The 288,209-nt window shown below is 38.9% G+C and overlaps 16 protein-coding genes and 1 long non-coding RNA gene across 38 annotated transcripts in view; 4 read left to right on the top strand and 13 right to left on the bottom strand.

Annotated features, from left to right (window-relative positions):
- Window positions 1–10,197, bottom strand: part of rab11fip1a (RAB11 family interacting protein 1 (class I) a) — an 11,782-nt gene extending 1,585 nt beyond the window's left edge. Inside the window, exons 1-6 of one of the 2 annotated variants that reach the window (XM_030143580.1) lie at window positions 9,484–10,197; window positions 4,980–5,416; window positions 4,001–4,491; window positions 3,417–3,958; window positions 815–2,473; window positions 372–477 (exon numbers count right to left, since the gene is read on the bottom strand). In XM_030143580.1, coding sequence (XP_029999440.1) covers window positions 372–477; window positions 815–2,473; window positions 3,417–3,958; window positions 4,001–4,491; window positions 4,980–5,416; window positions 9,484–9,833 — 3,585 coding nt within the window. In that variant the 5' untranslated portion in view covers window positions 9,834–10,197. Of the gene's footprint in view, window positions 1–371; window positions 478–814; window positions 2,474–3,416; window positions 4,492–4,979; window positions 5,417–9,483 lie in introns of both variants that reach the window. The other variant, XM_030143579.1, reaches the window with a different exon arrangement.
- Window positions 10,198–11,933: 1,736 nt separating this feature from the next.
- On the bottom strand, window positions 11,934–56,063 carry adgra2 (adhesion G protein-coupled receptor A2). Its single transcript, XM_030144030.1, has 19 exons — window positions 55,057–56,063; window positions 34,661–34,732; window positions 21,951–22,022; window positions 20,896–20,967; window positions 20,724–20,795; window positions 19,379–19,542; window positions 18,764–18,977; window positions 18,394–18,558; window positions 18,117–18,315; window positions 17,866–18,015; window positions 17,391–17,552; window positions 17,085–17,291; window positions 16,784–16,973; window positions 16,318–16,526; window positions 16,083–16,210; window positions 15,860–15,983; window positions 14,875–15,023; window positions 14,137–14,226; window positions 11,934–13,983 (listed from the first exon to the last, which is right to left on the bottom strand). The coding sequence occupies exons 1-19, from the start codon at window positions 55,359–55,361 to the stop codon at window positions 12,564–12,566; spliced, it is 4,164 nt and encodes a 1,387-aa protein (XP_029999890.1). The 5' UTR covers window positions 55,362–56,063; the 3' UTR covers window positions 11,934–12,563.
- A 6,535-nt stretch (window positions 56,064–62,598) lies between these two features.
- Window positions 62,599–98,766, bottom strand: pdlim2 (PDZ and LIM domain 2 (mystique)). 2 transcript variants are annotated; one of them, XM_030144193.1, is made up of 10 exons: window positions 98,434–98,766; window positions 90,491–90,618; window positions 88,069–88,220; window positions 85,323–85,392; window positions 84,082–84,233; window positions 83,124–83,187; window positions 70,101–70,219; window positions 66,133–66,278; window positions 65,378–65,489; window positions 62,599–63,815 (listed from the first exon to the last, which is right to left on the bottom strand). In XM_030144193.1, exons 2-10 carry the CDS (start codon window positions 90,581–90,583, stop codon window positions 63,623–63,625), a joined length of 1,101 nt encoding a protein of 366 aa, XP_030000053.1. In that variant the 5' UTR covers window positions 90,584–90,618; window positions 98,434–98,766; the 3' UTR covers window positions 62,599–63,622. The 2 variants fall into 2 exon arrangements, with proteins under 2 accessions (XP_030000053.1, XP_030000052.1); XM_030144192.1 differs by having other exon boundaries at window positions 66,133–66,281; window positions 98,434–98,765.
- A 1,017-nt stretch (window positions 98,767–99,783) lies between these two features.
- Window positions 99,784–123,559, bottom strand: sorbs3 (sorbin and SH3 domain containing 3). 9 transcript variants are annotated; one of them, XM_030143805.1, is made up of 21 exons: window positions 123,466–123,559; window positions 114,487–114,558; window positions 113,608–113,796; window positions 113,352–113,424; window positions 112,905–113,038; window positions 112,667–112,730; window positions 111,432–111,467; window positions 111,253–111,340; window positions 110,314–110,422; window positions 108,843–108,896; window positions 108,583–108,699; window positions 107,866–107,921; window positions 105,864–105,934; window positions 104,701–104,759; window positions 104,511–104,557; window positions 104,180–104,294; window positions 103,953–104,078; window positions 102,237–102,767; window positions 102,030–102,127; window positions 101,801–101,907; window positions 99,784–101,205 (listed from the first exon to the last, which is right to left on the bottom strand). In XM_030143805.1, exons 2-21 carry the CDS (start codon window positions 114,496–114,498, stop codon window positions 101,144–101,146), a joined length of 2,148 nt encoding a protein of 715 aa, XP_029999665.1. In that variant the 5' UTR covers window positions 114,499–114,558; window positions 123,466–123,559; the 3' UTR covers window positions 99,784–101,143. The 9 variants fall into 9 exon arrangements, with proteins under 9 accessions (XP_029999665.1, XP_029999663.1, XP_029999664.1 ...); XM_030143803.1 differs by having other exon boundaries at window positions 104,701–104,762; XM_030143804.1 differs by having other exon boundaries at window positions 105,864–105,937.
- Window positions 123,560–126,628: 3,069 nt separating this feature from the next.
- LOC115425927 (E3 ubiquitin-protein ligase NEURL3) lies at window positions 126,629–133,037 on the bottom strand. Of its 2 annotated transcripts, XM_030143811.1 has the most exons (5): window positions 132,882–133,037; window positions 131,216–131,722; window positions 130,905–131,054; window positions 130,725–130,785; window positions 126,629–126,944 (listed from the first exon to the last, which is right to left on the bottom strand). In XM_030143811.1, the coding sequence occupies exons 1-5, from the start codon at window positions 132,982–132,984 to the stop codon at window positions 126,845–126,847; spliced, it is 921 nt and encodes a 306-aa protein (XP_029999671.1). In that variant the 5' UTR covers window positions 132,985–133,037; the 3' UTR covers window positions 126,629–126,844. The 2 variants fall into 2 exon arrangements, with proteins under 2 accessions (XP_029999671.1, XP_029999670.1); XM_030143810.1 differs by lacking the exon at window positions 126,629–126,944 and having other exon boundaries at window positions 130,272–130,785.
- Window positions 133,038–135,790: 2,753 nt separating this feature from the next.
- nkx6.3 (NK6 homeobox 3) lies at window positions 135,791–138,084 on the top strand. The gene is made up of 3 exons (XM_030144019.1): window positions 135,791–136,593; window positions 137,162–137,331; window positions 137,505–138,084. The coding sequence occupies exons 1-3, from the start codon at window positions 136,179–136,181 to the stop codon at window positions 137,733–137,735; spliced, it is 816 nt and encodes a 271-aa protein (XP_029999879.1). The 5' UTR covers window positions 135,791–136,178; the 3' UTR covers window positions 137,736–138,084.
- Window positions 138,085–141,060: 2,976 nt separating this feature from the next.
- inpp5l (inositol polyphosphate-5-phosphatase L) lies at window positions 141,061–169,727 on the bottom strand. Of its 2 annotated transcripts, none has more exons than XM_030143104.1 (16): window positions 169,250–169,727; window positions 163,407–163,448; window positions 161,095–161,195; window positions 157,983–158,070; window positions 154,694–154,757; window positions 153,984–154,087; window positions 153,681–153,733; window positions 151,354–151,473; window positions 150,242–150,326; window positions 150,049–150,144; window positions 149,892–149,966; window positions 148,387–148,460; window positions 148,188–148,302; window positions 147,977–148,045; window positions 147,825–147,884; window positions 141,061–143,244 (listed from the first exon to the last, which is right to left on the bottom strand). In XM_030143104.1, the coding sequence occupies exons 1-15, from the start codon at window positions 169,307–169,309 to the stop codon at window positions 147,843–147,845; spliced, it is 1,188 nt and encodes a 395-aa protein (XP_029998964.1). In that variant the 5' UTR covers window positions 169,310–169,727; the 3' UTR covers window positions 141,061–143,244; window positions 147,825–147,842. The 2 variants fall into 2 exon arrangements, with proteins under 2 accessions (XP_029998964.1, XP_029998963.1); XM_030143103.1 differs by having other exon boundaries at window positions 141,061–143,256.
- LOC115425491 (uncharacterized) lies at window positions 145,437–145,840 on the top strand. The gene is made up of 2 exons (XR_003936244.1): window positions 145,437–145,697; window positions 145,767–145,840. It is a non-coding gene; the product is annotated as an uncharacterized LOC115425491 (long non-coding RNA).
- A 3,005-nt stretch (window positions 169,728–172,732) lies between the features above and the next one.
- gpat4 (glycerol-3-phosphate acyltransferase 4) lies at window positions 172,733–185,762 on the bottom strand. Its single transcript, XM_030142935.1, has 13 exons — window positions 185,628–185,762; window positions 184,270–184,915; window positions 181,944–182,013; window positions 181,550–181,850; window positions 179,486–179,560; window positions 179,288–179,377; window positions 177,253–177,346; window positions 176,993–177,108; window positions 176,806–176,861; window positions 176,638–176,723; window positions 176,395–176,523; window positions 175,343–175,422; window positions 172,733–174,479 (listed from the first exon to the last, which is right to left on the bottom strand). Exons 2-13 carry the CDS (start codon window positions 184,435–184,437, stop codon window positions 174,371–174,373), a joined length of 1,374 nt encoding a protein of 457 aa, XP_029998795.1. The 5' UTR covers window positions 184,438–184,915; window positions 185,628–185,762; the 3' UTR covers window positions 172,733–174,370.
- Window positions 185,763–188,551: 2,789 nt separating this feature from the next.
- On the bottom strand, window positions 188,552–192,864 carry polr3d (polymerase (RNA) III (DNA directed) polypeptide D). Its single transcript, XM_030143566.1, has 9 exons — window positions 192,739–192,864; window positions 191,679–191,841; window positions 191,503–191,546; window positions 191,238–191,392; window positions 190,992–191,116; window positions 190,712–190,862; window positions 189,163–189,407; window positions 188,929–189,081; window positions 188,552–188,778 (listed from the first exon to the last, which is right to left on the bottom strand). The coding sequence occupies exons 2-9, from the start codon at window positions 191,838–191,840 to the stop codon at window positions 188,662–188,664; spliced, it is 1,152 nt and encodes a 383-aa protein (XP_029999426.1). The 5' UTR covers window position 191,841; window positions 192,739–192,864; the 3' UTR covers window positions 188,552–188,661.
- Window positions 192,865–195,722: 2,858 nt separating this feature from the next.
- On the top strand, window positions 195,723–204,326 carry phyhip (phytanoyl-CoA 2-hydroxylase interacting protein). 2 transcript variants are annotated; one of them, XM_030143568.1, is made up of 6 exons: window positions 195,723–195,920; window positions 198,236–198,405; window positions 199,579–199,753; window positions 201,034–201,151; window positions 201,236–204,049; window positions 204,229–204,326. In XM_030143568.1, the coding sequence occupies exons 2-5, from the start codon at window positions 198,238–198,240 to the stop codon at window positions 201,780–201,782; spliced, it is 1,008 nt and encodes a 335-aa protein (XP_029999428.1). In that variant the 5' UTR covers window positions 195,723–195,920; window positions 198,236–198,237; the 3' UTR covers window positions 201,783–204,049; window positions 204,229–204,326. The 2 variants fall into 2 exon arrangements, with proteins under 2 accessions (XP_029999428.1, XP_029999427.1); XM_030143567.1 differs by having other exon boundaries at window positions 195,723–195,916.
- ppp1r3c2b (protein phosphatase 1 regulatory subunit 3C2, duplicate b) lies at window positions 202,968–205,209 on the bottom strand. 2 transcript variants are annotated; one of them, XM_030143570.1, is made up of 3 exons: window positions 204,425–205,209; window positions 204,249–204,323; window positions 202,968–203,839 (listed from the first exon to the last, which is right to left on the bottom strand). In XM_030143570.1, exons 2-3 carry the CDS (start codon window positions 204,275–204,277, stop codon window positions 202,999–203,001), a joined length of 870 nt encoding a protein of 289 aa, XP_029999430.1. In that variant the 5' UTR covers window positions 204,278–204,323; window positions 204,425–205,209; the 3' UTR covers window positions 202,968–202,998. The 2 variants fall into 2 exon arrangements, with proteins under 2 accessions (XP_029999430.1, XP_029999429.1); XM_030143569.1 differs by lacking the exon at window positions 204,425–205,209 and having other exon boundaries at window positions 204,249–204,364.
- Window positions 205,210–207,680: 2,471 nt separating this feature from the next.
- Window positions 207,681–213,263, bottom strand: gins4 (GINS complex subunit 4 (Sld5 homolog)). 2 transcript variants are annotated; one of them, XM_030142463.1, is made up of 9 exons: window positions 213,014–213,263; window positions 212,833–212,919; window positions 210,695–210,808; window positions 210,509–210,606; window positions 209,124–209,212; window positions 208,866–208,956; window positions 208,628–208,732; window positions 208,455–208,482; window positions 207,681–208,372 (listed from the first exon to the last, which is right to left on the bottom strand). In XM_030142463.1, exons 1-7 carry the CDS (start codon window positions 213,101–213,103, stop codon window positions 208,636–208,638), a joined length of 666 nt encoding a protein of 221 aa, XP_029998323.1. In that variant the 5' UTR covers window positions 213,104–213,263; the 3' UTR covers window positions 207,681–208,372; window positions 208,455–208,482; window positions 208,628–208,635. The 2 variants fall into 2 exon arrangements, with proteins under 2 accessions (XP_029998323.1, XP_029998322.1); XM_030142462.1 differs by lacking the exon at window positions 208,455–208,482.
- A 1,675-nt stretch (window positions 213,264–214,938) lies between these two features.
- Window positions 214,939–221,745, bottom strand: arid5a (AT-rich interactive domain 5A). 2 transcript variants are annotated; one of them, XM_030144621.1, is made up of 7 exons: window positions 221,606–221,745; window positions 220,359–220,429; window positions 217,974–218,142; window positions 217,824–217,876; window positions 217,250–217,347; window positions 217,003–217,162; window positions 214,939–216,211 (listed from the first exon to the last, which is right to left on the bottom strand). In XM_030144621.1, the coding sequence occupies exons 1-7, from the start codon at window positions 221,724–221,726 to the stop codon at window positions 214,955–214,957; spliced, it is 1,929 nt and encodes a 642-aa protein (XP_030000481.1). In that variant the 5' UTR covers window positions 221,727–221,745; the 3' UTR covers window positions 214,939–214,954. The 2 variants fall into 2 exon arrangements, with proteins under 2 accessions (XP_030000481.1, XP_030000480.1); XM_030144620.1 differs by having other exon boundaries at window positions 217,824–217,903.
- Window positions 221,746–224,874: 3,129 nt separating this feature from the next.
- dbnlb (drebrin-like b) lies at window positions 224,875–234,017 on the bottom strand. Of its 5 annotated transcripts, XM_030142624.1 has the most exons (15): window positions 233,849–234,016; window positions 231,738–231,793; window positions 231,395–231,507; window positions 231,219–231,293; window positions 230,766–230,915; window positions 230,483–230,560; window positions 229,906–230,057; window positions 229,762–229,816; window positions 229,471–229,542; window positions 228,434–228,557; window positions 228,105–228,221; window positions 227,707–227,781; window positions 227,322–227,380; window positions 227,153–227,237; window positions 224,875–226,266 (listed from the first exon to the last, which is right to left on the bottom strand). In XM_030142624.1, exons 1-15 carry the CDS (start codon window positions 233,929–233,931, stop codon window positions 226,130–226,132), a joined length of 1,431 nt encoding a protein of 476 aa, XP_029998484.1. In that variant the 5' UTR covers window positions 233,932–234,016; the 3' UTR covers window positions 224,875–226,129. The 5 variants fall into 5 exon arrangements, with proteins under 5 accessions (XP_029998484.1, XP_029998485.1, XP_029998488.1 ...); XM_030142625.1 differs by lacking the exon at window positions 229,471–229,542 and having other exon boundaries at window positions 233,849–234,017; XM_030142628.1 differs by lacking the exon at window positions 228,105–228,221 and having other exon boundaries at window positions 233,849–234,015.
- Window positions 234,018–234,831: 814 nt separating this feature from the next.
- Window positions 234,832–240,154, bottom strand: ube2d4 (ubiquitin conjugating enzyme E2 D4). The gene is made up of 7 exons (XM_030142630.1): window positions 239,865–240,154; window positions 238,649–238,712; window positions 238,473–238,504; window positions 238,295–238,372; window positions 238,101–238,206; window positions 237,715–237,808; window positions 234,832–237,576 (listed from the first exon to the last, which is right to left on the bottom strand). Exons 1-7 carry the CDS (start codon window positions 239,886–239,888, stop codon window positions 237,531–237,533), a joined length of 444 nt encoding a protein of 147 aa, XP_029998490.1. The 5' UTR covers window positions 239,889–240,154; the 3' UTR covers window positions 234,832–237,530.
- A 13,166-nt stretch (window positions 240,155–253,320) lies between these two features.
- Window positions 253,321–285,236, top strand: tcf7l1b (transcription factor 7 like 1b). 2 transcript variants are annotated; one of them, XM_030144341.1, is made up of 12 exons: window positions 253,321–254,228; window positions 254,352–254,424; window positions 254,544–254,671; window positions 272,295–272,378; window positions 279,433–279,568; window positions 280,526–280,628; window positions 281,148–281,231; window positions 282,951–283,094; window positions 283,223–283,385; window positions 283,481–283,588; window positions 283,692–283,743; window positions 284,319–285,236. In XM_030144341.1, the coding sequence occupies exons 1-12, from the start codon at window positions 254,043–254,045 to the stop codon at window positions 284,795–284,797; spliced, it is 1,740 nt and encodes a 579-aa protein (XP_030000201.1). In that variant the 5' UTR covers window positions 253,321–254,042; the 3' UTR covers window positions 284,798–285,236. The 2 variants fall into 2 exon arrangements, with proteins under 2 accessions (XP_030000201.1, XP_030000202.1); XM_030144342.1 differs by having other exon boundaries at window positions 253,322–254,228; window positions 283,226–283,385; window positions 284,319–285,235.
- Window positions 285,237–288,209: the final 2,973 nt, after the last annotated feature.

Raw genomic sequence — 288,209 nt, forward strand, 5'->3', positions numbered from 1 at the left:
TTGTGACTTTGGGAATTTTACTCAAACTTAATGTATTTCAATCCCATAATTATTGATGTAGTTGCTGTTATAATTTTCATACAGGCATTGACCAAAAAAGCAAAACCTGACAAAGACTGTCTGCTATTACTAATTATGATCACTGAAAGATGAAGTAAAGAAAGACTACCACAGAAGCACATTTACAATAACCCCAAAGTTAATTAATTAACCTGAATAACCACAAAGTAATTGTCTTTTTGAGATTTTTTCCTTGCCTTATATGTAATGTTTTATATGCTATCTTTTCCTGTGTGGGGAGTGGAAACCTAGAAGTGTAGCTTTTACATTAACAGCAGCTAATGGGGATCCAAATAAAGAATAAGGAATACCTTCATCTTCCCTGGTGTGTTGTCACGGACCTTTATCTCTTTCAGAGCAGGAACGATTATGGGATGCTGGCTTTCAATTGAGCTCATGGGCTTCACAGGATGAGGCCTGGAAAGAAATGGTTTATGTTATTGTAAAGCTTTTGAGTAGTTAACAAAGCTTAATGTTACTAACAAAAGCAATTATCAGAAGAAATCCATAATTAAAATTTGTGTTAGCAGGAAAGAAAGAACATTAAGGCTAATCTGGTACTTTAAGCCTTCAAAATCACTCTGTTATGAGCCAAATGCAATATCCACCATTAAACTCAAAATGAGGAAATTTCCCAGACTGATTTCAGAACAGCCACACCCAAGGGAAATCCCAACACCTCATTTGCTTGCCCACATGACAGCAGCATGAGTCGACAAATGCAAACGTTGTAAACAAGCCTGTTCAATCTCACCTGCGTGAGGTTAATGCTAGCCCACCGCTGTTGCTATTCTGAGCACTGACAGGCTGAACCTCAGCTCGCAAAAGATTCCTTCCCCCAGGAAAACCTCCTGCCTGAGATGCTGGTTCCTCCATTATTACCTGGAGGGGCTCTGAGGAGGTGAAAGAGGGGGACATGAAAGAAGACGAGGGTACAGTAAAAGGATCAGCTCCAAATGGATCCTCTCCTCCATAAAAACTGCTTTGTGGTTTCCTATCAGCTTCATGCTGAGCTGCCACAGACTTAATCTGTCCATCTCTTGCAGGCAGGCTTTGATTCTGTGTTTGGAAAGCAGGGCTGACTTGCTTCCAATCCTCATCTTTTTTCCGATAGTGACTGTCTTTGAATGAATCATTGCCATTTACAACCAAAAAGGGATCAGATTTTTCTGAACTAAAAATGTTATCAAGATCATCTGGGGTCATTCCCAGATCTTCAGGTTTCTGCTCCTTCTGTGTTCTGCCAGTAAAAAGGTTCTCTACATCCTGGTTTTGCTTTGGTTGAGTCCATGGGTCATTAGACAGAAGCTCAGTGCTGGGAAATGGATCAAACTCAGCAAAGCTGTCTGCTCCCTGTTTGTCCCTGTTCTTCACACTAGAACTAGTAAATGTGGGGATCTTATTCATGTTTCTCTCAGAAACAGCTGGAGTCACAGAAGAATCATTTTGCTGGACAGGCTCTTTACTATTAACCCTTTGTCTGGGTCTGGCAGTGGGTGCTTCTGTCTTGGTTTGTGTGTCTGTTTGGTCATCTGGTGGTGAAGTTTCCACATCCATTTGGTTTTTTGGTGTGAGAACTTGTACTGCTGCAGGTGATGGCCGCAACACTTTCCTTGTTCCATCCCTGGGTACTGCAGAGAAACCCTGTCCAGTCCTATCAGATCCCTGGACTGCAGGTGGATTAGGGCTCATGTGAGATGGAGGAGTAAGAGCAGTTTTCTGACTTTGTCTATGAGTGGCATCTGCTACTGATCTAAGGTTTGGAGAGGCCACTGGTTTTGGAGGAGCTGGAGCTGCTGCTTTCTTCGAGGTTACAAGTTTGGGCTCCTGAGGCGTTTGAGAATGTCGCATAGCAGAAGTCTCCTGGGGAAGTGAAGATGTAAGAGTAGGTTCTTCCTCCTCAGGGCCATCCACATTCATCTCTTTACCCAAATGTTGAGGTGGACTGTCCCTGTGTTTTTGATTGACCTCAGCTATTATATGGTCCCATCGTGTTTGTCCTTGTACTCCATGTCTCTTCTGTGGAAATAACGTTTCATAATCAGGAAGTGGTATAGAGATTTTTGATCCTTGCTGCAGTGCATCTGCCTCAACGTATGCCGGATTCTTGATCTCCCTTCCTCCACTCTGGACCCCATTAACAGGGTACGAAGGAGGCAAAGGGGCTCTCCTCTTCTTATCTGCCATGGTGGGTGAAGATCCCACAGATGGAGGATTCTCTGTGCTGCTGTGAAAAGAATCAGCGGGGCTTTGTCTTATGTTTTGTGGAGCCAGAGAAGAATGAAGACTGTGGAAATTTTCAGGGGACTCAGATGGGATACTTGACAGGGTAGATTCAGAGGCAGCTGGGGAAGGACACGGCTGACTGAGGGTTTGACTGTCAGTGGATTCAGACTCCAGAGTTTGAGACAATCTGCCAAGGAGTGAAAACAAAGGCCCGAAGGTCAGTGTGACCATCAAATCACCCAAATCCAACTTCCACCAGTGTACAGCCAGTCAAAAATTAAACACTTATCTTCAGGTCACACTACAACAGTTTTCCACTTTATGAGACAGTTTACTCTTTTCACGACATTTTAGAAAATGTTAAAACTTCAATCTTTTAAAATAGAACAAAAACAAACTAATTTCTTCCAAAAGTAGTGATCCAAAACAATCTTAACTTTGGCTTAGCTACATCTGAAGAACAAATACACACATACACTTAAATACATGACTATTATACTATCAATCTCACAATTACAAGCAAAATGTCTTGAGTATAAACCCCTTACCACCGTGATCCAAATAGTCCACAACTAAAAACAAAAATGAAGAGATTTTATAACAAAAACCAAGCACCTAACATGTCCGCACACAAAGTGGCCTTGTCACTCCTTATGATCTAAACTTCAGTCTACAACCAGCTCTACAAGATCATCCCAAACAAAAGACACGCCCAGATTCTCGTCAACATAAACGCAGAACTGGTCAGACTGGCCCATCAGCCACTGGAAGCCAGTCAAGGATTCAGTAATTCAAGACCGTCACAAGATGTACAGAAAACCAAGGAAGAAAGATACAGAATTCATTGTAGACGCACGCAGGGCAAGCAAAGACTGCTGAAAACAGGTACTTCTCAGTTCTAGACTTCCTACAAAAGAATCCCATTTAGAGTTTGTGAAATAAAACAAAATATCGCACATGTGCAGTAACTACTTATACTCTTTAATATGTGCCTAAAGGCTACCTAATAACAATGAAGAAAATACTCAACATAATTATTTTTGCTTTGCATTGAATGACGGTCCTGATTGACACTGCAAAGTTAACTTTTTGCTTATATTAAACACAGATGAATTAAGACAAAGGCCTACCTTGGTTTCACTGCAGACACTTTTGCAGTACGGTTGAGGAAGACCATGGCAGATGTAATCGGAGGGCGGCTGGGTTGTTGATGGTCAGCAGGGCTTTCATTACTGCGAGGTGGAGGGTCAGAACTGGGGGGACTGTCTTCAAATGGGTTGGTGGATTTTTGGGTAACTTTTGGATCAAGATCTGTTGGATGATGAGGGGCAGGTGTAGGCAGCTCTTCTTTCATTTGTGGCTGCACCTCGTCCTTTTTCTCATCCTTCTTTCTGATCATCCCAAACAGAGATGACAGCCGGTCACTCATGGAGGCTTCTTCCTGTCGTTTCTGCTCCTCAGCTTTCTGCACTTCCTCTTGTCTTCGCTCCTCTTCCAGTCTGTCCTCCTCGGCTGCCTCCAGAATCCTGCGTTCTTCCTCTTGCCTTTTCCTCTCCTCTTCCTCCTCCCTCTGCTTCTTCCTTCTTGCTTCATCCTCAAGGAAGCGTTTCCTCCTCTCCTGTTCCTCCCTGTACTTGCGTGCCTCTTCCTCTTGCAGTCTCTTGGCTTCTACCTTGCGTCTCTCCTCTTCCTCTTGCAGTCTTTTGGCCTCTGCCTTGTGTTTCTCCTCTTCCTCCTGGAGTCTCTTGGCCTCTGCCTTGCGTTTCTCCTCTTCCTCCTGCAGTCTCTTGGCCTCTGCCCGGCGTCTCCCCTCTTCCTCGAGCCTCTTGGCCTCTGCTATGCGCCTTTCTTCTGCCTGCCTTCTCTCCTCCTCCTCTTGATGGTGCTGTTGCTCCAGTGTGGCCCTGTCTGTAGACTCACGGATGAAGGCAGAAACAGGTACACTTTTGAAAGTGTCTACAGAGGCGTCAGAGGATTGTTTACGGACATCCTCCACAGAGCCCTGTCCTGAGCTGTTCAGGCTGAGTGTGGACCCACTCTTGGTCTCTGCTTCCTCTGTGTAGACGTGGCTGCCATTGATGCAAAGGTTATTCTGATCGCTGGCGCTTTGCTTGGAGCGACCCAGGAGGGAGAAAGGTCCCTGAGACACTTTGCTGTCAGAGCTCCCTGTTCGCTTGTGACCCAGGAATTTGAATTTCTTTTTAACTGTGGGAGGGGAAACGGAGAAGTATAACGTCATTGTTTACATGCAAAACACCATTACCTAACTTGCACAAAACAACAGAGGAAACGCAGACAGGCAGCCTCAACAGACTAATGCACTAAAGATAGACGCTGTAACAACAGTTTGGAGTGAGGTAAAGTACATAGCTGTTTAATTTTCTTTAACAAAGTAAAGAAAATCAGCAAATATTGACATTATGAGAAACTGTGTGACTGTTGAACTGAACATTTAAATGTCAAAGTAATAAATACATAGATATGAGTCACTGACCTATAATCACAGAGTAATAAACAAGGAAATCTAGAGCTGAAGACAAAAATGAACCTTAAAAAATCTAGGTGAATTCTCAGTTCAATTTTCTCTCAGAGTAATTCGCTTAAGTATTAGAAATAGCCTACTGTTAAAGCCAGGTCCTGTAAATACCAATAGTCCCTATCTGATTAAACAGGCTATTGCTGGAAAAACTTACCCTCCGGAGATTCTACATTGAGGCCAGATGAACGGCTGCCACTAAGAGATGAGTTCTTCTCAGGGAGCGTCCCCAGGGTAGACATGGACTGAGAGATGTTCCGCTGCAGGTTTGATTTGGGTGCAAAGAGGGTTTTGAGCTTGGATTTCTTTTTGTCTCCTGTAGACTGATTGAGCGAGACTGAATCAGCTTCTCCCTCACTATCAGTCAGGACCTGGCTGACAGAGGGAACGATAGCTGACGCTGAGTCGGAGAAGCCATCTTTTTTCTTCCCACGGACTTTGTCCTTCAGTTTAGAGATGCGGGACCGTGGTTTGTCTTGCATGGAAAGGTCAAACATGCTAGCTGACATGTTGTTTCTCATGAACTGGATGTTCAGCAACACCTCACCTCGGTCCTTGTCTTCCTTTCCAGTTTTGTCCACAAGCTTGAACCAACTGTAAATGACAGGAGGAATCAGTAAGATGTTCATGATGAAAGACCTGACATTGAAATAAACACTATGTGAAGCAAGTTTACTTGAACAGAAAAAGAGAAAAAATATTCCAGTAGCAAATTAAAGAATATCAAATTACTAAATTCATTATCAATCAAGTACTTTTTTCTATAGAAAATGTAATTATTATATCAAAAATAATGATCAAAAAACATATAAAACATTTAAGTAATTAGGCCTTGTAGTTTCTTAAATATAAGAATTTAGTAAGAAGACTCTTTAAAAAAAAGCATTTTACAATATTATTATATTATTTATGATTTAACAGTTAATTCATTAAAAGGTTTATAGTGAACTAAGTAATATATTTAGATAGTATTTTTCCTAATACACCTAAAATGTGCTTCCCAAAAATACAAAAATTAACACATTAAGACCAGAAGAATAAAAAAGAAAGAAAAAAAGCAGAATAAAAACATTGATCATAAATACAGGGGAACAAAACACAATTAAAAAATATTTTTCAATAAAATACAGAGCTCTCAATCTGCAAAAGTCTGAGTCAATATTAAAGTGATTTTCATGCTGTGTGTCTTAGTGTTCATATAGCTAACACAAGCATCAAACTATGTTATGGTTATGATTTATTTACAGTTCGTCTTACATAACTGTCAAACAGACATAACAACGTTGTTTCATTTGAGATGGGACGGTAACGTAATAACTGTGAGTCTGAAAACAAAACTCACAGATGCCTCCCTAGCAGACCTGAGTCCTAGAGGCCATGTCTGACTGCTCTGTACTTGCAGATATGAGCCTGATAGGTGTGAACAGTTTGTTCCAGTTCCTGTTGAGAGTACCATGCCAACCACAAATAAAGCATGACAATTACAGCTTTGTTTAGGCTCCTGCCTCATGTCCGCTCCGTTGTACAGGATCAGCACTTATTGTGTAAGGGGAAAGGTAGGAGCTTTCTGGAGAGCCCTCTCTAAAACCACATCAGAACAAGCAATTAAAGCCATTACATACTGACCATTTGAGCTGCTATAATTAAAGCCTTTCTATTAAGAGATGTTCTAATACAGCAGCAGAAGTGTCTATTATAGTTAGCATTTCCCCTTTTGATCCATTTTGTTCCACTGTGTAGCCCTCTTACTGTTTCATGAAAAGTACAGTCATTATTTGATCATTGTGCATCCATCATATTAAGCGTCTACCTAACCAAAGAAGAATGATCATATCTCTCGCTGACTGACGTTATCTGCAGCTCATTTAGTTTGCGCCTGAGGCATTTATTTTAGTGTCACGTTTGAGACATTTAGACAGCCTCTTCTGGGGATAACAGTCAGGAAACATGCATGGGAGTGAACCAAAATTCCTGAAAACCTTTCAAACATGTAGGGAGGCGCTGTGATGTAATGAAAGTTAAACTAAGCCTAAAACAAACATTCTTCATCTCCCACCCTGAGTGGAGCATGCCAAGGTAAACAAGTATACTAGAGCAGACAGATCTCACTGTGCTGCACTGTTCAAGAAACTACACCTTAGTTGATAATAAAGGAACAGTGCATTGTTATGGTTATTAGCAGGTTCAAGTTCATGTTCTGTATTGTTTGCAGAGAAAATTTGCGCCGTGCCCCTAATGAATGCTCTCACCAGTCCTGCTGGACAGGTTCACTTTGTTAACAACTGAAGCCACTTCTTTGGCATTGACTAATGATTAACATGAGGATGTGTTTATTGTGCGAGCTGACAACTGAATAGATTCAACAAACACTATGTCAAAGCAGTAAAATATTGACTTGCATCTCCAAAATGTTTAATAATAAGTGTTAAAGCCACTTAAGGGATATTTATTAAGTTGAAGTTTTGAATAAATTAAGTGTACAAAACATGTTAAGTTAATAGGCCTATGTTAAGAATAAATTTATTAATAGCGCCTCTGCTATTTTTTGTTTAAAAATGTATTAAATTCAGCAATTTTTCTGATTCAGTGACTGCCTATAAGTGAGTGAAGTTGATTCATTGCTATAATAGGACATAATCTTAAATTCTTAAAATATAATCAGACTACAGTAATTAGTTTATAAGGTGATTGCCACAAAGATATTCAAACTATCTTTATAACTGAATAATGAATTACAGTTTTCACTTTCCAAAATGCCCTCAGTGTTTGATCTCTGAATTTCTCCTGTCTGCAGAATAATCTTTAAGATGTCTGTTTTTAGCAATAAAAAAATAGCACTAACTTGATCATACTGTTATTTAGCAAAGACAATAACATTTTCTAAAATATTACACCTAATTCTAAGATATAAAGCATATCCTTTAAAGTTCAAATATTTAGGCTTATAATATCAGAAAATTGGTGACAGAAAATTATTCTGTATTGACCCAGAAAAAGAGGTGGCCCCTCAATAGTTTCAGATCATATTAAACACGTTTCACTCCATTGTTTCCAAGGCAGCGATAGAGCTCCTTTTCAACAGGAAAACAAAGTCCTGAATGTCACACTGCATAATGGAATGACTGGGAAGCAGGACAGTAATCCTACACCAGTCGCTTCGAAGCAAAATGAGTAACATCCAATACCTATCCTGCATTGGGCCCGAAGGGAGTAAGAAGTAGGCTAAGAAGTGCAGACATGGATGGGAAAGGTCAGGAAATGAACTTTGCTATGTGAGTGTAAAAGAATCTAAAAAGAAAACACAAGATAACATTTATGATATCAGCCCTATAACCAAGTGAATGAGGTCATACTTGCATCACTTTAAAGCTGCCCTTGAGTGAGTGACTACAGATAAGTCATACAGAACTCAGTTTCTAAATTAGAGGCCAAACTGAGAAAGGACAAGTCTATATTAAACCATCATTTATTTTTAAAAGCTTCTTATATAACAGGGTGTAAATTGTAAGACAATACCAATGCTTTATTTTGACGTTACACCCATGCAACGTCAGAACACGGTTGTTATACTGACTCATTTAACGTATCTAGGCGTGAGCAGACATATTTTAAGCTACTAAATAGCCCTGAGGAATGTGCAGAGGGAAAATGATTTCCAGCTACCCGTCATCACCACCAAGCTGCAGGTGTGACAGAGCTGGATTCACACCAACTCATGAAAACACAGAGTCAAGAGTTCAGTGTTTGTTCTAAGGAGAGATAGTAGATTGCAGAAAATGCTGAGATTAGAATAAACCAGGCCTGTTTTCCTCCATATCAAGTTTCTGTTCTACTGATAACTCAACCCACTGCTGTAAAGTCACTGCAGCACTTTGAAAGAAAGCCATATAAAGAAAACTATTCCACCATGAAAAGATGCAGCAACTACTGTCAATACTATCGCTCCTATTTATTTACTACAGCATACTCAGTTTAAAAAGTCAATTTTATTATGTAGGAGGGATCAAATTTATCATAGATATACTTAAGCTGCTCCATTCACAACCATAGGATAGTTACATATTTGGATACTGAATTTTGCTCTCGAGATAAATAAAGTTAAACTATAACTGTTGTATGGCAATGGCATCTTCATCACTAAAGCATAAAGTCCACTCAGTGGCCTTAGTATAGAGGAAGTGGACCGATACAGTGTTGGTATGCTGCAATATGTGCTTTAGAGGCTTTTTTTTTCTTTCATTCTTCGTGTTGTGATGCTGCAGTGTTACAAGAAAATAAATGCTTCTGAATGCCACCACTGTGTAAGGCTTATAACTCCCAATAAGCCATAAATCCAGCTTCAACACAGCAACAACAAATTCTTTAGTTCCTGTCTCAAAATTCTGGGTAGTTGTTAGTTCTTTTACCCCTCTATAAGAAAGTATGAGAACATCTTTGGGTTATAGACCGAACCATGTATTTGAGGACATCATCTTGAGATTTCAGATGCACTCATCAATACTTTTTTCCACTATTTCCTCACATTATAGACTATGCAACGAATCCACTGATGAAGAAAATAGTAAATGACAACATTAAGTGAAGATTTGGTAGGTTTGACACAAGCAGTGTAACAATATTGAATGAGATTAGATTCGGCCCACACAGCCTATGACACTTACTCTGTCTTTTTTCGAGACTTGTTGTCATTAACATCCACTAGATTTATCACAGCTTGTCCCAAGAACTTGTCGAGCCCCACTTGAGCTCGGTGCATTACTATGATGTACAGGGTGCAGCGTTCAGCGTTTCCTGGGTGGAAAAGCGGGAGGTCAAACGTCGCCTCTTCTTTCCAAACCGGATCGATACATTTCTCGGCCACAGACGTAGAAAACTTGTCTTTGGCCACCTGGATGATGGCATAGGCGTCGTTGGTGCCATTTTTGCCTTTGACGCGCAAGTTTCGAGCCTGGTGAACCGTTACCTGAACACTCGTTGGAAACCATTGCTGGCTTTGGTCAGCCAACGACATCGTCAAAGTCTGTTAAGGTTCAACAAAAGTTAATCCGAATCGTCTCCTGAAGTAGCTGGCTGTTAATTAACCTTTCCCCGGCTTGGTTGTTAACCTTCGGCGTCCTTTGGTGCTATAGGTTTAAGTTACCTAGCTTGACTTCAGTTCAGGAAGCTCAGGTTGATGTCGTAATACTTCTCCCTCCTCTTCCTAACCCTGCGTTTAAGCCCCTAATAACACTTGAGTTGTCTTAACACTTGTCTTAACTTAACGCCCACACAAGCTAACGCGGCGCAGTACAGACATCCCTGTGTAGTGTCTAATTCCCTCAGGAAGCTTTCATAAAAACAGCTTTGCCTCTGCTAAGTTACACAGTCCACTTCCCTGATGTTGAAAGTTTACACCCATACTCTACATTGTACCGTCTGATTGGATAGAATTTCTATCAGTCATAAATATCCGTCAGTGATTGGACGGGAAAGAAGGCGGGTGTTGAGACATCGCGGACCGTTAACCAGCTCTTGAGCTGATTGGGGATCAGTTTATCCCAAGACACGCCATAAACGAGACAGTAAATCAAAAGAGAAAACTGTTCTGAGTTTAAGGATGAATTTCATCTCCTAATGTATACGCGATATCCAGATTATCATAACAAAAGAAATAATGGGAAGAGCAATATATACAACATTTCTTATAAAATATTATCTGTAGAGTGTTCTCGGATAAATGGTGTTGTCCTTTTCTACTACTAGCCCTGTCAAATTATCACATTTGGTCTACATGTCACCAAGGAGCAAAATTTACTTTTAGATATTTATTTATTTTCTGGTATATAATGATGAAATGAGATTAACTTTACACATCCCCAAAGGGAAATTCAGATGTCATTTGGTGCCAAATAATAATAATAATAATAATAATAATAATAATAATAATAATAATAATAATAATAATAATAATATATGTATTCTAATGATATCTAAAACTATTAACTGTGAGACTATGTTTAGTTTTAATAAATAGTTGATTATGGACTGACCTGACAACCAAATGATTTCACATCACCACATTTGCATGGGTATTTATAAGTTTGCTATTTATATTAATATGCTTATTGAATGTCTCAGCAGATAAAGAAAGCTGGGACATATTGTTCATCTCATAGACATAATTAGACATTTGCATGATTGTAAAAGAGATTGTCATCTACTGCATTGTTCAGTAACTTACAACAGGTTATTTGGCATACATCTGGAAAAAAAAAAAAATTATAAGTGAAACAATATCTATAGTCTGTACATCATTATATTTCAGTTTGTTTTTTCCTCCCTTACACAGCTTGTCAAATTATTAACAGAAGTACTGATGTAGTACTGATGTAGAGGGAAAGTGAAGATTAGATCTGTGTATCTAAGCCATGAAAGAATGTGTGTTCAGATAACAGTACACTCACAGTACACCAGCTGTATGAAGGGCCTGTACATATTAAACATAAGGCAAACATTTCAACTTTCTGTTTACTAGTGTGTCGAGGATTTTAAGAGAATCTTAATGATTCACCTCATTGGAGACTATCTGTGAAAATGTCCAAGTTTTATTTCTTCTTGAGGGTAATTTCGTTGTGTTCTGAGCAAATGCTGTCTCTGTGCTCACCTTATGTAATAGTGCCATTGTTGTATGTAACATATACACAACAATACCTATTCAGAAGTAGCTGGCAATATTAAAATGCTCCAGCTCACAGTTCCTGTTAATATTAATGTAATTTCCTGAATTACAACTTCACTAAGTTTTTTTTTTTGTTGTTTATTCAAATAACATGTTTCAGCTAAAATGTGTCTCACAGTGAAAAGAGAAACATCACCAATACTACTTTTTCTGGCTATGTCTGGATTAGATAAATCATTCGCTGTAAAAGATGACACTTCCCTGATCTGCAAAATTTACTGTCAAAGAGTGACAAGTATCCAGGAGGGGGCAATCATTTTTGCATGTAATGTAGAACATGTCCTCTGTTGGAAGTGAAATTGATTTCAGGTATGGGGTCTGTATTCCTTCTGATTTTTATCAGAAATGAGGAGCTCTGATTAAATAATACATAAAATAACATTTTATCATATATTGAAAAGTCTGGCATAGCTTTTTTAATTCACCCAGAGATTCTGTACATCGACAAACATGCAGTCACTCTATGTGCATACATACAAACACACACAAACAAAATGCATGCACATATAGTACATACACTCAAACATACACTAAACATACAACTGCATACATGAGCACAACCAAACAATGACAGCAAACATAAGGGTGAAAGGTTGTCCACAGATTAAATGCATTTAGCTGGATTTTTGGAAATGGACTATTTTGCATTCCATTTCATGCTATAGTTGATATGCACTGAAAAATCACAAGTAAAACAATAAAGCTTCCATACAAAGTCCAAAATCAACATCATATGCCAATTTCAGCAATATCTTGCACATTTTTGTAAAATGAAGAAAATAAATGAGTATCTTTCTTTGTAAAATGACAATAAAAAAAAAAACCTGCCGTTTAATTGGAACCATTTCACAGCAAACTTTTACAATGCTACAAAGGCCAAAGTACCAGTTTATGGTCCTGGATGCCTTCATGATTTTCTATCTTAAATTATATAATTATTATAATCAAAAGACCATTTAAACATAACCCAATCTTTTAAAAGTCTGTTATGGTCATGCATAGAGGATCACAAGTGAGTATAGGTTACACTGTAGTTTCACTCTTCCACAAACCACTTTTCATTCCAGCAGAGCTGTGGGATTGGTCTGTGCCACTCATGTCCTGTTCCAGATCTAGCACAGAGTTTTTGAGTGTGCCGTTTGCAGCTGCAGCCCCTGGCACAGTGGTGGTGACACTGTTTAAAGGGTAAGAGCAGCGCTTATTGTCCCTCTCTGCAGCAGCTGCCAGTTTCAAATTGTCTCTGCTGGCGCATCGTCTCTGGGCATTGTGCATGTTTGCTCTGCTGGCCATAGAGGGAAGCAAGGGAAATGGTTTGCGGCTCCCGCTGCTGCCCCCATCACTTCCTTCTGAGGGACTAGTGGCCACTGATTCTCCAACCCGCTTCCCGTTAGTTAGCGGGCTAGCCTGGCTCTCGGAGAGACTGTGGTGGATGCTGCCATTTTCACTTGTGGCCTGTTTGTAAACTGCATGTGAAGAACTGAGGTGATCCAAACCTGTGGGCCCTAAAGCTCCGAGGCTGCCACCACCTCCAGCAGTCCTTAGTGCTTTGAGACGGTAGTGACCTCTGCCCTCACCACGGTGGTGATACTGGCTGTTCCCTTGTTTAGTTCTGCTACTAACCTTTCTTCTTTGGGGATGCACGGGAGCTGCAGAGTTAATGGGAGGCATGATATTGTTCGTGGGCTTGGTGATGTTGTCAGTACTGGTGCTGGTGTTGTTGCCTGCTGGACCACGTGCAGTGTTATTTGAATTGTCTTGTGCAACCTGCAACAGGTTGGTGAGCTTGCAGGGGCTGGGGGCCACACTGCTGATGCCACTTGGTGTGGATGATGACCTGGCTGATGAAGAGTTGTGGGAGTCACCAGGTGGATGGCAATTGATGAACAGCTGAGATCCCTGCTCAGAGGTCTGCACTCCACTCCCTGTTGTGCAGGTGTGTGTGTACGTAGAGATGGGATGTGGGCGCTGAGACCCTGGACAACATGCTTGCCATGAGGCCAACACATCCAAACGTCGAAAGCAGTGGTGCACCATCAGTAAAGCACCCAGAAGTGTGGCAGTTATCCCATAGAGACAGCTGAACAATAAGCTTGTGTGCCCTGTCAACCACACTGCCATTGCTCCGCAGCACCACAGCACCACAAACAGGAAGTGTGTGGCCACTAGCACCAAGAACTGTGTCTTCAGTGAGTACTGATCCTCTGGAACCACAACAGGGCTTATAGGGCCCACCACTGAGTCTGTGGAGAGGAGGCTGGTACTACCAGCTAGTGCAGGCTGGCTCTCAGTCACAGGAGAGGACAGGGTGGTTCCTGTGCATTCTTTGGCTACACGGTGCCTCAGGCGAAACACAGTGCACAGGAAATAGATCCAGGTCACAAACACGACTAGGCTAGCAGGGACAAAAAAAGCCCCCAGACTGGGGCGCCACACCAGCCAGCAGCTGCAAGAGGCAGAAAAGAAGTCAACAGGGTCAGTTCAAAACAAGGACATCTCTGTGTGTTCAACATATCTCACAGTATGTCACTTCAGCACCAAACAAACCAACACAAAGTCAAGGGCCACATGGTTCAAGGATAAAAAGAGAAGAACTCACTAAGGGCTGTTGTCTCCGTAGTTGTTGACATTGACAGCTGCAGTGATTCCACAAATGATAAGAGGAACTCCACCCGCTATCAAATAGAACCTTGAATAGAGGACCAAAAAAATATTAAATACAGGTTCTCAGCAGCAGTTTTTGTTTGTGCCCAAGGATACTGTATGACCTTTGGCTACTACTCTGTTTTTCAAGTGTGCTTGACAGTGATTTTCCTTTTTTTGTTTCTCTCTGGTAGTCTATGATCTGAACTGAGTGTTGTGACCCCTCACTTTCCTAGTGGGTGACTTATTGTACTTATTGATCTCATGTGGTCAACAGTAGCAATGTACAACTGCAACTCCAGGATCACAGGGGCAGGGGGAGGAGTAATAGAAATGGATATTTGGAATGACAGTGCACCCCTTGAATCACCCCTGGCCCAGATTTATGACAAGCCCTTCTGCTTCTGTTGTGTTGCTTTCATACATTCCTCCCTTCCCCCACTCTGAGTTCTAATATTCACTTTTTAAAGCTTTTTTTGTGTGATACTCTACTATGTCCCTCCAAGGTTTCCTTTAAAACAGAGACCTTGGTTGTTGAACATAATGGTGGTCTTTAATGGTGCTCAGCCTGGGTGGCCATGCACAAGAACTCCCATATCTGTTTTATACAAACCATACTGACAGCAAACAACAGTCTCATTGAACACAAAGTGGGCGAAGGTAAGTTGTGGCTTGCTCTGATATCAACACTGACCTGAGCATAGGTCGCTGAGTGGGTGGTGCAGGAGTCTCTCCATCTGGGTGCCGTGGCATTCTCCACACAGCCTCTTTGTAGATGACCCTGGCACTGACTCCAATCCACAGCAGGGTCGACAGCGAGGAGTAGTGCAGGGCAATGCCCACCTATCATACGACATAGTAAAATCAGATCAGTCACTTAATCCTATGCAGTTTAAAATATTACACAGACTCTATTATTCAGAGGAAAGTTCCTTTGCCTGGTTACTGATGCTTCACATGTTTGCAACAGATGGAAATCTATGAGCAGTAATTTAACACATTCTTTTGTTTCAGAAAGAAATTTTGCAGATAATGGAGGGTAATCTTTCATTGTTAATCAAAGGCTTTTGAGAAGTTTCCAAGACCTGATCCATTTACAGCTATCTTTGGAACAAGTACATCCTTATCCTTTACAAGTAAGAGCACAAAAATGTTTGTTTTGTCTCTGCTTGGAAATGTGGTTGAAAAAAGTTTAAGTGTGGAAGATGGGCTCTGGCACCTTGTATTATTTGTGGTTAGGTGATATAGTAAAAGCAACATCCCTGGAGAGAGCGAAGAACCCTGATATTTTGGGGGTAAGGACTAATGTGATGTCTCGAGTAAAGCACTTTACTCTAGCCTGTACATTCTTCTTTTCATATTTATTATAAACATATTGCCACCTTCCTAAAGAAATTGCTTAAGTTATTTTTGACAAAAAAGACTTTTTGCCTAAACCCCCAATTCTGAATTTCTGGTGTAGTATTTTTTTTTGTTTCCAGAAAAAATAAATAAATAAATAAAATAAAATAAAAAAGACTTGGGTAATTATTTTAGGAATGTCACAATATGGACCTCTCTATGTTTCTAAGAAACATTTTAAAGAGGACTGCAGCTTTTGTTTCCTGTTTCAAACAAACAAACAAACAAACAAAAAACATTCACATAATGCAAGGATGATGTGTAAAGTAAGGACTTACTGCTTGACAAACCACTGGGTAACTGGTTAAGCTGATGCCTCCTGCGTAGATGGCTGTTGTCATGGCAATGTGAAAGCAGGTATTCAGTAATGTATGCCAGCTCTTTCTTGATATGTGAATAGAACTGTTGGTGTACACAGGAAAGAAATGAAGAGGTGAGAAAATTTATAAATGCAGGATGAGGTCAGCTTATGCACACACACTGCACAAATTAGCAATATACCTGTGGTGTAATATGTGTGTGATGATAGTGGTGAAGAGACAAAGGAGAATCACTGCAGTACAGGCATAGACCACAGGGTGGAGCACCCTCACAGAGATGGATGTAGAGTTGGGAAAGTCAGGCACCTCCTGAGAAAATACATCAAATGAACTTTAAATAAAAGTCACACTGAATCACACAGAAATGGTTATTAAGGATAAATGAAACAGTAAAATAGAGAACTTGGCTGTTTTACCTGCAGCACAGCATAGTTGCTCAGTACAGAACAACGCATAGTGGAAGTGCTGCTGTCACTGTGGACAAGCTGGCAGCCCTCCTGGCTCCAGCCTCCTGGCTTTTCCTGACCCTTAAGACTCCACTGAGCGGCCACAGCATCAGTACCAGGGGACAAGTGACGAAGTGATACCCAGATGGCCTCGGAGTGGTTCCACATGTTGCAACCATCTGTCATACAAAGGAAGGAAGTTATAAATACAAAACTGTAAAGAAAATGTATCATGCATTTAATTAAAAACAGATAATAGAACATTTTGCACTGTTAGAAAGGCTCATAAAGCTTTCCTGTTTTGTTTTAATTCAATATTTATTGAAAGGATCCCTTATTTCCCAGTATTCTAGAAAAGAGTATACCTCTTACAAAAAAACATATACCAAGTGCAGCATTGTAACTAACCTCACCATATTTGTACTTTCTCTCTTACCTAGACCAACAAAGATGACTGGAGTGTTGACACTACGTCTGCGAGAATGTTCTCCAGCATTACTTGAATTCCCTGTTACAGGGAAAAAGCTGCCAGTTCTATAGGCTATGAACTGAAGCTTACAGTCTGTAGGAGCATCAGGAGGGAACAGAGTAGCAGGGAGTGTCACTGAGGCCAGAGCAACTGAATTCTGTGAAAAGAAAAAAAAAAAAAGCCATTATGAGTAAAATACTGAGTCGCTAATAGCAAACAAAGAATGTACTACTTATCAAAAAAAGGAGACGAAAGGAAAGACACTAACCTTTAGAAAAGGTGGAAAATAGTTTAGTGAGGTGTTATGGGCGCCAGTACTGCAGCGGAAGCGGAGCTGTTGTTCGTGGGTGGTATCTGCTACTTCCATTCCCAGGCTGCCTTTTAAAACCTCACGGCGCTGATATGCTGTACAGGTAAAGCCAGTGAAGTGGGCTGGTCGAATCATATGGGCTTCCATCACAATATTCCTAGATACCTTTGTATATCAAGAAATATGAATGGTTTAACGTCATTTAAAATTAATCTACCAACGCATTATAATGAGCTAAAGAAAAATGAAATTGATCATCTCTACCATAGAAAAATCTTGTGCATGGCTATGTAACTGAGGCCAGGCAAGAGTCTCCAAAGAGTAGACTATGGAGCTACAGGCTCTCTTCTCTCTCTGGGCGATAGCGAGGATCTGGTCGTCCACCTGCATCAGGTTACTGCCCATTTCTACTAACACCTCTGACAACTGACACAAAAAAAACACATGGAATTTACAGTGAGACAATGGTTATGGCATGCAGTCTGTACACACAGAAATAGGTGTCTCAGGGAATAGTTGGTTCAACATGTACCTCGAGGAAAATCATCAAAACATACAATGTACATTGACTTTGACTGTACAGGTCATGGAACTCAACTGGAGGGATAAACACTATTGCTCAAGTGATTGTCTTATGGATAGGAGCACTGGTAGACCATTCCAATCATTTTTTTTTCTTTAATTTGTCATTCTTCTGTAGCTATAGTATAAATAGGCAATTTTGAATAGAACCTCTTACCTCTCGAAGTTGTACAACATATTCCATGAACTTGTCCATCATTTGTGCCACATAAAGCACATCTACTGAGTCAGTGAAGCCTGCAGCCTCCAGAGTGTAGGTACGCACTTGATGTGCCACGGTGACAGCATTTGATGCATTGATTGGTCTCTGTAAACCAAAAACAAAATATGAACAAATGGAATATCATTGAACATAAAACATACTGAATATGCTGTTTACAGAGGATGAAACATGAGGATGGCACTGACCAATATGAAGGTATGCAGGACACGGGTAATGCCATTGGTGTAGTGACAGTTGGAGTAGTCTCCTTCCTGCCACTTTCCTGAACGGTCACAGTATCGAGAGGCTTTTTTCTGCTCCATGCCTCCCTCCACAGACAGGGAAGGGTAGCGCAGCTGCAGGCAGTACTGATGGGAGGTGATGCCTGCCAGGGTTCTTGGCCACCTGGGGATTAACATCAGGGACAGATGAGGACACTGTACCTTTAGGTATGTAATGAAAGTGAATGGAATCGTAACTAACCTGAACTCTCCCCGGTTGTTAACAACTTTGTCCTCTGGACAGAAGGAGGCACTGTTCTCCAGGACCACTATTTCAACAGTCCTAGATGTATTGCCCCGCCCGGTAGAAACCACACACTCCCACTCTCCGCTGGCTTCCACATGTACATTGAATAGAATGAGCTCACTGGATAAAGAGGATATAGAGAGGTCATTATTAAATTAATAATACAATATATACCCTCATTGTATATATGATGGAAAAAGTTAAAATTCTTCTTTACATGTATCAGTATCTTCTACATTTTCTATATGGTAAATATTTTTAAATATAGACAGCATCGTGGATGTAAACTGTAGCCAAAGGGAACAGTTAAGTTTTATTTCTGCACCTGGTGATGAAGGTGCAGTCGTGAACCACACTGCTCTCCAGCTGGACGCCCATCTCAGGGTCAGAGGTCACCAGCTGACCATTATGCCGCCAGTGCAAGGTGGTGATTTTGTCCACCAAAGCAGCAGTGCAGTGAAAGGGTAACCGATCACCTTTGAAGACCACCTGACGCTGGGACGGAAGCAGAGACAGGGTATGCAGCTCCAGAGGACCATCTGAGTAACATGGAGGGAAAGACACAGATGTGACTTTTACACATCAGTCTGAATTATTTGTGCTTCTCTCTCATTACTCAACCTCAGCTAAATGTTTCCACAGAAGCTATTATGAGTCTGCTGCTCTGGAGCAGATTGGATACAGACAGCAGCAATTCATAAATGCAACCCACAGGATTAGTTGTCAACATAGCCCACTGATAGTTTTAGAAATAGAAATATATCCCTGCTGAGCTGTGGGAATTTATTTCTTGCAACCCTTTTGGTCGACAAATCCTTAGAAAAATGGTGACAAGCTTCAGTTCTGTTAGGAGTGCACTGTCATTGTCATTCACAAGAGATCTTTTCTAAAACAAAGCGGTGAACCACCTCAGTCATGTCTCATGCTATCTGGCTCTTACCGCAGCTCAGCTGGCTTTCTCTTAGTCCTCGCAGGGGCTTTCCTCTCATGCTTCGGGGGTAAGCACAGAAGGTTTCATCCCCCAACCGAGCTGAACTGCTGCGAAAGAAGCCTGGGACCCAGCGTAGGCCACAGTCACATAACAGGTATTCTGAATTGAAGTTCCTGATGACAGATGAGATGGTTATTTGTCAGTGAAATGAACAGAAGATAGACACAGTGAATTTACCCTTTCAATGAAAATGTACTACTATTTTTCTGTGAGATTTTTCACTCTGAAATGATCAGTTGGTTGTTGATCATTTGGTCCTTTACTTAAGTAAAAGTACTAATACCACACTGTGAAAATACTTCACTGCTAGGTCTGTATAAAAATCTTTAATCAGGTAAAAGTATGAAGAGAACATTAACAATAAAGATTTAAAGTATGAAAGAGTGCAGTAAAATGGTGCCTGTCATTATTTATGATGCTGATACTAATATGATATGCTGCACAGTTGAGCTCATTTGGACAACTAAATATATATATATATATATATATATATACGGTTTCATAGTTTAATCTGCAGGAGTACATCTTAATCTATGAGAGCTTCATATCTTTGTGGTGTCACTGTGCTGTGATAGCCATATATCTCTGAAGAGCCAACTTTTTATGAACCCAGAAAAACACTTTCAGCTAATTCAAGATGATTTTTAGCTGTTTGTTTAGCTAAAGAAGGCTAGAAAGTTAAATAATTGTTTTAGCCTTTAAAAAAAACATGTCACAAACTTTCAAAATAAACACATTTGGAAATACATAGTTTTAACTGAACAGAACAACCATAATCTTGCATGTAACTAAAGCTATCAGACAAGTAGTGGAGAATTAAAAAAAAAAAAAAAAAATCTATCAATTGTTTATTATAGAGTTTTTATTGGGCTAAAGCTGGGACATTTTGTACTATCTCACGAGTAAATGTGTGCTGGTATGACAATAAAGTTCCTTGAATCTTTGAGTAAAAAGTACAATATTTGCCCCTGACACATAGAAGTAGAATAGTTAAAGTCTAGTAGAAAGTTAGAAAGGAAAGTATTTAAAATTTGAACCATAGTACACTACTTAGAAAAAAAAAAACATCATTCGTCCTATTCTCAAATATTATGATGAATAAATCAAAATAATGTATTTAAATTTTCTTTGTTTAAGTGTTTCTTGGATTAACTGCAGAATGCATTGGTTTGCAGAGTTGTCAAAATAAAGCCTAACATACAACAAAGCCTGACAGGAGTATTTATTATTTTCCTCGGATATGGAATGGTATTCTATGAAAGTGAACTTGTTAGAGTTCAGTCTATATACTCACACTAGCTTAAGGGATGGCAGCTCCTGAAATACTCCCGGATCCACTGTCGATATGATGTTGAAAGAGAGGTTCCTAGCAGTACGCAAATTAGATATGAATAAGTTCACTTGAGAGGTTTCTTGCAATGCACATATAACCATGTATTTACAGAATCAATTCATTCATCTCTTACAGTTTTGTGAGATTGGTCAAACCCTGGAACATGTCTGCAGCCAAGCAGCCAATGCGGTTATTAGATAGGTCACTAGAAGTGCGAGCAGACAAAGGAATGTGTTGGTTATTTTCAAGCCAAGTCACAGATCGTGTTATCTAGTCTCTTATGCCGTTCTTGTTGTTTTTAAGATATCAGAACAAAAATACCATAAACACAGCAGACATGTACAATTTTCCAGCACATTCTTGTTTAATAAAATAAATACTATCAGGGTTTGCTCTGCTTTTACAGTCCCCCATAGCCTGCTAGTTTCACCGCTAGAAAGTTTAGAACGTGCAACCATGTCCACTGTCCCTACCACTTTTCCTTATCTGGGGTCAATAGGAGGCCAGTTAAAGTTTATCACAAATGGGGTAAAAGCAGGGCCTCTGCTCTGCTGTCCACCTCTGAGTGTGATGTATAGCCACAGCCAGAGAGGGATCTGCTCTGTTGCACCTCTGACACTACCCAGCAGAGAACTGTCCAGAGCATGTGTTTATCTCCCCCTGTTTGTTTTGAGAAGCCCCAGACCTTGCAGGGAAAACACAAGTAGGGGGAGGAGGGAAGGGGAGTCACGCGGCGCAGCACAGACGACCAACTCTGACCACGCCGCAACCAGATCTCGGTGTCCAAACACACAATGAGTGAGCGCCGAGTGGCTGCAAACTGCCACCCTGTCACATCCAGTGACGTGTGAGGGCCCTTATGCGTGGCCCTGAGGTTTCCACGGTGGTGGAGCAGGGCACCAGAGATGACATCGCAGGCCCCCGTAAGGATCAGCAGAAACACTTAAAGGAGGAGGCCTTTATGGTCACACTCACACCAGGAGCTCAGTATAATACATGACATCTGCCATGAGCTGCCAAAACAGTATACACTAAAGATAGATGCTACAGGATATAACTGCTGGCTCCCACATCCATCTCATACTAAAAACAACTGATTGCAAAATTTCCATGTCTGTGTTTACGATTTCCCTTAATATGTTTGCTCTGAACTCTACAGTAATGGGAATTATCTTAATGTCTACTTACAGTTTCCGAAGCTCAGGCAGGCCTTGGAAAGCTCCGGGCATGATGGTGCTGATTAAGTTGTGCTTAAGATCCCTGCAGAGAGAGAAAATACTAGGTCAATGAGAAAATGCACGCAAGGGTGGTATGGTGGGGACACTGGGGAAAGAAGCATTCAGTTAGATCCTTTCCTTAGATAAAAAAAAATATTAATACCACACAGAATAATATTTCACAATGAGTAAAAGTTCTGCACATTACTTTAGTTAAAGTATGTGATACCATCAAAATGTAGTTAAAGTATGACAATTAAAAGTATTCACTGTGTAGTAAAATAGTTCTGTGTTTATTTCATATTTAATATTTTTGGATTAATTTTATACTATTTTAATGTACAAATTATGTTCCATTTTACCAAACTCACCAAGTTTGTGTTTTTTACTGTTTATTCTTTTATTTTTGTTTTATCTTTTACTCTATGTTGTAACTCAGTGGTTCCCAACCTTTTTTGCAACCCCAGACATTCAAAACAGAGACTTTTTTTTGTTTTTTCGCTAAAATTAATTTGTTGTTGATCATGTAATAGTTTGCTCTATTTTGTTGCAAATAAATGTTAATTTTAGATGACATTTAGGCTATATAATGTATATTATTCTGGACGGAGGCAGAAAAGCCAGGTGTAGATTACTGCACAAAGTGAGAATTTTATTTTCCTTGGTCAGGATATGTACAGTCGGTCCAGCTTGGATTTACAAGGCTGACAATTAATACTGAACAAACAATAACTCAAACTATGAATTATGAAAGAGCTGCAGCATCTTAAACCGACCACAATGAACATTTGAAAGATAAACAGTACCACAGTGCTTCAGTTTCAACTTCAGAGTTTTTCATGTCTTTTATGGATTGTGATTGTCTCTCTCAATTCACCATATATTATTTAGTAGTAAGTTTTTTTGTTTGTTTGTTTGTTTTTTTAGCGATTACTAGAAAATTCAGGCGAACCCATTTGAATTCCAGGTGACCCCAAGGTTGAAAAACACTGCTGTCATGTCTTTCGTACAGTCCTGTGATGAACATATGCAGTATTTAAGCATGCTCTATAAATAACCTTTACCCACTACCATTTTGTAGTATCACATCCTGTAGTAGTCCACATTTCATGAAATCAGAAAAAGCAGATGTGATTTCAGTTATGTGACGATACATTTTCATAAAATTCAAGCATTTTCAGAGAGTTTATTTAGCTTCTGAACAAATTTCCACAACCCATGAATGAACATTTAATCCTTCCTGAGCAAAATCAACACGTTTGGTGATATCTTTTTCAATGAACAGGAAATGGATGGAAAATGGAATCTGAAAAGTACCTAAAGCTGTCAGACGAGGGTAGGGCAATAAAATAATAAACTTGGATGAAATGGAAACACCTGAATAAAGTACATGTACCTCAATAAGTACAATGCTTGAGCATAAAGTTACATTCTACCAGTGGTGAACACATCTTAATACACATCTCTAATATGGCACCATATTAGTTAACTACTCTGAAAAGTATGGCAGTAAAAAACACTCTTTTGTTTCAGCCTGTGTTTATACTGATCTACTCAGTGAAATTACAATAAAGGTGATGTGAAATCTTGAGTCTTGAAGAGGAGTACTGAAAGGGGGAGGTGTACCCTAAACCTGCCTGCACCTCCAGGACACAGCAGGGTACTCTTTGCACACAGATATGAAATCTTATCCCATCGGCCACCTGGGTTTGAGGCTAATATGGTACAGATAGACCAAATAAAATAATGGTGGAAACCTATTAACTGCTCTAACTGCCTTTGAAGATCTATTTTCATACCCACTGACCTTTCCTCTACCTTCTTCTTCCTCTTAAGCGCACACTCCCATATGCTAAACTATTCAGCAAAATGCCCTTCTCCATTAGTTGACCTCTTTAAAATTAAATTCAAGAATGTTTTTATTGACCAGGAGGGAATACTAAGGTTAGAGTAGGTCAGGGGACAAATGGTTATCTGCAGGACCAGTCACAGAAGAGGATTTCCTTACAGGAGCACACAAACATCAACACCATGGTATCGCGGCTGCTTTTTTCTTCATTTCATTGCTTCCCTGGATGCCACTGTGGTAGAGTCAGACCTCATGGGACTTTTTGGTCTTTTTCTCTTCCACAGAAATGATCTGTCATTGGCGTTCTCGACTACACTGTCTCACACCGTATACGACCTCAGGCATCTCTTAACCATTGTCTTGTCCAGATTCCAAGAGATGAGCTATTTTGATCAAACTGAGGCAGGAAAAATGTTTTAGAAAATGGCTTCCAGTTCCACTTAGACTGTGCGGTGTGGAGTCAGGGATCAGGGATCTGCTGTTGGTCCAAGCTTTTGTGGCAATGGGTCGTGTCTGGATTATAGATTGGAGATGAGATAGTTTATAATGATGGAGGAAAAGTTACCTGGCTTTGGACCAAAAGACTGAGGTGTGTTGTGTTTGTCTCAGCCTTGGACAGCTCAGCTCAGCTCAGTTGTTTGAGTGTCAGTCAGAACACTTTACAACAACTACACAGCTTTTAAAAAGGTGAAGACATTACCACTTGTCTGTTTCTGACCAAATAGCTTACCAAAAAGTCTCCTAAAATGCTGTTTTGACTTTCATGATCAGAGTAAAAAGTCTGCGTGAGTGTTTGACAGAAGACAAGAGGACTTATGTGAGTGTGTGTGGCCTTGCTGGTCTGCCACAATGTATGTGGTAATCTCCCTGTTCTTATGTGTCCTGCTCTGAATGTACATGTGTTTCTGTGTGTCGGTAGCTGTATAGGTTTTGTTGACCAGGGCGGGGGGAGAACAATACTGCTGTTTCCAGTCTGGCTGTCCCGGGGCTCATTAGTGCTGCGATGAAAGGCGAGGCACTGCCCACTATTTCCTCCCTCTGATGACTGTTTCTCCCTCCCTGTCTGTCCTTGTCACATGCACACACACGCCTCCATGCACCCCATAATACTGAAATTGTGTACAATATTTGCGCTCCAACACGCATTGACAATAAAAATGTGAACTTAGTGGAGCCCTACAGAGTTGGAGAATGTATGCTGATTTTGCTGTGTTTTTCTTTTTGCCCAGAAGTGATATGGAACAGCTATTAGACACAGTAACCTTAACAATAATGTCACAGATTAACCCATAAAGACCCAAACAGCCACTCACGGCCAAAACCATTAACTGGTCTAAACTGTTTAATAACAATTGATCCACTAATTCTATTAATACATGTAAATAATTGTTGTCAAATGCAGGTTTTCATCTTTCATGGTCATCAGATATGACCCATTTGGATGTTCAGAGGCTCCGTAGTGATCGTGGAAACACCGTCATCTTCTACAATATTGATTCACCAGTAAAACCCATGGAGTTGGATCAGTGACAGTGGATGGAGACACTTGTTTTATGTTCTGTTATTGATATCTTTGCTGAAAAAGTCACTTTTTCCTCCTTTTTCTCTATTTTGATATGATAACATTTAATCTACTCTGAGTTTTCATGAATATCTGAATAAAACATAGGAAATTAAATACAGGAAAATACATGATTTACAGTGAAAAATGTAAAATACAGAGCATAATATTATAATAAATGGTGATGAATCACTTAAGAAAGATTAAATGGAGAAAAAAATATTTTTGGAACTGCCACAAAAGTAGCACTGGGTCTTTATGGGTTAATCACATGTCTTTTTATTCAAAGCTTGGGTACATATCAGTGGTCATTGTGTGGATATAATGAGTCTGACCCGTTTTTTACTTCAGCTATTTAAGTAGAAAGCAATAGGAAAATCTCACAACTTCAATCTCTAATTTTACTTTCTCGTTTATTGAGCATTTAGCTGAACAAAAGACTTACTGTAAAAACATTAGTCAAATTTTTGGCAGTTTACAGATAGTTATTCCATGTCATTTTCTTTGGAAAATACATGATTCTCTGTACAAATGAAAGACAGAATTTAGAGTTATGAGAATATTATATTAATGTTTTGTATTGAACATCATCATGCTTTTGCTGAAGTTTACAAGTCAGACAGAGATAATAACGATTGTGCTGACATGATGAGACAATGGAAGAGGATTAGGGTGGCTGGAAAAAAATAAATAAAAATTAAGGTCCAATATATATATTTTTTATTATTATTCTGAAAAAGAAGTCAGAATTCTGAGATTAAATTCTGACTTTTTTCTCAGAATAATAATAATAAAAAAAAATATACTGGACCTTAATTTTTTTTTTCTCCCAGTGGCCCTAATCTTCTAAAATTAAATTTCCTACAAATGTTATGATAAAAAGTTTTGAAAAAGTGCCTTTGTTCAAGCTACACAATGCAAAACATAAGTTGTAATCACACATGTAGCAGTACATGCAAGAATGATGTGTTCACATGCTGTACTTGTTAGTTTTCCTCTTCTTTTAGCAATAACTTATGTACAGTATGTTTGAAGGTAACTTAAACCATCCTCCACAGATGTAACCAAACAAAAACACTTAACTGTCACAGCTATGACACAAGCACTGAAAGTTACATGAGGTTTTGAAGCAAAAAGATTAGACTCCTTCTCTCCAGTGTGAAAAAACAGTACACCCCAAGTATCTGAATATCCTTCCCATTATGTCAGCCTCAGGTGGTAAGGTGCCATGTACGATTTGGCCGAGGAATATCAACAGCCCGTTACTTCTGATACAGTCTCTTATCACCAAGCTGGGGAATGTGGAGGTGCTCACCACAGTCAACAGGACTTGCAGCATTAGCCAGATGCTTCAACCTGCCGCAGTCCAAATGTCAGCTCTCACCACCTTAATCTGGGCTAAATCTCATCTTTGGCCACCTCGCCTCGCCTCACGCTCCACACTCATGTATTATAGACTTCACAAACTGCAGCTGATAGCAGGGCTCACTCTCAGGTGATGAGTTGTCTGTGCCCCCCAGAGCAGGCAGCACCCTCCCTGACAACAGCTTCACAGTTCAATGGCCTTGACACCGATGACAACAGCTGTCACCAGGAAAGAGGATAATATCAGAGACAAGAAGTACTTCAAAGGTTCACATTTGCTGAATATTAAATTGTCACTGTTAAAAGGGCTGTAAACTTGGAAGATGCACCTTCTGCATATGAGCTTGGAGATCTGCTTTGCAAAGTTCAATTTTCCGTAATAGTTCTTTATTATGACTTTGGAATTTGATGGTTGCCTGTCTGAGTTTTGCTTTGTAACCTTGGGAGTGCAGTGCTTTATCCCTTTCACCACATGTGGCCTGCGTGATTGGATTGTGACAGCTCAAGCTCAATCCCAGCGCAAAAGGGGCCATTGTCTGCTGCCGCTGGGCCTAACACCAGTGGCTGCTATTAGGAGTGTCTTTTTTTTCCCACAAACTCCTCCTTATCAATGGGGCTGGTCCTCTGCCATTCTGAAGAGTCATTTTTCTGTGCATATATGGGATGAGCACCTGGGCCCCATGCAGGCTGGAGAGGAGCGACGTGCTTGTAGGGCAGAGAGGGTAATAATGAAGACATGGTCTGTAAAGCGCTCCAGACATGGAGGAGTGCAGGAGAGCTCCTATTATCAGGCACACAGCGGCAGAGACTGGAGTGCTACACTGACATTGTTTAAGCCCGGGCCCTGGAGGGAGCTGGGAAAACGACTGAAGCCAGGGAATGGCCACTCATTATCACCAGACTGAAATCAGGAATTTCCTGTTCCTGGATTTTTTTAATGGAAAGACAATGTATTCAGGGAACAATTTTCTATACTGTAATCCAACAAATCTGCTAATCATGACCGATGTGAATGTGGCAGACACTAAATATACAGCATTTCTATGTATTGAAGGTGTTCTGGAAAAAGAAAAGGGATTAACTGGCACCTTGGTTACTGACAGAGGTCAGTGGAGACCATTTTTGTGCCGCGTGTCATTTCCTGTCTGGTTGGTGTCTAGCAGAGGCCCATGCTCGTTTATTTTTACAGTTTCCTTTTCTCCTTTTTTTACTAGCTAGCTTTCCCCTGTAGGGAGGGGCAGGTGGGTTTGGAGATTCAGCACTGAGCAAATCATCCCTGTGTATGGCCCCGCAGACCCCACCTCCCTACTCCTCAACACACTTGCTCACAATGGGGGCTCTGTAACACAGGCCCCAAACGTACTCCTGCCTTCCCCCCAAAACAGGAAACCAGGATCTGCCGAGCTCTTGTTTTTCTACTAATTTCCTGCTTTACTGCCCCTTCCCCAGATTATTTTCTTTATTTTTTTCTGGTTCCCGTCAGATTGGATATCTTATCAACCTTTTGTCCGTGTTCATCTCAATTGCTTTTTTAGAAGTAGCACAATGTGGCTATTAAATTAAAAGATAAAACATGAAAAAGTGTGAATAGCATATGGACAAATGCCTAAAATATTTCAGACTTGGAAAAGCACCACCTGCCATCAGTATAGTTCAACACAATGAGGCCTTCAGCTCTTTTCATTAATGGAAACATAAACTGCAGATTTAAATTGCACTGCTGTTAGTGGGATATGCAGAAATAGCAATACACACTTCTATTTGAAGTGTAAAATTTCTGAAGTTGATTATATGTTTCTATAGTCTGTTGCAAGAGGAGCTGGAGATTATTCTGCCAAGGAAAACTCTGGAACCACGAACTGTTATTGACTTCAGTTAGATCTGGCTTTGGAAAAGCATAGAGAGGGGGAGATGTCCGATTTTTTTGTTGGCCTGGTCTTTTCATGAGATCTTCCAACATGCACAGTATTCAGATATAATGAATCTCAGGCTCCATTGGTAATGGGATGTAGTGTCTCTATGTTAAACAATCATGAAATCCTTATTGAGTTTCCCCACTTGTATGACTTAATCATTTTATTGAAAATGATATTGCCATTGTATCCTTGCACCAGCTTTTCTATAGATACATTTAAGTTTTCATTGAACATTTTAACCAAAGATGGAGAGTAATGAAGAATAAATACTTTGTTGTTACCCTTAAGTGAGGTTTTCACAACTCTTTAACTTCTAAGTCTTTCATTTTCACCAGAAATCAATGAAAGGATGATGCACTGGAATGGTTCTATTCATTACATTCAGCGAATTGTTTTTTTTTTCACCTTTATTTAAAGTAAGAACAGTCTTCACAGTGTATTAATATGAAGAGAAGCTCAGTTAGTTTTGATAAGAAACATCTGGTACAAATGTCCAACACAGAGCTTCTTTTCCCTTTTATACTTCACGACTACATCTCATTCCTTCTTCTACCAGACTTAGTACTCCTACTTGAATAAAGAATGTCTGTACTTTTGCCACCTCTGGAGTTAACAGATATACTATTCAGTGAAAAAGGAGACTCATGTCAGTGAGTGAATTTTCAGCCAGTAGGTGGACTACAGCATGTAGAGAGTGGGAAGGGGGAGGAACAGTGAGCTGAGAGAGGGGAGATGCAAAAATAAAGCAGAAAAGGAACACAAACGGAAGTGGGGGGAAGTAAGTCCAGAGAAAGCTCAAGTTCCTCCGGAGGAAAATGCCATTGAAACCATATCAAGTTTGCAGAAAGAGTGTGCGAGAGAGTTGCTGGCGTATATAGCGTACAATTTGGTAATGGGCTTATGAGGGGGCTTGCTCGCTGTTTCAATAAACCCCCAGAGCCATGACTGAGCTAGGCTTGCAATACAAACACACCCCGTTCCTTCAGTTTATCTGAAAGACACATCTGGAGTCTATCAACTCCAGCAGCACCCCCCTTTCTGTTTCCACTCTCTAGCACGCTTAACCCCTTCCTCACCCACTCCACCCCTTAATGTCATGCTCTCTCATTAGGTGACCATTGCCTAACTGGGGGCTATTCAGCGGCGTGTGCAAGAAAGTATACGAACACAAATGTTCTTTTTTTTTTTTGCAAGAAGAAATTAGATCCCCATGTGTAACGTCTGCAGCTGGACTATGTTCTCTTTAGAGTAGTGGGCTGGTACAATTTGAACCTTGTCTTACCCAAACTGGTCTAGACAGAAGGGCTACTTGCCATGTCCGCATATTCTCTTCTGTTTTTACATATTACTGCGCTGCCCACCTCTGCTTTGTTTCCACTCATCAAGGTAATTCGCTTAGTCTCAGTGGAAATAATGTTAATCTCCCGCTAAGAAAAACAACCTCAGATTTATATAAGACAAACTGCAGGAGTGCACATTTGCTCTCTCTCCCTCCCACCCCTATTCCTCTCTCTTTCTCTCTCTCTCTCTCTCTCTCTCTCTCTCTCTCTCTCTCTCTCTCTCTCTCTCCAGCCACCATACCATCTTTAGCCATCTCGGCTCCACTACCCCTGTGTCAGATGGTAAAGTTGTTTAAGTTGGACAACTTCCTAACCCCAGCTGCTCAGAATGGCAGAGGCGATTTCAGGGTCGGTTTCAGAAAAGCTCAGGCAAAGACCAGGCGGCCTGACTCCACTTTAGCAAAATACAAATTATCAAGCCAAATATAAATAAAGCAGTTATCCAAAAGATACAACAACAGATAATGCAAGTATTTTCCTTGCATGCTTGCTTATTATCCTACCCTGAATTGAGAACTTCCCATTAAGCACAATTCACAGACTACTCTTTATTTCCTGACCTTGAGTGGAGCTGTTATAAATAAATATTCCTTGTGCATACTTTTCTACAGTGCAAGAAGTAAAAGCAATAAAGTATTTCCTTTTCCTTTCATGCCTGGTATGTTACTGTTCAGGTATTGGTGTGAACTTCCTTTCATTCATTCATTCTACAAGCAAAATTCATACCAACTATTTAAGTCCTGCTCTTGATTATAAATAAACATGGGACATTATGCAGGATATTTCTTGTGCATACCTTTTCTACAGTCCATCTTGTCAGGTAGATTCTTACAGTAGGGATAATTTTACCTCCTTTGTTGACAAAGTCTGTCATGCTGCCAACACCTTCACCCTGTAACGGGTCCTAACCACAAACCTCACTCCTGCCTTTTCAGACCTGTCCACAGCAGCGCCCTGCTGCTCCCTCATCCATCATCATCACTGCCCTCTGCTCTCCCTCTCTGCTCCCTCTTTCCCTGTAGGGTGAACAGACCTGGTAATGAGGGCCCCTTGTGCCCTGCCTGCCTGTCCTGTGTCCCATGGTGCAGTGGGGCCCAGTTGGACAAGAGCCAGACTGCTTCAGCCCTCTTTGCTCATTATTCTCATTACCTCGCCTCAAATCAGCGCAGGACAGGCTGCTGGGATCTGTCCGCAACTCATAAAGGTCCCGGCTCGTTAGTGGGTATGCCAGCGTCGGCTCCCATCAGAAAGGGTGTGCACAGAGGTGGAGGTACCTCAATAGGTAAGTGAAGAGTCACAAGTGTGCCTGAATGTAGCTTACAGTTTGCCAGGTATGATTCAGCTGGTGTTTCATCCCAAACACTGGAAAGAAGTTAACCATTCCAACATTCAAATGTAGCTGTTGGATGGCAGGCCTATTTAAAAGAGCTACAAAAACACAGTAGTCCAGTAAGAGGGCAAAACAAACAAGTCTAAATTGCTCCTCTGCACTTGGGTGGTTTGGCAGGTTATGAAGGCAATAGTGGCTTTGAGGAGGTTTGTCCCAATGAAAGGGCTAACTGTGTAGATTGCTGTACTGTCTGGCTCAGGCCTGGAGGAGGGTGGCCTGCCCTGGAGCTGTATTCTCCCACTAACAACAGCAGATTAGACTGCATTCAGCTCTGAATAGATGTCTGGTGTGAGCGTGTGGGTGTGATTGTGCATCTGCGAAGAGAGTTACCAGACACGTTTGAAATGACTGGACAGAAGAACCATACTAGGAAACACACTCAGAGTTACAGCACACACTTAACTCACAACAGAGATGGGCCGAGAGTGAGAGTGTGTGCAGCCAGTGAGCAGACTGTGTTTATCCTCATCACGAAGGGGAAGAGATGCAGTGTAATTCCCTGATGTGTGTTTACTCAGCCCTAGTGGGCTGGCCTTTGATTACAGTACTGACCACATAATATGAGTAACTGTTCACTACTGCTCCAAATGACAAGCACATGTAGACGCCATACTGGAAACAATGCGATGGCGGGCTGAGGACACACAACAAAACTGGAATCTGGAGTGGCATGTACATTTGAAAACAAATAGATATTAAGACTCACACCCAAAGCTTTACTGTAAACTCACTTCTGTACTCACCCCTTCAAACCTTTCCATCACTGTAACATTGAATTTCAATGTGGCATTTTTCACATCAGACAGCAATTTTCCCATGAGCTCAGATGTAATTATAAGTGGTGCAGGGCTCAATTAAAGGTTGAGGACGTCAGAGTGAGTGAGCAGACCTCCACCGCTGTGTGTCAGAAAGCCAGCAGAGGTTGAGGCAGAGGAGTGAAATGAGGCCTGCATGATTTACGTTATGTCCTCTCCTTACACCAGACGCCCACTTCTCCCTTAGTGGAGTATGTTACTTTGTTTGCCCTGTTTCTTCCCCAGTTATAAGCCTCTAGGAAAGCTTCATCTTCTTGCCCCCTGCTAGTTTTACCACTGCTCCAGGTACAAGGGCCTGTTAGTGGGTAAGCTCAGGTTACTGAAACCCCCCCACCCTGAAGCGCCACATGGATCCTTGTCTGCACATAGAAAAACAAGCTACATTGACTCATTTTACATCAAACACTTAAAGAGCTGCTGTGGTTGTACTATAGAGTAAACACTTTCTCCAAAGTATTACTGCTATTAGTCACAGTGTGTAGGTGCCCTGTCTTCCTGTCTACACTTTAATCAGTCTTTTTTGCACCAGGGTGCAATGCAGTTAAGATGATAGCTGAGAACTTGGCCTTCAATCTGTTCACCCATGGCGTTCACATGGCAGACTTAAAAACTGCAACCTCAGCAAATAAGCTTTTGTTCTCAACTGGCATGTCTGGTGTGAGCTCCAGTAGGTGAGTATTAACAAGCTAACAACTGCAGCAAATTACCTTTTTTTTTTTTCTTCCAACATTTTTGAGAAGCTTGTTATCTTCATGGGTGGCAGCTCAGAGTGGCATGTGGAACCAATATCCCTTCGGTGTACCCATCCCCACCCCCCTCCCCCAAAATAAGTATGTCTGCTCGTCTACCGTATGCAGACTTAAACTGCTGTGTGTGTTGTTTACTCCCAGGATGATATAAAGCCTTACTGAGATGCTCACACCTTTAACTGGGAAAAGCACTTACCGCACAACATAACATGTAATTATCACATCAGATCATTTGAGTATCTGTTTTTGGATTTCAGTTTAGTTATACTTAGGTTTACCAGTGCATGAATACATGACATGGACAAAAATACCAGGGTGCATCATGCTCGTAGGACTTCCCGTTCAGTATTGATTAAAATATAATTTTCATTTTTTAAATAATTTTCCAAATGAATGTCTGAACAATATTTCTTTTAAGTGTAAATGCTGATTTCTGTGTCTGAGTGAGAATTGAAGAACATGAAAGTTAAAATGATTATCAAAACACCACACATATTTTATAAATTTGGCTGTAGAATATCAAGAAAAATCAATAAAAACAAACTCTGAAGTATTTTGTAAGTGTAGACGACAATGTAGACAAAATTAATCCTAGAGATAGAATAAAAACATTTCTTGAAGTGATATTTATTGCAACATTATATTCCTTACATTATAATGTTCCTTGCTCCATCTCAGGCTCATGTTAAAAATAAAACAAATCAATTGACTGTGGTACAGTACCTTTGACTTTAACTTTAACTTTCAACTTTATTTATCCTTAGGAAAGGAAATTCGGTGTGCAGTAGGGATCATAAACACACAAGCACACACACAAAACCACATACACTTTGTCCATAGAGCCTATTTTTATTTATTTGCAGTCTAGTTTTATTTAGTAGCAGCTTTCTTTCATCTATTACGAGGGACTAGAAGTGTATATATGGCATCAAACATTTAACTATTGTATTAGAATTCCAAAATAGCTCAATTATTTTACAACAGAAAATGAAGCAGTTTTTACCTGCCATTCCACCTTTGTGTGATCTTCATTTTAGGATAATAAAACAACTTATTCTTGCTTTTAGTTGTCCATAACACAGATACTTATTAAGATTTATAAAGTAACATACTTTCATGATTACTGTGAAGTCAAATGTGGTCAAAAAGACCAGTGTAGCCTTGGGGCAATTTCCTTTTTTAGCCATGAATAAACATTTCCTGCTGTGGTTTTTCTTTTCCAGTATCAGCTAAAGAGCAATTCATTCGTATTTCCCCAGACACTACCTTGTCTATCAGTTGTATTTCACTTTTTTTTTAAAGAGAAACTGCTGCTACTAAGGGGAGCCAGACTGACTGAGAAGCACAGGCGAAGCTGCCAACACGGATCTCCTCCCAGACATCCCTCTTATCTTGTCCTGTGAAGTGGAGCTTACCTGATAATGAAGCACTGAAGTGTAATTATGTGACCTTTTCAACATTACTCTGTGATAGTAAGTCTGAGTGTATCATCCTCCCTATTGGAAAGATGCCCATTGGATAGAAGCATAAAAAGTGGATCAGATCCCTCAGATAGAACCTGTCTGTATTTCTCACTAAAGCCTTGAATCAAACCACAATAACACACCAACGTATTATATGAAGAATATCTAATATAAACAAACATTGATCATCTGTTAAAATGAAATGAATATAAAGGATGATGGGTAGTACTTACAGCTTCTCTAAAGTGTAAAGTCCATAGAAGGATCCATTCTTCAGAACTCGGATTTTGTTGTAGCTCAGGATCCTGTAAAGAGGTGAAAACACAAAGTTGAAGCACAATCCATATATGCTGTTAATGCTTTATTGGGCAAGTGGCTATTTTTGATCATTTCTGCACACATTCACAGTGAGGCATCAATCTCAGGTCAGATGTGGTCTACAGGGTCTGTAAGGTCCACCTCTGCATGAACAGTGAGTGTACCTGCTTTGTAAGGTACCATGAAGTAATGGTACTAATGTAAGGAATGATGTTCAAAGGGATAATGTGGATGTTAAAAGGTGTCTGGATCAGCACTTCTGTTGTTGAAATGTTGTAAAAGTGATGTTCTAATGTTCTAAAATACATGTTCCTTCCATGTTACATGTGCTTTCCTTGTATTTTTTATAATACTTCTTGTTTTTTTATTATTTGTTTATTACCCCACCCCTGAAGGGGAGGAAAGGGGTATTGTTTTTGGTGTGGTTTGTTTATTTCTTTGTTTGATTGTTAATACTCTAGCAGCAAAACTATTAGTTGAATTCATACCCAATTGAGTTTATAGATTGCCAGTGACCCAAAATAGATCTCATTACATTTTGGGAACAGTAGGTCGAGGTAAAACATTTTTTTATGAATTTTTAAAATCTTTTTTTTCTCCATTTACATATAATGGGCAAAATTTTAAATGTCTGTCACAGCAAAACTATTGGTTGAATTCATACCAAATTGGGTTTATAGATTGCCAGTGACCCAGAATAGATGTCATTACCTTTTGGGAAAAACAGGTCAAAGTTCAAATTTTTTATCACTTTTTTTTAAATCTTTTTTTTCTTCCCATTTACTTATAAGGGCACAAATATAGAGGCCATTGTTATGCTGACATCATCACACACATAGTCATGATGACATCAGCTGGATCCATGCCGAAATAAGCTACAATACGCGCAAGGGGCGGGGTTTGTTGTGCCTGGCACCACTTATTTATTTTATTTTTATTTTGTATTTTTGCCACATATGGGCAAGGAACCAAAAAGGATTACTTCATTTACCTTAATTTTCCACATGACAATATTAAATTGTAAAACATTTTATAAAAGTAATAAGGTCCTCCAATAACACTAAGGTTGAAATGTTGAATTTCAGAGTATTTTGATGAGTGCCCTATAAGGGGTTAAAAATGACTATCCTGGACATGGGTTTACTACAAAAAACAGGTTCAGGTCTGACTAAACACACCTCAGAGGGGGTCACATGAGGAAACTAAAAACCAAGCCAATGTCCTCTTATCAGATTTATCAGGTTAGCCTGGTCAGAGACATTAGTGTAAGATGTTTCCAATTAATGTTCAAGACTATACAGAACATCAAGATTAGGAGGGAAGCTGCAATTGGGATAATCATTTTGCATACATTTTTACATCAAAAGGATGTCTTTCCACATGAAACGCGAAGCGGCACACACTGACTATGTTAATGAGTTTTTTCCCTGCTGGCATTTGGCTTATAGGACTCTTATCAGACCAAAGGCCGGAGTATGAGGTTCAGATTGTTTTGTCTGACATGGGATTATGGGAAATAGCTATTTACAGTAATCTGTCTGCTCAAGGGGGTTTGTTATGTCATTACTATTTCTTATTAATTCACTGTCTTTTGTGCCGCCAGCAAAGTTATTACAGTTCTGAATTTCTGAAAAAAGGTGCTAAAAAAAGAATGAATAATATTGAACATGAGTTACAAATCATTTTTCCCATATTGTGCAAAATCACTAATAACAAAATGAAAACAAAGTCAATGGCTACTTGTAATTTGATTTTCTTAATTAGTCACTGTATTAACAAGTTAGATGTATTATTTTCAGTGTAGTTTCAGCTTTCTTCTTAGTTTCATTAAATATAAAAACCCTGCTGAGTACTCAGTGCTGATTTTCCACTGTCTTTATTTTCTACTGGAAATTAGTTGTATATGATCTATTTTTAGAAGACGACAGGAATGTTCACACCGCCATGTTTGGCCCCATGGAGACCAAGTCTTGGCCACGTCTGAACAATCCCTCCAGCAGGAGTTCAAGGTAGCACGGGGGCCCTGCGCTGGTGACAACCGCCGTCATTAACACACCCTTCAGTTTCACATCATCTTCACTCCTACCACATAGTGCTTAATGGGCTGTTGGCGACATTAAGTGTGTTCTTAATCGAGAGAGTGTGTGCGCCTTTAAAAGAGGGAGCTGACTGTGAACAGTCTGTGAGATTTACAGATTCAGCAGCAGCAGCAGTCGGCCCCCCTGTTTCCTGCCACATCAATAAAAACACTGCCTTCAGCTCTGTGCCTTCCAACTCAGTTAATGACCAGATTTAATCATCCAGCCTTGGTATACAGGGACACACTGGCCACTTCACTTCAGTAACTTTCCTGACAATCACAATGTCAGAGAAAAAAGGTTAAGTATCACGCGAACGGAAACCAAAATGGAAGTAAATATGCTCCAGTTATCTTGGACACCTCAGTTAGAATCTAATCTTCCAAAATTAAACACCAGATTTTTAAACAAAGCTGCAATCAGGAGGTGGGATCAGCTCCACCGATAATAAACACAGTCCTCAATGACTGTTTAGCAAAGCACTTAAAACTAAATCATCTTTATTTTCGGCTTCGCTGGGAGAATGTGTTGTACCAAAGGAAAAACTATCATAAAATCCACATTAAGCCTGGTACATTTCCAGAGAAGCCTTAGATATCGATGCCATCTCCAATCCAGTATTGCAAAATAAGATTTAAAAAAAAACATGTCATGTTCACAAATCCACACTGAAGTAGTAAAATAAATCACAGTTATTAAGTCAAGACGTTTTTAGAGAGAACGTTACATTTGAGCAGACTCAGACCGTTCTCTGGTGATGTAGCCTGGATTTGAACCTATGACTCCAGGACCTAAGGTCTCTTGCCTGACTTTGGGCACAGTATCTCTGCTATAACTGGATGCAGGCCTGAGATGAAAGCTCCAGAAGATCCGGAACTGCCTGAATAATTCAATACAGATAGGAGAGGAGAAAGTCACATCTGGCAAAGAAACAAGCCATTTAATTCAACACAGACAGTTTAGATACAGTTCCTTTTAGACTACATTTATTTTGCACACTTAATAAGTGACCTGTGTATGCATTTACTTTTGTCGCACTTGACTGCGGATATACAGTACGTCCACAGTAGTGATATCAATGCATTTTATGAGATCAAAGCATGTAATTACAGTATGATTTACAAAGGTCCTTCCTAAAACCTAAACAGTTGTATTTATTTGTCTGTTGTGACCATGTGCACTTAGAAGGAAAAAAATCACATGTGGCAATCGCTAAAACCGTCATTTGTCTCAAGTTAAGACATTTCAACACATAGTATTTCAATTAGCTCGCTACTCTGAACACCACGACTTGAAAGCTGACTTTTACAAATAAACAAAGACCACAAAATGAGCTAACTGAAACCCTCCCACAGACAACAAAAAGCAGATTTCCAGGAATGCAGGGGAGGTGCAGAGGCTGGACACTACTGTATAATCCACACAGCTTCATGTTTGACTGTAGTGAGGACATTGTTCTTTCATAAACAATACAGAAAGTACAACTCTGAGAAAGAGAGGGCTAGAACTCTGTAAACAGACAGAAATAGTTTGTGTTCCCATTAGGCTAAACAGGAAACCCAGCCAATTAGCTGTTTATTCAAAACCCGGTTTTGGGGGTCAGGGGTTGTGGAGAGAGCACTTCCTGGACAGCCATCAGACAGACGGAGCAGTGTCCGGAGGCAGGTGACAGCTGAGGAACTGGAACAGCACCGGCCCGCATCACTTCATCACTGGAGTATACAAAGGTTAACAGAGCTTTACAAGCACAGAAGATGAGTAGCTTCTTAATCATACAAATCCATGCTACTTGGAAACCTAACGTCTACTCAGTACAGAATGTCTACTGAGGCTTTGCACAAGTCACTTCTTTTACATAAGTGACGGATCAGATGGCAGATTGAGTTAATCTGCTTTCAAGAGCAATAAGCTGTATGGTACATGGCACGACTTTGTGTTAACTCAGTCCAGACTATGGATGGTATCTGAGAGCCGCATTTAGCATCTCTCATTCACTTAACCCTTTAAGACCACAAAGGCCTCTGAGAATCAGACTGGCTAATTGAATCCATGTCATCTATGTCAAAAAAACAAAAAAACAGGGCCACATGTCAGGCTCCAGGATCCCATTCAGCCATTTCATCTAATTCATTTACATGCAGATCAAAAAGCAGGGGGTCATATGAAAGAGGGCTGGGTCACACAGAAGCACAGACCCACACAGGACTGCTGCACATGTGGTATCATCGGGGTAAAATAGGGTCAGTAACGCTGCGTGATGAAAAGTATGAACAGATAATGCTGGGTGGTCACATGTTGTATGGGCATTGAGAATTTTCACAGAGAGTAAGTTAAGGACACCATATGGTTGACAGAGGGTTGAAACTGTTCTTTATAGTCACAGACATTTGTGAAATAGCAGAACATTTCACAAATCTTGTGTAAAATGTAGAGCAAGACAGTCAGCTATTGTATATTCATCATCTTACACAGGCATACTGGAAGTGTCACACATATTCGCAACTGAGTTTTCAGGTGCTATTTATTAATTGTCATATTTATATTGCAGTAGTTATACTCTTTTGACCAAGATCAATTAATAGAGCTTTAAATTGTACTACCAAGGTAAAGTGAAAGTGCATAATTTTCAAGCATGTATAATTTCATTTCATTTATTTATTTTTTTTCTTTTGTTTACTTATCAACCTTTTATGTACCATTACTGATATTTTGTTGGTTGATTTTTGTTTTGATTTCACTGTCTACATGTTTGAAATAAAGATTTCCATCAATCAATCAATCAATCAATCAATCAATCAATAATTGAGTTGTACTGTATATTGTTTTTCAGGAACATAAATCATTCTGTCATAAAACTGTGATTTTGATGTGTTGGAGTAACACTTACATAATAATTACATAAATTACAAAATTCATTCATTCATTCATTCATTCATTCATTCATTCATTATCTGAACCTGCTCTATCCTCGCTAGGGTCGCGGGGGTCGCTGGAGCCTATCCCAGCTACTTATGGGTGAAGGCGGGGCACACCCTGGACATGTCTCCAGTTCATCGCAGGGCTGACATATAGAGACAAACAATCACTCTCCCATTCACACCTATGGGCAATTTAGATTAACCGATAAATCTATGAGTACATGTCTTTGGATGGTGGGAGGAAGCCAGTGTACCCGGAGAGAACCCACACAGACACAGGGAGAACATGCAAACTCCACACAGAAAGGTCCCACCCCAAATTATCAGCAGTTACTGTTAAAAATACAATAATCCTTGAGGGTATTGCATCAAAATATATTTTCAGTAAAAGTTGTACAGCAGTGGTTCCCAACCTTTTTTGGCTTGTGACCCCATTTTAACATCACAAATTTCTGGCAACCCCAGACATTCAAAACAGAGAATTTTTTTTTGCTAAAATGAATTTGTTTTTGATCATGTAATAGTAATCTATGTAATTTGCTATACTACGTTGCAAATAAAAATTCATTTTAGATGACATTTAGGCAATATAATGTATATTATTACGGACAGAGGCAGAAAAGCCAGGTGCAGATTACTGCACAAAGTGAGGATTTTATTCTCCTTGGTCAGGATATGTACAGTTAGTCCAGCTTCTATTTACAAGGCTGACAATTAATACTGAACAAACAATAACTCAGACTATGAATTATGAAAGAGCTGCAGCATCTGAAACCGACCACAATGAACATTTGAAAGTCACATGATCGAGATATGTCCTCTCAGATTTTATATCCTGCATTCTATTTGAAGTTGATTTTTACTAGGAAAAGTGTGTGGTGTTTTAATTATAATGAAATACATACTAAATCTTTTTTTTTTTTTATCAATTACTAGAAATTGCAGGTGACCCCATTTGAATTCCAGGCAACCCCACATGGGGTTGCAACCTCAAGGTTGAAAAACACTGGTTTACAGTGTACTAAAGCCTTTCTACAGTGCGAGTTCGCAGTTTGTGATCTTATGTGTGATTCGTTTTGGTGTTTGTGTCTCTATACTAAAAACATCTCCCTTCAATTAAAGTTATTGAAGATCATTTAATAAAAACTTGACAGTAATTAGTGAGTACAGTTAAGAGTCTGGTATGAATTTGAGACTTTTTAGTTTTATTGCCCAGTAAAACATTTGCTGGAAAAGTAATCCAGAATCAGTCAAATGTAATAACTTAATATTAATTTGATGAATTAAAAAAGGTTAATTATTTATTATATTGTCATCAGTTGTATTTCAAGATTAACCTTTCCATTATGTTTAGAATGAGAGCACACACACACACACACAATAGTTGACTTCAGGTTATTGCACTGAGCTGTTTACTGACATAACTCATAAGTCTGTGTTATTTCAGTGACTCTTTGGTGCGACAGAGTGTGAAAAGTAACTACTGTACAAAGAGTCTCGTCCCTGCACTAGTAAACCACAGCAGCTCCTCCCTGCGTGATGCCACTCACTTTGTTGGTTTGCTCAATTTGCTTCCTAAACCCACAAAGCCTTTGAGGGCCACACAGGGGCATGACAGCATGTCGCAGATCGTATTTGCTCACTGATTTACTTCCGCTCTTCCCCTGACTGTTAACTGGAAGCCAGTCTCACTGAAGCACGTAGCTTTAGGCCTGCATGTGTGTGTGTGTACATGCTATATTTGTGTGTACCTGTGTGTTACTGTAACTGTCTGTCAGAAGCAGCATGCGTCCTACAGTTGTTTGTAGTTTTTTGGGTCACTGTCAACCAATCATTTCACTCAGGAATTATCTCTGTGGTGGAGTCTGAAGGCCTGCTGTGCGGTGTACAGCACCAACACAGGGAAGTAGCTAAACAGAGTCCTTTCAGCGGTCCAGATCACAACCTGGTGCAGAGGGACTGGGAGAGAAAACACATCCTTCTATCTCCTGTCCTAACCACAGTCAGAAACCCAAAGACAACAGGATGTACTGTTTGCTGTTGGTTTCCACAAAAGCATCGGTGTCAACATGTTTTCACCTCTCATCTCTGCTAAAAACACTTCTGACTTGTTTGCTGTTTTATATAAGTGGAAAACATACAGGAAATTCTCCATTCTGCTGTGACATTCTGTTCCAGGACATGAAAAAGACAAATTTGAGTGAAATGTGCTGATTCCAATTGGCCCCTGTTGCTCTCCAAATATTTAGGCATGCTGGATTGTGTCTTCACCACAGAAAGGGACCTCAGTGTAGCTTCAGGCATCAGGAGAAAACCACAAGCAGAAGAATGGATTTATATTTAATAACAATTCATCTGCAGGATATGTGGAATTCTCTCGTTACCTATGTATTACTCGTGTCAGGAGTGACTCTTTATATGTAACGCCGTTATGTAATTAAATAAAATACTGAACTTAGTGTAATCAGTTACAGCTAATGAGGAAAAATATGCAATACAGTATAGTTACTAATACCTAAAAATAAAAAAGTGAGTTGACCTTTAAACTTTTGTCACAAAGGCATATATAATACGCATATATTCAAATATATTCTTTCTGCACCATCGCCCATATTCATAAACATCAGTAATCAACTTCGTCCAGGTGTAATGATTACATATTGAGTTCCAGTTACACTTCATATATCAAGAATAAGTCACATTGTTACAATCATTTCATTAGAAGAGTGAAAAATATCTTATTTATTTTTATTCTAACTTTATGGTCAAATACTTCTATGTAAAAGAGTATTCATTCTGGTCCTTTGCATCTTTTCTTCACACAGGAATCCAATCTTTTGCATCTGTTTGATATTAACAGATTTCTAATGATGTGTTTCCTACTTGGAAATTGAGTATTATGTTGTTGGTGCAGGGATATTTGTTGCAGACTTTTGTTTATTTTTGTATAGTATTTAACTGTGTTCCATTTACTTTAACATGTAAGACTGTAATTAAACTGTTGTGATATCACTGTAACATGTGCATCACTTGCCCCCACTGACTCCATTTCAGATAAAATACATGTATTGTACATTATCCCTACTATAATAAACAAAAAATCCAAAAGAAAATACAATAAAAATCTTTTGGGACAATTTGTGTCGGTCAATCCAGCGTGACAAACTTCAGTCCTACAACAACAAACATGGAGCGCTCTCTTCAGTCATTTGGCAGTGTGCTACAGTCTTAAGCATTTTTTTCTGAATTAAATCAACACACTTCCTCTATGCATGCCTGGGTGTTTTAAGCTGACCATGCATCGGCAGGTGGCCACGCAGTTGGACAATGATGCCTTTCACTGATGGAAATTCAACAATTTTTCCTTCTGAAATCAGAAAAGTTGAAGTTGAATGGTAATGAGTGTTGAGTACCGTTGACAGGTTTACACTGCCTGGCTTAAATAAAAATCTTTAGTACTTTGTAGCTTTACTGCTTGAGCAAAAAAGATTATTTAGAAACTTAATGAAAAGTAATAAAACCACAAATTGCCACAATTATAATGGCTATTACATTTTCAATAGGGTAACTAGTGATAAGTAAAAGCAATTTCCTCTCTGCTGTAAATATATATATATATATAGTCTGTATAGATTTTGTTACCATTATTATTTTTTACTTTATATAGTTTTGGTTTTTAGCACTATCTTGTTTTTAGTATGATCTTTATGCATGTGCACTTGTTTTTCTTGCACTTTATTCTGTTGCCGCCTTGACTGTTGTGGGATCAATAAAGTCTAATTTAATCCAATCAAATCTAAAATGTCTATGTAATGTCTTTATTATAGCACTATATTTTCCTGCCTATCTGCAACATCACCATCATGTGGATCCCTAATGTGAACAGTGAGATGCTGTAGCATGAGTCCTGATTAGACTTCCGTATCTTCTCCAACACATGCACTGATGCAAGACCAACAGAGACAGAGAGGCGCAGGTTCAGAGTAATAAAGAGAGTCAAAACAACCCAAGCAGCCACTGTGTAAACATCATTTAACTTTGGATAGGTCTTTTAGCCTTGAGGACCACACGCGAGGTGAAAGACAAGAACCCTTGAAAGAGATTGGTAACGTGCCATAAATCCAGTACGAATTCTGAGAGCAATGGGAGCCAGATAATGAGAGTTTAAGAGAGTCTCAAAACGTCATTATTAAATTAAGCCTGGTTTAATTAGCATGCTGACTTGATAATGCACATGCTGGTCTGTATCACAGCAGTACTTAAGTTCATATAAATAAATAAAAAATATCAGCCTTAGGAGAATTTTCCTTGGAGGTAATTAAATTCTGCTGAAAGAAATACGATTATCCACTCTTCCACTATAACAGGAAAGCATTGTATGAGCCTTTTAATTTGTTTATGTTACAGCTGAGAACATTCTATACAAAACCCTCAAGGTTTTTTTATTGCATTTTCCCACTTTACTTTCCATTTAAGTAGCATTCACTTGCCCAGTGTTGCATTTCAAATATACTGGCAGTTCATGGCAGCAAACTAAGTGGACATGGCAACATTTCCCTTTATATACACATCACCCTCATTGCACTGGGAGTAATGAGAACAGACACAGCGGATCAACAAAATATTGTGGTTGAACCCAAAGATGGATTAAAAACTCTAATTCTTAACTTGGCTGTTACCAGGTTTTCCAGAATCGCTTACTCCGTCCAAATGCCAGGTCTAATAGATCAAAAGTCATTACAGAACTGCATTACGGCGCGCTTGAACCTGGCAGACAAAGAACTGGGCTCAGCCGGTGCTTCTCAGTTTAGACTTGGTAAAACATGAGCTGAGGTTACATCAGTGGGAAGAATTACAAGACAATTACACGTGTTAAGTGATATGTTGAGACATTATGACATGTTTTACTGATGCTTGAGTAGGTGGGAAGATTTACTGCATCTGGATAATTTCCTGAAGGTAGTTCAGTATTTGGAAAAACCCTGACGGAGAGCATTAGTGATACATAATATTTATCGGGTCAAGTTAAAGTGTTTTAAGAATTCTGGCAATTTTCACACTGACAGCTACATAATTTATGCCACTGGTTGTTTGCTGCATCCGAATTCTGAAATTACACATGTGCTGATTGATTATAGTACTTTTCTAATCTATTTTAGTGGTGTTTCTGTATTTGGCAGCATTTGTATGTCATCCAAAGTAAAGAAGTAATCTGTAGTTGCATTTAGATGGAAGATAACATGTTTTGAATAAAGAGTTTAATTTGGTCTGAGGTTTGGCCAGACTAAGTGGGGCTTTTTTGTGTTTATAGTTCTGGGAAAGTAAATTATCATTTCAGGAATTGTGTATAAGTGGCCTGTGGAAAAAACTGTAAAACCTGTCTCAGTTTCACAACCCCAAAATGATGAATTTGGTTGGTTTAATTATATTTTATTATATATTATACACTTGCTACTGTGCTGGCTGCACATGACATGACCTTCATATCTGAACCATCCCAAAAAAGCATAATTGCATCTCATTTTGGAGTAATATAATGCACTGATTCTGTGGTACTTTTTTTTTCAGAAGTGCAACTTAATGATTATTGGGTGCTCAGCTGAACCCCGCCCTGGATTCGGTGTCTCTTTTCTTGCTAATGGACACTTTTGAAGAGACGAGAGTAGGAAGGTAGCAGGAAAAGGTCCTGAAAGAGGAGCAGATCTCTCAGACTGGGAGGAGGCTGTGTCATCTTTGTTACAATCAGTACTTTATAAGAGCCCAATTGAGTGTTCTGACAATTCAGAGGGTCCGGGTCTGTCCAAATGGCTTAACCCTTTGGTCTAAAACAGAAGGGGAGACAGCGGTCCTGGTCCCTGGGATTGTCCTCAAAGCCCTGAGTCCTCAGAGAGTCACGGCACCAAATGTAACAGAGAGACTAAATGCCCTTGAGCACAACAGGCACTTCAGCGGCAAATGCATGTCAAGATGTGAATGTACCCATTGTCCCTGACCCATGAGAGGGCTTGTAGCTTCCACCAGGGAACACTGCCAAACTACAAGCCCCATTTACCGCCTGTCATAGGAGGGAGCATCCATGAAATTGCACGCCAAACTTTTTTTGTAAAATCATTTTCCAAACACCGATCAACTAATTCAACAGTCAAATAGTGAAGAAGAGCAAAGCTGCGTGATTCCTGTCATCCGAATCTGAGCGACAAAACATATGAGAAAGATGATTTATGGTATGAAGGGAATTTTGCAGCACTTTGTCATACTTTTCTGCCTTGGAGCTAGATACGGGGAGTGAGCTCCTGCATTTGATATGTGCAACCACTTATTATAGAGTGTACTGCATTGTGCTTGGGTTACCAGGCTGGGCCAGGGAGTAAGGCTTTGTGGTTTGTGGCTATGTGTGCGTCTCAGTGTGCAGATTTAGATACACAAGTGTGTGTATGTGTGTGTATGTGTGTGTGTGTGTGTGTGTGTGTGTGTTTGTGTGACCTATCAGATTTATTTATATGGAAAGTGTGTATGTTTAACTCAGTATGTGTATTTGTACGTGTTAGTGCGTATGTGTGCGCACGCGTAAGTGGTCCAAAAGCTACTAGTCTAAAATTAAAATCTAGGTTTTTGAAATGTCTCTAATTAGAGAGGGGAGGACTGAAGCCTATTTTGAGAGCTGTGGCTATGCACGCCCTTCCCATATGTGTGCACATAGGCAAACACACACATAATAGTGAGGAAGGTCGCCCAGTTGAAATAAGTCCTATTAGACAATTACTTGCTTATGGCTAACAGAAAACCATAAAGTATGTTTCTTGTGCCATCTACATACAATTTACAAAAGCCGAACAACCACTGAACTTTAAAGATGTAAACAAGTAGCTGCGATGACTATTAACAGTATGGGAACAGAAGTTGAAACACTGCCATCTTTCTGTAAAGCGACAATAAATTATTGCAATATTTAGACTCAACTCTAGACAAACGCAAAATCGAAAGTTTATGACTGCCAAGCAGGAACACAATAGTCAGTTTAATCACTGTCTAAAGTGTTTTTACACTTTTAATGAGGCAATTTAGTGAATTTAGCCTTTAGAGACAGTGAGTGGAATGTGGTGTATGCCTGGCTCACATTGTCTCATTGTTCTGTGTCATAACCAGCCTCTGTTTTCTGCTCGTGAGCAAAGACTGCTGGGAAATCAGTGTGCTTTTAGAAGAGGGTCAGCTAAAATCTTTCTGCTCCAGATATTCTCACAATATCTTTCGTGGCATCTGTGGAAAAGATAGTGCTTTTGTTTTTCAGTATGTATTATTATTTTCTTTCAGTTAGACCGCAGTGTTTTGAAAATCCCAATCATTCACGTTGCACATTGCTAAAACTGACACATGAATTTGTTATGCAATCGTAACATAAAATATGGTAGACCATCATACTTTCCAATTAATCATTTAATTTTAGCAAAACAAACACACACATATTATATCTTTAAACACTGGTTTGCACAATCAACAAAGAGTTTAATAAAAATGTATTGCTTAATTTCACAACTGACCCCGCCACTTTGATTGGGGCTTTAAAGCAGCTCACATTTATAACCAGAACTATGACGAAAAGAATTATTGTGACAGATTGTTAATACTTTGTGGTTTATGTAATAGTAACTGCATACTGAACATACAAATACTTTTGAGTGGTGATAGAGATGGAGCAGAGAAAATGAGGTGATACTGGATTAAATGTACACATTCATCATTAAAAAGTGAAACTGGAATCTATATTACAAGTAAATGCTGAAATTAAAGTAGATTTATTGTTAATATAGACAGGCCTGAGATTTTATACTTGTTTTCTTAAAATAGGTCATCCTTTTTATAAAGTAAGTTTAAGATACGTAAGTTGTGGCTCTTAATCTATGTAGTTGAACATAAAGTTTGAAATAATAAACAATACAAGTTGTGTTGCTTTAACATAAAGTCGTAGAAAATCATCTAAACTTGACAGACGAATCACTGTGCTCCTCAGGTCTCAGCCACACCTCTCTTCATTAACACCAGGTTGCACACAGTGGAGCCAAATAAACGTTTCCAATATGTAAATCACTTTTCTGCCTAACTCAGGAGCTAAATCAGTTTCAGAAGGCATTGGAGCTTCCTCATACTCTGGCATCTACATTTGCTAAATACATGGCTCCTTGTATTGAAGGGTGTGACCTTGGATCTATATAGAAAGACTTCATAGTCAAAATACAAATATTTGCCTTCGTGACAAAATTCAGATAAAATCAATATCAGTGTGTTGAGGTTAAGGGTGAGGATATTAGCTTAGCTTAGCATAAAGCCTGGAGGAAGAAAGAGCTTTTCGGGACCCATAAGTGACCATATTTGGACAAAAGAGGTGGAGCTATGAGAGCCTGAGGGGTAAAAGTGAGCAAGTATTAGCTTACTGATGTATTAAAATGGTAAACTCCATCAAGAAATACTGTATAAAATCATTTTCCAGAGTCATGTGTGGGACCTGTTAACCACATCTACAGTGGAGTTGTATGTGTTTTGTAAAACAAACTGAAACTCCAAATATCTGACTCGATAGGAAAGTGAGCTGGCAAAGTCTGACACAGCAGACATTGAAACTTCTATCTGTCCTGAGATCTTTCTAACAGAGGAAAAATCTAAAGATGGATCTCCAAATCACTTATTAGAGGATATAAATAAAACACATGAGACTGGAATGACTTTTTGGAAAAAATGTGTAGTTAATTTTTACAGAGAGAAGTTCAGTATAGCTCTGTAGGAGCCAGGGTGTATTGGAGCCAATCCTAGTGGTTTCCAGGGGTACTACCATTTTAAGGTACTTCCATTTAGGCTTCATTTTGGAAACCAACCTTACTCCCTGAAGCAGTGTGACAGCATTGTGAAGTAGGATGGAAATGTGGGGTCAGATGCAGTCATGTATTAAAGTTGTGTATTCCTGTACTGTAGTGCCATTCTGATGAAGCAGCTGCAAGTAAAGGCAGCTAAGGCCATGAGCCCACTGACAGGTGTACAAATAACACAAAACATTGAATAATGAATTTAACCCAGAAGAACCCAGTGTGACTTTTGTGGCAGTTCTCAAAGAATTGTTTCTCTCTATTTAACCTTTCCTAAGTAATTTATCACCACTTATTAGAATATCATCCTCTAAATGTATCTTTTTTTGCCAGTGAAAATCATTTATTTTCCTATGTTTAATTAACTGATCATGAAGATGTTCATAAAAGCTCAGAGTAAAGTCAAAGGTTATTGTATCAAAACACAAAAAAACTGGAGAAAATGTGACTTTTTCAGTAAAATATAGCATTAACTGGACATAAACCAAGTGTGTCCATTCACTGTCATTGATCAAACTCCATGGGTTTTACTGGTGGATCAACGTTGTAGAAAATGACGGTGTTTCCACGGTAACTACATAGCCTTTGAATGTCCAAATGGGTCATATCTGATGACCATGAAAAGATGATAAACTGTATTTTACACCAATTATTTACATGGATTGATAGGATTAGTGGATGAACAGTTTAGATCAGTAGATGCTTTTGGTCGACAGTGGATGTTTGGGTCTTTATGGTTTAAGATGGAGCTATGACGCTACATAAACTTTTAACCTCGTCAGATGTGACCAGCAGACTGAGTATTTCTGTCAGTCTCTGCTTCTCCCTGAGTGCACTGACTGACTGAAGTTGCCAGGCAAATGATGCCACACATTGACACCTGATAAAAATAACATAAGCTGCTTTTATTTATTTTTATTTTTTTTTACTTGCTATGTGTCTGTACAGATTAAACACTAGCTAATGTATTTATGTAGGTTGATGTTTTTTTCTTTTACCATTAAGGACAAGCCCTGGTTCCATCTGGTCTAAGTCTTTATGCAATGCTAATCTAGCATCTAATGGAATAGTTGGTGTTTTCTTCTACATCTCTGGAAGAAAGCAAGCAAGCACAATCAGAAGCATTCACGGTTCATTCAGATTACACTAATGGTTTGTTGTAAACTAGTAAAAGCCCAGCTGTCATAAATTCATCACTTTCAGAGCTAGAGTAAGAATATCAGAACCACTGAGCCACAGGCATCCTACTAAAGACACCCATTTTCTGCATCTGTATCCATGTGTTGCTGACCCAGAGCAGGAACTCTGGGGGCAGCTGTGGTCAGGCACAGGGAGAGGGAAGTTAGCGCTGGCAAAGAAAAGTCAAAGTCAAGCATTTTTGGAATGAGATAAGAAGAAGGCTGAACGAAAGGAAAAACTAAAATAACAAAAAACCTCTTGGGGATATGACATTACTATGACAACACAGCTCTCTCTCTTTTTGCCAGGTTTAGCAGAATCGCAGCCTTTTAATCAACAAACATAACGAGGTGATAAGTGACATTCATATTCATAAACAGAAAGGCAGCTACAGTACAGCGCAGTAGGTGTGTGGTGATGTCCCAGTCCGCTCATGTTACCTTGACCTACGAGGGCACAATAAAACCCAGGCTTGTGTGGCATTGGCAGGTGCTGCAGCTGAGTATAAAGCCCTGAGTATCCAGTGTCAGGCCTTTGTTTGCTTTTTTGATTTATTGCTGACCACTGCCCCACCTAACATGTGTGGAGGAGAGCCCACTCCCCCTCCTCTCAACACCTTTCCCCACATAAATAAACCCTATCGCTGCAGGAATGCCTGGGGGTCCAGCGCTCTCCCTGCTATTGGAATTCTCCCCGCTGATAAGATGACTGTTTGGGACGTTTCATCGACATACTCCCGTCTCAACACATACTGACTCACAGACCCAACATAAACCACCAACACATCTGCTAGCCTTTTGGTAACTGTCCACGCATAAGCCACAACTAAGAGCCCTGCAATCTGACTCAGACGATAAGATGTCGATTAAAGACATGCAGATTCATTCTGTAGCCAATCGATAATTCTGTTGAGGTGAATTGGCTTTCACTGAATAGAGACACAGAAGAGTCATCAAATTCAATAAACGATTACAGACTGGGTGGTGGTTGTCAAACGGAAAACTTAGAAGAGGACAGATTATGTGTGGTTAAGTGTAAAAACAGGTTTCAAGTTCCAACAATCAAGGAAATCAACTTACAGACCTCAAAGTCAAATCCTGGTTATCATCGAAAGGAGGCTAGTTTTACTTTTGTGTGTCATACATTTTTTCACAAACCCCACTGAAAGACATTTAATGCGTAAGAACAAGATTATAGCAACAATAAAAGGGAGTTTGATCTAAATCAGGGCTAATCACTGTCTACTTTTACTTATCTCTGATAAGAAAATCTCTGACAAGATTTCCAAGAAACACACTATCACTCACTGCCATTGCACGACTGAGTTACTAAATTGTGACTACAATATGATATGTATTTTTAATCAGTTTAAAATGTCATCTTCCACAAACGAGATACCATTTTTGACACTTTTTGGGTAAAGGTACAAATAGTACTTCAACATCTGCAGCTGTTTCTTGTCCAAAGTGTGTCATGATTGATTTAATTTTAAGGTTTGAATTGAAAAATATAATAATATATGATATAGAATATAGAATAAGATGATAAAATAATTAAGATGCAGGACTGAGAGCTATAGAAGAGCCTTCATGCTTACAACAGTCTACAACAGTCTACAACATCTCAATCATCTCAGTTTACTTATTCTTTCTTTCTTTTTATTTTATTTTTACTGTTTTATTCAACACTTTCATTTTCACACCTCAGTCTAATAACTCATTCTTTTTTGTTTTTACTTTATTGATTAAGAAAGTGAATTTCCCCCTGGGGATCCATAAACTTCAATAAGGTTCATCTGCATCTTTTTAATGGGACAAAGTCCAACTACACATGAGTTTAGTCATTCTTTAAAGTATCACCATTCATTTACAAGTTATGGTTTGTTATTAGCTTGAAGCACATTTTGCAAGGTTAAACTTCTATTTTCATTTCTCAGAAGTCTCCAGATTGTAACTGCCACAACATTAAAACTAAATTATTTCAAGATGAAACTAAAATGAGTCCACTGCTCAGCAACAAAATCCACATTATAAACTACAAATGTCCATTTACTACAGTAGCTCATGCTGATAAAAATATTACTGCCTGGGTGGAATATTTTTATCTTAAAACCCTGACTGGCAGCCAGCATCACTGACATAACTGGGCTCAAGTGCAACAATGCAGGGAGCAACTGTCCTGCACTGCAGCTGTCCTGGGTGAAGGGGGCATCAAGCCGAGGAGGGACATGCTGACCCCACACCCTAAAGCATCTGTGCCCGCTCACTCAAGCTGGCACCCGCAGAGCTCAAACCATCAGTCACTGACAACAATACAGAGGGAGGAGTCCAGCTTTGACTGGAGTAAAAACCACAGGCTCAGAAGCACCAGCACATTCACACTGCCACTGAACCATCTTTTCATTTGTCTGTCATAAATTAAAACATTAAACAAACACAGCAGGCACCAAAGACTGCAGTTCTGAGATGGAATTATGATGAATAATGGAACTATGACATGGATATGTACACAAGTGTGTCTATCTATAGGCACAAACTTTTTTTTTTACATCCCAAATACCAAAAGTCTCTCTTTCACACACACAGAAACCCCTCAGAACAGAGACTTTGGAAGTGAAGCTATGCTGCACTGAGGAGCCCTGCCTCCTTCTCCTCCTCCTCCTCCTCCCTCTCACCCCAGTGTTGCAGATCTGTTAGTCAGGGGCTGGGGAGTTTTCAGTCTCCAGGGGCACATCCCTCTGAACCGCCTGCCAAGCTTCTCCTCTCCCTCCTCCATCCTCTCATGCTCTGCTCTCTGTCTTTGTTCCCCTCTTGTTCCCTCTTCCCACTTCGTCTACTCCTCATGTTCAATCCCTTTCGTGACTTCTGCCTCTTTTTTGCATCCATGATTTCCTTCATTTAATCGTACTTTCCCCCCACTTTTTGCTTTCACACTCCTATCTGTTTTTCCCTCCTCTATCCTTCCGTTCCTCTTCCTCTCCCAGTGATCCAGCTTTGCAGCCGTGCATAATTAGGCCTAAACACAAGCCTGCGCAGGCTCACATCTGGAAGGAGTTTGGACATGGCAGTTTCCTACCAAGACGACTAAATATTTAGGTTGAGAGTTACTGCGTGTGGATGAACTCATGATAGAGGGCTGGGAAGGGGAGAGAAACGGGGAACTGGAGATAAAGGGAAAGAGGGAAAGTGGGATAGATGGCTGGAGCTCAGGGTGGAGGACTGAGAATAGTCTAATGCATCATTAAACTAGTGATAAGTTTATACAACTGTAAAGTCTGATTCACAGTAATGTAATCAAAGAGCAGCACAGCCATTCACAGATATGACCCACCTCGACGAGCCAAAGGAGAAGGTGATAATATTGAGGCGAGTGGTTGCTGCTTTACGGCTGGCAGGAACAACAAACAGCCAACTAATAGTTTTAATAAACAAATCCCCATTGGGATTTCCCATGAGGCTGAGGGGCCTCAACTGGAATGTTCACAGGGGCCAGCTGTTGTGCATTACATGTAGCAGCCGGCCCCGGAAGCCCTGGGCCTGGTGTCCTCCAGCCCTCGCCCGCTCAGCATGGAGGACAGCATTCCTCCGATCCACCTCAGGAGAGAGGGCAGCAGTGCTGGCTGTCAGGCCGCCCGATGTGGGGAGGGACCAAGGTGGTGCAGGGCAAGGGGAGTGCCCCTGCTGCACCTGGGATACTGTCTGTAGTCCCTAAGCTGACTAAGGAATGTCAGGAATAACACGAATATCAACACAACTTCTCACATTCCACATCTGGAGCTAATGTCATGAACTACAATGAGAGCGTGGGCGCTTCAGGAACTCACCGAATCTTTAGGAAAATGAACTTTCCAGACACCAGTGCTCCCAGAAAGGTAAAGAAAATGGCGGATTATGACAAAAACTGTTTGCTCCTCAGACAGAGTCAAATAAAAGGTCACAAAATGCTAAACATCTGTAGAAAAACAACTCAACCAAAATTAGTAGGTACAGGGATGGAAGATCATCCAGATTATTCAATCACCTCAGCCACTGCCACCCAAGCCAGTTTTTTCCTCTGCTTTCCAGCAATGTGTTCCCCAGATGTTTATCCTGCTTGTATTAAGCAAGATACATAAGACCCTATAAATGCACTGCTGGCTGGCTTTTGGCTCTCCTGGGGCATAAATCCCCTTACTTTACCTCAAATGCCTGATCCAGTGGGGAAGTTGAACGTGTTTTAAAACTATGCCCATGTGCAGCTCAGCAATGCTCCCACTAGGTCAGAGCACACAGACAAGAACATACTGTGGGAACAAGCAATGACTTTAAAAAGTCTGAGCAGCTGTGAACAAAGTGCAAGATTAAATTCCTTGAAACTGTATGAAAACACCACCCAGAAACTGTCACTGATAGACTGTTAGTTCATTAATCATGACAGATAATGACTTTTGGCTTGTGAATCTGTCCAAACAGACACAAATAACAGCTCCATTATTAATAAATATGTAAATTGGCTCAGAATAATTCTACTGCTGTCTGCTTCACACCAAAGGGTTTAGAGGTCTGCTCTTTTTTCAGAAGGCTGAGTCAGGGAGACATGGTATGAAAGGAACGGACTGACCCACAGAAAAGGACAGAGCCTGATAATAAAAAAAGAAGAAAATGTGTTTCTTTTTATTCTTGTTTACAAGACCAAGTCCATGTGGTCCATGTGCACAGGGTGGTAGAGGGAGGAAGAGGGAGCGGGATGCAGAGTGAGTCCGATTTAAAGTGACAGAGCTGTGTCAAAGAGGCAGGAACAGATGATGGCTACAGTCAGCCTGCCCTCACACTGATCTGCTTATAATGCTTTACAGAGTGGAGACATGCAGCCCTCCACTACACACTTAAACTAGATCAAGATGTAAACTTATGACCTAACAAGTCCTATTACTGCAACAAGTCCCCAGTACAGTTAAAATTTAGGCCACGAGGTCAAACTCATGGGTGTGTGGGCCTGGTCTACACAGTGAACCCCCATGTGGAGATGTTTGTTTTTGCATACTTGGATTTTAATTTATTACACATCAACATGTCAACTCATTCATCCAAATTGATTCTATGGCACATTGTGTCACACAGGATGTTAGAGTTCACTCTTCAATAAGGCAAAATCATGTTTCTGTGTGTAGAAAATGGAATGTAATGTGATTGGTTGAAATATATAAAGCCTATATGGATATTAGAATAAGGTCAGCAGCCAAAATGATCACAAAAATTAGGGCTTAAAGGTAGATCTCATCCCTTGTAGTTACCAAACTTACAGAGTAACGGTCCTGTTGGGCAGCAGACTGGCATCAGGAGGTTCAGACAGCTCCTCCTTGCTGCAGCTGACTCTTCTTCCAAACGCCTGGACGCCACCGTGCGCTTTGGACCGCTCATCTGTGCAGCTGCAGCCACTCGTAGAGGCGATCAGCCCGGGACAAGCCTGGGAGAGCCTCGGCTCAGTGGCAAACACAAGCAGCAGCATCAGCACCAGACGCCGCGGCAGCAGAGGGATGCCAACGCCGGGCGCAAACATTGTCCTTCGGCTGGATCTCACCTCAGCTGCACCTCCGCCTCCAGTCATCCCATATCTCCACCATGAAGTTCTGAGAGGTCTTGAACAGGATAGGGGTGGGGGATTTTCTCTTGAATGAATATGGCAAACTTGGAAGATGTTCAGTTTGACACCTCTCAAGTATGAAGTCTCATTATCGCAGCAGGAATAAGCACCTTGGTTTTTCAAGACTGTCCTGTTATGTCATGGCGCACAACTCTGTCTGGTCAAGATCATAAATCCAAGGGATGTGTCCATCCAAAACTCCACAGCGGACACAAAGACGCGGTATTCTGTTGTTAAAAGGTTGATGGTCGTATTAAAATCTATTCCCTTACAGGATACTTGAGAGGGTCCAGTTTACTGTTATCTCTTAAAATTATTCCAAAAGTTGCAGAGTTTCAGTACTGAGTAGTTACAGCTACAGTTGAAGCCACACTGTCATCTGGATGAAGAAGGAGAGGAAAAAGTAATTCACAAACTTTTTTCAGTTGCACCGCAGTTTTTCCTCAGTATTTTTTCTCCGATCTGGGAGGTCTCAGACTTCTATCTTGAGAAACGTGTCATAAAATCAAAAAAAGAGAGAGAGAAAAAAAAAACATACATCAGTTCGGACAAGAAGTGAAATTGTCTGATTCGGTTCCTGCGTAATTCCCAAAATCTAGCGGTTTTTGCCTGCTTGCCTCTGTCACACTGAAACTCACTTAGTTCTAGCCCAAGTGCGCCCATTCCGTCTCCGTCTGCGCTCTGGTCCCCGCGGTCCTAGCGCATCCAGCTCAGCCATGGACAGACCAGAAGGAGGTCTCACATGTGACCAGGCGGTAAACCCACCTAAAAACCACTACAGCCACCTTCATCAGACTCCACAAAGACAAACGGACTATTGTTGGATGGTGCGCACACCCCCGTCCAACCGAAAGAAATTTACGCACTTGCATTTTTTTTCCTGAATCTCTTGTGAGTGTTTCATTTTAATTTTTTTTATGATCATGTTTTGACCTTTACTTTTGTATGAAGCCATTGTACGTGCATGTGATAGGCCTACTCATGGGCCTTAGTTAACAGGAAGAAAATTACTTTTAAGATCATGCGTAAAATACAGGTATAATCTGGATATTTTCCACATTTTTCCCCTTTTGTTTTTTTTTTTTTTTTTTTTTTTTTTTTTTTTTTTGTTATATCAGTAACTAGAGAGCCTTGGTTTCAGTGTGTCTCTATAGGGGAGTAAAAATAAAGTTATGAATGAAAGCTACAGGTCTCTTGTGTATTGTCTGTTACTCCAGATCAAAGCCTTCTCATTGAATCAGCGGGAAGGGGAGGAAGCAAATCCCTTTACAGATATAGTTCAGTAAATTGTTACTGCAGAAAGAGTTATGGCAAAAGAGAGCAGTTTGATCTTTAAAACATATAACAGTGTGGTGACATGTTGTAGATGATCTTTACAAGTTGTTTTATACCCAACTGGAGGCTTTTGGTAACAGGTCATTTTTTTTATGATGATGGGTTTATTGTCAGTAACACAGGGGCAATTGACCTTAAAATGTAGATTAAGTTTTTATTCTGGGAAGAAAAACTGACCCAGTGCATTCAGAGTCATATGTGTATAGGGTTGTGTTTGTTATCTAACCCAATGTGATGTACTGTATGTCAGTGATGGTATCACATGTTGATACCAGACCAACACAAACCAAATGCTTTGATTTAGAGATCTTAGAGGGGGAAATTCTTAAAAAACCCAAATCCTTTGTTGAAAAGAATAATGTTTTTTAAAAATACAACATTTCTGTCCCAGAACGAACCGAGTACAATCCAAAAAATACAGGGTGATCATAAACTTCCACAAGATCCCCCTTTCACATTTTTGCTTATGTGTATGGAAACCTCTCAAAATACTGGACTCTGAGGATTTATGTTTTAAAAATACTTTTTGATATGCGAGAGGCCCGGAGAGGATGGAAGCTGAGGCAATTGAAATCTGGAGAGCATTTCAGAATATGAGAAGGTGAACCAGGAAAGCGTTTGAGAGGGGATTTTAAGCAATTGAGCTTGACATGTATTCACTGACATAGTCAAACTGCAGGCACCTCAGTCATGCGAGCATGGCCGGCAGTATAATGGTGCTCTGTGCTCTGACCCTCACAGTGGACCCGGGTTTGTTATTCCTGTATATGATACTGTACACTGGAGCGGGCTCAAAAAACCAGCATGATTATTGAAAGAAAGCACAGGCAGTGGATGGGCGCCTGCTCAGCAATGAAACAGAGGGCTGTTTATCCAAGCTGTTAAATAAGGCTTCAAGTACAACACCCCCCTCTAACTCCACTAGGCCCAAATCTCTCTCATCTGGAGAGCACAGTTTCCATTTAAAATGTCACGTCCCAAACTGCACATTACATCAAATTGTACTTAATGGCATCCAGACAAACTTTAATGTCGTTCCAACATTTTCTCTATGCACCCCACAGCCTTCTCTCTGCCTATAGCCAAGCGAGCAGTCTCTCTTCTCCCCGTTCCACATCTGGACTCCATTCCAGGTGGAGTATTGGGAAAGGGGAGAACGTTGGAAAGGAAAGGTGGAACGCGGAGGAGCTTGGAGGCTCCAAAAGTAGAACTGAGATCATGTCTGAGGGGTGATTTGGTGGGAGTTACGCAAGCTTTGAGATGACTATTTGGTGATCACTGTAACTCAAACGTTACAATGGAAATATCTGTTTTGTTTTTCAGCACAATCAGAGACGTGAACCATACTGAGTGAGCACTGAGACCGAGGCACAGCTCAGGCTAATGTTTTTGCCAATAAACAAAAGGAAAGCATCTGTTCTGGAAGCAAACATCACGCTCTGTAAGACTCTGGCCTGTTGCTGAGGGTCACAGTGGAGTTTCTTGAGGAGCCTGTGACATCTAGTGGTGTGTTTGGAATTACACCTAGAGCCCACCCTCTGTGAACAGCTCAGTCCTGCACTTATGGGCATTTCCTGGTTGCCTGGTTTTAATTATGGGTTTATGGGAATTTTAAAGCTGCTGCTTCCTCTATTTATGGGGTGATCAAATAAGGTGTCATATTTTCAGAAATAAATACATTGCATCAACACAATTATCATCAGGCGCAGATGGAAACAGAACAGTGATGGTTATGGATGTCACTTTAAATCAAGTATGTAAACTGTTGCAAAAATGATTATATATTGTATGGATTTCTATGTGCAAAAAGAACATAACTGATTATTTCTCTTTTTTTTTTCTTTTTTCTTTCTTCTTCTGTGTCTTGTCCAGCATCACAACAGTGGCTGCTTTTTTTGTGCTGAACAAATTTGCTTTGCCAAGGGCAACTTCATAAAGTATATGAGGCTCCCCTTGATATTCTACTGTCTTTATTTTGTGTTCTGTTGAACCACATTTTGATGCCGGATCTGACATGAAGGAATAGGGGGAAGGAGAAGAAAGAGGGAGGAGAGAAGGAAAGAATGAAGGGGGAAGAAAAGGGAGGAAGAAGGTGGTGAAGACCCTGACAAGGAAATATCAACACTGCTAACAATAACAACTGTGGTAATAATTATAATGGCAACAATAACTAGAACAAGAACTGAGTAAACTAGGCAGAAGAGAAAGAAAGGAAGAAATTACAATAAAATAAAATAAATAAGACCTATTAAGAAAAGAAAACATGAACAGAATATCAAAAACGACAGCCCAAATAGCATCAGCAACAAATCCACACAACATCAACAACTGATTATTTCTAATGTGTAAAATTTATAACCTAAAGTTTTCTATCTACACGTCTATAAAAGTAGTAATTAAATAAACCTATGATAAAAATACTAATTGGGCTGTATTTGTATGGATAAAATGTGCAAATGCAGGTATAATTCCAGATACACATTCTGAAAACTTATCTAGCAGATGAGTCTAAGTGATGGATGTGAGTATTGTGTAACTGTGGTGATGCTGCCCTCTTTTGGCTAGCACAGTAAAAACAACACCCTTTTTTACTTTTACATACTCACACTGACAATGCAACTTTTAATACCCCACCTCCTTGAATTCAACTTCAGCATCAAGGATTCTTCATGTTACTATTTGATTTGAACTCATACATTTCATATTTCATTTTGTCTGCTTCATTTTATTTAATGTTTGTCACATTCAGGCTTCAACATGTTTGAGAAAATGCTGGTACAATGAAGCATTCACTACTTTCTCTGATTGACTGAACACACTTAGAGATGAAACATTTCAGGTGTAACTTTCTTCTGTAACCGTGTCTGCAATGTGTCCAACAGTTTGTCTAATAGACTTTGTTGCATTTCAAGATGCATTACATTCGCTGTTGTGGACAATAGAAGACTACAGTCAGACCAGCATCCTCCTCCTCCTCCTCAGCCAGGTCCTTTGTGGCAGTGCTTTGTCTTATTGAAATGTGCACACACGTCCCTGGAAAAGTTGTCATCTTCAAGGCAGGATGTGTTTCTCCAAAATCTGAATGTACCTTTCAGCGTGAGTTAGTGGTGCATTACAGAAGCACAAATGACCTTTGCCCTTTGCACTGACAAAACATCAGAACATGACAAATTCTGGCTTCTGGTCTTGTTGCTAGTAATGGTTAGGAAGGACCTTTTTAACTTCAGTCTGGAACATACAGCGTCCAGTCCTTAAAAAAAAAAAGATAGACGTACTAAAATAAAAATAAAAACGAACCTGTGATACTGACGCCTCCAAAGCCAAAGAATACAACGATGTTTCTGGACACATTTAACATAAGGCTTGATTTGGCTATAGATGAATAATGCTTCTTGGATCAGAGATCACAGGCATTCATCTTTGGTTTGACTCCTTGCACTTTACACACTGAAATACGTTCAGATTTATCTACACTTTTAATTCTGTTCTGGACTGTGGAGCTGAAATATCTTGTTCTATTCCCATCCTTTTTTGAAGAACATTGTTTTTAAATATTTCAGTGATTTTCCCCAGACTGGCGGCCCTCATGCCATCTTTGACCTTCTCTGGATGCTGCTTTGATACCAAAATCAAATCAGTTTTTTCAGATCACATTGTTACTTATTTTTTATCCCCATAAGCCATTATTTGCCACCGTCTAAACTTCTGCATCAGTAGGCAGGACACAACATGGAATATGTTGCACTAAGTCAGTGGTTTCCAATGTTTTTTGGCTCGTGAACCCATTTTAACATCACACATTTCTGACAACCCCGGACATTAAAAACTGATTAATTTGTTTCTGATCATGCAACAGTTTGTTGCAAATAAACGTTAATTTTAGACAACATTTAGTCTATATAATGTATATAATTATGGACGGAGGCAGAAAAGCCAGGTGTAAATTACTGCACAAAGTGGGAATTTGATTTTCCTTGGTCAGGATATGTACAGTCAGTCCAGCTGTGATTTACAAGGCTGACAATTAATACTGAACAAACAAGAACTCAAACTATGAATTATGAAAGAGCTGCAGCATCTGAAACCGACCCCAAAAAACATTTGAAAGATAAACAGTACCACAGTGCTTCAGTTTCAGCTTCACAGTTTGTCATGTCTTATGTATTGTGATTGTCTCTCAACTCGCCATATATTTTTTATTAGTAATTTTATTTTTATCAATTACTAGACATTTCAGGCAACTCCATTTGAATTACAGGCAACCGCACATGGGGTCCAACAGCTATCAATATTTACTATCCTTTTTTTGTCCTTTTGGGGTTGTGTGATTCACTCTACTAATGTGCTCAGTGTTCTGCAGATGTGTGGAACACCTATACTGGTCAAACCTGTCTTCTTAGCACATGGATGTGGCCAATCCCATTTTTTAATGAACGCTGTCGCTGTTAAGGGATTACAATTTGGAGTAAACACCCTGAGGAGCATGTTGACATTTATGAAATAAATATGACATCTGAATAGTGACTGGGACCACTTATGGTTGGCTTTCTGTTCAAATGTCTGTCAATTAAAGAGACCAGTTTGTTTGACCAGTCTGTTAACATTTCAGTCTTATCTTATGCCCGATTAGGTTTTTCATTTCACTGAGGTTATAATCACCACATTAAAACAACATTCTCAACTAGAAAATGCAGGGAATATGTATTAAAAATGTTCCCACTTTGCACAGACCATCATGTCAAGTATTCAGTGGGACTTTGTTTTGCACTTAAATGAACTTCCCTGAACTATTTGAAGCAGATAAGATTAGGTTTCTGCACTAATCATAGTGTTCTGCTGGTTTTAATCAGCATATCCTCCCGAGACACAGCAATGCATTTTTGTCCTCTGTAGGGGACAAGAGTTTTACAGCTTTATTTATAAAAAAAAAAAAAAAAAAAAAAAAAAAGAATGCTGTCCACTGCAAAGGACATTGCATAAAAAAATTAAAAATCTAACTGAAAAAACTGTTGCATCATGTTGTTTCCAATCAAGACAATTACGAAAAAAAAAAAAAAAAAGCCAGAACTTTTCCTTTCCTGGGTCTCAGAAGGATATGACAAGACGGTTTTATATTGTTTGGGTGTTTTGTTTTGTCATGGGAATCAAGGCCACTCTAAATTCTTTTCATGCATGGGTCTGTTTTCTTTTTTACGCACATCTCACCTGTATTTTGGGGAGCGTATCTGTTCCCCAGTATCTATGTAGGGTTAGGTGAAACTAGTGAAATGTCACTGCCTGTAATTCTGGTTTGTAGGCCTTTGTCCCTGCATATGGAACTACATTCCTATCATGTATGTTGGACTGGGGAACATAGGGCTGTCTCTGATTACCTCATCACTAGTTTGTCGTTAGGATTTCTTACACTATTCAGGTTTCTGTGGCAGCAGAACCACAGAGATTACCGGTGACACCAAAATGGCTTTTCAGCAGACATTTCAGCTTGACTCCACAGGTATAACACAGGTGATCCTAAAGGCATTTATGATGGATCAGCTCCATTTCAGTGTCCCAGAAAGTCTCATCAGTAAACAAACACATAAACCAAAACCCTGAGGGTGATGCACATGCATGAAATGAAGCCACCATGAATTCATCCATTACATCTGTTCACTTACCACGTACAAGTAAATAAAATTAGCACAACTTGTGTCTTCATGCTGAGAAAAGTCACATTTGTTCAAAGAAATCACTCATTTGGAAAGATTAATGAAATGTGTTAAATTAAACTGTTGGTGCAGGAGTGTTTTTAAAGCGTACTACAGACAGTTTTTGCATTATCCAGTTCACACTGATGCAGGAGTTGAGTCAAAACACAGTCGATAAAAAAGTTTTACATTGTGTGATTTATTAAGTGCCACATGAAATGCGAACATTATTATAGTGTATCTCTGAGTACTGCTGCAAACTGGACAAGTGTACTATAGTATCAAATCTTTTCACACTAAATGTCCTGTGCATACATTATGCATTAAAATGGCCTATATTATAGAATATTGTTCAATCACAAAAACATCAAAAATATTTGTTTAGTGAACAGTTCTATAGTCCCTCATAAGCAACAAAATAGCAAAAAAAAGTCAGCAATTTTTTTTCATTATTTCTATTAATATATTCTGCTTACAAAAGAAAAAAAAAACAGAAAAACTGTGGAGCTTTTGGCCTTATTCTAGCACAAAGTTCACAATCTCCTTGGTGTCTGCAACAACTTGAACCCCCCTTTCTTTCATCCCTCATTCTCACGCTCACACATACATACACACAGATGCCAGGAAGGCATGCAGAAGCTATCGCACTCCTGCATGTGAAAGCATGCACCCATACACACCCACAAACCCCACACATGTTCACACACAGCACAGTCTGTGTACAGTACTTTTTAACTGGCATGGAGTATAGGTGACATTTGGTCCCTTTTCATTTGCAGAATATCCAAACAGCCATATTTCACTATTTCACTGGGATTTTGTAGTTTGGGACCAGTCCTGTTGAGTCTACCACACAAACATTGGTGTTCTGTTAGTTTGACCTTAGGACCGTTGGATGTGATTTCCATCTATGGCAGCTGTGCATTATTAGAGCTAATAATACCTAAAGAGTTGTGGAGTCGGGGCCATATGAAAAAAACAAGCCCCAGTTATTATACAGTTATAAAAAAGGCAAGAAAATGAAACATAATATTGCAAAGTATGGTTAACTGTGATCAGAAAACAAAATCCACTGGCATATCATTGACCACAGTCCACCTCCATGTTCATCCCAAGGTCTATCATTTGAGTTGGATGAGTTGGACCTTCAGGCAGGCAAGCAGCGCTCTATGTCCAGAGTGAGGCAGGTGAGGAACGGCAGACTCATTGGCGAGGGGACACGGTGGATCGTGGGGAACTACCGGGGCCCTGGTACCTCTGGTTGGCGTGCTTCTCACAGTACATCACATCGTCGACCCAAAAGTGACCTCTCATCCTGAGGTTCAAACCACAATCTGTGCAGGTGTAGCACTCCGGGTGGCGGAAGCGGTCGTCTGTGATTCGCACGGCCTGTGTGCTGTGGAGACAACAGCCAAGTTAGGCAGTAGTAAAACACTCTGATCCATCTGCCAGCAGCGTGAAATGATTCCCTTCATTTCCAATTCAAATCAGCTTGACAGTGACCAAAGAGACAAACCATTGTTAGTTAAACTACAGTACTCAGGTCAACAAAGAAACATTTTTATCACAAAATCTGAAATTTTGGTATAGAAACAAAGCTTTGCCTTTGGAAAGTCATTCTAATGTGAATATTTTGAAAAGATAGTTTTTACATGCGTCAAGTCTCATTATCTTACATAAGAGTTTTGTTAAAACAAACTGTATATTTGTGAGTTGCTTTGATACAAGATGCATTTAAACACAACTTCATCCAAAATTCTTTGTGTGCACCATTAGCAAAATTATGAACAACACAGGAAAGATGGACCATCTGCTCAAAACCATTATCTTTCAGTTCCAAATCTAACAACATGTAGATCACTGCAGGGGGAAAATGGCATTTTAACAGATTTTACTTCACAACTGAGGGAAGACAGTTTATTTAGTTTCTTTGATTGCAGCCTTATTATTGTCTCTACATAAAAATGCTATAATACATACACACCTGATCAAAAGTTTTTACATTTTTAATCAGCTGATGAACCAAATATTTCAGTTTAATTGTTGTTTTCAACAAATTGCTTACTCCCATTTCTTCTTGCATTTTGAAACTCTACTTAGAACCTTTTTAAGATCCAACAGTGCAAAATGTGAATTCTTGCAATTTTTCAACTGGTCTTCAAATTTTGATCAGGAGTGCATGTGCAGACAAATTATTGATGAGCTTCCTATACTGACATTTTTCCACCGTTACTATCATATATGTACAGGGAGAGAAAAAGGACTGAAGAATACATAGTAGCATAGTTGCTGTAATTTACCAAACTCATCAGTTGTACCTACAGTAACCTGACAAATGTGAAATGAGATCAATTTTTTTAAAAGCAGATGTTTTCAGTTGTTTGTAGTTTGCAGTTTGTTGTAGATCCATTCATGAAAGCTGTAATAAAATAGGTTTTTTGGAGTCTGTAAAGCATACACTGGAAAAAAATCAAAATCTTACCAAGTGCATTTTTCTCATTTCTAGTCAAAATATATCATCAAACTTAAAATAAGACATAATCACCTAAAGAGTAACTTTTCACTGAGATAATTTTCACTTGTTCCATTAGCAGATTTTTTGCTTGAATTAAGCAAAAAAATCTTGAATTAAGCAAAAAAAAAAAAAAAAAAAAAAAATCTGCCAATGGAACAAGGGAAAATGATCTTGGTGAGATTTCTTGAAATAAGATTTTCAAGATCTATTGTCTAAAAATAAGGTCTTATATCTCACTGAAAAGTTACTCTTTAGGTGATTATGTCTTATTTCAAGGGCGATGAGATATTTTGACAAGAAATGAGAAAAATGTACTTGGCAAGCTTTAGATTTTTGCAGTGTATCATGTGAGGAGGATTTGTGTGAAGCTGACATGTGTTAACACAAGTGTGAAAACCCGTACATTACCGCCACAGATCACAATCATGTAAAGACATTCTTACACAATGCTGGTGCCACACTTCTCACAGGTGTGGAATTTGCTGACGCCGGCCACTGGTGGGTGCACTTTGGGGGTGTTGGGAGAAAGCTTTCCTGGGAACCGCAAGGCCGCCTCTGGAGTCAAACACACAAACAGAGCTGCTCATAGGGATGTTCTGACAGGTCTGTGTCTCTTTGTTCATCACATCAACACTTTACGACACTGTCTTCTGTCAGTACTGCCCTGCTCGTGTGGAGCTTGTTTACGATTCCCACTAGTCATCACAAGCTCATCACCCTTGGGACACGTTTCATGTGATGGTTTCCACACATTGGTCAACACATCATGAAAGAATGTTATGCTATCTGGATTCATTTGTCGTCACATTTATCAAAGTAAAAAGGGGAAAAAGAGGACAGATGCATTCCATGATATGCTTTCGGAGTGTGAACTACAGACAGGGGAGCTTTTCCCTCAGCACAGGTGATGGCCATATGGAATATCTGCTAGCATGATGCACTTTTGACACGGATGATTTCAAGATGGGGATGCAGCAGTTAACAGCAGGATGTGACATAAATTATAGTGCATTTGACATAATAGCTACATTGTTCTCTGCAGTGTAAATGTATTCAATTAACACATTTTACACTAAACACTAATAATAAAGATGACAGATATTCACACAAAATATTTGAATCTTTTATTGCTACTATGGAGCCTAGTATTGCATGATGAATATAACATTTTTTATTGACAATTGTAAATGCTTCCAACCTTTCTCATCAGCCTCCAGGACCTCTTGCAGCATTTTAAACGTGGTGGATTGTCGAGGTGCTGTGCGGAACTCCTTATTCTCCTGGATCATCTTGTACACTTCTGAGTCCTTGTCAAACTTGCGCATGGCAAAGTCGGAGTTCAAACTGCTGCAGAGAAACACATAAAGGTCAATGTCACCAGGTCACAAATCATCTAACGCTTACATTGCTCTGGGAGATGTGCTCCGTAAAACCTGCATGTATGAAAAAGTGAATCTGGGTTAAGTGAATCCAGAGGAAATGAAGTACGGAGCAGCTGCTGCCTTTCAGACTTTGACCTCCAAGTATAAAGTCTGTTGATTGCACACCACAGGAAGAAGGCCAAACAGTGTAAGTTGTGCATACGCTCAACAGGATCACGCACCTATCCAATTACAAGAGGCACTGCTCTGATTTAGAAACTGCCTTAAGGAAAAAAAATCCAAGATTATAATATGCAAAAGTTCATATGATGACTTGGCACAAAGTGGAAACTGTAGACTATATAAGAAATCCTTTCAAATGCAAAACACCAGCGGTAAAGTCTTAACCATACTCCAGCCAAAGTCCTATAACTTTGCATGCTATGCCCTTTTCCAGCCCATCACTGCACAGAAGTGGGAAGACTACAAAGGAAGACTTCAGCTTGTGGCACATACTGTTAGCAAATTTAGAAATTAGCAAGTACAGCGTGGCTCATTTACGAGAAACATTCTTTACCCCTCATGCGGTGGAAAAGCAGTTACTTTTTACTGTTTCTGCTAAACTTAATGTGTGGCTGAACACCAGTTGCTCCCTGACACTAGTATAGGAACATGTTCCTTACATTCTGGACAGACAGCTGTATTTATCAGTAAACCAGAGAGACCCAACACAGGATTTATCTGGAGGGAGCTGCTGAGTGTTTGCTGTCAGTAGAAACTGGTTGGGCCGGCACAGTACTTGGATCAGGTGTGGTTTTATAGCCTACCTTTCACCTGTGGCTAAATGTGTTACAGAATCTGTCAACTTAAGAGGACTGTCTGTCCCTCCTGTTGTCACATACAACAGATCTGCACTAATATTTACTGCTCAACTTACACCTGTGGTGTGAAGAATCAGTTCAGACACAATGCCCTAAACCATCATTACAAACTGCCTGTTACGGCACTGAATGTAGAGGCACTCTTAATGCTGACAGAAGACAGAAAGATGGAAGAAAAAATGGATCTGTTTTGCTCTACAGTAATGTATACATGGACACGATGTACAAAATTACAATAGGCCAGCAAGTATTCAGACAGGGATTTTTTTTACATTTGCATTGCATTCCTGAAGTTTAAGCTTAAACACCAATTTTAGGCTTTTTTTTTTTTTTTTTTTTAGAAGTGTTGGGATTCTGGCCCATTTTATACATAATCATGTACGTCTGGCAAATTCGCATGAAGTCCTTTGTGTCTTAATGTGTTTAATATGTGTTGTTTCCGTCTACATTTCAGCACTAGACACTTGATTGCCGCTAATTGAACATGGATGAAACAGGAGACAGCAAACAGACAAGACAACAAATATGCAACCAAGGAAATGTTCAGACCCTTTCTTCTGTATCACCGAACATGATTCAAATTGAAAACAGACCTCTATAGCACACCCTCCACCCTCAGCAATCCATTTCCCTTTTCGCTTCGCTCACCATCCCTCCTGACATGCAATCTCAAAACAAATGGAAAGTCTAGGTCAAATGGGAGGAAAACAAATAAGAGTGAGGGTCAGAGAGAACGGCATTCATCTGAACAAACACTCCTATACACTGAAGTGGAAGTGATTATATTTGATGAAGTATGAGTGAACTTGGTAGGGGCTTGTCATCTGGGAATTATGCTTGTAAATGTTCTCACATCTATATAATGTCTACATCAGAGACAAACATCTTAGTGGTTTCCATGCACAGACTGGGAACAATGATCTAGTCATAGCAGAGACTCAAAATGCGAGTAGTCAAAACATTTCTAAGATCACAAGGCTAAATTCCAACCACATTTCTCGAAACAGTTTCCTTGCAGCATGAATGTAAACCACAGCTAGTGTATTCTGACAAAAGAATTAAAAAGAACTTAAACTTAAACTGACAACACTCACCTCAGAAAGAAAGAGGAATAGACCGTTCTTTCCAGTGCCTGTATGTCTAATGCTCCGACAGCAACTCAGTATAACTCAGAAAAAATATTGGCGCACACACAGATGGAGAACACACACCTCTATCTACACCAGACGAGACAGAAAAACAATAGCCTGACTGAAAGGTGTGCCCCTGGGCTGAAACTCATTGGCCACGCGACATAAAGGGGTGGGTAAATGGGTGTCACTGGGTCTGCGATTGGCTGGAGAGGAGCAGGGAGAGGCTTGGAGTGCAGGCTGGGGGCTCCGGACTGGGGGCCAATTAGGGGGAGAAGTAAAATCAGACTTTTTAGGGAATATGTGGTGTTTGGATATGACTACAGTTGCTGACACGTCATATCACTTGGTGCGGCTGCACAGGGGGGAACTGGGGCCAAAGTCAACCATCCTGCACTGTGAAAACACAGGCACCAGGCTCTCCAGCAGAGCGAGTGGACACAAAGGATTGTATGAGCGAGTAAAAGAAAAATTTAATTCCTGCTGTGGTAAAAAAAAAACAACAAAAAAACATTGGTGGGTCTAATTGAACACAAAAAGTATCCAGAAGGCATTAGTTGCAGTTGCACATGTGAAATGTGTCACATTACAGCTCCATCACCTCATCAGAGGGGATAGAGCTGCAGGTGGGGGACACAAAATAGAATTTCCCAAAGGCTCAAAGTCATTTGCAAAGTTTGCACAGAACACAGCTGCAAACAGCTGTAAGTACCAAAAGTCAGCTGTGCAATAGCATTCATAAGCTGACTCAGTATTATACAGGAATGGACTGATTAGACAGATTTACCAATACATCTGGACCTTTAAATGCCTGTCCTATTTTTTTTTTAAAGGACAAAATAATACAATTCAGACTATGAATTGTATTTAGATGGGATGCTCAGCTAAGTCCAGGTAATGTATGAATACATAGTATTAATACACTAACTTTATATTCACCAATAAACATTTTAAGCAGCTTTTAAATATTTATCTTTATTATGAAGCTTTTTTATAGTCCAACAATGTGCAGTGTGTATATGTATGAGTTATAGGAGGTACATGTATATGTCCATTGGTGTGCACTGTATGCTACATGCTTAGGGGTTGTGATCTTTGTTGTGCAACAGTCTGTATGTTGAATTTTTTGCTAGGATGTTTATTTATGCACTTTTGCTCACCTCTCCCATTTTTGTGTGCAGCACTTCATCACCATGTCTTTTAAAAGTGCTATATAAATTAAGATTAATTTCCTTAGTAACTTCTGTCCAAACAGTAATATACATAATTCTATATTGCAGATCACTGCTGTGCTATGAAAAAAAACAACAACACATGGCTCACAACTTAATAACAACAATAACGAAACAATCTGTGGTTAAATTTGTGAATTCATAGTAAGAAGCTGAATAATAAGTAGGTTAATGTACAGTGAGATAGTAATTCCAAAACAAACTCCTTCAGTGCGATCCAAAGCCCCTATGCTGTGCGTTGTGGTCCTGCATCACTCTGTTGAGTTTATTTTGCAGTAACGCCCACTGTAAAACATAACCATTAATAAAACTTAATTCAACCAAAACTGTCACACCATATATGTGTTGAGTTAGTGCCAGAGCTGCTGATTCAGCTATATTATGAAGTACAGTTAATGCAAACTGTGCAAATAATCTGAATAATGGCAGTTTATTCAATCACTGTTTAGGGTTACATTAATATCCTTGGACTATAACATGTAGCAAAAAATATTAAAGGAGGTACAACAAATTTGAAATGCTTTAATACAATACTGATGGAGGTGATGTTAGCCGTCTTTACCTGCGACGAGGGGACATAGGTACATCTGGATCAATGGGGCTGTGTGGAGAGTAGCGTCCTGGTGGGGTGGGGGTTCTGCTCGACACAGAGTTACTTCTGTAATCTGAAGGAGAGAATTCCTGAGGAAAAAGGAGAACCAACAGTAAAAAGATGAGAGACTGAGCGAGCATGAAAGATAAATGTCCTGCAGCAGCTGAAACCAACTTTACACTCCGGCCTTGAAGAATCTATTGAAACAGTGTACAAGTTCTCAGACCATGATGCAATGTTACTGTAAAAGAGTCACACTATGTTCAGTACAGAAGCAGGAATTCACGGCCAGTATTTCTGGATCACTGCTCCCCCAGCAGCGGATCAATGCTGAATGAATGTAGCATCCTTTCAGGAAGCTCTAAATCTGAGGAGACTGTACTTTATGACAAGGTGGAATAAAACAAGGCTGACACGTCATTATGTAGGATATAGTCATTCGAGATCAAAACAGGAGAGATTTATCAGTGTCTTAAATGAGTTCCAGATGAACTGTGCAGAACTCCCGAGTTAGGCCTTTCTGCTTCATCATCTTTGTCATTTTTGACTTGAGCCTATACAGCTCTACCTGCAGTACAGAGAAAAAAACACGATACACTTTGTATGACTTTGATTTTTTTTTTTTTTTTTTTTTAAATCGCTTTATTTATGTTCTTTACTACCTGAGTCACACCCAACATTCCTCTCCTGATGGTTGCCTCTGTTGACAACTCCTGACAGAGCAACCTCCATCAACATTTAAAAAAAAAAATTTTTTTTATCTTGATTACCATTTATACCAGCACTGTGCTTATCCCCTCAGCTGACAGATGATAGATTGTGTGACAACAGATGTTTGGCACAGACCCTGGTGTTTATTTGATGGGAACGGCAGAGCCAGCATGACCCTCAACAGGTTCCAGATGCAGTGCAAATCTTACATTTATTCATGGTACTTAGAAAACAGTGTCTCTTGTTGTGTGACACAGACTTTCAAAAACATCATTCAACAAAACTAAGTGCTAAGCGTTAAGTTTCTGTGAGCTTGGCATCTCAATTCCAGCAAAGTGAGTGTAACTGAAAACTGACAGATGAGGGCGCCAAATATCTATTCTACACAAACACTCATAACACTCCAAATGTGTCAGTGACATTTATTATTGGTGCTGTTCTTACTGACTCAACTGTCAACATTACAAAGGTTGATCTTAGTTATATTTAATGATGTCATACAAAAGTGCAAGTGAGCCTCTAAAGAAGCTGACCTTAAGCAAATGTTCACAGTCTGCACACCTGGTCAAAGTCTGAAACGCACATAACTCAAGCCAGACATTTTTACTGTCAGGAATCTCCACAAACAAATTGCACCGTCTGGCATCTAACCGTGTCTACCTGTAACACCAACTATTTACTAATCACATAAAATAAACCCACTGCACTTGGACGAAAAAAAGGAACAAACCTCAAACAAACTTCCAGTTTGCTGGGGAAACAAACCAATTACTTTATTTCAGGCCTGTGCACCATCCAGGAAATTTAGACTACGACTCCAACAGCCCACATACAACTCAAGACTACGGCCTTCCTAACGATGTTCCCTCCGTTTTTCTCCTTCAACTGTCACCAGCTGGCATCGATGTTACATAACCTCCGTCCAAGGAAGAAGTGTCTCCACCCAGCTCTTTGAACCGGTACTTGTCTTGAGATTCTAGCTGGAGCTGATGCTGGAGCTCGATGCTGACACAGTGGCACTGATGGAGTCAAAGATTTGTGCGTCCAGTGCCAGCACCCGCTTCCAATTCAGCAACTCTTTGAACAATGTCTCTGTTCTCAATTGAGTCCAATTTTCCTCTTCTTTTTCCTTAGTGAGTGGGCAGATTAGTGGTGCGTGCCAAGAAGCCTTTACCAGAAATGATCATTGCAACGTATCCCTGTGATTTTTCCCAGGATAAACCCAGAATAATAACAGAAGGCTCATAAGATCATATATTCCATATCATCAGAGAACAAGTAGTAGACATCCATGTCCTCTCCTGCTGTGAATCAATCTCAAAGGCATGTACCTGATGGACATACATGCTTAAAGAGAGAGTGAAGCCACACAGTACATGTCTATAAAACCACCATAATGCAAAACAAGCCTATGTTATATAAGTGTCTGGCTACTGAATGTGAATCCTTCATACTCTCCACGAGCACATTTTACAGATAAAATCACAACTCTGATCTATGAGACTCAAGAGGAATGCAATGAAGTAAAGAAAAACAAAAGGAAGTGGGAGAGAGGAAAAACAAGCACTCCGCTGTGACAAGGAGTCAGTGACCTTGTAGGGTTAAAAAAACCTTTGTCTGGACCAACAGAGCAGCTCTCCAATTATCATAATCGTTCATATCATTAGTGTAAACTCTCTGATTCTTGCCTTTTATAGCAGTCATATTTCCCTCAGGCTGACCTAATCATCACTGTTGTAATCATCGTTGTCATCATTATTTTATTGTATGCTCTTTCACATGGTAAATCTTCAAGCTACAATCCATGTGTCCTGACAGTGCCAACAGAGACCCTATGCTTCATACATCAACAAACTAAGGGAGGGGCACAACTGAGCTGAGGGAAGCCTATTATTTTGTCTTGGAGAGGAGCAAGCTTTATAGACGGGAATTTCTCCAGTGGTCTACTGGAGAAAATCATCAGCCAATTCTTCCTGGTTCCTGTGGCTGGTTAGAGGAGGAAGCTCTGATTAAAGCTGAACTGAACTGTAATCAGGAGCCCATAGCACAGCCAGGATCGTTAAAGCCATGTCACTGGTATGAGAGTTGCATGTACAATAACATGCTAACATTCAAATATAAGCTCCTAAATTACTTCTTACGTTCTAATCTAAATTCTCTCTGTAGCAGACATGTCTGCAGACATTAGCAGCAAAGATGGTGGATTAACTGTGGAAGGTTATGCGGTAGACTGGTGTTTATTTCATTCCATTCAACCATTATGTATTCCACAGTCATCCCTGGGCTGGATCCTCTTTTGACCCGAGACAGGCCTACAGTCCTGGAAAATGTGACAGTTGGCAAAATGTGACACCTCCAACTTAAATCTGAAGACGTGAACATAAAATGTGTTGGATCTGGTGTGGTGGCTCTCTTTTTAACAACAGTTTTGTTGGCAAAGTCGACCTCAACGAGTGCAAATGTAAAAGGGCCGGCAATTTCTCAAGGACTGTGGAGGATCTTTCAGCAGTATCTATTGTGTCTTTTTGCTATAGACATTTATTATAGAATGGCGTACATGAGTTTTGTAGAGACTTTGCTCAAGTGACAGCTCTGGAATAATCTGAGCAAGCATGACACTGCAAATACACACAATCCAAACATGAACACAATACTGCAACAGCAGGAGGTATGGGAGGTGGAGGCAATCTATTAGCAGTAGTGTGGCAGAGCGATGCAGGACAAATGAATGAATGTTATCATAGTTATAAAGAGCAGTAAATAGGGGAGCTGTGTATTTCACAGATGTAGCTCTGACAGCCTGAACTATCGTAAAGTTTGATTTAAGCTGACCTTATTTTGTGAAAGTGTTTTGTAAATAAACTTAAATGACATGTTTAAAGTGAGTGAATGAATAGTAAGTGCAACTGGTTTAATGTTTAAGGCTAGATTTACAGCCCAACATGCTGCAGCAGCTCTGAAAATATATCAACAAACCTCTGTCAATGATGCCACTTCAGTTCACCATTTCCTGTTTGTTTGCATCTTCTAGTAAGGGCAGCTGTTTCAGATCAAGGCCCATGGGAGACACTGGGGACAGTGCCAGTGGAGGAGCCTTCAGTCTGGCTCCAAGCAAGCCACTCTGCATCATCATTACCACCCTGCAGCTTCAATTACAGGGCATGGGCGAGCAGCACACTGCAGAGATGCCTAGAAGAGCTCTTATTTTAGGGAGCTTGGTAGTGCTGTACGAAAGTGCTATAACTGCTAATTCACCGTCTCCACCACAGACATGACTGCTGTAATACAATGGGGGGGGGGGGGGGGGCACCAGACATCCTGGGCTGGGTAATAATCAAGACCTGTGTACAGTGTTTCCTATCCAGCAGTGTACATTGGTGGAGGTCCTACGCAAAGACCTGAGGCTGATGGTAACCTACTTGTTATCCACTGTCACTGATGAACTCTGCCCTATAATTATGTCTGAATGATGGTGCATTACTGTGTCCACATTCTGTAACAAATAAAACACAATATACGGCTGAGCACAGGGCATCGTTTTATATCAAAATCCATGTTATTAACATTCTTTTACCTTTTTTACTGCCTCTTATCTATTGCAGCTGGTTTCGGCAAAGTATGATCCATCTTGTTAAAGTGCAGATAACAACTAAGACCAGTTCGATAGTTATAGAGTGACTCCAGCTCAGCCACAGCTGAAGCCCAACGTAATGGCACTGAGGTCAAACAATAAACAAAGACTGATATAATAACAGTATGGAACAGGAAAGAGCTGATGCCCAATTTACCGGCCGGTGTCACCTTCCCTCACCCTCCTCCGCAAAAGCATTCAACATTGGCAGACAAAAGCTACAGATATCTACAATATTAAAATGCACACTGTCCTTCTGCAGCTCTCTCCTCTCTGTCCATGACAAATATAAATATAGGTGACAAGTTGATGTTCCATCTCAATCGAGAAAATAAAAGCCAAAACAGAGACTGAGATTACTTCTGTGATGAGTCCATGGAGTACAGCAATGCAGATACTTTTCACAAATCTTTACAACAACAACAACAACAACAACAGGTAATTACAGTAGTCACACATTTAACACCATCCCTCTCTGAAAACACAAAGGACCTACCGATATCTAGAATCAAAAGCTGAATTTTTAACCAACTGAAAACAGATGCTCAAGTTTTCTTTGCTCTCAAACTGCTTGGATTACAAAACCCTGAGAGGCAATAATGGAATCTTTGCCTAGTGTGACAAAAAGAAAAGAAAAGAAAAGAAAAGAAAAGAAAAGAAAAGAAAAGAAAAGAAAAGAAAAGAAAAGAGAAAACTGGTGCAGCAAAATTTTAACTACATTAGAAATAAAAAAAACTGTTAAACTGAACTTCTCAGTCAAAGTAAATATCTAAAGCCGATACTACCAGTTTGTAAAATATCCTACTGTCATCTCTACTCATCTCACAGCACTGGCTACCATGCACTGCAGATGATAACATAATTCTTCAGGTACCATTTTAAAGGCCTCATGCCAGCACTCACTGCTCCTATATACTATAAATCCATTTATGTGAGCAGCTCATTTCCTTTATTCTATACAATATGAATTTTACAGTCATAGATGGACAAAGCTGTGAAGAGGATTTAGCTTTATAACTACAGGGCATGCTTATTTTGCCTTTTTAAAATGGGAATTGTTGAAGTAAACCTCTTTATAAACAGCACCGAGATCATAACACAGTTCAAAAACTAAGCTCAAGAAGTCAGGCTCAATCTCCTCAATCCTTTTTAATGCTTTCTACATATGAATTCTTGGCCCGGGCTTTCGGCTGTGCAGCATTCAATAACAAGGAATAAAGTGACAGATCTTTGTGGTGCCAATGCTTGTACCTCTCCCTCTCTCTCAATTTCTTCTCCAAGGCCACACACCATCAGAGTGCTCCAGATATAAACCATATGTACAAGATTAGAGACCAAATGAAATGCTTAGAGATGAAGACAACAGGAAGACTGTGAGCATCAGTCACTCTTTACTGGTTAAGACAAAGCTGCTTTTTTCCCTCTATGCCTCTGAGAATTCAGTTCCCACTTTCCGTAACTTGAAGACAAATTAATATGTGAAGAGTTCACAAGCAGATGTTACAAGACAGATCATTAGGCACTCACGTTTCACTGAACGTTGACTTTGTTTTTATCATTTCTAAAGCTCAGCAGATGAATGTGAAAGTGTGTGTACTGTAGAGGAAGCAATGTTAAAACTTTCTGAAGTGAGCGAAGCCAAAGCCGTCTCATGTGATCATAAGAGTAGGTGGTCTGAGGGAGGCACTCACTCTCACTGCCACCAAAAGCATGAGATACATTGAAGAATGAAAACGAGGCTCAGCGTTTATTTATCCTCGAAGGGTGCTACAAGCAACACATTTTTCATCCCTATTAAATTCCCCACATGGCTCCGACTGGAAATGCATATCCAGATCATTAGACATCTGGAGTTAATCATGGTCTGAGTAAAAATCACTGGACTTGATGATATTTTTAATTTACAGCCCTTCTTTTTATACGCATCAGTAATAGAACAGTAACAAGTTTATTTTCAACAAAGTGTTTGGATTAAAATAGTCAAAGCTGGAGCTGGGAGGTCTAGATGTGGTGCTACTTTTGATAGCTCATCTGTAAATCCCTCCACAAAAACTAATAAAGTTCAATGATTTATGAGTGTCAGAGCATCACAACTGTAGTAATCACATGTGGCAAACATTGCACACACTGTATGAAACCACCTGTATGACTCTGGTTTCAAACATATGTATTTGTGCTCTGTAATACAGTGCGACAACTCAACATGCAGGACAATATTATGGAGTACAGCCCAGTACTCATATTTCGACAGGAATTTCTTTTAATGGCTAAAACATAAATCTAAAATGTCAGCAAGACATGCATTTATGGTGGCTCAGTGTTTGCAGAATGATTTTGAGTGTTAACTGCTAATGCTATTTAACCAGCTAACAATTATGATTTATGACCAACAAAATGTAGCCATAGTAACCATTCTCCAAAAGTGAAGCTGATGTCCTGTGTAAAAGTAGGGAATATAGGCAGCTATGTCTGTTTTTTCTGGCATGAGGACAGTGAAGGGCAGTTATACACGTCGTTCCCTTGACAACACCTTTTGGAATGTTGACATACCCCTCAACCACCTTCGTAAACAGCACCAACTAGTAAAAAGGCCCATCTCTCCCCGCCAACATTTCTCCATAAAACTTACAGGGCCGAGTGTCCCTATGGGGGCGCATGGGGGCTTGGAAAGCTCAGGGAATCAAAAGCCCCCTAGTTTGCTTTTCCACTCCAGGGGAAAGAAAAACAGGCATATGGATCAATCAGTGGGGATAAGGAGAGGCATGCTGCCCATGTAATGGCCACAATAGACCCCAGGCTTAATGGATACGAGTCCACGTGAAACAGCCTCACACTGTCCAGTCACAGAGCTCACTGTGCAGAGAAGAAGAAAACATCCCTGCACCGTGGCCACTGCCAGCACCACTCCCCCGACACTGGCTTGGCTTAGCTGAGCCCTGGCCTGCCAAACCAAACAGCAGTCCCACTCATGTCAAACCTGAAATAGTACATCATTCCAGACCATCATCATCATCATCATCATCATCAAGAAACAGATATGTATTTCTAGGTGCTGGTGGAGATACTACGATAGGTGATGTACATTTACCTAGAAGTAAATGACAATCTTCCCATGACTGGCATCTACATCTCACAATCCAAAATGTGATTGAAATGAACTTCATTTAAAACATATAAACGTAATTCCATTCTAGCATGCCAAGTCTCTATTTCTATTCCAAAGCAATGACCACAACTTTGCACTCTAGTCCACCACAAACTCCAGAATAGAGCAAGACAAAGCCAGCCGCTGGCTTGAGAGCTGGACTGGGGTATAAAAAAAAAAAAAAGTGGTCAGTGGAGATGTATGGGATGTAGGGTGGATGTATGGATGGATACTTTCGATGCTCTCTGGATAAAGAGCTTAGTGACACATGCCACACAGTCAAGGCCATTTCACCAAATTTAGTACACAGAGGAAATGTTTGGTCTGCATTGAGCCCAACGCTGACAGTCACCCTGCATGATCTGGCCACCGTGCAATAGGAGAGATATTTTTAAAGCAACCACCCTATCCAGGCACAGGATCCGGCAGCCCACTAAGGCAACCCTCAGGAACCTCAAAGTGCAACAACGGCAAAGCCAGACATAGAGCCTGGTCCTAATGGCCCAGTGATGGGTCATGTCTTGTGAATAGCAGTTTGGTTTTGGCTCTGTTCAATAAAACAGAGGTCCCGTTGTGGTCACTTCTTGATGATATAAACAGATGCTCTGAATCATGACGGTGGCCGGTCGGTTCAGATACAATCTCATGCCCCGCTTCCTGGAATGTAGGATGCCATTGGCTCTATTCTCATTGTGATGAACCAGTGGATATAAAAGGCCTTGAAGAAAGTCACTCACCACAGGGCATAGTACAAAATCACACTAATGAATTGGATCCAAATAACCATAATGTAATACACATTTCTGGGCACCAGTAACTGACTATAAACCTTTAAATTCTCAAGATAACTACATTAGAACTCAAGATAAAAATTCTATACTCTAAGATTTTAAAGATCCATTAACATCCATCAGGAACCAATGTTTACTTTAAAGATATGACTACATCAAAACACAGACCCTGAATTGATGCAAATGTACCATGAAGGTGAGTTATAAATGGGTTTTTCCAAGCATTGGTCCTAATGCTGTGGAGACTCTGCTCATTGCTCAGTCTTACATCAACCTTTGACTTTCAATGAGAGTAATGACAGTAATGCTGTAGCATAGTTTCAACAACACGACAATGCTAAACACAGTGAGTGTACAGTGGTACATCAAATCTAAAATCTAAGGTTTGTGAGAGATTCAATTTTTGTAAGAGAAGTAAAGTTGTTTGTAAGCTATGTAGAACAGTAATTACGTCCAAAGCTGGTACAAGAAATCTTAACACTCATATGGTTTGACAACAGCACAGTTATGACAGCAACGCTAGCACAAGAAAGAACACACAGATAAGATGCAGGTATTAAAGACTGTTTCTAGTCAAAACTCAGCTACAGCTCAGCAATGACCAAGGTCATCACAGTATCTACAGCCCTTTTTACCTCGAAAAACATGAAGCAGAGAGTGGGCTTTCATGTAATGTAATGCAACTAGAGTCAAGCCACAAGACATAAAACAGACAAGATCTCACATGTTTGTTAGAGTTGTACATCTAAGAAAAAAAAAAAAAAAAAGAAATTACTCAAGAACTGTCAAATGCAAATTGTGTGGAAATGAGGTCTGCATGTCATGAGCAACTTCCTATGTGATGATTCCTGTTCTCTACATCTAGGATGCCCTCATCTTGAATGAAATACATTTATTTTTAAAAAGGTAATAAATGGTTTATTTTAATCTCTAATATAAAATTAACATCTATATTAAACTGTGGCAGACTGCACTGCACTAAAACCAAATCAATTTGTATTAAAATGAATCAGTCCTTAAATATACAATAGGTCAATATCTACATGTGCATTATATAATCCTAGAAGGTAGAGATGCACATCGCTACTATACACACAATATGTTGCCAGTGTTAATAATGGAGATCATGACAGTGATTCAACAATACTTGAAACACTGCAACACAATCAACTATAATACATCATCATGGCAGTATAACTGAGGAAATGATGAATCCAAAGTGTTGAGAGTCTTATTTTAATGCTTCTTTAAAACACAGTCTACAACTTCAACTTGTAAAATCACTGACTCTGATCAGCCATAGTGTGATTATGTTCCATCTCTGCACACAAACACTGTAACACACATGAGGAGAAAAGCATAAAATCCCTCACTGAAAAATTGTATTCAGTGTGAAAGAGCTCCAATATCTACATTTGCAGTCCTCATGTGCGTAACACATTTTCTGTGTGGTCTATGTGGAGGTCTGAATGGTATGATGAAGCACAAAGACCTTTGCTGTGTTCGAGTAGTCTTAACGCCGTGCAGAGTGGTGTAAAGTACAGTTTGGGAATGTCAGCTAGCTCCCTGGTGTCCACTCCACTCCACAACCCCCTCTCTTCCAACTCCTGTCACACAACGACAGGCCTTGTGACGCGAGGGAAAAGCCGCACCAGCCTTCTACTGCCTCTGCCATCACAGCCACTATTGTACAGGGCATTTTCTCAGGATATCCAACACTCTGGAAAATAGAGGATCCTGTTGCGCATCCCACTCTCCTCACTCAGGGAGGCAAAACAAGGGGTGGAAAAGCCTTTTAGGAGCCTTTCAGAGAGACTGATCACCTGATACATCAGCACTCTGCACCTCTCAGTCAGGACAGAGGCCCTTGTCACGATGGCTCCAGCCACAGCAGCATTATGCACACTGTGCCCATGGTAGGCCTCCTTCCAGCCATTTCCCCGCTGAGTGCTCTGAAAGAACTCCACTCACTAATCACTGCACTGCAGCTGGAGACTCGTCACTGCTTTAAAACAACGGTAGACATCCTCTGGTGGAGGGTTCAGCCAAAACCAAAATCTCAACTCTACAAGGCTGCATGATGATAAACACTGGGTCTCTAGCACATAGTAGTGTGTGCATTCCAAATCAAACAGCATCTTCTAACAACCCATAACTACTTTATGTTAAAGCTATTGGATGAACAACTACTCAACTCAGTTTTTCCTTTTTCTGCATGAATATCCTCTAAACAATGATCAATCCCAAAACTAGATGAAGGGAACCCAACTTAAATAAAAAATATCCAATCTTGTGTCATCATTTTTCATCATCTTTTAACGTGTGTGAAATAGTGTCTTCATTAATTTAGGGATTCTTGAGTTATGGCCAAATACTTGATTTGTGATGTCACAGTGAGCTTGACCTTTAACCACCAAATACCACTGCAGATGGATGAAAAGTCAAAAAAGGATAAGCTGATATTGGAGTGGAGGAAGACAGAAGGAATGTAATGTGTCCCAGAGGGTACAAAATCATTCCAACACAAAAATATCAGAGGGTGATTGTTAAAATGGTAGGGAGAATGGGAGAAGGGGTGACCTTGCAAATACCACAAACATGTGACCCTTTCCCTGGTGGACACCCCTAGCAGGGGAATGATTACTCCCAAAAGCTTGATGAAATAATCAGTCTCAACACATCTCCTTAAGTGTTTTTTTGTTGGCCAAGATGGATGTTTTTTCATGTATTATGGATTGTTGGCTTTCAGCCTTTAAGGTTGTTCTGGAGTGGTTTTGAAATTATGCAGAAAATACCAGCAGCTGAATAATATGAGGGCTTAAAGGAAATTGCAAATAAACAATGTATAGCATGCAATACATAGGATGTGATCAGTTTCCCATTGGGCTAGCTTACATTCATGATGCTTGTAATGCCAAATCAAACACTGTGAGCTCAGGGAGACTTAGTTTAGTGTCTTAACAAAGAGCAGATAGAAAAGCCCATGTGGTTTTTACTTAAATATTGTCAATTTTAGATCTAATGACAGTACAACAACCTTGCTTCCTGAATCGAAATCTATTTGAGCCAAAGGCAGAAAAGCTAAATCACTTCAAGAATAAAGACTTGACACCTTGGCCGCTCTGTCATCTCCAGTCTAGTCCACTGTCTGCCTGGGGTGTCTGTTAGCCAAGTCAACATCACATATCATTGAGTTGGATCTGTTAACAGTGAGCCAGTCAGAGAGCTGATTCATGTCGGCACACACAGACATCCTGCACACCCTCCCTGAGCTAAAACAACTTGGAAGGAGACAGCATGCCATGTGGTTTTCAGTCACATCAAATTAGTTATTATCCTTAAGAACATCTTGATTTACGGTCAATAATGAGTGGTCAAAACTGTTTAGGAAAACAAATCATAGCATCCTCAAATGACCCACTTGGACCTCAATTACATCATGGCTAGACTTATTCATCTTGCACCCAGTGTGAAAAGAATCAACACTTGTTTCATAAGCTTCTGCTTTTATAGAGTGCGCGCTGTTGTATGTGACAGTCCATCTATATTCAATTTACCGTGTGAACAACAAGAGGAATCTCAAACCCAAGGAGAGAACTTAAAAATGGATGTTCTCAGCTGGCGACTTCACAGAGAGAATGTCTGAATGTTTTGAAGATCATACCCTTGCATACTTTTTAACTTTATGTAATGTCCAGAAAAGTTACAAAAATGGCTGGAATTCCTTGTGCCATTACAAAAGGTCTTGTATGTTTTTTCCTGCTCTGTCATCTCACATGTTCTGTCTTCAGTGGGACCCAAGCTTGAGACTGAGCATGTAAGCATAGCTGAAATAGCTTATGACGAACTTTCCCACAACATTTTCTCTCTTCAGTTCACTGAAGTCTTTCCAGACGCCTCAGTCCCCCCTCTTGGTTTTGTTGTTGGAATGGTAAATAAGCACAGCATAGTTTAGCTGCACTCTCACGATAACCTCATGTCTACATTTTACCACTTTCCATATTTTACTGCTAACTGAGACTAATGAATCTCCATTCAGACAAGTAAAGGTTAAGGCCATTGTTTTGATGCGTATTTCCTCTTTTGAAGATACTGCGAATGAAACAGCTTCAGGCTGCTGTTCAGCTTAAGGTCAGATATTTTACAAAGACTGACCTTCTTAATTTACACCCTCCCTGCTAGAAAAATGTCAAATCATTTCTGTTTCCTGCTTTTGTATGATGGCTCACATTCAGAGGACTGCAGTCCACACACCTTTCACAAGAAATATTCTGATAACATTTAAGAAGAAAGGCCAAGAATCCTGGATCAGCACCAGTTAAAAAATACTTCAAGTACCTCTCACAGAGACCAGAAATCAGATATGCAGCTACAGAAACTAACAGTCTTCACAAGGACATTCTGCATACTGTACTACTACTCTATACTGCGAAAACAATAACATTCAGAAAAATGCATAACAATACAAATACAGAAACAGAGCCATCTCTTTTCTCTTATTCTAGCTCCAGCAGATAGTAATTTATTGCTCACTAAGCTCCAATTATTCTAATTAAAGACAATTTATAGTTGGAACTGAGCTACATTTCTTTAGCAGGGTAGGCAGTTGCTGACCAAGAAACTAATATATCATTTCTGAATGCAGACCTAACAATTGTTACAGCAGCAACAAAAGGAAAAAAAGGGAAGTTTTTATTAATACAACCTGAACCAACCTGTGACAGCGGTCTGGACAGTCTGTGACTTCTCTCCTCTGGAGACCATGAACGCAGCTGGACACTATAACAGAATGACAGCAGGAAGTGATAATCAGGTATATGTTACATTGTAATCACATCTATCCGGTGTATACTATTGCTGGACGTTTTGCAACCATCTTGCAAGCAAATGAGCAGGACTGATGGAATTTTCCTTACTTCATTAATTTTGTACAAAACAACTGAAAGAAATGTGATTTTATTACCCCCTTCCACCTCTCAAAAGAAAAAAAAAATACTGCTGCTTTTAATGGCAATATCTAAAATACAAAAATAAAGTACAAGTGCAACAGTACTAAAAACTTTAATTGTATTAATAATGTACTCAAGTAAATACAGGAAAACCTATTGGGCTTGAACTGTGACCTACAAACTTGTCCAGAGGGTCAACAAATGTCCAGAGAGAAAAAGCACGGTGAACATTCCACTCGCTGCCTTTGTTAAACTGAATGCAAATGTGGAATGTGATATCCTGTGCATATCCTTTGTTACTACAGTACAATCCCATGGCTCCACTTTCTGTCCATTACTCCCTTACCTATTTACTATGGAGTCAAGAGAGCACTTGTTGCAACCTTTTGTCCGGACATAAGCCTATTTAATCAGTGAATGGATGTAAATCTGAAAAAGAAACATGTCAAGCCCGAAAACGTCTCAGGACGTTCTCTCGTACCACTACAATACGGAAGGAATTTCTGATCCGATTGTAATTTAAAAGCAGCTGGATCTTATGTGTACAAATTCAGACACTCTAAACCTTTGCTTTCATTGGCACAGTAACAAAGCAGCAATGGACAAGATGGTTGAGGTTTATTTTCTGTCCAACAAGTTCAAGTAGAACAGATGAAGCAATGTTAGATTTCATTACTTTTTAATCTCCAAACTCATTCTAGGTGTCCGGCCAAAATGTAGCTACCTCTTATTGTTGGTTGGCATCAGCCTCTCTCTCTTTCCATCAGGACTGGCAGGAGGGTCTGGTGAATAAGGTCCAGGTGACAGTGATGCAGGGCTGGATATGGTGTACTCTGTGTAGTTCTGGTTCTCATCCCGACTCACTATTACTGCCTCCTGCAACACATCACATCACAGGGCTATTGGTGCCTTGGTTTCTAAAAAGCATAACTTGACCTTTATCACTTCAGCTATTTTTGAGGAATCACCATTTCCTGAGCTTTCAATTCATGTGGATTACTAATTTCCTCCTAGTTATTTGGCATCATTAGGAAGTAGTAAGTATTAAAAATATGCACCATCTGAGCAGGAAATCTTTTTGAAAAAATATGTCCTGATATGGGGACAATGGGTTCATTTCACTTTTAAAAACCAGTGTGTAACAAAGAACAAAAGCCTTGGTTTGTCCAATATTTTGTAAATCAGTACATCTTCTTTGCTCTATACGTCACACTCAGGTTGCCCTTTTTGTCTGAGGGGATCAGTCTGTTATGCTTGCCAGCTTCTGTCAAACAATTGTGTTCCATTTGCAAGCACAGGAACATAGTTTCAGTCACACACTGCACACAAGATTTCCCAGAATAGCTTGTTCTCTGCAACATGCTGTGGTTTTCTATATGAATTCTACACTTTCACGATTATTTAAGTCAAAATGTCCTCACACAAGCACTTCCCTAACAGCAAGAATAGTCCAAATGTCCTCAAATGAGTCCCTTGTACTCAGCAGTGTCCTAGCTTGGAATTGCCACTAAAAGCTGTCATATCTATGTCAAATTAAAATACCAATGGTATCAAACATGAATAAACCAGTTTCAAACTTAACATCTGAAAGGTTTTTCTCCACTCATTCAGCTGTGGAGTGCTGTGACTAGGTTTGACTTAATCTTGTTTTGACACTGACTAGTGCAACATCTACCAAGCAGGACGGTAAGTTGAAGTTAAGAAGACTTAAGTATAAGGTGCAGAAAACCCAAAATATAATGTCCAAACAGGCTGTCAGGACTGGAGCAAGTATAGAAGACTATCCTCCTGCTGCCATACTGAGCACAGTGAAAAACATGTAACAAAAAATCCAGAACAGTGCATTATCCAAAATAAGCAGTAACAAAAACAGAGGTGGTGTATAGTTAACAAATTACATCAAGTATTCTGGACAAACTGATTTACAGACAGATCAGGCTCCTTTTATGGTTTTTCAGCACTGACCTGAAAGCGTCCGGTGAGTTGTTCTGGGGTGGTGATGCCGTTGGTCTGTCCAGGACTGGGAGGTTCAGGTCTTAAAATGTAAAAAAAAAAAAATATATCACTGTTAATATCTTAAAGTCCTTTAACTGAAAAGAGACATCTGTCTGAACAAAATATCTGTTGTCTGTTGAATTAAAGAATAAGGGGAAAAAGGCACAAAAGGAGTTAGGCGATTCAAGCTAAACTGTTACAGACTGGTTGAAGACTTGACAGCTGGTGTATATTAGCTGTGTAATATCATTTACTTGCACACAAAATGCTGAGTGATTAAAAAAAAAAAAAATCCTAATTTTGTGATCATTTTTAAGTCAAAATCTTCTAGGACTGAAGGCTGAAGAAAAATATTTGAAATGGCAAGTATTCAGTATAGTGTTCCCATTAATCTTAGAGATTACTGCAGGACAGTTACAGAGGACGTTGTCCCCTTTCAAAAATATTTGTCCTGTGTGTCTTCTCTTTCCAGCTAGTTACTTTTGCTTTACTTCCTTTAATAGAAAGCACATTTTGTAAGCAATTCCATCACTGAATTTTGAAGGGAAAATATGGGCAGCAAGCGCCAACGCAAACACAGAGTGGCCCCCTGGCTGCAGGGCCAGAGGCTGACTGGCTCTAGATTGAGCCCGGGGTAATGAAGCACACAGGAAGGCCTAAATGCCTGTGGTAAATCACTCAGAAACACACCTCTCGTGGCCTGAGCTCCACATACTGTGTGCAGGATACAGATGCCATTAAAACTTATAGCTAAGCAGAGGCCCAGAGAGTTTTCTTCCATGGGGAAAAATGGTAATATGACAAACCTGAAAAATTAGCTTTGGAACTGCATTGATAATGTCATGCTTCTTTGTCAGCCTTCTTTCTACCATGTACTTCAAAAGTAATTGTGGTTTTAAGGCATGAGAAGATTGTGGGTCAACAACCAAACTTTTAAACCAGTAAGTTTCATTTGCTTTATAGAAATGGATATTTTTGTTTCTGATAAAAATACTAAGTGACCTGATACAGCAGAGATGAGAAACTTAAATAAAACAGCACCTGAAACCCTTTGGAGAATAGCTGCTCATAGCTATCATTGAGAGAACCTGAACATAACCTGCCTGAGGCAGATTCTTGTAAAGTATGCACTGTAAGAATTCCTCTATGCTCTGTGAATTGCAATATTAAAACACTAAATAATGACATGTTCAAGCACATATATTGTAAAGTCAAAGCACAGCTTCCAGAAAATCTGATGGTAATGAAGTAACTAGGTTTTGAATTTATTCAAGTCTGTCACAGAGTTTTCAAGGTTTAAGGCCTTTGTTAAAATAAGTAGTAAAACATATTTTTTATTAGTGTCACAGTGTAACAGATGACATTCTTTAGTACTGCTATAGTAGTGTGGTATAGTCATACCCATAAGTATATTGGCTCTACAGATGGGAACAGGAGAAAAAAGGGAAAAAAAAAAAAAAAAACATTAACAATGACAAAAGTTTTGGTTAGAATGAAAACATCCAGAGGGAATCAATGAACAGTGAAGCAAAAACAACATACTGCAAACAGAGCTCAACTAAAAACTAACTGCTTCAAAAGGGTCAATGAAGACACAATGATGATTTGATAGTTTGTGCAATAAAATAAAGTCAGTTAACAAAGTCTGGGGTCTGGTTAAATCAGCGCATCAACACTAAAACACTATCTCAGTACACAGCTGCATATATGCCTTTAAGAAACACTATTCTATTCTGAGAATGGGATTATGCCAGCTCCATTCGGTGAGATTCTGTTCACCAGCTGTGTGAACAGACCAAGTACCCACATCACTGATGGCCAACCAGATGTTAAACTTGAAAAGAACGAGGACAGAGAACAAATCAGATGTGTTCTGCTCAATTACAGACTTGAGAGCTTGTCTGAATATAATTTAAATAGATTATACACTTGGTGAGTGGTATTAAGACTAGGACTTGCAGGGAAGTTGATAGGGGTCTTCCAGCCAAAACAAACTGACAGTCTCAGAGTGGGATTAAAGATATGGCACAGTGGCATTGTACTGGGCAACCCAGGAGTATTCATGTTTTTTCTGGCTTGGTGGTAGACATGAGGTCAGCAGGGAAAAATTCACTCACATGGACGTGAGACATCTAAAAGGAAGTATGTGAAAGCACACATGAGAGTGTGTGTGGGTGTGTATACACCGTTTGCATGAGTGGCCGCATGCAATAAGACAGACCATGGACATAAGTGAGGAGGGCAATAGTGACAAGAAACATGAATTTGGGGAGGATTTTAATCAACATGCCAGCCAACAGCAACCCTAGCTAAAGGAAAACCTTTCCAGTAGCCAACTCCCTGTCATCTAAATAGGTCCTTGGCAAATCTCAAAACAGCGTTTATTAAGAAGCACTGGGGAAGAGAACAGTGAGACTCTGATTCATGCTGGCATTTCCCCTGATTACGATCATTTGTTTTGTTTGTACAGTGGTGGCATGATAAAGATAAAAACAGTGTGAAGAGCACACGGATGGAAGCTGGGAACACTGTGGCACAAAAATGGAAAAATAAGCATGTTTCAATGTTACTGTCATCTATGTACTGTATGTCTTTGTGTAAAGGTTAGCAGTACACAAATATGTGAATAGTTGCTGTAGGTGTGACTCAGTACAAATGCATGTCAATCTTTATTCCTTTTTTCCCCTATTCCACTTCATGGTATATGCAGGCATACCTTTCCACCAGCAGCTGCAATTGAGTCTTGGAGCTCTTGATCTTGTTTTGGGCCTCAACGTTCAGCATGTCTGCAGTGTTTTCCCCATTGATCTCCAAGATAATGTCACCAGGTTGCAGCTCTGCCTGCTGTGCTTTACTGCCCTCATTGACCTGTTGAATAGAGAAATGAGCTCTAGTTTATTCCTCCAGCCCTCAGCTTCTGCACACAATGCTTTACAGCTTCTACCTATGTGACAAGTATACAATAGGCAGTTATGAATAACCAGGAAAGTTTAGGGTCGATACTGATACCAACTATTAGCAGACAAATAACCATTATAGATTTTCAGTAAAAACAAGAAATTCTTGGGGTCAAAATTTTGAATAACTTAGAATTTTAATGACAGTTTTCACATCAAACTTGAGAGAGGATAAATTATTAGTAGGGGGAACTAAACTCATTCCCCTTTTATGTTCAAGTGATTACTCGATAAATGCTCATAGTTATGTATGCAGGACACAGACAGACGGGGGTGACTTCATCAACTAGAAAACTCTATTAATATGTATAATAATACACACACACACTCACACCTAAAATCTGAAGATGCAGAATATCAGATTCCATAATAGCCATAGATGATAATTGGTCTATTCCTGGTAGACACCTCTGCATCGTAAGGCATAGAATGAGTCGAAATTGATAGCAGTTGAGCATCAAAAAGGAGCAAAAGTGAAACAGTGTTGAAAATCTTCTTTAGTCTCTCAATATTTCATAGCATGAGTACTAGCATACATCAATAGCAGACAGAGTCTTTCACACACACATGGAAAAGGCAGCGAGTGCTGGTCAACAGCTGACAGATTCATGACACCCTTGGGGAGAAGTCATTAGTGTGACACTACTTGATGGTTTGACTGGGCTTGACCTTTGCCACCAGGCTCACTACATGTCAAAGCCAATGCTATCTTGCCGCATCACAGGGAATTCCACACTAATGGTCTGAAACGTAATGTTCCAGCCCCTGCTCTCAGCTTGGTTCATGTGACCAAGGCATACACACCCCACATGCAGGCTTAATAAAAACAAAAGTCAAACTGAGGTCGATTCTGCAATTGTTAAGGCTTAGAAATAAGTATGACATTCGTCACAAACAGTGCTCGCCTAGCAATTAAAAACAGAAAGAGGCAATAAAACCAAGAATGCAAAGGAAAGCAAAGAGCCAATGAGTGTGGGTGAAAGTCTCCTTCCACTGTCTCGACAAAAAAAATGGCTGAATGCAAAGAGAATGCCAGTCAACAGGCTGTTTGTGAGTTCAGCCAAGCAAGAGGGCATAGGTGCCATGTCTGTGGGCCCAATCGAGAGGCAATTAAGCGTTGCTGTGGTGACCCACAATAGAGCGTGCCTTTTCTGATCAAGACACGCCTGGTTACACATAAACTAAAAGCAGTTGGGGGTTCTTTTTCCAGGGTCTGTGCCCAAGAAAACAGGGGCAAGCTATCTCCCAGGCCAACAGGAATAAAGGAGGGCATCCATGTCGTCTCTGTGCCAAGGGCCAAACACTTAGGAAGGTCCAACCCAATAGCTGCTTCACTGTGGGGGGACAATGGGGGGTCATTCCTCTAACCAGACAAAAAAATTTGTGAAGAAAGTTCACTCTCTGCAGGGAACTGTTTCTCTGTTTGATATTTGAGACAAGCAAACATGATTTGTTTACTAGAGAGCAGTCACAAATTCAGTCAGGAAGACCATTATTTATGAGGAGACCTGTTTTTTGAGCATAACTTGTCGAGAGAGGGAAAACAATAAATGCTTTTGAAATTCAAGGAGCTTTAAAACAGTTCTATGCGAAACTCTGACAGTGTTCTGCCATAACTTATCCTTTATGCTCACACAGGAGCTACTGGGAAAGCCGCTCTGGAAAAATCCAGGCAGTGATGTAAGACCAGGATGTGCAGTGGGCAGAACTGAGTGTCTTTGGCCTGGCATACCGCAGTTAATCTAAGCAGGGTTTCCTGATGGTGTTTACTGTGTTCTGCCTGTGACAATGTTTCCTCTTATATAGGTCCATCCATTTTTTTTAAACTCTCACTGGAGAAAACATGATCCGTAAAAATAAAATGCACGTGGGAAGAGTCAATGCACGTGGTAATGCACACATGTGAGCACAGACTCTGGGATCAGGAACCCGTCACCTCCCACCTAAACTTCCACTGTAACTGTAATCAGTGGCTTCCTTCTAATGTAATCTACTTCCATTCTTTTCTAATGGGTTCAGTAGTCAAGGAAACAGGTACGAAGCAGTCATGCACAAAAACAAAGACAAGAAAAGCAATGTAGTGATGAGGAAGTTGACTTTGCATGACATGCTATTGCTGGCCATTTTGTCAAAAACAGAGGATATGGTTTGATAAGGTGTGACAAGGCTGTTAACGGGTACCTTTGATACAGTTATAGCTTTCTTGAAGTCCCTTCCTCCGTATATTCTGAACCCCCATGGCGAGGGACCAATCAAGTTCACAGTCAGCGCCATTGAGTGACCAGGTCAGCACACACTCCGTCAAAACCCTGAAAAAGAGAGAGATATTTGACATAAGAGTGTACATAATGCATAGGGCACAAATGTACATGCATAAATGATTTCAACAGAGTTAAGTGATTCTGGTGGTCGGGCTTAATATTAGATGAAGACAGTGAACATTTGCATAAGCTGCCTTTCATCTCCAACAACACTTCACTTCAACTGTCCTAAGTCCCCTTGACATGAATTGTGTAACCACATCAAATAGGAATGGGAAGAATCTGAAACCAAAAACACATGACTAACATAGCTAAAGTGCCTGCAAAGCCAATAGTTTCATGAAATCCAAATGGTATTTTGGGGGAACCAAATGTAAACAAAAACTTGACTGTAAGTACAGTGTGCAAGAAGCTGAACGTTTCATTGTGTCTCATTGTGACCAATGTGTACAGTGCAGATGTATACAGTATATAGTGGTGTAGTATGATATATGAAAAGGAGTATGGTAGCCTTTTGAGAACAGGCTGTACAAATAAACGTGTCTAAGAGCTCAGCTGATGTGTTTAGTAATCTGCAGATCCTTCCAGATCCTGTATATTTGTATGGTTTGCATGATAATTTACAGATTTTCCTTCAAGACTTTGAAGATCCCAGAGTACGGTGAAAACATGTGGAGAGGCCTGATTGTTCTATTCTGTTTTTCTAAACTGGCATTTATATAATATTAACGTTAAGAGACTCACAAATTCTTTAATTCTATAAGGGGTCCAATTTTTACACGTGGCACCAATAATTTGACTGACATGTTGGAACCGATAGCCCTGCCTATCATTTGTGACAAAATTTGTTTATACTTCTGTTGATTTAATACTTAATAAAGTTACATGACAAAAAACAGAACCAGCAGATGTACATCTATTATTGTAGGAGGGAAACAAGCTTTCGAAATATTACATGTTGCAACCTTTTAATTGGAGATGACAGTGGGTAGTATGCTACTGTTGTATCTAGATTTTCTAAAGCAGTCTGAAGCCTTCTTCATGAGCTCATGTGAAGAGAGAAGTGTGGATCCATACAACCAATACTGTCTGCTAACAGTGAGGATATCTAGGTTGACATTGTCATAATGTTTGCTTTCTAACTCTGTGTTTCTTTACATAATGACTTGAAGTCTTTAATGATAAATCCCTATTTTACACTATTGCCTTGAGTTCCAAAGTGTTACTATAAAAAGCTTTTCAGTAGTTTTCATGCAACTATCAGCAAAGCCTGACAGCTCAAAACTTGACAAATTTTATAATCATCTCTTTAGATCTTATTAGAGATAGAGTTTGCTGAGACACTACTCATAGTTATGGATGAAACTTTTGGCTGCCTGCTGAGACAGAGAGCTCTGTGTTGCACCCTGATGTTGAAAGGAGCAGGTTCATAAAGACATCAACACCTGCACTATGCAAACACATACACAAAGCTGTGACTGACATTCAACTACCCAAGATGATGAAACAGGCAGACTTCAGCTGAACACATTATTATAGCAAGTAATAGACAAGTGCACATGTTGACAATAATGTAGGCTTTTTAAGCAAAGTCCACACATAATATTTTGCATTGTCACTTATTTCACAAAGCTTTGTGTTGCAACTAATCTTTGACAGAAAATGCTGAACTTCACACATTACTGCTGCATGTTAGAGCCACAATGTCACAAACATAATAACACACTAATCATGGATACGCAAGTTCAAAGGAAAGCCAAGTCTTCAAGAAGATGTGCAGATCAGTATTGTTCTATAATTGTCAAGCCTTTAAAGCCTTATCATCATAGTGTCTGAAACGCTGTACATAATGTAACCATACAAGTTCATACTGGTTAAATAACTAGTGATTTCAACAGATGACTTGAATATGTTGAAACGTGACAGTCAAGTACTGAGCACTGCAGAAGAAAGTACATTATGATCTTAAATGTCTTGTAATGATTGCCTCTCAATTATCACAAACACTGTAGTTATTAAACATCATGCAGATGTGGTAGTAAGAAAGATTTCTGGAAATCACAGGCCCGAATGTGCTGGAACTAGGACACTGGTCACACTACACCCCTAATTCTCCCTAAACACTGACCCATTTCTTTGCCTGTACATTCCACAAGTGTTTGGGACAGGCACTCATTAACAGTCTGGGCCAATTAGCAGGAATACGGCTCACCATCATTAGCGTCTTTTAATTGCTATGGCCTCCAGAAATAAGTGCTGTTGTGATAATGACAGGGAGCAGTCGCCCTGAGTTTCCCAGCCTCTGGGGGTGTCAATTAGTTCCATGAGCCTCAGCAGTTTGTCCTATAGAGCGGCCATTATCAACCAAGCACCCTGCTAATTCTCTGCGTAAATGTCCAGTGTTAGCATCATAAAAAGCTTGTGGTGGATAATGTCAGGGTGAAAGGATGGTGAAAGTATGCGGCAGAGCGAACAAACAGCGGAAGAAAAACAACACATAGCGGTGCTGAGGATAAGTGGCACACTCACAGTCTGTGCTTAATTGGCCGCTGATGAGGTTTTAAGACTGCACTGCTGCTCATGTAAAAAACAAAGTGCTGAATACAGTCTGATGAAGACCCTCTATGAAACAAAATACTATTGAGCAGTTGCCAATACACATAAAAGGTGAATTCTGTTCTGGTGACATCTCGTTGCTTTTGCTGCCATGCCAATTTGGCAGGACAATTCAACACACCCAAACAATGACAGGAATTTTAGTCATGAAGTCACCTCTATGGCTCGCAGTTCAGCATCAATCGAGTTAAGTACGAGGGGAATGGGAACTGGAACTGTAGGTATCACCAAATACTCCAACTGACACGACTGACAGGTTTATGCACAAACACATAGCAAGGTGTAAAATGTGACAAACTAAAGGAGGCCTTATTTAACTTTCTGTACTAGCTGGGTTTCCATCCAAATGTACTGTAAAATACTTTCAGGAACATGAAATCATGCACATTTTGATGAACTAGTTTTAATTGAATGTTAAGAACAGAATATTCATCAGTCATCAGAGCTGGTAAACATAAGTATATTGTCAAAAACCTAAAGACAGCTTTAACTTGAGCCTCCTGAACAAAGAACTCGTCCGAGTCAAATGGTGTCAAAGGCCCAATCCCAATTCACCCCTTGGCCCGCCCCCTTACCCCTCCCCCTCCATTTTGCTTGTTCACGAGAAGGGGTAAGGGTGTCCCAATTCTCGAGGAGTCGGAGGGGAAGGGCTAAGTGGGAGGGCTGTTTGGTTGATGAAACAAAGATTTTTCAGGACCACACTACAAATGGGGGGGGGGTAAAAGAAATCTCCCACAATTCTGTTTGAATCATCGGCAAGATGGAGGGAAACAGAGCAAAAAAAGTGCAGTAGTGTGATAAAAGAAACACACAAATGTACATATTTTCTTTGTAAACAACCATTTGATCGTCTATTTAATGCAGTTTCATTGTGTTATAGACCACATTTCTGCGGTTTGCGGTTGATAGCCACAAAAAGATGACCAAAGTCCATGCAACAGAGGTGGTTACAGCTGCTAACAGCATGGTGAATTCTGTCGGGAACAAAGTTGTCACATCTGTTTATAGAAGTATCGATAACTGCTGATGAGACAACATGTCTAAAAGGGTTGTCCCATTTCATTGGGGAATGTTTCAACCTCTACGCCTTGCAACTCTGTTACAAGGGGTAGTGCCAAGTGCAAGGGCCAAAAGGGGTAGGGATAAGGGGGAGGGCCAAGGGGTGAGTTGGGATTGGGCCAAACTCTTCCACAGTTTGTCAAAGTCTTTGTATACCTCTTCGTACACAGTTGTATTTTGTTGCCATTTTCCATTTAAAATGGAATCTGTTTTTTGTGTGAATGTTGTAATCTACATGCAGATGGATGCAATTACTAAATGCATTTCCATTTAACACTATTCCATTAACTTTTTATTGATATGGCAAAATTTCTACTTCTCCAAAGCATACATTTCAGGATATTTTGAGTTTTATTTGAATTTTTGGTGGTTCCACCCAGGCCTTTTAATTCTGAAATTGAAAACATAAATAAAAACATCTGGATGACAAACACAATGATGGCAACATAAATGGCATAGTATCCACTGGCTCCTACACTCAGTTTATTAGGTACCGCCAGCATAATTTGGTAATTTAATTTAAGCCTTAAAAGGTGATGCTCTGGTCCATTACATATTTAAGGTCTGGGTGAAAATGCAGCTTAAGGTCTTCTTATACCACTACGCCCTTTTAATGAAAAAACTGAAATGAATTTTTCTTACAAGCACAAAAAGCTTTTACCATACCAAGTTCACCAAAAATATTTGGGTTTAGATGCAAGTTCTCAAATGCCTGTGTTGCAAAACTGCATCAAAAGTACATTTTGTAGCAGATTGCTTTTCTTTTATTTTTTTTTTAACCAAAAAAAAAAAAAAAACACACCAGTGAGTTCAGGCTACGGCTGCGTGTAACTTTCCATAGGGACATTCTCAATTTGACGGGGAGGCTCAACACTGTTGTACAAGTATGGACTCTATAGGCCTTTTTCAACATGTGTTCATGAGAGATTGTCCCTAAAGGCAAAAGAGATAGCAGAGGCATGAATGAGAAAAACAGTCCTTCTAAATGTTTCATCCAGGACTCTCTGCTCCAAAATCTAGAGCCTTGAAATGTTGACAAAATACTACATGGCCCGACTGTGTCACAATCAGCAGTATATCAAGTTTTTACTTTTTAGAGGACTGACACTTAACACTATTCTGAATAAAATCATATAATAAAACAGCTCACAGGGGAGGTGAACCTGGGTGTAATTTAGGCTGAGACTTGTAGACACAGAATAGCTAACACCTAAGTGATGTGAAATCTTCAATTTTGCATTTTTACAATAACATATAGTTATGTGTAATTTGGTCTAAATGAGGGAAACCTGCTAACAGACTGTCTGCAAGTGTTATTTTCTCAAGTGTGGCAAAAACTATGATGACTCACCCCTGATGAGTCATTAACTTCAATACACATGTCACCACAACACAGTTCTGGAAACCAGTAGTCATGTGAATTTAATACAGAAGGCAATAAAAAGTATGCAGCTAACATGCAAAATGAGATGCACTTCAAGAAACCATTACAATCATTGAGCTTAGCAAAACATTAACACCTTATTTATTTGGAAAAAATACATTTTATCTATGTATGCAGTAGTATAATTGTTAGATTTTTAGAATAAACCTCATGATATCGAAATGTCTGACAAGCAAATCTGGCCGCCTACATCAATTCCTCACCTATTTCCTGAGTCGACAGAGTGCTAAACTAATACTATTTTTCTTCTCCTTATACTCTGGGCCAGAATCCAATAAGTGAAAATGAATAAGCACTAGCTACCAAACATGCTGATTCTGAAAGAAAGACTGATGAGCACAGCAGATGCAAGATGATCGACTGAAAGCCCAGACTGAGCTTTGATGTGAAGAAACACTCAGTTGATCCACTATGGCTGCAGGGGAATATTCTTGGTATGAATCACACTTGTCAAGGCCCTTGCTGGTGGCCATACACCAGTGTGAACTTTCCACCGCCCGACTCAGTGATGCAGTTCTGTGTTGACTCTACTCTCCATGTCATTCTGTGCACTGACAGGCCAGCACCTACCTGGACACACACCCACTGAATCAAAAGGATAAGAATGCAATTGCATGCCTCTCCCTGGACTAAACAAAAGTAAAATAACATTCTTTGCCTCTCTAAATCACACCCATGTGGTCAGATTTAGCTGCAGTCACTAGGGAGATGGGAAAATGTCAACAATAACACATGATGTCAAAAGGGCGTTACTTGATGAGCTTCTGTATCATAATCATGGGTGCTATTGCTAATAGCATTGCTAATAGCACTCTGTGTCATTAAAATAATAACACATTGAAACACTGATAGGCCTAATGTTTGTGCGTCACTCCCTGTTTTAGTGCGAAAACTCACAGATTTCTTGCAGTAGAGTTTCCTGATGTTGCACCTGGTCCAGCCACACAAACCACTTGCAGACTGCCTACAGTACAAAGTTAACCTTTCCTTTTCTCCTCTCTCTGCTCTCTGTGTGGGATATTCTTCTCACTGTAACAATCTGTACATTGTTACATAATCTTATTTCAACCAAAACAAAAAGGTAGTTTCAAAGATAAGACCTTTGTTTTGATTTATTTCTGTCACTTTGCCACAGGCTTCACAGTGAAGCCACAATGGACTTAATTGAGTCCACTTTGAAGTATGGTTGGTAACACGACAAGGACGCTGTGGTACTGGCTCCACTTATCTCCCTCTGCATCATCCTCTAGAGATCATGTTACGTCTTTTCACACTGAACAGACTCCACACTCTGCTGCTCAGCAATCAAGCCAGTTCACCACATCCTCTGCATGCACCATTAGATCCTCCTCACAAAGACACACACCAAGCACCACTTTGTTCATTATGTGTACACTCAAAAGATCTTGCTGCTGCTGAACCACAGCCCATATAGAGTCTTATGTCAGAGAAACCCATAGTTTCTTTTCTACTTGTTAATCTGATTTGATGTGAAAGTCACAACAGTCGAAGCAATTTTGAGACACCTTAACTGAGACTGAAACCTGCCACAAAAAACTTCAGCTGATACTGACTTCCTGCACAAGTGTACACATTTTTGCTTACAGAGCTGCCTATGATGAGCCTGAGTTAGCTACAAAACATCACTCTTGGGTAAAATTTAGACAGAATACTATGACATCAAGTAATTTCACTGCCTTAACCCAATGAAAAGGTCTTTTACTGAACTAGAAGGTAAAGAGTTGGAGATCTTCCCATTTTCTTGAAAAGCCATCACTTTCCTCAATCTAAAATTACAGGGATGTGTTTTGGCTCCTTGATGGCTTCGGTCTTTTTCTGAATAACAGTCTGAATAACATAGCATAGTGACCTCACAAAAATAGCAAAGGCACCAGGAAACATACACAATAAAAAGTGAGAGGAGGGTAGGTAGTGGACACACATGAAAGGCTCCCGGGCACAGGCACAATGGGAAGGTATACAAACAGCACATGTTGAATGGGAACATGCAGTTTTCAGGGGACATTCAGGACCATACGTGAACTCTGATAAGCACCTTAAGTGGTTTCCCACCTGCTGACATCACAGCCAGCTCTGTTATGTCTAAACATTTGGCGTGTTTGATTAAGTAGCAGAGAAGAATAGCCATGCAGGACAGAAGAAATGAGGTGCATTGCTGGATTGAACTTGAACTACCTGCTGATTCAGAGTCGTCTCCTCCAACAGACCAGGAACAGCCTCACCACTTGGACTAATGTGTCATAAATACCGACTTCAAGTTTCCTGAGGGTGCACCTGGTCCAGCCCTACCACAAATCACTCTGACTGCTTGCAGCTCAACTTTTCCTACCCTCCAATACAGAAGCCCAGTGTGTGAGTTCAAGTGTCTTCTGATTCAATTGAATTTTAGAGTGTCTCCCAATTTCCACTTCTATCATGCTTCACTAACCAACTCATGAGTGTGTGCTGCACTTTTAACAGCTCACATACCTGGCATCAATCATACTTTATCAATGCCTCAATGCATTCTCTTAGGCTCCCATAGTTTTTATAAACACCAAAACTCAGGTTTAATAATAACTGCAATAAACCTATAATAAATCAAAGAAGCCACCGCATATATAAATAAATAAATGAATAAATAAATAGAAACAGACTAAAGGAGTGATACTACTGGAATTATGTCCTTTTCTAATCTGTTTTTTATAAATACATGAAGAGTTTGAGACTAAATGTGGACTTACCTTAATGAGTGCTGTCTGATTTAATGACCAATGTTGCCTCGTCCACCTGTTAAAAGCGCGTTCCTCGATAAAATATTGAACACACACCCAGTTAAAAAGCAGATTCCAGTTCAGCTCAAACTGGCGCAAAGGCTGACCTCAAAAAAATGAGAAGAAAACAGCCTCAGGATAGCGGCTTTATCTCTGTTCTCCACAGTGATGAGGCACTGCTGGTCCCGGACTCCGTCTCCCGTGGTGCCTCAGATGATAAGGTGGCACGCACTGACACCACCTGTGGCTGCGCGCGCACTACGTCCTCCTCTGTGATGAGCTCGCAGTGCCATGTGCTGTTACCAAAATAAAAGATCTGACAAAAGCAGCAACCCGGGGCGTGTCGGGTACAGTACGAGAGGCGGGGGCAGAGGAGGGTGCAGCGGTGATAATTGAGCCATTTATCAAAAAAAAAAAAAAAAAATACAACACAGGACCCGGTTTGTCTTCGCGCGCCACCTGCTGATAGACAGGGGCTCGTGCTTCAATTAACTGGTGATGTAGCGTTCCCAAGAGACCACGTGGTGACACGCACATTCACCTGGCAGGTGGAAAGAGTTTGCTCATTAGAATTAACCCTTAGAGACCTAGAACTGTTTTTGTGGCTAAACAGTGAAAGTATCACAGCAAATAATTTATTGTAATTTTTGTCTTATTATGCATTGGCTAAATTAACTTAGAACAAGCACTGACATTTATTTTTCTGTATTTACAGGTTGCGACTGCATTTTAGTTGTAAATGTTTTGGTTACATTAGTAAAAAATAATACTAATAATAATAAGAGGGAGAGCTTTTCACAGTTGTGATTCCAGTTTCTCTGACTCAGAATATGTCACTGTTAGTATCCTTGCATTTAATCTTATATCTGCCATTCCTGCTGAACATCTGTCTGTCTCAGTCTGCCAGACTAAACATGCCTTTATAATGAACTCTGATCATACTTTCCTCATTGCTGATTCACAGCACTTTATCTGTGTATCAGTTGGACCTTCAGAGTGTCTGCTTTTATTTATTTTTTACTTATGCTGCTTTATATGTGTATGGTCTTACTATTTACTTATCTTGCTGTTCTTTTTATGATGATCTCAGAGAGACACTGATTCTGTTTGAGAAAAACAATATTAAAGTTTGCTTGATTTTTTTCTTCTTGTTCTTTAAATAGGTATCTTTATCAACACTTCTTTTTCTGTTGTTCCTGTTTTATACTCTAATCCTATTATTCTTTCTTTTATTTTTCTTTCTCACTCACTCAGTGAATTAGGTTTTTGTGGATTTCAGGCAAATCAGAGACATTGAACAAACTGAACACACAAACACTATTTTCAGTATCACTCTGTATTGTTTAATTGCTTAAAAATGCGTACCATACATTTGAGATACATTGTTTTATAAGCAAATATATATTATACTTTCAACTTGATAAAAGGTTACAGTCTGTACAATCATCCTCTGTATCAACTTTGCAACAAATGTTTCATTTTTACAGTGAAATTATGAATGTACTGTATCATATCAAAATACAAGTAACTAAGGGATTTCTTATAATAAAGGCTTTGAAAGGTCACACTTGTTAGAGGTTGTGCTGGCAATGAAAACACAGGTGATTTTTCTGAATACTGTCAAAGTGGAAATGCTAATAGACAGGAAATGTAAAAGCAGCAGTGGCTTAAAAAAGCAGGGAGGGAATGATTTGTGGAGAGTTACACATATCATGAAAGATTAGATTTGGCACATACAGTGTTACTTCAAATGCTTAAAAAGACCATTCACCCATTTTTTTTATTTATTTATTTATTTATTTTTTGTCGATTTAGATTGCACTTGGAGCTACTAAAAATATCTGGCCCAAAGTTTGGAAACACAGCTTTTGAGTAAAGGAAGTTCTATTACAGCACAGAGCATGATCTTATTTATCTCCCACTACGCCCTTAATAGTCCACCCCACAAGAGGGACACACTTTATAAAATAATAAAATGCCAAATATTGTATGATAATCAGCAATTAATAATCAATACAATCAATACATGCATATGCTTTATTTGTTCGGCTTAGCCTTGTGGAAGGCTGTAAACGTATCTTGACATTTCTGATTCTTACTTCTTTTAAAGCACAGCTCATCATTCCTGTTTCCCCAAACTTGCCCAGGGTATTCTCAGAGATCTAAAAGGAAGTATTGGAAGATATTTGATGGAGACATTAGTTACCCGTTGAAATGCAAGAAAAATATGCAAGCCTTCTTAAAAAACTCAGCAGTGGTTTGTGATGGCACTGTGGTGACAAAACAGCTGAATGCAGCATCACACAGTATCGGGACCTTAGAGGAAACAGTGCTGTTCAGTTGGAAGGAATGTAAATTTCCTGCAGCTGCAAATAGTTGTGGAACAAAACGGTCCATTCTTTGCATCTGAAACAGTACCATTAGAATTCATTCTTTCCTCTCAAATGGTGTGTGCAGCAACACTCCAAAATGTCAGTGCAACACACACACATGCATTTTATATGAAGGTGAGATGAAAAACCACACAGTGCCCCTGCAGTCACCTCTGTTCTGGGAAACGCAGCATGCAAGTCAGGATGAGGAGTGGAGGGGGAAAGGGGTATCAAAGCAGAATCCACTGGAGTGACTAATATGGCTCTTAAGAGTCCAGATGGATGTGGGCAAGCAGTAAGTGAAGCAGTTAAACCGGTGCAACATAGTTTCCTGGAAATGTCCCAAAAGCATGAGTCCGCTCTGACGTACCTAGTAAAAACAAACAAAACAGAGCACATACAGAGTTCAGACAAATAAAGATAAGATAAGTAAACTCTCATATAATGTAAAAATATACAGTTGAAATTCAGTGACCAAAGCAGCAAAGAAGAACCTGCAATATCTAATTTTGTCCACTAGAGGGAGAACTGATACAGCAAATAAACAGGATAGCGTTCAAGTCATGTTGACCTCTGTATTTTATGATTTTTTTTTTTTTTTACAGAAAATTTTTATGTTATTGAGAAACTTTAAGGAATTATTTAATTTAATTCAACATGCACATGACAGACTCAGTGTGCTTCACAACAGGTATATAACATAAAAACATTAAAAACAAAACAAAAAAAAACAGGGCTTTACAGAATTAATTGGATATTAGTTATTTAATCCCCTCACAAAACAAAATGTTACTTTTAGGGATGCATCAACACAGATTTCTTATATTATCCATGAAATAAAGCCAAATGTGAGTGAGTTCCTAACAAAAAATTCCTAGTAACACATTGTCGTATTTCATTATGATCTCACTTCAAAGTAGAGAAACAACATTTACTGAAAATAGTTTTATCTTTTTTTTCCTTACCTACAAACCAGCCATCATCACATTTCTCCATCACTTGTATAATGTCTCCTTCTCTGAGCTCCAACTCGTCTGAATTCTGGGGCTTGTAGTTGTAAACAGCTTTATATCTAAAATTCAGAACATGGGGGGAAAAGGGAAACAAATGATCAGAGCCACATCTTTGACACAGGTTCATCGATTTGTGCTGTCACAGTGAATTTATAAAGAATTTGAAAATCTAGAGACGTACGGTTGGCGTTGTACCACCGTGGAACCAAAGTTGTTTGGCACTTGTGGTATTGAGTTGCTGTGAAGATTTGATGGAGCACCTTGGTTTATTGTTGCACCCTAGAATGACCAGAAACCCCATCATTAAAAAGTAAGAATATTCCTGTCATCACAAAAAGTACGACCACAGGTATGGACATGCAGTGACAGTGAAGCAGTGAAAGCAGACCTGTGAGGGGTCAGTGTATCTGGGAGTGTTCGCTGTGGGAGCTCCTGCTCTGTGCACTGACGACTGAGTGGAAGGTGAAACAGCTCTAGCCGCTGAACTCTGGTTAAGTGAATGTGTGCCACCCCACTGGCTGTTCTGGCTGGTTGGTGAAGCAGTTTTGTAGCTGCTGTGAGGCCACCGATAGGCTGTTTCTTTAGATACAGGTGTCAGGGTGGGGGAGCGTGTCTGTGAAGTGACCGGTGAGGATGACTTGAGGGGGGAGTGCTCAGATTTTGGGCTGGGGGAGGTGGAAGTGAACGGGGACAGTGGTGACTGTGGGCAGGGTGAGTGGAGTGGACGTCCTGGACTCTGGGGTCCAGGGGAGGTGGGAGACAAGGGGCCTGATGAGAAGTCGTCAGTGGAGTATTTAGTGCGGGGCATCTTGTTGACCTGGACGTAGTTGGCAGGGAAGATACCGCTCCGGCTGGTTCCTGAGATCCTTCCCTCCAACCACTTATCGTCAACACATCTGGTTATACTAATCACCTCACCCTAAACAGGTAACCAGAGCAGAGGATTGGACAGTTACATAGTAGACATTAGTTTCAAAACAGATGAATTGAATGCACTTGGTACTTAAGTGTATTTATCATCTAAGACCAGGTTGTGGCCCCCTTAACCCTCAGAGACCTAAAGACCCACCAGTGACCAAAAGTAGTTACTGATCTTATCAATAAATGCAGTTTCTCAGCTTTTCATTGGTGTCTTATGTGTCTTTTCAGGTAGAGGCTCCCTAGTGAACATAGAAACATGCATTTTCTGCAACACTGATTCAATAATTTCAGTTATGTAAACTGACAGATGGCAGTGGTTGTAGACACTTTTTTAAGGACATATTTGTCACTTTTTCTTCAGTTTTACGCAATTTTGATATGATCTTTGAATTTACTCAGAGCTTTTCTGAACATCTACATGATTACATCAGTAATTTAAATACAGGGAAATAGCTGATTTTCACAGAAAAATGCAAAATACAGAGAATAGTTTTATTAAAACATTGTGATGAATGCGGTGACACATAGAGAAAAATTCATTTGGACATTGCTATGAAAATAGTCTTTAAGGGTTAATGGGGAGCAAGACTGTAGTGGATGTGTATGAGGCTTTTCAATTTACATATGTTAAATGAAATTATAAAAGCATTTCCTTAATCTTAAGCCTATATGAAACTATATTAGAAGGTACATTTTTGGTCCTCATTCAGCAGGCTAATGATTGGCCACAGCTCTGTAACTGCTCATGTAAAATACAAGTTATATGAAAAGCTAATGCACATTTTCTTATAATGCAGAAAGATCATATACTGTGTTTTCAAGATCATTTTATAATAAACTTTTTTAATTTGGCTGCAGCAAGTGGCAGGAAGCAGGATGACAGACTAGAGTCTTCCATTTTTTGTGACATTTGAAGATTATGGAAAATGTGGAACAAACAGCTATCCAGCTGCAAATTGTACTTCATTTTGGAATTTTCCTCAGTTTCCCAAATGCCAACAAAGATTTTCAGTCAGAAGCTACAGACAAGCGTCCCAGTAAAAAAAAAAAAAAAAAAAAAAAATTGCAGAGAAAATATCTATTCTGTTTTTACTGTTTCCAGTTTGCATAAAAGATCATTTGTACATCAGCTTTTAGTACATTTATTAGTACATTAAATACCATGAATCATATCCATACTCACTTTGCGAAAAGACAGTTCCACAGGTAGGTCTGCGTTGAAGTTATACAGAGCCACAGCTTCCCCATAATCCAACACCTGTAATGTGGGAGACTTTATAGGTGTTGGCTTCTCTGTAGGAGAAAGAATCTGTAAAGGACAGAGCCTTATGTCAGGATCACATCATCTTGAAGGATGAACACTTTACACAGAAAAAAAAAATATCAGCTGAAAACCATAAAAAGAATCACCTCCACATAGGTTGTGGGGAAAATGCCAGCTCTTCCATGATGCTCTCCTTCAAACCAGTTGGCGTCGATCTGCCTGTGGATGTAAACAATGTCCCCTTTTTGCAGGGTGAGCTCCCTAAATGAAAAAATGAAGGAGATGAAACTCAGTGGGTTGAAGTAAAAATATATATAACATTGCTTTCACGTGTGCAAAACAGCTCAATAACTCTTAACTTTAACTTCAAAAAGAATATGAGTTGGATTCTCGCACTGTAAATCTAATACTGTATAACATTCTCATTTATCATAAGTGAAAATTAAAGAATGGAACATGTATACTTCATAAACTTACTTGGGCGACTGAGCCTGGAAATTGAACTTGGCTCGTGCTGCTTTCATCTGTAGCAACAAACAAATCATTCAGTCTTGTGCCAATGCATTTATTAGATGAACAATACAGGGGGTTTTCTGAGATCACAAAAATAAAAATGCCTCAAGACTGCATAGTAGATTAAATTAACAAGAAAGTCATATGGACATACCTTCTTCTCTTCTTTCTTTGGTGGAAGCGCCATGATTTCATTTGCAGGGGACAGTCGTTCTACTGTGACACAGAGCAAAGGAACGAGCGTAAGCAAAGTCTCAAATGTGTTCACTTTAATTCAACATGCTGCTTTTGACATTAGCGCTGTTATTGAATCACAGGCGTACCAGCTCCACTAGTTTGTGCAAAATCATTAACACTGGCTCCCTATGGAGTCATTTCCAGAAAAAACAATCGGGTGCAGCTAATCTTTAATCAGGTCTTCCAAGTTCCACTTCCTATTTTTCTGAGCTTCCTCTCCACCCATCTACCGCTGTTTCTATAGGAAACAAAAACTCCCTTCTGAAGCTTTTCATGCTCAGCTCACTTTCATCTAAAATGTAAAAAACAACGTAGGAGACAGACACAACAAGAACCATGACGTTATTAAATCACCAGATTAAATTACTAAAAGCTGTCTTCAAATATATGCTGACTGATTAAAAGAGTGGCATTCTTCCAGAAAGTACACATTCTTCAGTAGAATGAGTCATGAATGAATGGACAGTATTGGTAGAAATGACCTTTAACCTTTTAACAACTGCAATCTCTTCAGTGCTGCATTTTGCACTTTCCAGTATTCAAATTATTGCAATTCCTGAACTGTTTGCATTATCCCCCAAATTCAAATGGCATTGTAAAGCTGAGATCCTGAGATTCTCAACAAAAAATATGAAGCCATAATATGGATACTGAATGTTCAAATCCAAAAAGCATGTTTGAGCAGATGTAAAATAGTTTATTTCTGCAATCTCAAAAAGTTTCATTATGGACATTTGAAGTTATTTCTGATCATAAATACGCTAAAAAAAACCTCAAGTCTGTTTTTTTCTTTTTTCTATAACACACCATTTTAAGCATTTATTATTTATAATAATGATAATTAATGGCCAGATATTGAAAGTTAAGTTTATCCTGAAAAAAGACGGTTCAAAAGAATTGGCAAAGAAGACATTTTCTGATACTTTTATTGCAAAGATAACATAAAGACACCTAGGCGGCCTCCTATAATGGCAGTCTTAAAAGGGTTAATTCATAGAGGTTCTTATCAAAATAGGTTGTCAAAGCAGAAGCTGTGAGAAAATCACAATGTGTGTAAAAGGTAACAAAGTCCATGTTTACCATATGTGGGAGCAGAGGCTGAGGCAGATGTGGCTGCAGATCGATGGACAGGCTGCTTCGATGCTGATGAACTGCTGAAAAAATAATCAAGAACATATTAGCCTGAATGTTTATATTATTATCATCACGTAATGAGAAATGTTTCTCATAAAACCATGGCAGGCTGTACACAATGACAAACAAACAACCCCTGGTGGGACGAGCTGTGTGGCATTTTTCAGTAGATGTACTGTGCAAAACATCTGGCTGCAGCAGCTGGATGGAGATGACACAAATACTCAGACAGATAAAAGGAAATGATGTTTCTCTGTGACTCGCTGTCTTGTTCCTGAATTAAAATCTGGTTTAGATAAAGTTTGAGTTTATCATTGTCATGAAATGGACAGAATTTATTTTTGTTTTGATTGTCTTTTGTTTTTTTCATATAGGTATTGTTGTCATGAAATGAACAGAGTTTATTTTTGGTTTTTATATGTTTTTTTTTTTAGGAATTGGACATGGTTTATTTTTGATAAGTATATCACTGCTAAGAAATGACAGTTTATTTTTGTGCATTATTGTTATGGAATGGATAGTGTACTTTTGTTTCTGATATGCGCATTTTTGTCATGAAAAGGACTGAGTTTATTTTTGTTTTTTTAATATGTGTATTTTTGTTATGAAATGGACAGAGTTTATTTTTGTTTTGATATGTGCACCATGACTGTTATGGAAAGGACAGAGTTTATTTTAATGTGAAATGCTGCTGCCAAATAGACAGTCTATCCTTGATATGTACAGCAATTTTGTGTTTTATACATTGTCAGAATTTAGTCTGATATGTGAGGATTTTTGAGTTACTTAGGGAATCTGACATAAGAATTTAGGGTAGGTGAAAGATGGAGTATGGGGCGGGAGATTATAAATTAAACTTCATCCTGCTCCTTTTCGAATGGTTTACTTTCTTTTATATAATTCTTTTGTTGTTTGATTTTATTGCAATATTCACAATAAATAAATAAACAAAACAAAGAAACAAAACTCAGCAGCTCTGATATTTTCAATCACAATGGGGCACAAATTCCACTTATTCTAAATCAGGGATTAATTCATCCAGAGTCCAAAGCCTCCCACACTGCCTCCTTTGAACTCAATGACATATTTCCACACAGTGTAGTTTTATATTTGCAGCTGCTCATCAACATCTCTGGATGACAGTAAAAAACTCATTTGTACTGTACTGCTACTGTTATTGTTTCACTTTCACACATCCATGGCAACATGCTCGTACATTAAAAAAAAAAAAAAAAAACCCTCAGCCCACCAAGCCAGTAAAGGTCAAAACCCATGACCTCCACTTTGCAAATAACAGTGAGAATCCTCCAAGAATGCATTACACACTTGGTCAGAAATGTGGAATGTCATTTAAAGCAACCAATACTGTACTTAGGCTTGTTAAAGTTCAACAGCTTCCTAACAGAGGGCCATGCACAGACGGTCAGCTGATTATCTAACAGGCACCCTGTGGAGTTTTAACGTTTGTTCTGTCCAATCACAGTGCTCTGTTTGTGCTCAGAGGAGGCCTGTTACGTCATGATGAACCCATGTCTTCTGATTATCATAACTTGATATTTTGCACCTCTGGGTAGTGTTTTACACCAAACAAAAACTGTCTGTTTCTCTAACAGATAACATCACAGTCATAGTAATGCACAGACAGAGGGGATTCCTGCTTATCGGTCACTGCAATTGAAATAGTAATAAATACAAGATATGTGGATTAGACTATAACCTAAGAGAGTCTAAAGATGAAGTAAATTGTAAGTGCATTCATTTTATATTTGTCATTTCATACAATATAGATGTGAATTATATCGAGGTAAACATGCATACATTAAAGAAGTACATGTCTAAGTGATAAATCCTGTTAAAGTAAAGGTGTAACAGACTCACACTAGGTAGTAATTCTATTTAAAGTCATTAATTTCCTCATTAAAGTGCTGATCATGTTTGGAGTGCTTACCTGTGGCTTGTAGTCCCAGTGTTTGCAGCTGTTGCCAGATCTCTGCCTTTAGCCTCCTGCAAGCAGAGTGCACATTAAAAACAGTTTGTTCCCTGCAGCACTCACAGCTTTGAGGAAATCCAACAACTCAGACCAAGTTTAGATGCTGACCACTCCCAAAGGAGCAAGATCTCCCCTGGGTCCTATCCTCCTTGGTCTGTGTACAGCACCACTCACACTCAGCAACACAGCCTGATCTGTCTGAGTTGCCTAAGATTTAAGTGTAATTAATGTATATCAAGCAAATTGAATCACAAAATGAGTTGGAAATAGAAACATTGCTGTAAAGTTGTCATCCAAGTGAAGATCTATGAATGCTATCAAGCAAACAGATTTTTTTCAAGATGGGAGGAAAAATGATTGTAAAGTTCTTCATTTATTGGAGGATTTTCACTCGCTAACGACGGAGGAGGGGATTTGCAGGCAGGTGATTAAGAGAGCAGATCAATCCAAGTGCAAGGCAGGCAGGCGACTCCAATGCTGTCATCCAAGTCACAGAGGTACAACGACACACGGTGTGGGGTCAAAGCTAGCAAGCAAGGGGATCTTACTGAGATGTGCAGCCTTCTTTTGGATTGGAAGAGTAAAGAGTGAGGATTCTGATAAATCTGGGGGAGGGAGGGGAGTAGGAGGGATGCTTCAGCACAGAGAGTCAGGAGGGGAGGAGGGGCTCAGTACCTCACCCCAGCCTCGACGCTGCTGCTGCTGCTTCTTCTGGGAAAGTCTCCTCTCCAGGCCCTGGATCTCCGAGTCCAGCTCAGCCTCAAACCGACTCAGCTCAGAGACCAGACTGGCCTGAGCCACAGTAATGATGGAGTTGGAAGGGCAAATATTAAAACACTATACACACCCTGTGTTTGAGGCACTAATTATTCTTTTTTTCATGGTTTAAAAGTGAAATCTTAATGGACCAAAAAGGAGAGAGCAGTTAATCTTACCTCGATTGATGGAGACTTGGGTTTCTCAGGTTCTTTCTTGGGGAAAAGATGAGCCTAAAGACCAAAACAACAACATTAAAGACAAATTGTTTTGCTGGAACATTGTTACTAAATCCATTTTGATACCAACTTATCAAATTAAATAAACAATGTGTTTTTGCTGAAAAGTTTAATTGCATTCTGTCTACATGTAAATATTTCTGAAAGAGGTTTAGAAGAATCTATTTTTGTAAAAAATAATTGAACATCTCATGAATTCATCCAGAATTAAATCAGTTTCTCCAAATTGATGTATGGGGCTTTCAGGGACAGAGCATAAGTCCTTTTTTCATTACAATGAGCTCTTCTTAATATGTGAAATGTGTTTATCTATACCAGACATAACTAACCCAGACAAAACACATAGATCTCTTTCTGCACATGTCATGTTACAGCAGTCAGCTAGCCAAGGCTTCATCTTCTTTACACAACTTTACACCAACTGCAGGAGATTCTATCAAGTATTACTTTAAAAGGCTTGTTGGCGTGAACCTCAGACCCCTGCTCCACTTTCACTTTTTTTTTTTTTTTTTTTTTTATTAAACCTTGGCTGAATGTGTGTGTCTGGACTCCAAAGCTTTTTTTCCCAGTTGGGAGTCATCCTCACTACAATCACAGACTATAATGTCACTGAAAAGCAGCACAACACCCGATATGGTCTGTGTGTTGCCTTTCTAAACACTCAACATTGACTGCTGTTATAAAGAGGAAATGAAATAATCTCCATGTTGTAAGCCATTATACACCACAAGAGGTTAACACCATAATACGGATCACAAGACACCTCAGCTCCTGTGGGGGAGTGGAAACAAAGATTCCTTTTCTTCAGAAACACAGACACAAGGCACAATATGCACCAGATCTGGGACATTGTTGCAAGAGCTATTTAAGCAAACACTTTAGAGACACCACTTTGTAAATCTCCAGGGTCGGTAGGTGAGTGCAGAGTAGACGAGACATCACATCAAAACACCAAGGGAAAAACAAATATTCAATACTGTATGTTAGTCTGTTAACACTCAACCACTGTGATAATAAAAATACTCAGATACTGTGTTTCCATGTGTTACAAGTTTAACAAATAAAAACCGGAAGTTTCTTTGCACTCTCTGAATAAAAGAAAGAGTGAGCACATCTGGTGATAAGCAACAGCTTCACTGGGATGACTACACTTCAAAGTTATTCATTACCTCGCGTGAGAAGATGAAATTCAAAGACTTAGACCAATCCTTTAAGAAAAGGTGCCCATCCTCACACTAGAACCCCATGCTGGGAAAATAGAGCGAGTCTTCACAAAGGATTGCAGTGATCACAGCCAGTAACAATGCTAGATAAATCTAAAGGCTACAGACCCATGTAAAAACAGATTTATGCTGTAATCAAAGTGGTATCACAGATTCTCTTTGAAGGATGAGACTGTGTGAGGCTGTACCTGGCTGTGCCTTTCCGAAGTCGTGGTCTTTCCAGGCTCAAAGTCGTATATGCTCTTGGGCTGAGGTTGCTGCTTTCCCGGGTCTGACAGCTTATCTACATCCTCACTCCTGAAACATAACACCCCAGCACACACACCATGGACAGCAACTTAATCATGGCTTCATTGTCAGAGCCTGTAACAACAAATCCAAACTTGTCTGTCCCGTACGCTTTCCCCCCACAGCATTTGGCCTGAGTTTTGGTTGGTATTCATGTAAGACGTCACCTGCAGCCTTTATCTGATGTCAGGAAAGAATTCAAGAGCATATTATGGAAAGTGAATGTGCACAAACTCAGCCAAATGATGTGTGTTTGAACATGATATCATTTTATTTGGCTGTTAAATCGTATCTCTGTCTATTTTATTTCAAATAAACTATATTAAAAACAATATATATTACAAACTGTGACAGTATATACCTCCTCTATATTTGCACAATATGCATTTTTGTCCTTTAATCCTGCAGTATTGGTTTTTATACTTCACCTATTGTTCTGTTTACCATTCACTATCACAATATTTGTACAGTTTTGGAAAAATTCTTATTCTTTATTCTAAATTTTTGCCATATATATGTATACTCATTCTAAAACATGTGAGAGCTAAGATTAAGCTGCAGTCAGATAGCTTGTTTGTGTGCACATACTTGGCCAATAAAACTGATTCTGTTATTGTACGTGCATGTTTTTCTGTCTTTGGATCCTCACTACACTGTTCAGTCTTCATACCACACTGAAAACACATGCTCTCAGGTTAACTCATGATCTTACTGAATTTCCAAAAGGTCCAAAAGTTACTACTCGTCAAATTATGTATAGCTGTTATGTGATATTTTTCCAGGGTGTTCTGGCATATGCTCATCCACCATGTGATCCAGAAGTATCCGTGAAAACTCACCAATCTGGTAGGGATCCATAAGGCGTTAGTGTAAAAAGATTCTTGTCAGCTTCATTATTTGTCTCCGTCTCAGCAGATAACTGGGTCTCTGTTAAGGAAAACAGCTTGGGTTTGAGTAAAACTGATACTGAAGTAAGTGAGCAGGGTATTGATGTGCACTTAGAGGGGTTTTGCCTTACTTTGAGAAGACCATCGTTCTGATAAATCCTCCAGTTCTGTCAAAAAAAATTTTAAAAAAAGCATGAGTGACTGATTGTTATGCAAAATCCAAAAAAAATTCTTTCACATACTCTCTTGGAGCAGTACAATATGTTATGATACATCTGGGACTATTTTGATGATCCTTCACTGAGGAAAAGTAATAAAACAAAAGTGAAACTACAAAAACACTCTAATTCAAGCAAATATTCTGCATGAAAAATGTGTTTAAGACAATCATTATGGACAAAATTTACTTGTCAAAGTCACCACTGTTTGTTTCATTTTGTCACATTATTTTACTGATACCAGTGTGCAAATCTGTTGTGCATTGTAATATGTGGATGGTTAAATAACGTTTAAGATAATTTAAGCAAAACAGTGTTGATTGTGATGACTACTGATCTAAAAATTGCAAAAATAGTAATTTAAGCTTTCAGCACTTGCAATTCAGTATGTAATACTTTTTTAACATTACATGATAGCAGTGGTTTCAGCCATAAAGGTTATTATTTTATCAGTTTATCAGATCTACACTGTTGCCTACTGAGTTGCAATAATTTTGTTTTTAGACACATTCCTCTTTTTATTCCAATTTATACATATCAGTAATCACCTTTGACCTTTGGTGTAATGATTACATATTGAGTCCCAGTTACAATATATCTATCAAGAATAAACCACATTGTCACAATCATTTCATGAGAGGAAATTAAAAATAAATAAATACATAAATATTATTTCAACTTTATGGGCAACAGTGTATTAAAAATATTACTTCCACATGCTGCACTGTTTTATCACAGAAGGTTCAGGATTATTAATGTTACTAAGATTTATTGTACTAATTTAAATAAAAAGAAAAGAACCTGCAGAAAATCAAAAATATTCCTGTAAACAAAATGAATCCCATCCAGTGCTGTCAAACATTGTTAGTGCAGGTTTAATCACACTAATAATAGGGAATGCATTTCTATTACGCAACCAGTAACAGAGATAAATGAACAGCCTGATTTGGGAGGAGCTGAGATAAGAAGCTGGATTATTGTCAGACTTAATAAACAGAAATGACATAAGACTTTATTGCTCTTTCATCATGTCTTATTTTCCCTCTGCAGTAATCTGTTCGCTGGATCACCTCTACAGCACCTGAAACTGACAGAGGAATCTCTCTGGTGTGAGAGTGTGAAAGGCGTGGGAGGAGGAGTGTCCTTACCCTCTGGCTTCTTGTGAATCTGTCTGAACATGCTCTTGTACCAGTCTCTGGGTTTATTCACACTCTGGCATTAGGAAACATGGGAGGTGCACAAAGTAAACAGATGTGGTGTATCAGGGTTTGGGAAAAACAACATACGGAAAAACAACATAAAATCAAATACTGTTGAGGATCTGGGCCAAATATGTCAAGCTTGTGTTTGATTATGAAACAGTGAGATCTGTATGTTCTATCTTACTGATCTAGAGGCGATGGGCATCCCTGTCTCATCCACCGGGCCAATTCCTGAGAACTTGATAAGCCTCTCCTCCCTGGTGGGAGTCCAGCTGCGTGGCAGAGTGGCAGAACTCTGAACACCGTTGGACATGCCTCCTGAGTGACAAAGTGACACAAATAGGATTGGCCTGACCACCCACCAACTCTAACATGAGACTTTTCCTATCAGGCACTGTCATTAGAAGTAATATTTTTTCTAAAATTTAGACTAAAACCCTTCTATGAGCCCATTAAACCTCACCCTCTCACATCGTTCTGTGAGTGCTGGTAATAACAGCATTATGCCTGCCCACGTCACTAATGAAGATCCTAATGAAACTGGATCTTAATTTAATATTTCTCTTGGAAAAGTATTATGTGGGACTTCAAAGCATGCATGTGATGAACAGATTTGGAAAGTGCTCCTTACCATGCACTTGTGCTGGGCCATAATATGATCCAAAGCTAAGACTTGTTGGTCCACTTCCATTTACCTCAGACACCTTGAAAAAAGAAACATCATAAATGTTTACCAGCAAAACACACAGCTCAGAACAAAACAACAGTCACTGATTTAAAGCATTTCCACAGCTGGATGTAGGGCCTGTGTTGCTTCATTCTTCCACAGGGAGGAGCACTTCTTTACTGGATTCCATGCTCTGTTGTAAGAATATCATAGTGCATACCTTGGCGTCTGCAGATGGCAGCCTTGCTGAGTGAAAAGGACTCAGAGGAGGAGTAGGCAGACCAGGGGAGATGACCACCTCTTGGGTCAGCTCTGGAGATGTTAGTATCTGCTGGCCTGAAGAACCTCTGGACTCCCCGGAGAAGAGAATCCGGGAGCCATCTGGATCGCCTGCCACTTGTGCATGTTGCTAAACATAGAGGAAATGAGAAATATGGAAGAATAAAAACAATGTGTGAACTTTACTCCTGTCATGTCCTCCTGCTGGCCCTGGGTAAACACTGCTCTGTATGGAAGGTCATGTGAACTTGTTAGCAGCCCAGCTATTCTCCAGAGAATAACAGGCCTCTGTGGGGGAGCCTCTGATGAAAAGGTCCCTAATTTATTTAAAGGAGGACCAGTGGGAAGTGGTGTTCCACCCACTTCATCATCTCTCGCGCCACAACTGCAGAAAGGGCTCATTCAAGGTGCAGAGAGGGGGCAATGAAACAGGAGAGGACCATTATGAGCCTATTAACTTCCTTTTCACCAGGCCTCAGTATTCTGCAGCCGGGGGGGGGAGCTGAGGCCGCAGAGGTTGGGAAGGGGTCATTGGTGTCACCCTCAAAGTCCAGCAGGGCTTGCTATAGTCCTGCGGTCTCCATGGTGATGTCTTGACTCCCCCCACCCATGATAACCACTCTAGCTGTTCTAATAGATCTCTACATGTTTGGATCAGGTGCTGAAGTCCTGTCTGTGGTATTGCTGAGGGGGGTCATGGGAAAGCCCCAGTGCCGCAAAGTAATGGTCAAAGTGTCCCCCCCCCCCATTTAAAAAATAAATAAAAACCTTATTTAAGATTATTCAAAACATTTTTGCCATGTTTGCGATTTGACTTTACCTGAGACTGCATGTGCTCTGGTGTCGTCCTTGTGTGACAGATATCAAATTCTTGCAGCCAGTATCAACAGATCTGCAATGACATTAGAAAAATAATAACAATTTTACATTCATTTTTTTTTATATTGCACTGCATGCTGCATTGTATCCCACCTGAATGTGAATATTTCAGAACAGTTAAAAGTCAACAGAGTTCAATAAGTTTCATTATATCTTCAATAATAAGTCTTTGTGCATGAACTTTTTAACCCTTTGAGACACTTGTTTGGGGTTCCACACACACCCTTACTGTCATAATTCACATTTTACACACAGCCTCTTTGACAAGTGTTCCATTATCCGATCCCACTCAAACAAGGGAAAAATAGCGTCACCCACTTTCCCTGTTACTTAGGAAAAAACCCACCCAAAGCAATGTGTGTGACTCACATTACTGCCTCATTCCTCCCAGTCATACAACGCCATAATGATCTAAATTTGAGGGGCTAGATGATGGGGAAGGTTTGCCACTGAAAGTAGAGACCGGAACCTAATCAATTGCACCTCAGAAAACCAGATTAGGTTCTGCTGTTGTAACATCAAAAGGCAGAGAGGAATGAGGGGGGGGGGTGTTTCCGCTCCTGTATGAGGTATGCACCTCTCATCTACAGTGGTTACATGGACTATAATGACAGAGCTGCCATTTAAAGTCCAGCCACCATACAGCTTTGCATCCTTCCTGGCAAATTTTTAAGTGATTTTTTTTTTTCACTGTTCTCTTGTGAAACTGGTGAAACACCAAAATAATGGGGTCCACAGTGGGGTTAATAAGGATTAGAGTCCTTTTTTCTGTTCTACTGCAAACCATGGCTTTGCAACTTGGCAAGACAGTAATGACCAAGTGTGGGCCAGGCTACTACATCCTGAGAGCTGCCCAACACAATTTTCACTGATGACTTTTCCATGTGGCATTTGCAGCTGAGCATTAGAGTCTATAATCATGATGGTCAAGACCAAGAAAACTGTGTCCGCTGTGTCTGTGCACAAGGCTAGGAAACTGAGCAGAGCCCATGCGGTGATAGAATCAGTGCTCTAATTTCCAGACAACGATGTCACTCTAACTGAGTCATCATCTCCCAATAAACTGCGTTACATAACTGGAAAAATATGAGAACTGGAGGATTGTGTCTGCAACAATACCATTACTGCTCAGCCATGACAGATGACCTATCACCATCAAAAGCAATCACAGCATGAAGATTATCCATCCGACAATAGAGGACATTGCAAACAAGCCACATTTACAAATAACGTCTTAATGTTGTCTCATTTACAATGTGTTTGACATAGTGTTCCTAATTTATGCCAGTTCTCCCCTCAGAAGGCTGACACACACTTTACAGACCACAAAAAACTAATAACTAGATGAGTGATTTATCAGATTTTTTAACAAATATACTTGTGACGCATTTTTACCTCCGCCAGGAGGTATTGTGATCACTTTGCTTTGTGTGTTTGCGTGTTTGCATGTTTGTTTGTTTGTTAGTTAGTAAGATAACTCAAAAAGTTATGGAGGGATTTTCATGAAATTTTCAGGAAATATTGATTCTGGCACAAGGAAGAAATGATTAAATTTTGGTGGTGATTGGGGGGGGGGGGGGGGGGGGGGGGCAGATCTGTCTTGGTGGAGGTCTGCGCTCTCCGAGTGCTTTTCTTGCTTTTACTTTTTTTTACTGTGTCCAAATTATAGAGAGTTGTTGTCATTTTACCATAAATGCACTGCAATTAACAAATGAACTAATGTAGCACAAATGTTTTCCATTACATGTTGAGTAACTTTAAAATTTGACTCTCAGGTTCCTGCCACATTAAGCTATTGTCTCTTATACAAACTCAACAATGGAATATTTCTCATTTTTAGAACTTAGACAACTTTTATTAGGACTGCATTATTTAACCATTGACATTGTCACTACACCCCTTTCAGCCCAAAACTGAAAAGCCCCACCTCCTCAAAGTAGCATCACGATCAGTAAGCAAATGTCATAACAGCATGTCTGTGTCTCATTTCTCTGGGGAACTAAACCTAACAGAGAAATCCTCCAGTGCTGTAAGCATCCCCCCCTTCCAAAGCACCAAACACAATCCTGCCTAATAAGGAAAAATCAAAAAATCCCTGTCCATGGAGTCTGGCTCTCCCTGGGTTTGCTCTGAACGTCCACTGCATTCTTATGTAATTACTGAGACTTAACAGCGGAGGCAGCCATAAGCTTTTTCATGGAGATTGTTTTGCATTGGTGCTATGTGAATGCCTGATGCTATCTCTTACTGAAATATGTGAGCATAGACCATGTATTTCACAGGCTGCACAAGTTAAACCACTTTTTGATGAGAGGCTTTTGAATACCTGTGGATCAGTATTGTGGAACAGCCTCATAAAAGGTCTACCTGCATCTCATTTGAGGATAAGACACACCAAAGGCAGCTTGTAACCCAAATAATCTTCTTTTCAAAATATCACTATTCACATTTTGCTGAAATCCATGTAACATTATGCTATTACTTTACATTTCTGCACAGGGTAATTGTGGACATCAGGGGATTTTGGTATGGAAATTATTGCTGTCGTCCCCAGGAAACTTATCCGGTCCCAAGAAGCACTGGACCAGATGTTAAGCTCTGAAAACTGATCCAAGTAACAGAGGCCTATAAAAGTCCATCAAGCACATAAAATAAGAAACATGTTGTGATATACAAGCGGTTGACAAATTAAAGGAAAAACCAACATAAAGTGTTTTAGAAAGACGTTGAGCGATCATGTGTCTCTAGAACAACTTCAGTACTACTGGGCATTGATTTTACAAGTCTGTGAACTCTAGTGGAGGGATGAACACCATTCTTCCAAACGAAGCTCCATCACTTGGTGTTTTAATGATGGAGAGTACAGTCTAACACATTGGTCCAAAACTACAAAAGCTATAGCATCAAATTTATGTCATTTTCAGAATCAGAATCAGGATCAGCTTTATTGGCCATGTATGTGAACATATACAAGGAATTTGACTTTGGCTTTCCTTTGCACACATGTTTCAACATGAACCCAAAACAACATGAACCCAATCACACTTGAACATAGACCTAATGTAGACAAACATTCGACCAGAGACAAGGACAACAATGGGATGAGATTTTCAGTGGATTTGTAATATGTACAAATTGGAGATTTATACAGTGAGTGGATGTATACAGGAATCCGGTCTATTGAAATATATGTTATTATTTACAATGGGTTTTATATTGTAGTATGTGCAGAAAGTGCAAATTGGAGTTTTATACAGTGAGTGGATATGTACAGGGATCTGACGGTCTACTGAAATATATGTTTATGTATATGTTATTGTAGTGCAAATTAGTCTGAGTTTTTGTACAGAGTGCAAAAAAAAAAAAAAAAGTTTGTGAGTGGGTGAATTGTCAGGGGGATACTGACACTGGATGTCTCATAAAGTTTTCCTATGCAGAAAACTATTTAGTGACTCATTATGTCTTATGGATGGAGGCCTTGTCATGCTTTTTCTTTACAGTATCATGCATGGGAACATACTTGAAGTTTGTATCATGCTAGGGCCAGTTATTTGTTAATACTCCAGAATCCATTTCAAACTAACTGAGATGAAAAGAAACAGAAGCAGTTTTAATCCAATCAGACAGCTGAAACAAACATACAATATATGGAACCCTATTGAAACTTTATTTTTTCAGCCTTCTGTATTAATAAACATAAAATGCTGTACAGAGGCATGGGAATTTTTTCTTTTTATTGAGAAAGAGTAAATGAGGAACCAGACTATTATCTGGAATCGTTGAGCCAGACCAGACCTACTCAGCAGCTACGAGGTCAGTGAACTTCACCACACCCTGGTGATTCCTGTGAACTACAAAGAGAAGTTTCCACTGTTGGGAATACCAACATAACTGTGTAACAAAACTTCAAAAAAAAAAAGGAAAAAATATTACTCATATTTACTTGTTAGCTATTTTCTTACTCACAGATAGTTGGTTGATAAGGCTGCTATTCAGTGCCCTAAAAGTGAACTGTACTAAAGTCAATATTCTACAAAGTTCACAAACACTCTGCACCAGTCATTACTTTTTCCTTTAGTAGTGTGACTTTTATCCATAAAAGGATGCACCCAGGTCTGTCTGGGACAAGTGTGACATATTACAACCCCCCATTGCGCCATACAGAGCTTCTTACATTGTTCTAACTATGAACAAGTCTGACAAGGTGACCACACATAGCCTGATAAATAACTACCACAGTTTTGACCCATGAACTCTGGGGATCTGCCAGTGCACCATGAGGAAACTAATGATTTGTGGTCAGAGGGAGAATCATGTTGTCCATACATCATCTATTCAAGCAAGAGACAGTGGAGACTTTGTTGGTGGAGACTGATGACAATGACTGAAAATCCTGAGACTTAAATAAAGCAAATAAAACTGTCACTTGTGAACTGATCTCTATTCATTCACACAAGTGTTGTCCTCTGCCTCTGTGTGCAGTGTGGTGACCAGGAATACTGAGTTAATCATTGACTCCACAATGTGGGAACTGCTGCTGATGGACAGATCTAAGTCCTGCTCATGCAGATAATGAAAACCAACCAAAATTTTAGCTCAGTGTTTGCTTAAGGTGGTCGTGTTGTTTGGGTGAACAGTAACCTGCACTAGGCTTAACTTTGAACAATCTTAGTAATATTGTGCGATCTTAAAAAGTATAAACCTCTGTTTATTTCTTTGATATTGCAACACGCCCTTAAATGAGAGCTTAACTGAGAACATCACCATAACAGACAGGGGAGTAAAGGCTTATCAAACCATTTACATGAACACTGTGTTACTGCTGCCCAACAGGTTACATAACAGGGTCATAAAACTGAAAGAATCCTGCCTTAAAAAGCTGTAAGAAAGTAATTACAAGCACATTTGATGTAAAAGTAGAGCTGGAATTTAGTTCTAAACATGAAGTGAGTCACTCAGGAGTTATGTAGGAGACATTCGAGGTCCTGCTTGTGAGGTTGATCACAAACCCCTGCCATGCCGCCCTTCTGCAATTTAGCAGATGTGTGGATGCAGATGTAGCCCATACAAGGTCGTGGAGCCGCAAGTTTATGATATGCCATTATTGGGGGATACACACATTTATCAAGACGAAAGCATTTCACCTCCTTGTATGGTGCTCCCACAGTCTGAGTAACAGGAGGAGTCAGAGTCTGTGTGCTTCTTGTCAATGGAGAGGTGCTGAAGTCCCAGGAGGAGCTGCAAGGCAATCAATCTCAGCCTCTTTCTCTCCATGGAGCACCCAGTGAAAAAGTATCACCCAAGATTATCTAATATTTCCTCTAAGAACAAACAGACCATATATAAGTCTAAATTATTTCTTATGAGAATGGATGTGAACTAGCAGAATTATAATAACAACCTGTGAGAGAACACATGAGGAAATGTAGACTGAAACACAGTAACAAGTGAATAATCCCACCAATCCTCATGGCTGTCATTTAGCATGTTCAAAGCCGAGCAGAGTCTGTGAATATGAGGTCTGACAGCTAGACCCCTCTGTAATATTACAAAGGAAATTATAGCCACTGCGGAAATCACCCTGACAGTAAGGGGAGCCTCTGGACAGTCCTGGGGCCACAAGGCTTGATCAGGATGGGAAAATGTCCTGACAGAACAAACGTCTTCCAGTGCTTAATCTCTGGAGCTAACCTGACAGTTGCCTGTGCACCTACTGGGCAGAGCGATGACATGTTGGGAAACATTACCCATAGTGCCCTCTCTCTCTCTCTCTCTCTCTCTCTCTCTCTGTGCTCCACTTATACCTCACTTCCACTTGCCCAAAAGCCAAGGGTTAGTGAGTTAACTCTTAGAGGACAGTTTCAACACCAACTGCCCACAGATCACAGGGTCAGTAAGGAAACACGTTTTCAGGTGCACTAAAAAACCATCCCTACTCTAAGACTGTATTGTGGGCAGGTCTGTGGTACTAATCCTGTGGAGCAGCATGTAAGTCCTGAGCAGTCAGACAGGTTACTCAACCTTAAAAAAACACATGAAAAACAACCTCGGACAAAAGATCCTACTGTACCAATGAGCAAAATAAATCTTTGGTATCACACAGCAGTGATTTGGATCTGTGCACCAATAGGAAAGAGTGTACTCACCTTAAAAATGGCACCAACAAGTGAACTCACACCTCTTTCAGCGCCTTCTGCCTCAGTCGTGCACGAAAAACACGTAAGAGACCTTTCCTGCTCTGTCTCTTTCTCACTCTTGAAACTTGCCAGGACACACAATCTCTCTCTCTCTCTCTCTCTCTCTCTCTCTCTCTCTCTCTCTCTCTCTCTCTCTCTCTCTCTCTCTCTCTCTCTCTCTCTCTCTCTCTCTCTCTCTCTCTCTCTCTCTCTCTCTCTCTCTCTCCTCTCTCTCTCTCTCTCTCTCTCTCTCTCTCTCTCCCACTCTCTCTCTCAGCAGAGGACTTCCCGGTTGACAGGCATTGCCATAGCAACCCCTTCAGCCCCGTTCAAAAGGCACCCTGCTCTTGGCTTGTCAGTTCAGGGCACCTCCTTCGGTGAAGAAGCCCTATTGTTGTGATAAGGTGATATTTCACAGCGCAGGGTTAACGAAAGGGGAATGCAAATAGTTTATCACCTCCACCTCCCAGACACTGCCCAGTGGCTCCATGACACCCCTCCTAACTTTATCTCTCCCATGTCTCCCTCTGCTTTGTGTGTGTGTGTTTATGTGAGAACATGTGTGTAGTGCAAAAGGCCAGGTCTCTTGCTGGCCAAAAGGCACAAAGGGAGAGTAGAAGCTCTTTCTGTTCCAGTAACTCTGGAAGTGTCTCATTACTCTTCACCATATACTCCAACAGTAACAGCGGAACTGAATTGACCTCTCATGATCACACCCATTTTACCAGGAGAACTTTGATTTGACGGTTGAGGGTACGATGTGTGAATTATTCAGTGTAGGAGTTACTGTGCATGTACACATAACTCATACAGTATTTAGACTTGAATGTGTCCGGCAGGATTCTTCATCAAACCAAAACAAAAGACACATTCTCAAATTCCATTGTTCCTCTGGCATACAGTAGTTGCCCAAATAAAACCAGGGTTTCCAGTTTGCCCTCAGTTCTTGCCAATTCAGACAAACAGTGTAAAACCTGAAATCTAATGTGCTGACAGGCTTGTTTTGGTTCAGTGTCTGCAGCAGGTACGCTGAGTTACAAGGGCCACTCTGCAGGTGAGGGTTCACCTGCAATCAGCATTTTCCTCAGATGTCTTTTAATCTCTGTGAAAGCAATAAACTAGATAAAGGTAAAACACGACCAGGAACAGAGTCGGTAGTGTGTTTATTTGTTTAAACATGAATATCTCTGTGTTAGTACGTGTACACTGGCCAGCTCCCACTGAAAATGGAAAGACTCAGCTCTTTTTAATAATTCAGTGGTCTGGCTTGGTAGAGCGAAACTGAGGGCAGATACCCATATCCATTAACTGAGCCTCCTAACAGGGTTGTTTTTGCCAAACAGTTGAGCTGTTGAACTCCAGGGGCAAACTGGGCAGTACAGTTTTCAGGCTGGAACTCCTTTGTAATCTGCGTCCTGTTGCTCCAGACTTTCACCCTGCTGTGACCAGATCTGACACCCTGTCACTCTGCAACTAAATGAGGTAATCACGCAAGAGATGATTACTGCTTTGGCTCAGGAATGACACCTCTCCCACACTGGATCCTTGTTCACTTTTGTCTCAATCTCATCACTAAACAAATACAAGCCCTAGTCCTTTTCTGTTACACTGAGGTTTATCAGGACAACGGAGGAGAAACCAAGGGCTTTTGTCTGAGTCCTTCTCTGAGATGGATGAATTCCAGCAGACCTTTACCATACTGGAAAGGCCAACCACTGTCCTTTCACACTAAGTGGTATGTGCCAGTATGTTTCTACAAAGACACAGCTCATTAAAGGGGCTGACAGACAGACACTCCAGTGAGTTAATAAACTATGACATAAATCTGTTATATAATCCAAAACTACAACACTTGTTGACTACAGCCTTTAGCATTTTTCAGCACTAGCTTGAGAAATCCTCTCTTTATTCTGAGTAAGCATGAAGGAACAAGTCTGTGACAATCACACACTCTGGATACCTCTCAATAAAGATACTGGAAGGATATGATGAGGTTATAAACAAGTATCACCATAAAGGAGAGATAAGGAGGCCTGGACATCGTACAGTGCTGTTTGTGTCACTTATTCCACAGGTTAAGTTCTGAGGTAGCACTTGAGGAATGTCTGACTGAGCAAACACAAAGTATCAGAGTTTATTTCAGCAGTAAACAGCATTTAATCTGAACTGTTTATGTCCCACAACTCTGGGTTGCTCATCTGGCAGACAAGGACAAACAATCTCTTATATAGACATGAATCCTCAAGGGACCTGCTGCTTTTAGGATGCTGCGAGATACAGAAGTTTGGAAAGAATGTAAATATGTTACAAGGAAATATGACTACCTCTTAAAAAAAAAAAAGTAAAACCACAACAGAGGTCGGGTGATAGCCATCTTCAGAAGAGCAGACAGCAACAGATTGGCATATACTTCAGTGAAGTTCTGCTCACATTCGCTCCTTTCATTATAACAATGTTCTGGGAAAAAAAGGAGGGAAAGAAGACACAGCAGCCCAATTTTGGTTTGTCATAGCTATATCCGGTGACAAACTCAGTGATGAAGGAAAAGAACCTGCTGTTTAAATCTCTGATTTCTGTCAAAGTCAACTCCCTTTTATATAAAGATACAAATCACCTGACACTGGCATGGAGCTGATTTCCGTCAATGAAAAAAAAAAAATCTTTCTAACTTTAAAAATTGCCTTCACTGTCATTGTAATCGAAGTCAGTGTGTAAAATCACAGCAGAAGTTGTACAGTACTTACAGGCGAGTGCAGGCTGAGCAGTGAGGTCCCTTCAGTGCAGAGGGAGAGAGAGGAAGTGAATGAAAACGAAGGAGGGAACCACTGCTGCTCTTCTTTCCCTCCCTCCCTCCCTCTTTCTCTTTCTCTTTCTCTGACAAACAGGGTGGCTTTTATCTTTACTCAATGATTCAGCGTGGGCCTGAATGTTTGACCGGGTGTCTGTAAGAGTGTGTATATATATGAATGTGTATGGCTTATGTTTGCATATGAATGTGTGTGTGTGTGAGTGTGTGTGTGAGTGTGCACTTGAAAGCTCATCAGGGAGAAGGCGTTCAGTAATAGTTTCCATCCACAGCTGGAAATAATAGAGATTCCCATACAGGCACAAGCTCGGCAGTACCGCCCTCCAGTGTTTTACGTGCAAGGAAAGAGGAGGCAATTTCCATAGCCATCCCAATAAATAGACTGGATTGACACATATATGATAATATCTTTGGTCTATTCTCACATGCTCAGTCTGAAACATCCATTACATGCACACAATGGAGTCTACTTTGCTACTGAGGTGAGATGTCTTTTAAAAAAAATACATTATTAATCACAAAAGAGGACATTTCTACATGCAGATGGATGCATACATAGATTATGAAAGAGCCCACACATATGCTAATGCTGGAAGGCCTCAGATGCTTATTTCTGTTATACAGGGTGGGGAAGCAAAATTTACAATATTTTGAGGCAGGGATTGAAAGACAGTGTATGACCAATTAGTTTATTGAAAGTCATGAGAATTTATTTGCCACAAGAAAATTTACATAATAGAAAATGTTTTTATTCTATGTGTCCTCCTTCTTTCTCAATAACTGCCTTCACACGCTTCCTGAAACTTGTGCAAGTGTTCCTCAAATATTCGGGTGACAACTTCTCCCATTCTTCTTTAATAGTATCTTCCAGACTTTCACGTAATAGTTTTGCTCATAGTCATTCTCTTCTTTACATTATAAACAGTCTTTATGGACACTCCAACTATTTTTGAACTCTCCTTTGGTGTGACGAGTGCATTCAGCAAATCACACACTCTTTGACGTTTGCTTTCCTGATTACTCATATGGGCAAAAGTTTCTGAAAAGGTATGGATAATAGTGTTAGGTATGATTATGACATCAGTATATGTTTGGTTTCAAAACAATTGACGCAGTGTCTGCTGAGAAAAAACAACTAAATGTTCATTGTAAATTTTGCTTCCACATCCTGTATTCCAACACAAAGCACCACTAACTAGCATATATGAGGCAGCACCGCTGCTCTCCTTTTCAGTGTCAACAGTGTTTCTGTTACTACGTTACAATTGCTGAGCTTCTGTTAAGCTCATGAGAGGAATCTGTCTCTTCCCACTCCCATGTCTCCTTGTCGTGATATATTAGTCCCAGAGCTTGCAGACGCCTACTGGATTTCTGAGCTCAGAATCCTGAAGCAGTTCTCAGCTCTGCCATCCAAGATAAATATTTAACAGCTTGGCAGTGACATCAGCAACCAAAGGTCACATCCATGTTACATTCTCTGGAATCGGCTGTCGTGCTCGTTCCAGGAGGTCAGCCATGTCCCTCAATAGCTGCCCAGTCACACACCTGCATTATTTTCAACAGAATCTGTATTTAGTTCATAAAATGGACTGTTTTGACATCTTAGAAACAATCCAGCTAAAAAAATATATATATATATAAAAAAAATAATAAAAAATAAATGAAATTAATTTTTTTTAAAAAAGGAAACAAAAAAACAAAAAAATAATCCAGCTGCAGGTTTTATCCCATTACTATTGTAATAATGTTTCTATAATTTTAGTTCATGGCCATAATAATTTAGAATGACTTGTCCTGAGATTAAAGGGCACATTCTGTCATTTCAGGTTCATAGACTTGCAGTTGCAGTGGATTTGCAGTTGTACAACACTGCCCCTTAGTGGTATAAAATAGAACTCCATGCAGTCAGATGCACCGCCAGATGTCGCCAAATCCATGAACAGCCACCTTCAACCTACAGGACCTGCTGTGAAAACCCAAAAGAACCCAAAGATCTGATACTGCTAAACTACTTTCAATATTTTTGTCTTCTATATCAAGCTGAACAATTGATATTTTCTTAACTATGGCAGCAGACGTGGTTTATCTTGCACATTCTGTTGTTTTTCTTTTTTTTTCCTTTATTTTGTCACTACATGTTACAGTCAATACAAAATACACTGTTGCCCATTAAATTGGAATGATTTTGTTTTCAAACACTTACATCTTTTTATTTCTATTTATAAACATCAGTGATCACCTTTAAACCAGGTGGAATGATTACATACTGAGTTTCACTTACAGTTGATTTATCAAGAATAAATCACATTGTCAGAATAATTTAATGAGAGGAGGTACAAATATTTTATTCCAAATTTATGGGCAAAGATGTATAATACAGAACAATATAACTGTCAGAAAAACAGTGTCTAAAGCAAAATTATCATTATTATTATTATTATTATTATTATTATTATTATTATTATTATAAATGTATGTTTAATGTGGTTAAGTTGTGGTTGTTTGCCATGTACCAGTTAAACGCATCAGTGTGGGGCTTTTGATCCTATTACAATAACAGGCTCCTTCATGAGGGTGAGGATAAATCATGTGACTGTAAACAAGTCATAGTGAACCAGCAGACATTCAAATTACACTAATACCATGTATGGATCCAACAAGTGTATTCATGTTCAACTGTTACAATGAGACTTGACATTAAGCTTTGCAGCAAATATTAGTAGGTGTAACGTTCAGACCTACAATTGTCAAAACAATCTCCGTCAAGGTCCAGTTACTCACAGTGATAACAGTTTGGACACTGAGTGGAGGATTTGAGTTTCATTTTGACATTCTAAATTGTTTTATTGGATAGAGATAAGCATGTTCATTCTTGTCAGTGTGTTTTATGCACAAATGCTTGGAGTTTTATATTTTCAGCTGTCATTTAATATATGTAAGAATGAAAGAGAGGAAGTTGTTGTAATGTTCTATGTTGCAGTTATTTTATTTGTCATAGTTGCATTTATAGAAAAAGACACTAATTTTTTTTTTTTTTCACATTAGAAAACTTTACTACATATATAGGACTTAGATTTAAACATTTTATCTATACTGTACATTTAATTACAATGTTGTTTTTTTTTACATATACTGTACAACATTTACACGTCAAATAAAAAATAGTTCACATAAAACTTCATGGTCGGAGTTCCACATTGCCTGGACAACCATTTCCACAGCATTAACACCTTTTCATAAGGTGTTTTATTTATTACAGTCTCTTAGAGGCTTTTATTCAGCGGTGAATGGGTTCCTGACACACACCTCCTCTTCCCTCACAGACTTCGGATGTTTTGACGACAAAGGGGGCAAGTGCCAAAATCCTCCAAAACTCTGTAGGCGCAGAGGGTACATAAGCACTGATGGCCACAAGGCCTTAGAGCAGGGGTGTCAAACTCATTTTCTTCCGGGGGCCACATTCAGTCCAATTTTATCTGAAGTGGGCCGGACTAGTCAAATAATAACATAATAGCCAATAAATAATGACAACTCCAAATTGTTTTAGTGCAAAAATAACATTCAATTATGCCAATATTTATATTTACAAACTATCCAAACAAAAAGGATGTGAATAACCTGGAAAAAATGAAATTTATTAAGAAATATATGTGCAGTTTTATGCCTTGACATATCATTTATACATGTGCATTACAGATGAGGTCTACAAAGGCACAAAACATTTAGTAAGTGGCAGAATATTGTTAAAATTGCACTTATTTTCTTTAGACATTTCAGGTTTTTCACATTTGTTCAGGTTATTCACATTTTATTGTTAAAGTATAGTTTCTCAATGTAAATATTTTCATAATTTAATGTTTTTTGCACTAAATCAAGGAGGAAAAAAAGGGTGTTGTCATTATTTATAGGTTATTATGATATAATTTTTGAGTTCAATGCCCTAACTTGCACTTTGCAAATTCATCCTGATGGCCACATTGTAAACTTTGGCGGGCCGGTTTTGGCCCCCGGGCCGCATGTTTGACACCTGTGCCTTAGAGTGATAATGGCCTCCTTTCCCATGCACACCACACTCTCCATTTTGTTATCTCTCACTGCAAAGAAAACACAATAAAAAGGGTCAGATCACCACCTTAAAAAACATATATCTGTACATTGTGCGAAAGACAGAAATGAAGGTGAATCATGTTGAAAGGAGAGTGTTTTCTTTTACCTGCTGGGGCCTTTGTGTTATAACACAGAAGTTTGTTGTCATATAGTAAATTCCATTATATTATAATTATCAATATTATAAATGCAAACCCATCTGCAGAATTCACAGATTATCAAAACAAGCCAGTAGCAGTATCCAGTGCATGAGTTTCCAAAACTGTAAGTCAGTAACAGAATTAGATTATTTTTGACAGATCATGCACAAAGCACAAAACTATGACATACATTTACTTGAGTATACATTTGATTTACTTATACTTTAGTTGAGTATTTCCATTTCATGTAACTTTGTACTTCTATTCCCCTACATCTAAAAGGCAACTATTATATTTTCTACTCCATCAAATTTGCCTGAGAGGTTTATTTGCTATTATTTCTTCAGATTACACATTTTTTTAACCTACAAGTACTTTGTGTGGATTTTAAAGGTTTGTAAGAAAACATAAGGATGACAGGTGGCATTATGGACTGAATTCTTAGGCTAAAAAAACTGTGACATTAGATGGGAAATACATTGGCACAGAGCAGAAAATAATATTTTTCAGCTCAATAAAGTTAACTTTTAGAGACAGTGATTCTACAAACATATAATCATTAGAAACAACCATCTTTTTAGACAGTAGTTCAAAACAGCTACAACGTCAACATCGATACCAGTAAAATGCAGCATAGAAATTGTTGCCTGAATAAAACCATTCTAATAATAAAATGCTGAAAGACACCATTTTACCACACAGCGACAACTTTCACTTTTCATTCTCTGAGTACATTTTGCTGATAATACATACACTTTTACTGCTGATTCTGATTCTTAAGTAAGGTTCAAATGCAGGTTATATTGTGGTATTTTCATAGTGTGATGTCAGTGGTTTATTGCAAGTAATGGATTTAAGTGTGATATGGTGGCTGTTGTGTGTGATTTGTTTTTGTGGCTTTATTGCTTTATTTTTGTTAAATGTTTAGTACTTTGATGATACACTAAAAACATAACCGGTCACTTAGTGCCAATTGCTTTGTTAAAAAGTAACTTCTCAAAAATGATCAAATGCTATTGGGATACATACCCCTTATAATTCTAATACACACAATAAAAGTATTTTGTCCGATTTTGCTCAAATGAACACATTTAATGCCAGTTTCCTCCAGCCTCCCCATAAGACATGACCTATTTACACTTTAAGCTCTTTCTATTTTGCATAATAAATACCCAAATGGGTTTATAAGTGACTTCATTGGTGCTGAAGGTGCTAATTTCTCACACCATCAGCAACATTTAGTCTTCAAGGTCAAACTGCATGTGTATTTTGTTTTCTTTTAACAAGCTCGGTGAATCATTTCCTTTGCTGAAGAGATAAGTGAGTCTTGATATTTATAACCTGAATAAAAAACATAAACGAGTCATAACGAAACTACAAAACTGTAGTACTTTCACTTTGAATGTGAAGGTTGCAGGCTACAGAAGCAGTTCACAACACATATAACATATATGCAATTATTAATATATGCATAAATGTACTTATATGCAACTGTTTGAATGAAAAAGGTTAAAAGAGACTCATTTTGTTTGTGATTTTTAACAAAACACTGACACTGCCATTTTACCACACAGTGACTACTTTCACTTTTCATTCATAAGTACATTTTGCTGATGGTACTTTTATTTATACTTATACCATCATACTTAAAACTCTCAAATCTACAGGGAACTACGAAATGTAGACAAGCATTTTGTTTGTCATTTTTAACAATTTTTTGCATTATTGTCAGATGGCATTATTTGTCAGAATAAAATTAGGCTAACAAGTAATTCTAAAGTAACCCTGTCAACACTGATCATAAAATATTGGAAAACTTTGCAGGATTCTTTTCCTGATTAATCAAATCTGAAAAATAGATCAGATTGTTCCATGTGTACATTTAATCCCAGTTTTCTTTAAGACATGAAGCTGTTTATTAGTTTGCACATGTGCATGTGTGCAAAGTACAAATGTCCCTGTCACTAGATTTACTGACATGATTAAATAAATTTTGCATGTCATTTACAGCCAACATAAATCGTGTGACTGTAAACAAGTCATAGTGAAACCAGCAGACATTCAAAATTACACTAATACCATGTATGGATCCAACAAGTGTATTCATGTTCAACTGTTAGAATGAGTATTGACATTAAGCTTTGCAGCAAATATTAGTAGGTGTAACGTTCAGATCTGATTCTGAAACTCTTCTTCTCTTTCACCTTTTTTAATGCTCTTATCTCAAAGCTTTATTTTTGATCTAAACAGTTTATTCTTGACCATGAAACCTACAGTTGTCAAAACAATCTCTGTCAAGGTCCAGTTACTCACAGTGATAAAAGTTTGGACATCGAGTGGAGGATTTGAGTTTCATTTTGACATTCTAAATTGTTTTATTGAATAGAGATAAGCATGTTTATTCTTGTCAGTGTGTTTTATGCACAAACGCTTGGAGTTTTATATTTTCAGCTGTCATTTAATATATGTAAGAATGAAAGAGAGGAAGTTGTTGTAATGTTCTATGTTGCAGTCATTTTATTTGTCACAGTTTCATTCATGAAAAAATACATATTAAAAAAAATTATTTTCACATTAGAAAACTTTACAATATATAGGACTTAGATTTAAACATTTTATCTATACTGTACATTTAATTACAATGTTTGTTTTTTTTTTACATATACTGTACAACATTTACACGTCAAATAAAAAATAGTTCACATAAAACTTCATGGTCAGAGTTCCACATTGCCTGGACAACCATTTCCACAGCATTAACACCTTTTCATAAGGTGTTTTATTTATTACAGTCTCTTAGAGGCTTTTATTCAGCGGTGAATGGGTTCCTGACACACACCTCCTCTTCCCTCACAGACTTTGGATGTTTTGACGACAAAGGGGGCAAGTGCCAAAATCCTCCAAAACTCTGTAGGCGCAGAGGGTACATAAGCACTGATGGCCACAAGGCCTTAGAGTGATCATGGCCTCCTTTCCCATGCACACCACACACTCCATTTTGCCATCTCTCACTGCAGAGAAAACACAATAAAAAGGGTCAGATCACCACCTTAAAAAACATATATCCGTACATTGTGCAAAAGACAGAAATGAAGGTGAATCATGTTGAAAGGAGAGTGTTTTCTTTTACCTGATGGGGTCTTTGTGTCAAACCATTTGCAGGATTCACCACCAGGGACATCTGGAAAGAAACCCTTGGGTTTGTCAGAATCAGGATTGCTGAGGTGCGGAAGTGCAGAGCATGATTTCCTGACTCTAAAACCATTCCTTTTCTCAGAACCTGTTGCAAACAGCATGAGAAAGACATTGTCATCCCATTATATGTAAAATGCATACATTCTACTGTTAGTGCATGTGGACTCTTCATACAACAAGTGGATCAGAACAAGAAAAACTGGCTTCTCTGCTTGGAATACATAACCGCGTTTATAGTAAACTTACCAAGGAGTAAAACAGAGTAGGTCTGTCCATAGACGTCTACCATGGCCCAGAGTTGACGGCTGAGGTCTACTCCTGTCAGTAACTGGCGTTTAGTGCCATTCACTGACACATAAATGGAGCCACCATAGGAAACCCAGAATTGCAGCTCTGAGCCTTGTTGGCAGAGGGATTCATCCACAGGAGCAGCCCAGTGGCCAGGTGTGTCAGTGAGGTTGGGGATGGCCATGCAGGGCAGGGGGAGAGACCTGCCTGTAGGTGGGACGGTGGTGAAGCCCACACGAAGAGCTCCGTGCCACCCACCAACAACTTTCCCCACCTGCAGGCGGATCCTCTCCTGAACCTTCACTGGGCGGCTGCTGAACACCACGCCATTCTTGAACGTATCCTTTCTCCTTTCTGCGCAGTGACCTCCCTGGCTCAGGTGGACTTCACTGCCAACATGAGTGTCAAAGGTGAGAGGACCCAGGCAGGACAGGCCACACGTGTGAGGCTCTTTTAGCTGAGAGCCTGCAAGAAAACAAAAACACTGTTATCACTGATGTCAGATCATGAAATTGTTTTGTAGTTAGATCTAGTAGATTACACCATCAAAACTATTTTCACACAGCACAGTTGCATCAACAAACACGGATGTTTTGAACCTGGATAATGTTTCGTTAGTTTAAAACACTAACAAACACTCATCATTATATTAATCAAAATCTTAAAACAGCTGTTGGTTAAATACTGCTGCGATAAAGATGAGTCTGATATGGATTTATTAATTACCTCAGGACATAAAATTGTGATCCAGTCAGAACAAAACTAGCAGACACTTTTACATTTCAAGCATCACAGTTATAACAAAAAACCACAAAGTTTTCTACCTGAATATGTTTGTTTAAAACATTAATAATCCAATACCATTTGTACATATGAGTTTTCCTCATGTATTTTGTCAAAATGCAGCTAAATTGTTTACTTTACTAAAACGGAAGCTGGTTAATTATTTTTTTCTCTATTACAGCAATAAAGATGGTTCTGATAACAATTTTACAACAGCTAATTGTAATGAAGTAATAATGAAAGTAGCAGGTACTTTCTTTTTTAGTATTAAGACTGTGAGTAAATAATGTGCCCTTTGTGCCAAAACTTGTAATGACACAGACACAATATCCACTCATGTAACTGTGACAAGTGGAGTTGTGTGGAATAAAATCAAACAATTGAGCCCTACTTCTTCTAATTGCAAAGACTCATTTTGGATTTGTATTGTTGTTAACCAACGAGGCATGAAAAAATGTAATCATTAGTAACAACTGCATTTTGCCAGAATATGTTTAGTTTCATTCATGTTTCCATCTAAACCTCCTTTCACACTTTACAGTAGCCTATACATCATAAATCTGTAATTCTTCTTCAGTCTTTCACTCCACTTATCAATTTTATAGCACTTACAACTGATAATGCAATATTGATAAAAAAAAAATAAAAATAAAAAAAATACAGTGGCAGACACTCTATAAAATGTCATATATCCATAAAAATAAAATAATATGCTTTGTTAAGATTCAGAGTTAAACCATTTTTTCCACTAAATTTTGTTTGTCGAAAACTTTAAAGGAAAACTATTGCTTTAATTTACTGTAGTGTCCTAAATGAAACAGATCAGAAATAAATATCTCACCAGAGTTGTTGCTGTTTCTGTTCTTCCCCATTGTGAAGAGGCAGAGAAATCTTTTCTTCATGTATCTGACAGAAGATGTGCTCACGTCTGTATCTTGCTTCATTTGTGGTAAAGTATGACTGTGCACTGCCTTTAAGTAGAGCGCACATGTGCCATCAAAACACAAACGCATGGTGTAGACATGAAGGGGCAGGACCAGAGGGAGGGACTAGCTCTGGAAAAGTACCTAAAGCTGAACGTAAGATTGGCTGGTATCCATGTTTTTTTTTTAGGTTCCGGTTTGTCATTTATGTTCTGTGTTAAAATAAATGGTGATACAAGCCTAGACCACTGATTACAGTAAGAAATAGTTTTAACTGATTAGTGGTTTTAAGTTTCAGTATATGTCATCATACTGAAAACTGTAGGAGACAGCTCACAGATGAATGGCTGTATGTATTGTAAATGAACAGAGACTATGATCCCTACATTATATTAGCTCATCTCCATTTGTAGACACATCCCTAAAGTCTTACAGATTATTTTCTCACCTCTTCTAGTCTTATGTAAATTAACAATTCTTGATGAAAGGTCTTCAGAGATCTCTTTTTTTAAAATTCATTAGTTTATTTATTTATGTATTGTAAGACATGGCTCACATCAGCAGATGCTTCTTGTGAACAGTAAACTCAAGAGGTTTGACATTATAAGTCAAAGTAGCTCCACAACTGGTTCACATCTCCTAACGATGAGTGGACTTCAGGTTTTCTAACTCCTGACTCCAATCAGCTCTTTTTGGAGTCATTGGCCTGTGGGTTGACATTTTTCTAACAGAACTGTAAATGTTTAATAGCTGTGTTCAGTAAAGATGTAAAATATTATTAGTTTGTGTGGTATTAGGTTAAGAACATCGCGTCTGTACTTTTGACTTAGATGCACATCAGATCACATTTTATGACCAACTCACGCAAGAAATTCATGGAAATTTTTTAATTTTCGGGCTTCACATACTTTTTTTTTTGTCACTGTGGGATTACATTTCTTGTATTACTTTATTAGATGTGTTGCTTGGCTATTATACAATACTGTATTGTGTGTTTTATTTTTATATCCCATTTGAACTACTATAATACAGAGATCAGGCAGTGATCTGGCTTTTGTCCCCTCTGAATGCATCATATTTCAATATCCAGACCATGCTATTATCATTTTGTCAAAGATAGAATACAGCATCCTCTTTATAACAAGAAATAAAAGGCAACATGGCCTCATTGTAACCTGATTGAAAGGATCATGGAAAATTCCCTCAAAGTACAAGATCAGGAAATTGGCTCAATGTAAGTTGCTTTTGTAAAGTGTCTCAAAGGACTCATTCCGTCAGAAATCCTCTGGATTTTCCCCTTAACAATCCATAGGACTGGTTAAGAGATTCTGTCGCCCTCTACAGGACATATTCAACTGCAACTTTCTTAATCTGGATTGGTTGGCTGCCCGATCATGTGACAGGCTGAGGATGTGCCTGAAAATCCAGGATGATATCGTCACTCTTGGAAATTTACTGGGTCTTTTCTGTCCAACTATCACATGACTGTAATTCAACTTGGAAAGGCCACCACAGACCTGCCTGAAACACATCATTCTCATTTAGTCACTGTGACCTAAATATAATGTAGCATAGTTAATGTTTTACAACAACATATGTAATGATATGACTCTGGCAATGTTTGCCGTTCCTCTTGTATTTTCATTTTTTAAAATTAATTTATTTAGATTAATATTCTATTTTTTAATCTATTTTTTATTTTGTGTACTATGTGGCTTAGAAGATGCTGTCATGTTGCATTATTTTGTAGTAATGGCAATAAAGTTAGTTGAACTGATGCTTTTATATCCACATGATATGTTATATTTACAGATTATTTATTGTCCACAGGAAACTCTATAGAAAAATAAGTCTATTGTAGCTCCTGTTATTGGAACACAATGTAAATAGGTTCATTTTACGTTACTGGTTTTTATAATCTTACTCTTACCATACGTTAGCCTTCTGCCAGTTCTTGGAATAAATGAAAACTTATCTAAATGAAACTGATGGAACAAGTCTGGGCAACACTTGGTATGATGCAAAAACTCAGATTCAGACAGTTCTGAAGCAACTGTAATAGATAAGGAAAGCAGGTTTTCCCAAACAAGGTGTGTCACTTGGATTACTGACACAAACAAATAAGTTTGGAAATTCATATCACACATTGTAAACTCCAGTAAATATTATCATAGTTTATATAATTAAGACATTGTAGATGTTTGCATTAGAGTTAGATAAGTTATTTGTACTGAGTTGTTTTTTTTTTTTTTTTTTTTTTTTATTAAACTCTAATAGCATACGTTCACAAATCCTCATAACTCAGGATTAAATTAATGTGAGAATTTGTTTCAGATCATGAGGAAACATCATGGTAGAAGAATATAAGGAAACAATGGACAGTGCTAAACAACACAGACATGTGTTACAGGACACTACTATGTATGTATACTACTGCGTATGTATAAAACAACATGAACCTGAGTTTCTAATTATTGTTATTATAATTATTCTATATTCTTTGACCAGAAAACAGTGCAGCCCTGCAGCCTTTTCCCTGCATTCCTTTTACTCTAGGTTCAGCTGCTTGTGCTCTACCACACTTGGTCAGACATGGCAGGCCATCAAAAAATCAACTTGTTCCCACTCCACCTGTTCAAAACACTATTAATCTGCTGCCGTCCAATAAAAGGCTCGGCTTTCACCAAGGAGCCAATAGAAACACATTAATGCTGTGAGACCCAGGCCAATCCCAAGCTGCATTCTAATGTGGCCTATCTTTATCAAGGTGCCACTCCATTTCCACATACTGCTTATTTATGATATCTGAGGAGAGAGTCTGCTGGGGGCGAATGTCTTTAGGACAGCACTAAAATCTGTGTACAGGGGGCTCACCTGAGACTTCAGATATGGAGCTATCACACACCACACAGAGGCTAAAGAGAGGCGAAAGGCGAGAGTGAAGAGTTCATCTGCTGCTACATTATTCAGTGATATGATAGCAACTTTGGCATTGACCAGGGACGGGGTTGAAGCTGCGAAAAAGGACTGCATTAGCCATATTAGTACTCCCATTTATTTTTAAACATCTGATGCAAATAGTGGTGCAATCCCAGGTCTAGACATCACCGGTGGGCAGTTAAACTTTTTCCAGGCCCATCTAAGGTCTTTTCCTAACTGGATCTAACTGGATTTTTTGGATACTGGAACCCGGAGGCAGTGTTACAGTACTTCCCATGGATCCAAACATCCAGGGGTCTTTCCTGTTCAACAACAGCCTGAACCAATTTCCCTCGGACCTCAAGGCTCCAGTGTGCCAGTACTCAGTGCCCAACTCCTTTTACAAGCTCAACACGGGCCTGAACAGCCAGCTTCCAGCCGGGACGCCCCACGGCATCAGCGACATCCTGAGCCGCTCCATGGTGGGGGTGGGCTCCACGGGCACCACCACCCTGCTGTCCGGATACTCCACCATGGGGGGCTTCGGCCCCTCCGTCACCGGCACGTCCATGTACTATAACCGAGACTACAACTCCTCGCTGGGCGGCTTCTCCAAACCCGGAGCTGAATGCCCCATGAAGGGTCGCAGTGTGAGCTGCTGGGCAGAAAGCAGCTGTGACTGGAGAGGAGGCAGGCAGCAGTGCACCAACAGTGAGTGAATCTGCAGCCTGGACTCATCTTCCACCTCCTCAACGCAGTAGGATTCCTCTGAGCCTCTGAGGAGTCACTAAGAGATTTCACAATATGAGGAAGCAACAACTCATTTACCTTATTGGAAAAGATGACTTTTAGCGTGCATTGGTTGAATCAGTGATTTGACATGCATCTTTTGGCTGCATCCTTTGTTCTGAGAGGTTTAATATTCCTATGCAAAAAAATTAAAATGTCATTTATGTCATTTAAAATGGCCAAATGTAAAGTATATACAAGGTGTTCTTACAATTTAAAATAAAAAAAGAATATATTTCAAACATGGATGCAGGTATTTCTATAATAATAATAAGGCTCATGCTCATAAAACATGATGCATTTTGCTTATTATTAGTCTTAATAAACTTTATTCATCATGTCTGATTCGGTGCATGAACAAATCCAGTTTCTGATTAGGTGCTGAGCCTGTTTCTCCTTCACACTGAATGAAAATATTTTTTAGATGACATCAAATGAGATACTTAAGTGACTAATCCTGATTGTAATATTTGTGTTTGGTTCATTTCAGGTGGTGGTCCTCTGGGGGAGATGTCAGGAAGGAAGAAACACACCAGACCAACATTCAGTGGACATCAGATATTCGCTCTGGAAAAAACCTTTGAGCAGACTAAATACTTGGCCGGGCCTGAGAGAGCCAGACTGGCTTATTCTCTGGGGATGACGGAATCCCAGGTTAAGGTAATGTGAAGAAACAATACAACAGTGTAAAGAAGAAAAAGCTGAAAGTCCTAGATGCTGCTGACATGTTTGGAATGTGTAACAGTAACCCTCACCTGTTCCCTTCATACTTTCATTTTGCCTGTAAACACGTTGGTTCCCTTAAAAGCCTCTGACGGGAAACCCTTTTGCAGGTGTGGTTTCAAAACCGACGCACCAAGTGGAGGAAAAAAAGCGCCTCGGAGCCCAGTTCCACGCAGGTCAGCCACGCAGGGCAGGGCGGCGAGGCCTCGGACAACGAAGTAGAGGACGAAGAGTACAACAAACCCCTAGACCCCGACTCTGACGACGACAAGATCCGACTTCTGCTGCGCAAACACCGCAGGGCTTTCTCGGTGCTGCGCCTCGGACCGCATCACGTTTGACACGTTTGACACGGACGCGCGCACATACACACACGTACACATCCACACACGCTCCTCAGTGGGCATGCATGCTGTAATGAAGTGTAAAAATATATATATAATAATTAGTTTTGAATACAGTGTTTAATCCGAGAGCAGTTACGCATGTTCAGAGGAGCGCATCTGTGCTCAGACTCAGACAAACCATCAGACTGTCACAACTGAGCAGGAAACATTTACTTTTATAAGTTACTGTGAGAAATTATCTCTGGTTAATGTTACACTGTTGCGTGGAAGAAAAGTGTTATATGTATTATTTTGTAAAAAGATGAAAAAAATGACATGAAAAAAAACCCTGCATGATGCTATTCATAATATAAATTAATAAAAAAGAGACTAAGACCTGACTTTATTTTCTTCTTTTATACAACTAAACATTTTGATTATTTCTGTGAGAACAATTAACCTGTAAAGACCCAAACAGCCACTGGTGACCAAAAGCATCTACTCATCTATAATGTTGAGCACATCAGCTTTGTACTCAGCTTTTAAAGGAAGTTTACAAGATTTTTTAAGTTGTACTAACTTAATATACTTCTTTGTTAAGTTAAAGGCAGAAATGTCTGTTCAAAATCGATATGTTATTAAGTCAAGACTGTTTTCCTTGTTTTTCATTTAGACCAACTTAATAAAAATAACTTAACTGATTTAAATGTGTACATGTAACAAACTGAATTTTTTAAGCAGAGAAAGCTCTTGATTTTAAGCTTAATTTACTAACCCCATGAATCATTTATAAGAGTGTACCTACTGATCCACTAATCCTATCAAAACATGTAAATATTTGGTGTAAAATGCAGTTTTTCATCTTTTCATTGTCATATGACCCATTTGGATGTTCAGAGGCTCCGTAGTGAACATGGAAACACTGTCATCTTGTACAACACTGATTCACAAGTAAAACCCATGGAGTCGGATAAATGATAGTGGATAGAGACGCTGGGTTTATGTTCAGTTAATGATAGATTTGACTGAAATAGGCACTTTTTCTGCAGTTTTCTCTGCTTTTGATATAATAACCTTCAACTTTAATCAAGGCTTTTATGAGCATTTACATGATCAGTAAATTAAATACAGGAAAATACCAGATTTATTCTGATAAAATACAAAATACAGAGGATAATATTGTAAATAAATGGTGATAAATCAAATAAGAAAGGTTAGATATAGGGAAAATTTCATTTGAGAACTGACATAAAAGTAGCGCTCGGTCTTTATGGGTTAAAGGTGTATTCCATTCATGATTTATTTATTATCTTCCTGAGACCCAGCAATGCATTTTTGTCCACTGCAAAGGACATGCCATGAAAAAAAAATGTATATGAAAAATTTTTTGAATCATGTTTCCAATCAAGACAATTAAAAAAAGAAGCCAAAACAATCTTTACTTTCCTGGGTCTCAGGAGGGTGTGATAAAATGTCATATCATGTTAAACATAACAGGTCTTCACTGCAGGGAGAAACTAACACATTCTGGCAGAAATTGGATGACTAAAAGATAAATATTTGATTCTTAGGGGAAACTTTTCTATCATTTTTAAAATGGCAGAACAGGAGAGGGTGCAGAATGGGATATTGTGTTACCATCACACACTCACAGGCTGGGTACAGGCAGTTTTTGAAGAACATGGCAGGTGTTTGCAAACATGTCATAGAATAATATATTGGTAGCATTCATCTCTTCTTAAGGTTTTTTTTAACACAGTAAAAAAAAACATCCTTTAGAAAAAACTCATACCATATAAATTAGTGGACTAGCACAAGTTCTTCTAATGGTGATCGCTGCCAGAAAACCAAGCCAAATGACAGTTAAAATGAAAGTGCAAACACTGAAAAGAAGTGCAAAGGTCAAACCTGCTGTGATTTACAATAGTGGTGCAGCTTAATTGAAGACAATGACCCACACAACCCACTCAGATGCAAAATCAATACCAACAGGCCGGCTCATCACCATTTAGGCTCAGTATGTGCACACACACATGCACGTGCACACACACACACACACATATGCACTCATACACACATATGTCTATGCAGCAGGAAATGATCGCACAAAGTGGAATGCTGCACGGTGAGTTTGTTTGTTTGCAGACGACTATTGATTTGTAGATTAAAATGTTTGCACTTGTAAAAGGAGAGGATCTGCAAATTGTGACACAATGTAACATATTATTATCTTCTGTAATGTTATTTGATGATTAAATTAAATGCTTATGTCTTTATAACATTTTAGGGTGATTTCAGTGTGCAACTTTCTGTTTATTCTGTTTTTTCTCATTACTGGCATAAATTCTTCTTAGAGTAAGTGCTGTGATATGAAGACACAGACGCTGAATGTGGGGTCAAAGTCTAATCTTACGTCATTTATGCAAATGACGTGGCTTAGCTGTGTCATAAACGTGATCCTGGGTCACATGATTTCTCTGCATCTGCATGCTGTAAGAGTAAATCAGTGGTTATGTTTCCAGCAGGATTATTTAATTTCATGACACTTTCAAACAAATTGAATAATAAATAAATGAATGAATGAATGAATACATAAATAAGAATTGAATAAGAAGCTAATTTGGAGCCAATTCAGCAAAAAGTTTTGGATTTACTGTCATGTTTTAACATTTGATTGTTTAAATAGTGATTAAATCATGCAAATTAAAACAAACCTCTGTATCAGCGTGTGAAATGAAATGCCATAAAGATGAGAATGTTGTGATGATGATAAAATCACACATTGGTACACTTTGTTTTGCTGATCCTTGAAAACATTCAGACATTTCCTTCCCCAAACAGCCACAACAACTTATTTGAATCAGAAATGCGTTACATCTCATCGGAAATACCTGGAATTTTTGTTGGGTCACTTCATGCTATATGGCATCCTCCTGGTCTTTTTCAGTGTGACCTCAAGAAAAATCACAATTAATGTCTTTTTGTTTTATTTTGCTTTTTTTTGTTACTAAAAATGAACAGAAATATTTACATCATATTTTGAAGCATTTTTTTCTTTGACATATTTATCTTATGTATTATATAGGTAGGTTTCTTTTTCAGTAGCCAAATATCATTTCTTGTAGACAATTAAAGCAACAGGCAAATATGATTTCCCAGAAACAGCACGCCTGCAGCCAGCCGGCAGCCTTTACAGGTTTATCAGGCACAGGAAGCTGTAGATGTTTTATGAGCTTGTCAATAATGACTCAAAGGTGTGAAGAAATGAGCGTAGTTCTTCCTAATCTGTTGCAACATAGAGTAACCTGCACAACACAGGTAAAGCTAGCAATAATGAGACCCTTATTTCAGTAATATTTTATTTACAAAAGTGATACATGACAACAATGTAGTGTTTGAATGGAGTTAATCTAAAGGTAATACTGGCCTTAAAATGAACTACACAAACATCTGCATCAGCAATTCATTTTTTTTTTTTACAGTGAATCTCTTAAACCTCCATCCCATTGTACAAGTAAGCCTGAGAGACCAAAAGGGACATAAATATCTGCAGTGACTTCTGAGTGTCCTGTACCATCAAGTTATGTAAAACAAAACAAGTTTCACAAAATACTCAAATGTTGAAATATGACAAATAGCAAACCATAGTCATTATTAGAGCCAGCTTGAACAACTCAAACCAGTAATTCACACACTGAATGTACATTACAGCACTGATACTACAAGGCTATACAATCGACAAAAAAAAAATCAGATAACGAAAAAGCAAACAGTGGCCTCTGTGTTGCGTGTGGGTGCACACAGGTGTATTTATGTACAGCACTGTGCCAAAGCCCTAGACCAACAGGTTTGTTGGTTTAGGAGAGTTCCAGTGACCACACATATGCAGTCCTCTCTGTAGTAAAGTACAATCTGGATATATGGGAAGTATGTACAGCATTAAAAAAAAAAGTTTCAGAGAAAAAACAGCTTTTATAAACCAAAGTGGTAGTATTTAGTGTGACCTCCCTTTGCTTTAACATGTCTTTAACCCTTTTGTTCTGACAATAGGAGATTTATTACCTTAATTTTCTCATGTTTTATATTAGGTTTCATTCAACACACGTCAGATGTTTCTAATTGTTTGTGTTGCTTCTTGTCAGGGGGTCAGGAGTCACAATAAATAGTGACTTTAACCTTTAGAATGCATTTAGTTCATTTTTGTGTTTTTTAATGCTGTGTACATAATTCTGTATTTAAGAAAATGAAAAATAAATATATATGCTCATTGCAATCCTGCAAAAATAACAAAAGCTAAAAGTGGCCTGAGACTTTGGCACAGTATTGTATGTACGTATGTCTATATACACTGTATTTTGTGAGCCTTTAGTAAAGCCACACTACAGTCAGAAGTAAACGTGAGGCTCATATTATGTTATTTTGGCAATGAAAACAGGTAGATGTCAACAAGGACAGAATGGAATCACTTTCTGTGTAGAGACTGAGCAGTACAAATAATCTGACTAGATCATTTTCTGAGGGAGGACGACTAAGACTGAGAGACTAAAAAAACAACTGTGTTTAAGCTTAATAAATAAAGCACTTGGTATCAATGTATTAATTAATGTAACATTTGTAATGTGGAAAAAATCAAGACAGTGTTACTGCAGAGACAAACAGTGACACCAATAATAGTAACTGAGACTCCTCTAAATTAAAACAGGATAAAACATGCTGCTGTATGACGTTAAATACCCTTTTTGTCCACTGTCTTGTGTAATTACATGCTGATATCAAAAACCCCCCAAACATAAAACCTTATTCAAAATTCAATTTGATCTGAAATCAAATGACATTCCTGTGAGGGAGCCGACGCATCTATTAAAACATAGGCTAAATTATTTTTCACCTACAAGATTCTCAACTGTCTTCTGTGTAAATTCTTGCTTACAGGGAGAGTAAAACATAAACACAAATAAATACTTGAACTACAAATCAACATTAAACAGATCCCATATTTTTTTTAGCTTACATTATTCAGTTTTTACATCCACAATATCTATTAATAGCACTAATGTTCTTTTTAATGAGTTAGCTGGAAGTTAAAATATGCTTGAGCCTCAAAATACTGGACTCTACAAAATAAAAACCTGAAACAGCGGCCTGACAGTGGACAAATTCTTCTATCACAGTTTAACATCCTTGTATGTGTACACATCCATGTAAAAGTCTTCAGCAAAAGGTCCATCCATCGCAGTCTTTACATCATCCTTTTGGTCTCATTTTAAAACAGTCTTACTTTCACTGCATATGGTGCATGATGAATGCTGACATGAATATTTCTGAAGATTAAAAAGTGGATCAATCTGGACATCTGACACAGAAACAGATCAAATCTGTTGTGACGTCAATCAGTGAGAGGGAGCATTGGTGCGTCGGCGGGGTGTTAGCGGTGAGGGCGAACTCCGTCGAGCCCTGTGGGTGCAGAATGGGTGGGATGTGGTTGGTAAGTGTCATGCTGTGGTGCTGATACTGTGGTGCAGTTCTGACGACAGGCCTGCAGCAAACACACAAACAGGCAAAATGTGAGACAACAAAACACAGGAGTGACAACAGAGACGACTGTGGTTGTTTCTTTTCCTCTGTGAGTGGATCACAGCTGAGACACAGATTATAAAAAATGTCTACGCTGTTCTTTTCCTTCTCCCCTCATCTTTCCACCTTATATTACATTTATGTATTGCATTTGTTTATTACCCCGCCCCCTGAAGGGGAGGTAAGGAGTATTGTTTTTTGTTTGGTTTGGTTTGTTTGTTTGTTTGTTAACACTCTAGCAGCAAAACTACTGGTTGAATTCATACCAAATTTAGTTCATAGATTGCCAGTGACCCAAAATAGATCTTATTGCATTTTGGGAACAGTAGGTAAAATTTCAAAATTTTTATGAATTATTTAAAATCTTTTTTCCCCCATTTACTTATATTGGGTGAAATTTCAAATGTTTGTAGCAGCAAAACTATTAGTTGAATTCATACCAAATTTGGTTTATAGATTGCCAGTGGCCCAGAATAGAGGTGATTACATTTTGGGAAAAATAGGTCAAAGTTCAACATTTTTATAAATTTTTGAATCTTTTTCTTCTCCCATTCACTTATAATTTCCCATCTATAAAAACTTCAGTTTTGTTTCAATTTACTTCATATATAGAGGCAGCTGATATGCTGACATCAGCATACGCACAGACATAATGACATCGGCTGAATCAATGCCAAAATAAGCTACAATATATGCAAGGGGCAGGATTTGTTGTGCCTGGCACCACTTGTTTTATTACTATACCCATTTTTCTTCTTTTTTATATCTACATGTCTATTTCTTTTCCTTTACCACTTGTTCAGCCATACTTCAAGGCACTTGTTGTCACATGATCAAGATGGCTGGCATCCTATGACGCACTGAGGTTTTAAAATTGAGCCCGTCTTTTGTATTATGCTCTGACAAAGACTCTGTGTGGTTGAAACATGTTGGTGGGTACGGTTGGTGTCCCTATAGGTACCAAAGCACTTCTATGTCCATATCAGAGTACCCTGGACTTCTTTCTGCCTGTTGTATTTTTGCACTACATACTGACTGAACGTGATTGATTTTTTTTTTTTTTTGCAACAGCCCATTTTTTTCCCTTTTGTTTTTCATGCATTCTTCCCCTGTGTTTTATGAGCATCTGATTCCTTTAAACACATTTACAGTTTATGTTCTTTGATCCGGTGAAGCCCCTACTAGTCCTGTTTTCCCTCCATGTCTACCCTTTAATCTGACACTATCCAAACCCAAGTCAGACACCAGTGGAGGAAGTGTCATCTACATATCCCAAAAGGACCCATGAATGAAATGATAAAGCACATTACTTATAATCAATAACAAATAGGCATATATTAATACAGCTGCACTCAGAGAGGAGGAGGTCATTTTGACCTGTGGGGTCTGGGAGTGGTGTGTTGCACAGAGAAAAGGAACAGAGGAAGATAAGAGTTACAGGAGTATCATGGAACTGGAAGCAACAGAGATAATTTGGTATTGACTCATCGATAACTTTAACAATGATATGTTTGACCAATTAGGTATCAAACACTACTGACCCACTACTACTCCAAATATACCAATATTCTGAATTTGATAAGAATGGTGTAAACTTAATTTTCTGCTTAGAGTTTTTTCCCATTGAGCATATTTGGATTTAGACACGTTGCTCTGCTCATTACTGTGATTATTCAGGTTTTACGAGCATTCTTGGGTAAACAGCGTTATTGAAAGTTATACAGTGTATTTTGTGAACCTTTAGTAAACCCACACTAGTACACGTGAGGCTCATATTAAGTTATTTTGGCAATGACAACAGGTAGATGTCAACAAGGACAGAATGGAATCACTTTCTGTGTAGAGACTGAGCAGCACAGATAATCTGACTAGATAATTATCTGAAGGAGGACGACTAAGACTGAGACTAAAAAAACAACTGTGTTTAAGTTTAAGAAGAGAGAAGGGGAGGGAGAAGGGGTGGGATTAAACAAATTATACTTCCTCCCACTTCTTTTTGAATGTGCAAATGAAGTCATGTATAAGTTTTGTTTTTGTTTTTTGTTTTCTTCCATGACTTCTTAGTATCTGTTTTATTTCTAAGAACTAAGTAAGATTACTTTGTCTTGTTGCATATTCAAAATAAACTAAACTAATAAATAAAGCACTTCGTATCTATGCATTAATTGATGTAACATTTGTAATATGGAAGAAAGCAAAACAGCGTTACTGCAGAGACAAACAGTGACACCAATAATAGTAACTGAGATGTATGACATTAAATATCCTCTTTGTTCACTGTCTAGTGTAATTAAATGCTGACATTAAAAACCCCTTAAACACTTATCAAAATCTGAATCAAAAATGAATTTGATCTGAAATCATGAGACTGCTGTGAGGGAGGCGCTGCATCTATTAAAACATGTCTGGAAGTAGCTACATGTATTAACTTACATATGAGGATGAAATGTTGAATATCTAAATGTAATCTAGGCTATATCATTTTTCACCTACTGAGAACAAGATTCTCAACTGCCCTCTGTGTAAATTCCTGCTTATAGGGAGAGGAAACCATAAAAAAGAAATACTTCAACTACAAATCAACGTTAAACAGACCCCATATTTTTTTATCTTACATTATTCAGTTTTTACATCCACATCCATACTTGGTAGTGAAATGTGCACCTCAAGTTCATATGGCAGGTTGTGACACGTGGCCTGGGGCGGAAAAAGTGACAGTAAAAGTAAAGTACAACTGTCTGACTGTGAAGAGTAACATTTCAACGTTTAAACATTAAAGGAGACTTTCTTTAATGTTATGTTATCAGGTTTGTGGAGATGTGCAAATACACCTTGCTTTTTGAGAAGGTGGATGAAGGATGACTATGTTTGTATGGTTACACAAGTCTGCCACAGGGGGAGAAGTTTTACAAAGTCTTATTTTAACAGAAAGTAGCAAAACAGCCCAAGCTGCCTCTATCCACGGCCTTACTTTCACCTGATAAACAAGTGGTGCCAGGCACAACAAACCCCACTCCTCACACATATTGTAGCTTAATTTGGCATCAATCCAGCTGATGTCATCATGTCTATGCGCGTGCTGATGTCAGCATATATGTGCCAAGTTTGAAGTAAACTGAAACAAAATGTATGTTTTTATAAACATTTGAAATTTTGCCCATTATAAGTAAATGGGAGAAGAAAAAAGATTGAAAAAAATCATTAAAAATATGAACTTTGACCTACAGTTCCCAAAAGGTAATCAGATTTATTCTGGGTCACTGGCAATCTATAAACCCAATTTGGTATGAATTCAACCAATAGTTTTGCTGCTAGAGCGTTAACAAACAAACAAACCAAACCAAACCAAATACAATACCCCTTGCCTCCCCTTCAGGGGTGGGGTAAGAACACAGAGCATCAGAAAGAATATTCATTTTCATGACTATGAAAACAGCTGAGTAGAAACTGTCTGTCTTCAGTGAAAAAAGGTGAAAAAAATCTGTATATTTTGTGCATGTACACATTGTCACTGATGACCTCAGGGTTCCTACAGGTTTCTATGAGTAAAATTTAAGACTTTTTAAGACCTTTTTAAGACTACTTAGAACAGTATTTAATGCCTATTTCACAACCATACTGGCAAAAATTTGTAACTCATATAATTTAGGAAAATGTATTTATTTACTCCAACACCTTAATTCCCACCGTTCAGTCATTTCTCACTGGGAGCTGCAACGTTAGTGATAATTGGTTCCTAATTTCAATATAAATTGTCAGGTTGGAACTGAGTAGACTAATGTTACTTTCTTTGCAGCTTGGACATTTAACACATTTAAACACAATAAAGTTTATGGCAATATAAAGACCTACCATATCAAAAATAAAGACTTTTTTAAGGTATTAAATGCAGATTTGTAAATCCAAGACTTTTAAGACTTTTTAAGACCCTGCAGGAACCCTGGTGAACTGGACTATACCTGTTTGTTGTCTCACTGTATCAAACAAAAAAAAAGCAAAAGCCAGCAGGCTGCAGCATCTTCTAAGTCCCTTCATTTTGTAGATCTAATCATTCTGCATCCTTCTGGAGAGGGATGCTCATGAAAAAACAGTATATCCTGAGAAAAATAAATTTAAATGGCAGAAAAACAAAATCATGGCCGTAAAAATGCCAATACCCTGTCCGGCACAATGTATGTGTCTCTGGCCGACCATCAAGATGGTAATTAATGAAAAGCGGCCCAACGATGCACTTAGCATGTGGCCACAGTGACAGCGCAGAGGATTCAATAGACATAGATCAGTGAAAGGTGCTGATGGTCTGTGGTCCAGCTACACCAGACACATTGGAGCGCTCGTGTCCTGCAGGCACTTCATCTTAGTTCATATCCTGACTCCACTGGGCTCGCCTGGGTTATGGCTCTCCAGGGACCAGGACAAGATTACTGCGATCACTCTCACACACTGAATCCCCCCCTCTGGAATTACCACAAAGACACTTACATGCGTAAACATCCTGTAAAGTATACACACACTGGCATATGCTCTTACCATTGAGAAGGATCTGAGTCAATGGTCGTTTGTCTTCAGCCCAAAGAACAAGAAAACTGGCTACAAGAAGAGATACAAAAAAAACACCTGAGTTAGTCTAGATGGTGTGGTGGATGGCCTTTAGAACATCCTGTTGTTACTCAGACTGTTACCTTATGGTCTCCCATACAGACGTTAGGACCCACTGTGTTGTAGACCACGCTCTTCTCACTGTCCCCCGTCTTGGAAGAAAATTCAACAGTATGTCATGTTGTATTATGATATAAGGTATAATGTCACTACTGGGACAAATAAAACATAGAAGCTGAAAAATATAACCTCCTTAGTTGTAATATAAAGTCCTTAGTTGAGGCAATAACTGACCCTGTTGGTGATGAATTCCTGGGCAGTGTGTGACATGAGGATACGATCACACCAGGCAGGACAGCGAGTGTTCATGTACTGAGTGGGTTTAGTGTACTCTTCACTGTAGGGGTAGCTAAGACAGAGATGGGTATAATTTAGACAAGGGGATTTGTGAGGAGGGGGTAAATATGCATGAGTTGACTGTTAGAAGTCTTACCTGGGTGGAAACTTAATGTCCTCTTCCCGAATAACATCATGAAAGGCTGCCACTTCTTTGTCATATTGTAAAAGCTGAAAGATAGAATCCACTATTGATTGGATGTACAGGAAATATTGTCACACTGACTTCAGCAAAAACAAACAAAAAAAAAAAACACATGTCCATTTCATGTCACTTTCTGTCTTACCACTGTGACAGTATTTATCTTGCACAATCAATCTTGGTTTTTTGCACCTGATACACTTACCCTTTGCACAGAGTACTCGCTTTATTTTATTTTACCTATTTATTTTTCCTTGCTTAGTGTATAGTTTATTACCTCCGCTAAGGACAGCGGAGGTTATGTTTTCATCGGGATTTGTCTGTTTGTCTGTCTGTTAGCAAGATAACTCAAAAAGTTATGGACGGATTTTGATGAAATTTTTAGGAAATGTTGATACTGGCACAAGGAACAAATGATTACATTTTGGTGGTGATCGAGGGGGGACTGATCTGCCTTGGCAGAGGTCTGCGCTCTCTGAGTGCTTTTCTAGTTTCCTTTATTTTCTTTTAGCAAAGTTTTAATTGTTTTAATTGTACAGTTTATTTCCATTATTACTCCAAAAGGAAGGCAAGGGGTATTGTTTTTGGTTCAGTAGGTTTGTTTGTTTGTTTGTTTGTTTGTTAACACTCTAACAGCAAAACTTGTGGTTGAATTCATACCAAATTTGGTTTATAGATTGCCAGTTACCCAGAATAGATCTCATTAGATTTTGGGAAAAGTAGGTCAAAGTTCAATTTTTTTATAAATTTTTAAATCTTTTTTTCCCCCATTTACTTATAATGGGCAAAATCTCAAACGCCTGTAGCAGCAAAACTATTGAGTGAATTCATACCAAATTTGGTTTATAGATCACCAGTAACCAAGAGTAGATGACATTATATTCTGGGCAAAGTGGGTCAAAGTTAAAAAAATTATTATGAATTTAAAAATTGACTATATAAAATTGACTTTACTGATTACTAGTGAACCAGAATAGTTCTCATTACATTTCGGGAACAGTAGGTCAAAGTTCAAACTTTTTATAAAATTTTAAAATCTTCCCATTTACTTATAATGGGCAGAATATGTGCAAGGGGCGGGGTTTGTTGTGCCTGACACCACTTGTTTCAGTTGCTTTGGTCATTATATAGTACATGTAATCACAAAAACCCAGTTTACACTTGTAAGTGTAACGTGACTTTATTTCAGTAGTTTTTGTGATTATATAATCATTGTAACCAAAAAAAAAAACAGTTTACATGTGTGCAGTTGTTTTCAGGTGTCCTTGTCATCACATAATCTAAGTTGTCAAAGAGATATTACGTATGTGTTGAGAATCTAATCTGAAATACGTTGGGAATCTTATCAAAAAATCACTGAAAATGTGTCAGACTCATGACGTAAACTGTTGTTTCAGAAGCTATAGTCGCAAGAAGTAGATTGTAGATGATATGGGTGAAAGTTCAGAGGAGCTTCTCACCGCTTTGCCATTGTCCTCTCTGAAAACCGCCTGATGCAGGTAGGCAAACAACTTCTCCTCAATATGCAGCAACACCTGTGGATGAAATGAGGGCCAGTACAGCAAAAGCAGCAAAAAACCAAGCATGCGCTGCAGTTCAACCTGACGGCTGTATCACCTGGTGGTCGTTGTCCTTCTCCTCACAGATGATTTTCTCCACTTCATTACTGCTGTCCTTCATCACCCTCTGGACGTCTGCTGAAGTGGACAAATGCTGCTCCCACAAACAAAAATGCAGCAAAGGTGTTATAAAGATAAGGTGACGTCTAGTGTTATTTACTGAACTACAGAAAAACACATTCTCAACATACCTGCACCAGACTAAGTGTGTCCAGACGGAAGTTAAAATCTCCAAACACGAAAAAAGGCAGAGGAGTGTGGCAGTTGTCTGATATTCTGACAAGAAATAAATTTTAAAAAAATGGTTTGGTTCTTAGAAAAAAAGGCATAGTTTGGGTTTAAAGTGAGTTGTATGAGATATTCATCCATGGTCAGTAGACTCCTACAGTAGACTGCTACAGACATGTGAAATTTCACCCATTATAAGTAAATGGGGAAAAAAAGAATTTAAAAATTCATTAAAAATGTAAACTTTGACCTATTTTTCCCAAAATGGAATGACATGTAGTCTGGGTCACTGGCAATCAAAAAACCAAATATGGTATGAATTCGACAAATAGTTTTACTGCTACAGACATGAGAAATTTGACCCATTATACGTAAATAGGGGAAAAAAAGATTTTAAAAATTAATTTAAAAAATTTGAACTTATAGACAGGACATTAATTTATACTACCTGGTCAGTCACACATTTTTTGTCTTTTGTACCTTACATGCCATATATCCTAACCCCCAACCCCCTCCCTTCCCCCACATTATGATGACTTAAAGTAAATATTGTATATTATTGTACATAAGTTTCCTTGTCACTTGGTGTTGCTTAAATTGTGAAAAAAAATAAATAAATAAATAAGAATTTGAACTTTGACCTACTGTTCCCAAAATGTAATCAGATCTATTCTGGGTAACTGGCAATCTATAAACCAAATTTAGTATGAATTCAAACAACAGTTTTTCTGCAAGTGTTAAACAAAGAAACAATCAAACAAACCAAAGCAAAAACAATACCTTTGCCTCCCCTTCAGGGGGGTAACTATCTCTTAAAGCTTACTTTGATTCTGTAATATTTACCAAGACATCTTACTTTTACTGGAAAAAAGCGGAAATTTATGTTCAAAACTCAGAGTTCATGTGTATTTGTGAAATATTGTGTTTATATGACATGAAAGGCTGTTTGGTAGAGGATGATACAAGCCCTTCATAAAGTACTGTAGTATTAATTTGTCTGATTTGGATTTACATGGTTTTTATTTGCTGTTGTCTTGTTCATGTTATTGCTGTGTTGTTGCTTCTGAAGTCTGACCTGTTGATGACGTATCTGAGAGCGTTTTTGCGGTTAGCCGAGTAAATAGAAGGACTGGAGTTGCAGGCAATGAGGTTGGAGGCATCGTGGAACAGGTGGACATTGACCAAATCCAGACCCCTGCAGAGAACGCACAACCAGTTGTGTTTCCATCACTTCAAGGGAACATGAGACAACACAACAAACCTAAACACTGCACCTATCCTTAACTGAACTCTACCCTAACTTAACCTCAAATCAAGCTTTCGTTCTCTGTCTTTGTGGTCGGTGGTGAAGGAAAACAGGAAATCATTTGATAACAGTGCACCCTGGCTCTGATAGATGATGGTGTGTGTCTTTTGCGCTTCCTTATCACTGGGTGCACTTTGGTTAATGCTGAGTCCACAAACAGTCATATTTGTCTTCTTTTGCTGACCGCTCGCTCCTTTTCTCTGCCTGTCACTGGAAAACAATTAATGTGCATCCAACAAATGAGCTGTGTTGATTCACAGCATGATCTTTTGTCAACTCCCCCTGAGGTAACAACTGAGCAGAGCAAATAGCAACGAGCATAAGGAAACACTGCTGCTTACTACGACAGCGTGGCAGCACTGAGTGATTTATCACAGCTGTTTTACTGAAGGTACATTAGCAACTAAATACATATTATGCCACTGTCACATTCTGGATGTGATAAGGTTTGGCAGCAAGACCAAACTGTACTGGCTTTACATCTAAAAAGTCTGCTTTTTAAATAGGAAGTTAGTAGTTTCACCTCAAGTAAATCAATTAAATATTAATCCATGAAGACCCAAACCTCCACTGGCAACCAAATCCTCTACTGATCGAAAAGGTTTAATCCCTGTTGATCCACAAATAATTAACTGTGAAAGATAATCTGATGCTACATGACTGTCAGTAAAACATCAAAATGAAACTCAGTTGTTACAGGAGGTTCAGCTCCTCCTGACTTGGGATCAGGTCTCAACCCAGACTTTGCTGATGCTCCTTCTAAGAACTCCTGTTGCTTCACTTAACCCATAAAGACCCAAAGAGCCGCCAGTGACCAAAAGCATCTATTGATCTAAACTATTTAATACCTGTTGATCCATTAATCCTATCAATGCATGTAAATAACTGGTGTAAAATACAGTTTATCATCTTTTCATGGTCATCAGATATGACCCATTTGGACATTCAGAGGCTCCGTAGTGAACGTGGAAACACTGTCATCTTCTACAACACTGATTCACCAGTAAAACCCATGGAGTTTGATCAACGACAGTGGATGGAGACACTTCTTTATATGTTCAGTAATTGATATCTGTGCTGGAAAAGTCACTTTTTCTTCAGTTTTCTCTGTGATATAATAACCTTCAACTTTAATCTGATCTTTTTATGAAAATCTACGTGATCAGTGAATTAAATGTAGGAAAATACTTGATTTTCACTGAAAAAATGCAAAATACCAACGTGATATCGTGACTTGCTTAAATATACCCGCCACTTTTAACTGGCGTTTTGTTCAGTTTTCTCAGTTTCTGATATAATAACCACCAACTTTAATCTGAGCTTTTTAAGGACAAAAATATGGGAAAAGACATGATTTACACTGAAAAAATACAAAATGAAGATAGCATTACAATAAATGGTGATAAATCTCTTAAGAAAGCTTAAATAGAGGGGAAAAAAATCATCTGGGATCTGACACAACTGGGTCTTTAGGGGTTAAAATTCTAAAACAAAAAGTCAAAGTTATTGTGTCTGGATGTGGTTGAAGTTTAAGACTGGACAGAGAGGGAATAAAGTCTGAACAACAGCTGTTTTCTTGAATAATCTCTAAAATCAGAACTGTACTGGTGTCTGGATTTTTCCTTTAACTGGATTGTTTTCTCCAGCTGATTGTACAATGAGGATGTGTGTGTGTATTTTTTGTTCTTCAAGACTGGACAGAACAGTGTAGTGTTTCTGGGAGCACTGCCCAAATATTCAACATACTGAGCCTGGTCACGTTCATGTTCTTGTTGACTTGTGACATGATATCAAATGACAAGTTTTGTCTTCTTTTGCATGGCTGCTTCCATTTAGACATTTAATATTTTAGAACTTCAGCAAATTTATGTAATAACATTCATTTATCATTTGAGAGTATTTCAACATTGAGATTAAGCATTCTTTTCTGAGCGAGCCTTTCATAATCACTGCTTTAGGCAATCCATCAGACCCAAACAGTGGTACTTTCACTTTAAAGTATGCAGGTCAAATCCACCAAAAACCCCAAAGGAAAACCCAGGAGCTGAGTCCAGCCTAGACCGGTTTCTGAAGGGATGTTAGTGCATGGTACGTACTGGTTGTGTATGATCCAGCGGGTCCTCATGAAGCCCTTTCTGGACCACTTGAACTGCAAACATAGATAAATGACAGTGAGTCACTAAACAGCAGTGAGTTGTGTCTTCGAAGGGCCAAACTGATAATTATTGATCCCTTCACATAATTTGTCTCATCTCCCTGTCAGAGCGGGCAGACAGCCCCTGCAACCCCAGTAGACTCATTTGTCCCGACATCTCCCTTTGGTCCTCACGTACCCCTCCCCACACCTGCACAGACAAACGGAGGCATACACAGATGCACACTCTTGCATACATACTCACATCAGGCCAGAAATTCTTTGGGAATTTTTCTTTCTCCACTGTGGTGACCCCGTCCAGAGAGCCCACGTATTTGTTCAGCCCTGACACGGCTTTAAAATCCTTAACTGTGAGAGGCAGAAAGGGAGAGGGGAGGTGAGAGCTGTGACATGTAAAAGAGTGAGAAAACATGCAAACAACAATCAATAAACTGGTGTTAACCTCATCAGAGTGGCATACGTGATGAGAGGATCTATAAGCGAGACATTAGACAGCGTTTGGTGAACAACAATCGGTTTGGGCCACACAGCCAGTGGCAGCTCCTGGATGTTTATGGTTCTTCCATAAGCTTTTCTGAGGAGCTTTTTCAAGTCTAACGTGACTGGACTATGCAGCAGGAAAATAACAGCTCCACTTTAAATTCAGGTTCTTTCATTTCAGGCAAATATCTGGCCAGGAGAGCTGGTCATCAAACTGCCATTATGTGAGAAATGTGCTGCAATTCCCCATAATTTAAAAATGACAAGAATCGTATATGCAATTGTTCTTACTCTATTTTTTTTTTCTTTTTTTGGTGCAAGCCATAACCAAGATTGTGTGGATATGAGAGGAGTGATGTTAACTTAAAATGGTATAATTTTGTTGGGTATAAGGAAAAGGAAGAAATTATCTACATATTGATGAACAATCAAATAAAAACCATTGAAAGAATGTTATTTGATGAAAGGTTTTACCATTAAAATCATACTGAAAGATGTTTTTCAGAGTCTTGTGGATGAAGTACATGCTCCCCAAAGCCTGTAGAGGGAAGAAATGAAGAACAGAAATTAAATGTCTGAAGAAAAAAAGACAAAAAAAACAACACAATATCAGGTTTAGATGGAACATTTCAAGTGTTGTGGGAATAGTGAATAGATTCATATGGAAACAAATGCAACTAAAACAGGATTTTTTTTTTTTTATCACATTCCATTATTTTTAGAGTTATGTGTATCATCAATACAGCAAACTATGGAATACCTGAAAATATGCATTACTGACTTTTATTTGCAATTTAGTTAACATTAAATAGAAAAACTGAGCTACATGTCTCACAAAACAACAGTTGTGTTTCCAGTGAAAGCCAAAGTGGTGACAAAAACATAAAAAATAGTCAACTAAACTGCTGCGATGATAAATGGTATTTAATCATTTCTTATGAGTTGAGTTGGGATCCTTGTATTGAACAATATAGAATGATACACTTCAGCGTTACTCTAGACACCAAACGTGAAACTTCAAAGAATAGAGACGTACAGAGTGAACACATAACTGCTCAGCACAGACTGGGCCTCATACACACACTTCAGCACCCAATCATCCCTGACATGGGCTGACAATTTTTAATGTACTAACTGCCTGCTCCACTGATCTGATTAATCATGCCCCGTGAGATCAATAAAGACAGAAAATTAAAACAATTTAAAAGGTATTAAGCAGTAGGCCTGCTGTCTGCCAGCGCTGCCACTGTGACTGGGGGCCGAAGAAAAATCAGCCAGCGCTCAGAGGGCTCGGGGGGCGTGACGGACTACTGTGTACCCCCCCACACACACACACAACCCCCCACCATCCAGCTGAAGCATGAGAGATCTCTCCCTGAAGAGATCATTTATCTTCGGTGCCAAAGTAATCCTCATTTAATAAAATGGAAGTGTCTCCTTGATCAGCTTCAGTGAACGGCAATTAGTGACTAACTTGTCCAAACTAAGGAGAAAAGGTTAGAGCGCAGCCAGAGAGTGATGTGAACCTGTCTTAAAGTAGTTGAAAAAACAAGAATATGGAGCTTTTTCTATCTTTTTTGACTGCTCAAGCCACAGTTCAAAGTGAGATTGCGAATGAATAATAATTGAGATAATTTCAGGTCCACACAGTTGTCATTAGCTCAGAAAAACGCGTCCAAATTTGGCCTTATATGTCGAACATCTAACCGAGTTGTTTAAACAGTGCAGCCAAGCCCATGCACTCAAACACAAATACACATTCTCCTCCACATACTCTGCCAAACACCTATCTTCATCAATCAGGTTTGTGCACAGTTTAATAAAAAAATATTGACTTACAAGTGATTTTTTATCAAAACACCATTTGTACTGGGAATGCACGCAAGTCTGCCCCCTCTGCTTCTGCAGCCCCTCTGAAAGGAGAACTCCCCAAACCCTCTCTTGGCCATATAACTGATGATCCACAGCCAAGGGGAAACAAATTGAAAATCAATGCAGGTGGCACAGACGAAATGAGAATGAGGCATGGTGGTGTTGGGGGGGCTGCAGCCCTCTCAGGGCAAAGAGTGGAGGGTGCGAACACTAGAGCGCAGGGGAAACTTAGTCCCAGCTGTCTACTACCCCCCCACACACTTTATTTATTGTGCACAAATAGGCTGGGATCAATAGTTTTAATCTAGAGTTAAATGTATTGACTTTGGCCTGTCTCCCCCACACCTGGCCATTGACTTTACCCTTTTACTTCCTGCACCTCAATGTACAGATACAGGCACTGACCCCTACTGTCACACATCCACTGTGAGGGTATCACCTGGGAGGAGTAAGGGTTAATAGTTTGAAAAATACTCAGGTGCTCTCCTCAGATGTGGGGTTACTCCTGGGCAGACAGAATTTTAGAAAAAGTCAAACCTATTAAAAGCGCTGCTCTCTATGAACCCGGCTCGACTCTAACAAAGGCGGTGAATCGCCGTGTGTGAGGTCACTTAAACAGAAGTCGGCTTTTCTGGCAGGTTGGAGATTAAGGGCGAGCCGATGACCCACACAGCGTCCTTGCAGTCACAAACTCAGATTCCCTTAGAGTTCCGCTTAGGTTTGAACGATAGATGATGATAAAAAACGGAGGTGGTGACACAAATTACCTAACAAACCTGTCTTTAAAATCGTGTCCACTGTCTGTTCACAAACAGCAACTGTCATCACAACAACATAGTTTCATGATAGATCTTAGAGATCTAGTGTATACAGTGTAATGCTCCTGTCCTAAAAACATGCCAAAACACTCCAATAATCAGATCACAATTGGAAAAACAAGCCCACTTGTTATGTTTTGTTTTGTGTATTCATGGTTCACTTCATTATTGGAACACTCAAACAACAACATTGTCTATTTAATCAGGACATTCCATTATCGTCAACATACAATATTTACATTTTTTGCGGAGTCATGTTCTATAAATACATTTTAGGATTTTACACCAACTTCAGATAATTTGCACATACATAAAAAAGGCTACATAACTTTAAAGTTTTGAGTTTCATGTAGAAGAGGTTGGATGAAAAAATGGTTCATGACAATGCCTCAACTATTAATATTAAAATAAGAATATAAAATTTTACAAGACTAAGAATTAATACAACATTTGAAGAACACTATGGCTTACAAAGATCCTCACATTTAATAGTAACAGTGCAGTATATTACAATTTATGACATGACATAAATGTTGACTAGCTAGAGAACTTTTCATATATTTTTAATAAGAATAATATTCATTAACATTAAAGACGTGGATGTTCTTCTACTTTTCAGTTATGATTAAGGGAAGTCTGACAATACTTTTTGAATATATACTTAATGTTTTACCACATTTCTTCGCTTATTTCACTCTATCTGTATTGTTTCTCACTTTGCAAGCACAGTGACATGCAATAATACACAAAAAAAACAAATTCTTATAAATGTGTATTTCATTGCTTTTAACCTCTACTTAGCCAACGGGTCATCAGTCATTCACATGAAACACTGTTTTCATATAATTTAAGCAAACAGTATATGAACAAACAAATGCAGGTGAATTGTGTCATTTTAAGAGCATTTGTTTCACTTTAATATCACATACTTTAATGGGATGCTCAACAGGGATTAAGAACTGAACTAAAGTAATGACTGGTAACTACAGTACACCAGTAACAGGAGGAGGACTCCCTCTAGTGGAGGCAGGGAGTAACTACACTAAATAAGAGCCGGTTTGTGAAGTTCTCACCGTGAACCTGTCCTCTGCCTGGAACTGGTTGTCCACATAGATACAGACCCTGTCAAAGTCTTTCATCTCCTCGCTGGACTCGATGCACCTGGAAACAACAACACAAATTACATAGAAACAAAGTAAACTGCTCATATCTGTGGGTAGAGGGTTTAAGAAGTCTGACAGTGATGAAAGACAATTTTCAGATTTTCAGATATAATGAATTAGCGAGGGCATGAAATGCAGCAAAGGGCCTGGACCTGAACCTGACACATGTCACCTGTCCCACAAGGTGGAGCTCCATCACTTTATGGACATTTTTACCTGTCAAAGACCTAAACCCATTGATCATATCACTACATTTCAATATTTCAAGTAAAATGTAGTTTCTCAGCTTGTAAGCATTATCAGATATGACCCATTTGGACGTTCAGATATCATCTTGTTCTGCAACACTGATTCACCAACAAAACCATGTAGTATCACAAATGGTGAGCAGTGTGTGTAAGAAATGTGTGTATTCATTTTAATAGTAAAGGCCTGACAGGACAGGACAGTGCTCAAAGAAAGTAGGCTTCATCTGCTCCATTTGATTATTGTCCATTAATTTTTGGATCCAGTTGTTGTATATGTATGCATATGTACACTGAAGATATAAACCAGTAAGGGTGTCAAAGTCATTTTAGTTCAGGGACCACATACAGGGACACATTTAGATTTGATCTAAAGTGGGTTGAAGTAGTAAAATACTCATCATCATAATAACCTATAAATAATGATATCTCCAAAACATGGTGCAAATGAAAAAATGTGCCACAATAAACAAAAACAAATGCATAATCATCAAATGCTCTGCAAATAGAGAAATAATGCAAAGCACAAAATGATTCAAACCAAGAAAACATCTGCAAACAAAAATAATCAGTCACTACAACGGAAGTGCTCCAAACCTGTAGGGGGCGCTGTCAGCAGAACAGCTCAATGCAGAGACACACAGGATGGAGAGAGAGAGACAGAGAACAGCTGACTGACAGTGTTTCAAACTACAGTGGGAACAAATTGAAGTTACAACATAGCGCGGTAATGTGACTTTTACTCGATTATATTTTACACTAGTTTGTAGTCTATAAATGATGGCTGGCTGCAGGTTATGCAGATGTTTTCTTGGTTTGCATCATTTCTTTATTTGCGGAGCAATTGTTGATCACGCATTTGTTTTTGTTTCTTGCAGCGCATTTTTTCATTTGCACCACGTTCCTCTTTTTGTACCTTCATTTAGACTTGTGTTTGAGTTTGTGAATTTACATCGTTTCTGTACTTGCAGCTGTTTTCTCTTAACTGAGATGCATTGGGCCGTTGCAATGCATTTGGCCCTTGTCGGCCACTGTAGTTACTAGATGTTTTGTGCTTTTGTAGATCCACTGTGATCTGTAAGAATAAATGCACATGTGTAGATGATAAGCTGAAGCATAATATTGTTAAAACCGCACTTATTTTTGTAAAGAAAATTTCAGGTTATTGATGTTATTCCCATTTTTGAAAGGATACTCTGTAGATGCAAACATTTTCATTATGTAATTTTACTTTTTTTTTTACTCTACAATACAGAGGAAAGATTGGAGTTGACATTTATATATTATTTTACTGGTCCAGCACACCTGAGATCATATTGTGCTGGATGTGGCCCCTGAGATAAAATTAGTTTGACACCCCTGATTTATATGATGTTTCTTGGCCCTTTGTTTTCTGGCTTTATAAAGACAAAATAATTCAGGGAAATCATTTATAGGTTATTCGTTAAAGAAATTTGACACTTAGTCAGATGCTGTTTGCTTTGAATACAAGAAAATAAGTAGACAGACCTGCGTGAAGTCTTACAACAGGTACCCATATGAACACTGAAACAAGTTTCTTTAACCCTTTCATGCATGACTTATGAGAACCTTAGTCAAGATTTTTTTTCTGGAGTGTTTTTATACCTCTTAGGCATAAAAAAAAATTGCGATCAAGTTTTTTTTTTTTTCATGGAGTTACAAAAATGTCCATGCATTTAATTTTTTAAGTAAAGAAATATGTATTTAAAACCTAATATCAGAAAGTAAAATGAAAACAATGAAATAAAAACATTTTTAAGGCTGCTGATTTGATGTTTTCTCACATTTTAACATACTCTATGCTACGAGGGCTGTTCAATAAGTTCATGGCCTCACCCAGAAATACTGGTTGTTATAATACAGGATGTTACATTCTTTCGTGATGGGATAGTGATGCTTGAACATCGATGGACCAAGTGCATTGCTGTAAACGGAGATTATGTTGAAAAATAAAATATAAATTATCAGTCTGTGTTGTTCTGTTCTGAGTGAGGCCATGAACTTATTGAACGGCCCTCGTAGTTATTACCTCATATAATATGCAAAAAACAACTCTTTTTGTCTAACAAATAACAACTGATGTACACTTAAACATGTTACTGCAGATCAGGTTTATCAAGAACAGCAAAGTTATAGTAATGGTATGAATTGCAGTGTATTATGGGATGTTGCATAAATGTCCACTGTGTTGGCTCAAATGGAACTATAACAACAAAACCTATGAATATACAAGAGAACAGCTGGAGAAGAACTGTCCACTGTAGTGACCACAATGCATGAAAGGGTTAAAATATAGCTGTAACACACTTCTTTAAGTAACTGGAGAATTTACCCTCCTCCATCTGTTCAAAAACATGTTCTTGGTTGTTTTCTAGGAGGTAATTAGAATAATTGTGGCTTCATCAATCTGAATCAGCCATGTCATGGGGATATTTTCCAGAGCAATTACACTCTTTCTAGTTAAGAATTTCCTCTTTCTGTTACTATGATTCAAATGCAGAGTATTGGAAACACTGACCAGAGTTAAACCAAAGAGGAACTTTTGCACAAAAACAAAACAACTAAAGGAGCTTTTCCACACAACATGGACTGTAGAATTTCTCCCACTTCACTTGAAAGGGTCTTAAAATAGTCGATATGAAGAGGAGGAATGACTCCAGTAAGCAAAACTGGTCTGAATCACATGAAGTTATCTCACATGAAGAACCAACCATTTAAAGCCAAAGAAAAGAGTATTAGTCGTGTTTCAACCCTACCTGAAGAAGCTGTCTGCGTGGCCCATGTTGACCATGTAGTCCTTTCCTCCCACCTCCTGAAAGTGCAAGGCGATGAACTGCGGCTTGTAGCTGTGGATAGTCTACAACAAAGACAAAAGCAGATACACCTCACTTTGTGTCTTTGATACAGAGAAAGGAGGACTGGGTGTATGTCACATAATAAGGGAGTACTAGTGAGGCTTTACTATCCATAATCAGCACATGATCTGTTTACTAATGAAATATAGAACAGTATGTTGGATTTCAATACAATGTTGGCTTTTATATGAACATTCTATGAAAATACTCCAGAACTACTTACGTTTACATATTTTTCATCTGCTTATAATGCACCAAAATATAAGAAAGAAACCAAATAAAGTATTATCCTTATCAAGTATGTATGGCCAAAAAAACAAAACCTCCTATCTGCAAATTTTTAGATTTTGAGTTTTCACATTAAATGGTGAGAACAAGGATGACTCCACATTTTCAGTCTATCTGCAAGATAATCCCGCCCTTTCTTATGACATGAAGGTCACCTGACAACAACAACAAAGACCATACTATAATAAAACTAAACCATCAATCAATCAAATTTTATTTATATAGCGCTAAATCCTAACAAAAGTTATCTCATGACACTTTACATATAGAGTTGGTCAAAACCAGACTCTAAGCCAATTTACAGAAACCCAACAGAATCCTCCTGGATCCATGTTTTTTTCGTTTCCTGAAAAAAGTGATTTTTTCAGATAGGAGGTTTAGTATTTTGGCCATCGATACATACACCAATCCGCCATAACATTATGATCGCTGACAGGTAAAGTGGTATTAACTTCGACTATCTCATTCCAATAGGACCTGTCAGTGGGTGGATACACAAGGCAACACGTTAACATGTATACCTGCGTTAGAAACAGCAAATAGAGCAAGGGTAGGAATCTGAGCAACTTTGACAAGGATGAAATTGTGATGGTCAAATCACTGGGTCAGAGCATCTCCAGATCTTGTTCATTTCCAGTGTGAAGTGGTTAGAACCCACCAAAAGTATCTAAAGAACAACAACCAGATCTCTAATAAAGCAACTATGGGAATAGAACCTGTCTAATATTTTGTAGGTTTCCTCTTTTTCCGTAAAATCAGTTCTAACCCGAGGCCTGGACTCCACCAGACCTCTGAAGGTGTACTGTGGTATCAGGACCAAAATGTTACAGGGTCAAAAAACACAGTAATGTCCCATCAGAGAGCAAACTTTAATTGATTACCATTCCAACATTTATTTCAATATAAAATAGCTCCCTGTTTTGGATAATCCCTTATGGTCCAACTAAAGCAAAAATGGATTTAAAAGTAAAAATGTGGGTCATTTAGCAACACTAATCTGTCAAATAGTCTCTAAAATGTCCCGTCAGAAAGATTTCAAATACCGTGTTTTGACCCTATAGCAGATCCCTGAAGTCCGGGAAATAAAGAGGGGGGGGCTTCCATGGATCAGATTTATTTGTCCAACACCTCCCACAGATGCAGATGATAATAGTCCTGAGATTGGGATGTTCTTCCTTAGTCTACAAACCACTGCAGACCAGGAACACCCAACAAGACCTGCAGTTGTGGAGATGTTCTGACCCAGTCATCACCGTTATAATATGGACCTGGTCAAAGTCAGTTCCTTAAGTTGCTCATTTTTCTGCTTCCAACAAATCAGCTTCAAGGACTAAATGTTCAGTTAATTCCTAATATATCCAACCCAGTGAAAGGTCCCATTGTCATGAAATAATCCATATTACCACCACATTGATTTCACTAGGTATTACGTATACACTGAAGTCATTACATATACAATTTGTACAAACAAATGATACCTTTTTAAGCTTTTATGAAAAATAAATCAACAATCTGGTAGACACGTAAAATTGTGGGATTATTAGAACTGATTTTTTTTAATACATTTTCTGAAAATAGCTGCATAATCGACCTGAAAATGATGCTTATGAAAATTATAATGAAGCACAACTTTATATTTGTGGGCTGTACAACTAAAACAATAAGCTGGAAGAATCTAAAACAGCACAGGTACAGGCAGGAGCAGATTACATGAAAGTACAGTAAATAATAAACAGTACAATAACCCTAAGTGCTAAAAATACTGATATATAAATAATAAAGATAATAGGCAAATGCTGAATGTAGTCGTTAAAAAATCCAATATATCATGGGGCCAGCATTTGAAATAAAGACAATTAAAACTGAGAAATAAAAAATGCATATACTTAAGCAACTACAATATCAAAATATGATATACAACTTACCTTGTACAGTTCTTTTAACCATTCTCTTTGGATTTCACTCACCTGTTAAGTGACAAAGAGAAACACAATCAATGTAATACAACTGTTCCTCAATCAAATATTAAAGCTGCATTAATAATTTGGCCATCTGAGGGCAGTGCAACGTGCCCGAGACAAAACAAACAAATAGATGCCTTTAAAAGTTTTTATAAGCCGTATTTTAATCATCTGGTAGACGCAGAAGACAGCAGATTGCTTTTGTAGCTGCGTGATTCACCTGAAAATGATGTGAGTGAAAGTGGTCCCAGTGAAGCCAAACTTTTATCTGTGGACTCATCAACTAAAACAATAAGCTGAGAGAGTCTAAAATGACAAGCAGGTCAAATGGAAGTCACAGAGTCATTAATCACATAAGGAAACACTGAACTAACATTAACTCTGAGCGGGTTAAACAAACAGTACAGATGGACTGTAATAATTATCCTGTACGTTCCAGTGGGTTTGTGTTCCAGGATGTGGTGTCATTCAACAGAAGCTGGGACCTATCATAATCTGGCCGCCGTCCACCCGTTGTCTCTGAAAGCGGTTTCATTTTGCATGGCCACTTGACATCTGCGTACTGTAAAACATGTATGAGTGAAGCAGACGGCCAGACTTTACCCACTACAACCTGTCCAATGAACTTGACGCTTACTCAGTAGACCCTTTCCTGTTTAGATCAACTGATAAGAGTTCACTTAGACTTTTTTCCACAACATTAGATGATCTGAGTTCATTGAGGCACTGTTTATTGGATGTCTCCTTCTGCTGTGTACTGTCCAGGTGAATGCCTTATCCAAAGCAACAATATACAGAATTTATTAAACTGCGACAGCAAAAAACTACCTGTAATGTCAAAACACAATGCGTGGTAAAATGATCCGTACCTGTGATTTCCACATCAGAGAACTTCACTCTGACAAACTCTGACCTTTAAAGGCTATTAGCAGTAAATTATTAAGATCTTATATCTGAAAATGTCACACACCGGTTTCAGGATTAACAAACACATGCAGACAGAGATGTGTAAAATCTTTTGGCCTGGTGCTTTTATACCAGCTGAAAAAGGGCTTTGCATAGTGCATTTGCATGGCAGTGCAACAGGGACATCTGCTGCAACCTAAAGGACACCTGAACATGTGCTGAAAAAAGTTTAAATATAATACTAGTACTCCTCTGTAAGTGTGGACAGTGTATAAAAGAGCCAATTTTGCTTGTTTGTCATGACTCAGAAAAAATGAAACGGTTGAATGAAAAGACACCAAACTGAAAGAATTTGACATTTACAATCCAGCAGCAAAACATTATCTTTTTCCTCCTCGCTCTTTTCTCTTCAATTCTCATTTTTCATTCCAATCTCTCAGGCAACAAGCAAGGCCATTATTTAGTCAAAGCTACATGTGGGCTTTGTTCCAAAGAAGATGTGTCATTTTGAGGCCAACATGGTGATTTAGTGAGGTTCTTGTTGTTCTAACCAGTCAAATAATTTTAAGGAAAATTGGTTGAAATGTGGTTTGAAGTGTCTGACAAGATGCACACCAGCATTTGTCAGATACATGTTTTTATCAGTAGTATCTGTTACAAGATAAGTTATGTAAGTACAAGATACACTGATGCTACAGGTGTCACAGAGGAGCCCTGGGAGCTACAGGCTGAACCGACAGGACACCCAGCTAGACGGCGTTGTCAAGCATTAGGATTTATTCCATGATGTGCATAAGGTCTTGCTCTTATCCTGAAGGCTGGGTGAATGTTTAGGAGTGTTTGTTTATAGAAAATAGGGGGGCTAACTAAGTAGAAAAGCTCAACTCCACTGGGGGAAGATATTCATCTGTTTACATATCTCCCACAATGGGATCTAACATGTTTTCACTGGAGCCAGATCTGGCAACCGGAAAAATGGTTCTGAGCCAAATTTCCATGAGGGGATAGGACCCCTCCTCCCCTGTGCAGTGTCTCAAAATCTTTGTAGGAACTAATCAAGGCCAACACTAGGGGAAAAAAGTAGATTTAGCCTTTTTCCAACACTAAAGTTATCAGTCAGTACGTTTTACAAAGGGTATAAACAATGTCTATGACAATGCTTTAAACAGAACCTACTTAGAAACATTATTTGTTAGAAGTAAGGCCACAAAGCAGGTGTCAACTTTGACAGACAGATAGCTTTTGGGACAAACCTAAATCCCTGTGGGACTTATTGTCATTCAAAAACAAATAAAAAGATGGCTTGGTGTCAAACTTTTATGGCACCAACTAAATTTCTCAGATACTACCAGGTATTGAAAAAACACTCCGTATGGTAACTTTCATAATTCAATACCTGCAAATCTCATCATCATCAGTGCATGCAGCACATGAATATCTTTTATACTTTTTAAATCAATGATATTATGTAAAAGGATACTTCTAGTTGTGGTTGTAAAACGTCTTTGTGTGTGTAAAAATACAACTTAAGCTGAGAAATAAAGTGCCATACAGTATGTGCAATTGTATTACTTTTTTTTGTCAAAATGGAAAAAACAACTGTATATGAATGAGTATTGAAACTAAGGTAGGTTAGGAGGTCTCCTAAACTACTGGTACTAGACTCTACAGAGGTCACAATGTCCCTGTGGCACCACATGTCCCATCCTGACACTAAAAGAAAAATTGTCATCTGTTTTTCAATGGGAACAACAAACACAGGCTTATGTTGAAATCCACTGAGTTGAAGGGTCATATTTAAGCATGAACACACATTTAAAGATGCAGTTAGTAATGCATAGTATATATATTTAAAACATAAAACACTAGGGATGCACTGGGAATGATGTTTAACCTAACAGTTGATCTGATTGAAAACTAGAGGTACTCAGAGAGCGCAGACCTCCACCAAGACAGATCAGTGCCCCGGATTTGGATGAAATTTTCAGGAAATGTTGATACTGGCACAAGGAACAAATGATTAGATTTTGGTGGTGATCAGGGGTGGGGGTGGGGGTGGGGGGGCCACTGATCGGCCTTGGCAGAGGTCTGCACTCTACGAGTGCTTTTCTAGAAAAGGCAGCGCAGACCTCCGCCAAGGTAGATCAGTGCCCCCCCCCACCCCCACCCCGATCACCACCAAAATCTAATCATTTGTTCCTTATACCAGTATCAACATTTCCTGAAATTTTCATCCAAATCCGTCCATAACTTTTTGAGTTATCTTGCACACAAACAGACAAACCAATGCAGACAAAAACATAACCTCCTTGGCGGAGGTAATGAGTTTTGCCAAGCAGTGAAGTTGCAGTTCGATGCCCACTCCCCATCCTCACCTACAGTGAGTACAGTGTACAGTCTGAGTGTCTTAAGTTAAGGGGATGTTAACACTAGTCTGTATTCTAACACAGTATGTGATGGTAATACACCTTAAACTTGCAACCTATAGTAAAAAGGGAGAAACATGACTGTCAAACATGGTGACCTGCTCCCTCTGAGATATAAAAACACAAATTCCTCATTTTTAATCACACTAATGAAATTATATTTATAATATTATACTTAATGTCTCCAATTAGGCCCTCCTAAATTTAATTCACTAAACCTTTAATGCCTCCATCACACCATCTTTGAATGACAACACAAGACCATTGACCACTGCCAGGGATTAAATGTCATCTTAAGCCTTAAGCACACAGGACTAGTATCACCTGTGGACTGCTGCAAATTTGCAATGATTCTGTCATGCAAATCTGTCATGTAAAGTAAGACATTCCCCTGCAAATGACCTACCCTCATTCAGAAAAAGCAAATGTCCAATGATAATATGAATCTTGTGCATCTATGTGATTTGGTGTGATTTGTGACAGTTTTATATACACCACATATTTATTTATCCTCTTTCCTGGATGGAGTCTATGAAGAATGGTAAAATGAAGAGCTTTAAAAGCCATTTTGGTGCAAACTCAGTAAGCACATGTCCCAATATAACATAGATATTCACTGAAAGACCAAAGTTAAAAATTTCAGAGAAGCAACATCAAAAAGATCAGATGGATGGCATGAACGATAACCACAGCAACGAACATTTTACTGTCTTTCAGCAGTTATTATCAGTGAGTGGTGAGTATGCACTTTACATCAGAACTGGAAAATAATGCAACAGACTTAGGAGTTGGGGGTTAATTTCCAAATGACAGAGGTTATAGGTTACAGTAGTCCTGTGCAAATAGTTCTTTATCTATCAACAATCAGAATCAGTCACCAAAATGGTATGTATCCCTATGAAAATCCTTTTTCCCCCCTGTTATCTGTCAGATTTACACAAACCCCACTGAACCTTTTATGAAACTTGGTTTAAGGGTAGGGCAAGGGCCAAGAATGAGCAGATCTTTAAAAAAGGGGGCAGTCTGGGTTTTCCCCCCACTTTTTTTCCAACACTATATATACTACAAACAAAAAGTTAAGGATATTTTTAATTTTGGAGATATTTTTTTCAGTTGGGATTGTGTGAATTGAATTGAAACACATTTTTTTTAATGACAAGACATAGTTTTATTTACAAATGGCAAAAATGACAAAAAAAAAAAACAGATATATCCTTAACTTTTTGTTTGTAGTGTATCTGTTAGCAGTCAGTAAAACCAAACAGATTAATGTAAAATGAGGGAATACATGCCATAATAAGTAAGTAAGTTTATAGAGCACAGGTGTCAAACATGCGGCCAGGGGGCCAAATCCGGCCTGCCAAAGGGTCCAATCTGGCCCCTGGAATGAATTTGTGAAATGCAAAACGTACACTGAAGATATCAACAATCAATAGTGTTAAAATCATTTTAGGTCAATTCAATTTAAAATGGGTCAGACCGGTAAAATACTGTCATAATAATCTATAAATAAAGAAAACCACAAATTTCTCTCTTTGTTTTAGTGTAAAAAAAGGTAAAATTACACAAAAATGTTTACATTTACAGACTAGCCTTTTACAAAAAATTTCAATAACCTGAAATATCTTAATAGAAGTATGTGGAATTTTACCAGTATTCTGCCTGTTACTACACGTTTTGTGTATTTGTAGATCCACTGTGATCTGTAAATTATGATTCACATGTATAAATGATAAATTAATGTCTAATATTGCTAAAATTGCACTTATTTTTCTTAAGAATTTTCAGGTTGTTCATATTTGTTCATGTTATGTTCCAGTATAGTTTGTAGATGTAAACATTTTCATTATGGAATTTGACTTTTCACTCAGAAACATAGAGAAAACGTTGGTGTTGACATTATGTATCAGTTCTTATCCTATTATTTCTATTATTTTACTGGTCAAGGCCCACTTTATAACATATTAGTCTGTATGTGGCACCTGAACTAAAACGACATTGACACCCCTGTTACAGATCCTAAACACAACATTGGTTTATTCTGCATAAAACCTCAATACTTTCTAAATAACAGTTTATTACATAATTTTCTCGGGGATCACAGATTTAACACCTCTAATCTGAGTGGGTCACGTGATGTGTTCAAGTTGCGCATCACACCCACGGCCCCTACATTTCTATCAACTTCTACACCTCGTGGTTTTATCATCGAAGGCGGATGAACAATATTTATCACATCTACAGACACATGACAAAGACACACGGTGCAATAAACAAGACAATGTCACTGGGTCCGGTTAGACAAATAATAAATAATTCAAAAAAACACCATTAGAATGACAGTAAATGCAACACAAGATCCGCGTAAAGTCACCACGCAGCCGCACAGACCCCACTAATTATTTCTAAGTAAGTGTAATCCCGTGTCAGCTCTGGCTGGGGTGGTTTCAACCTGACTCTGACCGCTTTACTTACATTATCGAACAGTGAGCCCACATTTGCGGTGACCAGCAGTACATCAGTGTATGTTTCCATGTTTACACTAGATCCACCTTCACGAACAGTCTGAGGAAACTCCGTGGCGTCGCCAAATGACGCGCGTAAAGGCCTACCGTGCGCACTCCGGCGGCTTATACAGGCTTTACCAGTGGGAGTCCGAGTGGCGTCTCAAAACTACCCTAAACGCATCAGCATTGCAGAGATGTCTGCGTTTCTTCAGGTGCGACTTGTTTGCTGATCTCGTTTGTTCAAGTCGTCCTCAAACGCCTCAGAGACGTTCACATCCATCGCCGAGCAGAGCGGCAGTAAGTTAGTCTAACACTCGAGCACACGCGTGGATTTCCGCCTCCTCTCGGATAATTGGACTAGTAGAGTCTTAGTGGACTTAGACAGGCTGCACGGTGCATCTGCTGCTCACGAACAAACCAACAACCGGGTCGAGTTGTTCTAGTCAGTGCTTTTCTTCTGTGGACTCCGGTGCTCCGCCTACTTGCTTTGAACAGTCAATTACAGTCTTCCTGATGTCAAATCTAACAGCCAATCATTGCACTAAATTTGTACACCAGTGTCTTAACATTATTGTTTTAAAAAGCACTTTTTTTTTTCCAATTATTTATGTAATTTGAAGAACATTATAAATTCTAAAGCGAGTAAACAAGGAGACTATGTCAAGTATATAATCTTATTTAATTTATATCATTTCTATTTTTTATACCTCTTTTATAGCTCTTTTGATTTTTATTTATTTTTTTTTTTTTTACCAACATTTGTATCTATATATTAGAAATGTAAAATATTTTGTGAAGTGTGACTATTTTTTATCCTACTTATGTGTAATATTATGTGTATATGTTGTTCAAATGTTCATTTTTCAATTAAATAAATAAATAAATAAATAAATAAATCTAACACCCAATATTATTTGGAAAATTTCCCATACACCAAAGCAAACATGTCAAAACACGACCAAATTTAAAGTTTTTATGACTGAATTTGAAAAATATATTAAATCGCTGGAATTTATCTTCAGCAAGAAAAGCCCAAATACTCTGACACTTTAGAAAGAATTCTTTAAAATGGACTGAATTTACTCTCTGCTGTATTTTTTTTTCCTTAGATCTTTATATTTTAAGTTATTATTATTATTATTATTATTATTATTATTATTATTTGTCTTTTCTTCCTTGTGTCTGTAAGCCTTTGCATTATGTTAATTTATTTGTTTGGACGAGTTTTCCTTTTGACATCTTGATGTTTGTCCAAAATTTCTCATACTTTTGTTTACATATATATTTTCAATAAAGTTAGAAAAAAAATAGTAATCTAACACCCAGTACTGTAGTTTATAACCTCATGTTCTGTGCTTTCTTATGAAAAGTCATCTCCAATTTCAAGAAGTGATAAGAATAGAGTCTCGTTTAATAATTAATGGAATTGACATTTTGGATTCTAAATGCAAGAATAAACAGATAAGAAACATAATCTATGAAAGGCGGAAAATAACTCCATGAGGGAAAGCTTTTTGGGACAACTTCTTTTCATATATTGATTAGCGAAGAGCATGGCTGTTACCACACAAATACTGCATCAACAATAAGATAAGAGAGATCCATGTCAAGATTTTACACAGTATATATATATACCACTAGATCTAGAAAATAAATGTAACTTCTGTGATAATGAGCCTGAAACTTTAATACACTCTATTACCCTCTGGACTAAACTGGAAAGATATATACTGTATAAAGTCAGACGCCCCATTGTAATTGATTGTAAGTCTGTTATTACATGTTTTATTCACCAAGAGAGCAGCACTGAGTATATTATTAACATATTATTATTGTTTGGTAAATTCCATATCCATAAATGTAAAGTGTTGAAAATGACCCCCAGTTTCCACAGACTCCTGGCTGAATATGAACAGTACATAAGCAGTATTAAGGTTATAGACTCCCCCAAATGTGATAAAACTGTCGAACTATACGAAGAACTTTTCAAAGAAAACTAATGTTTAAGAATCCCTTTGTATGTAGCCTATGCATTTGTTTGTATGTTAAGATCATTGTAAGTTCTTGTGTCCATGTCGATTGTATGTTTGATCTTTGTTAACAGTAATCTTTGAAATATAGGTTTAAAAAAACCAAACAAAACTGTAGTCTATAACCTCCTCATCACATAATCCCATCATATTTAATATCAACTCAACCCTGAATGTATGCATGATAGCACTACTTTAAATAGAAACCAATAAATAAAATAAATATACTGTTCACATCACATATTTACTAATGTTGCAGAAATTATTCATTTAGAACCAGCTATAATCTTCTTAGAATACTTGACAGGGCCCTTAACTCCCCATTCAGCGTACCATGTACACATTCTCTGTTCAGTCTCAACAGGAAGTAAGTCATTTTCGAGAGCTTTTGTATCAAACCGAGTTAAGTTTTGATTTGCCACAATTCTCATGTCTTCTCAACAAGTTTAGAAGGATTATTTGTGACTTTATCCTCAGAGTGCTCCTCTTGAATCACTCATCTGCTTTATTGCAACAGCTGTAAAGTTAATTTTCTGAGCTTATTTGTAATCCTGCTCCACTGCAGGCAAAAATTTCAGAGACCATTTGTGGTTTTTATGTGCATAACCTGTGGTTTAGTCATTTTCCTCTGAACACTACGCCTCCTACAACTTCCAGTAATCACACAAGAGTAGCATGGCTTAGTATTTTGTAACACATCTACAGTAGCATTCTGTGTATTCAGTGTTCTCTCTAGAGTTGTGTAACGGCTTTTTTTGAGTGTTGGGACTAGATGGATGTGTGCCATGGAGCAGTCTGCCGTCCAGGCTGGTTCAAGACATCAGGGGACCGAACTGTGGCTCTCACCATAGTGCTGTTACTGAGCTGTTCAACCATGGCATGGTTTACACAACCACTCTTTTGAGCTCCTTCTCCTCTGCTTCCTCTTACTCCCTCTAGCACTGTGTGTCTTATTCACCCACATCAACAGATCTATTTGAGGCTATTGCAACAGGGATACAAAAGAATGCCACAACGTCCATCACTGCTTTGGCAACAAAGACAGTTCATGGGGAAACCTCCCTGAAAGGCAACTGGGGTTGTCTACTGTAGCCAGGAGGCCTTGGTTTAAACAAGAGAATCAGAAACATACTCCTTTAGTGGAGAAACGGTTTAGTAGTAACGGATCGATCTATAGGGAGTCTGGGAATGCATACAAAACCTGTTGTTACAATATTCAACAATGTCAGAGGGAAAGAAAGTGTGTTGTGTCGATGCCCATTTGATGGCAAATAACACAGGATGGACCATTTTATTTACAATAAGTAGTTAAATGTACTGATTTATTTAACAGGAGTCATGTCAGTGCTCTTATAGATTAATGAACTTGGAACAAACAACCCCCCCACCCCACCCCCCCAAAAAAAGAGAAAAACACTAGCCACATTTGTGAACATTTATTTTGATGAACAAACTTGACAGTTTGACCTAAATGACCGTCCCTGATACAGTAAATTATAGAGATGACAGTGTCTGTAGAGAAACGAGGCATTGTGTTTGTCACCTCGGGGCTAATGGAGTGTCCATGCTACAGCTGCACACTCTCTCCTCAGCCAAGTAGGAGAAAGATCACTGGCAAGGGAGGAAATAAAGACAATAGACTTTAAAAGGTCACCTACAGGACCCCTTTCCCTTAAAAATTAGATTAGTTTTGCATTTTTGAGTTTGATACTAGAAGCTCATTTCACATTCATTTGTTAAGAGGGGTAAAGTTTTCTGAGCTCAAAGTTCAAGTTTTGTGGTTTTTTTTTTTTAAATGAATGATTTGTAACATGACCATCTCTGAGCCATTACTACACTTTTCTTACAAATGGAAAACGAAAGTTTTGTGCACAAGGATTGAAAATGGACTTTTCTATGAAGTACAAGACATTTTATGTCCAATAGTTCCACTTCTGAATCCAACGTTTGCATATTCAGATATTCTGCATTTTCTAGTGAAGGGTAATCCAGAAGTGTAATTTTAAGTATTTTTGTGAAGAAAAGAGAAAATGATACTAAACGTCTACATCTTAAAACATGTTTGAAACAGACCTTTGAAATAAATTAAGCATGATGGTCACTGCAGCTAGCAGGAAGCCAGCGAAATGATGAGTCTGTTTGTCCGTGTGTCTGAATATGCATGAGCTCATTTTAATTGAATTGTTTTAGTTAAGAGACTGGTTGTGCTGAAAGCATCCACAGTAAATTCCTAAAGGAAACCCTAACAGCCCCATTATTCCAGTTATTATTAGCAGGGACATATTTAGCATCAACCCATCACCTCTCAGAGTAACAGTGGGTGCACATTTCCACTTCATAATGTGAGCATTTACACATTCAGCAGAAAAAACCCATAAACATGTCAAGAACATTTGTGTGATGTTAATCCCTATAACACGCCAATACAAATCTTCATGTAAAACAAAACTTATAATAAACGTTTCTCTCCTTTGGAAAAAGACCATAAAAATATCCGAAATGTAACAAAATCTGGCCTTTGCCCTTTGTCAAAATGGGCATGAGCCAGTCATGCAAAACCTCAAGTTGGTCACAGGTTTTACCTTTGAACAGGCTAGTTTTTATCTACATTAAGTCTCTTGACCCCCCCGGTCTAATTAGGTAACTGTAACTTAAACACATTGATACAAAATGACGGTAAAATCTAAATTAAAATCAAAACTATCAAACAAAAAGGGAACTCAATGATAGATGATAATACAAGTTTTCCCTCTACTGACTGCCACCAAGGAAGACTACATTTCATTTCTGAGCGCACAATGTTTTCACTCTAATGCAAGCGAGGCTTCTGTCAAGCTATTCCAACGAAGGGCAGCAGACTCAGAATGACCCGTAACAGTGATGCGAACCGAACATGCCAGGCTGACGCAGTGACCGAGGAAGCCAAATGGAGTACTGTTGACATCAGAGAGGGAATTTTCCAGTCCAGGAGCTCCGACACAGAGGGAGCGCTGCTGACGTTCCCATTTAGTCAGTGGTGCCCAAGTGGGTCTGAAACAGTCCACGTCCACTCAGGTCCTTCAGGAGCGACTGCGGTCCTCTTGGGTCCCCACCAGCATTTTACTGTACAACTTCTGCTGCTCTTCTTTGAAGGTATCCTTTACTTTTGCTCGTTTCAGTCCTCCATCCCTTCAAGACAGTTTGATATTGGTGGTTAAGTTTACAATTATACACACATCTGCATTGTCATAGGCAGGTACTAACACAGCAGTGAAACGAAAACCCAATTTACTGTTTCACAGTCTTAATCCTGAAGTCTAAACTGATGTGCAATGAGAAAAAGAGCATGGATCAATGTCATGTTAATGATAGTGCTGATGTAGGTGCATGCATACATCTGTAACAAGCAGAACCGAAAAGAATCATGTCACTAGTTGCTTTTCCATTGGACATATTCGTAAAACTTTACCGATATTTACTAAATGTGGAAAATACAGAAGTGTGTAATGTCAGGATTTCCATTAAATCACAAATGCAATGATTTGTTTATTTATTATTGCGAGATGACATGAGAAGTCATTCCATAAACCTGACAACAAACGTAAATATAGTGTTGATTTACAGATATATTCATTATTACTATATATCACCCCTCTATCTTGTTCTAAATTCTAAAATGATTCGGTTTCCTGGTTTGTCCACACATACCGCTCCATGTTTCTTTTAAAACTCCTCTTCTTTGCTTGCTGTAATGTCCATCAACATCCGTTTTTTCTTTTATTCATGTGACTCTAGTTGCGGAAGAAGGTCTTTCCATTGCAGTTTTGCATGATATACCCTTTGCGCTACGCCCGAAAAAAACACCTCTTGCCAGCATAAAAACGTTTAATCAAAAAACAAGAGTTTGGGCGAAACTGCCGCTTTTCCATTAAAGGCGCGGGAGACTTTCCCTATCCCTTACCCGGGGAAACAAATGTTGTTAACAATAGGTGACTCCTATTAATTTCCATAATAAATTCCTTGGCAGTCATGTGGCTGTAGTGTAATCTTACCAGAGGAGGTCGACCAGTCCACCTTGCCTGGCAATGGCTGCTTTTACACGATTGGCAAATTGTACAGCATCCTCTCCTTCCTGTTGAACAAGAATTATAACAACATTATTATTATAATTATAGCAAGATATTGTAACTAATCAGCTCTTTAGGTATTGATTTATGACACCTTGTTCAAGTAATATTTGCACTTTAGCAAATAATTGATTTTCATCAACATTGTGAATATGTAACTATGCATACACTGCAAAAGGCGACCAGGAAAACAACAAATTAAAATAAAGCATTTTACATATCCACCATGCACATGAGTGACTATTTGAGCTTTCAGCTGAACCACTGGAAACATGAGGCAAGTACAAATATGGTTTACAGAGTCAGACGAAACCCCAGATATTTCACAGCAGACATATTTTGACTTGTTAAGGCACATAACACTGCGTAAACAAAGGGGGTAATTGGTATGATCACAAAAGGTTGCGTCTATTTATGTCTCAGTTTTAGGCCTGAAAATTGTGCATGGTGATTCACTGGAATGGCCTCTGCAAGAAACTAAAAGGAACAGAGCTACACAAACTAGTGTCAATAAAATTTTGCCTGCTGTACAAGTCTGTTGAAAAAAAAAAGGTTATTCAAATCAGTTTGATGATGTTTGGAGTATAAGTTGGTTGTGAAAGCCTTAAAAAAGAGGCTATGTTGTAAAAAAAAAAAAAAAAAAAAAACAAGCAAGTTTTTTAAAATAGGTTTAGATGCTGTCAAATATGACATGCTTAAAGTAAAATCAAGTGTCACCATGTTCATTTGGGTGAATGCATCCATTTGCTATCGTAGTATCTAACTGTAAACCCAGAAATGCACTTCATTTTGCAGCTGAATGCATCTTAATCTAAAGGTAATAGGGTAAGCTCATGGTGCAAATATATTAACATCTTTTTGTCTTTTTCAAAATCCATGTATTACCAATATATTGTTACATTGGAGCTCTGCACTAGTTAATAATTTGTCTGATGTGGAAGAAAACAAAACAGCTGAACTACTCCTTGGAGTCTGACCTCTCTGGACATGGGAGGAAGGTACCACACACTGCAGACGATGGCCCAGCTGCTCATCATACGCAACAAGTAGTTGACCATTCCAAACTTGCTGCTATTCCAGAAGGCATCTCCAAATCGGGGATCATACTGTGAGGACAAATTTCACAACGATAATTAAGAAACCTGTGAATTATCTTTTAGTAGCAGGTAAAAAAAAAAAAAAAAAAGAAAAGAAAAACTTGTGTCATGTGACATTCTCACCTTAATAGCCACAGGGTAGACTGTGGCACCAATCTCAAAACTGCCCTTCTTAAACATCATGACTGATGTGTTGTTAATGCAGGTACCTGGGGATTTCAACACTTATTAAAATTTCACACATATTAGGCTTTCTACAGTGTAATTAGAGGTCTTATTAAATAAACAAACCTTCTGGGAAAATGAGGATGGGCAGTTTAGATTTGTCTTCTACATGATCACTCAATCTGCAAAACGACAGAAGGAAAGCCGTGTGTAACATGTTCACTTTGATATTACAGTGATAGAAACTATCGAGTATTTACACTGAGCATTAAAGTGGGTTGAAAGCCGAGATGAAGAGAGCTGGTAATGTTACCTTTTGGCCACTAGATGTCTGTCTTTGACCTCTGAGCGTTCGAACCAAATGTGTGGGCAGGCCTTTACCATGGATTTCTGAATGACCCCCATCAGGCCACCGTGAATCTGTCCAACCTGATACACACAAAAGCAGCACATGCAAATAGCAACACATCTATTTCCAGGAGAAATGGCCTTTCAACAAACAAGCAGCTGCTGTGGAACAAATGACAAATGTTGATGTGTTTGTATTTTCTTGCTAGGCAGGTGTATACTTACCATAGCATAGCAGCCATCGCTGGCCAGGATGATGACATCGATGGGAGAAGTGTGGTTGGCAACACATAGTCCACCATTCTTAGGTTTATTCTCACTGTGGAAAAAGGTATATAGCCAATTTCGTTAAAGGGAATATTCGTACTAGATGGAGTATAAAGGACTGAAACACTGCTGATTGCAACAGCGTAAGTGGTTACCAACACCTACCTTCTTTTTATTACACAGTGTTAGAATTAAACATTAAGGGAAAACACTGGATAGCCAATAAAAACCATTCATCTATGAAGAAAGCTGGGTAAAATCCGATTCATTGTGTCTCTTTGGAGAAACACATAAATCATGGGGTCTGTAGTAATGGCCTGTACCCCAAGCATACATTCCAAAGATAGGGTTACAATCTCAGATGGAGGAAGACAGCAACACTTCCTGTGTCACTTCTGTATTTTTAGCCACAGACTAGAGAGGAATACGTGTTACAGGAGGCTTGTCCTTGATAGCAGACAGCCTGATATATGTTTTATCACTGTGCATGTGCAATGTATTTAGAGTTTTTCCTTTTTACAATTAATCCGACAGAAAGAGACCTCAGTAACAACTCGTAATTCACCAATTTCATTCTAAAGTGAAATTAAAGTTCTAGATGATAGAAGAAGCATCATTCAAATACGTTTGCAGCTCCTCATTCTCTGTTCAGCAGCAGTTATTTGCATTTTGACTGATACAAGATGAGGAAAAATACATAGACAAATACGTGTCCAAACTTTCAGAGTCAAATGACGATCTTTATGTCAACCTGAGGGTTCTTCAACAATATCATTTCAGATGCAGTCACACGAACAATAAACTAAAACAACATGCCAGCTGTTAACCACTACAGTTTATGCACAACGCACAGTGCACCAACTTCCTCTTACATGTGTTATCTTCTGCTGTATATTTGTTTCACACACCATCTCTGCCTTGTTCAAATTAAATGCACTTTTCTAGAGAAAGAATCACTACCATTATCCTTTTTGGATCAGTAAATGAAACATTGCACTGATTCTGTTTGCTTGACCTAGGCTATTAATGCCTGTGTAGTGAATATGAATGTACCTATTCAGAGGTTTGCCTCAGGCTCCCTGTGTATGAACTTCTAACGCACCATGGTTTCTGTTCTCTAGAGATAAATCATCTGTCATTATGTAACCGAACAGATTCCATTCCTGTCTCAGCATGAGGTCTGCTGTGGATAACAAATTAGAAAGACTAATAATGACACCTAAAACAAAAATAATTTGTTTCTGGCTGTAACACAAGTTCCTTTTCATTAAATAAACTGGACAAACCTTGTATTTTACTAAGTTGGCTGCTACAGCATTAAAAAGTGCTGTCAGACTTGTAGCTATATTTGTGTAGTTTACAACTTCAAACTCATTGACCTTAGAGAGCTGGGAAAAGAAACTATATATAACAGTTACCAAAACCAGGTGAGGTGCTGTAAAACTAATAGATTACATGATTAAGGCCATAAACAATTTATCTCAAAAAACTTAAATTTACTTGTACCCGTTACCTCTGCAAGGTTAGAAAACATTGTATACTTATAAATTAGTAAATGAAAAGAACTTCATGAATAACTGTGACCTCAACATGTTTTTTCATTGTTTCCTGTTTTTTTTTTCCAAGCTGCAACAACAGTTTATGATTAGAAATAACAGAGCACGAGTCCAAAGCTCTGCTTAAATAACAAGGATTTTTTCAAATATTGTCAATGACATTTGTATCACATGTTTAAATGTACTTTCCCCATAGATGTTGTCAGAGGACATCAGTTATAACATAACATTTAAAAAATAGAAAGTATAAGCACACCGATACCACACCATGAATTTAAGAATCTGTATTAAAAAATCTAGGATTTAGACTGAGATCTAAACCAGAAGAAGCTACTGTTATGCAAGCTTTATGTTTAGTGTTGACCAAGCAAGGGTGTAACATGCAAAAAGTGACTCAATTTCCTTACAAGAAAACACAAATATGTGCTCAACATTACCTGTCATGGTAGGTTATGATGGCAGTCAAAGCTCTGACACATATTCTGTAGCACATCAAATGAACTTTCTCACTCAGGAAATTTTTCATCCTGCAAATAAGTGGAAACAACCACAGTATTTAGTGTGTCATGATATTAGTGACATAATTGCTTCCACGGGACTGAGCTGGTATTTTTGATCAGGTGAATCCGTTTTACCTTCCATTTGGCAGCAACCCAATGACTGAGGTGAGGAACACGAGGAGGCCTACACCCGTGAAGGCAAGAGTTACCCTGATAGACAGATAGACACATTACACACAATCCTACAGCAGCAAGGAAATAAAACCACAACAATTCCATTTTATTCACTCCAAACACCCAACATAACTTTTATAAACTCATGTTTAACTTGAACACACTCAACCTTTCTTTATTAAACTTTCCATGTAAAAAGTTGTAATGTTATCTATAGGACTGGGTTCCGGTTAGCAATTAAAAGTGACACGCTTGGCTGTACTTTCCACAGTCACTGATAATAGAATTTAGAACCTGCAGGATGGCATATTAGGCCATGCTTAAGCTGGCCAAAAGGTCGACCTAATCTGGATCAACCAATCATCCAGGGTTGGAGAAGGTGCTGATTAAATTGGGTGAGGATTAGACAAACAGAGGTGACAGCTTCACACAAGGAGTACGGCCGATATTCAACTGGACAAACACTGAACAAGGGGATCTATTAACTGGACTGAGACTAGAATGATGTCCGTCTCTACAGCAGTGGCCTGATTCATCTCCCCACTGGCAACTGGACCTAAGCCAGCCTGGCACAGTCCTGAGTCACTGTCCCTGTGCTTTTGTAAACTAACTTTCATCTCCAATTGTGGATCTTACTCTGTTTTACTCACTGGATGTAAAGAGGACCACATCAGGCTAATGTGTTAAAAACACAGGGTTTCATCACATGGTTCATTATGTGCTTTGTAAACACCCTATAAATGTCCACTCCAACTGAAAATAAGGCCAAGTTCCCCACTGAAAATATTTCCTATATAGTGTGTAAAAAGATAATTTAGATTTTCATCTGTTCTAGAAACATCTATTATGTCAAAGCTTCATGCTCTCACACTGGTAGAATGGAGACAACTAGGGTTAGAAATAACAATAATCCTCTTTGTTGATTAACCCATTGATTTTATCCTTGATTAATCTACAAAAACCCAAAGATGGTCAGTTCATAGAGGAAAGGAAATAGAAAAGATTCACATTCAAGAAGGTGGAAGAAAGTTATTTTGACTTTTTAGCTTGTAAAAAATGACAAAACAATGATCTAACTTAAGAATCAACAACTTATCAAAAAAATGTTGCCGCTCTAGTAATTATATCCATCATCAATCAGTTAAGTCATATGTCTGGTAAAACTAGCAAAAACAAACTACAGGTCAAGGCTGCATGATATTGGAAAAAAATGACATTGCGATTTTTTTTCACTCTGCGATATATATATATATTGTGATATGAAAAAACACTCAGGAGGATATAATAGCTGTGTGCTGCCGACATAAATGGTCAGACAAATTAGTTGTGTTTCCTCTCATTGTGACAACAGGTGCAAGGCACTATTGACACAGAACACGTGTTTCAATATCATCCTTCTTGTAGCCAAAATAATTTTACATAACGTTGCTTTTCTTTTTGGCACCAAGTCTTTGTTTTCTGTGATTTTCTCTTGTTTGCTGCTCATTTTTCAATGTTGTTCAACGATTGTGATTGGTGGATCAGTGTGTGCAGTGTGTATCAGGTACCTAGGATGAAATTAGATGAGAACACGTTGAATTCATTTGCCTCCTACACTGCAGAATCTGCGATGTGACTATTGTGCACATCTACATTGCGATGACGATGCTAAATCGATATATTATGTAGCTCTACTACAAGTTACCCAAAGCAATGTCCAGTCCAGGAAGATATTTCAATTACAATGTGTGCTAGATGTGTGCTCCCACACAGGGATGCTGGAGTAACTGGGGCCATGTACAAAACAGGCAGGTGCTTCTCAGTGGTTGCTGGCTTGTTGTTTACAGTGATCATGTCCCACAGCAGACCTCTTTAACTCCCCACCACACACAGCTACAACATTTTTCATCTTGATCAAAGCCACATACATGCAGCTTTGGTGCTTATATGAGCAACAGAAAGTAAATTTTCATTTTCAGTCATGCCTACAACCTTTTCTAACCTATCATATCTGACTGTTAATGTTAAATAACCATCAGCCAATACCTGAGAGGCAGCAGGAAGCCATAGCGGATCAGCAGGCCCAGCCCCCATAGGACCGTTAACCTCAGACTGATGTAGTGAAAGTTGTAGTTGCTGCGGGTCAGCAGATTCCAGGACTCCAACTCCTCTGCGGAGAACCGCTTGGTGACCTCATCGTCCATAATGCTCTCCACTCCTCGCCGTGCAAAATAGAAGATATCAGACATCTCAAACTCAGGAGCTGAGTCCAGGTCTTTGTTGCTACCGCTGCGTCGGATCTCCTTAATCTCCTCCTCCAACGAGGTGGGCTCCTTGGCAATGATGGCTGGAGCAATTAGGAGGAGACAGGACATAAACAAACAAATACAGCTGCTAAACATGCATACATGCAACAAAACATGCAAATAGCACACCTTACCATTTGAGTAGGGTTTGTACAAGTGGTGATTCTTTTCTTTTGCTCCTCTCTCTATCCTTAATGTCGCCCACTGGAAAAAAAAAGAAAATTGGGAACGGAACAGTTCATCAGTGACTCAAGACACACAGAATTCAGATTTTTTTGCTCCTTTTACACCAAATTATTCAGTGACATAGTTGTATACACAACTAGGATTCATAAACACACTATCATGAAAACCTAGAAAAAGGGACACAGTACAACATACACGTTTCTGCATACCCATACTGAACTAAGTCAATCAACACGGCAAATAATTTAGCGTAATCGATGCTAAATGCATTTATTCATATGGTAATCCATCTATTTCTCCATGGTTATCATACAGTGCATTAATTCAAGCAAACCATTAACCAAGTTCACAAAACAAGACCAAATTCAAAGAACTTCACCTCATCCCGAACTGTGAACACATGTGGCTAAACTTTGATGACAAACTTGTTCTGCAAAACTAACATTATAATGCCCACTTGTGCATGACTCTAAAACAACAAAAACACATCCTGTTGCCAATGGTAGCCATGGAAAATCCTAGCCTTTTGTGGACGCTGTGCACATGTACAGAGATGAAAAGAAACAGGTAACATCTACTGACAGACAAGTAAAAGGACACAGTGTTCCCTCAGATGTAATGCAAGCAAAACAGATCAGGAAATGATGGACTGGGAGGTGCTGGATCCGTTTCACACTGTAACAGTCTCCAACTACACCTCATACCACAACACGTGAAAACTCCAGAAACTGTCTGCATACCCCAATTTATGCAAGGTATGCATGAATGTACACTCAAACCAAAGGAATTAGCCACAGGGGACTGGCGAAAAAGGAATTCCAAAAATTTTTGGGGGCAGCCCATAGGCCATCCTTCTTCATATAGTTGCAAAGAACATGTTATGTGTAAATCACACCATTTTCATACCATTTTACTTTACATGAACTAAGAGTTTATATACTAAGAGTTTTGGCAAAAAGAAAATACTGTCTGACAATATATCAATGATGCATGGCCACTAACCTGAAACAAAAGCATTATTCACCCTATTTTGAGAAGTAGCCCACAGGAGAGATGCCTGACTGAATCTAACATTTACACAGTTGACCTTATACAACAGGCACACACACTACTCCAGCAGCTATTTCATCGTCTCATACAGATACTGTTAAATCATGTCATGACAAGTCATAATATGCTCATCATGTTGAAATGCAGCTACAGTTAAGAGTGGTGTGACTTTAAAAGAGCTGGAGGAACACACAAAGAACTACCATAACAAAGTACAAACAGCATCAACTTAATTCCTATGCTTGCACAAGGCTGCACAGCTGCAAAGAAAAGAGGATGTTTTCTTTATGTTTCATGCTTTGTTAATTTTACTAAAGGTGTTGCATCACAGTGTATCTAACGAAGCGGCCAGGAAGTAATTTTTTATTATGTTTTAAGTGACTCAGCACAAAGATTTCATGTGCTCTCTGTGTTCATTATTCACATATTTAAGAAAAGAAGAGTTAATTTAACCATTGATGGCAGGAACCCCCAAAACACTGACTTTACTTCATGCCGCCTGCACTGTAACTGCCCTTTGACCTTTTCTGCACAGCTCATAGTTGTTACTGGACTCATGAGATGAGAACATCTAGCATATCTCCCACTGCTCCATTTATTTTTGGCGCAGGACACTCAGAGGTATGTTACATGCAGGATAATGATGGCAGTTTTCATGAAGATACACCAGAGACGGAGTACAAGAGAAACTAGATTACAGAGTCTAGAGTCATGTTACTACAGTTTTGGCAACAAAAATTAGATGGAAAATGTGTTATTTTTTACAAGATATTTTGTCAGTTGAACTCCACATAATTCAACAAATGACTGTTAGCGACAGGGCAGTTTCTTAGTCCACAAATGGACAGCAATCCAATAACTTTCTTAAACAGTTGCACAAGTTAAATATTGTGGTCCCTCCCTATCTTTATTAGGACAACAAGTGTCTTGTGTTGACCAAAGGGTGGAATATGAAACAGAGTAGGTGCATGCAGGACAAAGCACCATAACAATGCCAACAGGTTTGTTAAAATGTGGTTTGCTTGATGTTTGGCGCAACAGGAGACAGGGTTATTTAGCAAGAGAAGCAACACAACTTTAGACATGCCAATGCAGTGTTTCTTTTTTTCAGTTTCTGTCAAAATGTAATAGTAAAATTATATTTATATCAATAATCAACTATTGTTATCCTACCCTCTTTAAATAAAGAGAAAGTGATTGTCTTAATATCTAATATGCTCTTACCTCAAAGACCTTCAACAAGGTTTTCATGTAGAGCCGTCGGATGCCAAAGGACACCCCAAAGATGGCAGGCACAATAATGAAGACCAGCAGTAGAGTAAACCAAACGGTGAAGGAGATACCCAGGAGGATGCACAACAAGTTGTCAAAGGGGTTGAAAAAAAGCTCCATCTTGCTACAAGGAGGGCGATGAAATCTATTCAACAGTAGAAGTCACAGGCCAGAGCAGATAGCAGAGGAACAGCCTTCACCTCCTGGCCCTAACTGGCCCTTATCTCTGTCAGAAAAAGGTCTTCATGAAGACGACTTGGGGATGGAGCTCCGTTTAACACTGAACAAAAAGTAAACACTTACGCAAGTGAACATTTTGATGTTGTTGCCCTGTTGGGCAATTTCAGCCAATCTCATTATTTTCTCTGTGCCTCAGTTTCAGTTTCCCCAGATGAATTTACATCGCAGGAAGGGGGAAAGTTAGGCCTTTAGAGCAGCTGCTGTGAAATAATAGTCCTGGCAGCAGATGTCCTTTGCTATTTGAGCAAAGCCTCCAACTGGTGAAAGATGTAAACAATGAAACAAAAACAACTGGTCACAGCAGGTGGTTCTGTTGTCTGGTGAAGATCAGGGCTCTGTTTCTCGGTCTCACACAGGCCTGCAAAGATACACAAACAAACAGCTTCATGTCATAATATGTCCTTTTTGTCCTAAGTACCAATCGTGTAACTTAATAACGCATGGGAGATAAAGGTGTCGTCGATATGCGGTGTGCAAATCTGACACCAGCGTTAGCTTCGCGCTATTTCACACTTTTGTTGAACATAAGTATGTTTAGGCAGTGGTTAGGGGTAATGTTTCAGATAAGTTAAAACGCCATCGTTACATTGCGTGCAGAGATAACATCCGAGGCCCTCGTCAGCCCCCTGATGATGCAGCAGGACGGCTAACCAACCCTCTACCTCATCCCGACACTAACCACACTGGGCTAGCATGGCTTTGTGTTACCATCATCAGCTATCACACAGCTAATGCTCTCTAATAAAACACAGCGGTTTGGAAGAACACACAAACAATTCATTGCCAGCAGGACCGAGTTCCTGAAAGAGGACTCCCGTCACCACATTTCACGTCAGTGCTAAACTTAGGTTGTGGCCTCCACGCTATCGGTAGGCTAAATATTGTCTGTTGGCAGCTCCTCTCCGCTGTTAGCTAACTCCTAAGCCCTCGGCAGTCCCGTCCGGGTGAGCACGAACTGCTGAGCCAACCGTTCTGTAATAATCCAGGGTTTCACGCGTGGACTTATCTCACACATTTATCATCTAACCGGCAGCTAGCAGACCTATAGTTTAGTGTGCGGGAATGCTAACCTTCAGTGTATGGTGGACCACGCCGGTTCCGTTCGCTTTCGCCGGTCCATCACTCGTCTTTGTCTTGCGGGCTGTTGCCAAACTCCACCCGGTGGAGACAACATGAGCAGATAACGGGCAGCTACGAGTTTTAACGAAGAACCCCGAACTAGCAACCGAACACCCATAGCTCTGCACTGACACCTGGTGGTGAAGAGACAGTACTGCAAAATAGATAGATAGATAGATAGATAGATAGATAGATAGATAGATAGATAGATAGATAGATAGATAGATAGATAGATAGATAGATAGATAGATAGATAGATAGATAGATAGATAGATAGATAGATAGATAGATAGATATTACTGGACCTAAATGAGGGTCACTAAATATGACCTGATTTTTTTTTTTTTTATTTACCAAAAACTGTGCACAAGTTCAGGGGTGAGCGTGCCTTTGCTGCAGCAGCTCCTAAACTATGGAACGATCTGCCTCTCCATATCAGACAGGCCACCTCTCTGTTTTTAAAACCCTTCTTAAAACCAATTTTTTCTCCTTGGTTTTTTGAAACCATGTGAGATGTTTGAAGGTATTATCTTTATTCTAAATTTTTTTTTATTTGGTAGTGGTTAGTTGTTCTTATTTATCTATTCTATTTATTTGTTTATTTTATTTATATTGTTGTTTCTAATTTTATGGCTTTTAATCTATTCTGGTATTTTACTATTTTTATTTGGGTGCTATTTATTCTTCTGTATAGCACTTTTTTTGTTTTTGTACAGTTTCTATGTCTTTAAATCTATTCTGTATTTTATACTTCTATTTTGGTTTTAATTTTTCTTTTGTACAGCACTTTGGTCCACGGCAGTTGTTTTAAAGTGCTTTACAAATAAAGTTGGATTGGATTTAGTGTGTGTTTCAGTACTGTGCACATATATCCTGCCTATTTCTTGTTAGAAATAGACACATGCTCATTACAACCCACCAAAAACAACAAAGCTAAAGACTGCATAAGACTTTTGTATGGTACTATAGTGTACACTGAAAGAAGATGATCAAAAACAGCTCACATTTGCAATACTTTCAGTCATTCTAGCTTTATTTCTACCTTATAACCCTTTTTTCACTTTACCTACTGCTATGCATCTCTGTACTTAAACATAGAATTTTTCATTGATTTCCTGTTCAGTGAAAACTAAGAATCTCCAAATGCATTGATCCCAAATATCTATAATAAACTGAAGGAGTGAATGAGATTTTCTCCCACTTTTTAAGATACATAATAAAAATGCTGCACGTTTTGTCATGTGCTGTAGCTGTAGTCAGTGTGCCCTCCTATGCTCCTGTCTGTCTGATGGGAAAGGTAGGCTGAACAACAAACTGGTGAAAACAGCTGGATCAGTTTTAGAAGAGAAGCTGGATTCACTGGGGACTGTGGTGGACAAAATACTCACTGAGTAAGGAGAAAGTCATCTTCTTCATCCCATTCTGACAAACCATTAAATCAGCTGCAGTGAATGACTCACTTCTTTCTTTGTTTTTCTTGAGCAGATGAAAAAGTGAATTTCACCCTTGAGATTAATAAAGTGAATCTGTATCTGTAAGTAAGCTCTCTAAGCACCCTCTTGGATTACCAAGAAAATGTAACTAAACTATCTGTAAGTACGTAAAATTGTTAAAATGAGTTCAACATCGAACATCTACAGCATTAAAATGAAACATAAAGTAATGCAGTGGACATAGTAACCATAAAATATTATGTGTTAACTGTACAGTAAGTATTTTCAGAGTCCCTTACTTAATGACTTAATACTTGCTTTTATGGGCTTGCAGGGTTGGACACAGTGGGGGTGCTAACTTGAATGGCACCCTGTGCAAAGACTCCCCTCTGATTTATTTTCAGGAGGTCATAATTTGATCCCCCCCCATCACCACCACCACCACTCCCACATTGAACAATAGAAAACCATAGTAATTTTTTTTTTTTTTTTTTATTTTGGGGCCCATTACCCACCCCTGCCAGTAATGCCACCCTTTGCAGCCACACATGCCAGAAACCACCACTGGTTGGGCAATATATCAAAATAATCCAATAAATCAAGGTTTTTCTTTCTGAAAACTATGAAAAACATGTAAATTGCAAAACTGAGATTCTTCCTCTGGAGAGCTTTCATGCCCAACAAAAATTAATAATGCAACCCATTTACTTCCTGTGATATCTTAAATAGTGAATATTTTTCTCCAGTTATATGGTGCCTACTTTTAGCACAGTGAGAGTATTTTTTAAATCAATATTTGTCCTCTGACCATGTAACTAGCAATCAATAGACTATCATATATCATCAGTAACTCTGAAAAATACTGAGATTTGTTTGCCCATACCACCCAGCTCTAACAGTCTGATAATTAGTACAGTATATTACTGTATCCTCTGGAAATTTGGCCACCAGTACCATGGTGTAATACTTTTGTTACATTATTTGCACAGCAGCACAAATATATTATGGTTCTATTGCCGATTAAAACAGCATTTATGTCATAAATAGTGCATTTCACAATTCAATTCTGAAATACCAGTAACAAAAAAAAACTTTATTCACACATTTACATTCATGTACAGTCTTGTCAAGTAGTGTCAGATATCAACACAAGTCAAAAATGAAAATCTGGCACATCTTTCGAGCCCTGAATTTATAAGCGTTTTCCACAAGAAAAAAATGAACAGTCATCTTTCATTTATATATATGTATATATATATATATATATATATATACACACACACACACATATATATATATATATATATATATATATATATATATATATATATATATATATATATATATATATATGTATGTATATATATATATATTTAAATACATTGTTATAGCCCCTTTCTTATCACACAGAAGTGCACTCTACAGTTATCGTACATTATGTTAATGTCAGGTTCCAATGAGATAATTCGTAATAATAATGAAAACTGCGTCAATACTATGACCGAATACTGTAATTAGGCTCAAGGAGGCTGAGACTTCCATCTGAAGAGCATCACGTACTGCCCTGTAAGAGAGCCTCAAAGTCTGGAGAGCAAACCATTTTATGTTTGATATGTCCCAATACAGTTAAGTCACCTGTCTGTCCCTCTGTGCCGATGGAGACCAGTTCCTAAGAAAACAGAAGAGAAGGTAAAGAGTAAAATGACGAGTGCATGGGCAAAATGTAAATCATTAAGTCTTGAATTTGTTGTGTAAAAGTGGTTTCAATATGATAAAAGACTCATAGAAATGTATAGAAACACAAAGTATGGGCACACACCTGCAGGAAAGAGCATGTCGTTCCTAGCGACACATCTAGTGTCACTTGTCCCAGAATAAGTTGCACTCGGCCAGACTTCCGCACCAGCATCTTTCCTATAAGACCTTCCCGCAGATCCTTCAGATTACAGTTGTTTTCTTCAACTTCTACTTCCTGTTAATCATGAAGATACCCCTTACAGATATAACCTAAATATCATTGGGTTTTTGAGACATCAGACAATAGATTATCTACCTGAGACTCTGTCTTCAGAAGCACCGACTGCCCATCCTCTGACTGCACCTCAGTTTTCACTGGTCTTTGCTCTTTGGTAGGAGGCTGGCCAGGCAGTGAGTCAGGTAACTGCATGAAGAACAGCTCCTCCCCTTTGCTCAGACTCCACCGGTGCAACAGGTCAGGCAGAACCTCAGGCTCGGGAAGGGGCGGAGGCCTAAAAGATGATTCAGCCTTTATTTCCGTTTCTTCTGGCTCCTTTTTCACTGAAAGACAAAGTGTTTGACATAGCATGTGTGAAATACTTCTTTGTATATTGCAGAAAAATAAGGCAGATGAAAACACTTGTCATGTATGTTAAATATTACTTCAGCAGTAACATTCTTTTACCCTAAACAGAATGTCGGGGCTGTTGACATGAGATATCTGAATATAAGCAGCCTGCTTTAAATGCATCCGTTCACACCTGGTGTCACAAAACATCACCATATGTGTCTTGAGTGATCACTTCTTGGTAGATCTGAAATCTCTGCACAATATGTAAATAAAGAATTTCATTTGTAACCAAAAACATCAATGATGCACACATTCATCAGTTCAAATTGAACAGACTGGTGTTGTAATGTTGCTTTACAAACTGAATTCACAGTGTTGCCTGAGTGGGAACAGCAGCAGCTTTTAAGGAGGTGTGTTTTTTGCCTATTATTCACTGTATAAGCTAACACCACGAATCAGTATACAGAGCTTAACTACAGTATGGCTATAGTCTGTTTTTATGGGCTCTCTTGCATAACACCCTTTAGTGATGATAGAACCTTTTTATGCTTAAAATATGTAAATTAATTATTACACAGTACTACATATATCTTTATAGAATAGAATCTTTTATTTTTTATCAGTAGTAGTTTGTCACGTGCACCACACATTGAAATTTGCCTTCTGCTTTTAACCCTTCACTAGATCATGCATCACACACACTGCATGCTAGGAGCAATGGGCTCGCCTTGTCAGGTGCCCATGGAGCAAATGGGGGAGTTAAGTGCCTTGCTCAAGGGTACATCAGCCAACAACTCTCCACCAGTCCAGGGAATCAAACCGGTTGCCCTTCAGTCACAAGCTGACTCTCCAGCTATCTAAGGCACGGCTTAGCTTTTTGGAAATTTCACATGTATTTAACAGACTTTAACAAAGCACATCACCTGAGTAGGCATTCTGTCAATCATCTGAGGGCACGTACTTGCTCAGATTATGAGATAAGGTGAACAAATGTGTCCCAAACCAGCGCTTTATCTGTCCTGAGTGATCAGACGAGAATGAATCCTGAAATGCAATCTGGGTGTGTTCAGGTATTAGAGATATCTGCTAGAGCTGTTAATGCACGGTATGAACAGAGCCTTACAAGCTGTGCATTCACAACTTTTCAATTCACAAAAACAGGAAGGTGCTTTGAGAAGCATTGTTATGTAGTTAACAAAAGAGTAGTTTACATTTCTTCATCACTAAATAGCACAGGTAAATAACATTTCCCAGGATAATGAAACAAGGTGGATCAACACTAAAAAACAGTTACCTTCGACCGAAGCATCCATGGGTTCAATATCCTCCTCTACCTTCTCAACTTTAACCTTAAACTCCTCCTTAAATCCCCATCCTGATACAGCGAGAGGCACCTGTACAGGGCAGCTTCTCTGCTCACTCCTCAGAAAGGGGTCATCTATGAACTGAAAGAATATAATCAAACAGGAATAATAAATACACTGTATACTGTATAATGTAGTAGGAATGTTGAAATGTAAATTGAAAATGTGAAATAATGGCACTGTACTGACAAGAATAATTCAGTGACTCACATTGTCTCGCTCCAACTTGCGTAGAATCTCTTTGGTTTCTTCCTCGGTCTCTCTCTTCTCTTTTTTGATGTTGATGATGGGTGAAGGTCCCATGCTGGGGGCGTCTCGTTCGCTCTCATAAACGCCTGGGTATAACACATGACTTCACTTAAACCAAACACTCATACATGCATAATATAGACTGTGTAAAAACAACAGTCTAGCTGGCGGTACGGAGTCAAAGCTGTGTACCTGAATGCATCCTACCTCTCTTTTTCATCATCATCTCTGCAGGTCCCTGTTCAAAAATAGAGTGAGACTGGATGACTTCTGGGCGACCCCTGCCTCTGCCTCGGTCTCTCGGGCCTCTGCCTCGATCTGCATCCCTTCTGTCTCTCCTTTGCCCTCCTTCAACTTTTGTTCTGTTACAATGACAAAAAAGCTGTAATCAGCCTGAACAAACATTGCAACGTTTTAAAGACACAATTTTTTTTTTTTTTTTTTGCTTTTGAGCTTTTTGAGGAGAACTTACTCTTCTTTGACTTTTCGGCCAATAATATTGGGTGTAAACGTTTTCTAAAAAAATAAAAGATTAAGACAGCAGTTGTAAATATGTGAGAATGATTTCAAATTATAGTGTTCACTTTCATGTCTCTCACAGTGTCCTTAATCTCCAATTGTATGTAGCAGTGTTATACAATGCATTACCTTCTTAACTCCTCCCAGTGTGAGGTCTCTAGAGCGCATCGAAGGCAGGCGGCCGGCAGTGATGGCAGCTGTTGGTCGGCGGCCCGACAGCAGTCCAACCCCACTCCCTCCAGGGGTTGGCACTCGTTGACCACTGGAGTCACCAGAGCCTGAATCTGCCATCCTAAACACAGGACATAAATATAAGAAAAGTCAAGCTTTTTCTTTAGGCCAGTATATTCTGCCAGTATGATTTATAGAATACTGTTTGAGATATAGGGGTTAAAATTCAATATACTGGAATACACTATAGTATAGTAAGCAATGGATGAATCTATCTAGTGGTCAAAACACCAGACAAAATAAACCAGACTGCCTTAAATTAGTAATTATGATTAAATTCACTACAATATCACAACAAACCATATGGTAATAATCAGTCAATGAATATTTTCTATATCCCTTTATTTTATTGAGGATTTTAGAATAAGATAGACAGTCATCACAGTTTTTCCTCCAAGTTAATTAACAGGATGAAGAAGACATTTCAGTCTGTCACTTCTGTCTTTCTTTTCTGTGTTCCTATAAGTGATAATTGTTGTGAAACAGTTGCTAAAGGCCCAACAGTGATTAACACCTATTACAGTGTAACCCTCAGTGATGGAATTAGTGGCTGGCTGGTATAAAAATGTGGACAGAAAATCAGCCTTTGAATGTAGTCAAGTTTGTCTCAATGTAATATCCAAAATACATAGTATATGTACAAAATAACTCTTACTAACAGTTCACAAAAAGTAGTTCTCTATGTTTGACAACAAACGTATTACTCCTGAAATATCAGCGTCTAGCTCTACATCATTATATCCCATAATGATATAAACATGACAGGCCTCCTAAAAGCACCTGCTAAATCATCTGTAGTAATAAAACATTAATATTTCATCATTCTGCAGCTACAACAGCTGTGACAGAGCAACACGTGGCCAAATCACAACAGGACTACAGAGACACACCGCAAAGACACACAGCTTTAACACCGTCCACGATCATTACTGACTGAGATTTTTCTCTAGATACGTACGTTTGTGTTTCCCGGACTTCCTAATGAGAGAATAAATCCAAACTAGCAAGAAGAGTCATTACAGATTGCTTTCGGCGAGTTCTATTTCTGTTTCTGACACTGCATGATTCACGCCGCCATGACACTTCCGCACTGTCATCAGTCATGTGTCCACGTGCGTCAAACCTGCGCAGTAGAGTCGCGGATTCACCATTAATACTGTTAACATCGGTACACTGTAAACTATAACGTTGATTTATCATTTACACTGCTCTCATAATACTATCATGGGTATAATAATACAAAAACATGAATATATACAACACAAAAGCCTATAGTATGGTCATGAAAACCATGATTTTTACAGGGGGTTTGGCGCCCCCTCAGGCCACTGGACAAACTGCAAACAATTTAGACCCTGACCTTAAAGACACCAGTACTTTGTACTATTAACATTTACGTATTTGACTAAAACGGATACGTTTGTAAAAATAAATAAATACTGTTTGCTGCTTTTATTTGCAGAAAATAACAGCAAGTCAAAAAACCATGAAAGTCCATCCTTTTTTATACCTTGAATAATGTCAGGAAAACAAGTACTTTCATTCATTTTAAGTAAAAAAAAAAAATGTTTGATTTAAAGAGTTTGAAATCATATTTCATTGAATAACCATAATTTTCAGTTAATGGTTGACACATCTTGGTGTACTCGTCATTTGTATTTCACAAAATTGTTGGGCAAGGGATGATGCTCCATTTTGTTTGATCACCTGTGGAAATCTGTTTTTTTTTTTTTTTTTTTTCATCACATTCCAGAGGTTTTCAGTGTTGTCCATTTGTGGAGTGGCCTTTTAATTTTCTCACCACATCAATTCATCTTACAATAGATATGTATATTTATTTACATAAAAATAACTGTCACATTAAAACTCCTTTAAGCTGTAAATTGAGTTTGCTCTCCAGAAAATAATCCTGTTTCTTTTTCTGGGCAAGGAACCATACAATTTCTGCAAACTTTCTAGTAGGATTACGGTGATCTGCTCCTCATGAATGCACCTAAACGACACCTAAAGATGATACTGTGTACCACTGTGATTTACGTTTTATTACTGACTTGAGAATCACGTTCACCCCATGTATTTAGGATGCTGTTGCAAACTTTCCTTCTCTGCATATCCACAGACTCACACTGGTTGGCATTTATCTGTTAATCTCTCCTTGGGCTTTTTCCATCTTATCTTTATACATGTGTAAAACCCAAAAGCAAAATGTTCTGTACTCTCAGAAGATCCTATCAATGGTGGTTCAGAGTCAGAATAGAGTTGGGTTAAACATCTCTTAGATGCCCTGCCCCTTCTTCAGGCAGTGATTAACTCAAAGTGTCAGAACCTGTTACTGGGGAATTTAACTGTATCTGTTCAATGTGATTGCTTCTAAATTTGCACTGAAATCATAAATCCTTCATAAATCTTTAATTTTCTTTTATTGTATACACCCAAATAATATATTTATACATTTGTAATATATGAAAGGTGTTTGTTTCGTCTTGATACATTATAATAAAAATAAATGTCTATAAATGTCCCTCTTGAAAGAGAGATTTTTCATTTCATGCTCTTTAGAGTGTGCAGAGTAACATAGAGAACTACCAGTGCATTTCTTAAACCACTGCTGACTCCTCACCAAAGGAAAAAGACATAATCGTTGTAAGGAATGTGTGTTTTTGACTATGCTATTTGCCCGGGGCAGACACCCTCTTCAAAGTGCTACTGGTCCTGCTGATAAGGCACTGACGATGGTGTGGATGCATTCATCTATGCACGCCTACAATCCATTTGGGTGACACTGAAGGTCATCCTTAAAGGGCTGGGATGAATTCCTCAGCACAGTATTTGGTAAATTAAAACAGTGCCAATGTGTGGGCATTTTTTAAGAAATAAACCACATGGTCTTTTTATAAAGGGATGTAAACTGGATCATATTCTATACACATGAACACTGTTTCTGGATGAGGGGGTTATTTGGACTGAAGCAGACTGTCATAGTATGACTAATGATCAGTGATTACAGTTTAATTACACGCTAGGGGTATCACTTATCTTTGGCTGGCTTCAAATAAATGAAGCTTTTCAATATCACACACAGTCAAGGGAATATGGCAATACATCTATGTCATTTTTTTTTGTGAATTTGTGAAAGGGCTGCAATATTACGCTATCACTTTGACTTTTATTGTTTCTCTTCACTCTATACACAGGGCCATTGTTTCAGCAGCAGATTATCAGCATTAATCTGGGCAGGGGTCTCTAGTGATTATATTTTAATCTCTAATGAAATCCTAAATGAGGATGTCACATGAGGTAGAACCAGTAGAAAAACATCCCTCTGAAAATTAATGCCAGTGGAAATCTGCTTACTCGAGACTTACATTGTGCCATCCCTTGCATGTGGATGTGCTCGGGGGGGGATGCCCTGTGGAGTTAGTCCATATGGCATAACAGTTGGCACATGTATATTTTTGAGGTCTTGATGGTGCTCTGTGTAATTTACTGGGACATCACTCATAGTATAATCTCTCTCAACTGTTCTGTGGCTAGTGGAGTGTGTATCAAATGCTTCCCTACAGCCCTTATGGTCATCTTTATATCATCTGAGAGGTGACATTCATGAAAGCAGTTAAGTGTTCTGTCATTCATAAGCAGTCTAATATTAGTGTGAGTGTGTGGATTTTACGCTTCGGGGCAGACTTAGTGGCAAGTAACGGTTGGCTGGCGATAGTATGATGCTGACGAGGTTGACTGACTGTCTTGCACGCTCGCACTTCAGTTGCCCATTTCTGCTTCTTTTAGGTTTTAATTCATCCTCTGTGGCTGGATGGAGCCAAGTAAACATTATCCACAGAGCTCCGAGCAAAAACGAGTTTGGGAGGGAGGGGGTTGGTGGTGGTGGTGGTGGTGGTGGAGGGGCTGGGGGGGGGGGTGTTAGGGTGTTTGTGTGACAGAGGGAGAGAGAAACAGACTGAAAGCAGAAGAGAGAGAGGGGAGTCTGTGTGTTCGTTTCACCTCCTAATCAGTTTTCCTGGGGGATCTATCATCGGCTGCAGCGGAAGAGACAAGTTGAAAGCGGAGAAAGAAGATAGTAAATTTCTTCTTCTTCTTCTTCTTCTTCTTCACCCATCACTAATTTGAATCTCATACAAGTAAGCAATTCTTTTCAATTAACCTGCTTAGAGATGCTCATGGCGCTAATATAATAAATCAAATGTGTTGTGCTTTCTGTATGAAGTTGTGGAGATGTTACAGGAGACAGCAGACAGGCTCAAGAAATATTAGATGTTAATTCAAATAAATACTTGGATTAAGCTGTATGAGTATGAATTCATATTTGTCTATAGAGTGTGTATTTATAGACTCTTTTTGCCATCTTTGAATGTTTATTATATCCCACTGATCCCAAATTACAAGGCAATAATTTTGACAAAATCAGCAGCTTTTACTGCTTTCACTGTGAATGCTTGGTTTAATGGTTCAAAGAGTTGCAGCGCATCATACTGTGTGACTCAGACCATTTACTGAACTACAGGATGAACAGTCACCCGATCTTATGAACCTTCCCTGCAAAGTACTAGTAATTTTACCTTTTTTAATTCAAAAAATGTCCGGAAGAATAAGCATTCCGTCCCCTTCTGTCTCTTTTCCTTGTGCAGCTGTTTCATTGTGTTTTAAGATATTCTCTGTTGGAAGAAAAAAAATCACTTTGAACCTCAGTTGCTTCTGGTGTCCTACTCCATATGCATAGATGCAGCAGCTCCTTTCAAGATGTGCCTCACAGAGATAACAATCTGTCTCAGTGTGTGTGTGTGTGTGTGTGTGTGTGTGTGTGTGTGTGTGTGTGTTCTGTATTGCAGCTAATATAAGAATTTCAACAGTTCAACGCACATAGAACAAATTAGCAGCCTGAATTAGTGTAATGATAAGGGTCCCTGTCATAGCAATTAGTTAGACCCAGTTGCCTGATTAGACACAAACTGTCTATCAAATGTAGAGCTGATGCAGAGGAGGGGGGAAAAAAATGTCCTGCACTCCTTACAGACTAATTTGTAAATGAGGGCAACGGGACTGCATGAATGGTATGGAAACCTACGTTTGAACTGTGCTCACAAGTATTCGATCCTAAAGTGGAACACACAGAAACATAGAGCTTTGATGCTTGTCCTGTGAGAATCTCCACTTGCCCCAGTTTCTATCTCTGAAAGGCAGAATGGTTAGAAATTGGAACAGCAGCTGGAAAACAGACGCATGGAAACACACGTGCATGATGCAACAGCTCCATCCCTTGCTCTGTGAACGACCACATAACTACCACATAAATTTCACAGTTCACAGGCTTTAATGAGGTACTGCAAGCTGTCCATCACGCTGACAGAACACCTTCACAGACCCCTACAGTCGTGCACTGATACAACATCCTCATCTGTGTGTGATGCAGCATCAAACGGACAACAAAATGAGCATATCATGGTTGTTTGTACCAACTTGCAAGCAGGTTATTTTTAGGCGCATCTACGATTTAGCATATGCTGAGTATGAGAGGCTGTTTAATCAGAAGAAGATGCCGTGTGCTGAGAGAATGCATTATTAGATCAGGAAGCATTACTGGAGGAAACAACTCCAAACAAACAAACAAGGAGGAAGAGAATTATAGAAAAAACTATGGAGTAATAAATCTATAATGTCTCATATGGCAAGAGAAGATGACCACTGTGCGCTCGCTGCAGACATATACCATCAGTCCAGGTGTGCGAAGGTGACAGATAATCAAACACAATGCAGGCTGACCAACAGATAGCCCACAGCACTGCACTCAAGGCTATGTGCACAAGCCTGGATCAAATTACTAATGGGAAAGATGATCATACATCACCTTCTGCTGATACCTCTTTAAACTTCTTCTATTTCTGCCCAGACAATGTAAAAGCTCCTCAGAGATTTCCCCTGAGCTGAGCACCATTCACTTGCTCAGCTGTTTTTAAGAGGCATTAACTCCCATGAGGAGGCAAAAGTGTTTTAAAGTGTTTTCAAAAATTGCTGTTTTTGTTTATGACCCCTTCCTTGAGAATTACAGGATAAAACAGAGAGTGGCTGCAGACGTGTGGTTGCTGGGCGACTGCTGTAGGTGGATTATGAAATGCACGGGCAAAGCAGAGGCCAGTCACTCAGCTGGGAGCGTATTGAGTTGTGTAATAATGGGAAATGTCAGTTAAGGGCAAGAAAAGGGAGGGAGGAGGGGAGAAAAGAGCAGGACAGTGAATTAAAAGCCTTGATAGGATGAGGTCAATCACAGATCCAAATTGAAAGGTTAATTAGATTCTGTCTGTGGTGAATTCAGCCAGGATTCTTCTGAACTCTTTTGCCGTTTCTGTCTGTACAGATGTTGCCATTTTGCAGCACTGATATTACAATGCCAGATTATACCCTCTCATACTTTTTTATGTCTTGGTTTTAATGGCACCTGACAGCAATGGACGCCGCTCTTTCCACCCCCTGCAATATCCAGATCTGTGAGGTGACCTGTGACTCCTTCCGCATTATGTGGGACATGACCCCGGAGGACACAGCAAGAGCCACACACTTCTTCATTGACCTGAGTCGCAAAGAGAGCAGGGATCCTAACCGCTTCAAACACAGGGTCTGAAACTGCTGCCCGACCTCATGTGACTTCATTCCTGATTTTTAAATGTGTTCCCTCCCACTACACTGCCTCCTGTACTGATTTCCTGTCTACATTCATACTAATCATCATTGCCTTGCCTCTTACCACATGTCTTCCTGTATCAAAATAATAGTGGAAAGCTAAAACACATATTTTTTCAAGGTCTAGTTAGGTTAAAACATGAGTCTGAACACAGAAAACAGTGGTTGCGCCCTTTCGGTCACTTCCAATACAGGCAAAGAAGGAAAATGAGTGCAGTCAACAGCTTCAGGCCAGTCAGTGACTCACTTGTGTGTTTTTTCCTCTTAAAATGGACAAAAACTGACAAATACAGCTACAGCACCTAACCATTTTTGCGATAATTGCATCCAATTCACCATCATTCATTCCCAAATTTAGCAGCAAGTCATACACTACAGGCACAAGGTAAAGAATCTGCGATGATTCTTTTAAAATAACTCATTTGTCAGACACTATTCATCTCAAGCAGAGAGAATATTATGTCCTGGATTTTGTAACCAGCTAATTTCCATCTTCATTCCCTTCATCTGCCGCTGATCTGCACTTGAATCTGTTTTCATGTTGGCTATTTCCGTTTTTAACACTGTTAAAGGGCTGATTTGATCTTTTTATACAACTGAATGCCCACAAAGAAGTAATTAGTGAGTAAATTGTCAATTCAGCACTTTACATTTTGACTGATTGGCTCCTGTCTAATATTTATGATGTCTGTTCACTGCAGATGTAAAATACTGAATGAATCATGTGCTATTACCGTAGCTGACACTTGGCAGCTTAAAAAGTTATTCTGTGAAGTCAAGGCAGCACTTAAACTGAATGGAGGATATGCTGCCTCTAAAGACCCACAAACAAACTTGCATCAGCGATGTTTCCATGGATATGTGGGCCTCTGAGCCTGTAGTAATTAGCTGTGCTTCTCTGAGGCCTTGGCCAAAACAAAGCTGCTGATTTGATTAGATGTATCCTAGTTACAGCAGCCTGGGCTTGAAGTAGGTGATCATGCTAATAAGGCAAAGTTAACAGAACGTAATGGTTGATCTAACAAATACATTTACTTTAAAATGTAAATGAAACACCATCAAAGACCCCACTTGAGTGTGACGTGAGTTCCTTCCTTTTTTTTTCCAGGATGTGCCAACTAAGCTTGTGGCTAAAGCTGTGCCTTTGCCCATGGCAGTAAGAGGACACTGGTTCCTCAGCCCCCGGACAGAGTACTGTGTGGCTGTGCAGACAGCTGTCCGACAGCCAGACGGCGATTACCTGGTGTCAGAGTGGAGCCAGGTGGTGGAGTTCTGCACTGGGGGTAAGACATGCTATGTCTCACCAAAAAGTGTCTTTAGTAATTAGTATGGAATATGATCCTTTTAACAACAGCAATTTCGAGGTAAGAGTTAAAAACAGCCATGCATCCACGCAATAAGTAGCAAAAACCAACCCTCTTTCACCACTGAGCAGCACCCCCTTAACTGGACTTCCCAAAATGACCATTATACCTGGACCGGGATAATGAAAAAGAGAGCGCATTACTCTGAAATCTTTATTTTTATTCTATTTGTATACTTTTAAGTCTTGCTACTTACAAATGACTGAATGGTTCAGACTATATTATAGTTCAAGAGTTTTCATCTTTTTTTTCATTTTGTTTTTTTTTTTCCCCCATTAAATACCCATAAAACACGTAAAATATCTACAAAGCCTTCATTATAATCTATAAACCATAGATTGGAGCCATTATAGGTTAGGACTATTTCACTGTCAATGTCACATAATCATGTTCCTTCACAGAAGAATCCAAATGACATGTGTGTTCATTGTCAGGTGTGATTGTGGTTAAACTGATGGTGATGTAAAAGGACACAGCTGTGTGAACCTGTTAAAAAGTATAAGGCCTATCCTGCACACTAAATAAATATTCAACTTACAAGTGGATAAAAAATCACTTCATCTGATATATGTTGTGTTCAGAGCAACTATCTGCATGTTTCGTGAACATTATGAAATGAAATCCTGTTTTTGAGGCAAAGAACATCAATATTTTCAGATCTATCAGGTGTGTAATTTTGGCCAATACTGTACATCTTTATGGTAAAGGAAGAATATAAAGTGTGTAAGGCTATTAGATCTATACTGAGATCAGTCAGTCTGAACAAGTATCCAGGTGATACACTGCATACAACAGCAAACTGATAGGACTGTAATAGTAATAGTAATAGTAATAGTAATAGTAATGTAGAAATCTCTTGTCAAATGCCAATGATTGAGCTCTAAATCTGTAATTCTTATCATACTAACTATAATTCTGGCACTGTTCTTTTTTAGTCATATTAACAATCCTTTCATTATATTATTCTATTTCATTGTCATTTTATGTACTTCCCACTTCCTTTAATCTTGATATTTATTTCTTTGATTGTATGAGCACCGTTTTCTTCTCCTTGGGATTATTTTTGTTTATGAAGCCGACTGAGTTGTCTTTGTGTATGAAATGCAGTGCATAAACAAACTTGCTTTGCCTTGTCTCATTAGGATCTGAAAGCAGTAAATACTTTTGAAATGATTACACAACTCTTATTAACTTTGCAGACTATGCTGTAGAACACCTACAGCAACTCCTTGACAAAGCAAAGGGCTCCACAGGGAGACTGCTGAAATTCTCTGTGTTTTACCGCAACCAGCACCCAGAGTACTTCGACTATGTCAGGTCAGTGTTGCATTCTTATCTCCTCTTTGTGCAGTTACAGCCAACACACTAGCAATTAAATATGATGATGTTTCCTTGGTTTAGAAAGCACTGCGGGGGACTGATGCGTCCAGCCCTAAAAGACAACAGTGGGAGTCATGGTTCTCCAATCAACGGCAAACTGCATGGAGTTTTCTTCAGTTGTAACACTGAGTTTGACACAGGCCTTCCTCCAAAGGACTCTCCCTATGGCCCTCTCCGTTTCCAGATCCCAGCTGGACACTTGTTGAATCCTAACATCAGCCTGTACTTTGCAGACTTTTATTGCATGTACACAGCCTACCACTATGTGGTGCTGGTGCTAGCCCCTGTTGGCTCAGAGGGCGACACTTTCTGCCGTACCCGGCTTCATATGCTGGACTTAGCCTCCAACCCATTCCTGACGTACACAGCCCCGCAGTTACCCGGGGAGGAGCCCCAGTTCTGTCATGCCAGTGATGTTATCCTCGAAGTGCTTTTCACTGAGCCAGTTCATTTGGACCAGGGCTCGGTGCAGCAGATCAGTGGACACCACCAGCTCATGAGTCTGACCACAGCCAACGCAAAGAAAGACCCTAGCTGCAAAGTGTGTAATATCAGTGTGGGCCGCTGAGGCACTAATGTGCAGTACAGACCTTATGCTGTGTCAACTTCCGATGATATAAGACAGCTGAACTTACCCTGTGTAGGTCACAGCAGGAACAGCTCACTTCTGTCTGCATGCTGTTTCTCCTCTTCCCTTATGCCTGGAATAGAATAGTGCTAAATATTCTTTTAAAATGTATTTTGCTCAACTTCATTTTCGTCACAGAATAGTTATAAATGCCCCTCTATGACAGATGAAAAGATAATTCAACAAATTATAGTGTTTTAAGATACAGGAGAAAGATGTACCCCCTGGTTTTTGTCTCACTAATCTTTTTCATATCTTTAATTTGTCATTTCCCTTTTGTTTTATTGTCCAAATAGTTAGATGTGTCCATGTTTCGTTGTTTCACATAAACTGCTACCCCTATAAAAAAAAAAAAAAAACCCTCAGTGATTTCAAACATAAAGACCATAACCAATATAAAACACAAAAAGCCTATTTTTTCTGCTTTGTGTGATGATCTATCTACAAAAATCACTGCCAGATCTTCATCTGACTGCCAAATGTCCAACCATTACAGTTACCATGGAGGTTTAATTGTAATAATCAGGATCCCTGCAGATAAGTGACTGCTTCTTATATAATATTATGATCCTTAATCACACAAAGTGAATAACTCCGTATTACTGCATGAACATGGAATATAACACTGAGAGCACAAGGCTGACAGCTTTGTGAATAAGGCGGAAGGTAAGGGGAAAGATGATATCACATAGATCCCTGTTATCTGACAGCTCCCTCCCAACTCTACAAAGAGGGCAGTGCTAAGATTAGCTACTCTGCTGCTATGGGGCTCCATTTATCCCTGCCCAGTAATCTCTGACCTATATGGGAATCCCAAAAATGCCCCGAGTGAAAGGGATCCCCTCCTCCCCATGAAATGCACAGGCTGGTGAGAGGCCAAAATGTAGGACGCAACAAGCAAGTAAGTACATGAGTCAAACATTTAATGCAGAACACCACAAAAGAAAAAGGAATGTGACTAAACAGACATTATTTTTAAGATTTTTTTTCTATGAAAGTTATAAATGTTCCTCCATGACAGATGAAAATGATGTGTGTAAATATTTATGACAACCAGAACAAAGATAGAACAATGCAAATGTAATAAAAAAAAATTCAAGCTATCTATAGACGTTAATGATACAATATTTATGACAAATATATAAGTCATGCCCTTTCATTTGCATTTTTTTCCTTGACAGAGATGTGAGTTCACACACACAACAATGCTGTAATTCTCCCCATTATTATTGTCCCAGAAGGGTTGAGCGTGCCCTCCTGGTAAATAACACAGACAGAATTCTATTTTCCTTTTGGCATCAAGCACTTTAGGAATAGCAATGTCAAACTCAAAGATGTCTGTCTGCGGTCCTCCGAAGCGTTTCTGCAGATACGTACAGGGTACATCTTTGTAGCTCTGCCATGAGTCGAAGGTGATGCGTACATGCACATCCTTTTGAAAACTGATGTTTCTGACTCTGACGGTACCTTGGATGGCCTGTTCAGTGACACTGCAGTTCTCTAGGACGACCATGCTTTCTTCCAGTCTGGCACGAAAAGCCTGGAAATCTGCAGAAGGCTGTGGGAAGCCCAGTTTAAGCTGTGTTCCTGGACAGTAGGTACTGACGGTGCAGCTGTAGCTGTCCTCTGTCAGGATTCCCAAACCCTGGAGAGATGGCAGTAAGTCGAGGTCAGACTGCTCCTCTTCATCAGAAAAGACTCTCACGGCGGTTAGAGAGAAACCCTTTGAGTCAGCAAATACCACGCGTTTGTTCTTGATTGGGACGATTTCATCTTCATCATCAAAGTCATCCAGGAGGAGGTGGGTCAGATAGGGTTGGTCCAAGATGTCGGAGGGGTATGAAACTGGAGGACGGAGACAGGGGCGCTGGGGCTTCAGGATGGGGACCCAGACATGAGGACATAACTGCTTACTTTGGTTTAAACACAGTCTGACAGCAACCTCCAGAAGTCCTGCAGAGTGGGCCATTGACCTTAGACCAGTCATTGGCAGGACACTGAAAGACAAACAGCCATCCTATTAAAACCTCTGCCCTTCAAATGTGATTAAATATTTGGAAATACTGTAGGTATTACATACAAAAAAAGGCTGTTCATTTAGACTGTCTCAACAAACTGAGGTGACATAATACAAAAAAGGTCACACATTATTTCCACTTTTTGATAATAGTTACAGGGATGGCGCAATCTAATATAACCTACAACATGTTTATGTTTATGCATTTGGCAGACGTTTTTTTCCAAAGTGACGTACAGGGGAAAGCCAATTAAATCACTCAATCAATCAAATTTTATTTATATAGCGCCAGATCACAAAAAGTTATCTCATGACACTTTATATATAGAGTTGGTCAAAACCAGACTCTAAGCCAATTTACAGAAACAGAACATGTATCAAACTCTTACTTTGTCCTGGAGATCTCCATACTGGTCATTAGGTGTAGACTGAAGGGAATGAAGACCCCAGTGCCAGGTTGGAATCTAGGAAAAAAAATACACATAAGATTGCAAAGTTCTTTCTTGGTGCAGGTATAATTTTAAGTAAACAAGTATCAAAGTCTGAAATATCTTACAACTCTTACCTATTGATTCCAATAAGCAGCAAGTTTGTCTTTGGTGTCAGTCGTCCCTTTGCCCCCACAACAGAATGTACACAAGATCCTATTTATACTCCCCTGTTAAGATGTCATAATATATACCCCACCCTCTTCACTCCTCTGACCAATCAGCTGGATGTTGTAGTCTCGTCTTCTTCCTACACTGCGAAAAATGCCTAATGATGTCTGTACATTTATATACTCCATATTCATTATTATTGATTCATTAAAGATGATGCTACTGTTCATGTAGCATTAAGCAATGTAGCCTTGTTTGCTAGAGGAAAATACTACAACAGTATACAACATGCAAAACAGATTACTGTGAAAAACCATCTTTTAACGTCCACCTCAGAACTGTGAGATTCACTGATATGATAGTGGGGTCAGGGCAGGTCTTGCTATGTGTTGTTTCCCTCTGCGTTACATGCATTGTGGAAACTATTCCAGTCATCCTGGGATCTATTCTCAGGCCCATTGGTGGATCAAGGTCCAACAGAATCCCAGGCTTGGATCCAAGCCCTCTGGTAGCTGGCTCCTGTCTTGAAGGGATCACTATGTTAGTCAGTATGTGTGACGATGAGGAGCACTGGAATACAAACAACTCTCAGAGCACTAGTCAGCAAACTGAGGATAAATTCAACTAGGTCACACAGGTCATGTTACCATAAATTCAGTCACATGAATGCATATATAGTTACACAGGGTTCCTACTGGTTTGTACCAGTTAAATTTAAGACTTTTTAAGACTACATAGGCTGTGAATTTGGCATTAACCCTTTCATGCATGAATTATTAGAACCTTTGCCGAGATCTTTTCTCAAGTTTTTTTTATTCCTCATTAAGCATGAAAAAACAATGCAATTAAGTTTTTTCTTTTTCATGGACAAAAATGTCCACTCAGCTACACCATGCATTTTATTCTTGAAGCACAGAAACATGTATTTAAAACCAAATATCAGAAAGTGATATGAAAACAATGAAATAAAAACATTTTTAATGCTGCTAATCTGATGTTTTCTCATATTTTAACATACTCTAATACTAGTTATGAATCACTTGATTGATTGATTTGATTGATTAATGTATTTATTTCGAATATGAATGTCAAAACAGAATAAACAAAACACTTAAACATAAGACATATAATGCATATTCGAAAAGGAGTGAGAAGAAGCATAACTTCTAAAATCCCACCCCTTCTCCTTAAAAAATTAATAACAGTAATAATCTTCCTAGTTCATGGAGATAATATGCAAAAAAACCTTTTTGTTTTTTAAAAAAAAATATGCTAATTACAGTCTAACAACTAACTATTGGTTTATACTCAAACATATCACTGCAGATCAGGTTTATCAAGAACAGGAGAGCTACAGTAATGGTATGAACTGCAGCGTATTGGATGGTGCGTAAGTGTCCACTGTGTCAACCGATTATGCAACTAAAACAAAACCCATGAATATACAAGAGAACAGCTGTAGAATAACTGTACACTGGAGTGAACACTATGCATGAAAGGGTTAAATTAAATTCTGTTATATTTCACGGCCATACTGGCAAAAAATCTTGACTCCAAGAATTTAGGAAAATGTATTTATTTACTCCAACACCTTGCTTCCTATCATTCAGACATGTTCCATTCCACTCATGTCAACCAAGTCGAGAATGATCTTTTTTCTCCAACCAGGCATTGCTAAATTTACACTTCCCTATGCTTACTTTTCACTTGTCCCTTAATATTCCCCAAGACAGCTCGGGTGACGCGCACGTGACTACATACCTATTGCACGCGACTACTGGATGCATGCATAGACATATGGCTGCACGTGCGTTGGGTTGTATGTTGTGATCATTTCTCACCAGGAGTTGCAAAGTTAGCGGTTCCTAATTTCAGTACAAATTGTTGGATTGGAACGGGTGAAACTGAGTAGAATAATATTACTTTCTTTACAGCTTGGACATTTCCCAGATACATTTAAACACAATACAGTGAACAAGTTTATGGCAACATAACTTAAGACCTATATCAAATTCAATACCTGTTAAAGACTTTTTAAAGGTATTAAAAGCAGATTTGGAAATTCAAGACTTCTGAGGCTTTTTAAAAACCCACAGGAACCCTGATTACATGAAACAGATACCAAAATTGGTTGGTCTGGGACATTTTTATTACTTAAAATTTCAGCAGTCATGAGATGCTAAAGTGGTTTACATAATTACTTAATCAAAAGAAATAGCCTATGTGCGGCATGGTGACCTGTCTAGAAGGCTGATTATAGGGTGCTGTATTTAATAAAAAGTCAAACAATGTCTTTGCTCCTCATTTATTTGCAAACCTCTATTTATGTGAACTAATACTTTTAAGAGTTAAGTTTGAGACAACACTGGATGGTCAAAAATTGTAGTAGTAGTAGTAGTAGTTTATTTCGAGCACATAGAATCATCAGATAACAAAGAATCATGTTCCAACAAGAAAAATGTTGGAACACATCACACCTACAGCTCCCAGGACTTCTCATTCCCACTGATTTGATATATTAGAGTGAAATGAGTAGAAAAAAACCTGTCTATGTCAGTTGCTGTCAGTAATTACAATAAAAAATGTCAAATCAGTATTTTCTTTTTGGTTTAAAGGCTGATTTTTCTGCTTAAGTGAGAGTTGAAGATGGTTACTTATAGATTACAGTGGTTATTTTTGGTCAGAATGTGACAAATATTTCAGAAATCGAGGTATAAAATTTTATGTAGACTTATGATAAAAAATTTCACTGGTGAGTAAAATTAAGTAAAAATTCTGAAGCCTTTTCTAAGCACTTTAGATGACAATGTAACCCTAATGACAAAATAAAAACATTTATTGCAATATCAATTTGATGTTGCATTACAGTTTTGTAGTCCAGCACATTAGCTATGAAATACATGAATTCAACATGTCCCAATACTTTTGTCCATATGATACAACTGACAAATAAAAAATAATGCAAATCATCTACTTCTATTCAGAGAGCCTTTCTAAATAACAGTAACACTTCGTAGTCTGTTTCCATAACAGTAAAATGACAGCAATTCAAGAACATAACAGTCTGTTGGACTGCATCTCAGTTGTGCAGTGGTCATTCTCTCAATCCCTTATTAATTCCAATTACTTGGTAATCTGTGTGAAGGCAAACAATACGCACTGATTGCTCTGTCTGAACTTCTTACATAACAGCACCATTATAGCAATTATGACTCAGACAAGTTGAAGTTACACACATGCTTTTAAAGTACAAATTAAAAACACACACTGTCAAGGGAAATACTGTTGAAGGAGAAATGTGATAAACAATTTTGTTTTCATAGCCAAGGCAACAAAGATTTCTGCAGCCTAGAATGGGTATCATGTGTATAGTTTATGACTAAAATTAAAATATGGCAATGGAAGCACTGCAAATGCACATGAACATGCGCACCTTGGGGCATTGGGGGCTGTGATGCCAGTGATGTGATGAAATTACACCTTCAACAATCTGATTTGTCCTGTCAGAGCAGCAGGGAACAAGTCCAATAACACATACCAGGTTAAATAACTGTGGGGCAGATCAACCTGCACATTAGACAGACATATATTTACATGTCTCACAAACACCAACATGGGCGGTATAATTATGTAACCAAATTTACTCTCTGTTTCACCATGATCTCAGAGTTCAATTGACATATTATCAGCAATAACTAAATATATATTGGATTATATTCATTGTATTTTAATTTCCTGTGTCAGTGTCAATACAATTATCTTTGTTCAAAAAAATTTGTGTTTAACCCTGACATCAGTGAAAGGAAGGGAGGTGTTTCAGGATGAGTCCATTCCTCAGTGCTGCTATATTACAAAACACATGACTGCACATGTCATGATCTCCTGGAGCCCAAAGCGTTCTCAACAACAAAGACCTGCAACATAAAAATACTGTGTGAATTGGAGTTCACTCAAAAGGCAAATCAGTTAAATGTACAAAACACACTCGACACTTTCATCGTCAGTTGCCAAGAGACAAAGAACGCTGCAAAAAAAAAGTGAGATCTAAAAATAAATCCAGATGTCAGAGCAAAAGTGGTTATGTAAGATCTGCGGAAATGAATTAGCAGATGCAAGAGGGCGTGAGAGCACTACTATCTTAATAAGAAAAATGACACTGTCAAACTTACCGCATTATCTAAATTAACTGAACGGCTCCACTCGAAACTAGTGGTGCTATGGTTCGATATCGCATTAGATGCTGAGAGCCCTCTTCAAGATCCACAACATACTCTCTAATAGAAGAAAAAGATGTTATCAGATTTTTTTCAGTATCTATGCAGACAAAATATATAAATGAGTGTGAAAGAGTAGCACTGCCACCTACTGGAGGTTGAAGACAAAGACAACGTATCAAGTGAATCTTACCTCTGGTCGTCTGTTTCAGGCTCCACCAAGATGTTTTCCTGTGCTTCCTTCACCCGGAGGAACACAAAGGAGTCCAAGCAGGGCTCAGGTACTGGGATTACATGAAAATGCATGTGATTTAGGGTGACAGACAATGGAAATGTCACAGCAAATGCCACCGTCTGCTGTCTGAATGCTAATAGGAGTATTCACAGGTCATTCAATGAAGAACAAATAGAGAACCTGAGTGTGGAAACTACATTATACAGGAGATTCTACCTGCTTTAAGCATATCCACTGTCTGTAGGTTGGGGGGCATACGCTTCAGCGCGACTGCCTTCAGGTACGATTCTGTGTTTGCATAGTATCTAGAAACCAGAAGAAAAAAAAAAAAAAAGCTTCATCCTAAATGTACAAGAAATCAAGATTCATTTGAGCTCAGCAATTTTATGTCTCCTTTATTATTGACATTTAATTTAAAAACATTTCAATATGCAATGCTTCAAAATAGAATTTATCTAGTAGTCTCTCACTAGTTTTATTTAATCAACTGTCAAAGACCTAAACAGTCACCAGCAACCAAAAGCATCTATTGATCTAAAATGTTTAAAATGTTCTGAACCACTAATCTTGTCAAAATATTGAAATAATTTAGGTAAAATGCAGTCTCTCAGTGGCATCAGATATGACCCATTTAGATGTTCAGAGGCTCAGAAATGAACATGGAAACACTATTATCAAGAGTCAAAAAAACAAAACAAAACAAAAAAAAAAAAAGTTTGACAGATGACAGTGGTTGTAGATGCTTGTATGTTCAGTTAAAGATATGATTTGCTCAGAAAGTCCTTTTGGATGTAATAGCCTTTGAATGAGCTCTTATGAGCATTTATATTAGTGGTTCCCAACCTTTTTTTGCCCGTCACCCCATTTTAACATAACAAATTTCTGGCGACCCCAAACATTCAAAACTGAGACTTTTTTTTTTGTTAAAATTAAGTTGTTTTTGATCATGTAATAGTTTGCTATATTATGTTGCAAATAAACATTAATTTCAGACAACAACTGGTCTATATAATGTATATTATTGTGGACTAAGGCAGAAAAGCCAGGTGTAGATTACTGCACAAAGTGAGAATTTTATTTTCCTTGGTCAGGATATGTACAGTCAGTCCAGCTTGGATTTACAAGACTGATAATTAATACTGAACAAACAATAACTCAAACTATGAATTATGAAAGAGCCGAAGCATCTGAAACCGACCACAATGAACATTTGAAAGATAAACAGTACCACAGTGCTTCAGTTTCAGCTGCACAGTTTGTCATGTCTTTTATGGATTGTGATTGTCTCTTTCAACTCACCATATATTTTTTATTTGTAAGGGTTTTTTTTTTTTTTTTACTTTTTATCAATTACTAGAAATGTGAGGCGACCCCATTTGAATTCCAGGCGACACCACATGGGGTTCCGACCCCAAGGTTGAAAAACACTGATCTATATGGTCAGTAAATTAAATATAGAAAAATACAAGATTTTCACAGAAAAATTAAAATGCATTGGATACAATTATAATAAAGGGTGCTAAAGCTGGAAATCACCACAAAAATAGTTCTAGATCTTTACAACTAATATCTCTTGGTTATTTCAGTTTTACTCAACTTACTCTTTGGCAAAGGCAAACTCCTCTGGTGAAAGCAAGGATGGATCACCCTCACCCCGAGACTGTTCTCTCTCCAGTACATGTGGGAAAAACTTTTCAATCTAGATATGACACAAAAAGGCAATGGTGGATGAAGGCAGAGACTGATGTAGGGTGTGAGATACACTGTAGAAGTTATATCTGCCTGACCTTCTGCAAACGAGAGCGCAGGTAACTGCTGAGCACGAAACGGATCCTGTCAATCTCCATGCGGTGGACACTGGCCTTTGTATCGCCCTTCTTTACCCGCTGCAAGTTGGCCTCCTGTTGGTGAGAAGGGCCTGAATGACATATTTCTTTTCTCCAGAGTACAAGTCAATGGAGTAGAGACACTTTGAACCCAACTCTATCAAAGACTATGTTCAGACAGCAGGTCTTAATGCACAATTCAGATTTTTTGGTCAATTTTTTTGTGTGCTGGTTCATATTACACATTAAATACAACTTCTATCAGTTTTGAGTATGAACTGAATGTAACCCTGAAGTGACCCACATGTGCGAAAGCAGTCCTGATGTAATATATGACCACGCAGGCACGTATTGTGTTTACGGAAGTAAATGATATAAAATTATAAATTATAAATAAGTTTTCCCACCGCTCCTCCTCATGGGACGCAGAATTGTGATGTTTGTTGCATTTCAGTGATGTAAAAGTTAGATAAATGCGACCTGGCCATTCAGACTGTAGCCACACTGCAAAATATCAGATATGTATCAGATTTAGGACCACATATGAAAGTGGCCTGGGTCAGATTTGTGCTGTTCAAACTGTCTTTAACAGATCGGATACAGGTCACATATGGGCAAAAAAATCAAATTTGGGCCATATTTGCCTACAGTCTGAACATAGCCTTAGACATCTTTAGAACTGACTTAACTGCTGAGCTAAACATATCAGTCATGCTTTAAAACATCTAGTTGGATTTCCTCTTTCTCTTGAAGTCATTAATTCCAGTAGAGATCTGAGACATTAAATATTAATTGGCCAAACTGAATAATGATCAATCTCAATTTTAGAATGACATTCATTAAATGATGTACTTCTAATTATATTTTCAGAGTTATTTTTACAGTATTTAGAAAACTGGTGTATGTTTGTATAGCAGCTACCCTACAGTTAAAAGTTCCCACTGAAACTAAACATTATTACTATTATTATTAGGTTATTTACATGGCAAAAATATAAAGCTGTCACAACTGTACAACTATTCAATGCTTGTACAGGTGTTGAAGGTTGTATATTTAATAATGAATTGTAATGTGGACATCATAAATCACATCTTGAAGCCAGTGAATATTCACACATTTAATTGTGATGCACAACTCGGGGTGTGTATGGGCAAAAATCTGGTGATACGATACAAATCACAAAACTAGGATCACGATACAATATATCACAATATATCATGATACTGTTAAAAAGGCAAGTTTTTGTTTGTTTCTTTTTTATATGATTATTTCCTTGAAGAATTGAATTACACCAGAAATATGCACAAATATTAAACACATTTTTATTTGATCACAACAGGATCTAATGCTAAATCGAAAAATGTTCCTGTGCTAAAACTTAAATTACGTTTTATAGACATTACAGTTTAAGATCCTGTTCATATTCTATTAGTTCAGACCTAACATCAGAACATCATTTCTGTCCCAACAAAGGAACTAACATCTGCCTCTCAGACAGTAAAAAGTGCTTTTAGGATGATTGAAATAACCATTATTTAATAAAACAATGTTAAATAATAATAAATAAAATATAAGCAATAAAGACAAACAAAAAACAAAATGAACCTCCGCCATACCTGCATTTGAATAAATACCTAAAAATATTGATTCAGTACTTTTTAATATCGACACAGTATTGTGAAATGAAATATTGCAATATATTGCAGAACTGATATTTTCTAACACCCCTATGCACAACAGTGGAATACTGGCATTGACCCACTGGGGTCACACAGATACTGGTACTGTAGTTGTGTTTATATTCTATCAAGACTGGACTTACCGAACGTCTTGTATTAAAAGTGAAAAATGTGCATTAATGTAGAACATTAGGAATCCACTAAGAATAGTTAACAGGTTATGAAGACTGTGATGGTTGCACTTTACACAACAATTAATAACACGACTAATTTGCAACTTAATCAACCAAAGGAACAATCTGTGTGTGCGTGTGTGTGTACTCATTGACATGTGTGTAGTTTCAGTTTCAGTTAATGGTTGCGCATAAACACATGAGCAGAAGGTACAGTAGTAGACAGTGTATTCCTCTGTTCATTTACCATATGGGTCAGCTGCTCCATCACACACTCCACCACCTCCGACTTGTTCTCCAGCAGCTCCGGTGAGAACTTCTCGTTCAGCCAAGCCTGTGATGCACACATATAAACATCTGTTACTTTCACAGAGCTCCCTGTCCTCTCACATGGATGTCAGAGGTTCATGTGGGTCATCTGGGCTCACTTCTTCCAGTCTGGCTATGAGCTCCGCCGGGGTCATAACATCCTCCTGGCTCTCGTCTTGGTTCTCGTCGTCAGATAAAGCGTCCGACATAATTTGGTTTAACGAGTAGCACCGAAGAACACTAAGCTCTACCGAAACGATAAACCTGTTTGCGACTGAACTAAAGTTTAGAGCGACTCAAAACATTACAAAATTGTTTTCTATCTAAGAGATCCACACCACACCGTGTGTTTACGCAGCTCCTTGTTTATTCGCGCCACAACTAAAATCTCGCGATAATAAAGAGCTGTACCTTATTTCCTGGGTGTAGCTTGTAAGGCAGCGTTCGTCACAGTGTACTTGTGTACAACATGATTCCAACGACGTTTAATGATCAACATGTTGTAATTTATAGATTTGAAGATCGGATATAGCCTAATAGGTGGTGTAAACGTCTATAATATCCACCAAATGAAGAATATTCAAACATAATATAGAAGTGTTACTGCCTGTAAAACAAACTCAGGGATTTAATGCCCAAAAATCTTGCCACATTGATGTACATGCCCATAAAGTTGTAATAAAATATTTTTATGAAATGATCTCAACAATGTGATTTATTTTTGGTATATGAAGTGTAACTTAATAATGAAGAGAATTAGGAACAAAGAGAAGAATGTGCCTGAAAGCAAAACAACAGTGCGGTTTACTTGTGAACCTTTAAGGGCTTATCTGAAGAAACATGACAAACACAATGCAAATAGGTCCACTTCGCTGAAACACTGAGGGAAATACAGAATTCTCCATTGTTCCTCATTCTCAGAACCTACTCTTTCTTTCCTTCTTTCTTCTTTATTAGTCAGGTGTGAATTTAACAGAAAATGTCATCATCTGCTTGGCTAACTCCAGCTGTCCTCTCTCAGACCACAATGTGACCTGCAGCACAATTTATTTTGTCTAGTTTCCTCTTTTTCCTTCCTTCCCTTTGCTCTTTCTTCATAATTCTGCATTTCTTTTTTTTTTTTTTTAATTTTTCATCATTGATAATCTTGCGTCAGCTATCACCACAGGCTGCTGTAGAAATGCGCAACAACGAAACATTTTTTTTTTTCAATACATATTTTTCTGTTTATTTGCATTTGTTGCTGGTCATTTAATTACTTTTAAATACATTTGAAATACAGCAATTTGAGAGAGAGAAAAAAGTAGATATTACTTACAGTACAGTATTTATACAGTTTAACAATCTTTACAGTACAGTACAAGAAGAGTTTTAGCTTTCAGAATAGTGCAACTGGGTGTTCAGTATGCAGAAAATGTTGTTTTGACAGAATTTGAGAATCAAAATGCTGCCTTTAACTCAAACCAAACAGCAATGTTTTCAGAATTTTTCACAATCAACCACATACATGACATCTAAATGAGTGTTTTTCAGAAATGTGCCGTTATTTAAACTGTAGTTTGCAGTTTATATGTGGATTAAAAGCATTTCCATTTTAGCGCTTTACAAATTTACATATTACAGTTGAATGCAATGTAACAAATTGTGGATATAATGTATTTAAACTGAAGAAATCATACAAACTGTGTGACCAATGTATTACATAGTTCTGTTAAGGGTAAAAAAAAAAAAAAAAGAAAACAGCTATGTATTTGATGCACATGAGTGGTCAGACCTTTTTAACTGAGATATATAGCATAAGCCACCACAGTTCTGGATTCACTTCCCTTCAGTTTATTTTGTTTTAGTGATTAATGGTCAATGCAGTAAATTTTTTTATTACCGTAACTGGCTTCCTACTCAAGCAGAGCAACAACATGTTCCATGTTAACTGACGTGTTGCACTTTTACTTAAGGTTGCTGCCCATATCAACAACAGGCATTCATCTCAATGGTTACCTTTTTCAGTGTAAAGATGAAAAAAAAGCAGTTGCTGATGTGTGGAGATGAGATACAAAGAATCACAGTTTATGAGGATAAATAGGCATCATTGTAGGCAGGGCATATCCAGTTTGGGCACTTAACACTGGGATGGGGTAGGGATATGGATAACCCACAGACCCAATGAGAGCAGAGTGAGCTGGACTCACTGGGAAATGACGGTACATTAGTTGGGCCTGAGGTAGTCTCATTCTGCCTGGGTGAAATCCGGGGTGGAACGGAGGCTGATGTCGAGTGTCTCGGCTTGATTTGTCATAGCCAGACAGGACACAGGATGTGGGTAACGTGGTGTTAGAAGGAGACAGACTCTGCTGAGACGGGGGGACTCTGGATAACATTGTTCTGGATTTGTCCCACTTCTCTGTCTGGTAAAGCCTTGGAGACACGTTGTTCAGCTTCTTTGTGCATGTCAAGGTCTCATCCTGCTGGGTCAACCTGCTCTGGTGTTCTTTATAACCTGGCCGAATAGGAGCAGGACGCAAAAGTTGCACAGATTTTGGAATAACTGTTGTGAAACTTGAGGTAGATGTTGGAGCCCAGTAAGGTTTTTCAGTGTAAGATGATGATGAGTGGATAGGAGGTCTAAAATGTGTGACAGCCCCTTTGTGAATTGGTGTCCAGGCAGTATTTTTAATCTGGCTTTTCATCACTTCTGCTGTCAGTGATCGGGAGTTGACGAGAGAAATGTCTTTATTCTGCCCTGTAGGCTCTTTGGATATCTGACTCAGACTCTTGTCCTCACTCCAGCTGGATGGATTTTTAACAGAGCTGGAACAGTTTTGAGATAAGTCTAAACTTGACGGAGGCTTATCCTGATTACTTGTTGGACTGTCCTCTGATGAAACCGAGAGGGGGGAGGGACTGCGGGAGGAGGATGAGGATAAAGGGTGTGGAGAGCCATCGGAAGAGTTGCAGTTCCTGGTAGAAGAAGCCGGGACCGGAGACTGGGAGCAGTGGATGACAGAGGGCCGTTCTTTATCCTCTCCTTGTGGGCTGAGCGGTAAGTTAAGACTAGCCTGAGCCAGTCTTTTTTTCTTCTCTAGTGGAGATATGACCTCTCCAGTGGCAGATGGAATATGAGCAGTCCAGGGGTTTGTTGTGGGGACCTGCAAAAGGTGGGGACATGCATATACAGTGGTGCAAAGGTCTGTGGATGTTCTGTTTGGTTGAGAACAGTCTGAGTGATGTTTGTCAGAAGTGGCAGTCCACAAAGAGGAGAGAGTGTGCATCCCTGTTTCACTCTGGCAAACAGCATCCGGCCTCCTCTGGGTGAGTACCTGCAAAATAATAAGTGTGAAAAAATATGTGTATAAAAATAAAATAGCTAAAACAGTGTTATTCTGTGTGCTTTGGGTTTTTTAAATAATATATTGCTGGGGTGTCAAACTCAATTTAGTTCAGGGGCCACATACAGCCCAATATGATCTTAAGTAGGCTGGACCCGTAAAATAATAAGAGTGAAAAAAGTAAAATTTAAGTAAAAGTTATATTAGGAAAATGTAATGTCAATAATGTCAACAAAATTTCCTTAAAAATGGGAATAACATGAACAACTTGAAATGTCTTTAGAAAAATAAGTACAAGTTTAACAATATTATGTCTCAGTTTATCATTTATACATGTGCATTATAACTTACAAATCATAGTGGATCTACAAATACACAAAACATTTAGTAACACACGTAACATTGTCAAAGTTGCACTTAGTTCTCTTAAGAAATTTCAGGTTGTTCATATTTGTTCAAGTTAGTCACATGTTTTGTAAAAGGATAGTTTGCAAATGTAAATATTTTCATGTAATTGTACTTTTTTTTATGCTAAAACAAAGAGAAAAATTTGGGGTTGTCATTTATAGGTTATTATGATAGTATTTTACTAGTCTGAAATCAAATGGGTGTTTATATAGAACCTGAACTAAAATGATTTTGACCCCAATGATTGTTAATATCTTCAGTGTAATTCATGCATTTCACAAATTCATCCCACAGGTTGGATTGAACCTTGTGTCAGGCCGGTTTTGGACTATGGGCTGTATGTTTGACACCTGTGATATATTGTAATAAGTTACCTCCGAATCCATCTCTCTGTCTGACTGAGTTCTTTTCCTCTTCCCCTCAGCCTTGTTCACTTTACTATCCACATTCCTCTTATATGGTTTCCTTGGTTTGCTGGGAGGCAGAGGTTTGTCTTCCTCTCCTTTTATGTGTCTTTCAAAGGGCAGAACCAACCTGTTACATAGGCAATTCATATATGGTTAAAATCATTCCTTTATACCATTAAAACCATTGGTTATTTGGAGTCTGAATCATCCTCACCTCTCATAGTGTCTGCGAGTGCAAGTAGCTGCACTGGTGCTGCCTGGACTTCCTCCCAGTTCATCGTATACTTTCTTCCAAAGACGCCTTGCTGTCACCTGTTGGAAAAATGTACATATGAACATTCAGCAATGTTTACATAACATAAAAGGGTTATGTTGTCATCCCGTAGCAATACCTAAAACACTATTCACTTTATATCCTTTATTTTTTAATGCAAGAAATTGATTGATTGTGCAGATTTTTACAATGGAAAGTTAAATCTAAACTGTTACTGTCACTAAAGTTTTCGCTTTCTTACTTGTATTTTTTATGTGTCCATACATAGCACATATCTTTCATCAACTGTGCACCTTATCAGCAGTGGCACTGATGGTAAGAGTCAGCTATGTGTAGATGTTGGCCCCCCTTTTATATCAGTATGAGTTGTATTCTCAGAACTGCATCAAAGACAACAAAGCACATAGTGCTCACAAGCCTAAACCAGCTTTAACTTTATAACTTTCCATTCAGAAACCACTAAGGTGGTGTTTGCATCACTCATTGCATTAACAACACTTCAACTGATACTCACAGAATCATAGCCCCCGAGTTTCTCCACAGCTTTGTAGATCCTCCAAAGATTAACTGTATGTGAGAGACAAGCATGAGAACCTTTTCATTTTATTTAGAGTATATACAAATGCTGTTGAATTTAGTGTCACGCAACAAAATGTACACTCACTTTGCTTAAAACCCAGGTGTGGGATTCTTTCGATTGGTGTGCCTCTGTTCTTCATAAAAGAGTGAAGTCTTGATACAAAAGACTTTTCTTCCACTTGCACCATACTGGGTCTCACTTCTTCCTCGCATTCGTTTGTAGAGTCATGTATCTCAATAACAGAGGGGGAAGTCTAGAGAAAAACGGAAGTGTCAGTGAAAAAATAGTCTTTGCATTGGACTTAACTGGCCCCATGTGAACATTACACAGTCCACTGCACCTGGCATGGAAATCAGTTTTTACTGTTTAAGCTGGATTTATCATAGGTGGGAAATAAAAGATTCAATGTCATCTGATGGGACACAACTGTTGAAATGAAACATAAAATCAGAGGATAGGGTTTTACCGCTACTTTCTATAGATAACCACTGCGCATCCTGTCTGGAGGGAAAGCAACAGACTTGTGGGGTTTTTGGTCTAGAGTTGTCTGTCACTAGTATCTCAAATGTCACTTTGCAAAACAAACATAATCTTGAAAGATAGATATGTATGAGCTGCTGTAAAGTGTTACATGCAACAATAGTACAGGTAACTGATGAGATAGTGAACTTCATGTAACCAAATTATTCTAAAATCTGAAAAATATATGTACTTCATATCCAAATTCCACAAAGATTACATCTATAACTTTTAACTGAGCATAAGAATACCCAGAATTGAGATGTATTTACTCTCAAAGACTACCTAGGACTCGAGAATAGGAAACTGACAATGTCACTATTTGTGGTTTACAAGAAAGAAGAAATGAAACAGTAAAGGCATGCTGAATTCAATCTTCTGAGTGTAAAATAAGTAACATGTAAGAAAAGAAACCACTGTAATTTGCTGCGTGGCAAATGGCGATGATGATTTTGAACTACATTTTTTGATAAATCCATTACAAACTGAACAAGTGTCGACCTTTTCTCTTTTATTTTGATCTACATAATATACACATGTGTAATATCACAGTGAATATTGTGCTATTGAAAGTAGCTTATACAACCCAAATACTAAAGCGCATTTCAGTTAATGTGATAGAGTCAGAGATTGCAGTATCTCACCCCAAATATTTACACATGAGATTTTATATCACAGCACTGTTGATTAATTTCAACAGACTGGGTGCTGAATAAGACGACAAATGAGAATGTCAGTGTTTTAGTTTGAATCACCGCCTGTAGAAGCTGCTGTATTTCTGCGGCAGTCATTGTACAACAAAACAGCTCAAGGTGGTTTCATATTGAATTAAGTTCCTCTATGCGGTTCCTGGTTCCGAGAAGTGAGCCCCTAGAGTGAGTAATAGTGAAGGTGCAGGCCTCTAACCAACATAGCCCACACTGAGTCACAGTTCAGCTGCTCCTCAATGCTGTTCCCAGCCAACAAACAGAGAGCTTTTTCCACTGCCAGGACACCACAGTCATCTGCTTTTCTCACATGAGTTAATGTGTTTGTATTTCTCTTTCTATTTCACAAACCACATCCCTATTTTCTGTAAGTTCTGAGCTATAAACAAGCAATCTGCAAAATATAAAGTGCTTCTTTCTCAAATGAATGGTAATTGATTATAGATAGCAGTCAAATGTGTTAATATTACTAATTTGTCTTCTTGCAAAACTCCTCTTGTGTGTGACTGTTTATGTTCAGATGTTTTCAGATCTGATTCACAAAACTTTAAAGTTTACACACAAACAGTCTCTGACAGGAAATGTCTGCCCTCGATGGTACACAGTGAAGCCCCCCCCCCCCCCCCCCCCCCCCCCCCCCCCCCCCGCTACGTAAGAGGGAATATCACTGTTTAATTTTCAGTTAATTTCCATTTGATGAAATTTTCTGGAAAACTGTGTGGGTGATGTTGATGTCAATGTGTTGATATGCGACTCTCACAATGATTATCAGTGGCGTGCTGGATTGATGCTATCGTCACCACAGAAACCACGAGGCTTTCAACTAACATCAGCCTTGGAAATTTGATGAGCTAATTTGTGTTTCTCATATTGTACCTCTCACTTCAGTTACCAGAACAATGGCAATGAGGACCTGCTGCAGTTTCTGTATGTGCAATGAAATATTTTGATGTGTCTTCAAGAGAGAGAGGGAGAAATAGAGATGTGCGTGTGTTGTGTAAACCTCCCAGAAAACAAAGCAGAATCACTTATTCCTTGTTACTCATTTCGCAATTAGGCCCTGAGATGAAATAACTGTACACAGAATCAAACGTTATCTCAAATTCACTAAAAAAGGGAAGTGAAAACACAACACATAACTTACTGTGAATAGTCATGTCAGTAGTCACTGATTAACTGTAACTGATGAAAATTGTGGAGAGTCTAACTGACAGTTTGTCAGCAGTGACAGTGGGGTTAGTACCTGGTTCACCATCTCTTCCTCTTCATCGCTCACTGAGGTTTGTTGTGACGTCTCATTCTGATCCCCTTCAGCTTCAAGACACACACACACAAGATCCATTATTCACTGTTTTACCCAAAACATGTCCAAACGTTGCAGCAATTCACTACTTTAGTGTATGAACAGATATTGAATACTTTAAAATGATCTTCAGCGCTGTTTGGTTTTTGCAGTTTTGTGTGATCAAATTAGTGATCACTGAATACATAAAAATCTGCAGACACACTGTTAGCTCAGTCTGATATAAAACCACAGGTTGCAAAACCACTTCCTGCTCCAGAACACAACCGCTTGTAGGCTGCACTGTATGATATTGTGACATACAAACTACGAAATACATGGAAATAATACAGTAAACTACAAGTAAGGAATGTACATATTCTGATTATTGGAGCAGAACTCTTTTTAAACATATGAAAACAATATATATAGCATATAATATCATTCAGGTGATACTATTCTAAAAAAAAAAAAAAAAAACCTCTCCAGTTTCTTTAGCCTTTTCATTTTATATTTCCTGTTTTTCCCAAGACGTTTCATAGAGTGAGGCCACAAATATGCACATTTTTGCAAAAATCTGAATGTTAAAAATGTCAAAATGTCACAACATGTCAAACATCTTGGGGAAAAAATGCAGTTCTGAGAATGAAATGTCACTCGTCAGAACAAACTGTCAGCTCAATACGCATAGCCCTCCACCCACAGTGATATAATTTGTGTGCAAAACCAATATGCTTCTCTTTTGAGATCACGTATTTCCTGTGCTGTGGCTTGAACCTTTAATTCTGCTTTCAGTAGCCTCTAACTTCTCCATTTCAAGTGTGAGAAGTATGAGAGATATCATGATAAACTGTATGGTTTCCCTCAGCTTAGAATTGTTTTTTTCATGGGTTTGACATTCTAACCAAATTGTTTACCAAGCTGTTCTATTACAATAGTGATCTCAGTGGAAGATTTACAATACAATAGCTTATGATATTCTGTCAAACTGAAGTTAATAATAAACTGTCAATAAACACTGTTTGTTCTTTCCACAAACAGATGCTATATCAGTTAATATACATTTCACACAGTTTTCATTTTCCATATAAAGTTCTTGAAAAAGCGTTACATATTATAGTATCGTCTATTATATTTCATATTCAGATAAACTGCTCATAAAAAGTGAACATAAAAAGTAGGACTGGAGAAAGATTAGTCATTCTTACCCATCTCCAGAGGGTGTCTTCTGGTCTCTGACTTTACACTGTTTGGTGACACTAATTCATTCAGCGTCCTCTTCTGCTTGTCACCACAAAATAGGAAGGTGTCTCCATCAGGCACTTTCATTGGTTGTCTGATTGCACCACAGCAAATGCCTCTGGGAAATTGAGTTTTTTTCCCCCTCATTGTATCTGTCGGCTTTGTTTCGTGTCTTTATTTTCACACATTTACACAAAAATATATTGAATATGAAAAAGCTATTAATTTGTGTGGATTGATTTTATTTCTTAGTTCACAGGTTGAACAGAATATAAAGATCTAAGCACAAATATTAAGTTCTTTTTTTACAGCACAGGAAAAAATAAAGTTTTTGTCCAAAACTTTAAAAGTTATCAATATAGCAAACTATACTGTCTTATTTATATCCCTACAAATTATACTATATATGTGAAATTCAGGAGATGATTCTGCCTTTAATTAAAATGAGTTTTGTCTTTTCAGTTTTTATTTTAATAATTAAAATGTAGAAATGTGTTAAAGTGATCGATAAAACAAAATGCCCTAAATATCAAATACTTACAGTCTGAAAAAAAATGGATACAGACAATTAAATATAAGAAGATGACAAAATGAGAAGTTAAAAAAACAGCATTTCTCATGCATGGAAATGAATAAAAGGCTATTTTTGGACAGAATAAATGAATCCAGGGTTGACTTGCTATTAACTTTTGTAAAGATGCAGTGATAAGACCTTGTCTGCTTAAATTCACCAAAATTGCTGCATTAGGGGAAGTGAAAGACACATCAACTGACATCCAAATAAAGATTTTGTCTAAATTCAGGAACAGCCTTTAGACAAACAGGCAGCAAGACATCAATACTTAAATCCGAATCACATGTTTTTTTTAGTGCTAAAAGATACAAATATGAATGCGCTAAAGCCAGGATATTTCTTGCTGTATAAAGTAAAAAATGTACCACGATGAGTTTGCATCTTGAGAGCATGTGTTTAAAAGAGAGGAAAGAGCACGAGAACTGATGTGGGAGAATACATTTTACAATGAGAAAGCAGTTTTATCAGACGAGGTGTTACATTCACATACTGTAAACGTGGGTTGTATTATTGTGTAATGTCACGATATAATTATTCATCTCAGTGTGAGCAGATATGCAAGGTGATTTTTTAAAAATTTCTCAAATCTTCCAAATGAAGAGCTTTGAGATAGTACGCTCTGTTATTTATAATATTGTTTTTTAAGGAAGTTGCACTGAAGAGGCGACATTTTCCACTAGAAATGGGGGTCAAATCTATATTTTTTAAACTTTTTTTTTTCATTGGTCAGCTCTTTCGTTACTATCCGTTATGAGTCAAAGGGAGTTGTCTGCAGATCTTCTTCATTTCGTATTAAACCTGTTGAGTCAAACACATTGCTTTAACCTTGGAGAGGACAAAGGTCATTCTATAAACCCAACTCTTACACTATCATCTTCTTTTCTAATAATTATATTCATCATTGTCCCCTTCTGTTCAATCCGAAACCTGAAAAATAGCACAGATCTTATGATAAAAAAACAATAAAGAGTAACTGAGCTGCACTTGACACACGATCCACGTTTCCTCCACATGTTTTTGATCTATTTAAAAGGGGATGCCCTATTCCTCCATCTGCTGCGGATAGAGAATGACATTTCAAAAGATTAACATCTAAATGTCAAAATAACCAAAAATCTACAAAACTGTCCTCTTCGCTGAGGGATTTTTTTTGGCAGGTGGTTTACATTTTAGCTTTTTGAGAAATTGTGATTGTATAAGATCATTTGTAATGCTCATATTTTTGGCCCCTGTATAAATTCCTTTATGAAGCCATTAATTATATACAGTAAAAATTAGATTTGTGAAAGACTCTCTTTGTGTGTGTGTGTGTGTGTGTGTGTGCGTGTGTGTGTGTGTGTGTGTGTGTGTGTGTGTGTGCGTGTGTGTGTGTGTGTGTGTGTGTATGGTTAGAAATTAATCTGTTTATGTGTTCTATTTTTTTATATATATATATATCTGTGTAGCAGCACTTTGGCCAACTGTGTTGTTTTGTAAAGTGTTTTATAAATAAAGTTGATCTGATTTTAATTTGAGAAAACTAAATATTTGATCTATATTAGTACCAGATTCACCAAAATCTGATGATCTGATTTTGATTTGAGAAAACTAAAGATTTGATGTACAGTATATTAGTACCAGATTCACCAAAACAAAGAGGCAACAAAATTAAAGAAGAAAAAAAAAAGAATTACGAAGTGAAAAAAAAATACAACAATATCTGAGCTTTGACACACTTCATATCACATAAAATGTATATCTTAATGATCTTAATTCCACTGACTTTTAAGAGGCTTTGCAGCTGCAACAAACAAGATGAATAAAAACAAGAAAATCCCCTGTTATTCATTTCAGACTTTCACTGACATGAACATATGAGGTTGAGGCGAGGGCAGCACGATGTAAATGAGAATGTGTGGAGAAAATATTGTGAATCCTACCAGACAATATTTCCTCTGAGTGAGTCACTATCCTAGGAGAAATCTGCAACAAATTCCAGTTATGGTGAGAAACTGCTTAACTGTTCCATAGATTCATTTTTATTTAATGCAGGGGTATACACCAATTTGATTTATTTTTCATTTCTAAGTGTGCAACAAAAACAATCCTGAAACTGAGTTGGTTTATTAAGTACACTGTAAATTAAACTGATGGAATGTTTTTACTAAAAAGCAGATTTAATAAAGAATATTACATCTTCAGTACACAAAGCCTGATAATTTCACAGTTAAAGTGTAGATATTTTATTCTTAAATAGGGATCTGCAGTGGTTTGCAATTAAACTCAAGACAGCATTATCAAACCATGAGATCATAATATATGGTAAAAAGTTAATCCCTTCTCTAGAAATTCTTTACATTAAAAACTGTTTATTTAAAGAAGGGGGAATAATTAACTTCGCTTTCTCAGTCCGCTGAGCAGATATGCAACTGAAGGATGTGGGAGACGTAAAATCAGATTTTTTGTGTGAAAATGAAACCTATGCATTAGAGGTGAATTCCCCCCCGCTGATGCCTCATTCCAGGAAACTGATTATAGAGCAAATACTAACTCTGTTTATACATCTGAGTTCCTGTTAGACCTCTGAAAATCCCTATAGGTTTTCAGTGTTATTTGAAGCTTTGTAAAACGTATGCAGCCAAACATATGTTTGACCTGTTTGAGAAGACATGACAACACAAACTCATTTATTGATTTTATTATGAATGATGTTGGTGCATTACAATAAGATCTGGAAAAATAAACATGAATAATGCAGTGATATATGATGCCCTTATCTATTCACGATAATTTCATTTTTCCTTTTAGTAACTGACCAGAAAACATTAAATGCAAGAGTTTTATTTCAGGAAAAAAACAGCAACTTGCATAAGTGTTACTGTCACAATGTCCAAATGGTTCATTAAAATATCACCAAGTGCTTCTCAGAGGGTTTCACTGCATTCACGTCCCTCATTATGGCACCGTAACACCTCATACAACTTATTAGAGCTCTGTTATGCACTCAAACTCAACCTCAGACCAGCGAGATCTTAAAAAAAAAAAAAAAAAAAAAAGAAATTATGCTGACATATCTTTTCTTTATTTCAGCTTGTCCCTGAAAATTAAATATGTTGAAATGATTTGGTTCAAATGAGGAAGGACTAGTGAGAGCGAGAAATGAAAACCGTTATACAGTCACAGTAAAAGGAGAATCAAAGGGATGCTTTGACGCTTTCCCCACCACAGTTGATAACCCAGAGCACAGCAAACACAATCTGGATTTTTTTTTTTTGTTAAATATTCACTTCAACCACAATCAGATCAGCACAAAACATGGTCTAAAATTCACACAGGATGTAGGTTCAATCATATACAAAAAAGAAAAAGAAAAAAACTCAGTCTTCCGGTAAAGAAAGGCAAAACAAGGCAAAGGATTATACTGTAGCTGGTACCACCATCTTTGATTTTTTTTTTTTTTTTCCTGAAATGGAAAGGAGCAAATGCTACAAGCAACAATGAAATTATACCTGATATAAAACTGAAGTCACTTTTTAAGGAATGTGAACTAGAAGTGCTCATTATGCTCACAATTGAAGTTAAGACTTAAACATTAATGAAGGCTGATAATGTACTGCATCACATTTCAAGGTAAGGAGATATTTTTAAGGAGGTGGGAGGGAGATTTCGTCAACCTATGGGTCTTTCACGAATGCCTAAACTAAGCCACCAACTGCTTACATCAACGTTAATTGAACTGCGTTCTTGAAATGAGGATAGATCTGAAAAGCCTCTGGCCCACGATTACCATTTTCTATTATTGGTCCATTTACTCCATTTCAGCCTGATCAGCTCACTTGTGTGTGAGAACCGTCTTTGCTGAGTGTTGTTTTACTGCAGAGGTCCTCTGGGGCTGTCAGGGTGATGATCTGGAGATGGGGAGGGGGCTGCACAGGGGCTAGATGAGCTCCACGTAATTGGCTGGGAACATTCCAAAATGGCCATCTGGGCCATAACCTCGCCACCAGCCCTCGTCTATCATCTCGATCCCGGTGATGATTTCGTCCGGATCGAACGAAATCTCTGTATCATCAGCTGAAAGAGGAGAGAAGAGTCTCAGAAACACATTATAAAGATCATTTGGTGCTGGGCAATATGCTGGATGATTTTACAGTTTTAATTTCCGGTACTGTATGAATTTTTCATAGATTCTAACACTTTGATAGTCCCATTAATTGTGCATACTGTTATTAGCTAATAATCCAAGAATGAATTACCCACATCTCACTCACAAACAATATTAATAATAATAATCCACCCATAAAAGACATGATTTCTCTAAAGGCACTTGAGAAAGACAGATTCAGAGTAAAAATTAAAACACTGAATTTGAGTTACATCTTAGAACTGTGGACATTACGTAACAATAATAAAACCATCTTGAAATGTTTTGGAAATGACTGACAGTTACATTTATTTTTAACTTTTGTTTGTACTATGTTGCAGTTGGCAAAATTAAAATTGTACAACAGCCTCATGCATATTTTTACTGCACATACTGCATTTTATAATTTTGTAGCAATGAGTGAACATGATAGGAATAAAAGCTTTCATTATATAGATGATGCCATAATCCTGATACAGGCTTTCTACCATCCAGCACTAGGATCAAGTTATTTCAAAAGACGCTGGTTAGGATGTTTCTGTCTGATCATACACATTAAACACAAACAATATTAATATTATCATAAGTTCATTACTAAGTAATTAACTGTGTCACTATTTGCCATTACATTGGTATAAGCAAAATCAGTTTCCTAAAAATCTAAAAAATTTTTTGCTCTCCAAGCTAAACTAGAAGTTATTATTACTTATTTTACAATCATGTACAACCAGTTTTCCAAATCTGCTAACCCTGTGTAGAGCATTACTGAATGTTAATTTGAGTATAAAAATTAATTTTCTCTTGTCAAAAACCCACCAGCCTGGTAGTCGTATAAAGCTCTGGCACAGACGCCTCTGTCTGACGTCTCCTCAGGGGTCACTTCATAGTTGTTCTCCTCCACCTTTGTGAGCAATGATATTAAGTGTCACTTCAGAAATTATACGACAGAAGGGAGCAGTTATTCAGAAGGAAAGTAAAGACCTACCTGAGGGGGTTCTTCATAAACAGCCTCCTGGACATAGGAGTTGGCAACCGGTGCTTCCTCTGTGAACAGAGATTACCATCAGTCTGACTCTGAATGTTTAAACACTTAATCCACCAGCAGGTGGCACCACAAACATCTGACTGAAAGTGCCTAGATTTTTGTTCCTTTCCAAAGGCAGCAGATGAAGGATGATTTATTTATTTATTTATTTTTAACTTTTAAACACTAAATTTAATCTTAAAAAAAAAAAAGAACAAACATAGCCCTACATTTTTTTTTGGTTTCTGGAATTTGTTGGACCTCAGTCAGTCACTACCTCTGTGAACATCAGCCCCTGATCTCTAAAGGTTAAAGCTACAGCTGGTGTGTGTGAAATGGGCCCCACCTTCCAGCTGCTCCTGGGGGGCCTCCTTCTGCTCATCATACTCACATCTGGACTGTCCATCATCCACATCAGGCTCTTATCACCCAAAACACAAGCACAGACATGCATATACACAGGAACACATTCACAGGTCCACACAAGTTGAATTCCACCACCAAGTGTCAGGCATGAGGAGTATTAAAAAAACAAAAAAAACAAAGAACAACACGCAGGAATTTGGAAAAATTCTTCCAGAAAACAAAGAACTCTGTGTGGAAAATGACTCACGTTGAAATGAGGATTATGAGGATGAGTACACACAGGAACAATGAGGAGAAATGGGGCATGGAGTTTTTAGTTTAGTGTGAATATGTCGCCCATTATGATGTGTAAGTGTGTGTTCGTGTGTGAGCTCACACCTGTGGCATGGACAGGAGAGGCGGAGCTTGCTGGCACAGGAGAAGCTTGGCGCTGAGGTGAGCTGGCTGGCTCAGTTTCATACACTTGCTTAGACAGAAAAGGGCTTTGCAGACGCCCTGTGCAGAGACACACATGGAACCCCCAAGCATGCAGAGCGGATGAGATAGAGAACACAGCAGACAGGTTGAGCAGAAGACAATGACGCAGATGAAGAGCTGAATACAACTACGTGGCAACAACGCAGAAAGTTAAAGGCTGTAAAAAAGGGAGGCTATGTCTATGACAAACAGATTAGACGGGGTGGTCATGGTGTCTGCAGGACCACTACCTGGCTGTGGGCTCGCAGGGGCAGCAGAAGGGACGTCGGAGTCACTGGGGGTCATCCCCCTTTCCCTCTGCTTGAACATCTCCCTAGGGTTTACAGCACGCTGAGAGATGAGGGAAGCCGCCTCCTAGAAAAAAAAAAAAACAAAACATGAAATGCACCGAATGATTAGTCCTCATAGGTTCATTCATCAGGATTTCTGCAAGTTTTAACAAGTCAAATGTAAGAACATGAAGCGTTGTGAATGTAATTAAACAGTGGGCTTTAAATTTGTTATTTTCAGCGGGCTTCAACCAAGCACTAAATGTGCTGCTCTCAAGCTTGTAGAACTGGCATCTTCCCTGACTAGATGAAAATAACAGATTTTTTTTCATTAGGACACCACATTAACCAACAAACCACACTGTGGCACATGAGCTGTGTGTTCTTAGTCAAATTCTGATCTGCACAGGGAGCATTAGTGGTTATTGACCCCAAGCTGGTTTTGACTTGTAGATTTGTTACAGCATTGTCATTATACATTTTCTCCCAAACCCAAATAAAGTGAGACTCAAGGTCTTCATACACCCAGGGCTTTTTTGTGACAACTGTTGCATTGTCACATCACTGTTGGTGTGAATACTTTGGACATTCATGATGTTTTTGGCAGTGTGCAGATGTATTATGGCTAATGCAACTTTACACTAATGTTAATTTCATGACTGATCTGTCAGTTTTATTTAAGACATTTTCAGGTGTAATATTCACATTATTTGGACCTAAAAAGAATTGAGAGATCCGCAGAAAGCCTCAATAATAGTGTGAAGGATGTTACAGAGGAAAAAAAAGCTGGGAAGATTTCCAGCAGTGACTTGCGAGTCCACTTCTGAATCTTGTAAATGATCAGAAAGAAAGAAGATGTTATGCAGTAAAGACTAGAAAACAGATGCAGCTTTAAAACGACTCATGTTTGATTAGTCCTAGACGAGCACTTGGAAAGAGAGGAAAGAAAATGGAAAGTAGTCTGGCCGGAAAAGGCGCTTTCGGAAAGGGGAACTCACGTTGGCCTTTTCCACAGATTCACCTCTCCTGACTGCTTTCTTCTGGGCTGCCTGGGTCTCCTCTTGCTCCGCCTGATGACGTTGATATCAGTATTGGCACTGCTGATTAGCTATACCTGACTGACTTAAGTGTTTACATGATGTGTACTCTACAGAAAACTATTAAACCATCAACACAGTCACAGAAAAGTGGGTAACACTGATCCACACTCATATCTGTATCTGATCCTTATCCTGTTGAAATCCATTTGCATAAAATCTAATCTTGTTTGGAGAGGGAACAGCACTCACCCAACGCTGTTTCTCCTGCTCTTTACTTGCTTCTTCCTGTTGCTGCTGGTACTTCCTATTAAACAAATTAAAAGAACAAAGGTAATTTGATTTCAAACCTTTAACTGTGTGCTTCTGATAATATCAAATTCAGTTGCTACCTACTTTTGCTGCTCGATTTGAATGGACCTCTCCTTGTCTCTCTTGTCCCTCAGCGCCGCCTCCTTGGCCTCTCGGTCTTTCCTCTCACTCTCCAGCTTCTGGCGCTCCTCATCTGCCTTACGCCGCTCCTCCTTACGCCGTTTTTCCTCCTCTTTCTAATACACAAACCAGGAACTTTCACATTTTTGAGTTACTTTGACAATATTCTTTTGTATAATAAGTTTAAGGTCACAAAACTTTATCTAAATACAGTAAAAAAAAAAACTAGAATTACTTAGGAAAACTGCAAACAAAAGGATAAAGTTACATGCATGCTCTTGCTGACTATGGTTATATTTCTAATCGAAAAACTGCTTGCACTGTATTTTTATTAGAGATTTGAGAGCAGTGGCAATATATGTCAAATGTTTCAAAACTGCAAAAGCTGGCAGTACTGCTGACAAGTTCAGCAAGTCAAATGTAAACCACTTAAAAACAACAACAGTGATGACAAATTGAAGGGATATAAATATGTTTTCCTGTTCTTCCTGCTTTAAAAGTGACAATGTCTGCATGAGGTGAATACAGCTTTGGAGGCTACCTCTGCCTGTGCCCAGAAGGTGTCCTTATTGGTCTTTTTGATTTCTGACATGGCATTGGTCTTCTGGTACACTGAGCCCTGTGGGAAATTACAACTTAAATGACTGTTTTACGTTATCACAAGAAACACAGTAACTAACGAAATATTGGACACAATTTAATCAAGCATGATTTAGCTTTCAGTTACAACACAATATCTTCCATTGACTGACAGAATTTTAACATCACTCTAACAAAAAACACAAGCAAACAGGAGGGCACTGGACAGGAAAAGCATTGCATACCACAGGACCCTGAGGACCACTGTCCTGAAAGCGACTGGAAGTTTCTTTGTGGAAGCTGTAATTCGCTCCTGACGCTTTGGCCACCTTTTGCATGATCACGTCAGGTTCCACATCCTCATCTGCTCTTGCATTTACTGTGACATGAGCACCCTGTAACCACACAAAATGTAAGTTTCTTTTAATAATCAAACAGGAAACATATGTAGAGGCCTTATCTTAGCTCATGCACCTCCCTATAGTTTGTCAACATTTGCAGTGGATAGAAACAACACTGACATTTGACTAATAAAGTTGCCTGCAACATGCTGCATCAGTATTTTCATTCTATATTTATTTTCTTACTCCAAGTTATTACTACCATACAGTGTAACACTCAAATAACCAGCCTGTAAACGTAAACAGATTATGAGGCAGAAATTCAAATGAGTGAAAGCCACTTGCATGTAAGATTACCTTAAGAAAATTTGCCATAGAGCTGACATGATTTGCACATAATCCCTTCCTGGCGTCCTTCACACCTTCTCCAGTCTGAAAAAGAAAAAAATAATACATCAACTCCTGCTAAAACATCCAATGAGTTGCAACAACAACAAGGAGGAACATGTAAGGAAGTGGAGTGCATGTCTTACCCAGTTGATGAGAACATATTTAGGCAGACCAGAATTTGGATCCTGGACCCGACAGAAAGCATACATCACTTTTCCACTGTTCAATTCCTCAACCAACTCCTCCAGTCCTCCATCTGATATATTAACATGTTGGAAAAATCAAATGGTTACTGTGGTCAGTTGTGCTAAGTGTGGACATTTTTTCCCCCTACAAATAATGGGTTGAGAAGGCAGAGGCAAGCAATGCCTTTGTGCTGATATTCGAGTACTGCAGTTGTATGCTGACAGTGAAATTCCTGCCCACATTTGATAATATAGTGTGCGATTATAAAAACTTGATAACAATGTCTACCCTGTTACTCACCTCCCTTTTCTGCCAGGCGGATATCATTACTGTTTCCCTCATAGGTGAACAAGGCCCTGTGGACCACACCAGAATAAGCCATTAAACAACCAGATAAAAACCAAGTACACAACAAAATAGGATTCTGTTTCTCCAATATGCACCACTTCATATCACACAACTGTAGTAATGCTGCAGTTTTAATCCCATTTGAGCTAGTCATGGCAAATGCATGGATGGGACTTAACTGACTTTTCAGGCCATCACATTCGAGAAAAAAAAAAAAAAAAAAAAAAAAACACACAAAATAAAAAAAACAATGCTCTGATCATCCAGCGAATGTATAGTGCACCCACCTGATATCTGGGAGTAGGCAATAGCTTTTTAAAGAAGTAGAACAGCAAAAAGTGTCTTTCTAAACAATTTCTCTAAACTTCTGACTATTTTTAACTTTTACTATTGTATAACTATGTGTGGAACATTTCAGTGTCATTTTACACTCAAAAACTGCTGACTAATGTAAAGTTCTGCAACATGTCAAACCTCAGAGACATTTTCCTAAAAAGTGACCCCACCCATGAAAGCTTTACTTGAGAAAAATGCAATGCCTAAAGCTGCAAGAGGGGAAATCAGGGATAAAACATAAGGATACGAAGAAAAAAAAAACATTCCGTCTTAAGCTCTCCCCTCTCAGTCCAGATCAAAAGACTAAATATAAAGATAGATAACCTAATACCATTTCAAGATATTATTGCTATCACCACTTTTCTGAACTTCCATGCTGAGATGCACAGTAGAATCTCATCCAGGTTGCAACTGAAAGAATCTGATCAGTGATTGGTATTGACAGTTGACACTCCTAACAATTCAACTATGCAAGATTTTGAAAACAAAGCAAAAGAGTTGAAGCAGAAGTCATAGACATCCTCTCAGACCACTTCAGCTACAATATTGTTAAAGGTAATCATGCCAATTTTGCCTAGTGACATTACAAAACTATAAAGAACACAGCTTTAATGTATCCATACATTATTCTAATGAATTGTGAAGGTATGAGTACTCTGCTGATACCATAAAAATATATATCATATTACCTGTGTCTTTATTTCAACTGACAACTTAATACAATAGAAAAAGTACAGCGGATTGCTGCATATGATATGGAAAATGAAAACCAAGAGAGGCTGTATAGATTCAGTGTGTACAATATAACTTCCCCTTAATCCTTAAGGGATTAATATCCATCAGCAGCAGCAGGCCTAGACATAAAAATAATCGCATGTACCACTGTATTTGTAAAAGTTGTTAAACAGGAAGCCTACAGTCATATTATCTTGCCTCAATGCAAGACACTTAGTTCTTTATTTTTTTATCTTTACAACATTTCCTTGCCAACATGATTTATTGCAAAAACTGCAGCAGTTTTATGTTGCTAAGTTAATATGTGGGGCTGTCCAAGAGTTAGTACAGATTAGTTCATGGCAGTAATTCACAGAGGAGTCTTTTCCAGGGAGGATTCCCTGGACGTTTGGCTCGGTTGTTAATTAGTTGAGATCATCCTTAAATACCTCTAAGTCATGAGCAGGTTTGAGTCTAATTCCACCAGACACAGACAGACAGACTCTAGTGTTATGTTAGGTGACAGAGAGGAAGTTCAAAGATTGAGCTTTCACCTAACTTAGCTATACTTGATAACCACACTCACCAGGAAGTGGGTGAAGCAGCAAATTATTAAATCAAAACTATAAAAAACCATCTTACTTAAATATGCAAAAGTGTATGAAAGGGCTGAACTCAGCACCTGCATGTTAGTAATTTGATGACCCTAGGATGTTAGCATAATTACACGACTAGTTAGCTATTTATCCCATCTTTACCAGACCCCGTCATGCTGCCATAAATTTAAGAAAGCCTGCCAAAGCACATGATAGCTATTACAATGATGTCTTTGAGCTGTTAGCATACTGTCCATTGTTGTTAACCAAGTACCATTAGGTTGCAAATTGCGTTAAGTTTAGTTATCCAACGTGTGAAATTACTTGACGACTGATTGGGTCAGTGCTAGCCAACACTGCCGCTAACATAATGACTCCTACAAAGGACTAAAACAGTTTCAACATGCCGTTCCTTACCAGTTGGTGTTGGATTTTTCATCTACCACTTCTTTATATGCAGCTGTTAATGCAGGACCATTTTTGCTGAGGTTAACTGCCATCTTTATGCTGAGTACAGCTAGCCAGCTAGCTATTCGGGATGCGCCCTTCCTATTGGGAGGAGTGGCGATGATGCTGACTTTCAGTAGAACAGGAAGCAGCTACTGTGGTTTAGCTATTGCGTTAGTGCGAAACTCTCACCCCGACGACCCGAGAGAGCGGAGCTTGCATGCTTTTATAATTATTTTTAGGTCGGCGGGGAATTGGCATGATACCATTGGTGAATAGTGGGTAAAGCGCGCAAAATATCTGAGCTTAAGAAAGATAGTTGCAATAAAATACAGAACATATTCTTTGCACCGCATTAAAAATGATGCTGGTAAATAAATCAAACAAACCCTTAGCGTTATCACCACGCAATCGTGTTTATTTCAATAGTTGGCCTTATGTGGAAACAATCGCATCCTTTGTAAAGGGTTTTTATGCTTTTATCTAGATTGAGTTTTTTAATTGAATAATGCAAAGCATAAAATTTTTACAACCAAAAAAACTTTGAATCAAATTCAGAAATGTGTTTTCCTCACTGAGCGAAATTTGCAATGGTCCATTTTTTATACAGAGCCAATTACTCCTACATGTCATAATTATAGTAAATGCACAACAAAAAATGAAAGCCTGTGAAGAGTTTTGCAAATTAATCTATAAAATATTAATACTTTCATTTCAGTGACAACTATTTACAGCGTTACTCTTGGTATTTCTTGGATGTTCCATTAACTCTCTGCCTCTTTTAGTGAAAAATAGGCATTTGAGGCTTAAAATTCACATACTGATGATGAATAGTTGTTGCAGGTCTCATGCATTGTAATTTTTTTAAAAATATTACCTTGAGGGACAAAGCAAATTTGTTTGGAATGACCTTGCACCATGTTAAAATATGCAAAAAGAAATTAATACAGACCCACGATAAAACAAGATGAACTTTATTCATATGTTATGACAAAGTCAATAGATATTTTATGTAGCCTATGAGAGATGTGGATGTTCATTGTGAGAGTTTAAGCACACACATTCCAAATCTTAAGATGCATGAAGGCTGGTCCTGCATTCAGAGAAAGCCAGGCTTAATTAAAAATATATTGGTACTGTTCAAGCAGGTTCATGTTTAGTGATGAAATGAATTACCCATTAGGGGATACAGCCCTGATAGCAAGTTTACAGTTTATGACAATTCTCTCTATATATAGAAAATGAGGGTTAAGGCTAAAATTTTAGTTAGAGGTGTTAGGCAGATGAATTGTAACGAAATCCCTGATATCTGGCAAATGGCTGAGAGAGGGTTCTCCAGAGTGCAAAGCATGCTAAGCTGCCTATATAAACTCTATTGAGCACACTGGACAAAGGAAGTCAATGTTGCATCACTCACATGATGAATTGAGGCTGCGTTCAATCGTACATTTGGAAGGTACTCGGCTTTCAAATAAATAAACAACAATGCACACAAAGTTTAAACTAGTACTATTACACACACACAAGTCATTTTCAACTGTGGTCTGGTAGCAAAAAGACTTTCACTGCATTTAGAGCATATATTTTCAAAAATTTTAGTATATACTGTATTTCAGGATAACTTGCTTTGAACATTTCTACAGCAGCTATAACAATGAGTAACTAGATTTGGCGCCTAAACCATGGTGTTAATTCTACAATCAAAGCTTCTAAAATGTTCATGCTTTACTATGGACCTTTCTGGATGAATCCATATAATAATGCCTCATTAGCTAAGTTTCCTCCCCTTTATACCACCAAATAATTCCCTTTATATTGGCAGCATCAGCACATTATGAGCCATGATTTAAAAATAAAAATGTCACTGCATATCCTAACTATTTTATCCAACAATCACAATGGATTATATTAAACTAATTACATTATGACACATCACAATCATGTTCAGTTCTGGTGAAATGAAGGAGAAAAGAGCCTAAAACTAAAGCTTCCTAAGATACAATACAAAAGGTCACAAATATATCATCCAGACAAATTGTTTAGTGTCTGTGTATGTTTTCCATCCCAAAACAAACCTTTGCAGACCCAATCATGAATACAGACAAAGAAATGCTGAAAAAGCTTTACATCACTGGTTCTTAAAGCAAATGAAACTGTCACGGCAACTGTATTTATTAACCTCAAGTAACTAGATGCACATGACTTTGAATAGGTTCTGCAAAATGTCAAGTCTGTTTAGGTTTTGAGTATAAATGATGCCAGCTGTAACCAAAGGCCATTTCATTTTAGAAAACAGTAGCATGAACATTTCTAACAGCATTGTTTAAAAGCTGTTCACATCCAAGTGTTGCTCAAAAATAAATGGAAATGATGTTGGAAAAAAAAAAAAAAAAAAAAGAAATTGAAGAGGGATAATGGAAAAGCAACCCTCTCCATGACAAAATGACAGTACTTCTGGGACAGCATATTTTTGTGCAACACATCAGGGCCTGTATGCATAAACAACTTCAAGAAAGCCAACCTGCCATTGATCAATTTAACCTCCTCAGGAAGTGTAAGCTCTTTTTTCATGTGAACAATCCAGTTTACTTAGATGAGTACTGTTTGCAGAAGCCTGGTGATATAGGCCCTGGTAATTTCTCACCATGGGTCATTGCTTGTAAAGGCTGATGATTTGGCTAGATACCTGAGTCACTGTACTGAGGAGGTGGCACACAGCAGCACTATGTGCCTAGAAATAGCTATTTTAATAGCTACACAACAAGGAACAAGTCATACAACAGTAGTATTATGTGCACTACAACACCAGCCATTGATGGTTACTTATACAGGATATAAAAGCAATGACAGCATGTGTGAGAAAAATGGAGGTTGACATTCTTCACATGGAGCCTTAGTTATGGGAAGATGATCTACTAGCTCTTAACAGCACCTCTCCAGTCTATTGAAAACACTAAATACTGTTTTAATTTCCAAATGCAGTGGGTGAAAAACCAATCCTTCGTTACATCTTTCACATTGTTTCGGGGTAGAGACAGTATGTGCCAACAGCTGCTGGTAATGGCACTGCACCATTGTGTTGAACAGGGAACAATCTGTCTCAATTGCACATATACCATTTGAAAATAACACAGAAAGGCCACCAAATACATGGAAATACAGTAATACAAGACATCCAGTGGGACAGAAGCAGTACCTCTGCAATGAAGGGAGAGCCAATCTCCGCGGGAAAACAAGAAAAAAAAAAATTAACAAAACTTTTTTGAATAGCAACGATATGACTCATTGACGGTGAAAATGATCTCTATGAACAGCAACAATGATAGTGATAATTCACAATAGCAGGAGTAACAGTTTAAAGTCTGAGTGTGGTTGTATGGACTGTGAAGAGTTTCCGGTATTCCATAAGGGAGTGCTTTTAGGAGCCCATCAGGTCCTGCTCAGCAGATCCATACAAGTCATGAAGGACAGCACATGGCAGCAGCTCAGCACATGGAAAGCCAGGTGGCACTGTACCTCATTGTATCGCTTCCTTCACCAAGAGATGGGCTGTTGTCTAGTTTTTTTAATCCTCTGTTGCTCATTTGTCTCAAGTTACAAATCAGACATGTTTCTTTCATTCTTCTCTTGTACTTTGATCTCCTTGACATTCTCACATTGCATACTTCTGTGTCCATTCTCTTGCTAATTTGTTGTACCTGTAAAAAAAGATACAGCATTTGAAGATGAAGAAAAAAAAACGCATGTGAACTTAGAAACCTTTTTAAATTCATAAAAATAATAAGTCACATTCACTGTTGCCAGATCTGGTAAAAGCATCTATGTTTTATACTCACTTTTCCCTGTCAGCCTTGTATGTATGAGCGATCTCTGGTACCAGTGGATCATCAGGATTTGGATCACAAAGAAGAGAGCAGATAGACAATAATACTGCAGAGGAATAAATCACAAAGTTAGTCTTGGAGAAATTGAGGGCAGTTCTTCACGTTTGCAGGTTTTTCTATAAAGACATAAATGGATACAGTACAGCAGTATATTAAGCATCATGACATTCACAGTAAGGAAAAGCTATATAGAAAAATAACTACTCAAACAATTTAGACAATAATGGGATCATAATAATTCATTAAGTACTAAAGTATTTAAAGTTGTACATGTTTAAGTTGGATTCCTTTTTTTTTTTTTTTTTTTTTTACATTTTTAAAAAGCTATTATCTCTTACCTTTTGAAACTGTAAGAGCAGGAGACCACTGTGATCTTAGAATATCCAGACAAATACTTCCATTGCTGTTGATGTTAGGGTGGTAGATTTTTGTTGTGAATGCAACCTGGGAATAAATATATAAAGAACATGCATTTTATCACAGGTGAATAAATGACTGAAAGTGAGCAACTGAAAAATGCCTTACTACTCACTTTAGGTGGTTTGAAGGGGTAATCTGTGGGGAAGTGAATGGTGAGGAAAAACACTCCACTTTGATATGGGCTGTCACTCTGTCAAAATAAAACAGGACACATAAACAGTTAGCTTTGTGAACAGCAATCTGATGTTTTTGTACATACTTATAATGGGTAAAGATAAAGTTTCACTTACTGGACCCATTATTGTTGCCTGCCAATGAAACACTGAAAAAAGATACACTACACATTTAACAAAAATGCTAATACATAGACAAAAATATATTTGGAGTGGCCTTAAAACTTGTAAATTGTACTATGGTATAATTATGCCTAGCAATACATAAACACAGAAACCAATGAACTACTTACAATCATCTCCAACTGGTCCAGCAGAACACTGAGCTGGTGGGTCCCTCTGGAGGTCTGACAGCTCCTAAAAGCAGTCACATTAAGTATCAGCCTACATTCATTTTAGAGTTACACTTACAGCAGCTTAAATAAAAGCAGTGAGCTCAAAAATGTATGGTTGAAATACATCCATAAAACTCTAAACTCTTTAACAGACTATATGCTGAGGTTATGTTATAATGCATTTTACTCACTGATTACATTTCCTACCAGTTGTACTCCTTTGCAGGGCAGCTGTGTACATGACTGCATAGCTGACATCTTTATTATTAATGACTACCTACCATCACTTACAGTTATCACCCCGAGAAAGGTGGTTTTGAAAACAGTTGACTTTACAAATGTTTGTCTCATATTGAGGCATCATATTGAAACAAACTACAATAGTTTGTGATTTGTTTGTTATATTACTGGCCTTAAATAGCATTGACAAATGAGATACCGTTTAGCAAAGAGGATAAAGCGCAGGCAGCAAAACAACAGATGCTAAAATAGAAATTAACCCTGTTATCTAATATCTCTTGAAATAAAGACTATCTATTCTGTTATATAAATACACACTGTGGCCTGCTCCAGTGCCCCATTTGCCATTCCATATATGGGAACACTGACACGAGGGTTCAAATTTGGCAACCAGCTGTCATTCAGCGACCAACACATCATCAGCTATAATCTCTCTGGCTAACCGCAAACATAAAGCCAACTGACAACCGAATAAATTAAGTCAATAGCAGACAAGTACCCAAATCAAACCTCAGACCAAAGCACAAACTAACGGTAGCCACTTGCTAGCTTGGCACAGCTACGTTGGATGGTTTTAGGTGACGTTAGTCACCTTAAGTAGAGTACTACTTCTGACAAGTTAAGTTACCCAAGTATCAGGGAAAAACACTTATTTAACACATCCATATAGCAGTTGTGAGAATGGCGGCGCTGCCAAAACAGTTATTTATAACTAACGTTTCTGTAGCAATGCACCAACAGGGCCACCACCAGTGGTTAGCTCGTCTTTGTCTATGAATTATTTTAAAAAGGAGCAGAAAAATGAAGTAATTAGGGATAATTCAAGCTACATGACATGGCCACACACCTGTATTATATTTACAGAGGATCTCATATCCCGAAAAATGTGTCGTCTAAGTGGTATAACTAACATATGAAAGAAATAAACACTCACCTTCTGAATTCTTTTCAACGCCATTGCTTGTATGGCTATGCTAGGTAGCCTGTCAGCTAACAGTTAGCACTTCACACATACAATTTGGGTTCTGTGGCCGCGTACTTTCAAATCACAGCTTACGTATAATAGTAAATTGCGTCTGACTTATACCAGGCTTGGGGCTTTTGGTGTCTAGTTCAACCTTTGCGTCAAAATGTTTGTAAAATCTTGGTCTTTCTTTAGCTTGCAACACAACAACCGAGATGTTACACTCTGCTTTCTCATCCCTGCCGTTATAGCTCTCGGTGCCTGGCAGGCAGCTGTGGTAATATCGCGAGAATTTACTTTCAGCTCGTGAATTGAAAATGATTAGTGATTTTCCATGGCCTTGGTTCAAAAGTAAGTACTGTCGTTCATCACACAGATAAAGATGATATAACTCCTAAATTTGATGCCTCATATAGGCGAATTCATTTCCAAATTAGCTTTATGTGACATTTTATTTTTTATGATCTAAAGTGAATTTTATCACTCCCAGTAACATATTGTGATGCAAAACCAGTGCAATGCCTTTAAGATATTGCTAATTTACCTGCTCCTTACTATTATACTTAGATTAAAGCAATGTTTATCTTGTATTAAACTCATTTTATTATACTAATCATTAAACATGTCTTCATAGTAATAAACTCGTTATTTGCATTTGAAGAAAAACTATCAAAAATTATGCAAATTCACTTACTTTTCATTTTATTTTCCATACAGTCTTAGTATATGAAATGTTTTAGAATACTGACTTTGCTGACAATTTTAGTACATTGTATATTTATGGCAATAACTGTTACTAACAAAAATCTCTTTTTTCCAGTTTGACACAATAACTTTGACACTGTATAGACTATGTCATTGACAAAACAATAATGATAAAAATGCTAAGATATTTTCTTGCTGAGGGATACAACAGTACAACAGGAGCATGAGAAGTTACGGTCATGGTAAAAAATAACCTCCTATCGTCAAAACTCCTTTTTTGTGTGTGACACGTTTTTTATAATAGGATGAATATTTTCTGTACAAAAAAAAAAAAAAAAACAGCGGCAGTGAGATCATAATAAAATAACACTTTTGTTTGAAACATATTGTCAGGGACTTTAACACAATAACTTTGTCCAGGTGTCCACAAGATGTCACTATTTGAAAAGGGCAAAAAGACAGTATAGGAGCCAAGACCCTGAATATGATGCTTTGATATGAAAGGTTTTTGTACCTATAATGCCACCAGTTTACCAATTAAATATTACATGCTCCAAAATAAATTGATTACATTTATTGGTTTCAGATTAGTCAGTTCAAGTACAGATATGCATGACAATGGAGCAGCAAAGTAGCCTACTATGAAGGCAAATCTGTGTGTTATTTACAAGTACATAAGAAGAAAGAAAAAGACTATAGAATTGTTCATTCAACACCCAATCATTGTAAAGGCATATTCATCTGAGTCAGCTGCATGCTCTGGTTTCTGCACAGCCTTGTCTTGCAAGGCCTCCTCTCTTTATATGTCTTAAACAAGGGTGAAAAAAGAGCTCTCATTATTTTAGTGAGTATGTATGAATGGGTTGCAGTGTTCATTCTTCTTAAATGGCTGATTCAGTGTCAGGTTGAGGATCCTATCGTCAGTGTGACACTGAGAGGGACCATTTTCCTTTGGAAAGCTGAAGATTCCTTTAGATAATATCTTATTGTTTGCTCATCTCTGTGCTCTCAATGACCTGCCTGTCCTCGGGGCCTGTCTGTAATCAGATTCAGCCAGCAGCAGAGGTAGCAGTTTGGGTCTTATGCAGCAGGGACCTTGTGTTGTGAGTTTGTCTACTTGGAGAGGCCATTTATCAGGATGAGGTTTTCAGACCCAGTCAAGCCCACACGTTGTTGGCTTAGAGCCCCATTTCACAAAGCCAGTCACCGTACTTCAGTTTCTTCTGAAACCTCAGATGTCATTGGTTTTCTTGCTACTGTGTACTTTTAAACCTATAGGGTTTGTAGTTGACACTTGTGAGGCCGTTAGTTACAGGGTGCATGCTGCCTTATAAACGTTTAAAGCAATAAGCGAGAAGTCTGTTTTTTATAAGGCAACATATCACTGACCTGTGTGGGGAATTTCCCTCAGAAGTTTAGTTTTTAGTTACAGGACTGGTGCCCCAAGTTCCAAACTGATGTATGAGCCAAGGTGTGAATGTGTCAGAACTGGGATGATATGGGTGGGGGTAGAAGCTTGTTGACATGTCTCATGAGGAATATAGCCTATAGTGCTGTTATTTGAAACCATGAACTCAGCAAAGTTTAGTGATCTGTCTTTGTGGTCACATGAATCATCATTAGTACAAGTTCCATTGTATAATAGAAAGCCCAGCATTTATTGTGTCTATTATGTTAAATCTGTGTCTGAGTTTAAGTATATTCCTCTCTGTGGTACATTTCCCATAGCTGCCATGACAATGCACATATGCTCGCTGTCATTTTCAAAATTAACTTAAATGGCTCTTGCTAAAGTCTGAATTATCCAATAAAAGCACAACCAATTAATGTGGAGCACAATCTGGGCTCACAGTCCCCAGAGGTGTTCCACCTTCGGTCAGTGTATTAGCTTTCTGAGGGCTCTCTCATGGAACAAAGATCTATTGTTCCCAAATACTAAGAGATATTTGTTCACTCCTTGTATCAATGGTCTTGATTTGATTATACACTCAGGCAATATGTGCAAGCAGTGCTCATGTTTGCAGTGAAGTCAGCACTCTGCACAATCAAATAATTCTGGAGCTAAGCAACTGGAAAAAAAGGTCATTATGTATGGAGCAATCAGTGTTTCATGGCTCATTTCCTTAGCTGTGATTTGATTTTGCTTGTCAATGTTAAGGTGGCCTCTGACCTAGCAGAATCCCAAATTGTCCCTGTGCCTTTTTAGGTATCAGAATTAGTGCATTTTACATCTTGAATCACTGACAATCTACAAAGAGACCATATAGTAACGTCTTCTTGTGTTTTTGCTGTGGTTTAAAACAAGCTTGACTGGTTGTTACACCTTTATTCACATGGGGAAACTATGTAAAATTGTCTAAGTTTCAGAGTGTGTATATTACATGTCATAGCTTTAACTGACTGTTGCATACTGTGTGTTTTATTAATTTTACCATGGAGCTGTAGACTAAATTTTTGTGATTTTAGATGAATTACTTACTACATTTGTTTTGCCAACTGTTTTAAAGTCTGATAATATAATGTATGAATTACTAATTGCTATAATGATTGGTTCTTTTTATATTCCTTTCTTACTGTTGAGGCATATTGTTTTAGCTATTGGTTTATCAGATGTTTTCTTATACTTAGCAAATAAAATCGTAGCTGGAAATTGTTTGTAATCTGTTAAGTGTTGTTCATTAAATGTAGAGCATTTCCTACTAAGATAAAGACTAAAAACATTATATAATAATACAGGAAAATGATAAAAATCTCATGAAGTGCACTCAACTCAGACCTCCTCCAAACTATGCTTTTTATCCAAACATTACTTTCCTCCTTTCTTGTTTTTAACGTATATAATGTTATAAGTCTGATAAAATATGAGATCAGAGTCTGCAGTCCCTGGTGCCTGTTGCCTCTGATCCACCCTTATCAGATGTGCATCATGTCAAGCAAACACACAAACCTCACATATAGGCTAGTCATAAAGAACCAGTAATCCATCGGGGTTAAACACTTTAAGAGCAATCCCCAGAGCCCCCTATATCTCTGTGTTACACCACTTCTGGCTCGGTGATTGACAGCCCTGGAAACTGTTTTATTGTGCTGCTCTTGCAATGAGTAGTCTCTAGAGTCAAGCTAATAACTAGTCTGGAGTGTTGACTAATACATTTAGTGGTGACTTTTCATGATCAAATGTGTTCCAGCTGTTTGAGTCCTGATGACAAATTCAGGTTTTCCCAGTTTGTTGAGCTTCCTAAAGAGACAAAAGAGGGATTTCCTCTTGAACAGACAGGCAGTGGCAGCACCAACAAATGGCTTGGTACTGTTATCAAATAGAAAGTTGGACTAAATATAAACTTATCATTTGCAGTTTGAGCCACAGCAGAAATAGAGGAGCAATAGAGAGCGATAGACGCTCTACTGACTGCATGTTTATTTTTTGCCTTTTGATAATTATAACAGTAAATTCATTCAACAAAATGTTCTTAAAAAGTATCTTGTGGTAATATTTGTGGCCTAAGTAAAGGAAATGTTGTTATCTTTGCACTTTGGTAACAGGAAAAGACACAAACACTCTGGAATTGGAGGATATGAGGAATTTCAGAGGTAAAAATGACTGATGCTACATGGTTCAGAGGTATTAAAGCAGGCACCTGTTGTTTTACAGGATTTAATTGTGCAGAGGTGTGTAAGTGTCTGCGTAAATGTGTATTTATGTGAAAAGGAGTGAGAGGGGCATGGGGGGCTGTCCATCCTGCTGCACAATAAACAGTTTGTTTCCCAGGAGCACCCCTCATGTTCCTGTTGTTGGCTTCATCGCTGCTCACTGGGAAACGTCCTGGCCTCTATTGTCCAGGGGGTCGGGGGTCACAGGATGCTCCTAAAGGCCCGAAAGGGGAGGTAAGAGGTTGGATGTGAAGCATGATCGAGAGCTCACCCCCCACATTCACCCCTTAAAAACAAAACATTAAAATTAGTTCTTTTTCTCCCTCTTGTCATGCTGCCGTTCATTCAAGATCCCAGTCATTATCAAGAGTTTCAGGAAATGAAATCAGGACACTACTCTGACTATTTTATATTAAACATCCTGACTGACTTGAGTACGGTCTTCATGTGTAGAGCTCTGTTTCTTGCGTGCGTTCTTTGCATATCTTTAATAGAGACCATAGTCCACAAGCTTTCCCATACAAATATAGGAAATTCAATCTAACCAGCTAACAGTGGGTAAGGCATATCATTAAAGAGAAAAGAAGCCAAGTAAGGAGTGGCTGAATCTTACCGTTTTCACCACACAAATGTTTTACTTAAACCACAGAAAGGGTTTAAACACTGGCTGTCGAGAAGTATATGCTTCTGATTACAGTGACCTTTTTAAAAGAATAGCTTATAAACACTTATATAAATGCTGCTTTAGCAGTCTGATTAAATATGTCTTCACATTACAGCAGCCAGTTGTAGTAGTACTTAAACAGCGCTTCCATAATGGAAACTTTTTCACCTCCCTTTAAAATACATACAAGCTGACATCACACAATTAGGTGTGTATCAGTTTATTCTGTTGCGCCTGTCTGAAAAACATGCACTATTTTATGTCAAGTTCAACTCTTTTTTTTTTTTTTTAAATCTATTTTGTTTAGCATCACTCTTTTCTTTATTGCTCCTCAAACTGCAAAGCTTTAGGGCCTGTGTTTTACTTTAGGAGAAAAGAGATGAGCAGACAAGCTATTCTCTGGACATTCATTGGAACACATTTATCTTCTTTTATGGAGCTAAGCTAACTGGTGCTTTAAACAATATTCCAGATGGCCTTTACATTGAATTTTATCACTTGTTGTCTAATTTATTACATTTTAACAGTACCAGTAAGTAGTCATTTGTTCATTTACATTTGTAAGTGTCTCCAAAAAGTTAAGCTTTCAAATGTCGAATATTGCAGTCTTATTGTGTTTCAAACTCTGGAAATGAAAGTTGTTTCTAAAAGTATCAAACATGATAGTGGTATGTACTTCTTAGTCTTGTACTTTTTCTGTGAAGACTAGTGTGTGATGTAAAATGAGATGTTAATAAAGGTAACATGAGAGACAATGGGTGCACCACATGGCGATCTTCACCTTTCAACCACAGGCAATTATGAATATAATGCTCATAGTTTAAGTTACATGTTACGCATCCTCCTCGAGGCCTGACCCTCACCTCGTCTTGCCCTGTCATATCATGTTAGGAGTAATATTGGAAAAGGGATGTGACAGCTGGAAATGGTTTGAGGCTCTCTGGATAGTTTGTTTTCAAACCACGCTGCAGGGAATGGATGAGAGACACGTGTAGGTTAGCCTTTGGCTGTAGTGCTTATGTGCCTCATGGTGATAAAACTGTTACTGTGAATGATATCACTTGTAAAATCGACAGTGTAGCATATTAAGTCAGTTCTTGATGTTCTCCCTCATGTGATAAGATGATCCGAGCTTTCCAGGTATCCCAGTTATGTGCCACTATTTGTGTTAATTAGACTCTGGCTTTGAGCACTTTGACCCATTGGGGATTCATTTCCTGGCCTGTTGTGTTTCTAAGTCTGCAACTGGGTTCTGACATAATTTGCATTCTCACTTCCCGATCCTCCTCAGATGGTGGGGTGCTTTTCCTTTCTTTATGACCAAATAAATCTGACTGGTGCCAAAGAAAAAAAAAATGGGATTAAAATTCCCCTTTCGCTGTCTTGAGGAGCCCAGCTGCACTGCACTGTTTGTTTTCCACAGCACTCTGCAGCTGCAGAGTCAAGCATTATAGAGAGGTGGGCCAAAGCAAAACAGAAATGACTTATTTTTATTGGCATGTACCTTTCCATCCACAGCGTGATAATTGTTTTGTGGAATTAGAAAGCAAGAACAACAGTCTGGTTGACATAATTTTAATGTGGTTAAACATGCTCACAGTTTACATACAATATCTTCGAGGTGGTTTTCTTCACCTTGAGTATTTTTGTTTTACAGTAGCGCTTTTTCTTATAGCATACTGAAACATTTTAAAACATTTTTCACCACATCCTATTTCAGAGGACATACAGAACTTGCCGCACTTACTGTATAAAGATGCCACACATATCTATGAAGATGTAAAAGCGCATGATTGTCACCACAAAAATAAAGACGGTAACCTAGGTGGTTTAAAGTTGATGCAAGCTTCATAGAGCAACATGTACTATGGTTTAGTTATGGTACAATGATATAGAGCAGCTATTTTAACAACCATAGATGAGAGGTTAGTCAGTCACACAAGGAATGAGCTGCAGTGAGCGAGTGAGAACGAGGTGTTGATGCACTTAGAGATAATGCAGGAAGAAATGTGGTGCAGCAGGTAAGACATGTCTGTGAGCCATATTATCCGGGCTAAGGCACCGTTCAGGTCATTCTCTCTGAATGCTGTCTGAATGTAAATGAGCATAACTACCCAGCAGGTTTATGAGAGATCACCCGCTCGGCTCATCGCTTTGCTCTTTACTTAATTATCCAACCTATCTCATGCCGTTACTATCTTTTTCTGTTTCTTTCTTTTAATCACAAAGTCTCCCGCAATCCTTTAAATTTTTAGTTTTCAGAGGTTGGATATGTGTGACCCCCCTCTAAAAAGAACACTGCCAATTTATCAACAGTAAAACATCGCACATCTTTCATCTTCTGTGTTAATAATGTCATTCAGACTACTTCACAGTAACCTGGAAAACAGATCTGTGCTTTTTCAGGAATTGTTTACTTGGCTGTATCTTAAAAAATACACAACACTACACTTAAGCCCCAATATAAATCCTTTGTGAATTCTCTGCAGGATTATATAGAATCATATAATTTTAAATCACATCCACACATCTGTAGATTGAATGAACTATGGACAACTCTTGAAGAAAAGAAAAGAAAAGAAAAGAAAAGAAAAGAAAAGAAAAGAAAAGAAAAGAAAAGAAAAGAAAAAAGGAAAGAAAAATGCACTTAATTTAACAACTCAAAAGGACGTATATGTACAGTCTTGACGGAGGAAGTAACAAGTAACACATTTATAGACAAGACAAGGTAATACACACACATACAACACTCCTCTCATATTCCACACACTAGCTCCGGCACTCTATACGAGGCAACCACCAACAGAAGATTGTACTAGGATTCTAGGAGCGATTTACACACCAACACATAAGGATGATGATTTCCAGACCCTGTCCATTATTCTGGGAGACTGTGTGCAGTACATGGTCAGTCTATAGCTATAAAGAAAAAAAAATCAAAAAGACAACACTAATAATAAATAATCCATGTGAAAAACAAAAGTCCTCGTGGAGTGGGAATAACTTTATCTTCTCCTGCGGTTACACAGACAAAAACCAGCAAGGACGCTAAAAATATGCAAAAGACTTGTGGTGCAGTTTCCCAAGGCCAGAGAAAGGAAATAGACTGACAGTTTCTCCCTGACCTCTTTACTACCCCCCTGTAACCTCCTAACAACCCCCACGGGGGATCCTGTCTCTATGTGTAAAACAGACAGTCAAAAAGCATCCTGGAAACTTTAGAGCCACAAAAACAAGAGGACATGAGGAAGTCCAATAAGCTTGTATGTAGAGGGCTCAGTCAGGAGATAATCTCGAGGCCACACAGATCAGGCGCCAAGCCTATAGAGCCTAAAAGCTCTATGGCGCAGCAGAGTAACGTGGTCATTGTTGTCTTTGGAAAGTAAGCGGCTTCAGCGAGGCCAGTGGTGTGAAAGCCACCTCTCTTTCTTGAGTGTCTGCTCCAGACCCTGTTGTTGACGTACAGGGCAGGTGCAGCTGCTCTCTACAAATGCATCAAGTAGAAGTTTCTCCACTCACAAAATCACTCCCCAACACACACACACACACACTCACACACACACACACACACACACACACACATCTTCACACATGTATGTAGAGCAGGAGCTTGTATGTCACAAGACACAAGACAGAGTTATATGGACAAAGACAAATCTACCATTTTCTTTAATATCTCTGCAACAATCAGTGAGGCATTGCTGAGTTAACACAGGGCCCACAGAGATGAAAACAATGGCTGGATTCTTCTGGCTTGAAGATGGCTATGGGAAATGGCAGGGATGCCAGGGCTGATAAGTGACCGAGGGGCTCAAGTTACTTCCAGCTGTCTACAGCCGTGCATGCCGCTGTGGAACGTATGGTTCACACATAATGCAAACCATTTCATTTGCGTAATGCTCATAAAAATCTGGCGGACATATTAAATAAAGTCAACAGGCTTTCACTCGGGCAGGGTTTACATCACAGGATAGAATCTCCAATCCTCTAAAGAGCGATACAGTGCATCCTCAGCTGAGAAAACACAGACATAAGGAGACTGTGACCTTGCAAATGATAAAGTTAACTGGATCAATAAAATCAGTTATTGCAGAAAGCCTGAATGCAGTATCTGGAAAGACTCTGAGGCTTTGTGAACAATTATGGTGGTTACAGAGGTGTACACAGTAAATAGTGTCCACAGAGGACCTGTTGGTATTGTTGGCTGTGTATATGTTTTTCCTTAAAACCATAAAACACGTATTTCCATATAGACACAGCTAAATAAAGAAAACATTTGTCTACTTGTAATTAAATATAAAATCAAGCCTGTAAAAGATTAATAGCATTAAATACAGGCTGTATTTTTGTGCTATAAACTGAGTTCCACTGAAAACTAGCGCCACACCACATTAGCATCACCTTAATACCAGTGAGGACCTCTTCCTGTCCATTTGGAAAATATAAGTACATTTTCAAGCTGCTGCACACTCAAAAAGGAGAGTGCTTTTGGCAGGCTTTGAAGTTCTCAGAAATAATGCTCCTTAAAAGCATCCTCTGCAATACAGGAAAAACATGAACATGTATTTCATTCAAGAGCCGTGAGTGAGCAGTTCTTAGCAACCATGTAAATCCACGCTGGAGGACATGTTTGATGTGTTCTGAGTCTTCTGATGATGACAACCTCACACTAGCAACACTGATTACCAATCCCTAAGTCAGATTTAGAAGATCATTTATTCACTCATTTATTTGTTATCTGCCACAAAGGTGAAAAGTGGAAAACAGGGGTACAATATTAATATTAATGATTACTGATGCAGTCTGTATTTTACTATTAAAATTCTGAATAGATCATACACCATTTATCACAGCCAATAGTCATTTAACTATAAGTTTTGAGTTTATCATTGTTTTGTCTGAAAAAAAGGAACTCTGCTGGAAAAGGATCCTACAAATGCAACAAAACACCATGGAGAAGGAGAAAGGCAGGAATAAAACTTTGCAACACAGTCTTTTATTTTCCCTTCTCTGCACAGTTTAGTGTTTCAGTTACACCCTTTAGGCAGTAAAAACTGTCATCTAATCATATCCTCACACAGTCTTAAATGCCATATACGCCCATACCAGCTTGGAAAGGGGACCTTTCTGTGGATTAAAACGGATATGAGGTTATTTTTGTGAGATCCATGATTGCACGAGGCACTCCCATCCAGACTTAGTGTGATGACTGAGGTGGTGAGCTAATGTGGCAGGACAGTGATGCAAAGAGTTGTGTAAAGTCAGCTGGAAAAGATCATGCCCATTATTTACAATGACAAGTGTTTTGTGTTTAATCAGTAGATGCTTATGTGAGATGCTTTACATTTAGATAACAGGTTAAGATAGGGGGAAAATTGATTTATCATGTATATTAGAACTAAAGATACTATTGATAAAATTAAAAAATAGTCACAAGAATTAAATTATAAGGATATATTATACAAAAAAAAAAAGAACTGTAATGATAAAATATTTCTTGAATCTTTTGGTCCATAATTTAGACATTCTAGAGTTATGCTTGGTTTAATGAAAGATCATGACTTTATTTCAAAGACAATCAAATGAGACCCAAATCTGATGAAGCAGCAGAACTACAATGTGTGATCTGACATGTCGTCCACACACTTTAACTAGTATTATTAGAGAGCTTGACAGCGTGGGTTTGGTCTGGCAAGACATGTTGCACATACTGCAGTAGATCAGAGGAAAGACAAGGGAAATGCTTTAACACCTCTGAAACAGTGAGGGGAAAACGTGATGAGGAGATGGGAATTACTGCTGAATTAAACACCACTTTGATTGGAAACTGATTGACCGATGGTTGGCAAAACATGAAAGGATGACCTTGAATTCTCCAAAGCAAGTATGGATTGGCACACGGCATCTCTCCCTCTCTCCTCCCTCTCCCTCTTTCTATCTTTCACTCTCTCTCCCTCTCAAACACACACACTCTCATATGTGCACACACAACACACTTACACGTGCGTAGCCACACACACACACACACACACACACACACACACACACACACATCTAGTAGTGCACACTGAATGAAGCGCACATCACATACTAGAGAAAAACATACATGTGAGTCGACACACTCGAGTGCACCATCTCTGCTTTTTCACACTCTCTTTAGTGAGGAAAGAAATGAACACACAGTCACGTACGACAAGCCAGAGTTGAGAGAGCAACTTCAAAGTAAGGCAGATGCAGGGACAGCACCCTCTGAATAAATTTTCTGGCCACCAGTCGATCTGCCCCCAGGCTAAGATTGTGGCTGTTCGCATCTCTCCTGACCCCTCATCAACTCCCAGTTAAAACCAATCCCACTCTAACAAGGCAGTCATATCGAGAAGGGAGGAATACATAGGTAAAGATAAACGCGAAAAAGTACATTTCACATACCGCAGGTATAATGAAACACTGTACATTAAACAAAAATATGAAGGACTTTTGTAGCTTAATATGTGGATAAATATATTTGGTTTCCACAAAGTAATTATGTTTTTTCCCAAATAAATTTAAGTGATCAATTACTGTGCATTTACTCTTTCATAACAAAAAGGAATCATTTTGTTTTAGAATGGGTGGCTGGTGCCCTTTTGGAAAAAACACTGGATTTTTTTTATTTGTCACATACATGTTAAATCTCACTGTGCTGTTACAGGTACCTGTGAACAACAGTCTGCTTACAACATGCCAATGGTGCTTAATAGCACACTGCTGAAACTTATGTGTGTGTGAGAAGTGTCAGTATTTAGATATTCCTGTTCAGCAACTGCTCATTATTATTTTTCTGTGTTGACGTGTTTTAATATTTCATTTCTTTATTAATCATTCATAAGGATACGGTGCATAATTGTAATTACACCTGCTGGGACGTAGAGACCATTACATTTTTGTCATGGGATAAATTTTAAATATTCTTGGTTTTGTTTGTTTTGGGTAAAAAAAAAAGTACATTGCATTTAAATGTCAAACTACACGGTTTTGCTGTAAATTTAGGTGAATGAAATTAACAGCTTGTCTGAGCATCATTTGTAAATTACATTTTGTTACATCCTCTGCATACTGTAGCTAAGAAAAACAATGATGTGTAGCCCGGAGGGCAAATATTCACCTGTGTGTGCACATGGAAGTGCAAACAGAAACCCACTATCCATAACCGCCATGCATGCATAGAGATGCAGTATGTAACTATGTTGCTTTTAACTGAATACAAATACACACACTGAGGCGCACACACAAACACCCAGGAGGAGTGGGGATCTAATGAGGCCCGTGGAGACACTGCAGAATTGTCAGTCAACCCTCAGCTTGCTGACACGCAGTCGACAACATCAATGACTTTTTTCCCAAACAGGGGAAGCCTGTCAAATTGCATCAGAAGAAGAGAAAAGTCAGAAGTCCATTGGCTTGGACTGAAAGAGGTGAAAACTGACTGGGTCAGGAAACACTGTAATACAATAAAAACTCAAGAGATTCAAGTCATTTAAACGCATCCACCAAAGAAAACTTGATTTCACTGTAGCAAACCTTACATATAAACATAATTTCTTAATGGTTATGAAAAACAGATTTCATGACACCATTCAGATTTACGTGTAGTTTACTTCACAGGAACAAAAAGTATGAACCACTTCCTTTCTTCCAAGACTGTTGCAAAACAGGCCCTCCATATTCCTCAAATCGACAATGGGGCCTCGTCTTTCAACATAAAGTGAGAAAATATAAAAGAGTCAACCTTCTCCTGTCAGAAAGAGGCTTGACTCACTCCATCTTGCCAGTAGGTGTGCCATAATGGGCCATGCTTATCCCAGGTGTTACTGTGCTTTGTCTTTCCCAGTGTATTGTTCCAGAACATACAGACATGCAATTTTTCATGGTAGTATGTAATTATGACTCTCTCACTAAAGCTGGTCTGCCATTTTCACACAGATGTAGGCAAGTGTGGTTTTTAGTGCTTTCATTGACAGTCTTGTATAAATCAGCTGGATATATCACATGACTAGTGTATTCATATTATATAGTGCATGTTTATTTTTATATTTTAATTGAAGTGGGCCAACAGAGTCACAAGTGGCTGGAATTTTCTTTTGGTGCCTGACAGTAAATATTAAACTACATTTATAAAGATAAAATATGATAAATTAATTTGCAAAAATTATATGAATAATAATGTTATGTAATTTCGCCTTCACTGACCATGTGCGCATTTTTACGCACTGTGTTCTGCTGAAATGCCCTCGGTTATTTTATTGTACTGGTGATGTGGTGGCTTGAGGGTTAAGAATAGCTGATCTACATGCTGCTGAATGAAGTGTCGGTTTTCAGCGCAAACTCCTCCTCTACGGACGGGCTGCGCTTTTTCTTCCACTTGAACAACCAAGTAGTTTTTCAGGGCGCATTCCCCGGCAGCAATGTGGAGGGAAGGGGTGACTACGTCTTACTGAAATCTGACCACTTTTGCATCGGCTGTTGTTTGTCTTTCATATTTTATAAGCTTTTTTTTCTCCTTAAGGAAAACATTTCACCGTCGGTTGAAACTTCTGGGGGGGAAAACAGCCGAGTCAGAAGTGAAGAAAACTGCAGCCTAACCGACTCGCGTGTTTTTCTTTTTTTGGCTGAAGCCGTTGTTTTCTCACACATGGATATTAACAGATGAAATCGGACGTGTTTGCTCGCTCTTGAGTAACCTCTCGATCGCTCGGACAGTAGTTTATGTGGTCCCTGGGCTTCGTACGAGGATAGAGCCTCATTCCTCAGCAGCTTTACAGGGAGAGAGACACGCAGGGGCCACAAGTTGTCCGCAAGCTGCGAGGGAGACGAAACTTTGCCAAGTTACTGCGCATCCGGCCACCGACGCCAAATCTCACCGATATTTTCTGCGTAACTTTTATTGTGGATTATTGCCATGGAGCGCGGGAGCACATTAAGAAGATGAATAAGGAGTTTTGAGGAAAATGAAGAGTTTCTTGTAGTTAGTTTTACGTCAGTGACTCGAGTAGACTGTTTTGATATAGATATATATATATAAAAGTCAATTGTTTTATTGAGTGTGTATTGTTTTTCTCGCCTTGTTTGCAACCCACTGGTCTGCAAAAATGCCCCAGTTAAACGGAGGTGGTGGGGATGATTTGGGAGCCAATGATGAAATGATATCTTTCAAAGACGAAGGAGAACAGGAGGAAAAGATATCCGAAAATGTATCAGCGGAAAGGGATTTGGATGATGTGAAATCCTCCTTAGTGAACGAATCGGAAAACAACAGCAGCTCATCAGATTCAGAGGTAAGGTCATGGCACATCAAATATTCTCAACACAGCCTTGGAGAAAGTTGTTTTGGACTGAGTTGGTGTTGAAAGTTTCAATAGTTTCTTCCACTCTTGTGTGTGTATATTCTCCCTTGTCAGCAAGCAGAGAGGCGCCCCCAAACCAGACCTGACTCAGAAAGTTATGAGAAAACAAGAGACTACTTCAGTGAAGGTAAAACAAACACACACATACACACACAGATTCTCCAGACTTAATGCGCAAAAGCTGGCTATTGTGATGCTTTTGTTTCTTAATTATTTATAACAAGCGACTTTTCTTTATCCCTGCAGCACTAAGAAGGCAGCAAGATGGTGGCTTTTTTAAGAGTCCTCACTATCCTGGTTACCCGTTTCTAATGATCCCAGACCTCACCAATCCCTACCTATCCAATGGTTCACTGTCTCCAAGTGCAAGAACAGTAAGTGGGCCTGTTTATATGTCAGCCCTTCCTCTCTTTCCTTTTTCTTTCGGACTCTTTTTAAAACTTTGGCCGTGCGTAAAAGTTCCTTGTGCACAGCCAGACCGCCATATTCCCTCCGAGTGGCCTCTCAAGGAGTACTAACTACTTCTTTGTTCTTTTTGGGGATATAAATTTCTCTCTGCCACCCACACTCGACTCTTGTATTTGACAACTTCTCTTTTGTCTGAAACTTCAGACACATCAATCATTTAAAAAAAAAAAAATTGGAATAAACTGGTGACAGTGCCTTTAAAAAAAATAAAATAAAATAAAAAAAATAATCTGCAGCATTTATTCTGCACTTTATTTACCAGGGAAAATGTCTTCATAAAGTATTAGCTGAGACATTAAAACTACTTATCCAGAGATATATTTAACACAACAGAGTCTACTGTGTTTTAAAATTTACTTAAGAATCACATTGAATTTTGTCAGGCTGGTGTTATGTGATTTTTAAAGAGGTTAGTTCTTACTTTTCAGGCTATAACTTTACTGTTTGTTACCAGATCCAAGTGCATGTTCAACTGTAGGCTATTTGCACACAGTCTTCAGAGATAACGGCAGAAAAAAAAAAGTTCTTCCTGAAGTCATATCCTACAGTAACAACAATGTAATACCTTGCTTTGACATACAAGGGAGGCATTTCACTGCAGTGTCCATGACAGCTGTTTTAAAGTCTAGATAAGGTTTGACAGTCTTAAGTATGTGTTGTTGATAGTAAGTTTGCAATGATTATATTTTAACAATTGGCTTTTGCTTTACTGATATAGCTAAGCATTTGTGAAATTAGTTGTTTTAGTTTTTCTGTTGGTCCTGTATTATTTAACGACATCACATTTTTATGACTGGCGCAACAGTATTTTAATTCTGACTTCCTGCACGTCTCTTAAGGAACGGTGCAAACAGGGACATTTTTGTAACATCTGAAATACAGCTGAGTGTGGAAAACTCAATAAGGTTAAAGAAAATGTAATGTGTGAGGATCTGCAGCCTTACAAGAAACATGCATGAACTAAAACCACAAAACTGTAGTTACAGTAGTATATTTGCAATGATATAAAATGCTGTTTAAATGGCACTATGTAAACTTCCTTGAAATAATCCCTGCAGGAGAGCAGTGTTCCTCAGACCTCGTCCATCCCCCAATCCTTGTCACATCCCCCCAAAAACAAGTATTTTCGTTAAGGCCTGGCAGGCATCTGACTGAAAAGAACCCCCTCCTCCTTTTTTCTGTCCCCCTTTCACAGTTCCAGGCCCACTCCCCTCGCCCCCTGTACCTTCCATTCAATTAGAAAGGCGTTAGTTGACCATTGTTATTCTGAGCAGTCTTGATGGCTTCATTGGAGGTCTCCTCTGGGGCTCATTAACTAAATGGCGACTCTCCTCTCTTTAGGTGATATGTGTAGATCCTTCATCTTATCTCTATTGGTCAAGTTTCACTGCAAATAGTAAAATGATTGAGATAAGCATGGTGGAAAAATGCAGCATTTGCTTCTTTTTTCTGCTACTTGGACTGGTTGATTTATTTCAGAGAACTGTTGATGTGTTAAGTAAAATTCTAAGGAGTAGATTTAACAGCGTAAAATAAATAAGATTTTTCCACAGTTTTTTGCAGACTCTTATCTTGTTGCCGCTTTGTTTTGTCTGAGTGGAAAAGCCTCTTACTTCCTTTGTTTAGTCCGGTAAAACAAAGTTGGAAAATTAAAACGGCTGTTCCTTGAGGCAAAGTAAGAAACTGCTGTGGATTTAAAATTGAAGGAGTCATTTCTCCTTATTAGAAAAAATAATGAGGTCAATAGGACAGTGAAGTGACAGTGTCAATCACCACTGTGGCTGAAAACAGGCAGACACACAATGGTTGGCATACTTAGATGTCTAAAGGTCTCCATATTGCACAGCGCTCATAGCTTAGTGTGAATGCAGTCAGTGTGATTGATGATAGCTTCGACTCAGTACCTTTTTAGGCTCTTAGGCACGATGGGATTGGCTTGTTTACACCTGTGGATGAAGCTCAAAACAGGCAGATTTACAGGGGGTATTTATCAGCATTGCACCCATATCTAGCCACCAACTTAGTTTAACTAATGAGTTCTGGAGCTCTATTTTTATGCACACATTGTCTGTGTGTTTTGTGGAATATGCTGATGGACTATTTAAGATCAAATTTGCCTACAGGGTAACATAAGCTGAGTTGTCACCTTGCTGCTATTGAGACACAAACAATCCTACAAACTGTTTATTATATTACGCCACTTGGAAAGCTCCGCTGGGACTGACATATTTGTTTTATAAGTGTGGTATGTGGTTATACTTGTGCTGCATGAGCCACATTAATGTTATGTCTCTCGAACAGATCATGTGATTAACACCAGGCAGCTGAATTCTCTGTTTGCATCTTCAGGTTGCAAGCTACAGTTTCATAGCTCTGGGTAAATGTAAATATTTTTATAATTACAGATACGACAATGTGTGCGTGTGTGTGTTGCAAGAGGCATTATTTTCTTGTGTGTCTATTTACAACTACCCCTTCTGGCCTTAAATCTCAATACTTTATAGTCATATACTCTGACACTAATGCATATAATTCCTTACAGTGCTTGTCACTATTTAAAAGAGCAAAAAAACACAGAGGCGATAGGTTGCTCAAGAGTCATTGTGCAGTGATTCCTCTGCAATGTGTTACACGATGAAGGATTTGAGGCCCAACTTTTAAATTTGGATGTGGCAACCCTATCATGAGCAACGAGAGACAGGCCTACATGGGATCAGCACAGAGTTCCCCTGAGGGCCAAGCATAACTGATTTAAAGCCTGCTCAGAGCTGACATTCCGCTGTAATCCACAGAGAGCTGAGGAGGAGGTTTTATGTTTGGAGAGATGTTCCACCAGACTCCTGCCTGGTGTGGGGTGTAGAGTCAGAGAGGGGTTTTTTCCCCTACAAAGTCTCTGACAAGTTCAGTTTATTGTTTGTCGATCCATTGATGTGATTATCACCGCATTGTTCCTGTAGTGACAGGCTAGTGCAAGATTTAATTGGTGAACATACACTCAGCTTGACGCCACCTCTTGTCAGCCTCATCAGCACTTCTAGATAACTCTGTTAGTACATCATCATCATCACTAAAGAGTGAAATGCCTCTTGTGTGTGAGAGGTGGCAAGTAAGCGAGAGCGAGGTTAGCCACTCAAATATATCTTCATCAAATACACAGTGGGACACTCAAACTGCAGAGCATGATTGTTGAATAAAAAAATTGTTAGAGATTGAGATATGAATGGAGAGCTTATATAAGTCTGAACATGTCAGTGGCTACAATAGCATACCTATGTGACTTTTTCATTCTTTTTGCAGCATTTGGTGCTTAAAAATGTGCAGACAAAGAAAAGTCAACACAGACATTGTCCCCCTGAATAAAAGGGCCTCTCCCTGCATAAGCAAGCTCTGTTTGTGTAGAGGTGTCTTTTCAGCAGGTTGTTCACTTGGCATGTCACTCACCTTGGGGCATACATGTGTGTATTTACACACATGCATCCATGCATGCTGCATGTTTCTGTGTGTGTAAATTCTGTGAGGCTTGGGCGGGGGATTCAGGTGAGGTGGAGTGGATACTTTGCAACAGAGGGAACAGTGTACAGGGCTCACATTTTGACAACCCTCAGTGTTGTATTCCGCCGCTGCAAGTAATCTGAATGTTAGCGCACAAATATTTTTTCAACCAAGCACTGTGTCAACAGAGCTAACATTTTTGACTAGGTTTATAGTTTTTAAAAGATTTTTTCTTCAAAGGCAAACACATCTACATCAATTTAGTGGCACTGTTCAATTAAGGACAGGTCGCCAGCAACCGCAGAAATGCCATGGCTCGCTGAGAGTTCTTGCCTGGAGTGATAAATTCTGATAATGACCTCATTGCTAGGCTTTAGGAAATTAAATGAAACTTGCCAAAATGTGTTTTGAAATGTATTAATTAGTTATGGTTAAGTTTGAGAAGGAGTTGTTCTTGTGTTAAATTACACCAGAGAATCTTAATTGGTGTTAAACTAAAACAGTGACAAATTTCCACAATGGTGTGTTCAGCAATTCCAGTAATTTTCTTCAGGTGTAATCAAGATCAGGTCCAATTAGTGAAACTCAAACTAAAGCAGTGTATAGTACTTAATTATATTGCCGTAACATGTTAAAGTTGCAATTGTTTTATTTTACATGCTGTAACGTCTATAAATCACTCACTTTGCAACCAACAAACCAGTAGATTTTATAACTGGAGGGAATAGACGTTTTATAATAAGTAGCTTTAGTGGCAGCGTGTACCACCTATTTTTTCTGAGTTTTATAGGACTGTGCAGTTGCCATTGCATTTCATATTCAGACCAGGAGTACTCATGCTCACTTCCTAACAGCACTTGTGTAGAACTGTGTGAAATGGTGTCAGTCCTGGTCTGTATCCTTCCCTCTTTGGTCTCTGTGGAAAGCATGAGCTGGCGTCAATTCCTCCTGCTACCCCATAGCCTGCTAGTGCACTACCTAACCCACCCACCCGCCCGCCTGACATTAGAAATTCTGTTTATAGCACTCTCTGGCATCTCTAGTGCAGGGCCCATCAGGAGCATCTCAGCACCCTTTGAGGAAAGGATAACCAACATCTCCCCTCTCCAGCCGCAGACTCCCCATATTCAGTGACATCAATGAATCCCTTTGATGTGCCAAGATGAATATGAGTGCAAATGTGTTTTTATCAATTTATGTGTTTTTCTAATTTGCTATGTTTGGCCAGAGCTTCTGCACAGTTTCTGTATTGCTTTTCCCACTGAAAATTTGGGCAAACTTGCCTTGAAGTCAGTAGACATTTGGCCGAAGGTGAACATTTGTAGCACAGTTGAATTCACAGCCTTTCCTTTCCTTTATTGGAATACGCTTGCTTTGAAAGAATCTCAAGATGTGTTACAGATCATGTAAGTCTAATATCTGAAAAACTCCTATGAGATGTTAAAACCTGCTAGTCCAAAAGGGGAAAAAAAGAAAAAAAGCTTGGGCTATTTATATAGAAAATGATGGTCATGTCTGCACATGTTCCACTTTCGAGGATCTGCTGTCATTGTGTGGTGGATGGTCACTGTAAGGCTGAGTATTGTCCAGCCACCATCTCCCATTTTCAGTAACATCAATGAATCCCTTTGATGTGCTTGGATGAATATGAGCACAAATGTGTTTTTATCAATTTATATGTTTTTCTCATCTCTCTGCACAGTTTGGCGTTTCTCTACAGTCTAAAAAATATTGGACAGACTTCAAGTTGAGAGATAGGTGAACCCAGTGCGTGGTCACAGTAAAGCTGAGCTATTGTACAACTCAAATACAAAAGATTGAGGTTGATGCAATGGAAATGCAAAGCTGCCTATCTCTAGTGCTCCACAGCTGCTAATTATCAAAAACTAGCAGAAAGGTTTTTGCCACAAGCTGAAGCGCTGGTATATGGAGGTGTGGGAGGAGTAGACACGTATCATGTGTCGTATGAATACCAGTTTAGTCATGTCTGTTTTGTGGTATTAACCTACAGTCCTAGTGCAGTGGGGGAGAGTGGGCCTCTGGATTTATCAGCTCTTTATGTTCTCTGTCTCAATCCCAAGTGACTGAGACCCTGAGATAATTTATCAGCAACGCAGAATATTAATCAGTGGCCTTTTTGGTCAAGTAAAAAAACACAAATATAATTTACAGTTACAGATGGATAAAACATTTGTGAGCTGATGTTCCTTAGAGATGATATTTTGGTTAAATTAAAATAGAAAACTAAACTCAACATAAGAAATATGTATTTGATAATGAAATAGTCCACCCATTCCGCTGTATTTGACTAAATACTGAATTGTGCTATTGGACTGACTCGTGTATGTTTATGTGGCCATTGCTAGCCATAACCACTACTGTTTAACTCACATAAAGAAATGTTTTTCCTCTATAATTGTACCTTAAACGCTTCACTCCATGCTAATAAAACATGATTGTACAGCAGGAAGAAAAGGAAAATGCTCTAAACAGGGTTTCATCAGTCTGGTATTCCAAGCAGCTGTTTTCAGTTTAAGCACTGCAGGCAGCAGGAGAGGGAGAGAGCAGGCAAGAGGAGAGATTGTTGATGAGATGTGGTGGTGGGAGCATAAACTGGGGCAGATATGGGTCCTGCTATTCCTTTCCCTGTTATCCCGAGGTGGGCCGGCTTCCAGACCTTGAGGCACTCACTTATCTGAGGGATTCTGTCTCCCACAGAGCACAGCTTCTCCACCGTAGACCGCAGTGCTTTGCCATTCCCTTACAGTCACAGCCCAATCAGCTAACAGCAGGAGGCTATCAGATCATGAACATGTAGCATCAATACTACTAAGATTTGTATCAGGCTTCGCTTCAGTTCACACAGAGGGCATTAAAATGCTTTCTAGCTGCCCCGGCTCTGTTAAAGTCTATGTTGTATTGCATGTGTGTTGTATCAGTGAGGTTGTAGTGGTCATACTAAATTAAGAAGTGCATGGATATCCATCCAGGATGAGGATAGTTGACAGTGAGCAGAGCAGCTGTTCTTCTTGCTGAAGTTATAAATCAGTTTGGCTGCTTCCCACTGAGTTTGTCCTTACTACAGGAACACATTTTGACTGCCGGTGGAGCTCATGTCCCCTGATGGACACACATCACGTCATCACATTAGACCTGCAAATGTGACCTCATGCACATAGATTAGATCAGTATCAGTTAGTATATTTTAAACTAATAAACAGTTTGAATTAAAAAAAAAAAAAAATATATATATATATATATTTTTTTATATATATATATATATATATGTATATATATATTTCTACCTTTTATTTATTCTCATGCATTTATCTTCTTTCTCATGATGCTTTCAAAAATTACATTAACCGAGATATACTGTGAAATTTAGGCTGTATATGGAAATGTATCAGATGAGATGTGCCATCTGCAATCTGGATTTAGCTCTGACCCTAAAAACATGAGCAATGCATGTATGGGATAGCATGTATGACAACATAAATCATCAATGGGGCCAAAGGAAATTTTCCATGTTGAATACATTTAAATCTGCAGAACATGTGTTACTGCGTAGTTACATTTACTGGCATTATCTGACACGCTGTTTGAATGGAGGTGACATGACAGCTTTAAAGTTTCTGTTAATATTGATGTTATGTTGAATCGTGTAATCTTGTAGTTATGAAAATATAACCAGTAATAACACACACATTACTTTGACTTACATTCATTTCTTCTTAAACAACCGTTAACCCACAAATTTAACTGTCATATTATGACATTACATTTTGTAAACAGGCAGATGTTTCCATAACGTGATAAATGTCCAAACCTCGCACACATTCTACAATCGGAAACACCCATACATTCCATAATATCACTGTCAATTTGGTTTGTATAATCGAAATGATAAAATTTTATGCACATAATGGACATGTCTTTTAGTGTATTTAAGTACATAATTTCCCATGAGCTCAGGCTTGTTGTCCTAATAGTGATAATAACTTAACCTCTGGGTGCCCCTTACTTCCCCTAGTTACCCTCATAAACCAATTGTACTTGTTAAGGAGTCACAATGTTCTGCAGAGCATCAAATTTGATTAAAGCCAAGCAAAGGCACAAGTCATCTAAAATGTGTAGCCTCCTTATCTCCCACTGGACTTGTGGATCCTGTTAGAATAAACAGCAGAAAAACTTCTGATGGGCAGATATTTTTACATCAGCGCTGTCCACAGGATATCACTCTTTCTTGACCTTATCTGCTTAATTTAAAATGATGAGGTAATGTTGTTGATTAGTTATGAATAATGACTGCGGTACAGGGTCCTTGTGCTCTGCTTTAGTGATAGAGGGAGTTCCCCAACGTCACTGTCTCTCCCTGATGATCATTAGCTTTCTTTGTTTGGAGAGTTTATCATTTGATGTACTGAGGTTGGTTACATCTCAACTTTTGCTCCCTGTTCCAAGAAAATGTGCATTAGCATGAGTTTAACCCTGTCTTGGATAATAATGACGGACGTAGGAGGGGTGCGCGACAGCTCCACACCTCTGCTGACATAATCCGTCATCCTTTTACATGGCTAGGTACCAAATCCCTACAAATGTGACTGGCTTATTTGCTTCAAATTTGGAGTAGCTACATTAGAAAAAAGGGATCTAATCAGTCCTATATGACATGGAGTAGGCCAGGGAACCCTTTTGTTTGATTTGTACATGGGTTGGAGGGGTTGGCTATTGGAAATCCCTGAAGCAGGCTTTAGGGGCAGGTCTGATTCTCGTGTGAAATGGGAAGGCTCTATAGCTCTCGGCTGACTTGACTGGGGCTGTATGGGTGTGTTGGCAGGGGGAGCGCCGGTCATGAATAGGGTCTTTGACTACCTCAGACTTGCCCTGAAAGGCAGGACAAAGACCCTAGGGCAACGGCTTAGAGCCTCACAGCTGAGCTACAGAATGCTTGGCCCAGTCTTCCTCCCTCCTTGCCTGATTTAAATACTACAGTGGCTTTCAGCATTCTGGCGACGGAGGCTGGCATTCACCGCAGCACATTTACCATCAACTTTTCTCTCTGTTTTTGTTTACAGTATACTAATGGCAGAGCTGTTTACGTAATCCGTTGTATAGAATCCTTCAGAGGCGGTGGTTAATATGCATCAGTGAGTCTCTTAAAACTGACTAAAGATCAGCTTCATGTTGTTCATATTAAGTAGAATTTATTTTGGTACAGACTAACTGCAGACATGTGTGTGTATATCACTCATAATTACAACTCTACTCAAAGTTGTTAATTATGGAACTTTCTTGTTTATCCTAATGCAAGATGGAGATATTGGCAAGTAAACATGGTGAAATTGGGTGCACACCTCTAACCACTTGAGTCAATTGATTATTTTTGACAGATCCGTGTGACTCTTCAGTTTGTGATTTGCAGGGCAGAATAAAAAGCAATAAATCTTTTCTGCAGAGTTAATGGGGTTATTTGAGTCCTGTCCAGACACTCTCTCCCCACAGAGAGTCTAGTTTCAGATGTCACTCAGAGCTTTGTTTGCCCCCCAGGGTGAAGGGTTAGAGGTCAAGGTTCAGGGCCAGTTGGCTGAGTGGTCACAAAAGCCCAGGCTTCCCTCAGCACATCCGATCCCTTCTTCCACACCAGCCTGCAGCGACAATGATGGGATCAGTTTGCAACATTTGTCTTTTCGTATTATAATCGCCTACCTAAAATTAATTTTCACTTATGTCAAGGACAGGATTATAAGGGTATAGTTCGCAATTTCACAATGAGGTCATAAACTGGCTTAGATTTTGGCTTACAACTTTATTGCCTCTCAATGGAAAGTTGTGTAATTATACAGTTGCAGCTCTTGTTTTGTAAGAGTTTCATAGCATTTGCTGTCCAGCTACTTTGTTTGTTCATCATTATCACTGATTACTGCAAAACACGCTGTAATTGGTCGTAGTTTTATGTTTTATTAATTTGAAAGAATTTCAGAAAATGTTATTGTCAGTCTTTTTGACACCTCAGTAAAATCTTATACCAGGTTGTTAAAAAAAAGGCTTACGTTTCTTTGTTTGAAACACCTCTGAAACTTTGTAAACCCACGGCCTCACCCTCATCAGCCCCCACCCACAATCTCAACTTCTTTCTGCCCCACCACCACCCAAACATGTCCTCCAGCCAGGTTTATTATGCCGTTTCACGCAGACCAAAATTGCAGCTGCATGGAGAACAATCTGGAGCACATTAGCTCAGGCGCTGTGATTTATAAATTGTTTCTCAGGCCATAAATCCCTGCTGTAATTGTGCACAAGCACCCCTCTCTTTCTCCAGTCACTCCCCCTTCGTTCTCTCTGTCTCTTGCTCCTTCTCTCTCTCTCTGAGCAGCTTACAGTTCTTGGGTTAACACTAATTGTTTGCAGAAGTGTGCAGTTTGGATTGAATAGAAGTTTGTTGCATTGTGGCGCAGATTTGGCCTGGCAGAAACAGCTCTTCATGAAAGATAAACTTTCCTACTTTTATGCTGTTCATAAACCCATTTCTGTTGCATAGTGCGAGCCATACTTAAACATCCAAAATGGGATATGAGCATTTGTCTTCAGCTCCCTGTTACTGTGGTTCATGCTCTGCATTCCTGAATACTGTGTAATTGTAAGGGGCCTCTCCTAAACTCTGTCCCTGGGAATCTGATATTTACAGCAGCCCCTGATCGTAATCACCTTGCCATTCTCATTAGATTGTATTGAAACTGAAAGATAGCAGCAGCTGGATATATTATTTTAAAAAGCATGTCCAGCCTTGAGTTTACAGTGGTCTGGCTAATGTCATGAAGGCATTTTTGAGCAACTCTGAAAAATGTAGCAGCTTACATAAATCAATATTAGTCTCTTAAAAAACATCTGTACACATCAATTTATTTCTCTAGTCTAGTCTCTCCTGTGTAAGTCTCCAAAGTAATTTGTTCATTATTGACAGAAGAAGTGAGATATACTCTCAGGAGGTTGAAAGTTCCTTACTTATGTTTTCTAAAGCATTGTTTTGCTTTCAAGAAATCTGATGAACCTTGAAGAGGTGTGGGACCCCACGACCCAACCTCATCTTGCCTTGTGACTCCTCTAAAGGCTGTCTGAAACCCTGAAAACCTATGCTTTCTTAGTACTGAGTTAACTCTTTACAAAGTCTCAAACATATAAAAGGAGCTTTGGATGTGAATGCGGATTGGATTCATTGCCCAAGATATTACTTAAAACGGATTAAGAAATAATATTGCTATGTGCAGCATGATAGAAATGATGGCTTTAGGTTGCACGGAATGACTTTTATACAAGTTTCAAGTATTAAAAACTGTTTTGGCACTGCTCCAGACCTCCCTGCAGTCTGCTGACAATATGTCCAACGACTCCTGTGGACTGTTATGGTACTAACTTGTGTCACATGTTGTAGATATGTGAAATTACCAAACTAAAACTAAAGTTGTATGTACCTTGTACCACCTTTAACTGAACTCATTTCCAAGTCTGCCTCCTCATCTTACAAAATCATCATCTCTTTTGGATATGTAGATGTCACATTCTCCTTCATGTTTTCTCACAAATGTTTAAAGAGAAGACTCAGGACACATTTTCAGTAGTCAGTTTCTGTACAACTGCCATCAGCAGACACAGGGCGACGGGAGTGTTGAAGCATACCTGTGGCGTGTGAATGTGTCTGTGTGTGAGTAGGACAGAGCCGGAGGGCAGGCGGAGGAACGGGGAGGGCGGAGAGGCGATGAAGAGTGGAGTGAGTGGGGTTAGCAGTGGGGTGATAGCGATGTCAGGTAGTAAAAACTGAGATGAGGCAGGGCCCAGAAGACTGTGGGCCTGGAGATTTGTGCCTGCACTCGGAGAGCAAACACAGGAGGCATCTGCAGGCAGCTGTGTGTGGGGGGAGGGGCCGCTACTCAGGACAGGGGGTGGGGGTGTGGAGCTGGGTGGTGTTGGGTGGTGGTGAAGAGAGGGGAGGACTTGCAGAGTGAACACAATCAGCCCTCTGTTTTCATAAGACTTGTGGTATGTGAGAGCAGAAACAAATGTGTTTAATTTAGGCCCTTTTTCTCCCTTGCCTCTCCACTACACCCACTTATGCCCACCTCAGTTTTAAGAACTGACTTTTTCCCTTCAAGATGCTTCATTGCCTCTCTTGCCTCTGTCAGCTGCTCTTAGGAAGTTTAAAAAAAGAGCCAGGAAAAGCAGGAAAAAGAAACAATCACCCACTGTGCCCTGTCAGAAAAAAAAGACACTTTTAGCAGACATACTCAAATTTACCTTTGGGGGTGGGGGTAAATATTTATATGCAATTTCTGGAAAAAGAAGAGAAAAAGATTATTTTTATATCTTTGCGGAGTTTAGAGTGATTACTGTGCTCCTGTATTTGCCCTCCTTAGTGTGAGTATGCATACTTATTATTGCCTCCTAAACGCCTGGGCAGGAAACTCTGTATTATATTGGTAACCCATGCTGTCTCCAGTCAATTTGTGTTTGGTCATAAATGAAAAATTCAGGTCTCACTTGTGTGTCATTGGCGTAAGCATGGACAGCTCACACACCTACACACATCTGATTTCTATGCTGAGCTTTACTGTAAACATCTACCCGACCACTGGTAACCACCTCGTGTTCTGGAGTTAATTATACAGACGTTTACGGCTGTGAATTTCAATGAAATGAGGCTACTCCCCAAACAATAAAAACCTGTGTTCCTGTGCAACTGGACAAACAATACCACAGGACATGGAAAAGGACAACATCTTTGACATTTGAGGTATAGTCTGTCTTGACATTGGAACACATTGACATTAAGCGGAGCAGTCCCTGACAATTGAAAGCAGATCTTCCAGGTACGGGAAACCACATAACTGACTTCACATAATTGACTTGAATAGCTTCACACCCTCCTCTCTGTCTTTATGAGATGGCCTTGCTCTTACCAGATGCATAATCATTCTCTTGTGTGTCTAATTATACAGTTAGTTTATATGACCTGCTGTTGTGCTCTGTAACAGAATTACTCACTTATTCCTAACTTTAACCTCAGCAAGACTAAAGACCTTTCCTTTAACTACATCTGATTAAAATTACCTGAAAGTCAATGAGACTGAATGAAAACAATGGCAGCTTCGTTTAAATACTATGCTTCACGGTAACACTCTAAATCTCTGGTTACAGGAAGCTATAATTCAGGATTGTGTCATGCAAAGGGAGAAAAAAAATCAGCCCTGAAACAAATAATTGCTAGAGTTGCAAAAATTAAAACTCCTGCTGAAGTCGCAGTTCACTCACTTGGATAGAATGTTAAAGAAGCTTTTAAGGGGGGTTTATCTTGGCCTTGTGTCCTGTTAATGCTGTTTTATTACTGAAACAGCAGTAAATTCACTCCCAGGACTTTTCACATAAACCCATTTTGCTGCCCAGTTTTGGCGTTGTATAGAATATGTGGGAGACAGTCATGTGAAACCATTGTGTTCTATAAAGATTCATTGTGGAAGGGTGTTATATTTAGGGCTTTTTGCACAAAATATACTTTTTAAAATTTCTACATGATATCAGCATTCAGTACCTTTTTCCCTGTGTTTTCTATACTCTGCTTCTGATTACTGACATTGCTGCTACTGCAGGCTGAGAGTGGAACCATCTTGAAAATCTTGACGATGTGTTGTGTGGACCTCCCTTATGCTGCCTCCCCTCTTCACTCTCCTCTCTCCGTCTTTGCACTAATAGTTCTTTTGTGTACAAGAGCATGTTAAGAGGCCAATGAGCCTGGCCTTAATAGGCCAAGTTACCATAGAAACCACAGCACTCTGGATGTCTGACCTTTGACCCAGTTTTTTTACAGGCTGTGAATAAGAGTGCAGGACGACCAACCAGGTCACAATAGAGGCCCGGCAAACTGAGGGAGTGCCCCTGTCATAGTCACTTAACTTCATTCCTCTATGGGCTAATGGACACTTCAAATGTGGTAGCCATTAGCAGTATGTTATCTCCACTGCAGGAGCACAGCGTTCTCAGGGTTAATATAACGTAAACCAAAAGACCTGGCTTTATATCCAATATGAGTAATGCACTGAGAGAGAATGTCTAGCACTAGATAGTTGTATATATTGTCTTCTTAAAGAAATTGGTTTTTAATTGCACTTCTCAACTGTTGCACATGGGATCAAAAACATCCAGGGTCACATGCTGTCTGTGGATGAAACAGATTTTCTTAATCTTTCAGATCCTTTGCCATCATCGTATTTGTATGTCTTTCGCTTTCTGCCTTTCTTAAAGATTTCTTTAATTAATAACTTCCTCCTTGACTAATCTCCTTATTTCATAGTGGACCAGATAATAGGATATAGTCGCCATTAAAAAAAAAAAAAGCAGTAGCCCTGTAGTGCATTGTGGGTCTGAGAAGATGAGGTGCTTGTCGTTTCCCCGTCAATTACACACTAATTAGCACAATGACTGCTGAGGTTTGCTTAAGAATTGTCAATGTAATTGCCTCTAATGTTGCCAAACAATGAGTCTTAATGCAAACTCTGAGACAAGGCGGGGACTACTTATCACACTGTCTTTGTCATGAAAGCTTTAATTGTGTTTCATGCATAGATCAGGTTGAGGTGTCAATGGCCCTGCATGAGCAGGTGATATCAGTAGAACAAACCGGGGAGGGACTGCTGTGCAGGGGCCTGACAGGACTATTGTCTGAAGTTGCTGTTCATATGGGCAGGGGACGATAATTAACACCTCAGCCAAACAGCAAGCTGTGTGGCCCATTTGTTTTCTGTTGGGGGGTAAAAGAAAACAATGGGGAGGGGTTCTCCACACAGTAGGTGACTGACATTATCTGCTGAAGCAATCCATGGAGGCATTCCTGTTGCTTCTCCGCTATTCACCACAAGATGAGCAGAGGCATTTCACAAGCACTGGTCTTTGTCTAGGCTGATACATTTTACGTACATATTTACTCTTTTAGTCATGTTTTAACTTGAATGTTGTGTCCATAACTGAATGACTTAAGTATCAGTGTCAGAGCATGGAATATACACGTATAATAAGTTTTCGAAAGTTCCAGTTTTGCTCAGTTTTGGAAATATTGAGTTTCTCCTACTAACTGGATAAGTAAAGTTACTAAAGTTCTAACTCTATTAATATTATTTTTGATTGTACCCTGTCTCTAACTGACAGTCTATGACTTCTCAGTGCCGGATTCCATTTTGCCCAGAAATAGGCAGATAGTTACTAGCAAAGTTTGGGATTTTTTTTCTGTCCTTTTGGCAGAGTGTCTGACTTAGTTTGACAGCAAATGTCCAGACATCTGTCTCTTCTCTGTGCTCTGATGTTGGCCTGCAGTATGGCACCACACACTTCAGAGATGACAAAGACTCTTGGCTGTGTTTTCCTCTGCTCTACGAGAGCAATGTAACAATTAGAACCCAGCACTGGCAGGCCACATGCCCCAGAGCATATGTTGTATTCTCTCTGTTCAAAAAACCAAAGGGCTCCAGTGTAGCTTTTTGGAAATTTTCAGCGGCATCATTGCCACCTTTGTCGCATCTGGGTCCTGTAAAAGTAGCACATTCTACTGATGTCTATTCTGAGTGCTGGAGGCAGCAGGGAAGGCTGGAAGACAGTTAGAGAGCTGTGAAAATGGATCAGATAAACTTTGCTTTAGTTACACATTTCTTTCAGTACTCTGTCTGAATCTATTTGCCAGAGCTTTCAGCACCAAAGCTGAAACAGACATTGCTATGGGCTTTAACCATATGTCTGTTCAAATTGTTTCATGAGGGTATGTGTAAAATATTACAAAATGTCATGTAGTTTGTTTCAAATAAATTGGGCCTGTTTATTTTATCTAGTCTTAATATTACTTTTCATACCTCTGTGTCCATTTTAAGTGCTGGCTCTTATTCCATAGCTCATACTGTTTTAAATTCTTCCCTTGCATTTTTTCATACAGTAACATTGAGACTCAGAAAGTTTTTGTGGAGCAGTATGGCCCACAGTTGCTTGCTTTTGTTTCCTGAAACAACTCATATACCCAAACACCCTCCCTCTCCCTCTCATGTGTTAGTAGGTGGTGTGCTCTAGTCTGGACTGTAAGAAGCCCAAGAGCTAATGTGACAGTATGCGGCTGGCATTACCTGGTTGGTTGTTTCAGAGTGTGTGAACAGTTGCTCCATAGGGCACACTGGTAATTAAAAGAAAAGTAGGCGCACAGAAAAAGTGCCTGGGGGCATGTTCCTCAGTCCTGGCAGAAGCTGTCAAATAAGGGATGGATTGGGGGGGGGGGGGGGGGGGGGGGGGGGAGCAGGGGTGGGCATGGCTGGGCTAGACCAAACGCTCACAATAGCGCTTGTTTCATTTGTGGAAGGATTCATGATTGACATAGATTAGACAGAGGAAACTGCATTGTTTTGGATTTTCTCTCCGGAGAGTAGCATTCATTAGGCACCATGCACACAGCAGAGTAAAGTTTCAATAGGGAGCTAGCAGCCTCTAAAAGCAACTGCCTCCTGACAGTTGTATGGACTTGGGCCCATTAGTTGGAACCTACGATTCAGCCTTGAGCAGTATAGTGAAAATGAAGAGGGCTGATGTCAACTCCAAGAATTTCCCCCCTTTTCGAAGGGAAAAAGGGTCCCCTTCCCCCTGCGTCGCTGCTCTGTTGGACCCCAGCTGTCAGGAAACAATACCCTCTGCCTGCTCCGACAAACTCATTCCTGAAAATGTTTTTTTTCTCCTCTCCCTTTTCCCCCTCCTCCTATAATGTCTTTTCCATTTTTAACCCGCAGCCATCCAAGCTTCCTTCCTCTTTACAAACCCTGAGTGATGAATGAAGTTTTAAAAAATCAAAACCTGAATGACTCCACCAGTTTGCTTGTTTGTCATCATTTATTCTGAAGAAACTTTTGAAAAGTAGACAAAGAATATATGTAAAACACACGCTTTACTAATTTTGTAATTTTTTTATGCGTGGCTTACCATTTTCCCATCATTCAGTGTGTGTGTTTGTCAAGATGCTGGTACATGGGATAGTATACTTTACACAGTGGTAGCAGGGGATACATGGTAAAATTGTGTAAATAATTCCTAGAGACAAAATTTATAATTCGCCTGATGTGTCTGCAGCGCATCGGCCTGGATGAGCAAACATAACCTATCATATAAAACCCTTTTAATTAATTTGAAATTGTACCAGGGAGAAAATCCACATGCATGACAAGCTGCTGTATCCGGTATTTAAACTGATTCATAAACCAGATGGTTGAGCCGTGCTTTTGGAACTCTGACTTCATGCTATCTCCATTGCTAAAGGACAAAAAATAAATAAAAATAATAATAAAAGAATGCTGAGCTTCTTGTATTGAGTGATACATCACAAACATTTTTTGCATCGTGGCACAGCAGTGTGTTTAAAAAGGACAACTGTGATAGAAATCTGTTTCAAAATAGAAGAGACAAACACTTAGATCAGCCTGGATGATAACTTTTGTACATGTGTAAAAATAGTGATACAGAAAGGGGAGGGACTGATTTGCACCAGGTCAAAAGGGCAAAACAATTGAGAAGGACAGACAGGAGTTTGCGTCAAGTCACAGGCAGCCTTTCGCTGTTCTGTAAATGGGGCTTCCTTCCAGCTGTCTCTTCCCACCCGCTCAGCGATGGGCGCCCACAGCTGGCCTCTTGTTTTTCCTTGACAAACGGCAATTTCACAGTCCTCCACCAGTCCGATGTGTTCACATTGCTCCCTGTTCGCTGTGCCAGAACTCACTGTCTGTCTCCAGCAGTGAAGTGGGTCTCATACAGGTGTCTGCTGGAGATCTCTGTGGACTCAACACCATTCATCGCAGTTTGCATGCTTTAGTAGAACATGCAGTTCCAAAAGCTCCATAACAGCAAATAAAAGTGTTGGGGTGCAACAAATGAGATCTTATGATTATATCTGAATGTTTATTGGGCGTTTTTATTACTGTGCTTGTCTTTCTCCTGAGTGTTTTATACTCTTCTCTCACTCTTTATCCACAGTATCTGCAGATGAAATGGCCTCTTTTGGATGTCCCTGGATCTGCAGGATTAAAAGACTCACGTTCTCCCACCCCAGGGCATTTAGTAAGTACACATTATCATCTTAATAAATTGATTATGATCAGATGATGCCACAACCTCAATAACTGCAGACACGTGTAAACACTGTGTATTTTATTACTAATAATGTGGGATTTTTGTCTTTGCATTACTTTAGCTTTATTGATTATTTAGAAAGCTCTCTCATTAGTCAGACTTTTTGGGTTTTCATTTAGTGCATTGAAAGAACAAAAAATGAAGGATGAAGGAAACCAGTTTCTTATGTGTTATTCCCTGCCAAAATTGTACATGTTATAACTCACACAGTGACTGAACTATGGCACCCTGGGATTTCATATATGTGAAAAATAGTGAACATCAGCGTAGTTATACCATTTTCTCGCACTTATTTTGTGACACTAATTGGGTGTTTCCTCCAGGCTACATCCTACGGGACATTAATTTAATTATCAAACAAATCATGCTTATTGGGGGAATCAGTTTACTGCAAAGCACATAAATGCTATCATCAAACTATTACCATAACGTGGTTATTCACAATAATTACATTATATGGGGCATGTAAATTTACCAGTTCCCATCCATCCATGTTCAGATTTTCCCCAGACTCCACACATCACCCGGAGGCCAACTGCTGAACACACTTTTCTACATTTCTGTCTGTCTTTTCCACAATAACGTAGTCTTTGCCATAAATCTCTGAGGTTTGAACCTCCTTGCTATTCCTCAGTCTTCCCACACAGGTGTGAACTAGTCATGATGGTGTCTCACTCTGGTTAGACAATGCGGGGCCTCAGCAGACCTGTTTGGTTTGTGGTTTTGCTGATGGGTGTGTGTTCAGAATTGAAAACATTAGATAAGATCTTTTCATGGCTCTGGGTTGTGTGAGGCTAAGAGCACATATCTTGCATCCCAGCTGTTTGACTGTAATCTGGGCCTTTTCTGGTCGGCCATATCGCAGTTATGTTAAGCCACTGTCACTGCACCTAAGCAAAAAGAAGCATTGTGACTCGGCCCCTTGACCTTACATATCCTGGCTAGACATGCTTGTTGAGTTTGTGGTTGATTTTCTGGATCTCATAATCGCAGCGATGCACATGACAAAGTCCTCATTGACTGCAGTAAAAGGGAAACTGTTGTGAAGGGGATGGAGTTTGCTCATGGGAATCTGGGAATGACTTATGCCTCAATGCAAACCAATTAAAGATTTCTGTAAGAATAAATGCTGACCTATTTCTGACCCTGCTGGCAAAGACACAGAAGCTGCTTTGTCAGATTTTATTCAACAAACTAGTTATAATTAATTTGCAGAATATGTAACACTATAAGAGGTGTTATTTTAAATAGTAGTAGTGATTAAACATTTTAAAGTAAAAACAGTGAGTATAACAAACAGGAACTGAAAGCACTTTGATGGAGGTTGAGTTGTTGGCTCAGATTGTTTCTGTTCTGTCCTTCAGTGGTTGCTTTTTGCTACTTCTCATGTGGCTGTAATGCTTTTCTTTTGTTTGGCCTTCATTTCCTTGAATGACATTAAACAAGAGAAGTTAATACAGATAGAGACATTTATAGAAAACTGACTGTGTGAAGAATCAAACTGTGTTCTGGCAGAGGAGATACTCACATTGAATAGAAAACTTTTTTTTTTTTTTCAAGGTCTTCCATTCTATTCCTATGAACTACTATAACTACACTTTTCATTTTATAGGAGACTGTGCACACTATTAAGCTAACCTTCAACATTACATCATTGTATTTGCACTGCACAGGTCTAATGATTATGTATCCCAACCAACCACTTAATTCATGCAGGTTAGTTAAAGACTTTCTGAAAGAGAAAATTAGATTACATATTATAGTAATTGCTTATGAACATTATGGTCTGGTGTAGCATGTGAATCTTACAGCACTGTAAAAAGGTAGGAAAGTTCAATGAAAGTGGAATTGCTTTCATTATGTGAACTAAAAGAGGAAGTCACAATGCTTGATCTGGTGACCTGTGAGCAAAAGGTCATTTGATGTGTAGTGGAAAGCTTTAATATTAGGTACAGCGCACCCTGGGCACTGAGGATAGAAAGTGAAACACCCCACTGTGCCCTTACCCCCCACTCTGGGCCAGGAGCCCACATGCCCCTCTGGTGTGCTGTTGCTGACAGGGAGCCAGGCTGATTATGTGCTCATTACTCCAGCCGAGTAGAGAGGGAGTGGGAGGGGAGCAGCAGGCTGGCTCCCCAGGCCTGCAGGCTCCCCAAACCCCAACGCTGCACTAATGAGAGCAGGGGGAGCGGATGGGCACACATGGGGGGCCAGGGATTACTGGCCAAGAGGAACCAAGAGAGAGACCCAAGGAGAAGCAGTGAGGAGACACCAGCAGGGGCTCCTGAAGCAGACCTGTACTCCTGCAGTCATTTTGCAGTCATATGTTACATCTGACATTGTTACTGCGTGTTTTTTTTTTTTTTTTTTTTTTTTTTTTATCATGGACTAGCACAATTTGAAAAAGCTGTGGAGATATCCTGCATATATACTATTACATATTATGGAAATGGTGTCTAAGCATATTATTATAGACTTTTCATTGGATGAGAGGCCTGCTGTAACATTAATAAATCATTGACTAGCTGCATCACAGTGATCCAGATGAGGACAATGTTGATCATTAGAATTATTATCACTGTCATTGGATGTTTTTACAGATGCATGCAGACATTACTTCAATCATTTTAGTGAGCAGATAGTAATTTGACATTCCTACTAATTCTAACCACGCTGAGCAAGAGAAGGGGAGATTAAATAGAAATCAGAGAATTCAGTAGATATGAAAGACCAGGGAAAGACCATCCTGTCACTGTGCAGATTGGGTCCATAAGGCCTGTATGCTAATCAGAGCCTGCTCTGGCCTGAGATCCTCAATTATTCAACAGACAGGTTTGTTTAGCATTCAGTTGGTATTGCTTTTGGTAGTAATAGTGGTGGTGGTGGTGTGATGGGAGGAGTGGGAAGAAGGGAACAAGCTTCTGTATGAGCAAACCATGCCCCGCTAGCACACACACACACACACACACACATATGCACACACACAGACACACACTGATATGTACGACACCCCAAAAACCCCCATTTCAGCTCCTGTGTTCAGAGGGCTGCTTCCTAATGAATAATACATCAAAGATGCTGCAGGGCCAGGTGATGCAGTATGTTGAACTTGTCAGCCTATCAGTAGTGGCCGAGCTGGACGAGGAGAGGAGAGGAGAGGAGAGGAGAGGAGAGGAGAGGAGAGGAGAGGAGAGGAGGTGCTGTTTCAATTTGCGTCTCTATTCTCTGATTCACACTCATTAACACTCTACTGATAATGATGTCAAGGCTACGTTCTTCCCTCACTGAGGTCATTCAGTCAGTCACTTGTGGTAATTTGTTCATAGGGTCTATTCTTTGTCATTACTGTCTATACTGACTACAACTGTTACGCTGAATTAGAAGAAGCTCTGACTCTAATGGGGTAGAACTGACCAGAGTGTCTGCCCCTCAGTTACTTATCAGGTCACTTCTCACTCAGTCTCTCAAATATGGGCTGATCTGCACTTGACAGGGACTGAAGAATCCCAATCTTTGTCTCAATATTGTGTTAGTGTCTTGAGTAATCAAGGAAAATGCGAGACCTGGTCCTGTCAGCGTGTCATAAGTCACTTAGTCACCAAATTGTTTAAGTGAATTGAAGTGGTGAAGACTAGCGAAGCATTCCACAGATGCCTTTTGTCTTTTTGTATGTGTCTGGTGCAGTGTTAAACTTCGGATTGTACGACACTTGAAGCACAGATATTAAGTGAAAAAGATGCTGCTCATTTTCTTCAAAGTAATACATATACTTGCTTATATTCTTGCTACAGACCTTTGACTAGTAGTCCGGTGAGATTTTCTCATTTTACATTAGGCAGTGAACAACCGGGATCCATCATGAAATCAAAGGCTTTGGAAAGACTGAACTGAATACTGATCTAAGGTCTGCAGTCCTGCTGGGCCACTGCAGAGACAAGATCCTCTTCAGAATGGAATAAGGAACCAGGGCTATGATTACAGACAAATTCTGTAGTGAACAGGCTCAGATTTTGGTTGCAGACTGAGTTCATGAGTGATATTAAGTATAAAAAATGTATTTTGAAATCAATATTGTTTATGTGTTTGCAGATTTCCCAGAAAATATTTGTACTATATGGCAGTAGCTAGCGGGTTACATATATGTAAACAGGTTACATCCCAGTGAGATCTGTTTATGTTTGTGAGCATGCATGCTTTGCTGATTTTGTGAGTATATTTAATGACCCTTGAGGATATTCACTCCAGTAGTATTATTCTAACCTACAATATTACTGCCATTGACCTTATCAGAGGCGATGACCAGAGGTAAAGCAAACGTAATGTCTGATGGATGGCATAGTTCTGGTGTGGTTGATTTTAAAGACATATGACACGGTCAGTCCCCTCTCACGTCCGCTTCCTGTTGGCGTTGACAAACAAGGCTTGGATTTCTCAGCATGCCTGGCATTCTTTTCACCCTCTGTCTTTCCTGAAGTTTTGAAAGGCCTCTGAGCCTCCCACCCAGAATCGCCTAACATAAAGACACACAAAGCTGCGGGGTTATTCAGTTTGTTCTAAGCTCTCTTCCCCATCGGCTGTTTGCCTAGTAATTCAATTCAGATGTGCAGGATCCAAAAACATGTTTGCTTGAATGAAATCCACCCCTCCACCCACATTGACCAAGGACTGTGCTTTTCTTAGCAGCGTTCCAAGTTGGACAGCCAAGCGAGGTACTGCCACCTCGGCCTTTTTAGCTTCAGAACCTCTTAAGAGACAGACATCTTTTCTCTACACCGCCTCAGCAACTTTTTGCTGTTTTTTTTCCCCTTGAAATCCTCCTGTTACAATTTTGAGTTGTACTATGATCAGTCATAAATGTTATTACTCGCTAGCTCAGAGGCACGAGAAACTGCAGACCTGTTTGCAACAGGCCGATCTATGTGAGGAGCATGATTTCTGAGCTTCGATGTGGACACCATCTGGTTCCAGGTGCCTCTTTATCCGTCCTATCACGTAGATGTTGTTTATATTTAAAACACAGCTCATGTTCCATGTGGTTTCCTTATTACACCAGTTGCATGAAGTTGTCATGGCTGGAGAAATATTACTGCCCCACATAAAGCAAGTGAAGGAAGACATTCATCAGTGTTTAGTCGTAAAACATGATTAGTGTTGATTTTCAATTTGTCATTACAATTTTTATCCCTTTAAATATATTTCAATAGTCATATTTATTTAGATTATTTTAATTTAAAAATGTTCTGATTTAAAGTGGTTGTTTTTTTATGTTGTTGTATTTTTATGTTATGTATGTTGTTTATGGTAGATATCTGAGGCAGGTAGGGCAGGCCAAAATAGTTTGGCATATGTACGACCTATGTATTTATTTACTTCAGCCTTCGATGATCTGCTTTAGTGAGAGGCAGCCTGGAGCTGAAACTAGAGCCTTCGAACTTAGAAATATGTTTGGAGCACACGATTGGCGTATTCCAGAATATGAATAATGAATATACATCATTTTAAATTCTCAGTGAACTGCTTCCCAAAATATGTTGGCACCCAGGTCTAGAGGTCTCAAACAGCCCTCACAATATAGGGAAAATTCAGGCACATTGTACATGAAGTAGAACAACAAAGCACAACTCAAATATACATGACATGTGGGACCTGGGATTTCATCTGCACAAAGTCAACATTATTGCTGCCATGAAGCTTAATCAAAGTCTTTTTTATGTTGGATATGAAAAGCGTGTTATCTATGCATCATATGCATTGACCTTATGTGCTCCAGGTCTGGAGGAATCAAAAGGGTTCTGGGCAAAGTGATCTTAATATAGTCTTGTTTAACACCAGTAAATATTTTCTTCACTCCATCTGGCATTACCAGAATCAAAGCGTGCTTCAGACATGGGAGAAACCAATTTGCAAAAGATTTAAAAGGAGGAAAGGCTGGACCTTCCTTAAAAAAGTGGCAGAAAAAAGCATGGCTAAAATTTGGAACAATCCAAAGCATCGTGAAGTAAGAGAGTGTACAGAAGTCTCAATGCAAACCTTGTTCCCGAGCAGACCACGTTGGAGAGACGAGAGGTTTAGAAGGGGGTGGGGAGGGATATTGAAGAAAGGTTAGCCTGGAGGAACAAGACTCCTTTCTCCCCCCCCACCCCTTGACCCTCCCATGTGACAAGTTGAGCCAACAAGTGCTCCATTCAGCAAGGCAGCCAGGGGAAATTACTGCGGAGCTGAGTGCTGCCTAATGAAAGTAGAGACGCTGGTTATTATTATTATTGTCTTCATCATCCTCATAGTCATCATAAAGCAGGACAGTTCTTGCAAACGTAATGCACTCATTCAGTTGACCATTGAGGGTTTTTTGATGCAACTAACAACAGTTTGAGCAGTAGTAAAAGTAAAAGTGCCTCTGATTTTTGTTCTTAGTTGTACAGAATTGAAATATTTAACAATAGTATAATTTGCAGATCAGTGTGTGATCCAGTCATGTTTCTTAGACATCCATTAAACTGCTGCTTTCAGACTGAGAAGGAGATGATGCCTCCAGTTGTTTATAGGCATTTAGTTTACCTTACCCTGATTGTGTTTGTTTGTGGGTTGCTGGTGTGACTTTTGGACTTGGTGGCACTGTTGTTTTTTTTTTTTTTTGTTGGACTGAACAAACAGTTTTCTCCTCAACTAAATGACCGTAATGGTCTTGGCATGTGTCTGCAAGGCTTTTTAGTGTTCCTTGGTGCTCATCCAGATTGCATCACAGGCATGGTCACATGCACGGACTGTGATGTTTACCATGGAGGGCATTCACTCATGATAGCCCTGTTAATTCAATGCAGGTCTTTTAAACAATGATCAACAGTATAGATTAGTAGAATTCATGTTTCATCTATGGGAGTAGTAGCAGTAATGTGTTACAAAGATGGATATTGTGTTGCTGTTTTTACACCTCGCTCATAAAAAATGTGTTCCTGTTGTTCTTGTTTTTCTCCATTAACAGTCCAATAAAGTTCCAGTGGTGCAGCATGCCCACCATGTTCACCCTCTGACGCCACTCATCACCTACAGCAATGAACACTTCACCCCTGGCACGCCGCCGTCACACCTCTCCCCAGAGATTCTTGATCCAAAGACAGGTAAAGTGGTTCATGGATAGACATTGGCTGCATTTTCATAGAAGTGTCAAGCGACAGCAGTTTTCAAAAGTCACAAAGAAAAAGGACAAAATGTTAATTACGCATGTTTCCATCTGGTTTGGAGAGGAAAAAAATGTGATGTCATTGAAGAATAATTTTCATCTCCACATATGTCTACACTAAATGTTGCTGGCACATGTCTTATTTTTGTGCGTTATAGGATTATCAGAGAAGATGCTAGGGAAACAGCTGACCAACCATGTGAATGAAATGTTCAGGAGTTACACAGAAAAGGTGTTTTTGTCTCCCATTGTGTGCATTGAAAATAAAGCAGACAACCTCAAGCAAGCTTTTTTTTTTTAACAAATTTTTGGGTAACAGGGAGTTTTTTTCCCCACTGCCATAAATATAAATATGCCACAGAAAGAGGAGTATTGATTCACCTCAGGGTTCCTAATGACACTAAAGAGAAAACCCAGTATTCCCCACTTAAACACCCACTGTAAACAAAAAAATAATCCATTGAAGTTGTAGATATAGTCATTTGGTGCTCAGTCTTTACTCATTCCTATTTTCTTAGCTTAACAGAGTCGTGCCTGAGAAGGATATGGTGTATTTAGCCACAAAACTATAACCAACTGCAATGTTCTGTGTATATGAGTGGATGAAGGGGATGATGTTAGGCTGGTTTGGTTTGAGAGGTTTCTATGGATATTTTCCTTATGTTTTCAACCTTGAAACTTGGATACACTGTCGGTACACTGTGAGATGAATCTGACCGCAATATTTATACTACTACCCTTCAAGCCTTCAGGGGATGAACACATGTATTGAGTAGAGTACTTCAATAAATGGATATTCAATGTATTTTTATATTATTTTTAATGAAAATAAAATGACACCTCAGCAGTTATGTGCTTCATTTTAAAGTCGGTTTCCTGTGTGTGAAATTTACAGGTATTCCTCGAACACCTCACCCATCAGAGCTCTCCCCATATTATCCACTGTCTCCTGGAGCTGTCGGTTCGATCGCTCATCCTCTGGGCTGGCTCATGCCACAGTAAGTTGGCCTCATTAACACTAAAAATTATTGATATTATTTTATTTTGGGTTTTTTTTTGTTTTGTTTTGTTTTAATAATTATGTTCTCAGTACTATAACATGAGGATATCACATTTTTCACATGAATGTTTTAGGCTTAGTGACCATTTGGAAACATTACTTATACCAGGATAGCATTTGTAAAACTGTAGGTTTTAAACTACATTTAAGTCAAGAACATGACCAGTTTAGCAAAAAACAAACATTGATGAAATTTGGGCTCCATGTTTCCTTGTCTGCTTGTAAATCGTATCGGAAAGAATAATACTATATTGACACATTTGAGTTTACCGGAATGAATTTATGAACGTTTATAGGTTTTTCTACGGGTCTTGTAATCAATTTGGACGGTGCTGTTCCCAAAGCAGGGGATTTGAGTTGATGAGTAGGGGATTAGTGCTGGTGGGTTAGCTGTCAGCTGTGTTTGATCCACTTCACACTAGAGCTTTCCCTTACTTTGTCTCCCTCTGTCTCTCAGGCAGGGCCAGCCCATGTACTCCATCCCTCCAGGGGGATTCCGTCACCCCTATCCAGCACTCGCAATGAATGCATCCATGTCCAGGTGAGAGGATCATGTTCAGCAACACCCCCATCTTCCCAAAGGGAGACATTTAATATCTGCTGCTTCTATGACATGCTGTAATCACATTTCTCCTGCTTTTTTTTGCCAGCCTTTTTAAACAATAGGTAAAACAAATGGCTGGTGTGCAGGTTTAGAGTTCCATTGTATGTATTGTTCAACCGTTTCCACAACACTTTTAGGAAAATTGCAAGCACAGTTCTTCAGAAGGAGGCTTTATCATCTCATCTGCCAGGTCCCTTTAATTTGTGATATGGATCAAGTTTAAATAACATAATTTACACTTCTGACAAGTTTTGTGTACATTCAGTCCTCCTCTCCTGTCTTTTCTCTCAGAACTGTTCTTTGGTCAAGCCAGTGCTCTGAGCCACTCCACTCTACAACACACACACATATACATAGAGATGAAAGGGGAGTGAATCGAGTAGGACAAATCAAAGCTCATATGAAGCTGCACGTCCCATCTGAATAAACCCCTGACCCTCTGTCAAAATTGGACAGATTTGTAGAGACTCTTCCGGTGTTAGTATGAAATGAAATATTCAGAGGCGTCTCTGTGCTCAATAGCATGTGTAGCTTCATCCTAACAACATACCTTCCGCATTTATTAACCAACCAAATTACTGAAAGTTTATTTACTTTTAGTGCGTTAAAAACAGTCTATTAATATTGTAACAGTTAACACAATATCCACTTTAAGCTGGCACCAGGAATAATGAGATCATGTTACAGCAATATAAATACTGTAACGAGAAGTGCATTTAATTAATAATTTAACTGTATTTTTTCCTTGTGTATCTTGGTCTGTGATGGTGGACTCAACAGCACTGAGTGATTATTCAGAGAACATTAGGATATGTATGAGTGTGTTTTTTAATGTTTCTATGTTTATACAATATAAATTATTTAGTGAATCAGAAATGTGAAAATTTTCAGTAGGGTACAATAGTCATCTTCATCAATTTTAAGTGTATTTAGACTATCCTTACAGTCTGTAGTTCAGATAAGAGTTCATAGTCAAATCTTGACTATTGATTGAGCTAGTACAAGCATTTAACTGTTTGCCTGCACATCTGTGATCTGATCTTCACCACTGACAGTTTAGAAAGTACCAGAAAAAGCCAACCTACAAAACACCAAGTCACTGTGTGCATCATGAGGTAAAGCTGATGACCCTGAGCATACCTCAGTGAATACAAGGCCATATTGTGCACTGATACATTTCTATTTAAAACAGGATTTTTCTAATCTAACTTTAACTAGCGTGTGTTATATAGGGGTATGGAGCTTAATTTTCCCCTTTGTCATTTACAATGCTCCATTGTATTAACAATTGGAAATTGAGAGAGATACTTTGTAAAGGTGTTCTGTCTGGATGGCTGTGAGAACACTCTCCACGGTCTGGAACGTGGTAAGGAAAGTGGTTTCAGGTGTCACGGCCATGTGGTCACCATGGTAACAACACACTTCACTTTTCTCCAGCCATTGCTGAATAAAGGGGCTTTTGAAAAAGTCTTTATTTGCACAAAAAGCAAGCATGTAACTCATTGTGTGTATGAATTCGTCTAGACAGACACAGTGTGCACAGTGAAGGGTAAGGCAGGGCACTTATTTGACAAGTTAGCAAAATCATTTCTCATTAGATTAGCAAAGGTTCACACCTAAACATTTTGTTAAAATGTTGCCCACTTTAATCCCCAGCTTGGTGTCCAGCCGTTTCTCCCCTCATATGGTGACGCCGCCTCCACACAGCCTCCATCAGACTGGCATTCCCCATCCGGCCATCGTCTCCCCGGCCATCAAGCAGGAGCCAAGCACTGACAACCTCAGCCCCTCAATGCATGCGTAAGAACAATTAAAATAGTTGTGTGCATTGTTACAGCTTTGTTTTACAATTTAGTTTGCTGTAATTTACCAGTGCTTGTAAACCAGTCGCAGTTTACTGACGCTATCCTTTTAATGGTTTTGCTCAGCAGAAAATCGCCCGTTCCTCCTAAGAAAGAAGAAGACAAGAAGCCTCATATCAAAAAGCCCCTGAACGCTTTCATGCTGTATATGAAGGAGATGAGAGCCAAAGTAGTGGCAGAGTGCACTCTGAAAGAGAGCGCAGCCATCAACCAGATCCTTGGAAGACGGGTAAGTAGCACAGAGAAAAATATGTGGGGGTGAGCTTTTCCCGATGTGTGTGTGTGTTAACCAGTTCTTTGATATCATGTTTCTTTTGTCCACAGTGGCATTCCCTGTCGAGAGAGGAGCAAGCCAAATACTATGAGCTGGCCAGAAAAGAGAGGCAACTCCACTCCCAGCTCTATCCTGGATGGTCAGCACGAGATAACTACGTGAGTAGGACATTACTATCTGTCTCTGCGGCAGATATGACTGTTCATCGTAGCAGTTCGTTGTGACGCTGGACCGTCTTCTAAATACATTTTCTTTGTGCAGGGAAAGCGGAAAAAGAGGAAGAGAGAGAATAAGCCGGACTCAAAACCAGAAGGTAAGAGATTCTTCCTCCAGATTGCCAGATTTGTCATCTTTTCTTCTCTAACATGAACAAGAAAAACTGTGGAGACATTAGGATCCTCCTGTGACACTGCACCTTTTACGTGCTCATTTATTTATTTAGCTAGCTGTTATGGTTTGCATTCTGTCTTTTACTAACACTAACATCTTTCCCTGCTTCTTTGTTTTAACAAGCAGCTTATGAGGTTCAGTGCTAATAGTGGCAGGTATGTCCGTTGTTGTACAATAGAAAAACAACTGCAGCTTGCCCAAAATAAGACAGATTTCCATATATTGATATTTTGATGTATAGTTTGTGTTTTCATCATATATGCATACCATCTGAGTATATTCACCATCTTATTTCATTCTCTTCAGTTTTTCCATTTTTCCAAGTTATTTTAAGTGTATATGTTGTTTCAGAGCTTCCACTCACTGCTGCCGTTTTCACTGTTTTAATAATCATCTGTTCATTTCAGTCACTGACAGCATTGAGGGACTTGGACCAGATTTTAAGCCAGCAACAGATCCATAATTCAGCTTCTTCTCTTTTTCCATTGCTTTCCCCAGACTTCTCGATAAGAAGCAAAAAGCAGTGCGTGCAGTATCTGCCCTCAGAGAAGATGTGTGACAGCCCTGCTTCATCCCACGGCAGCATGCTGGACTCGCCGGCTACTCCCTCCGCAGCCTTGGCCTCCCCAGCTGCTCCCGCCGCCACTCACTCCGAACAGGCCCAGCCGTTATCGCTCACTACCAAACCAGAGGGACGCATGCACCATCATTTCTCCATACCTGGGAAGGCTTCTGGATCCTCATCCTCCTCCTCTTCTTCTTCTTCCTCCTCTTCTTCCCAACATGCTCTCTCCATCCCCATTGGTACTTCAGGTAGCCAGTCGACCACACCCATCCTCACCCGGCCAATCCCCTTCACCTCTCTGCACCCCTCCATGCTCTCTCCTCCATCCCCCTTTCATCAGGCAGCCCTTCACTCCCATCATGCCCTGTTCCAGTCACAGCCTCTCTCTTTGGTTACCAAACCAACTGAATGAGTCCACAAACACAATTTTCTCCCATTTATTGTGCTGTATATTGCTTTTTCTTTAAAATAGGTATTAGAACAACTTTTTTTCTAAATAATGAAAAGGAAGAAATATTATTGGTCAATATTTGACTGTCTCCTTTTCTACATCTCTCAATGAAACAAAATGTATTTTTTGTAAAGTTTACTGCAGAACTGGTTTCTTTTTGATGCATTTATCCAATGAACTTCTTGTATAAAAGAACCAATGTACATAACATTTCTTTATAAAAACAAAAAGGAACAAAAACAAATTTTCTTTTTAGCCAAAACCTGATTAATGTTAGTATTAAGTTTAAGTCATAGTACTGGCCAATAATTGCTGCCCCCTTTTTAATTCACAAGTGTGTGCCCCTTCTTTGACATGTTAAATAAACATTTGAAATTGTTTCTTAAAACAAATGTCTCTCTGTTTTTTCAGATTTAATGACGTGTTTTTGCCATTAAATAATAAAATAATGTAGTCTGGACTAATATTAGTGACCACAAGGTACAAGTCTTACAAGTCTTTTGTAGGTATTCTGCATGAGTTAAATGAACAGTATAATTTTATTTAAGCCCTGAACACACCTGCCTCTTTTAAGCATCTGTTGTATTACGCTACAGTTTTTTATCAGGGAACATCTTCATAAAATCTTGCCGTTGGTGGAAAGGAATTTAATGTTTAATAAAGCAGAACTGGGTTAACCACACTGGAAAATGAGAGCCTCAACCAGGGTAACAAAACTTAAAGCCCAAAATAAATACAAATAAAAAAATAATAGACATCTGCTGCTTCTTCAAATAAAGCATCCCGTAACAATGACAAAAAAGCAGGTCAGCCCTATCCCAGCGTATTGAACCGGGTTTGCTAGGGTTCCCTGTTCCTTTTGCACTTTTACTGCATCTTTATTCACCATTTGGCATGCTGCTTAGGCTTTAATTAACTCAGAGGTAATGGGATGGAGCCCCTGGGACCTCATTAGGCATTTCAATTAGTGAAAAATACACAAGGTAGGTTACAGTTTTTGGTGGCTTTGGAGATGAGGAGTAGTGCCAGGGATGGACCAATTATGTCGAAGCAGGGGGACTGGCCTGGACGAGCGCACTGACATCTCTGCACCCACTGAGTTGGGGACATTTTAACTATGGAATTGCGTCTATTCAGCATTTCGTGCTACAATAACTATCTTCATAATGACCTAAATCCGATTACAAAAGTCATACAGTCATTCTTCATTTACTGTTCCTGATATGGCAAAATCAAAGGGCAGTTTGATAAGACAAAAGCTGCCTTTTTTGCAGACAGATGTCTAAAAACTGCAGGCAGGTGGACTGAGGATGCATTTACATTTTGGCCCCTCAGCAAGGAACCAAAATGTCAGTCTGCCCCACTCTGTTTTAAGCAATCATTAGCCATAATAAGTCTTTGCTTTCTTGCCGTTCTATCTTACATCATTTCAGGCACAAACCACAGTGTCTGGTGCCACGGCTGCCTACTCGGAGCCACTTCACCGATCCGTCAGTGAAATTACAGGTAATGAGTTGTCAAAACAGCCAGCAAATCTGTCTCCTCAAGGCCATACATCTAGCGCAATGTTCACTTCTCCTAAGACAGTAGCCTTATTATGAAACTCAGTCCCCAAGCGAATGACTTCAAATGTGCTGGTTATTCCAGGTAGAGTTTGTAAATACTTTTCCCTACCTGTGCCTGCTTTTATTTATTGCTACTTTGCTGAAGGTATCTGTGTCAAAACATAAATATAACAATAAAATATCAGATAAAAGTATACATGGAGCACACGAGCAGACAGGATTTAAAAGTACAAGAACTGACTGTGTATTAAGTATCATAAAAGAATACTAGACCAGAAACAAAAGGGATGTAACTGTAATTCCCATGCTCCACTTTTCAATGAAATATGCCATGATTTATCAGTAATAATGTATCTGGTTGCTTCTCCACTCAACATCTGCCATGTAAGCACGAGGTCAGATTTAATTCATGTTAATTTTGCTCATTAAATTCTTCCAATCTCTTGCCAAGCTTCTTTTTTGAGCCTCTCTTTGATCTGGAATTTATTCCAGGTTAACCCTTTGATAGTTCACACTGGTAGTCGTACCTAGAGCTGCCTGTGGCCTTCTGGGAAGTCCCAACAATCACTAAATAATCCTGAAATAAAATTACCTACCCATAGCATTTAGTCTGGATTATGGCTTCATGTTATGTCTGGGTTTAGATTACAGAAATGGTTCATCCTATTAAGACCACTGCATCCATGACCTTATATTTCTACTAATAACCGGATGCTGCGTTTGCGTCACATTTGGTGTCCTAAAGTGATATTAATTGATTGTTTCTGTAACATTCAACACGGCTTAGCAAGTCTCAGCTGGTGCCTTTGTGAAAGTAGGTATGGCTGGCTGTGAGCTTAAGAACCTCCTTAATGTATTATTCATACCCATTTGACCTTAAAGATGGAAATGCAAATGGGTGTCAAGAATGAGAGGGATCATTGGACTTTTCAAATGTCAAATAGCCTGCCACAATTAAGACATATTCATTACAACAACCCATAGGTCTCTGGCACCCAGCTGAGATGTAAAACACCCTCAATTACCATTTTGATGATTATCTTGTCTCACAAGTTGTTGCACTTCAGTTGTCAGTTTTCTACATGTATTTATGTATTTAACCACTTAGCAATACGGTTTAGTGATTTTTGTGTTAATAATCACAGTTAAAGAAATGGCATACCATAATAACTTCATATATGTAATGTTATCGTAGGGGAATAGATAGAAGTTGTGTTACACGTGAAGCAATTTGGTCTCATTATCTGTTCCTGTCATTTTTAAAAACTGCATTCATACCGCCATCTGCTGAGGAGGTTAAATACTGACACAGCTACTTTGTCTCATGGAAATACCTCCATCATACCATCATCTAGCCAGTGGGGGGCAGTAATGGCAACGAAAAAACGCCTCCTCCAGGTCTCCCGTGGCAACTTGTTAGAAAAGCCTACACACTTATGTATCACAACATAACATACGCTGTACTGTCTGTTTCCATGTGTAACTAAGTGACATTAAGGATTGTGGGAATATTATAGGTACTGTTTAATTACCATGGAGCTCTCTTCATTATTTCAGTGACTTGACCACGTACCAATAGATGGACTTTATGCTCAGTGGGAAGTGATTGAAAGAGAATTGTATCTGTTCCTGAATATTTAGTTGTATTATGGGTAAGGGGAACTACAACAAAAATGTTCCCACCAATTAAAGGGAAGTGAATTAAGTATTAAATTAGGAAACCATGAAAACTGAGCAGTTAAAACCACTGAAAGCACCTCTGTACATGACTATGGGGAAAAAATGCCTTAACCCTTTCATGCATACTG

This window comes from Sphaeramia orbicularis, chromosome 9, assembly GCF_902148855.1.
Source record: "Sphaeramia orbicularis chromosome 9, fSphaOr1.1, whole genome shotgun sequence".
In the NCBI taxonomy this organism is placed as follows: Eukaryota; Metazoa; Chordata; class Actinopteri; order Kurtiformes; family Apogonidae; genus Sphaeramia; species Sphaeramia orbicularis.

What these genes read in the sequence shown, in the direction of transcription:
- adgra2 (XM_030144030.1), bottom strand. Translation starts at nt 55,361, where the DNA reads ATGACTGGAGGCGGAGGTGCAGCTGAGGTGAGATCCAGCCGAAGGACA. An exon ending in ATGCACAAGATTTTTCTATG is followed by an intron (nt 17,292 to 17,390) that starts GTAGAGATGATC and finishes TGATATACAAAG; the next exon opens with GTATCTAGGAATATTGTGAT. An exon ending in ATTTTCCACCTTTTCTAAAG is followed by an intron (nt 16,974 to 17,084) that starts GTTAGTGTCTTT and finishes TTCTTTTCACAG; the next exon opens with AATTCAGTTGCTCTGGCCTC.
- pdlim2 (XM_030144192.1), bottom strand. Translation starts at nt 90,583, where the DNA reads ATGGCGCTGACTGTGAACTTGATTGGTCCCTCGCCATGGGGGTTCAGA. An exon ending in TTGCAGCTGCTGGTGGAAAG is followed by an intron (nt 85,393 to 88,068) that starts GTATGCCTGCAT and finishes TTACATTTTAAG; the next exon opens with ACCTGAACCTCCCAGTCCTG. An exon ending in TGTCCAGACCGCTGTCACAG is followed by an intron (nt 70,220 to 83,123) that starts GTTGGTTCAGGT and finishes CTTTTTCCTCAG; the next exon opens with GAATTCTCTCCTTCAGATTA.
- sorbs3 (XM_030143801.1), bottom strand. An exon ending in GATTCACAAGAAGCCAGAGG is followed by an intron (nt 111,468 to 112,666) that starts GTAAGGACACTC and finishes TTTTTTTGACAG; the next exon opens with AACTGGAGGATTTATCAGAA. An exon ending in CCAAGTCTCCATCAATCGAG is followed by an intron (nt 108,700 to 108,842) that starts GTAAGATTAACT and finishes ACTGTGGCTCAG; the next exon opens with GCCAGTCTGGTCTCTGAGCT.
- LOC115425927 (XM_030143811.1), bottom strand. Translation starts at nt 132,984, where the DNA reads ATGAAGCAAGATACAGACGTGAGCACATCTTCTGTCAGATACATGAAG. An exon ending in CAGAAACAGCAACAACTCTG is followed by an intron (nt 131,723 to 132,881) that starts GTGAGATATTTA and finishes GTTTTCTTGCAG; the next exon opens with GCTCTCAGCTAAAAGAGCCT. An exon ending in CTACTCTGTTTTACTCCTTG is followed by an intron (nt 131,055 to 131,215) that starts GTAAGTTTACTA and finishes TGTTTGCAACAG; the next exon opens with GTTCTGAGAAAAGGAATGGT.
- nkx6.3 (XM_030144019.1), top strand. Translation starts at nt 136,179, where the DNA reads ATGGATCCAAACATCCAGGGGTCTTTCCTGTTCAACAACAGCCTGAAC. An exon ending in CAGGCAGCAGTGCACCAACA is followed by an intron (nt 136,594 to 137,161) that starts GTGAGTGAATCT and finishes GGTTCATTTCAG; the next exon opens with GTGGTGGTCCTCTGGGGGAG. An exon ending in TGACGGAATCCCAGGTTAAG is followed by an intron (nt 137,332 to 137,504) that starts GTAATGTGAAGA and finishes ACCCTTTTGCAG; the next exon opens with GTGTGGTTTCAAAACCGACG.
- inpp5l (XM_030143104.1), bottom strand. Translation starts at nt 169,309, where the DNA reads ATGGAAACATACACTGATGTACTGCTGGTCACCGCAAATGTGGGCTCA. An exon ending in GGTTAAAAGAACTGTACAAG is followed by an intron (nt 161,196 to 163,406) that starts GTAAGTTGTATA and finishes TCTTTGTTGTAG; the next exon opens with ACTATCCACAGCTACAAGCC. An exon ending in AGGCAGAGGACAGGTTCACG is followed by an intron (nt 154,758 to 157,982) that starts GTGAGAACTTCA and finishes TTCCCTCTACAG; the next exon opens with GCTTTGGGGAGCATGTACTT.
- gpat4 (XM_030142935.1), bottom strand. Translation starts at nt 184,437, where the DNA reads ATGGAGCTTTTTTTCAACCCCTTTGACAACTTGTTGTGCATCCTCCTG. An exon ending in GTACAAACCCTACTCAAATG is followed by an intron (nt 181,851 to 181,943) that starts GTAAGGTGTGCT and finishes TAATTGCTCCAG; the next exon opens with CCATCATTGCCAAGGAGCCC. An exon ending in TTCCTCCCATGTCCAGAGAG is followed by an intron (nt 175,423 to 176,394) that starts GTCAGACTCCAA and finishes CTTGTTCAACAG; the next exon opens with GAAGGAGAGGATGCTGTACA.
- polr3d (XM_030143566.1), bottom strand. Translation starts at nt 191,840, where the DNA reads ATGGCAGATTCAGGCTCTGGTGACTCCAGTGGTCAACGAGTGCCAACC. An exon ending in GATGATGATGAAAAAGAGAG is followed by an intron (nt 191,117 to 191,237) that starts GTAGGATGCATT and finishes TGTTATACCCAG; the next exon opens with GCGTTTATGAGAGCGAACGA. An exon ending in TTCTGAAGACAGAGTCTCAG is followed by an intron (nt 189,082 to 189,162) that starts GTAGATAATCTA and finishes CATGATTAACAG; the next exon opens with GAAGTAGAAGTTGAAGAAAA.
- phyhip (XM_030143568.1), top strand. Translation starts at nt 198,238, where the DNA reads ATGGACGCCGCTCTTTCCACCCCCTGCAATATCCAGATCTGTGAGGTG. An exon ending in CTAACCGCTTCAAACACAGG is followed by an intron (nt 198,406 to 199,578) that starts GTCTGAAACTGC and finishes TTTTTTTTCCAG; the next exon opens with GATGTGCCAACTAAGCTTGT. An exon ending in GGTGGAGTTCTGCACTGGGG is followed by an intron (nt 199,754 to 201,033) that starts GTAAGACATGCT and finishes TTAACTTTGCAG; the next exon opens with ACTATGCTGTAGAACACCTA.
- ppp1r3c2b (XM_030143569.1), bottom strand. Translation starts at nt 204,343, where the DNA reads ATGTGTATTTTTTTTCCTAGATTCCAACCTGGCACTGGGGTCTTCATT. An exon ending in ATGGAGATCTCCAGGACAAA is followed by an intron (nt 203,840 to 204,248) that starts GTAAGAGTTTGA and finishes TTTGTCTTTCAG; the next exon opens with TGTCCTGCCAATGACTGGTC.
- gins4 (XM_030142462.1), bottom strand. Translation starts at nt 213,103, where the DNA reads ATGTCGGACGCTTTATCTGACGACGAGAACCAAGACGAGAGCCAGGAG. An exon ending in TGCGCTCTCGTTTGCAGAAG is followed by an intron (nt 210,607 to 210,694) that starts GTCAGGCAGATA and finishes TGTCATATCTAG; the next exon opens with ATTGAAAAGTTTTTCCCACA. An exon ending in GAGTTTGCCTTTGCCAAAGA is followed by an intron (nt 209,213 to 210,508) that starts GTAAGTTGAGTA and finishes TCTGGTTTCTAG; the next exon opens with ATACTATGCAAACACAGAAT.
- arid5a (XM_030144620.1), bottom strand. Translation starts at nt 221,726, where the DNA reads ATGAAAGTGCCTGATGGAGACACCTTCCTATTTTGTGGTGACAAGCAG. An exon ending in AAGACACCCTCTGGAGATGG is followed by an intron (nt 220,430 to 221,605) that starts GTAAGAATGACT and finishes TGTGTCTTGAAG; the next exon opens with CTGAAGGGGATCAGAATGAG. An exon ending in ACTCGCAGACACTATGAGAG is followed by an intron (nt 217,163 to 217,249) that starts GTGAGGATGATT and finishes CCTATGTAACAG; the next exon opens with GTTGGTTCTGCCCTTTGAAA.
- dbnlb (XM_030142624.1), bottom strand. Translation starts at nt 233,931, where the DNA reads ATGGCAGTTAACCTCAGCAAAAATGGTCCTGCATTAACAGCTGCATAT. An exon ending in AATCTGTGGAAAAGGCCAAC is followed by an intron (nt 228,558 to 229,470) that starts GTGAGTTCCCCT and finishes TTTTTTTTCTAG; the next exon opens with GAGGCGGCTTCCCTCATCTC. An exon ending in CCCCCAGGAGCAGCTGGAAG is followed by an intron (nt 227,381 to 227,706) that starts GTGGGGCCCATT and finishes CTCTGTTCACAG; the next exon opens with AGGAAGCACCGGTTGCCAAC.
- ube2d4 (XM_030142630.1), bottom strand. Translation starts at nt 239,888, where the DNA reads ATGGCGTTGAAAAGAATTCAGAAG. An exon ending in AGGCAACAATAATGGGTCCA is followed by an intron (nt 238,373 to 238,472) that starts GTAAGTGAAACT and finishes TTATTTTGACAG; the next exon opens with AGTGACAGCCCATATCAAAG. An exon ending in TGCTCTTACAGTTTCAAAAG is followed by an intron (nt 237,809 to 238,100) that starts GTAAGAGATAAT and finishes ATTCCTCTGCAG; the next exon opens with TATTATTGTCTATCTGCTCT.
- tcf7l1b (XM_030144341.1), top strand. Translation starts at nt 254,043, where the DNA reads ATGCCCCAGTTAAACGGAGGTGGTGGGGATGATTTGGGAGCCAATGAT. An exon ending in GGTCAGCACGAGATAACTAC is followed by an intron (nt 283,589 to 283,691) that starts GTGAGTAGGACA and finishes TTCTTTGTGCAG; the next exon opens with GGAAAGCGGAAAAAGAGGAA. An exon ending in GCCGGACTCAAAACCAGAAG is followed by an intron (nt 283,744 to 284,318) that starts GTAAGAGATTCT and finishes TGCTTTCCCCAG; the next exon opens with ACTTCTCGATAAGAAGCAAA.